The sequence below is a fragment of the Pithys albifrons genome, chromosome 4 (assembly GCF_047495875.1).
Source record: "Pithys albifrons albifrons isolate INPA30051 chromosome 4, PitAlb_v1, whole genome shotgun sequence".
In the NCBI taxonomy this organism is placed as follows: domain Eukaryota; kingdom Metazoa; phylum Chordata; class Aves; order Passeriformes; family Thamnophilidae; genus Pithys; species Pithys albifrons.
Window position 1 is genome coordinate 13,938,790 of NC_092461.1, and position 269,175 is coordinate 14,207,964.

Genomic DNA, 269,175 nt, shown 5'->3' on the forward strand with positions numbered 1-269,175 from the left:
ATTATCTGTATTGATCTTTAATGCCCTATTGTGTTTCATGGGGATAAGAAGGACTGCTCCGGTGCCCTCGAGCAAAAGATTGCTCCTGCTTTCCCATGGCTATATGCAGAATTATTGCTGTCCTTCCAGGTCTGAAGTGGCTGAGTTTCAAGAACACCTGGTGTATACACCGTAGATATGGCATGTGACTCCTCATACTAAAATACTGTAAAAATGCATGCTGTGCAGCAGGAGACTTAAGGAATGTGTTGGAATCAGTGCTTAATAAAGCATTACCACACCAGATCTATTTGGTTCCATCCATGTGTGGAATGTGCACTGAGGAACATACTGCGGAAGGGAAGCAGTTCTTGTTAAAACAATTCCATATACAAAAAATGTTACACAAGCCTAACCAAGAATATGTTTATAGTCATGTTTGGCTCTTTTTTTTCTTTTTGTAAAGCAGGCACATGCATATAATAATATATTTTATTTTTCCCACTAATTCAAATAAAAGCTTCACTTTTTCTCAAATGGATCTTTGAGATTTTCATTATGTGTATTACAATAGCAGCCAGAACACTTCAACTTAGTGCCCAATGCATAGGTCCCTGTTGTACAAATAGATGTTAAAACCCAGCCCCAGCTCCAAAATGATGACAAACGAAATCATGAGGATAAAAAAGTCCCTTTGGGATCCATGTCTAAGCCAGGGAACAAGTAGCATGCTCATGGCTGTGATATTGTTTCTTCACTTTTGGGTAGATTCTGGAGGTAAAAAAAAAGAATTGGATCTGTTGGTTCATCACGTTTCCCATATCGGATGCATTTCTTCATGCTTGCTAATGATCCTAGTTTCAATCCTTCCTCAGGAGGAACCTGAAATTCAGCGAGTGAAAAATGTGTACTCACTGAGGACACATAGTAAATTCCCATTGTCTCTTCTCAAACGAGGGTTTTGAGCCTGTTCTCTGGTGGTGGCTACAAACCAAGGGGAGAAAGAAGCTCCAGAGGGAGGAGGAGGAGACAGACTTTCAGACAGGTTCTTTACCCAGAAATGAGCACAAGAATTCAGTCCCACCTGCCCTGTAAATGGGGCTGGTTGAATACCTGCCAGCAGGACTGATGTCCTAGAGAATGCTTTCCAGGAAAATACAACTGAAAAAATTAGGATAAAGTGTGAAAATACCTGCACCACCTTGCTTGATGATGGCTCTGCTTCCTTGTCCCTATTGCACCAGTGCCTTGGGGATACAGAATTTCTCCAGAAGCAGCTAGAAAGAGGTTGTAAAAGATCCAGCAGGAATACCACAGATAAGAGAGCCTCGTTAAGCACCTTCTGAGAGGCAGAGGTAGCTTGGGCCATCACTGAATGGGACAATCTACCTGTCTGGCTGAGTCTAGGCTAGGGTAGTCTAGTTTTCTGAAGGCCAAACAGAGGTGAGACTGATTGCTCATGCGCCCTTTTTGTCAGCCACCCAAGACAGTGTCTAACACATCTGTACTGACCTTTACATCACAGCTCCATAAAAAATGTAGAAATATTCTGAGAGGTGAAGGGGGCTAAGTCCATCATTTTGGTTTATGCATGAGAAGCTCATCATGATGCAGTGGTCACCTTCTCAGCTTTATAGGTGCTCTTCCCTCACAGAGCATTACTATTGCAAACAGACCAGCTAATATAGTGAACTTCTCAGCTTTAAAGCCTTCCTGGGAAGGAGCCCTACCAGAGACCTGTTTCATCTGGGAAGCCAAAACTACACTAGGTAAGAGATCCCTTTGCTGCCTGGCAGGAAGCACAGCATTTGCCCTCCTCTCAGAGACTGAAACAGTTAATGATTTATGCATTCTAAGAGACTTTGCAGGCTTTTGACTTTTGCATTATACCCCTGATGGGCAGTTGGGCCCATCCCTTCCTCCAGTGCTAAAGGTGTCAGCCCTGAAAAGGCAAGAGCCGTTGCACTGCCCTATAGGGGTTCACAGCCCAGCTGGCGACACTGCTTCATGGAAAACAACCCCCTGCCTCAGAGGGAGGTCCAAAAGGCATGCTGAGGGTATAAAATGGACCGGTGACTTTGGGAATTTGGGTGGGTTCTGTTCCTGGCCCCTGCTGCCTGCAGATGGAGACCATGGCCTGCAGGACTGCTGAGATGCAACGCTGGACCTTGGGGCGGTGACTATGTAACCTTCTCATCTTTACTCATCTCTTCTTTTTCATTGATGTCCTGGACTCTTCTCCTGTCTTTCTTCCCCACCCCCCCTGCTAAGGTTATCTTCTGTGTCACATTACACGGAATTGTTAAACAAACACCGATTATATAGTGTCGTTTCACTTTAATCCACTCCAAAGGGAATGATTAGTAACAACCTAGGTTACCCCTGTCCCCTTCCCAGGAGCGGGTCATGACACCACCTGAATTGAATGCTCAGGCTGCACATAGGTTCCTGCAGTGCTCACACGTGCAGGAGAATGTCAGAAAACTACCCCTTGTCAGGAAATAATTAAAAATCTTTTTTTCCTTGGGAGTTCTTTGAGACTCTGTTCTCTTCACCTTTATCTCTGCAGTGGCTGCTGGAGGAGGTGGAAGGATAGTACACCTGAACCAAAGTCAACTGGGTAGTTGAGACACTCTTCTAAATACAACTGCTGTTATTCTTTAATGCCAAACCTTTTGTCACATTGCTCATCAGCTCCCAGTGTGACAGTGGCTATGCTCTGACTTCAGCTCATACAGGCCAAGTTCTGAAAATAGCTTCATGCTACCTAAATAAGTTTCTGCTTATTAATGAAAATATCAGAGGGAATGACAAAATTGTTTGGGCAGATGAAGGAATGTGTGTTTGACCCTGACCAAATTCTCCATCTTTAGGTAACTGCTCCCTCTCCTGTCACTGAGGAAATAGCCATACCTTGTTATCACAGATCCTTCCTCCATCTGCTAACAGCAATGTGTCTCAAACTATAGCAATGTTATTTCTGCAGAAGCATACCAGGCACACGTCACTCTCATTTCCAGGGGTCTGAACTCCTCTGGTGAGGTGCAATAAGCCAGAGGTGAATCAGGATCACTATAAATACTCTTTGCCTGAGATTAATCTGATATGCTTTTCAGGAAAATATCATCTGCTTGGGGCAGCGTTACACAGACCTATACCCACAAGTTAATAAAGGGCTTGGCTCTGGCACTAGTTTGAGACTGGAGCGTGGGCTTCCTTGGGTAAAGATGGGAAGGGCTGATGCCATCAGCCAGATCACCATAGGGCGACAAAGGTCAACAGCAGCACCACAGCTTTGTTCTACGCCCAGAGGCACCAAGACCCAGCAAAATGGGTACAGTTTGGCTGTAAAAAGAAAACAGCTCTGCCTTGGGGACCTCCATCAGTCCAGTCCTCTGCCACGTTGTCCCCTCTCCGGGAGCTGACCAGCAGGGCTCTCCTCCTCACATAGTCCCCAGTCTGAAGGATCTCAACTATGGGAGACCATCACTCCATGGGGGAAAGGAGAAAGCCCTGCCACTGTCTCTGCAACAGGGGCAGTGTGCCAAGCTTCACATGCGTACCTGTCCCATCGGTCAACTCCCTCGCAAGAGCACCACCACCGCTGGCACGTATGTCACAAGGGTCCTTTCCAGCTATAAAATTACCCATGAGACACCAGGGGCAGCAACAGTCTCCCTTGTCTGTCATGACACCTGGGATTTTGCAGCGTGGCAGCAGCCCCAAACCCTGTCGAGGGCTGGCTGTCAGTGTCCTGGCCCACAGCGAACACACTGTTTCCCCTCAGTTCAACACCTTTTCTGAGAAGTGTCCCAGCTTCCCCTCCTCCTGCACTGGCTGTGAGGCTTGCCCACTGCAGGATGGGCCATGCTCCTGGGCCAGGGCTACATCGAGCCACCGTGGCTCCCTACTCCCCAGGGCCAGGCAGGTGCCCTGCAGCTCTGCACACTTCTCCTTGTAGTGCTGGGCATTGCCGGCAAAAGTCTCACAGCGGCTGAGGTTTTCTTCCTGCACAGGGCTGCCCACATTCTCCTCACTTGGCCCCGAAGCTGTTGCTCCCTCCTGAGAGTTTTGGCTAAGGTAGACAACAATGATGTCACCCTTGAAATTCATTACTTGCCCACTTGAGATAAAGGTGGAGTTACTGTTTCCAGTCACATTTCCTAGGGAAGGAAGCAGGAGAAAAGAAGACAGACATGATTAATATTTTCCCCTCACAAGGTGGACACTTAGTGCAGTGAACCTAATCTGCTGTGGTGGCTTTACTCGTGTCATTATTTTTTTCCCCATGACATGAGGATGCACTTATAATCAATGCCTTCCACTGGACCTTTTCATTATTTCCATTTTTGTTTCCTCAGGACAAAGTCTGTCATACACAGGGAGTCTGTCTGGAAGGCTTGGAAATATTTTCTCTCTCGGAAGCAAGAGAGAGTGGGAGGATCTCATGTTCCCTGTGCTGCCTGATGCACAGGCTGTATCCAACCTACCTCTGTCTGTGGCTTGTGATGTCATTATTTCTAATAATGAGATTTATTAAAGTCGCAGAAATCACACTGTTTACCAAAGTGGAAACAAACCCCCAATCAATCCTATCATTTGGGGTAGGTAGCAGGCTTACTGAATAAATACTGAAAGGCTTAACATCAGATCACACAGTCACACAGTGTCCAAATGACATGGAGCTTATATGATTATCTTGTATTTCCCTGATCCTCCATATAGGTACACTCTGGTATTCATCTAGCACCCTCCTGGATTTACCTGGATATATGCCAACTCCAGTAAGAAGACTGAGTCTATATTAGAGTAACCTAACGCAGTTATAGTTTCAGTCAGTCTGTCTGTGGTTAGAGATTTTTTCAGTATAAATTCAATCTTTCTGCCATTTCAAGGAATGGGTGGCTGACTCAAGTGCCAGCAGGAGTGGGCTTTGCCAATTTAATAAAACTCCCCTTAGAGCAGAAAGAAAATATCTGGGAACAAACTTTCAATATCAAACTAACAAACTTGTTAAAGTTTCAAAACAAAAAAAATGAAGAAACCAAGTAAACAAAATCTTCCTAGCCTGTGAATATCTTCCTAAGAAATGTTTTTCCTGCTGAGCACTTAATCATTACTTGACTGACCTGATTTTGTATCTTTCCTCATTACATTCCTTAACATTTCAGACATTCCCATTTTCACTGCAGCTAAGTGTGGCCCAGCCCAGAAAAATGCTGTTTGCACATCAGCAAATGACACTGGGCCCTAGCTGTGCAGAGTTAGGACCTGTGCCTGCTCATAACCAGACCTGGGTAGCACTCGGGCATCTTTCTAATAGACCCTCCTTAAACGATCTTATTTATTTCAGCAGTATACAAGCTTTTTGCTTTCTTTCTAAGTGTTGTTGATTAACATGAGGTGTCCATAAGAATGTTCTCTGCAAGGAGTTTTTCTGCGCTGGTTGTTCCCCCTGTGTTTGATTCCGCTTGGCTGTTTGCCATCAACAAAACTCTTGGGCATAATGGGAGTACAAAAATAACTCATAGGAGGTGCTGTGAAGTTTACCAGTGCTCAGTATGAGATCAAGAATTTAGAAATATATGTGGCAGTGGGGAGGGAAATAAAAAAAGTCAGATTAACACATTTATAATCTTTAGACGAATGTGGCTGGCAAATCTTCAGTGCTTTCTGAAGACATCATGCTGAAAAAAAAGGATATTTGATGCTCCAAAAAAATGGGCACAAGAGCTTCCTGGACTGCACTAATGAGGTGGTTCCAACCTGAAAAGCTTAAGGGATGCCTTCAGAGTGAAGGCATCATTCTCTGCAGTGTTTCAGCCTTTTGATCTCTTCAGACTACCTGATAATATTAATTATAATGACAAATTAATTTTTGTGATAATTGTTCACTAAGAACTGGGACAATGCAGGTGAGTAATTTTCTCTGAGATACTTAATATTCTCTAGGTGGTAAGAACTGTTTGTTGCTGCCAAACCAGGCTGGTTTGGAATCTGGAAGTGAAAGGCTCTGCAAAACCATTTCTTACTGTGAGTCACCGAAGTCTGCCTGCACTCATGCTTTGTGCTGTAGCCCCTACACAGGACTTGAAAGTGGACGTGAACCAAGACTTTATGTTCTGGCTGGTTTGGGGGGTTTAAAAGACTGCTTGAATGCTTACCTTCCTCTCCCATGTGACCCCTACAAGTGGCACCTGGCCAGAGGTTCACTTTGGTCCTCTAGGGTTTTTCACAGGATGGACAGAGTTTGCCAGTTCTGTCATAACGTTAAGTCTTAGGGAACTAAACCCAAAATTTTATGGAGTTTCCTTTTCCTTCCCATTTTTCACTGACCCTCTTTTGTACCCTTCTGTCTTAGCATGACTGTGTGCAAAGCCTGGTGACTTAGTTGCTTTGAGAAGCATTACAGAAAGTTATTTTACATGCAGTTATTCCATCTGGACATTTCACAAGGCCTGGCAAAATGACTGATGCTGATGTAGCTCCACGTGCAGCCCCACTGTGGCCGAGCTCCATTTTGGAGTGGACTCTATGGTTAAACCCTGGCCCAGTCCTCATGCAACTAGGCGTTGTCAGCAGGGCACAGACATTATGTGGACAGAGAAATTACTCTGCCAGCAAGACACATTAGCTACAGACTAACTAACCCACACTCTCATAGTGCTCACAGCTCAGTCAGCACCTTCCGGCAGTTGTGCCTAAAAAGCAGATTAGAAACACAGTATCTGTGCTCAGGTTTCACCAGATGGCACTGTAGCATGCACATATCTGAAGGCACAGACACAATTAAAATCTCATACAAAGAATTATGCTGCAGGTCTAAGATGGCACTTTCTAGCATGCCACTTAAATTCAAGCTCTCCTGTTTGCTCAGTTGTTGTTCCTTAATATTTTGTCTTTCTCTTTGCATCAGATTTAGAAAAAAAAGCAGTACCAAATACAACTTTGACTTTCGGTTGTACCTCAGGAGTCACCTTCCAACAACAACAAAAAAGATAATTTGTGTTCTCTTTACTCCTGCTGCATTTTGCACAGACCAGACAGTGAAACTGTGTCAGGATTTCAGGAAACTGAAGCAGCTGAAAGAATTTGTGCTCTTCAGAAGATGAACAGTACACACTTTCAGATTCCCATATGGCATGCATGTTGAGAGAGGATGGGCCTTCAAGTGTGTTGTTTTGGGGCTTTGGCAGACTGACAAGAATGTCTTCGTAAGAAAATTTAAGGCCTGACATGGTTTTAAAGAAAGACAACAGCTTACAACTGCTGTGGGTATTACAGTAATACTTGGATGTCCCATTCAAAACTAAGGTGTCATTATACTTGGCAGTGCATCGATATAAATAAAAATAGAACGTCTGACTTTTAGAGATTATAATCTAAAATTACTAATAACACATGACAGGCAGATTGCAGACTTTTATACTGAAAAAAAATTAGAGGAAAGAAGGTTTCATCCAGACAAGGCTCATAACTTCCCTTCTGCTGGTTTTGCGTCAGTGACATTTTTCCCCTGCTTTCATTTCACGATTTTTATATATTTACTCAATTAATAAATTTGTAGACAGTAAATTGGCATCAGTGTTTCAGATTTGTTTAGGGGACAAAGCACCTGTGTATGGAGAAGCAGTGTCTGTATGAAACTATTTTTATGTGAATGCTCATATCCGATGAAATTAAAATGAAAGACCTAGCAGCAGAAAATTGTACATAATCTCTTAGATCCAGCTGTGGCCGACAGGTTACAGCTCCAGCTGGAATTTCCCTGACCACTGTATAAAAGTAACTGGAATTAAACCTATTAGCAAAAATGTGCATGCAGATTGTTGAACGGAAAATATCTGTCTGAGCATTATCCACCCTTCCTTGACTCAGCCTCTAGGTCCTGGTATTTTCTTACTTCTAAGTTTTCTCCAAGACCCACACCTGCTAACAGAACTACCTGGCCTCTGCCGTGACAGCCAGAAGATGAGTTCTGCACTGCTGGTTAGATCAGGGCAGGACAATGGTCCCTCACTGTGTTCATACTATTTGCAGAATTCACTACAAACTAAATGGCCTTGGTTTGTATTCAGATTTGTTTTTCAGATGAGCTTTAGGGCAATCATTTTATTCGTCTCCTAAATCAGATCCTCTCAATACTACTGATCTAGCACCGAGAATAATCCTATACAATGGTGTATGGGTCAAGCCTAATGGGCTTACCAGATGCTGAAGGGAGGTCTGAAGTGCTGCTGTTTGTCCCTGAAGTGCTTCTGTGTGTACCTGATGTGCTTCTGGTTGTGTTCTGGAACTTCATGTTGGTACTATCTGAAGATGCATCTTCCAAACCATGATCACTTCCTGAAGTGCTCTGACCAGCAGAGAGAAAATTCAAACCACAGGTGCATTGTGTACAGGAGCCAGTTTCTGGGGAGGTGAAGGTACTGTCAGCTGCAGCAAAATAGGGTTTGCTCCACTTCTGTGAAGACCCCCTGTATGCAATGCCACACCTTACACAGATCTTCTCTGAGTCACAGTTTGTTGCAAAATGATCTGTGTCTTTGTTGCCGGTTTCCTTCAGGCAACTCTGGGCATGTTGGCAAGACTTCTGAAGAAGATGGTCCATGGCAATTTGTGCCCCATCTGTGTTGGATGGAGGGTGAAAGCCTTGAGAGACTGATATGTCCTCTGTGCTCCCAATCCCTGAAAAGCTGTCATTCTCCCCTGCCTCCATTGGTTCTGAAAATGATGACACGGTTTTACTGGTAGTTCGACTTAGTAAAGATAAATAATCAGTGTTATTGAGATCCTTATCCATGTATTCATCTTCCATGGGAACTGGTGGGAAATGGTAATCATCAGTCTCAGTTCCCACAGAAAAATCTGCTGCCTCACATGGCTCTGTGCTGGGCTTCCTGTCCCTGCAAGGAGTGGGACCACTGTGGCAACATGAGTTTCCCGGGACTGGAGAGCCAGAGGGGCCCAGGAGACACATCCCTTCAGAGGTCTGGGGGACAGCAGTATTTGTGATGTTCACAGTAACAAATGCATCTCTGGGATGCTCCTGAAAGAGAAATTCAAAGGTCTTTAATAAAGAGATCAGCAAAAAGTTACTTTCTAGACAAAGAAGGAAAAGGCAGATCATGGTTCTATCTCTGTGTAAAGTTGCTGAGGTTGAGCAGCACTGCTGTATTTGAGTCTTGAAGTGTAATTCTATTCTGCTGTGAAACTGTGACTTAGCAATGCTGGTCTCAGCAGGTGACCTGGTGGACTGGGAGGCAATAACATTTAATTTTGTAAGAAGACTATTCCTAGTTCTTATGAGTGCACTTAAGAAAAGTTAATAAATCTACAAGAGTTGCTAGCTTCTGCTGTTCCTTATGGACAATCAGAAAGACCCAACTAAATGCTAACTGATTTGTATTAGCCATGTATCTGAAGCTCTGTTGATCTGTGAAGGCCTTACTGGAGACTAAATCTTACATATCAGCAATGATTGCAGAAAGAACCTGGGTTGATTCAGAAGGCCTGAGACAAGCTAGAAAAAAAGAAGTCACACAGACAAGGTTGCATGTTGTCAGTACTTGTCACAGTATGTACAGCCAGACTTCGGGAACGAAGATTTGGGAAGGGCTCTCCCCACGTGGGTGTGCCCTTCCAGCCTGCGCAGTGGAATTTTTAGGTGAGGCACAGGGTGCACAGAACTGGCCACACCGTTCAAGTCCAAAGGTCCATTTGCCACAGCCAAGTGAGCTTGGACAGTGCCAGTGAAGTCCTCAGGGCTGTCTATAGCACCTGATACTAACTGGGGCTGACCCTGCTTAGCATCCAAAATCTGATGCATTTGGATGGCAGGGAGGCATTTAACTGCCAGGAGACAGCCCCCACTGAGACTCGAACTCAGGACCTTGGGATTCAGAGTCCAGAGTGCTCTCCTTTACATGAGACCGCCCTCACTTGCCACAGTAAAGGATTGGGAAATACTTCAAGGGTCTCCTTCAGTTCATGTAAATTGTGTTTCAAAGACAGGTATTTGGGAACCTTTAATTTTTAGTGTCTGTTTAGCTCTTCCAGGATAGAAGAGAGAGTGTAAATGCTGCCTCTGTTCCAGAGGATCTGAACCAAGGCAGCAGGTTGCATGAACACTGATGAGACAAAAGAGGAACTGCCTGCTTGAAAAGGTGGGTTTGTTTGATATGAACTTGTTTGGTTTTTTAGCAGTGGAGTTTGACTCTTTCAACTAAGCTAGGCAGAGCTCCTAGAAGGGGTGGTGGGGACAGCATGCACATGAAACAACTCTGTCCATCTCCATGGTGTGAAGCAGGTTGTACATATGAACTTGAGCCACTGCCACTATCTTGAGTGTTTCAGGATAGGATCTGGTGTTCTTCCAGCCTACATTCTTCCAGCCTGACATTCTTGACATTGCTCCAAATCCAGGTTTCTTGCCTGTGAACACTCTGGTATGTAACAAGGGGCAAACTCAGCTGAAGCTTTCCCTGCTCTTAGGATTTAGAAAGACTTACTCCTAGGCAGAGTCTCAGGTGTTCAGCAACCAGTGGGCTCATGATTAACTTCCTCCTCATAAATATTTAACTATCAGAGAGACCTTTATCTCTGTTAAAACTGTCTGAAACCAGAGAGCAGGTTCAGAAGCTATTTGTAAACAGTGATTTCACGTGCCTCACATTTACAGAAAACCAAACCGAAAAAGCCAAACCTATGAGCACTTTTTGAGGAACTCAAAACTTGTTTTCTAGCCAACATTATCATGCTTCAGAAGGGGTGTCAGGAGTGTCATAAGCAAAACATAAAGAGAAAATGCCAGCGTCTTTGACTTTACCTTTGTTCCTTTTATTTGGCTGCACACTTCATTAGCCCAGTTCTGTAGATCTGCTGTAGGGAAAACAAAAAACGTAGCTGTAACATAGAGCAGGCACTGAAGTTAACCACAGACCTAAACACCCACAGTCATTCACAATCTGCAATACCATATGAAATAAAAACAGCAAGCCTGTTTTTACTGACTGTTCCAGTGTCCCAGTATCAGTCTAGCTGAGGATTCATTGTAACTGAAACAGGGATATATTTCTGTGGAACAAATGTTTCAAAACTCCTAAAATAGACCACGGCTAAATTGTGTTCCACATCAAATGGGGTTTCTTTCCTGGTCATATGTCACACCAAGCTATGACTGGCCCAACAGCAGCCAGCCTGCAGTGGTATGGTCTATTTCAAGAGAAGTCACATGGATGGCCCAAGGGCCCTTCCCAGACAGGAGTGAGAAGCATGGAGAGAAGAGGGTAAGCCACTGAAACCACAGGATGGCAGGCTCAAAAATAGCATATTCTACTTAATCAGGGTATGCTTAACGGGCAAACTCATTCCAATTTCCTTGGAGTATCTCCCAAGGAAAAGCTTTAAGTCCAAAATGCTTTATGGTAACTGCCACTTATAAGTTAGCAATTTTGGTTTTCTGTTTACACATTCAGGGACTTCGTAGGGCTCAGGTCTCATATTCATATGAAGCTTACACTGGTTTGTATGTCTGAAGATAGATCAGCTTTGTAGTCAGTGCCAGTTCCCAGCAATGACTTTGTTCCTCTGATGTTATGTCTGCACATTTACCATCAGTACCCGCTCACAAGCAGGCAGAGCTTCTTCTGGAGCCTGCAATTCTCCCAGGCTCAGGTTAGCAGGATTCACCATGCAAAGGCAATGAGGGACTGCCATTGCAGAGAAGCAGGGCAATAGAAATGTCAAAGAAATTGCATTCCCCTCTAACCTGCTCTGCATTTTAAGTATTTGGTTTGTGAGAAAAGTCATCACTTCCTCCAGCCTATCCCAGAAATTCCAGATTTAGCACAACCCATGTTTAATGTGGCAGAGGCAGCCTATTTCTAAAACAAAGGCTGAAATATACTTTACAAGGAGGACTTCTGTCTTCCCTTCCACTGCTCCCAAAACATTTCATAAACTGGGAAAGGAGATGATGGTAAGCTTTCTATGTTTAGGGGGAAATAAAAAAAATGAACAGAGCAATAGAAGGTATGTCCTTCATTAAGGAGACACAGGGCTTAACATAGCATTGAATAAAAGTATTCCCACTCTATTAATAATAAACTCAGTACCCCAGTGCTATCTAGTATGTCTTTGGTAGAATTTTTCTACTTTTTTCTACTTTTACTATTTATGCTATTTCCTTATAGTATTTTTTCCATATCTTATCAAAATGTCAGCCACCAGCTAAAAACATTGCCTCCATCATGTTCTCAATTACATATCAGGTTTTTGTCTTGAAATCCATATTTTAACCTCTCCAGATGTAGGTTTTTAGGTAGGAGGGAAAGTAAGAGAAAGAAGACAGGAGGTAGTGAAAACACCTATGTCTGTCCCTGCTTCCCTTTGGCTAAGGGGTCTGCTGCACCATGGGGTGTAAAGCAGCCATGCTGCTCTGAAAGCCCTTGCCCTCAGCACCAATCCCCCTCCTTCCACACTGTGGTCGCGTCCACCCTAAGGTGGCCACCCCTTGGGTCAGTGTAACACACTGTAATATGCTGCCTATAATATGCTGTAATACGCTGCCTGCCTAGAGGAAAGGAATTGGAACCAGGTAAAATATATCCAAATAGACATCCATCGAGATAGCACTAAACTTCCAGTATAACTCCTGAGCTTTTTAACCTAGTGGTTACCCATGAAATCAGAGCACACAGAGAGCCACAGTTGTCACATTTATGAATATTATTAGCTATTGCATACCTGTTAGCTTTTTTCCCTTATTCTTGTAGTATACGATGAAAATGACAATGCCAATTAGGGTCACAAAAAACAAGATGACAATCAACATGTATAAGATCCTGTTTGTTCCTGAAGGATGTAAAAAAGATTGTGCCATCAATATGCAGCTTGGACTCAGCATTATGACAAACTTTGCTCATTTTATCTGCTTTCTATGGGAGAGGTTTTTTGTTTCCTTCCTATTTGGTTTTTAGTTTCTGTAATAAGAATAGCTCCCTTACCGAAGGTACCTGGTACCAAGACATTTCCATAAAAACCAGGGCCTTGGTTTCTTAGAGAGGTGTGATTTGGCCACGCTCCCCTGAATGTTACCTTGCAAGCTACCAGTAGACCACAGGCTGTCCATCATCTCACTCAGGGGATAGAAGATACACATCTCATGAAGACTATAGAATTCAGCGGAAAAATTTATCTTAGGTTATGATGGATCACTGCGTGCCGGGCAAGCAGCATACTTGGTACCATATCCACATTGGAGAAGGGAATGGGCAGTAGGTAAGAAGGAATATGTGAGAGAGACTCAGCTGAGACTGTATTCACTGCTATAAAATAAGCATGGAGACAAACTGCTGGTCTTTATACAAATAATGTGTGTATGGAGATCAGCAAGCTGAAAAAATGAATGAGCTGTACATGTGATGGAGGTCATGGGCGTAACAGCAATGCTGCTTGCCATGCAATTTTAGTGGGAGGTGTAAACCTCAGCTTAGGAGTGGACGTAGGCCCTAGAGCTCCCAGGCTTAAAGTAATTTTTAAAGGTGGGATTTTCCGAGTGCTCTGTCTTGGTCTACAACTGCTCTCCCCAGAGTCACCCACAATGGGAATGGATTTAAGCCAGCCAAAACCCCTAGTAATCACATTCCACCTCCTCCCTGCTACTTTCAGACAAATCTGTACAAGGACACGTACCATCTTCCGATGGCTCAGGCACTGTCTGTTCTGCACAAACTGCGTCAGACTTGTCAGTCCCAGGCACAATTTCTTCCAGTCCTAAAGCTGTACAGCTAAAAAAGAAAGACAAAGAGGCTACATTCTCAAGAGGAAGCTTGTTGTGGGTTCTACACTTAGGCAGAGCAGTACTTTCTGTTGTAATGTACAACATTTCTCCACCCTTAAGAACATCAGGTATTTTCTTTTGATGTGCCAGTTGAGCAGCTCCATTGTTACAGCTCTCTCCTGCTGTCTTCTAAGGAGAATTCAAGCTTCAGCATGAGGATGTTTCCACCACTGCAAAGCCAACAGAGATGCTCTGTGTACTCTGCAGGCAGTCTGGAACACTCCACTGAGAAATGCTGTCACCCAAGCTTCAAGCTTCTCCCTGCCTTCTGGCTGGCATGGTCCTCTTACAAGATACGGGGACTTACTTGGTCCAGGATTTACACTCATCGGTGGATGAAAAGACCTTTGAGAAGTAGCCTCTGGGACATGGTATACACATTGTGTCCTTGTCCTGTTGCACTAAAGGAAGAAAAATTTCATAGTTGAGTTTCTGTGAGTTCCTTTCAAGCGAGAAGAAGGTGACTACGCTCCCCATCCTCCTACTCCATTCTCCTCCCACAACCCTCTTGAAAGCTTTCCTGAAGAGTGGACCTTCGGTTGCATTAGAGCAGCAATGACAGTCACAAGTCAGCAGCAAAAAGCCCCTTGTCTCACCTGAGCACTTCTCCACATGATCAAAATGAGAAATGACCAGGAGTCATTTGCAGTTTTTGTAATATAACACACAATATAACACAGCACTTCTTCCTCCATTACTCTATTACGTGCTGCTTTTTTTGGGTTCCTTAGACGTGGTGCAGCCGTTTCCAGTGTTCACTACAACTCTGAACTTTACTGTGTATTTTCCACCCACAAAACACCTGCGTTTTGTTTTCAATCAGACTTAAGAGTAAGTAAAATGCCTGTAATAAATGTTTTCATTTTAGCCATCTAAAACAGAATGCAGGCTAAAACACAGTATGTGTGCTGTCTGAAAGATGCTAATCACTTCTAACTTGCTTATAACATTAAAAAAAGACAAAGAAAAGTCACTGGATAAAAACAGATTGCAAATCCAGCCTCAGGGACAGCCCTCAAAGGAGTGCTTCTCTGAGTACTGGAGCAATGCATAACCTAGCGGCTTACAGTCAGACACCTCAGCAAGCATTAGAAACGTACTGAACACCTTGCAACTACTGCCATGTTCATGTGATATTTAAACTATAGAGGTAAAAGCCTTGAAAATGTAAATAGTCCAGGAGGACTATATGCAGTAGTAATGACAACGCAGATATGCATCTTCTGTTGACAGTCATCTGAGAGTCTAAAGCAACCTCTTTAATATCACAACCCACACAATGCTGGCCTCATCCAATAGGCCTGAGCTGGACATTCCACTTCGTACCTGCCCTTTCTGTATTCTTACCAGGAGGCTTGACTCCGAATCCTGGAGCACATATGGTATTTCGCTGACAGCAGTCGCAGTCTTCATCCCAGTGGTAGCCCACTGTACAAGCACACTGCCTTTGGAATGTACTGTTCCCTGGGTTTACTTCTCTCAAAGCCTTCCCTAAAAGAGAAAGCAGATGGGAGTAAAAATATCTCTAATAATAAGCCTCAAGTTTCTGAGCTTCCTGCTCTACCTACTTGCTTTGCTTGAATGTCAGATGCAAAACTACTCATATTAGAGGAAATGGTGTCATTTAGGAAGCATGGGAGACCCTCAATCAGCATGGGGCTCCTCACCAATTGCACTCCTGAACAATATTTTTCCTTATAGCTGCTGTAGAAAATAAATGTAGCTTTTTGCAAGGTTGAGACAAACACCTTAGGGGAAGTGAATGCATAGTATGCTGAGCAAAAGGACAACCTTTAAGACCAACTCACATGGTCCCAGTGAAGACAACCACTATCAGCAGCACAGAGACTAAGGTTATGGTACTCAGCACAGAATCTTTGCAGTCTGGGGACCTCCCTTTCCACCAGGCTCTTCTGCAAGCCCAGCCTCCGAGTGCTGGGCACCTGAACAAAGAGACTTCCCTAGATCCACTTTCCCATCTTCAGCCTTCACTGGTTTGGATTAAAGGTTCTGCAGTATGACCAGCTCACCTTGATCACATATTTTATGTAGTAAGCATTTATCTTCTTCATTCCAGACATCCATATACTCATTTGGGCCACATGGCTGACACACACTATCAGAAGTAGCAGTGCATCTAGCAGACAAATACTTCCCTGTGATTGAGAAAAGGACAAGTAGGTCACCTAGAAGTTGCACAAAGCTGTCTAAGGAGTTTAGGGGAAAAATAACCGGTTGGACTAACACTGATGTACCGCTGTGGACCATCATTTCTTCCCGCACCTTTACAGTTTGTCAATCTGGCTCCCATTTAGTGTAGTAATGAAACATTTGTGATGGCCTGGGAGCAGTCCTACCTATGTGCATGAGAATCAAGCTGCTTTCTGTCTCCCACAGTGGTTGAGTGCTATCCCAACAAAATAGCTGCTGTGGCTTTTGCTGAGGCCAGCAGGACCAATCCTGCACTAGAAGGCACTCATAAGCCTAAAGTCATGCACCTGTGAGAATATGCCAACAGATTAGCAGAGTCTCAAGAACAAGCCACCTCACTGACCCACAGAGCCGTTTCTAATGAGCTTTTCAGCTATCCAGCTGGTACAGCCCAGTCAGTGCTTACATACCTGGCTCACACTTTGTGCAGCACTGTCCAGAGTATTCATAGTGTTGTTCACTTTCACATGGCGGAGTGATTTGTAGTGACAACTGGAGCAGAGAAGGAAAGAGATGACATGAGAACCAATATACCTGGAGAGCTACAGACCTACCAGGTCACAGTGGTGGCAGAGGGAAGAAAAACTTTTCTTCTGTATCGACTTTTGATAGCCATAAAGTTACCCAACATTTATGATTTCAAAGGTGCTTTGTAGACATATGTACTTCATGCTGTATGCACAGGGACTTGGAATAGAGCCAAGTGACAAATAAATAATGCATCTTGCAATTTGTCATGAACCTTTGGCCTGTTACATAACGTTTTCTTACAGTACTCTATTATGTGAAATCTACAACTTTAAAATAATTGTAAAGAAAAAAATATGGCATAGAGATACTTCTGTAGTCTCTTCCACAGAAATTAGCTCATATCAAGACCTGGGCAACTGACAGTTTCAATGTAGAGCATTAAGCAAAATAGGAAGGTGAATGATTTATACTCCCAAAAAAGTACTTAGCTTCCTGCTGCAATCCACAATACTCCTGACTAGTCCCAGCAAATACTGAACTTGACTTTGGCAGCTTTTTATGCCTCTCGCTGTGTCTTGCAGAGGTGGTCTCATAGAAGTGAGGCAGCCATCCAGAAAGGTGATCCAATTAAGCCAATAGCTTTTTGTGTCTCAACAAACCAAACCAAACCCAAAAATAACAACCCTCCCAAATCACCTGAAACTGGCACATGAGAGGGCATCTAGGTAGCAGTGTTGCCTCTGGCTCTCATGGGCTTTTGCATCCCCTCCCTGCTCTCAGCTGCCTGTACACACTGAGGTCCCACCTGCAGCCCAGGTCCCTCAGCCAGGCTTCGGGGCATGGCTTGTGCTGGGAATCCTGGCCAGCACATGGTAACAGTCAGCTCTGTTGAGGCGAGAGGCAATCCAGGAAAAGAAAAGCCAGGTCAGCCTGGCAGTTGAACAGTGATACCGCTCAGTGTCCCAGGGGAAATGGTGATAACACTCCTGTACTTGAAACAGCTCTATTTCTGTAACGCACTTCAGGTGTCATCTGCTAAAACACTAGGCTGGCCAGCACGGGGTTGAGGTGACGTTGTGGGACCAAGCAGCAGAGCAACTGGTCTTGAGCAACTGATTGCCTACCCAGCCATGCAAAACGGTAACAAAAATGATGAGATCAACAGCAGGTCCAGTCACTTGCTTTTTGTCACAGAATGTTCTCTTCTTCCTCACTTGCTCCAGTTTAATAGTTCCTCTTTTAGTCAAAAAGACTAAAAAGTTACTGAAGTATCAAATAAGGAAAAGTAATCCTTTTTAGGGAAGGATATGCAAATCTCCTAAATAGCATTCAGCTAAAGGGTCTAGAGCAATTTCTGAGAATCACAGCTCTTCCTGAAGAGAAGCAGCAGGGCCCTGGTCCCAAGGCAAAGGGAGCTGAGTAATTGCTCGGATGCCTTTTGGAAATTGTTTGATACCCCATGCTTTATCATATAATGAGGGCTATTGTTATGGTATAGCTCACAGCTGCAGCTGCATAAATCTATGCTCAATGTCAATAAGCAATCTCTTCTGTGACCATGTCCTCCCATTTCTCATTCAAGCCAATGCATTCACAGAGCTGCAATATTCCCTCTGTTGATTTATGCTCAATGGCATCAAAACAAGGCTTCCGGCATCCATGTGCCAACCTCCATGTGAGCCCAGTCTACTTGTGAAGGTGAGGGATTTTGGTATGGACTGGCTGGACCTGCTGAGCATGAAAGCTGGGGGAAGAGAGGACAGGAAGGGAAACCAAAGCAACGTGGAGTTTTCTTGGGGTGGGAGCCATCTCAAGCCTGTTTGCTAACACAGTCCCCTTGATGTCGGGCTATCCTTTGTTTATCCTTCTGCCAGGGGGCTATGCGTGTCTGTCCCAAACTGTACATCAGCTTCCTGTGGGGGCTGAGAAGTGCTCGTGCTGTTGGCAGCACCATGACCTCACACTTCACCATCACCAGCACATTCCCGCCAATGTGTCCTTCTGAGATGGGGAAGTGCAATTCATTTTGCGGATGAGGAACTTGCACTCAGAGGCCAGCTGGCTTTACAGAGGTGACAGGAAACAAAACCAAGTCTCCCAAGACTCAAGTTCACTCTGTAACCCCTGGAACACATCCTTCCTCTCACTGGATGCTGGCCTGTGGGTCAGAGTGACTTGGACACCATCAACCTCTTACCTAGAGACAGAACAGGCCTCAGTGAATGAGAAAGTACCAACCTTCCCTGAAGTGGTTAAAAAGAGACAAACCCCAGCCTGGTCATTCTTTTAATGGTTTTGCTATTGATGAAGCTGCCCATTAAATCCCACCACTGTGCACAAACAAGTGCTTCAAAGAGGTCTAGGTATCCTGGTAAATTCCATGTCACTTCAAAAGTGTGCAAAGCACACAGATTTGCACCAGTTCCTAAGAAAGAGGCAGCTTTCCTGTTTGATTAACATTACCGCAGAACAAGTATATCTGACAGGGAAATAGTCCAGCAATAAAAAGGCAAACCTCCTCCAGGCTTGGTGGATCCAGTTCAGTAAAATACATCAACACCTCTTTACCTTTAAGCACATGAGTAGCACAATTGACTTCATTGGAAAAACAGGCATTCCCATGTCAAGGTTTGCAGAAAGACTGTATTTTGTTGTCAAGCTGCAGGCAGCCTTTTCTGCTTTGGTTTTTCTTGCCTATTTGTTGAAAAGGACGCTAAGCAAGAGTGTGCTTGTGCTTTTAGGGCTGGAGAACATTGATGACAGTGCTAAAAAGTACCATTGTGTTACTCAGACCTCAAAAAAAACACACACACAGGTGCTTCTAAAGGCGGAACCAACCACATTCAGATTCCTGGCCTCAGGCTTAAGGAAATATTTATTCTTTGTGCTGTTGAGCAATCAGAGAGCAGCAGAAGCTGTGTGTCATGGATGCTAAAATTACTTTTCTCACTCTTCGCATTTCAAAAAAGATAGTTGCATGGGCCTTTTTCCCTTAAAAGAAAAAATCTGGAAGAACAAGGTTAGGAGTTTCCACAGTCTTTTTCCCATGACACTTCTGAACAAGAACATGAGGCCTCAATGAGGATTGCTCATTAGTGATAATGTGGGTTTGGCAAAAATTGAGATGCAACAAGACACATGAGGGTGTAACTATCTTTTAAGATGACACCTTCTTGCTCAGTGCAGTTGTTTCTGGACAGTATTCAAATCGTCTGTCATAATTTCATTGAGCAAAGCACATTTTTTTCTCCATTTATTATTACACCATCAAAGTACCTGTGGGAGAGACAACTATGATCTGTCCTGCCTTGCACACATAGTTTGCTCTTTATACTTTGGAGCCCAGGTTTACTCAAACCACTTGATTTTGAGGTCTTTAGACTTACCTGCTGTAGAACTAAAAAAATCCTGTGGCTTTAGAGCAAAGACTTTATTTGCCTTTATCAGGAAGACTGAGCTTTGAGCAACATTTCCTGAACTGAAGTAGCCCCTGCAAGCACAGCACCCTGGTATCCAGCTAAGACGGCCTCTGCAGTCGTCTGCTGTTGCTTCTTCAAATAAGAGCCACTGCGTCTCTTCTCACAGGTACCGACTCTGTGTCTGCAGCCTTAGAGCTTCCTACCTGATTTGGCTCAGCAGTATCGCTGAGCAAACTCAAGATTTCTTCAGCCCATCACCAGTTATAGAGGTTTGCCTAAAAAACTATTTAAGAATGGTTCTTGATGGGTGCAGGTCTGTGGCTGGTGCTTCCAGGCACTCTACTGAGGCACGTAACAGTAGTGTGCATAATGAACAACTCTGGAAAATTTTAAAATTCTGGCTTTACAGGAGGAATGAGGAGTCCTATATTAAAGACTTAACTAATCACATTGAATGTGAGAGTTCCTTCATGGACAGTCTTCACTGTTGATAAAAATTAACTCAAAGCAGTACGCAAGTCACAGCTTTGCAATTCCAGTTATTCACTTGCAGGCCTGTAATTCATCACAAAAATCTTATACTGTGAATGAAATGCTTTTGGTGATGTCAACTTTCCAGTGACCAGTAAACCACATCACAGGACTATCACCACATGGTATAACAGAGCCGGGAAATGGCAACAGCTAAAACTAAATATTATTTCACCCTTAAAAAGAGGCTCTTGAAACCCTGCTAAAGCCTGAATACCAACTAGAGAGTCCAGAAAGAGTGTGAAGGATAAAACCAACAATGAAGAGGTCAAGAGTAAACTGTGCAACCAGGACATGGGCAAATGGTGACAAAAGTCACTACTATACCCTTTGTCCCTCTGTTTTAGCATACAGGAAAAAGCACACACCTGAGCAACTGGTGCTGCTCTGCTGATGGGAAGGACCACTGACCAATTTCCAACCCACCAGAGCTATTTCTAGCCAGAAGGCTACGTGAAGGAGAAGTGCTGCACTGACCACTCTTGCAGCAGGGTGGTGGGGGTAAGGCAGACAGGAAACTCAGGTATATTAGATGGGAAATGACGGACGTGGGAGATGGCAGGGCTGAAATGGCTCCTGACTGACCCTGTGAATCAGCCAGCTTGCTTCTGTGGACTGAAGACTTGCCATCATGTGTACAACACTTGTCATTCAGAGACAAAGTCACCTTCACACAACAGCCAGAGTGGTACACTTAACATCTTCACTGACTGTGCAGTCAGTAGTGCCTGCATTTTGCACGCTTTAACCTATGTTTCTCCACTGCCACAGCAACTCAAAGACTAACAACTACTAGGTAGAATATTTTGAAGATGAATTGGAGAGTAAGAACCTAAAAGTTAACCAAACTGAAATATTTAACAAAAAGTCTTGACAGCAAGACAAACAGTCTATAACAAGCAGAAATAAAGACTGCAGAATAATGGCATTACCAAAGCTAATACCTAGGTGCACTTGTGACAAGGCCTGCAAAGGCAAATCTCTTCTAGATTGAACAGGTGCAACTGCAGTGCTCCAAAGGAAAGCTTAGCAGCCTCACAGCTCCAGGTACAGTATCAGTGACTCACCATGAGTAACTCTACACCCATTCATGCTTAATTAAAATAATAAAAAAGACACTAAAGACATACTGATTTAGGTGGAGCATGCTCCTCTCTCTTGCATTTTAGTTCAGCACATCATTTTTCTTTGCTTCATCAACTGAAGTTGAGACTTAGCATGACCATGAGAGATTTCTTGGGCTGGATGCCAAATTAGGAGTTTAATGGGGACTTTCTATGCTTAATATCTGTACGTTTATCTACCCTTTTTTTCTAGCATGCCCACAGAGTGGGCCACAATGTATTAATCTCTTACAGTGTGAGGTGAGAATGTGTTGGTACAGAAAAATGAAAGGTGAGCAATTCAGATCTATATGGACCCTGTGAAACTAGAGCAGCTACCACCTAAGAATAAACAAGGCCATAGTTGCTGTTGACTGGTAAAGAAGAAATCACTCCCTGGGAGTTCTCAGCAACTCCCCAGAAGTTTCTCATGAGAACTGTTCAAGCTTCCCACAGGACCCCAGAGATGTACCTGAAAACAGTCAGGATGAGTTCATCAAAACACTGGACTTGTGAGATATGGATTACAACCAATTAGAATTTGTAGTTTCATAGTGTGAGGTTCAATTTAGCCAATAGAACATAGCCTTAACCCTATATAAACCGTGTGCAGTGTATAATAAAGGGTCTTTCATCATAAACCTTAAAGGCTTGTTGAGTGAAGTCTTTTTCCTCCATGGAAGATTGTTTACTTTAAGAACCCACAGTCCTAGCTGAGCTGCAGGGGAGAATGAGAAAACTTGTAGAGAAGAGGGGAAACTTGCTTTCTCTGCCTGATTATCTGCTTTGGCTTCCTTATTCTGGATCTTAGCATTGCCCATGGAACAAATACTGAATATTCTGCAGGCAGAAACATGAAGGACAGTGGCAGGGCTGTAGCCCTTCAGACGACAGCTGTATAGAGGGATGTAATCTGTAACACCCACATGCTGTTCTGCTTTGGTGTGAGTTAGAGTAAGGATTGCATGATCATATCTGCACTGTCACCATCATGAAGGATCTGCCACCTTTATTAAAGGGCTAAGGACTCTGCTCAGAATTGATTAATCCACTCTTTAGGGTGTCATTACAAGGAATCAGCTCTGCCGGTGACTATGGGCCAGTTAAGTCAGTGGGAATATTTGTCCCTGATCTGAAGAGGCTCTGGCTTGTTTCCATAAGCAGCCTGTTTGACTACATGTGGTATTGCAGGGGAGAGGTTTTTTCCCTGTGTGATCAGATTCAAGGAACTATCACTTCCTTGCTACTGAACAATGAAAAATTACTGAAGGACATGCTGCTCATAAGGCAGAACTATTTGCTGTAGCAAAATAACATGCTCAAAATAGACTTCCTTGTGTGACACATAAGCAAGTTTTAGGACTTCATACGAACTTAGTAGCACATTTTCCCCTATCTGTATTTCTGCATTCCTGATTAATGGGTTACCTAACAAACTTCCCAGTATTTTTATTTCCATACAGGACTTTTTTTTTTTACCTCTACTTTGATCACCGACTAAATATATTCTGCATCCATCTGCAGTCACAAATGTTCTTTGTCATTCTTGAACAGACCCTATATACTTGTTTTTCCTTTTGGAGTAGCCACAAAGTGGTGAGGGTGAATGACCTCATTTTTTTCCCCTCCTGGACTAATTGGCTCTTGCAGGGTGGTTTAAACTGGAAAGCTTGGCTCTTTTACCTAACCATAGCCTTTCCTGTTCGATTTTATCTGGATTTAAGAGGGGGGCAGCCAGAGGGTTATGCAGAGCTGAGAGGCACCTCCAGGTCTCAGCTCTCTGCCTGCCCACTGGGTTGCTATCGTCTGCCACAGCCCGTGCTCCAGCCTCTCCTTCAAGGACATTGAGGGGAGGCACCATGAACACATTTGGGCAAGTGGTGTGGGGAATGTGCCTCTGCTATGGGGATGCTGGTGGGGTCATGGGCAGAAATGGACCCAGAGAACAAGGGTGAGGGTTGGATGCTGCAGCCACGCAATGGCATCCAGCCAGGGCAAAGCATCCACTCCCTTCCCAGGCCTGCGCAGGCAGACCTCCCTGTGACTTTGGTGTGAAAAGGATGGGGTGTTATCCTGTGGTGATTAATGACTCTTTGGCTTCATTTGCAGCCATGACATCCCCAGCGCTGCACAACCACCAAAGCCAAGCCTTTGGCCCTGAGAACTCACACCCTGAAAAAGCAAACAGAAACAGGAACCATGGGAAGCACTGTGCAGAGCAGCTTAGGTGGCTGCACAGGTATGGGACAAAAACCAGGATGTCCTGGAGTGCCAAAGTGATGTCAGCAACATCACTCCTCTTGTGCAGTGCTGAACCCTCCACAGGGCACCCCATTGCAAATGTGATAGCACACTGTGGTGATACACAGACAATACAAAAATCAGGAAACCTGCATTTCCCCAGTGCCAAAGCATCACACCAAATCTCACTCCTATAAGGCAGAGACAGCAGCAGGCTGCCCCGTGCACCAGTGCAGCCTACAGAGCCATATTCCCACCTGCAAACCACCTTGCAACTTCCAGCCATGGCTGCTTGCGGAGTTTTTCTTTTACTACATGAACTTTGGACCATTTTCAAAGGGTAAATCATAAAAAGTGGCAAGTTCCTGCAGGCTGGCTATTGTGTTGTACAGAGCAAGGCCTACCCAAGTCCAGAGTGCAATCTGGTTACACATCACTTAATTTTTATATTGCATTTATAACACACAAATATTTGCCTTTGCGCTTTGCATTGGCAATAATGAGCCATTGTCAGAGCAGCTGGTTCTCTGTGCAAGTAATGCCAACCAAGGCATCCTTAAACCAGGGGGTGGGTGGCTGCAGCGGAAGCCAGTGCCACCTGGCAAGCTGAGTTTCCATGGAAAGGAAGGAAACAATCTGTACAAGTCGCATGGCTACAGTGGAGGTCATGATAAACCAGCCATTGCTGTTTTTCTCTTCTCCCCACTGCTCTCCTCTAGCAAGCTCAACCAGCACCCAGAGAAACCATCTCCTCCAAGTGTCCAGCAGCCTTCACACTGCTGAACAGCCCCTGGCACCATGGGCCACAGGATTAAAGGAGGTCTGGATTCTGTGGTCACAGCATGTGGTGTCAGGAACCCTCCTGGCTCTGGTCACCACAGACTTCCTGGAGACCTGGGCATACAAGAGACGAAGTGGGCAGGGAGAAGCAGTAGGACAGCCTTGCAGCAAAGGTTACCTTTTCAGTGCATCTATGCATGTACCTAGTATAGGAGGGTCTTTCACCACTCTAACTCCAATAGACAGATGATAAACACAGTAAAGTGATTCAGATATGACTCATCCAAATAGTGTTAAGGTATAAATGCCAGAGGGCACCACTTCGAGGCTTCCATGATTTTCTACACTGTGGTTATGCACGCATCCCTTTTACCATACTGGCTCTTGCACAGCTGTCGAATTACATCCCACCTTTTTAAGCTTGAGAGCAATAGACAGTAACAGGGAATAGAAACAGATCCTTAGGGCCGCAGTTAATGTCTCTGCTTGACCTGCTTTTTTTTTCTTCTTCTTGCACAGTATTAAGAAAGCCCTGTGCCCTAAATGACATCAGTCAGTACCCTCAAGATGTCTGATAAGCTTTGAATTCTACTGAATTGTGAAATGAGGTAAAGATTTGTTTCAATCCTGTTGGTGGGAAAGAAGAAATTACATCGGGCAGATGACGCTTAACATGAAAATAGAAGCAGGAGAGGTTTCTTGTATTATGGACTGAAGCAGTTTTATATTCCTTTCATGTGAGATGCTGTAAGATTTTTCACATGTTCTGGGAAAAAACTACAAAGCAATTGAAAACTTGTCAGTGCCTCTCACAGGAACCATTCCTGCAAGGGAATTTTGAGAAGTGAACTAACTGAAGTATGGTAGCTTTGAAGCCCACACTGTAAGCAACAGAACAAATCCAGGAGTTTAGATTAGATATTGCAGAGGTTTAGCTCTACTGAATGGTTCCTTTGGCCCTGATCATAGCATGAATAATGGACACAACACAGTATAGTCACTGTTACACTCTTTTTTCCCTCTCATTATACAAAACTGCATTTTAGGAAATTAAAAGAAAAATATATATTTGGGCCAAAATTTTTCTGTATTACAAAGAATACCAGATGCTTGCAATGAATACACATTCCCTATAAAGTAAATACTACAGAGCAGTGGAAGAACCCATCTCATTGCCAAAAAAGGGGAGGAGAATCTTCAGTCAACTGCTCAAAGTCACAGACTCTGACTCCGATCTGATAGTTACCTGGATGGTCTTCACTGGTGTTAAGCAAGGAAAGGGGTGTGACTATTCTGTACAAAAAAACTGAGCAGATCATGCCCTAGAAAGAAAACACGTCCAACAGGAGCCCAAAACAAATTACCTGGAAAGATTATCTGGTGGCTGAAGCACAAGATAAGCAGAAGGGTGGAGCGCTGCTCCCAGAGTTCTGCTCCACGCTCACTGTGTGACCTACAGCAAGTCATGAATTCTCTGTTTTCGTTTCCTCTTTGGTGAAAATTATGACGATGATCATGTCTATTCCCTGCAGAATTATGACTGAGTACTCATTAACTCACATTTCCAAGTGTTTCTCACTCTTTGCAGGGAATACATTGCAACTATCACTGTCCTAGCACAATCCCACTATATTATTGAGTCTAAACTATATATGTGAATAAGAAAAACCTCAGCCCTACGACGTGTATTCTCACAATTCGTTCCATCAGAAAATTGCACTCCTCTAAGAAATCACTGTTCAAATCAGTCAAACAAAGGAGAACCTGAAAGGCTGGCTGGGAGCAGCACCTCTTCAGGCTTGCCTTGCTTTCACATTCTTGACTTGTAGGTTCTGCTCACTAGTGCAGGCAGGATATTAACATGTTCTTTGGCATATTCTGGCTTATCCTTATACTACAGCTTTCCTGGAGCCTCCTACAATCTTGTACTGCTGCTTGTTCAAAGCAATGGCTATGGAAAGTTGCACCCTGTACCACCACTTAGAATTAAACACGTGTTGGATACAGTGGAAAGACTTTACACATCAGCCTCAAATAAATACAAGTTCCTGGTTTTATGTCCTGTGAATGGCTATGAATCAAGAGGTGAGAAATAATGAGGAGCTCCTCCTGGTTTCTACATGTTGGGAGCTACAGCATGGAAATCCAAATTTCCAAGGTTTAGTCAAGAGCTTAGCAGGTTCCAGGCAATGAGCAGATTCCAAAGGGAACAACTGCACTAAACCCAAATGGCTCCAGAGGAAGCAAGCATGTAATGGTTAGTGACCTGAAGCAAAGGTGCAAAGAACACTGAGGTCTGCTCCTCATGCTGCACTGACTGCAGTCCTGAACACCAGGGCAGGAAAAAAGATAGACACAGGATACCAAGGAACAGGACACCTGAAAGCTATGACGTAAAAATCACTTTTGAAATTTGCAGGCTCATTCATATACATATGGAGAACACCTGGAAAACAGCAATTTAAGAGAAGCATAAGAACAAGGATAGAAAAAATGAAATATTTGTTTTAGAGGAGAAAAAAAGGCCTGTGTGGTTTTAGGCAACATATTTAGGACTAAGGATCCAGTGGAAAGGCTCACAGGACTATGCGGTCAGACATTAAATTGTAAGCTGTAGACAGCAGAGGATTTTTTGTTTTGGTTTGGGTTTTTAATCTTTTTCTTGAAGTTGCACCTTGCTCTCAGGGAACCCAGCCATGGCTCAGTTACAGCACTATGTTGAGGGAAGCACTTAAAATTACATAACAAGAATAATGAGACACAGAGAAATACTAGAAGTTCAGATGAAAGAAATACAAACGGTAGTGAGGCTGCCAAACACTGATTAATGGAGGAAATAAAGTATGGACAGCATGTGATTTGTAAACAGCCTGCCAGTCTAGAAGGATCTAAATAACCTAAAGAGAGAGGAATCATTTTTAAGCTGCATAATCCGAAAAAGCAAAGTAAGATTCTGCAAATTTAAATCTCTGGAGGAAACCCGATGTATACTGGTTACAAGGCCCAGCTAGAGCTGGCCGTAGAAAATGGCCTTCCCGAAAACAGGGGAAGACCAGCAACGATCCCAGCTGCACGAAGCTGCAACAACAACATGCTGTGTTTCCAAACAACGGCAGAGCCAAACCTCGCTCAGATTTCTCCCCTTCAGAGGAAAAGGCCTGCCCTTTCGGGGCAGCTGACCTGAGATTGGGGTTTGGGTCCTGGCTCTATCATGACCAGTACCTGAACTTCCAAGCGAGTTAACGCAGCCGGTCTGAGCCTCAGTCTCGCTCTCACCCGTGGAGCCGAGGTCACAACGCCATCCCATCTCCCGGGGCCGCTCGCGGGTTGCCAGTTTTCGGGATGGCGGGATGGTGAGAGCACCAGGGGCACTGACCCCAGAGGGGGCGGCTGAAAAGCTCTATCTGCGCTGGGAAGACCGTACGCGCTCGTCCCACGTAGGTGGGACAAGCATGCTCACGCTCTCTCGAATAAATCTGTTTGGTAAGGTGGAGTCTGCCTTATTTTTACTCTACATGCAAATTATATCCCTCAACAACCTCATTGCAAATATTTTCTGGTTTCTCACACCCTGTCCTGGGCAGAAGCAGGCTGTTTTCCCTGTAGATCCTCTGGCTTCCTTTGGAATTTTGGGGTTTGGACTACTTTGACTTTAAAGAAGCGAGAGAAGCTTGTGAGACGGAGTGAGTTGCTGGGATAAAAACAAAACCAACCCCCAAACAACTACAGGGGAAAAGAGGCAGGCGAAGCTGTTCTGCTAAACCGCTCTACCAGTACCGGAGGCGCAGGACGCCGTCTCCTCCGAGCAAGGGGAGAAGCAAAAACCCTCTCCGGGTGAGATGCGACACCCACCTTCCCCCTCCGCCGGCTCGCAGCCTTACCTGTTTGCCAGCGGCAGCGAGGCTAAGGAGAAAGAGCCAGCAGCCTGATGGGACGGGCATGTCTGGGTGTCCGTCTCTGCCTCCTCCTGTGGCTCCTTTTCCTGCCACCGAAGAGAAACTAGATCCTTCCAGCCAAGCCCCCGCGCCCCGGCAGCAGAGCGAGGCACATTTGAGCTAACTACTTCTCTTTCTTCCTTTCCTTCCTCTCAGCTACACGAGGGGACAAGAGAGAAGAAAAAAAAAAAAGGGCGCTTGGCTGTAGTTCCCACAGCATTTCCTCAGACTTGACATGCAGTTTTTCCCACCCGTCTTTTTGTCCCTCCCTTTCCTTTCTCCACCCCTTTTTACAAGAAGTATAGTCACCATATCCACGTCCCTCCTCCTGCTGATGCCGACTGCTTTCCCGGTCTGTCCTTCTCAGCAGAGCCATCCATCCACCTGCCCCCGCCCCCTGCTCTGCGTCCTCCCGGTCCAGCCCTATTGTTACCCAGCACCTTCCCTCGCTGTGCATCTACCCTGGCATTGCTGCCTTCTCCGCATCACCCCTGGATATTGCCTGGCATGTCAGAGGGCATCCTGGGCCTCTGGAAGCCTGCCTCCTGCCTGCCTGACCGCCCTGACACAACCACCCTCCTGCTGGCACCTGCGCCCAGCACTGAGGAAAACCTGTCCCATTCCATATCCCATCTCTGTGCCCATGCAACAACCCTGTGCGTGCCAGCCTTGGCGTTCTGGCACAGCTTGAGGCTCCTCCCTATCCATGTACTTTGGCTGAGGTGGGAGTTGGTGGATGTGATTGCTGCCAGAGGGGAAGAAAAGCGGAAGATATACTTTGGGAGCTTTCCCAGAACACACGGTGTATGGGATCAGTCCCTGGGACCTGGCCTCTTGAGCCCCAAAACAGATTCCACTGCCACCACCACCAACCCTCCAGCAACTGTCTCACCTGGTAAAAGAGCAGCTGCAGCTGGTGGTGCGCTGGGAAAAGCCCCTCATCTCACCAGGGGAGCAGAAGTCCTCTGTGGTGGGGAAGGACAGGGCAGCACTGATTTACAGGGGCAAGGATCCAGCAAAGCTGACAATTTCAATACAAAACCTTTCTTGCTGCTTTGTGCTAACATGACATGAAATAATCTGGGAGCATGATTATGATTTAGGCAAAGAAGGAAGTTGTTTCGCTTATGTATTTAGATTTAACCCTTGACCAGGAAAAAAACCCCCACCTATTTATAAGTTTCTCTCTGTTTTCAAATAAATAGATTCAAACACAAAAAGTAAAGGCAATATTAAAAAACATCCTTCCTCTGTGGTGCTGTGGTCTGATTTCTACTCAGAGGAGCAATACACTAAGGCTAGAAAAGGCTGCTGGATTTCTCTCCTGTAGCAAAATGAAGCTATGATCTTCACTTCACCTCTGCATAGTTTCCAGGGGCCATAAAGCTTTCCAAATCTTCCTAAAGTTCCTTTCAACGCTTGACAGACTCAATGTCCTCTGCAAGTGTTAGGCTCTGCCTGATCTGTGCTCAAGCAGGTATTGGTGCTCACATTTCCCTGCCTGGTCTCTGACACAATGTGGGTGTTTGGGCATTGGTGACCTCTGCATGGGTTTGATGCTCCACAGTGGGCTGTAAGGCAAAACAACACTGCATGATGTGCCTGGCTTAGGTCCAGTGGCTGCTCCTGATGCCCTCGTTCTCCTGGAGTTCAATGGGCAAGGATCATGATGATGGGTTTTAACAAGCCATAGAGCTTGCAATTGCAGCATCAGAGCACTGTCAGCTTGCCAGAACAGTTGGATTCTCAGCACACTTGGGCTGGACATGCTACAACTGTGGTACTGAACAGAAATTGAGTTGGGAGTGAGGGGTAGGAGGGATTGCCACAGCACCCAGCTTAACTGATAGGCAACAAATGCAAAGCCAGCTTCAGTGGGGGCTTTGTAAGGTAAGGCCTGACATAGGGTAGGGGGCATGTCCAGCGCTGGAAGAGGTGTTATTGCCTGTTGGACCCAGAGGGAGCCCAGTGAGACAGAGGGACAACAGTGGGGGGTGATCCTTCTGCCAGAGCCACATCCAGGCATGTCTCAAAACTTGCAGCCTGGTGCCAGCCAGAATGTTTTAAAATGTTTATATTTATGGTAGAAGGAAATGTTGGTTTTTTTTTAAACAGAACAGTCTGTTAAGTCTCTTCTTCTTTTCATATTTAGCACAACACCGAAGCTGTGTTTATTTACCAGCTGCTCATTGTAACCACAGATTTACAAGAGCAAACTCACACTCTCTCGTGAGCAGTTAGATGTGTTACCGGCCCACTCACAAGGTGTCAAGTAAAGGCTTTGAAGGCATTGAGTAAAAGCCAAGCCCTGTACATCTCAGAGGAGCTCCAGACTGCTCAGTATTGTACATGAGCTTGAGCACTTTTGCATTTTCACCCCGATCCTGCTTGCAGTATTGCTTATTTGGGCTCAAGTTTCTCTCATTTTCTACCACTATGTAAAAACAGCCTTTTTTTGAAAGCTCAGACATTTTCCTCCAAGTTAAATTTTATGTTTCTGAGCCAAAACCCACAGAACACACTACTGGGTGCTTTGCAGTCTTAATTATGTCAGAAACTTAAATTGGAATGCTGTAAAATATGAACTAGGGATGTATAGCACTGTCAATTCATATTTAACACATACATCATTCTATGTACCACAAATAAAAACTAAAAATTTACACCAAAACCCGTTTGTCAGCCTTTTCTAGAAACGATAGGTTTTTTCCTAATACAGAACCTTAGTTTTTCAGCTATCTTTGCAAAGCCTTCAGGAAGCTATTATTAAATAAGAGAGATGGAAAGCCATGTGCAGCCTCAGAGGTGCGACAGAATCCAAATAATCAAGATCAATCAAGATAATTGTTTTTCTTTCACTGTATGTCACAAAGGTTGGTTGGGGATTCAGGCTCTGGACTAAATACAAGCTTGGTGAATGTGAGTACCTGTCTCTCAGCAGGTGAGTGAGGAAGCCAGTGCATGTCCAAAGTTAGAGTTATTGGAAAGATCCCTCTAAATCAGGGGGATGCAGTGGGGGACAGTGGATCACAGTGCAGCTTCTGGAGTACCATGCAGAGTCTGTCATGGGTCCAGGGAGAAAGACTGCCTCCTTGCTGCCTCATCATCTGCCACAGAGAGGGACCCCTACTATGTGATACAGTATGTGGAACTTTCAACACTGTGTCAGAGAAAAAAAAAGATAGAAAAATACCTGCACATTTTAGCACCGGGGGCTATAGCTTTATTTGAGAACTCTAGCTATTAAAATAAATCCATTTAAAAAATACAAATCTATTATTTAAAAGAACCCCATACACAAACCCATGTGTCAACTTGAAACTGTTTTCTTCCTGTGAAAGGCACGTTTTCATGGCAGACTATTGCCCAGTCTCCTTAAAATTTTCAAATCCACAAATATCTTTCATGGCAGAGCAATTATAATAAAGCACCTTAGTTGCAGTGGTGTGGTTTACACAACAAACCTTTTACAATCTCACAAAAATGTAGCAGTGGTAAATACATGTCAAAAACCTCAAGTCTGCAGCATTCAAAACAAGCTCAAAATCAACCACCACTAGTATGCCAAATATTTGACATATGTGCAAGCAGACACTGAGCTGATAGGTTATCACCAGCAACTGTGGCAATAACAATACTTCTGGAAGGAAATACAGACTCATGGTGATTTTTTAACTTTGAATATTTGTTCATGTTTATAAGAGATAGCTGTTGACCTCCAAGACTTGAGTCATATATTCATCCTTAGAACAAGAACAATATTGGCACAGAACTGAGGAGCTTGCTCTGTCCGGGATACACGTCAAGTTCTCTCCAGCATGGAGATGAGTCTTTAAGGCTGGCAAACCCCCACCAGTCCCTCAACAGGAGGACTGAGACCCAAACTCCTTTGCAACACCCCATTACTAGCTCCACAGGGCTACCCTGTCATTTTATCCAACAGCACACTTAATGATCTTGAACTTCTTTGAAAGCTCACCAGCATATTGAGATGATTCATACTTAAATCAATAGAGTGCATTCATCTGTTAGGAAAGGATCAAATCTAAATGAACTCTTACTACTGCCTATTAAATGCTATGGCTGCTTCTTCCCCCTCACCACTTCCCCCTTCACTTGCACAATATTTAAAGGGAAGGTGCAACATGCCTGACAGAGCAACACACACATGATCCCACAAGGCACATGCTTTGCTACACTCACTTCAGCAGGACTCTGTCATACTGCCTCCACCCCCAAGTGAAGCTGAAGGGGTCTCTCAGATGGTGGGAGAAATCTCTGTGAAAGTGCAGGGCAAAGAGCAGCAACACAAGACCACAGTCAATAATTTTGGGAATGGTAATATTCATATACACATCAAACAGCCCTGTTTGTACATATCTGCCTCTTTGAGATAGCAAAGTTGGAGAGTACAGTACAGACCAGCCTGACATATGATGACTGAGGGACACAGCAACAAGCACATGCAATACTATTGCTGGGAAAGGAACCAGGCAGACCATGCCACGGCCCTTTACATGAACTGGTGAGTCACCTTTTCAAGTCACTGACACTTACAGAACTGCTCATGCTTGAAGTTTCTAGGAAAAAGAAGTTTCAGTCTAAGGAAGTCCTTCATCCCATTGGAAATGCAATGGATGTTCAAGCTCAGCACGAAGTACAGAGGCCTCCAAAGACACAGGGTGTTTACCACTGACTTGCCTGTCAGGAACCCAAGAAGCAGAATCCTCTTTTCCTACAGCTTACCTATACAGATGATATCTGACCATAATTAAACCTAAAGACACACCTTAGAAACAACTTCTCTGGAAAAATGACTACTCATTCATAGTTACTCATCAAGATTAGTTAACATACAATATATTAACATACACCACTAACACCCAGGACCTGAGCAGCCTACTTATTCAACAACCACACTCCTCTGTGCCTTTATTGACCAGTTTCATAGTCTAACTCAGATTAGCTACATATTCCAACTGTATTTTCTAGGAAAATTAGCTAAATGCACTCCTGCAATCCCATAATTCATCAGCATTTACAGCTCAGGCAGGAAATTCTGTGATTCCACCTTGGATCAGTGCCATGCCAATCAGCTTGCTGTATCAGCTCATCAGTGACTTCTTGTTTCATGAACCTTTGCTGGTGCTTTGTGGTTTACTGAAATATTAACATCAGTAAGTTCCATATGGGAAATTACTTATTTTGAATTCATGATACCTACCTTTATAAATGCACTGACTCCCAAAACATGGAGCCATTTGCACTGTCACAAGAGAGAATAGAAATATTCCATATTTCTGCTTTTTTGCACCTTTTTGAATCACCTTATCATCCATATGTAGCAATGAATTCCCACAATATATTACAAGAAATCCTCCTTGTTCTTTACAACATGTTTTTAATGGATTTTTTTCTTTCAATCCATCAGCTTCCACAGTTGCTCTAGCCCTGAGTCCATTCAAATACTGCTTTTAATTCTCCTAACCAAAGTATACTTTTATATACAGCAATAGCAGCATTTTTTTTCTTCTTGGTGTGCAAAGGCAGTGGAAAGAGTGACAGAAGACTGAGCAGCTTTTCTTAAAGACCTCCCTTTATTCACCTTGGTAAGAAGACAGGAAAAGAGTAATTTGCCTAATTTGTTGTTTTAGAAAACAATCTCTTTCAGAACAAAATATAGGCATAATATCAGTCAGCCTTATCTTTAATACTTGGATCATGAACACTCATTCAGGCAGCCAGGTACCTTCAGCCCACTGACAACCTTCGCTTAAGAACACAAGAGTCAATATTTTAAATAAAGAAACTAAGATTTTGAAATTTCACTAGGAGCAGCATGAGACCTTCAACATATTTCCTATTTCAAGCCAACAAGTTGAAGTTCAGGCAACACCAATAAAGCCAACATTGTGGTTTTTTACAGAATCTTTATTCAGGCAAAGCCATGTGCAGTTGAAGTTAACAATTTGGGGATAGATTGCCTTCCACGCTGCATAGCCAATAGCATTTTTTTAACAAAGCATTTTCTCCCAAAAGGTTCACATAACTTGTTTTCAATAGTGACAGGAGAGGGGAAAAAAGTTAATTTAAAATATTCTGGTAGTTCTTTTCTTTAAAGAGGTCTCTTCTTTTCCAATTCTGAATGCTACAGAGGGGAAAAAAATCCCCAAACCCTACACAGAACAACTTCTTGCATTGAAAAATCTATCAATATCTGTCAAACTAATAAACATTTTAAAAAAACTCCTGCAACCAACCTATAGTAACAGAAACCTGAACTTTAGGAGGCAAAACTGCTGAAGAGAACCTGCATTTTAAGTTTGTTGCCTAGACAGTAATTTTTTTCTCCTCAGAGGTTCATGTGCTGGTCTTCCTGAGATCCTCACTCAAATGCCTACAACAGGTATGAAGTAGATCACTAATGAGCAAAAGCTACATTTTGCAAGGGGCTGGAGAGACTGGACCTAGCTAGGTAAACAGGCTATGTTTATACTAACAAATTACAGAGTCTCATCTCATAATCATCCACAGTTAAACTGCTGTCACAGTTTTTTGTGTTGTGCTGATTAGAATGTTTTCCAAACACTGGACAAAATTCAGTTTAGGTCAACAGCAACTCTCACAGGCACCTGCCTTGCTTTTAAAAGTAGATATTTAACCATAAAGCAGTCATTTCGGTCTCATTACTACAAAGCTGTCTGTGGCACTGCAACTGCTGGAACAGATAGAAAAGAGGAGAGAAAAAGAAAAACAAAACAAAAAAGAAAAATCTGTGGCAGGGGAGATAGAAGAGAGGAGGAGAAAATGGCAGTAAAACCACACATCTAGAAGCCAGGCCCAGAAAGACAGGAAATTCAGCAAGGTCAGTGCTCTGTAAAAAGAGTTAAGACTAAAGAAATTCTACACATTAGACCTCTCTCCTGTAAAGCTCTTTTGATGCGATAATCTTTTTCAGAGAAGACTAGAAGTAACAAGATAAGGCAGGTATACAAAACTTTTTATTGACAACAGAACAATAGAGAGGAACATCACCACTTCCCATTCAACAGGAATGTCTCCATTTCACAGTCAGTCTGCTAAAAGTATACTTTCATGGTAACAAGCAACACAAAGGCATGGAGCTGTCTGTAACCTCAAGAAAAATGTTTCATTAATGCACTGTAAAGGGACTGACGGTGTGTAGGTGTGCAGGCCCTATCACAACACAAACATGGCAGGCAACAGCATATGCAGAGCCAACAGGCACAGACACGAAGCAGTCAAACCTCAAGTTATCTCCATTTTTTCCATCTAAGGGCAATACCTGACGTCCTATTCTGTCCATGTTCTGTTTCAGAAGTGAATACTTTATTCCCTCACTCCTTCTGCTTCCCCTGTCCTCACAGGTGTTAGTACTTCTGTGTCAGAGAATGCCTGTGCCAGAGAATACCAGTTTATGCATGCACTTGAGTTTACTTTCAGAAGCTTACATTGACATAAAAAAGGGCAGGGGAAAAAAAAGTGCTGCAAAAGAAGAAAAGGATTTAGTTGTTAATGCTTCTTTGCTAACAAAAATATTTGGTAGTTGCTGAATATACTCCTTGTACTGTCGTTTTCAAAAAGTATGTATGCAGTCTACTTAACATTTTAAAGAAGCTGCATGTCAAACACTCTCAACGTAATTTCAGATACTCCAGAACTAAATTTGAACCACAATTCATTCTATAAAACAAAATATCTTTATTTTAGTTTTCACAGTACACAAACTGCACACTGAGTGGAAGATGAAAGCAGTCTCTCTCCTGTATTAAGCTTCCTCTGCCTGCAGAAGTGTACTGGGGACCCTGTGTAGTAGCTTATACATTTACTAACGTTTATTAATTTATCATATTTTTCCTTTACCTAATGGATGTGCCTCTGGATGTGTAGACTGGTTGTTAAAGTGCTTTAAAATAAAACAAAAAACCCAATGAAAGACAACATCCCTTTAAAAAAACCACAATAGATGTGAGAATTTTATCTGAGGGACTTTGTACAGCATTTACAATGTCAGCATAAAGCATCTGAAACATAAGCATTCCCTGCAGATTGATGCAGTGCAAGCAGTCTCATACATTAGATACTGCAATTCCTCTGGATTCAAATGCACAATACTTACAAAAACAATCTTAGAAGCACAGACAAATGCTGGTGGCTCTTCCTCTTCTTTTTAGAAACATAATTAAAAAATCTGCATTACACTCTCATACTTTAAATACATAAGTAATCTCCACTTTTATTACTTCATGACAATGACTTCAAATTTACATTATTTTAAGTACCGTCAGAATAGCTCCATGTATGATACAGATATTTGCTGATAACCTGTCAGAAAATAAAAAAACCAAAACCTTCCACTGTATAAAAAAAATTATACTGGAAAGACAAGAACACAGAACAGGGACTTGGTACAGACTATGATTTCAGTTTTATACCAACCACAGTTAACCCAAAATTAACAGATACACAGCGATATTCAAAAGCAGTGCAAATATCTTTGGAGGTTAGAATAAAATTATACTACAGGAACATAAGACAAAAGAAATTAAAAGGCAAGTACTTCAAGTACAGGAACCAGTCTCTGTGATGTCCATCTTAGTGTTAGCTGGGAGCTCCTTTTCCCATCTTACTTCTTCCTCTGGAACACATTAGCCAACATTGCACCTGATGTAGTCAGCTGGCCCATTTTGTTCAAAAACTTGGTCTTCGTATCTTCACTCACTAGACTCGCTGCAATTGACATCGAGCTAGGAAAGTAAAAAATTTAGTGACATAAGACTACAAAGAATAAAGAACATTATGCCGTTATTCATTAAACAATAAAAGTGTCTTTGCATTTTAGAGGTTTTAACAAAAAAGACCAATCAATCCATAAGGAATTGAAAAATCATCATCACCTAGTGCAAAAATACACTGTATATTGATTTTAATGTCCTCACAGTGCTTGTGAAAATGCTAAAATATTTTTGTGCATGCTACTCTTTAGTACCTTTGAATGTCACCACATTAGCATTTGTTTCCTATTTGGGAATTGCTCTAGACAAGAATCTCTGTGAAGGATTGGCTTTATCTTCTCACCAGAAATGTCAGTCCTTATGTTTAGTATAACAGTACTAGTTCAGACACGGATCTACCTAGCCTAAGTATCCTGCCTCCAAGAGTGACCATTAGCAGACATGTACAGAAGAGTAAAAGCAAGGAATACAAAACACCTATCGTCTTAATTTTCAAATCTCATTTTCCAAGTATTTGCACCTGAGCAGAGCTTAAAACTGGTTGTAGATTGCCAAATCTAGTAGCTCCCAATAAATCTTTATTTTACCTTACTTGGTCAGCTTTCCTTTGATCTCCTTGTAAATGTCTTGTAAACTCCACCCTGAGTTGTACTGCGTCAGCGCCTCACTGAGTAAGGAGCGTTCTCCTGGTTGCTGTGAACATGGCTCCTACTACCTGTGTGTGGATGTTCCTACTTCATACATATTAGATAAGGCAGTGGAGAGTCCACAGGTTTGCCACAAACTGGACTGGAAGGAGCAACCCAATCAACGCTGAAGCTACAACATACTACAACTTTGAATAACATGTTAAGAAATCCAATGCTGTGAAATTAAGATTTTTTTTTAAATTTACAATATAATCAGTGAGCTCAGCTTCAGACATAGATATATAACTGTTTAGCATAGTAGGAATAATCTGTCCCAAGACAGAACAAAGGTATGATAGCAGGAATATTAATAAATAATCCATATTTGCCATATTTGTAGCTAAAATGGCAAAAATTTTCCAGCATTAAACAAAACATTTCCAATTAATTTCTCCCTTGTGAGCTCAGCATGGACTGTGCATTTCAAAATTATACCCGAGATCACAAAAATCTGTCTTACTGGCACAAGCCAGATTCCAGGAACTGACTTTTCAGTCTGCAAGGTTATAAACAGTTTTATTAGACACACTTGCATCAAGGCAGGTCAAGTTGAAGTTTACCCTGAACTGCTTCAACAGAACTTGAATGATTTCTTCAAAGGCAGCAAGGGTGCACTCAGTACTTTTTTCCCCATTTCATACCACAAAAAAAAGGTGCTTAGTGATAAAGAATTCTGGTTCTTTCTAAAGTACCTTAAAAACAAAAGGGAAGCTTCTTACTAAAGCTATACTGTGGATTTACAGATAGTTTAATTATAAACTTTTTAAGTGAAATATTTCTTTCATACACAACCACATTGCCAGACATCTTTGGCTTGATTATACAACTCTAGTCAACTAATGAATCATCTATTTCCAGCTGATAAAACTTAGCAGGTAAATTACTGCTACTGTAAAATGGATGTCTTATGCAATTTCCTTTGATTTCATGATAAAGCAAGGGCATATAAATTATGCAAGTAACAGTTTTACTCTCTATCAGCTGGTTAAGGACAAGAAGCTCTCCCTATTATATTCCAGAGTTGTATGTAACTAGGAAATATTATTTGGGAAAAACTGTACATTCCAAGTATTCACAGCACTAAGAAAATAAAACTGCTCACTTCAGAAAAGAAAGCCTATCAGCTGGTGACAAACCTGTATTTTTAAACAAACTGTGCTTTCATTATTCTAATGATACTGAGTAAGTTTGAGGAAACCCAGGAAATGTTCAATTCACTTTCAAAACAGTTGATATCAGCCATCTGATGTCAAACATAAAAATTACCTACTGGAGTGTCTAGAAGTTCATGTTTTCTAACACTATGTTACTGAAAATAAAAATATAATCCACAGCGCTCAGAATACTTAAAGTTTAAATATACCCCCTAAACACTCCTATTACTATGCAAATTGAACATTTAAACATAGCAATAAAAATAATATGAAATCCTGTAATTTGACTCTCACAACTTTAAAAAGTAAGCAGAGAACCCAACAAGGCAGTAGCATATCTAGTTTGCAACAATGGGCCCTACAGAGAAGTCTTTGCATTTATTCATTATTTGAAGACCAAAATAAAACCCAACTTACAAACAAAAGTAATGTGTAAACATCAAATTTTTGACCAGTGTCTAGATTAATTACATGTTACACAGAGTTCTGCCTGCTTTATGGGGAAGCTCCAGGCCAAAACAAACGTTCATGCTGGCCACTTTATAAAAATCAGTTTGTAACATAAGTTGTTAGCCATGAATGAAATACCATGTTAATTGCTAAACAAAATAGTCAACAAAAGTGGCTATCCAATATTTAAAAGTGCAAACTTTAATCTTCTTAAAAAACTTTTGACTCTACATTATTTGACAAACCTTTTCTAACAGCAAAGGGAAGGACAGGATAACCAACAGTATCTTATGATTGCTTTCACATCCATTTTTATTTCTGTGCATGCATTCCCATGCTGTTAACAAAACTCAGTAATTTATAACCCAGTTGCATTTAAATCCTGTGTCAAATATATATATATGTATATATATGTGTGTGTGTGTCACTGAAATTAGGAACTGAAAGTAGCAAGGGCTTAGCAAAAAAAAAAAAAAGGAGGTATTTATGTATATGTAAAGGTAATTTCTTCAGTGGTAAAAGATTTCTTGTTAATTTTGTACCGTAACAGATTGTGACCATAGTCTGATTTTGAATAAGAAAGGGAAAGGCTAATTAAATAACAAAGGAACACAATGCAGAGACTTATCCTTTTCAAATCTTAGTTTTCAGTAGTTACATCCTAGAAGAAAATATATTACATGTTGTATCAGGTTTGCATTTATCCGTTTCTGCAATGGCATAATAGACTAACTGTGATTCCAAAGTGTTCACTACGAGTAATCCCTGAAATATTTTATTTGGTGCATGACAGACTGATGCTTCTTCCACACCACATTTCTTCTGTTCAGTTCTTGTACACCTTTCCTATTTTGTTCATTCTCAACTACCAGATGATTCCAGGACTATGTTTGAGCTCTTTCAAGAAGTAAATTCTATCCATTTGTTACACATATGGAAGCATGACGTGAACAAGCTTCAGTAATTGTCTCAACTCCCATGGCAAAGTACTGGGATTGAAGAAACATTCTCTTTAGAGATGCCTACCATTTCTTCTCAAACTTTTCCTGGCAACACTGCTGTGGATTTATTAAGTTATATAATAATCCATGAGAAGTTACCTGCCAGGATGCCATTCCAAGCAACAAGTAGGCAAAAGAGCACATACAACTCATCATATTGACACTAAGCTTTCCAAATCTCCATGTCTACTGAAACTTGTTCACGTCATGCTTCTATATGTGTAACAAATGGATAGAAAGAGCTTGAAAGAGCTCAAACATAGTCCTAGAATCATCCGGTAGTTGAGAATCAACGAAAAAAGCTCCTTTTGTTATCAGAAGACTCACACCAGTAGGTCAGTTTATACACTGGAGAAACTATTCTTGTGTATAATAGTCACTGGCAAGCAAGGACAGCAGCTTGGAACAAGCCATTCCCAGGACCAGAACAATTCCCTCAGCCTGCAGGCTGCCACCTCTCCATGGGTGGCAAGGTTATGTATCACATACATTGCTCTAAGGACCTAGGCCAGGCACTCCCTGCTTTCTCAGGTTCAGGGCAGAAATTCAAATACTGCTTTAAATGTAAGAATAAAGTAACAGGAACACAAGAACATCATTGCCATGATACAAATAAAAATTTGTTGTCCTGCGTTTTACAGTGGAGACAGAAACAAGCACAAACTGTGTTACAGTTCCTAAAATCTGTTTTCAAATACAGAATATGGCAGTATGGGATTTCTGGTCATAAACCTTGGACACCATTATGGAATACATCCTGCAGAACATTACTCTGGAGGCACATAAAAAAACAGAAGTGGAAGTCTTACCCTTGAGGTTCTTGGACGGTCTTATTTTCCACTTTCTGTTCACACTCTTTTATCATGGAACTCAAAATAACCTAAGATGCATAAGGAAGAGAGACAGATACATGACATTTGACATTTTTCCTTTTACATTAGCACTTCTTATGAAATCCATCCTGCAACTAATTCTGACACGAACAAACTGTTTGAAAAGTTTTTTTGTTCTGCAGTTATCTGATGCCTTGTGGCTAGAAACAAAAATGTTTAAAATACCTTAAGGAAGAAAATGTTTTTGAAACAGTTACAGGACTTCCAGATTCCCTCCTGTTTTCCCTGGCTTTTTGAAATAGAGCTAAAGTAAACTCACATCTGTGACACCATATCTTCATGAACATTCTGCTTGAAATAAAAAGCAAGGAAAGGAAAAAGAAGCGTGATGGCATCCTTAGACAACATCTTAATGGAAAGAAAGTGCTAAAGCAAACTTATTATCATTCCACTGGTGTCTTCCAGGGTTCCTATGAATCATGCCTTTTTTCCCTTTATTTAAACAATTACAATGTTAAAGGTTTCTGTGAAATATTTAAGACTGAAAACACCTCCACACAGATATTTTCCAAAAATAATGATTCCCAAGAGGAGGCTTTAAAAATTAAAAAAAAAAATCATGGAATTTATGGGACAGCTATATAACTCCCTGCCCTGCTCACACAGTACTCTTTTAACACATCAAGAGAAAAGCACTTGAAACACTTAGGCAAAATAGTTATGCAAATGTGCAAAATGCAAAATGTGAAACTATAAATATATATATATATGTATGTGTACATATATACACACACACACACACTGCATAAATGGAAACTTCCCCTGCTCACAGCTCAGGAGAAAGCTAAACGATTTTTTGAGATACTACATTTAAAATCTTAAAGCTACAAGGAATTAAAATTAGTAGTGTTTTACCAAACCTGAAGATATACAATAAAAACCCCTAATTTCAATCTCTAAAATACAGATTAATCACTAATGGTTACTACCAATTGGTAACTGTTCTTAAATGTACTTGTATACATTAAAAAGCTGGTTTCTGTCAAGTTCAGCAGATCTGTGCCACTGCTTACTCTGTTTCTCCAGAAGTACTACTCCAGCAATAGAAACATTTCAGGTGGCAGGTGTTATATACTCTTGAACGTTTCAGAGAGCAGCATTCAAAGAGAACTAGAACTCTTACTGCTAAATCTGCTGTCCTTCATTTGCCTAAAATATTATACAAGTATTTAAACTCAAGAGTACAGAGATACAAAAGAAATACACTCAGAATTTCAGTGAAAAAGCAAATTTTTGTTCTGTATCAAAACCCCCCTGAAATTTATAGGCACAGCAGCCATAATTTTGGTTACTTAGCATTTCTACCTGTGGACTAGAGCTTTTCTACATTTTTGCACATCTATCTGAATCTAGGTGTTTCAAATACCAACAATATGAAGTCTTGATCAAAGGGGAGAAAAATTCATCAAGGACTTAGAATCATTTCAATAACAGGATGGAGTTCCCAGCCATTGCACAGCCCCTTCTGGGAAGGTTGTTTTAATTCTTGGATGAAGTTGAGCAATTCTTTCCTCTTCCCCAAATTAATTTATCCGAAACTTCAGGGTGAAACGGAGGAAAGATATAAATATAATATCATATAGCAATTCGACATTATGGCTTTGCACATACTGCTCAGACCTGTTCCCTTGGGTTCTCTTTGTTTGGTCACAGGACTGATTATAAAATCATTTAGACCTCTTTTAAAAGAGAGATGTTAGAGCCGTACCTCTATATTTAGAGACATTTAATATGCCTAAGTACTATAAACAATACTGCATTATATGGACTAAATATTTTTATGAAGTACTGACTATATCTCACTATCATGCAACTTAAAATTCAGTTATTTTGAAAATAAAAAGAAGGCACATGGAGAAGCGGGGAAGACAGGACTTGACATTGAAGTACAGATGCTGGTAAGGCATCTGAAATGCCTGCACAGATAAGAAGGTCTGGCCTAAATGCCCAACTTACACTTGTTTATGTGAAATAAAGGAAAGCAGGTATGAGGGCTAAATGGTAAATGCTCCCTGACAGGTTCACCAGCCAATTCCACAAATGTTGCCTTTCCAAGATAAGCATAAACTCTGTACTGATGTCAGAGCTGTTTAAAAGCTCAGGCTCTGTAAATGAGAAAGTGTATTTTTGTAAGTCAGGTACCATTTGAATCATAAATAACACCACAGTGACCGAAATACTAAAAAAAGGGTTAATGCTGTTTATGCAAATGTCTATTTGAGACAGCAAATAGCATTTATTTCAGTAGACATAATTTTAAGACAGAAGGCTTCCAAGACAGATACTAGAAGTAACTGGGCCTCAAAGCCTGTATCATGGTGACTACAAGCACCCTGTTGTAGCAAGGGGCTGATCAAGCACCAGATTTCCATTTCTACAGTAAAAGCTGTAGTGAGTTTTCTAACCCACTGGAGCAGGAGTACATATTTTTAATGTTATACTTCTCTCCAGCTAAAAAAATAAAGCACTTGGCATCATGCCTGAAGCCACTTAATCACAGTGATGCAAAATGTGGTAATGGAGGATTGAGAGCTGTCTTTCCTTTTTCATTTATTTTTATTCCTATTCAAGTCCTCAGTTCCTTCTCTGACTTACAAGACTCAAACTCAGTCAAATAAGCTCTTTTGTTCTAAATCAGGGCATCTTTTGAACTGACAATGGCCTTAAACCTTAGAAGCTGCATTAACTACAAAAATGAAGTCAGCAATATTTCTATCAGTTATCCAATTAGTGAAAGAAAATGAAACTTTTGTCTACTGCAGCTTTCAGATACATTCTTAAGACTTCACAAACTACAATATCTCTCCCAGCTCTCTCTGAACACAGTATCTATCACTGCTACATCTCCTCCAGTGCTGCCTGTGGCAAAGAAGCACAATTCTGTTGCCCTTGACTGATGCTCAGGTCACTACTGTTCCTTCTGACTCAGCCTTCCAAAGTCAGATTCTTTCCTTTTAAGTCAGAAAGTTCCTCAAATAATAATATAGAGAAAATAAAAGAAGGAGAGTACAGGCTATTAGATTGAAAACATAACTAGAAGAAGGAACTTTGTTACCAAATATAAGGATTTAGGACTCCTAGAGAATACAGTAATCTCAACTCACTTTTGCAAACTAAGGAAAATAAATTAATTTTCTGATGTAGAAAGTAATCCATAAAAGTGCAGTATTAATCTTCAAAGACTACAACAATGTTCCTTTGTACATTCTGATTAAATCTTTTTCTTCATCTCCTGAAATGACCATCCTGTTAAGATTTCCCTCAATATGCAACTGAACTACGTCTCTTGTTTTCAGCTACTGACTTAACATTTATGTTTCAGTCAGTTACTACTCATCCTCTTCAAGTATTTACAAAAACTGCATATGCTGAACACTTTCAAGTTTCTCAAGCGGGCTTCTCCTGACAATTCTTTTCTTTTGCTACTTTCTGTAAGCTCCACCCACCAGAGAAAATCTTGTTTGCTCCCATGTTGTCCTGTTTGACCATTTTAATCTGCTTTTTACAATTCACAGAATCACAGAGTGGTTGAGGTTGGGAGGGGCCTCTGCAGATCATCTGGTCCAACCCCTTGCTCAAAGCAGGGCCATCTAGAGCCAATTCCCTGTGTCCAGATGGCTTTTGAGTATCTCCAAGACTGAAGACTCCACAATGTCTTTGGTCAATTTATGCCAGTGCTTGGTCACCCACACATAAAAAGAAACGCTCTGCCTGTTGCCTCTGGTGCTGTTACTGGGCACCTCTGAGAAGAGCCTGGCTCCATCCCCTTTGGACCCTCAAGTATTTGTCTACACACTGGTTCACTCGAGCCTTCTCTTCTCCAGGCTGAACAGTCCCAGCTCTCTCAGCCTGTCCTCCAGACCCTCCATCATCTCGGTGGCCCTTCACTGGACTTTCTCCAGTAGGTCCTTGCTTCTGTACTGGTGAGCCCAGAACTGGACACAGTACTCCAGATACAAAGTGCATTCCATGTATTTCAGAACTGTATTTTCCTCATCCTTAATAATTTCTTTCCTACACTCCACCAGCTTTCATCTGCATTTCTTTGGACATATTGTAGCCATTCATTTTAGTGTATCCTTGTTTAGAGGGAGAAAAAAGATGGTAAAAACATTTTGGGTTTTTTTTCAGTCTACAAAGATCTGTGTTTTTACATGAATATTTCTCTGCAGAGGTCCTCAGCTTAGTAATAAATTTTAAAAGATGTTACTGGTTTTTAAATCATGTGACCTATTCCTTACCAACTCCCCCTCCAATACTATGTTTTGATATCACTTATGAGTAGCTCTTCTTAACTTCTGGTTTTAAATACCATTACATTTCAACTTTTTCTGTTACCTCCATCTCATACTCAGTAAACAGCTGCTCACCTCATGCTCTGGCGAGAGATGTTCCATATCAGTTCGTAAACACTTTAGTCCAGGCAAAAAGTGATTGACCATTAAATCCTCTGAAATAACTAAAACCCAGGTTATTAAGGTATTATAAGGATTAAATTCTGACATTATATAATTTTTTGTCTGTCTTCTGATAATGTTATTCCATGAAACACAAGGACAGCAGTAAAATTAAGAAAACTTAAGGACTAATAAAAAGGAAAAAGGATCTTAAATATATTTAACATCATGTATTTCACACATTCCTACCATTTTTTTTAGTATTGTTTCTTAATTTACTGGTCAAGATCAAAGCCTTTATTTTTGTAGCTTTGTTCTATTAAAAGTATCTATCAGTTCCACTGTATTGGGTCTGACTTTCCCACATCAGCCCTAACAGTGCTGTGCTTTGCATTGGTAGCTATAAAGGTGTTGATAGCACACCAGTGTTCTGGCTACTGCTGAGCAGCACTGGCACAGCATCAGTGCTTCTTTCCAACATGGTGCCCCTGACCAGGAGGCTGGGGGTCAGCAAGACCTTGGGAGGGAACACAGACAGGGCAGCTGACCCAAACTGACCAGAAGGATATGCCATACCATACGATGCCTGCTCAGATACAAAAGCTAAGAGAAAGTAGGAGGAGTTGTGTGGGGCATTTTATCATCATGTTAGTCTTCCAGAGCAACTGCTATGTGGGCTGAAGCTCTGCTTCCCAGGAAGTGGCTGGACATCTTTAGCTGATGGAAAGGAGAGAATAAATCTTGTTTTCCTTGTTTCCATGCATGGCTTTTGCTTTTTTAAACTGCCTTTATCTTGACCCATGAATTTTTTATCCATCTTATTTTCTTCCTCACTCTCACCCCATCCTCCTGAGAAGGGGAGTGATAAGAGTGGCTTGGTGGCCATCTAGCATCCAGCTAACCCACCTCAGTCACCATCTGTGAAAACCTCTTCCTTATGCTGAATAGATCATATTTTACCTCACAGATTCAAAGACAAACGTAGGTATTTCTCAAGTATTAAACTTCTCCCACCACCAGAGAAATAACAGCTAAACTTCCCATAAAAAAGGATACAACAACAGGAAAGAGCACTGTAGGATTCAAACAGGTGGGTAGCGATATCCAATCTCTTCGAATCCACAGACTGCTGGTTGTTGACCAAGGCTAACTTGTGCAAGTGTGGAATGACAACTGGAAAAGTAAAGATGGAGTCAGTATTTAAAATTGCTTTCCATAGACTTGTTTAGCATTAAACAGTTGCTATGTGGCAATTGAAGCATCACGCATCAGTGTGGAAAAAGAACTGCAAATAATTGCTTTTGATGGGACTGCCCTTGCAGATTTAACTGATCAACTCAAACTTGAAATAAAAATTGTAATAGCACCACCTGAAATAGTAACAGCTTACAGAAAAGAAAAAGAAATAAATCAATATATTCAGCATACCTATTAGCTTTTGGACAGAAACAGGAAGACTGCATCTTCCCACTGATGCAACTTACATTCGTCTCTAAATCTGGGCTCAGCATTAGGTCCAACTCTTCCAAATGTTTTTATGATTTCAGTATGTAAATAATGTTGGTCCTGATATTGAGGGTCCTCCAGAAAAGATGCCAGCTGCATTTTTACTCTCTCTAGAAGCTTAGATATTCCCAGAGAAACAGAAAAAACACAAAAGAATGAAGATGCTAGAAAACATTATGGTCAGTTCAGAGTATGTTTATAATCTTCCATATTGCAGATGACAAATCTTGGACTTCCTTCTAACTTACAGGTTTTTTTCTAACAGGATGTTCCAAACTCTTCAATGCAGCTCTGTTAACAGAGCTCTGATTTATCTTTTAACTATAGAGAGGTGCTGTCATAGAGCTGGTCTTTCCCCCTGAGGTTTTCTTGGGTTTGATACTCCCATTTTTTACCTGCTATTAAAAGTTCCCTCTTAATAACTATGGGGTTTTCTTGTTTAATTAGAACCTAATTAAGGAGACTTTTTTGTAATGTACCTCAATTAATAGGCTGAAAAATTTTCTAACAAGGACAGAGGTGCAAATGTAATCTTCAACTATAGATTAGAAAAACTGAAAGTAAGACTACATAAGTATTTAATTTGCATTCAAAGTTGAAAAAAAAACATTTTATGATACATTTTGGAAGGTGCTATCACCTCTGTACTCTAAGGCTTGCTATAATTAGTGCAATGGATATAGTAATTTCTGTGTGGTAACAAAACTATATTCTTTCCAACTGATTATAGGCATGCATTCCAAGATACAAAATTCTAAGTTTTCTATCTTCCAAGTACTTGTGAGTCATCACTGACTTGACGCACATTACTCACATTTCCTCAAACACATTCTTTTAGAATAGGTTGAAATTATGAGAAGATTGCAAACTTTGCAAAAAGTTTCAAGGACTTTAAGAAGAAATTCAATTGTACAGTTGTTACATAAAACAAAACCCTGTATTTCTACTACTTAGAGCAGATCAGAATTCTGAAGACACCCAGGATTCTCTTACCAAAGTATCATAATTTAAAAAACAAGGAGGAATTGCACCTCTCTATTATCCTCAAGGATTATTTTGGTAGTGTCACCATGTCTTTTATTGCCATCTTGGACATCAAGGGCTAAACCAGCAAACATGACTGGAACTACAAGAGACTTGTCCTCTTCTGAAGCAGTTGGGAGTCAAGCAGGATATCCTAAAACATCTAAAATGGTACAATATACTTATATGGAGTAGCTGACTCCCACCATGACCTTTTGATTAGCATTTTAAAATAAAGTTATTTTATCTGGAAATGATAGAGTTAGATTTCAAAACTGTACTGGAGAATGTTATAATAAACAGTTTGAGCATGGGATTTCCCATCTTTTAGCACAGGCCTCCCATGTACTTATCTGTCTCTCTTTGTTTATGTTTGGTTTGATATTTAGAAGGGAATGTTTTTATTAGTTAAGAGGATCAGTTTGTCTCCAAAAAACCCCAGGCTGTTGCAAAACCAGAAAGCATTTTCGAAGAGAATATGAAAAAAAATAAATTTATAAGTTGCCCTTTCTTTTACTCTGGATTTATAAAAAAATTATCTACCTATTATGATACAAAAACAACAGCCTGACAACAGGTGTTTTACCTCTCTCTGAGTAACAGTTTCCATGATGGTCCCAAAAGCAGGAATTGTAGCAATCCTTACTGAACTACAATAGAAGAATAGAGTCTTTAAGATGTATTCAACATTAAGAACAAAATAAATTAAAGTAAAATTAAAAAATTAGTACTTAGTTACATTACTTTCTAGCAATGACAAAAAAATAAAGCAGACCAGCAAAAAGACAGACAGGATTAATTCAAGGTCTCAATCTGAAACTCACAATTCAGGATCACTGGACAAGGTAACAAGGGCCAGAGCAACCCGCTTGTCAACTAATGCTTCACTCATGCCTTGAAGAGTCAGCTGTAAACCAGTCAACATGCAATAAAAAATGGTTTCATAAACTTGAAGAACTGGATTAGCTGTGACTGAGGATGGGCAGGCAGACTCTTGGGGTTGTTCTTTGTTTAGTCACCCACACAAGACATTAAAGCAACTAAGACTCTTTTCATGCTGTAGCATTTATTAGTATCAACCTGTTAATAAGATTAGCAAAGCATCCCTCTTTAGCTTGAAAGAAATATCACACCAGAACATAAAGAAAATGAAGTACCACAGTTGTCTATCAGAAATGAGATACAGCCAAAGCTGCTTTGCATTTCACTAATGCAGATGATACTTAATTTAGCAGTAGTAAAGCTGACAGCATTACAGAATATAGTAATATCCAGCTTTCTAGAAGTTATGTAAACAAATTTGAAAACTGAGAATATGATTAAATATAAACCCCATAAAATTTAAATTACATGGATTTAAGTTTTCTGTTGAAGTTTATTCAGCAGTTTTATCCAGTTTGATTCTACATGTTGCAGTAAACATTTTTATTTTTAAATAGATGATTTAAAGGTTTTATTTGTTTAAATTAATTCTTTTTTTTTTTCAGTTGGACTAAGAAACATAACTGATAGTTATTTCTTCCTGAGTATTAAGAAGGATGCTAGGTATATAAGATAGTCAGGAAACTTACATTTCAGGGTCACTGGAGAGAGTAATGAGAGCAGGAACAACTCTCTGAGCCACCAGAGTTTCATGTACCCCCTTCACCAACAGCTGAATGGTAGGAACAGTGGGGTATCACAGTTGATGCACGGAAAGCGTGAGCACAGTATCATGGGAAGAAGAGTGGCACAACCAAGAGAGAGAAAGCAAAAACACAAAAAGCAAACCAAAATTAGAAGCTAAGTGAATAATGCTACACTAGTGTATAAATGCAAAGGCGTGAAGAAAGATGACGTGGTCTGGCAATCAGCAGAAACATGACAAATTCAACAATATGACGGTTTCTTTCTTTTCAGTTATTTTAAAACTTAAACATAAATATTTAGCAAGGAACTGTGTATTATAATTCAAATACTAATATAATTATAAGGCAATTAAATGCCTCCCTGACATCCGATCCCATCAGATCTTGGAAGCTAGGCAGGGTCAGCCCCAGTTAGCACTTGGATGGGAGACCTCCTGGGAATACTGGATGCAGTAGGTGCTAGTCCTGAGGACTTCACTGTCACCATCCAAGTGCGCTCGGCCATGGCAGATGAATCTTAGGAGTTGAAGAGTGGGGCCAGTTCCCCACACGCTGTGCCTCACCTAAAAAAATCCACTTGCGCAGGCTCAAAAGACACACCCATGTGAGTAGAGCCCTTCCTAAATCTTCATTTGCAAAGCCTAGCCATATGATAGGAATATAATTATGTACTATAAATAAAATTATGCATAATTAAATACTAAAGCAATGTCAATTTGAGTTTGACCGTTTCATCTAAATGCCACTCCTATCTCAATACAGTGGTATTTATCATAGTAGGTGGCTGTCACATGCTAAATAGATGTCTTGACTAGGCCAAATGCATAGTTTTCCTACACTGAATGATACCTTTCACACCTTTTACAATGTGAAAAACAGCACCTTCCCAGATGTCAAAAAGCTTTCCTGAAAGTCACTCATGACTACTTTGGATTTAACCACCATTTAAGCAGTATGTGTGCTGGTCTATGCAGGTAGAAAATGACAAATCCTTGAGTTATATATGAAATGTATTTCATCAAGTCCTTTTGCAAACTAAGGAAGAGATATGTATTTCTTGCAATACATCCCAAACGTTAAAAATTTCACAGTGAAATTTATTCTCCATGAATGTGAGAATATTGTTTGAATTTTGATGTTCCCATGTCATCTTTTTTACATTGCTTATGTAGCTATACATAAGCATTTGCTGAGTATGTTGCAGATGCCCTTTACATGTTTTTTACATAAGAAAATCCAGTAATTTTCAAAAATGACAAGTTGCAAACTTTGTCCATATTCAACAAAAATCGAGTACTTTTGGGTTTTGTTTTCATTAATAAAAAAGGAAAAGCCTAGACATTTTCATTTTCCATCTCATGTAAGGAAGTTTGCATGTATTTGCTGATTTTACGAGATATGTAAGAAATTTGAAATGTCTTTCTAATATTTAGCTCTATTCTAATAATTCATATTACATAAGGAATACAGATTAAATTCTAAGCTTTTCCTCCAGCAATGCAACAAGAGATCCACAGAGCACAGGGGAAGCAGTAGCTCTGTCAGTATTTCAGTACTCAAAGCAAGCAATATTTATACTCTCTAACTAGAAAAGACTTGACATTCTTCTATTTATTTGAGCATTCCTGCTTTGCCAACTCTGAATTTGAACCAAAATAGGTTGTGCAAGATTGGATGGAACCTGACTTTCCAGAAGCTTCAGTATAAAGCTGTCAGTTTTATTAAGCAATATCTGTGTGTGCACACAGACATGGAACATAGTGTGGTCTTACAGATAGTAACTGTGGAAGGAAGAATGGGAAAAAGCTGTGTAAGAACATATGCATTATTGCGGCAAAGCACCCGGATGAAGAAAGTTGCAGCTTCCTTTATTTGTTAATCAGAAAGTAATAGGGAAATCAGTTCATCTACAACATTTTAACATTAATACATTTCACAATTATTTACACTAGCAACAACTTAAAGTGCTGATCTGTTGAGTTTATTGGCTACACTTCAAACAGCTCTTAAGGACATAGCTCACTGATTATGAAGATCTTATTCTCACACACAGATTTACCAATGTTCTCATTTATTAAAACAGATAATGCTTACTATTTTCCATCTCGGGCAATTAAGAACTTGAATTTTCCTTACCAATCTTAATTTTGTGAAAAGCCTACCAGTGCTTTGAAAAAAATAAACAAACTCTTGGGATTTTGTAATTAGCAAAGAGTTTAGAATGATCTCAGCTTCATCACTGTGTGGGCTGAGGTTGCCACACTTCTAAGTATGGTAAAGGAAATAAACAGATGTGTTCCATCATACAAAAAATAAAACACGCTTTATAACACAAGTGTCATTCTGAAGATAAGTGTTCCTTGTCTTGAACCTAAACAGACCCACAAAGCTTATATATAACTCAACCACGCACTTCATGTTCAAACCAGCAGCAATCAAATCTGTTTGCATCAATATTCAAATGGGAAACTACTGACTGAAAAGATTAACATAGAAACAAGAGGAACAGCTGGATGGGCAAAGCCATGTGGCGGCACATAAGGTTATAGTGGGACAGGCAATGCAAATTTTTATCCTATTTTGGTTCCTCTAGCTCATTACTTATGCATATTACACCTTAAAAATGGTGGCAAGAAGCTTCCTGTCCACAAAGGAATGAAGGGGTAGAATGGCTCCAAACCACTTCTGTGTCCTTCCAATTCTTAATGGACTGTAAAGCTTTGGTAATGCAGTCAGGCCTGTAGTCTTTGTGCTGCTCACAGTCTTTTATTCTTGTCATATAGCTGTCCTGCAGATCATATACTTTGCCATTCAGCAGCATCTGAGGTGTAAAATTCCTTGAATGAGGGTCTCTTCCAATAGTGAAACCAATTATTACCATCTCTTTATACAGGCGACTTCCCAAATTTATGTACTGCCGTGTATAAATATGTATGCTATGGCTATCAATGAAGTGGTAATATGCTACTATTTTTGAGTGAGAGAAGTGTCTAAAACAAAGCTGCCTATGCTTTAGTAAAACTGAAGTACACTAGGAAACAATATGTCAAATAGCATGCATAGATTTTCTAAAAGTAACCAATATGCCACTGAATTTGAAAAGAGACTGCAATCAATACAACAACCTTATTGTATTACCTAGTTGTAACTGAGATCTTTCACATTTGGGTAATGTTTATTAAGAAAAAAACTCATTATTATTAGAAATAGAAGAAATGGGGGTTTTAGATTAAAAATACTCAAACATATTTTAAGGGTGTGTTGTAGTTTGGGATTATTATGTAAATTCTCTCCCCTGCCACTTAACTGCCCAGGCCAGCGGTTAACAAAAGAAGCAGTTAACTGTTGATCGCTGGGGTGGGGGCAGGTTTGTCTCTTTTGGTTTCTTTTTTTGGATTTCTCCGGAGTCTTGGCTCGGCTGAACGGGGGAGTGGGGGCTCGAAGGAGGCAGGCTGCCCTGCTGGTTACTGCTGGGGTTTTTCCTGGCTGTCTTGCCGCTGCCCACCTCGGACTACTTTTCGTGCCGTGCTGATGCTGCTACCTGCCTTGGATTTACTGCTGGTTGCTCGTACCTTTCTGCTTCTTGGACGGGGAACACAGGGGGAAGAGACTGAGTCCATCTGAAAGCTCACTGCTCGTCTGTCTCGCTGGAGAGGGACTGAAACTCACTCTGCAGCCAGCCGGGCTGTGACAAGGACACTTAAGTATAACCTTTTCTCCTGGAGAAAAAACCTGCTGGGTTTTGTTGTTGTTTTGTTTCTTTTGGTTTGTTTTTTTTCCCCTCTCTTGTGGTGTTGGGGAAGTGGGTTGCACTAGTCTGTTTACATATATATATATATATAGCAGTTATCCTTCTTGTATTAAAATTCCTTTTCTTAAATTTGATAAAGAGTGGTGTGATTATCGTGGAGGAGGCCCCTCCCCTGCTTGTGGGTAAAACATTTTGGTTTTTTTCCCCTCAAACCAAGACAGGGTGTCCAAAAACTTTCATCTTTTTAAAGGGAGAGGAGGGGGAAAAAAAGGGCTTATTGTGGTTGTTTACTGTTTTATCTGCTATGACTTGCAGAGTTACAGTAAAGAATGCTGATAGATATGTTAAGTGCTCTTTTTTTCGGAGGAAGACTTAGATTTGTTTTTTGCAAAAGGATATAAGATGGCAGGTTCAGCTACAAGTCTACTGAGAAGCTATTCAAATGAGTCAAACGTGGAAGAGATGTACCAAAAAAAAGAAAGAGCAATCATGATTATATGTGTTTCTTACATGCAAAGGACAAAAGGTTCTCATTGTTCAGCAAGTGGAGTATGTCCTAGAGTTTTCACATGTACCTTTTAAAATGAACATTTGATGAAACAATGGCATGAAGTGGAAATAAGAGCAAACTTATTAGTTACATGTATCAATCTTTATCCTGACCAAAAATTATACATGTTAGGGGAAAGATGAAGCTGTCATTATGAGGCATGTAAAATAACTGTAGATTATTTAAAATTATTTTCACTTTTACAAAACATACAAAATTGGTTACATGTATGTCTTCACCACTATATTTGGTACCAATGAAAACTAGTTTGACATACAATGCAAGTGCATTGTATGAATATACACAAAACCTACTGAAAACGATAACTGAGTTAAACTACTCATGATGTGTTGAGCAGCAGAAGTGAAAATCCAGAGACACTTGATATGTTTAACTACACATCTATAGAAAGACGTGCTGCTGAGCAGAGAACAGATACAGAAAAAACTGTAAAACCACCTCCTGCTCCATCACACAGTACACAGCTTATTTGTTTGTAATTATTAAGAATGTAGCAACATTGTCTGAATTGGTTTTTAAAAATAAAATCTAGTTTTAAAAAGGTGCAAAAAAAAGGTAGGATAATACTTACATCAAACATTCTAGCAGCTGTACATCGAACAAGAGCAGAAGTATGGACAACTCCATACCATAAAACAGTTAATAGCAGCTCATGATAAGCTGGGTTTGCACTAAAAGAAAAGAGTTAGGCAATCGATCAAAAAAAATACTCACAAACTCTGAATATGCTCTTTATCTAATAAATGTAGTCTTAAGAATCCATTGTTCAACAAATCTTAAACTCCAGCATCTATCCTTTGTGAAGGATACAAAACACATCTCTCATTCTGAAGGACATGCAACATATTGCAGTCTAGAAAATATGTTGATTTTCAAGGCAATTAAAACCCCATAACTTTAAGAACATAACTTTCAGTAAATTATGATATTGAATGCAAATACATGATAATAGTATGGCAAATATAAAATTAATTTCCATTGTATTCCCCATGAGTGATTTCTGTGGAAATTTTGTGTTTGGTTTTTGGTGTTTCTTTTTTACACTTCAGAATTTTTTTTTACCACTACATTTTTTATCTAGAGATTACACTTATACCAAGGTGAAAAAAACAAGTATTCCTTTTATTCACCCAAAGAATCACAGTTACTAAAATTACAGCCAGATTAGGAGCTTTTAATAAAAAACTTTTAATGCATTTAGATCTAGTCAACACCAAGGTATATTTTACCTTAGTTCCACAAAGGAAGCTTTCAGGCTATCAAGATGAGCATGGGATAATGAAAGCATGGTCATTACATCTTCTAAGAATCCAACTAACAGCTTGCGGTCTTCTTCCTGAAAGAAGAGAGTACAATGATGAATGTAGTAGAAGTGTTGCTGCGGTTGTGATGACAACCTCCAGACACAAAAGACACAAACTACGAATAAGAACAAACTAGATTAAGCATTTAACAATTCTCTTAGGAACCTCAAGAATGTGGTTAAAGAATAAGAACCTTTCAAAGCAAACACATGAAGAGACTATACTTCATTAACTACACACATACTTGTGCCTACATTACTCATAGGGTTTTACTAAAGAAATTTTTAAGAACAGTATTTAACATGCTTATGGCTCCTGAAAGTTTCTAATTGCTCACAGTCCATTAAAAATTTGTAAGATTCTGAAGAACTTTTTTTCTCTAAGAAATGTATATGCCAGTCTGCAGCTGCTGGTTGCTGGAGGATTAGGGAATATTATTTAGAGTGTGTTTAAGTCTCCAACAAGGCCCAAAATGGCAATGTACCTGCTTATCTGTTTCAGTAAATTTCATAAAATAATGTTTGCAAGGTTCATAGTTAAATGGCCAAGAACCCATTTGAGGAATAATATTAATAGTGTCGATAGAAGGACATGGCAGCACATGATCTCAATATGCATCACCACCTCACAAGAAAACTTTGCTTTAAAATGTGTTTACAGCTGCCCATTTGTCTACATATCTTTAAAACACAAGAACACAAAGTTTTCAAAGAAAACAGCAAGGTTTGGTTTTTTAAAATAAATTTTACACACTATTACACATTTAATGAAGAAACAGGAAAACAAACCTACCTGAATATAGCATGTAAGGACCCCTGTTGCATAGATAGGAACTGTGGCTTTTGTGAGCACTCCATTACCTGCTGTGGAATCTAATGAAATAGAGTGAGGTTTTATACATACATATGAGTGTGTTTAATATATATATATATATATATACACACATTACGTATATTATACTTACATGTGTATATTTAACTATTACAGATTTAATAATGTTTTATATACCCATGGAGAATTTATATACATATATGAATATATACACACATATGCTAAAATAATGCTCAAGTGGTACTTGGATTTGAGATTTTTTTTTTGTACCTTACACACATGCTACAAATTCAGAGTGTTTTACTCAGATTAAGTTTGGACTTTTCCACATTTCACAAAGATAACAAATTTGAGAACTGCACTCTGAAAATGTTATTTGAACAACAGGCTGAATTTTTTTTTTTGGAGTTGCAGTTTAGATCAATTAATTTCAGTAAAAAGCTACTTACCTATATTTTCCTCAGACAGTCTTAAGATTTCCTGGAACTGTGGTTTTACCTATGCAATAGATGGTGAATCCCAGGTAAGAAAACCTGTTACCAGTGTCAATTAACTTAGAAAAACACAAGAACTGAAAAACAACACACCCCCCCCAAACAACAACAACAAAAAAACAAAATCAGAAAAAGGACATTTGAAGGTACAGAAAGAACAAACCCCCTTCGAACGCATAGCCAGCTTTAACAAAAATTGACAGTATGACACAAGAGCAAAAATTTCTATTGAGTACCCGCACATAGGTAGCGCTGTTTAGTACTTGTGACACAAAAAGTTGAAGTCTCTTTGCTTAATTGGGTTTATGGATTTACCAAGTCATACACAAAAGAAAAAAAAAGTTTATCTGTTATATTCTCTGCTGTCAGTGAGGAAAACTCTTCTAAATACAGCATCAGTTTTAAATTTTCAATCAAATACAGGCTGGAGTACTTAGGTACACCACAAACAGTGAACAGTATGCTGCTCTGAAGAACGAGTTGTTAAATCACTAAAATTAGGATGATCTCTCTCCCTCTCTCTGCCATTCACAAAGCAAATATGAAGAATACAGTTAAAAAAAAAATTATTCCCTGATGGACAAGATGAGGTGGCCATTCCAAAGTGACTAAAACCAGAAAAGGATGTTAATAGAGCCTTAAAAATATCAAGTTTAAATGTACTTAATGGAAAACCATCAGTGTGACATGAAAATTCAAATTGGTCACATAAAGTGTGGGTATTCAGACATACCGTAAATATAGAGAATATATATATGATCAAGATACTCCTTATGTAGAATAGTTAAGGTAATATCTTACCTTAGTGTTTGTAAAAATTTTCCCAAATGTCCTACAAAGTCTCCAGAAAAATCTAGAGAACTCATGGACACAGGCAGTTGATGCTACATTGATCTTGCCAACTATTTCTATAAGCTGTGGTAGCCTAAAAATCCGGAAACAAAAGGATATTAAACACTACTCTGATCTTTTGTTTCTCTCCAGTTACATTTGTATAGATTTATTGCTTATATTAATAAAAACACATGCACATAGAGCACTAGTGGTTCTAAAAAAATTAACTACTTCTTCCATACAATTCCTGACCCATGAAGTAAGCAATGGTTTAATTGCCAGAAAAGTGTCACCTATATTTTTAAACATCTGTTACTCTCATGAGATAGAATACAACAGTCTTCAGTACAACAAAATTGACCATACCAGTAAAAAAATGAAAAAACCCAACTTTTTCAGAGCAAGTAGTTACCTACACATTCTGTTAGACTGTTTTCTGAATATAATCCAAGTACATTCAGGATAAAAATTTAAATGACTAAAATAAATTCAGTATTTTCCTCTTCAGTAAGCATCAAACACAGTAATACTTAGCATTCTTATATTCAGTAATTGTTAAACATGACAATGCTTAAGAAATATTAATTTTGACACATTTTAAAATTAGGACTCCTGAGACACAAATTAACTCACAGTTGATTGACTACCCATAGCAAAGACTCCCAGCCTGTGGTACCCTCGTGTTCTAGCTGATAGTCATACAGTTGCAACAACACTGCTAATTGTTCACGGCTTCCGATGATGATGGCTACGTCTTGAAGAGGTGATACGGGCCGAGGGAATCTAGTGACTGCAACAGCAGAGAACAAGCAATCATGAACAGAAGAAAACACTTTGGAGGAGATTGTCAGAAATGACAGCTAAGAAAGTATCAAAATCATTAGGTGTCTTCTTTATAAGGTTATCAATTTGCTTTCAAAAAAATCGTGAGTTAAAATCATCTCTGAAGAGATTATGTAACTCTCACTTAACAAGAGAAAATGCTGATACAGGAAGATTATGGAGTTATTATTGCCAGCATGGCTTCACCAAAGTCAAATCTTTCCTAGTGTCCATCTATGATGGAGTGACTACGCCTGTGAACAAGGGAAGAGCTACCGATATCACCTATCTGAAGGCTGTAAAGCCTTTGACAGTCTCCTACAACAGCCTTCTTTCTAAATGAGAGAAATCCAAGATGAATGGATTTTTCAGTGAATGAGGAACTGTCTAGGTGGTTGCATCCAGAGGACAGTGGTCAATGGCTCAGTGTTCAGAAGAACATCAGTGACAAGTGGTGTCCCTCAGGGGTCTGTACTGGGACAAATACTGTTCATTATCTACATTAACATCATGGACAGTGGGATCAAGTGCACCCACATCAAATTTGCAGGTGACACCAAGCTGCGTGTTGCAGTTGACCTACCTGAGGGACAGGATGCCATCCAAAGGGGCCTGGAGAAGCTTAAGAAGGAGGCCTAGGAGGTTCAACAAGGCCAAGTGCAAGGTGCTGCACCTGAGCTGGGGCAATCCCCTGTACCAATAGAGGCTGGGGGATATGAAGGGATTAAGAGCAGACACGGGTACCAGTGCGTGAAAAAACTGGACATGACCCAGTAATGACTGCCTGCAGGCCAGAAAGCCAAATGTATCCTGGGCTGCATCAAAAGAATCATGGCCACCAGGTTGTTCTCAAAGAGACCCCCACTTGGAGTTCTCCATCCAGCTCTGTGGTCCCCAGCACAGAAAAGGCATGGAGCTATTGGAGCAAGTCCAGAGGAGGACCATGAAGATGTGAACAAAGAGAAAGAGCACTTCTCCCATGAGGAAAAACTAGGAGTTAGGCTTGTTCAGCCCAAAGAAGAGAGGGCTCCAGGGAGACTTTAGTGTGACTTTTCAATACTTAAAGGGGGCTTATAAAAAAATATGGGGACAGACAATTTGATAGGGTCTTCTGTGATAGGATAAGGGGTTATGCCTTTAAAAAGAGGGTAGATTCATACTATATGTAAGGAAGAAATTTTTTACAGTGAGAGTGATGAAACACTGAAACAGATTGCTCAGAGAGGCAGTAGACACCCTGCCCCTGGAAACATTCAAGGTCAGGTTGGATGGGGCTCTGAGCAAACTGATTTAGTTGAAGTCCCTGCACTAAGCAGAGACTAGAACTACCTGACCTTTAGAAGTCCCTTCCAATCCCAAACGTTCTATGATTCCAAAGAACACAGCACAGACGTACAGTAGGCTGACTTGCAGACAAGGTTTATTGACTTCTATTGCTACACTTGAACGATCCAATGGCTCCTAACTTTATATGTAAGTAGTTTATGATGCTCCCCATTCCCACTCCCAACTCTTTAATTATGTAACTTATCACAAGAGAATAATTTGCACTTAAAAATCAAGACCACAAAAAAATTCTAGACCAATAAAGTATGTGGGGACTGAAAGCCTGCTACACTAAAATGTTGCTTTGATTTTTTGAAATTCATACTTAAAATTATTCAGCAATGAAGTTAACCAACAAGAACATTATCTTTCCTACTGCAAAACTCAAGAAAGCCAGTTAGTAATTCCTGCAATGCTTCCAGATTAGTGAAAAGTGCATGAGATTTTTTTTCCATCACTTTTGTGAAGGAAAAAAAATGTCAGACTAGGCTGAAACTTGAAAGTTTTGAATTCTTTGTTACCCTTTCTTTGCATCTTCACACAGAGCACTATTATCAGTCCATGGACACGTAACAGATGGTGACACTCCTGCACTACACTGCATTTTTCCCCACTTCATAAAATTGTTAGAATTAACTGAAACTGAGGCTAGCCTTCCTGAGCTTTTATTGGCTATTAAGGAAAATCAGTTCTTTAGAAACCTTTAGGAAGTAGAGTTAATTGCTTTGCTTTCTCAAAGCTTCTTATAAGAATTAAAGAAAAATCAAGGGATTAAATAACAATTTTTCTGGTGATAATCAGGTCTCTCAAGCATAGAAAGGGATGGAAAAAGGAAGCATTACTTAAGAATTTGCTAAAGGAGAACAATATGAGAAAAAATCCATGTATCAGAAATTACCTTCTATTTGTGGTACTTCTCCCTGAAGTTTAGCCTTGCTTGTGAAAGGTGCATTCTGTAGCACCAGTGCAAACAGCGAAGGAATCAATGACTGCAGAGCAGACAGATACATATGGAGCTTATGTTCATCCAAGCCATGTTCTCCTTCCTGAAACAAACAGGACACTCAATTGAAGCTTTCAGTTTGGATGATCTGTTCCTTAGGCATGTATTCACTGGCAAGAGATCAACACATCTTCGATGAGCTTCTACACAGAGACGTGAATTATACAGTCAGTTAGCCTAACCACACACTTACTTTGTCTCATGGCCGAAAACCCCTTATCACCCCTAAGTCACCTCTACTCAAAAGATTCAGGCAATACAGCCTTTGGTATTTAGCAGTTCATGCAGAAAAACAGACTAGTATTTTAAAAGAACATTTTTCAGCACATTTTGGAAATGTGGATCCTTTGTCTCAGAGAGCAAGGCACCTGAATAAACCAGTTGCTTGTATTCTGAAAGTGAGCATCTTTTTTCAGTGTGTTAGATAGTTATGAGTATTCAATTTTTCAAGAACTTTTGAGATATCTACCAAATCAAGTGTGTAAACTGGATCATAATTGCAAATGACCTAACTAAAACATTAAATTTTACTTTGTTTACTTATTTAATAAAAATTGCACTTTATTAATAACTACACCATTTAAATATTGGGCAAATGCTATTAGGTTATGATGCAGAACAGTATTAAAGAAGGGTATGTTTAGTTTTGGGGGGTTTGGAGGTTCTTCTTTTTTTTTTTTCCTTCTTTCAATGGGCAAGTAAAAGTTATAGAGTTACAACAAGCATCTCCGGAAATTTTTTTACTCATATAACATTAACCAGCAATTATTTGCCTTTTTGTATTTTTTTTTAAAGCCTGAATATTTGGCAAGAATACATAGAAAATTCTCCAATGTAGAAACAGCTGAACACGTACCCTGAGCAACTTTTCAATTTTATTAAGCAGTGTAGGTATAAGATGGAACTGTAGTTTTCCCAGTTCTGTTGTCCAGGCAGCATAAGCAGGTAAAAATACCTGATGTGTTGCACCAACCACACGTTCTGAAGGGTCTCCTAAAGCTGAAAGCAGCAGTTCAAAGCCCTGACAAAAGACAATGAAGAATGTAATTATTTCCCTAAAAATTATGTACACATTTTACCACTCTGCCTTAAAAAAACTGCAAAGATGAAAGTTTTTTATTTTCACTTATCTGAAACATTATTAGGCAGCATCAATTTGAACTACAGGTAGGCTTCATTGAAGTAAATGAATCTCTCTTAGCAAGTGATGACATCAAACTGGCTAATGGTGTCACGTGGGCAGTGAAATAATATATTCTCAAAGGCAAATTATGAATTATTAGAGAAGCTTCTGTATAAGGCTGTATAAATCTGAAGTTCTAATGCTACTTGTAGTTTTTCTGTTTGGTCTTGGTGAAACAGTAAATTCAACATTCGCATAAATAATCATAATTGTTAAAAGCATCTGGAAAGGTTTAATAAACATACAAGGAATTATATATCCCCCTATTCATGAAATACCTATAGAAGAAATTTCATACATACAGAACCCAAACCAAATTATACCTGTTGATATTTGTCTGGATCATCAATATAGCCCATAATGACGCCAAGGCTTTTGATCACAGCTTCTCGTACCAGATCTGCCTTATCTTCCATTAGCATTTGTTGCAGCATGGAAAGTACTAATGAACTACGAATTTCTTTCTGTTTATAAACAAGAAACATATTTGTTAAATCCAAAGAAACAAGAAATGTGGGTTTGTATCAATTTTTATAAATAATTTGCACTTCTGTTAGTACTCATAAACAAAATCCCTTCCTCCAACCACAGATCACTTTATGAATATTACATACTCAGTTTTCATAACAGAAGATGAATGAACATAAAATGTCAGTAGCTTCATTAGGGAGCCTTTTGTCCCACTAAGCACAGAACTCAGGTCCTTCAATTCATATCGAACAAAAAACAACTAAAGAAATAAAACTACTTTATGCCTAGACTTAAAACGGAACCTGCAATCACTGCATTGCTAAATTAGAGGGGTGGGGTTTTAATTTAGCTCTGAAGCTTCAGATTCTGGTTTGCCACTGACCTAATATCACTGATTCTTCTAACTGGCAGCACTCTTGTTCTAACATTCCATGGTGTCCGAAGAACTCTATTATTGGGTGCCAATTCTTCTTTCACAGACTGTTTCCTTAATTGATCCTAACTATCTTTTCTTTACATTGTTTTTACTGAAACAAGTAGTTTTTCAGAACACACTAGTTTTAGAAACATTTTATACCTAGATTAACCTGTATTTCTTCATAATAAGTTGTCTCATTCTAAAGTGTGATTTATTGAATCTCAAATGTGTGATATAAAGTAGAAAACAAAATGACTGTCTATGCATAACATACACACTTGGGAATACTTAAAATTATAAAGGATGTTTATGCTATGAAACAGAATTTCACCTTGCTTTCACTAGCAAGGTATTTGGAGTCTATTAATACTTACTGGAAGGTAAGGTGCAAGAGCTCCACAGGATTCTGCTACCAGTAGCCGTCGCTCTGGGTATTTGTGGTTGATCTGATAAAGAGAAAGAGATGGCCTATTTGCTTTGCAGCAACTAATATTTAAAATGTGGTTAGAATGAACTACAATGGAGGGATTCACCTGCACCTCTTCAATAAACATTGACTGTGCTCGCAGAAGTTGCACTTGGGTACTAAGCAGCCTCAAATTCTTGTACTGATACATAAAAACAAGGCAGATGCAGCCTTCTCTAGTTGTCATGTAAAACCAGGCTTACAATAAGGGAAGAAGCAGAGAAGCACGTAAGTATATGCAATAAAGAGAATATAGAAAGCAGCATATGGAATGAGGAATATGTGTAACTCCTGAGCTGGCATATCATCAAATATTTTATCTTATGTAGTCCCTCAGGAGTGACATTCCTTTAAGAACTACACTAGTGCCCTCTACTGCTCTGAACCAACTAGTGTAGCAGAGCTGCCCAGGTCCTGCTGAGCAGTCAGTGTCAAAAGAAGACACATATGTTAAGCCAAAAAGCCTTTGTACGCTACTGAAGTTCTGCTCTCAAGTCCTGCATAAAAACATGACTGAAAACAACTCCTATTGCCAAGAACCTCTGGATCCTGTGCTACCTCCCCTTTCCACTCAGCAGTTGCTCGAAAAATCTGCTTTCCAACGTTAATATTGACACTGTGGAAACAAGTTTGCATCCTGGTGGAATCAGATTTAATTAAGCCAGTGTAATGGCTGAACAAGGAAACATGCAATATGTTCCAATAAACTGTGTGAATGAAACATTTTATGCTAAAATGGTGAGAGGGAAATGTGACTATTCTGATCTGCCACACAGAACAGGATATGCAGCATGTGGTGCAACTGTTTCTTTATCTCTTGCTGTGTATAGCCTTGGTTATACAATCATCTTACCACAGAAAAGATCATGGTACTCACTGCCTTCTTAGTCTTTACTGGGAAGAATTGCCTTTAGTAGCCTGAGGTCCCTAAACTCCATGCCAAATTCTGGAACAGGGAAGACCTTTGGTAGAGAATTATCAGCTTAGGAAATTTGGACACATGCTAGTCTGTGGCCCTGTTGGGGATGCACCCATGAGCACTCAGAAAGCTAGCTGATGTCATTCCAAGACCATTCTTGACAATCAATGAAATGTTGTGGCAATAGGGGAGATTCTTAAGGAGTGGAAGAAAGTAAATGTCAATGCCACCTACAGGAAGGGCAAGACAAAGGATCCAGTGAAACACAGGCCGGTCTGCCTCACATCAGTTCCTGGGAAGGTGTTGGAACAATTAACACTGGAAAGCATTTCCAAACATACGAAGAGCAAGAAGGTGGCTGGAAACAGCCAGCATGTATTTACATATGAAAAACACTGCATGACCAACCTGACAGCTTTTGACTGGCACAGTGAATAACATGAGAGCAGTGAAAAGGTAGAAAATTATGTATATACTTGAGTTCCTTCTACAAACTCAGGATTTGTGACAATGAGATTCAGCTGGTATTTTGCTGAAGAAAATAATGACCTGGTTCCAGTCCTATAAACAAAGTCTGGCAAACTGCATTAAATAAATGCATTATGACACATGACTTGGCAGCCTGATATGCTGTACTGTTACACTTGCACTTCTATTTTGCATCAGCAATTAGCAAGAAATGGATCACAAAGATGTGCTCTTAACTGAGGTTAGACCAATGTTTTAAGCTCAGTCTAAATTTAATGAGAACTAAGAAAACAAAATGTTGCTTATTTTGTGTCAACTACTATTGTCATGAGATCGTCATTTAATTATCAGGTACATCAGTCATACATACAAGCACAAATGCTGCATATAATACATACTTCTACTTTTAGAAAGCATTAAGGCTATTAAAGCTTGGACTTTATTGTGAAATACAGATTGCTGTGTTATGCAAGAAGCAGCAGAAAATTACCAGACCAGAAAGACTACCATGAAAGCAAGCATTACCACTCTGTCACAGCTTAGTTATCGTCTTTTGTCAGTGATGAACTCTCTTTTCTTCATTATAGTAGGAAAGTGCCATACATTTTCACCTGAACTGATGTTCTGTTTTCTATACCTCAGATGAAACAGTAGGAGTATTTCAGTTTGGTTCTTCAGTTTTTCTTTTAATTTAGAGTATCTGTGGAAAAAGTCACTATGATTCTAGAAGTCACATGTGGACTTCAGGCTGGTCTCACGGGAGTAAAATCATGCCCATCTGCAGGAGACTTACTTATGCTACTTTGATCTTTGACTTCTAGTTTCAGAATTTAAACTAGCTGAAGTGTGGACACTGCTCCAGGACTTAATACAACATAAAAGAATTAGCAAATGAAATCCTTGAATGAAAATGGATTTCCAACAGTTTAAAAATTAAAGTACAAATTATAAAAGTACCTACCTAGCCATAGGTTAGGCAACTGATGATGAATACATGTGTATCTACATTTCAATGGAACAAACTTATTCAGGTATATGTAGGTAACTAGAATCTCTAGATAGTCTTTAACAAGTATTCCACTTCTGAGGATTTTTTAATGCTATATAAAAGTACATATGATGACAAAGAACACCCAAATAGCTTTCTGAAAAACACTTCGAACTGCCACTCATTGGAAACCAAACCTAAAACAACCTCCTCCTCAAACAAATAAATCTCAACATTTATGAATTTTTAACAAATTTTCCAGTCTAAAGCATGAAATAATCAGTTACCTGCTCCCAACACTGTGGTAAAAGTTCAGCTTCTACACGTGTTGGTCCAACATGTCGGGCAAATGCCACACATCCAGTCAGTATCATCTGTCTGAAAACATAAATTTAAAGCTTTCATCTGTTTATAAAGTTCTATAATACATGAAATACATTATTTAAGTTAAGAAAAGCAGATGCTGACAGGCAACAAGTAGTTGTCTACAGTCAAGATTGTACACCATACACACTAACTTAAAAGGCTAAATCTTAAATTGTAAACCACTATTGTCCCTAGATGACCTTTAAATGTCCCTTCCAACTCAAGCTATTCTTTGATTTTTACCTTGTTTTGTATTTAATATACCTTTTCCAAAATCTTGCAGATCCCAAACTCCGTAAACCAGAGCCTGAGAATCTCTGATTTGGCTATTTCTGATTTCCTAAGGTCTGAGATAGGGACTTTCTGACTGAATGTCTTCATTTAATTCTTAGTACTGAATACTATCAAGCACCACGCAGTAAAAGGATCTAAATTACTTAATACTGTCATACTACCAGTATTTTACTCAAGTACACATACTTCTTTTATTTAGTAGTATTTGTGAGATTTAATGGACTTTGTTCAAAGCAAGTAACCTAATTTCCTTACAAGATGGTTTTGCAACATTCTAACATGCAAGTTACTGTCATCTCTCACAAAATACTGGACTTCACACTTGTAAGAAATCTTCTAAAGCCCACTAGAAAGTGGAAGCAATTAATCAATCAGTAGTATCTATGATCACCTGTTATTTGTATTAATATTCTTAGATTTTTATCTTTCCTGAAAGTTTGCAAGAAATTGCCATTGTTCCATCAAATTCATAGGCACAGAGATTTATTTAAAATTTCAATAAAATGGTACTTAACTGTAATTTCTGGTACTTTAATTTTATTTAAGGAGTGTTTATCTTGCTAAGAGTTTTTTCTTCTATTTCTCCTGTAAATAGGATTGGAAAAATACCAACTTTGCATGCAATTCACCAGTTCTATTTACTTTTAGTGCCTACATGAACTCTTAAATAACTAGTTTCGAATGATAATGTGTGGACACAAGACTCTTGTTTTATCACCTCTGTAATAAGATTAGGACACATTTATTCATTATTACTTTGTGGAATGCAAGCCAGAATTAATTTGTTACCATTTTAATGTCATGTCTAAATGCCTAAATATTTACTGTAGCTAAGAGTATCTCCTTAAGGTTGAAAGGCAGAGATTCTGCTGGTTATTTCCATAACAATTATAGAATATAGCCAATCAAAAAAAGACTCAGTCACTTTCAGAATATTTATAGTAGAAAGTGTATAAAAAAGATTTTTTTATCTCAGCATTCTTTAGGCCAACAATCAGAGCAAGCTTTTTGGTTTTGTGCTGTGTCTCCTTGGGGGTTTTACCTCTCTACCACACACAAAGAGCTAGAACTTTGATCAAGATAAAAAGTTTGGGGAAAACAAAAATAGATGAGACTTAAGAAATTAACATCTGATATGTAATAGCAATATGGAGACAAAAGTCTGTGGTAATTCTGAGTTCTACAGCAAACTAGGCATTCACACTGCTGTCTTTGGTTCTATACACTGCACCTAATCACAGAACTGGGCAACAGAACACACATCTTTAAGATATTAAAAAAGAAAATAGTGGAATAAAGTAATCCCTTGAAATCTTCTGCATTAGAAATGCGAATATAAAGGCAATCAGTTTGATTCATCAGAGCACTAGTTTATTTCATCAGTACAGAAAACAACGTGAAATCAAAAATCAAACTAGAGGAACAAGGCATAAGTTACAGTAGAACAGACATAATTTAACACTTCTAAATGCTTTCTAGGTGTTTTAAGAAGTGATTGCAAGCACTGGTAAGCAGTTCAATCTTATGTTACACAGTTCAAATTTGTTTGTTTCTTATAAAGGCTATATTAAGAAATTACTTAATAGAGTTCTCCTTAATATGTCACCAAATTATGTGTTCTGTAAGAGGTGGTATCATATGACCAACAAAACATCACAATGGATACGCTAAGTTTAGTGTATTTTAGCTTCTTTTTCTTAAGAGTGCTGCTTCTGGACGCATTACTTAAAAATCTTCAAAAGTTCCCATTTTGAACTATGTTTTAACTTTATCCTAAAAGACTCAAACATTAATTTGACTTCATGGCTCCTTAGCCTCGAAAACTATCATAATGGTACAAAAAGAAGCTTAGGTAAAGCTAACACATATTTGTTCCTTTGCAGAAGAGAATTTTATAGGCATTTTGAAAAGTTGAATGGTACATTAATAAGCAAAGCCTTGAGGACAAAAGTGGCCTTATTGAATGTTAGTATACAAGACTACAGCAATGCGCTATGCATCAAAAAGCCTTTCACATGGGCAAGAAGTATAATATAGGCTTTCCTCAGAATTGTTAACATACTTTAGATATTTGATCTTGTAAAGTAAATTACTTCTTTTAATGGTTTCATTCTAAGAAATGAAATGTCGTAATTCAGTCTCTTGCATTTAGCAAATTAAAATTATCAACTTATCAGCTGCTACATTAATGGGTAATGTAGGCCTGTGCAGTATAGCAGAAGATAAGTAATATAATTAACACCAATTGTTCTGGTGACTAAATCTGAATGCCTCTGCTTACTTCATATGGCACAGGACTGTTAAAACATCATTTAAACATATTTAGATAAAAACCAAGCATGCATAATACACATTCATTATGTAAGTATAAAAGAAGGCTGAAATTCTGAATAAGTATTTTCTATCTCATTTGTATTCAGAGTCTCTCTTATTTGATGGAATTTTAACTACTTTTCCATCAGGTGTTATGGCATCTTTGAAAGTGTTTTATGTGTCTAAATGTGTATTATGTATATGCATGTTTTGTCCCGCAGTTTATGGCAGAATGTTCTTCCTAAATTTCTGACAAAACCATGCTTTTTAGATATAAATCTCCAATTCACAACAAAGAATGAACAACTTCAAGAAAAAAACCTCAGATTTTCTTTCTTAGCTGTTGGAAAAGAAACACATAATGCACCCAAACAGGTATATGAAAAAACTACTTGATAGGCCACCAATTCTATAACAAATTAGCCACAAGAGACTCCAGTTGTGATGTAACTTCCTTTCCCCTCAAGGACAAATTAATTTTAGCTTCTCAATCCACATGGGGCATTCAAAACAATTTGGATAGACATTTCAGAAGCAGATTTCTAATGAAACTGAAGTAGGACAAGGACTGCGTATTTTTGTAATTTCAGTCTACATGGTGCCACCATGCTACAGGTTGCTTTTATTTATTTAAGCACTTTTTTGGATCCAAAGCCATGGCTTTCAATTATATCTAATCTCTAAATTTTACAATAGAGCAGTTTCAAAGAATCTTCAAAAGAAATGCTTTCCACCTACCTCATAAACATATCAGTTAGGGTACTGTCTTTCAACCTTAAGGATATTCTCATGAAAATCAGTACAAAGTCACATTTCCTGAGTATTAAGGAATAATTAAATTTATAAAACGAAAGGTATAATTTGTTTCAGAGTCTTAATCAAAATAAAGTTCTTACACTTGCCAAACTTAAATCACTGCTACAGTCTTCTCCATTTTTTATTGCAACCATAATGAACCCTAAGTAGAAAAAGCACTATTTTCTCATGCAAATTTCCCCAACAAAACATGGTAGTTATCTTACAAATGTACAGATCAATAGGACATGTTAAGAGATAGGTGTAAAAAAAAGTTGCTTTGATTTCTCTATCAATAATTTGCTAAGATCAATGATCTTAAAGCTACATTTTAACAAAAGCTTCAGTTCATCTTTAAGCATAAAAAGGAACTGAAATATTACACTGCAGCTTACAAGTGCATTTTACATTTTCAGTAACTAGAAGGTACAGGCCACAGAAATGGAAACTCCTCATGTTTGCAAAAATTTGTCAACACTATACAAGTAAAATAGCATCTTAAATGAAACTTGTCTAAAATCACCTAATAATATCCAAGTTCTATTAGTTCTGCTGCCTTGACAGTGAAAAAAGTTCCTTCTTGTCCCGCAACACACAAGCGCAAACACACCTTTGCTCATCATCTGGTCGTTTGATCAAATTGAACAGTATGTGTAGAAGCTGATCTCTCTCTTTGGGTTCAGGATGGAGGCAGGCTGTACACAGTATGAGTGGGATCAGTTCCTAAAAGGTTGCGGGTAGGGGAAAACCAAACAAAGTAAAAACGCTTTGGGCATATATTCCTTAACGGCAAAAGAAAATAAGAAGATAAATCTAGTCATATAACATTATAATAGTTGGAAAAGACACTTTAGAGTCTTAAGTGACCTAAAGAATAAAGCTCTACAAAAGTTAGAAATATTTTACTGCTAGGAAAAATGAGAGGAGAACCAGCACATAAAATGAAAAGCTCTGCAAAGCTTAAATTAACATATGCAGGTCACCTGTAACTAGAATTAGAGGACAGTCATGGTTTCACCTGTCTTCACTATCTACAGAACTGAAGCAAGCTCCACAGACTAATGAACAAAGCTCCAATGGAAAAATGCCACGGAATTAAAGATTACAATTTCCAATTGAGTATGCACATAATTTTGTGCACAAATTTGAATGAGCAGTGAAAAACATACATTGGTAAAGGTGTCTGCAGACAGATATCCTCTATTTTGACTGAGAACTATCTGATTTTTTTAAAAGTCTGTTGATAGCTTTTTTTCTGTAAAGAGGCAACACTTGAAGCTGAATTTTCTTCTTAGAGCAATTGAAATCCCTTAAGGAACAAACTAAAAAGAAAATACTATGTAAAATATTAACTGAGAGAAAATACAAGGCTGTTGTCCTAGTTCAGCAGGTGGGACCAGTTTATCACTGTGTGGGTGTGACCAAAGCTGTGTATTCTACACCCTCTATTCAGTTCCCATGAACTGTTAATAATGTACCATTTGCAGCAGCTGCCCAGGGCACACCTGACCCCTCAGGCTGTGAGCTGGGTGTGAAAGACACCTGTGAGATAAGAGCTGTGATAACTCCCTTCCAGCAAGTTGTTAGCACCTCCACACCCAGCCTGAAGTGTCATGTCTGCTAATGACATGATTCACCCCATGATTCACAGAGTGAGATCACTCATTGTGTAACTCCCCACCCTGGCGGAGGTACTGGGCGGTCCCACCTGGACCTGAGGGGATATAATCTTGAGGTGTTTGGGACTTGGGAGACCATTTGTCGGATCCAGAGGAGGACCAGAACCTTGACAGGACTGCGACTGTCATCTGCACCAAGAGGTTTCTCACTTCTTTTTACTTTGGACTTCGGAGAATCATGTGGGGCTCAGCACAGGGGCAAACAAACCCCATTGTGTTTGTGCCCTAGGGGGCTGGGTTGTACTTTTGGGTTTTGTGGGTTAAAATCAATTTCTCTTTGTATCATTGCATTTATTGTAATTTTATTTTATTAAATTCTAACTCTGACTTATAATCTCTTTTGTGTTGGGTTCATTTCTCCTGCCTGTTTACCTTTAAACCAGCACAGCTGTTCACAATGGTCTAGAGTTCCTCCTTTCTAAATATGTCTTCAAAGCTCGTGGTGTTCATTCCCAGAAAAAAGAAATGTTTCTAAAACTTGGTCTGGAAGTCCCTTTATTTGATCTTGTTGATGCCAGCCTTTATTCCAACTGAATATGGAAGCCAGAGCTTCTAGGTGGTTTAATATTTTAGCAACAGAAACATCAGACTGAAGTCAGGGGAAAAGAATAAGACAAACTAGGTGTCTGCAAAAAAACCCTTAAATAGGGACAAGTAATCTGGATACTTCCTTGCACACATGGTGTGTATTTTTGAGCCATTCTCAGCAGAAAGGCTTTCCATGATAAGCTACGAAACAAGCAGGTGACAGTGGGAAACACATCTAATGCTACTATGAGAGATTATATAAAACCTGGAAAAATCTATGGTTATTTGTAATACCTTGTCAAGGGGGTGCCAAGTTCTTCTTACAGACATTCTAAGTGACCTAATCACGATGTTCTCAAGAGTAAGCCTGTGAAACAAGGTGGATGTGTGGAAATACCAGTAACGACACTCTTACAGCACAACTTGTATTTTTCTAAACAGCAAGTGATAAGTTTAAGTTAAACATAAAACAATATTCTGATTCAGAGCAGTGTCTGACAAACTTTTTTTCAATTGACAAGAATTCTACTCAGTGTGCTATTTTCTGCCCCTGAAGATGAGCAAGACACAAACCTATTTTAACATTATGTGATTCTGGAACATATTTTGGCTATATTGAACTCAATACTGGTACAGATTAGGGATTTTATGATAGAGGAACGAATGTGGAAATATCCTACCCCAATTGCTTAAAAAAATCTAAAAGGACAGAAAAAGAAATGAGAAATAAATTTGAACAATTTGGACATTTCTATTTCTTAATACTTCTAAGTGAGCCAGTTTTGGGTGTTGATTTTAAATAAGGCTAGCACAATGCAAAATAACATGAACTGAAAACCTGCATTAAAAAAACCTGACAAATTTCATCACATGAAGAACTAAATTTGCTTCATCTGAAACATTCTTTCTGTGCAGAACTTGCATGTTAGAAATTTTTTTTTTGATACTCAACATTCAGTTTTTGCCTATTTAAAGTTCTGAAAAGTCAGGGCGGCTAACCTATTTAATTTTTGGGGTTTTTTGTACTTCATGGATTTTTTTTCTCCTGCACATGCTGCTTTAATTCAAAAGGATTTGAAATAATAATACAAAAATAACACACCCCGCCATCACACTACTTTTAAGCTAAGGTCTTTTAAGGAGGAAATCAGACTGCAATTTGCAGATGCCCAACAAAAGTGCTAACTTCACCATAAAGTTAATTGAAAAAACTTTAAACCTAAGAACCCTCTGTAGCTTTAGTGAGATCTAACTTTCTGAAATCTACCCTAAATTCTCACTGCCCAACTGCTCTTGCAAGTATTTTTAAGCACTCCTGGGAAAAACTGTGGGGAACAGGTTAATTTATTAAAGGATTGTTGCATGTCACGTGTGTACAGAGTTGCAACAGGGAACAAAGAACAGTCTCTGCCAGGTCGTGACCACGCCGCCGACCATACTGCAAGGCATAAACAGAACTACCTCAGGAGAAGACACTAACTGCGCATGCTCTCCAGACAGACCTGGTGCTGTTTGGTGGGAAAGGGATACATGATTATGCTAATGTAACTGGAAGTAGGTGAGGTTATAAATATGCCTGTTCTTCCTTAATAAATCAGACACTCACCATTGACTTGTCTACATCAGTACCACAGATAGTGCCCCGAATCGGGACTTAAAAGAAGGGATATCGGAACCAGAAGCAAAGCCTTGCTAGGATATCCAACTGGTGGTAGCCTCAGTTGAACCAAGGAAGGAGTGATCCCTCAAAGCAACCACGTGCTCATCGGCACCTCTTGAACAACAAAAAAGGATTGCAAGGAACAGAGAAAAAAAGAAGAAAAATTCAATCAAGAGGTGAGAGGCTGAGATGGGGGCAGGTATTTCCCAAGAAAAAAGACTAACTGCCTAAGCTTTATGCTGCTTGTTAAACAGAAGAGACAGTTCAAAGACTAAATAGTGCTTCCGGAATGGATTGACAAAAATACCCTGGGGTTTCTGTGGGACAGAACCTCTCAAAAAATTGGAAAAGAACTTTATGAAAGAGTGGGGTATGGGGATATACAAATGTTTAAACATCTAGCTGTGCGTAGGGAAATAAGAAGCGTGCTAAAAGCAGCGCAGGGGAGACACCACTCTCTGTGGCTGCAAATACCACTCCCCTTGCTTCCTCTGGAGCCCCCCCCCACCCGAGACAGAGGGTGAATACTCATGTGTGGGAGAGCCCTTGGGATGGAGGGATGAGGGGTAGTTGGAGGGACATTGTGTGCCGCATGCTGTGGCATCATCTTGTGCTCACCATGTGGCTGCTGAGGAGCGGTCATTTTATGCCAGTCATGTGATGGCTGCAGAGGCTCCACTAATGCCGCCGCCATGTTCAGTTGTGCCCCAGCCTGAGGACTTCTATGGGGAATGCAATGATCTGGTAGACGAGGAGTTTTTGGGGGCACAAGGGGTTGGATGTTTCTCCTCCAGTTGATGAAAAAGGGTCATGCAGTGGTGCTGTTTGGGGCAAATGGGAGAAATGTAGGGAGGAGGTGTTATGCGACACTTATTGGAAAGTGGTTAATGCATGCCCTGTTATCTACTGGTCTCAGCAACCCCTTCAGTTTCAAAGTTTATCCTATGACATTATGAAGGAGGTTAGACAGCGTTAAAGAAAGTGGAATTTCATCGCCCCATATGTTTGCGATTTTAGAGGCATTAAGTAGTTCATATGCGTTTACTCCCCATGATTGGAAATCCCTATTAAAAACAGTTTTGTCAAATACGCAATACAGCATTTGGCTATCAGATTTTAGAGAGAATTGTATGGCTTATGTTGCTGATAATCGGCAAGCAGGGATAACGTGTGCTCAGCTAGGAGGGCAAGAGGCATATGTGATGGATCATCCTGAGGAGATTTGTGACATGATAAGGAAGCTTGTGTTGTGGGCAAGTTGGAAGCTCCCAGGTAAGGATGCTGATGCAAGCTTGTTGTTTCATAAGGTTTTGCAGGGGCCTATGGAACTGTTTGCTGTTTTTAGACCAGTTGCAGGCTTCTTTAGGAAGACAGATAGAAAATGAAGATGCAGGGGAGTTGCTTTTTAGGCAGCTAGCCTATGAGAATGCAAATAATGACTGTTGGCAAGGCTTGTAGACCATTCCTAAACGGGAAACATGTACTATTGCTGAGATGGTGCGGGCTTGCCAGAACATGGGCTCTATTGACCACCACATGGCTTCACTAGCCACAGCACTGGCTGCCCAGTTGCATGCTTCTGCAGATAGAAAGATAAAGGATGGGTGTTTTCAGTGCAGGGTGGCTGATCATCTTAAAAAATACTGTCCTAGAAGGTCGCCTCTGTCGACCTGCCCCCAGTGTAGGAGGGGCAAGCACTGGACTCGCGATTGTAGATCCCAATTCAACCACAAGAGAGAACCCATATCTCAGGGAAACTGGAAACAGGGGGCAGAACTGCGTGCCCCTGCCAATCAAGGAGATACTGTTCAAGGCAATTGCCTGTGACCTACTTGCAGCCACCACCGGCAGTACTGGTCTGGACCAGGCCTCCAGCCCATCTGTGACAGTAACATCTACCACGGCACCCCTAATACCCACTGGGGTCTGGGTGTCACTGAGGACTGCATTGCATGCCCTCCTTAACTGGTTGTTCTTCCACCACAGACATGGGTTTGTTCGTCTTGCTCAGAGTAATTGACTCCAACTGTAACAGTGAAATTCAGATTATGCCTTGGATGCCAGTGACATGTTGCTATGTCACCAAGGGTCAGAGGCTTGTCCAGTTAATTCCATTTTACAGTGCTTCTGGAGGCAGAAAGTGGAGAAGGTTGTGTGGCCTTTGGGAGCACAGGTGAACCACAAATGTTTTGAGCAAAAATGATTTTGACATCCCAGCCAATGATGATATGCTGTATTGATGGCCATAAATTTGAAGGCTTGGTGGACACTGGTTCCAGTGTGTCCCTAATTAAAGCACAGAGTGGCCTTTGGACTGGCTTACAGTATTCTCTGCGCTGACTATTGTGGGGGTGGTGAAACACAAAGGCTGAGACAGAGCTCACATCTGTGTACTGTATTGGGACCACAGGGGGCAAACTGCTGGGATTGCTCCCTTTATAGGCCCAATACCATGTATCCTGTGGGGACGGCATGTCTTGAGACAGTTTGGTACAGTCATTCAAATCGTGTCAGGGAAAACCCAAGTTTTTTCATAGTGGTCATTGGTCAGTTGTTCCAGAGACCTACAAAGCTGCAATGGAGAACAGATGACCTGGTGTGGGTGGATCAATAGCTCCTAAAAAGGGAACAGCACAAACTATTGCAAAACCTGGTACAAGAACAGTTAAATGTGGGGCACATAGTACCAACCTCTAGTCCCTGCAATAGCCCTGTGTTCTGCATACCCCAAAAGCATGGCAAATGGCATATGCTCCAGGACCTCAGAGCAGTTAATACAGACACTGAGCCTATTGGGTGCACTACAGGTGGGACTCACTTCACCTGCTATGCTGCCTGCCAGCTGGCCCCTCATAGTGATTGACTTGAAGTACTGTTTCTTCACCATCTTTCTACACCCTGATGATGCAAACCGTTTTGCCCTCTCCATCCCGAGTTTAAATTATGCTTGAGCCTCTGTGAAGGTATCACTGGACTGTCTTGCCACAAGGTATATGCAACCCAATGATTCACCAAAACATAGAAGCAAATGCCATACAAACCATTTGAAGACTCCATCCTTCTGCTACTATGTATCACTATATGAATGACATTTTAGTGATTGCTGCCCTCAAGACAGACTTGCAAACAATAGTAGGTGCTCTAACAAAATCTATCCAAGAAGCAGGTTTACAGATTGCACCAGAGAAGGTTCAGTGAACTCAGCCCAGGACATACCTCAGATGGCAGATTATCCAACAAGAGATTACACCACAACCTCTGATGCTTACAGACACTATGACACTCAATGACTTACAGCGGTTGCTAGGAGCCTTAAACTGGCTTCGGCCAATTTCAGGCATCTCTACTAAGCAACCACACCCCTTATTTGAGCTGTTAAAGGGTGATCCAGCTTTGCCTTCTAACAGCTTTCTTACTAAAGAGGCAAAGCAGTCCCTGAAGTTGTGTTCTCAGGCTATCAAAAATAGACAGGGCTGATGATGACATTTTGATCTGCACATTTACCTAGCCCAAGTAACAAGCAAATTTTAGCCATCTGCAGTTTTCTTCAATGGGATCAATCAAACTACTCATAATAAGGTTATTTTGCAGTCCCAATTTGTATTGTTCTGTTCACAGAGTATAGTATGGTTTCTTATTATTTAAATAAAGAAGGGGTATGTGGGGAACAGGTTAATTTATTAAAGGATTGTTGCATGTCACGTGTGTATGCACTTGTGACAGAGAACAAATAACGGACCTAACAAATAACACTGCAATCATATTGAACAGGTGGAAATGGAACTACTTTGGGAGAAGACACTAACCATGCATGCTCACTAGACAGACCTAGGGCTGATTGGTGGGAAAGGGACACGTGATTATGCTAACGTAACTGGAAGCAGGTGAGGTAATAAAATACGCCTGCTCTTCTTTAATAAATCAGATTTCTTGCTCAGCACTACCACAATAAACTTCTCGTTTAAAAAAAAAGAAAAGGGACAGTTATAACATTTTTGTTTCATCTGCTGAAATCATCACATTGACTTGACTTTCTTATTATGTTTGACTACCCACTCAAAAATCTTGGCTGCTCCCTCAGAACTACTGCTGTATTTCAAAACAGTGTCATGAGCTGCTTTTTTTGGGGGAAGGGTTTTGTTATTGTATTTAAGGAAGTTAAAGTTGTCTTTTGCCAGCTGAGTCTGCACAAAAGTTAAAAAACACCTCAGAATACTCACCTAGAAACTACTACCTTGTGTCTGAAAGGCTAATGAGTAACCTGATACCATTGACATGGGGCAGATACAAGGCTGGTTCTTTACCTTGTAGAAAGCTGGTTATGATAGCTGATGGAATAGCTGTATTTTCTTGTCCATTGGTCACATTCTTTCACGCATACTATGGAAGAGAGTGTTCTCTGCATTGGTGAATCAGTGCTTCTACAGTTCCTTCTATTAAGGGGAGTGGAGAAACAGTAAAAAGTCTTGAACAGTGTTTTCTGTACTCCCTATAGACCTAATGGACTGGAAGGTAAAACTGAAAGTAAAGGGGACTTCCTATTGGACAAGAAGAACAAAACTGCTCTCACAGATGGACAAAAACGATCAAGTGAAGTCTCTCAGACTTAAAAGGGGCAGATGCTTCTTAGGATATGCAGGATGATTAAGAACAAAAACCAGCCTATAGCTCAGTTTGAGCTCATTCCTTTTGGTTGCTAAGGGTCATGCATTAGACATAGATGTGTTTAACAAAACTCAGACTTCTCATTCTCAAAACCAGCAGAGAATTTCTATATAAAGTAGTAGTTTTCCAATAAGACACAAGGATAACAGCATTTGGCTGTTTAAATTCAAGAGGAGAGTTCACAACATGGTTATGGAGACTATATAATTATTAATAATCAAGGAGGGGGCTTCCAGTGCTTTTTGAAACACTCTGCTTTCCTTAGGAATACCACTAGTGTTACAGTCATAAAGCAAAAACATAAGTTTCAAAAAATCCCAGTAACTCTCCCTGTATTTTATTTGTGATCCTTCATAAACACTCTGTTCATCCCCAAGTCCCTCTTTTCACTTTTGTCTCTGAGTTTTCCAAACTCATGTTGGTAGTTCATATTAGTGTTAATCAACAGGATTGACGAGTGACTTCAGCGACTATACCACGAAAAGTGGTACCAGAACTTCAGCACTGTTTTCTCATTAGATTCCAAGCAGCCTAACATTGGAACACTGTCAGTTCTTGCAACTTGACAAAATACACCATCATGTGTCAAAGGGCTCATCTCTACTACTGCAAAGATGAGTTCATATCTGAGGCACTTTATATCTGTGAGCTACCCATATGTAGAACAGAGAGGAAAAAGTTATTTTGTTTTTACTGTGAGATAACCTGATGATGACAGCTAGGTTCTGCGAACGAAGATTTGGGAAGGGCTCTACCCACGTGGGTGTGTCCTTTGAGCCTGTGGATTTTTTTTAGGTGAGGCACAGCATGCACAGAACAGGTCCCACTCTAACTCCTAAGGTTCATCTGCCACAACTGAGCGAGCTTGGATGGTGACAGTGAAGTCCTCAGGACTAGAACCTACAGCCCCTGGTATTCCCAGGAAGTCTCCCATCCAAGTACTAACCATGCCTGACCCTGCTTAGCTTCCAAGATCTGATGGGATCAAGCCTCAGGATGGCACTTAACTGCCTTCTTGTGAGTTAACCTACAAACAGGTGAATGACAGACCAGGGATTAACGTATGGCAAAGCAGAACTGAAGTGACCCGTCTCTCTGTTCTGCTTCTGTGTAACTGTTCACACAGGTCTCCCCAAGGAAAAACTCACATTTTTCTCACCATAGCATTTCTGGACTTCTTCCTATTGTAAAAGAACATGTTCTGTTATCTTTGAAGAGGATTCACTATTTGAATTGATTAGACTTCTCAATAAAGGCAACATTTATGTGGGCATATTGAGTAGTTCTTCATTATGGATTAAAAAAGGTGGCTTTTGATTAGTAATTATTATCACCTAAATTTATCCAAGACAGTTCCTCCCACATACTAAAAATATTAAAGCAAAACATTAAAGTCTGGGGGATTTTTGAAGTGCATCATATAGTGAGCATCTTAAAATGTAGCAAGAAATTTTCTGTCCATGTTGTTTTCATCCATGTTTTTTGCTAAGTATTCCAACAAGTCTTCCAAATCTTATTTCCACTCACTAATTACTGTCTTCTTGTTGTAGTGTTCCGTAGCAAAATAATTATCTTAAAGAAGAAATTTAATTAGGTTAAGTGTCAAGACTGCTTACTTCAGTAGGTTAAAATAAAAGTATTTTTATTATTTCAAATATTTATGTAATAATATTGCAAATGGGTGACAATACATAAACATTATGATCGATTCTGTTAATGTCTTCCTTTAATAGTCAATGTTTATATTGTAAAAAAATGCTATGTAACTTAGCCTCTGACAAAGGGCAAATAAAGTAAAATAATCTTATCAGCCACAACTGAAATAGCTACAGGTACTAACAGACTACTGCTATGGACTCTCATGCAAGAACATATTTCATGTTCAGAATTCCTTCTTTCAGTTTTAAAATAAAATAATATTAAATTATAGGACTAATGCATGACTCAGAACTTTGTGCTATTAATATTTAAATCACAACTCTAATTACCTTTCATGAGATTAGACTATTATTCCTCGATCCAAATTAAGCCTATCATAGATCCCAAAAAGATGCTTTTACATAAGAATCAATGCAGGTATGGGTATGAAAAAAGTTAAACTTCTTTGTCTGTATCTACTGTTTATGTGGAAACCTGCATATAAAAGTTTGTGTTACAACTAGGAACAATCAGGAATTTGATTCATAGACATCAAATTAACTCCTTATATCCACGAATTATGTTAGGTTTAACAACACAGTGTTGAAAGACAGCTTTCAGACTAGAGATGAAAAGGATACTCTACGAGACAGGTATTTCATTCTAAGAAAACTACACCAGCCCCTCATATCCAAGAGAAGGGAATTAAAGGCTTAACTGGTTTTTAATTTATGTCTTATGTTAGTGGGATGCCCCATCTCCAGAACAAAAAAAGCCCTGCAAACCAAAACCAATACCCCATGTAAGACAGAAAAGGACCAGCAAACAGGCCGTGGTCAACACTACTCCTGCTTTTCAGACACATGGTCTATAGAAGCCTATCACAATCTAATTTTTTAAGAGTAAAAGATAGCAATGTAATTGTTTATTTAAATTTCTGTATTCTCCCATATTCTCTGAAATAGAGACAGTCATTTAGAAGATACTGATGGCTGGCAATTTTCATGGCCAGGACTAACACTGGAGGGATGTAAATAATTAAAAGAAGTGTTCCTTGATTAAGAACAAGAGTAACAAAATACTAAGCCAATAAGGTCTTTGGCTCAAACTCCATTAAAAGACTACATACTGTAGAGTGTGGAAGTTGTACATACAAACAGGATTACTTCTTTTTTCTGACAAAAACCCACTGACTTCTACATCTTATAAAGGGTATGAAATAGTATCGCACTGATTAGTTATCATAACAATTTTAAAAGTAATTTTTATGGTACACCTCGTCACAAATTTTGGTGGCTGACTTTGGATTTTTTTTTACATCTTAAATGAATTTTACTTTTAAGGGGTATAAAACAATTGAGAAAGCAGATTCCAATGTAGATCAATTTTTATGAACTCAAGCTACTCCTTTGCAAGAAGTGTTACCACACACTGCATACCCAGCCAACAGGTTTTTCTTTTTTAAGAATTCAGTTTTAGCATTTTGTTACTGTTCATTCCAATTACTATTTGTATTGCAGCACCTCTTTTGTTTGTGAGTGCATTCACATACAAATGTAAATATTGACATATATGTTTTCAGGGAGTTGAGATAACCTAGACACTTCAGATAAAAACAAAATAAATTTCTATGTTGTTACATGGAATTTTAATGTTTATGAATTCCTTTCAGGCAATTATCCTATGTTAAGCATTATTGATTTTACTCAGTTGAGCTGTTTTTCTAGAAACAGCTAAAATGATCCCCTCAGCCACCCTATTCAATACTGTGTCTTTCTTTTCTTTCTTACCTTCCATTGAAACTTAAACCACAGACATCAAAGAACAATTGAAGCTGCACCATTACACAAAAATAAATAATTTCAGAAACATGTCACCTGTAATATTTACTGGAACACGTTACCAAGTTAGGCAGGCTGTTAGTGTCCTTAAGATGGTGAAAAACATAGCAAAAATGGCTTCTGAATCTCTCCTAAAGGACAATAACTACTGAGAGATTGGCAACTTCAGTAAACTCAGTTTTTCCAAATTGAAGATGCATAACACGTAATTTTCAGCTTCAGATTTTGCAACCAATTTCAACATGATGGATGCTTAAAGAACAAAGGTTTTACAGGGAGTTATCCAAAAATTATGTTTAACACTCACACTTAACACACTGACCATTTAAGATCTTAAATACTACCACTCATCTTTTCAGAGCAGACTGGCATTATAATCTGAGCTCATTACACATCTTTCTCAAATTAGTGATCTTTATTTTTACATCACTTCTCTTTAACCTTGTGTAAAACTCTCAACATTGTTTTTAGACAAGAGTCAAAGTTGGATCTTGTGGAAGAGAGCCAAGTTCTTAGGTTAGCTTTTCATGATATTGATATTAATAAATACTAACAGATAGCCTACCCAATTTTTCCTTCAGATTCCATGACTACATCTGAAAGAACATTACAATAGTTATAGCAACGTGTGGCTGGTATCTAGAAAAAGGGCTTTTTACAGCAAATTTCAATTCTTGAAACATTAAGCATCCTGTGCAATCCAGTCACCCAATTCTCACTTGTGGCTTTTTCAAGTAAACAAACAGGCAACTCATTTAAGGCAAAAATATATGTAACTTCAACTGTAAAACAAAATTAGTAAGAAATAGGCTAAAAGGTCACAAAAATACTAAATGCATTACATAGACCATGCTACAAGCTGTGAATAAAAGCCAAAATACCACTTCCTGCCAAGCAGAAGGAAGGAAAGGAATATGTAAGAAAGCAGAAATTAAGCACTGATCCATGATCATTCACAGAATTATTCTGAAAGATTATTAACAGAACCATTTCCAGAGCATTCAGTTAACATCCCCATTCCCTCAGGAAAAAAAAGGGCTGTTATGAGCTTTCAAAACATGGCACATATTTCAAGTTCACTACATTAACTGCTGATAATTACTTGTATGGTACAAAATTCTAGATTACAGGATCAGTACAAATTTCTCGAGGATTTTTCAAAGCCTTACAATGAATTTATGCAAAACACACTACTAAGTCTACTATACTGTAGGTCCTGTCAACAAGAACTAAAACTTGCTCAACAAGCTATGGATATGTCAAACCCTTTATTTCAGCACCAACTATAAGGCCATCAAGTTTTTGTTTCATGTGTTTTCGTCTTTTTTTTGTTTGTTTTTAAACACTGGGTAATGTGCAATACTTACAACAAAGCACATAAAACCAGAAATTTTTTCTCCTTTTCAATCACAGTCTTCCTTTGCTATGCTATGTAAGAATGACTATGCAAAACACCATCTTTACTTACATTCAAAATACACATTACATTTTCATAAATTACTTAATTTCATTTTAAAGTTAAGGAAAACATATAAGCGACATTTTGAAAAAATGAGCAAAGGGCTATTTTTGAGGAATCTTATCTTGGTTGATACATGGAGCTTCTAGAACAAGACATTAAAATAATTTATTTGTTCAAGTACATAGTGCTGCAAAAGAACCTAACATTAATCCTCATTAAAACTAATAGACCAAATAAACCAAATGTAATGGTTGAACTTATAGCCTCTGCTCTTTATAACGTGTATTATAACATTTGTGCTACCACAAAAAGATGGACCTACAGTAACAGTCTTGCTGAATGCTAATAGGAGCCTTAAGTAAAAGAACTAATAGGATACCATACAGGTTTACTGCACTTACCTGACAGAGGTGTAAAACCATTTTCTAGGAGCAGAGATGCATGCACAAAAGTAAGAACATGATTGCAAGTAACAGACTTCCATGAAAGTAGACACAACGTCTTCAAAAGAAAACTTCCTGATAAATACTAAAAATAAAATTTCAGCATTCCTCACCTCTCGCTTTGCAAGCAGCACATTAGGAACAATATGAGGCAGGCAGCGTCCCAACATTAACATGACACTTTTTTCACTGTCTGCAATCCGAGATACCTAGAAAACCAAGTTGCTTGTTTGCTTTTTTTAAAAGAAGAACAGGAACAGAAAAATATACTTTCAGAGGAATAAAGGTTGCAGCAGGCTGATTACTTACCAAAAAAATATTTAAATTACTCTCACACATTAAGCTGTAAGTTTTTAATCTGTCAGTAACTTCAAAAGCATGAATCCACTTCTAGAGAGTCAAAACTTCCCAGTAATTACATATCTATCACCAGGTTTCATATAAGGCAAATTCTGAAAGCATATCCTTATTTCTTAAGTTTCATGCACATAGATTCATCTCTCCATATATGCTTATGTCTTGTTTCAAAGCAATTATTCCTTGTTTAACTACTGCTGCCATGCAAAATAAAGGATACTATAGTTTATGTCAGCTGGGAAACATACCTCTGATCCCAAACGGCTGTCTGCTGACATCCGACAAAAAGACAGTAGTGCTTGATGGAAAGCTGGTGACAATTTCCTGAAACATCATCAAAAAAGAGAGTGGGGGAAAAAGCATAAATCAGAAAGGTGATGAAACAATTCCTTTCACTCTGATTTCATCAGCTAGGTAAAATGACACTCAGAAAACACGTTTCAAGTCAAGCATGCCACAAAAGTTTTTGCTTAAAATCATCTTTGACTTTTAGGGTGTTTAGTTTGTAGCAAGAAAAAAAACCTGATGTCCCAAATAATAAATTACTTTTTTAGTTTTGAAAAATGTAACATCTTTCAAACTGCTGCACAGACAAAAATAGGACTAAAGCATGAAGGAAGCTTTAGCAATACAAGAGGAAGTACACAATTATGCAGAAAGGAGGGTGTGGGCATAGAAATCACAAGAAACAGTATTTTTGCTATTTTTGCTTAATGCTCTGATTCCGCACATTGCATAAAAGCATTTGAGTAGCTAGTCAACTTACAAGCTTCAGCATTGAAGAGAGATTGCTTAACTGCCACTTTGGGATTGAAACTTTGGATTCAAATGAACACGCAGAACCTAAAAATTAACCTTAAATTGCTGTCCAAGCCCTAAGACAATGAGTATCTGTAGAAGAACTGCCTCATGGCCACACACAGCACCAGTCAATGCAGCCAAGCTACTCCAAGTCTTAAGTATACATATAAAACGCTGGTAGCAGTCTCAAAACATCTTTGTCCAAAGAGGACAATGTGGCAAAAATGTTCACAGAAAACTGCTACTGACTATTACATTATACAGGCAAGAAGCAGCAGCACCCTATTTTTCCTCATGAGAACTTCCTCTGCCTTATCTGAGGCCTGTACTTAGATGTTAATCTAACACTTCTTCATCCACTATATTTAAGTAGGAAAACCAACATTTGTCTTACAAAACATGCACAGAAAGGACCTTGCCCTGTATCATTATCTGCAGTTTGAATCCTCTAATGACACTGTATGAATTTAGGAAAGGAGGTACAATTCCTATTTCTTATGTAGAAACAGTTATAATTTTTGAACTCTTAAAAATGCACCTGAGTGCACTCCAAGACACATGCAAGTAAGTGTATTTTTGTCTAGTAGATGGAAACATAACAGCATTTACAGTAAATATACCATCATTCACCCTTTTCTAAACAAAAAAGCACGTTAAGAATCAAAGTTTCTACTAATAATTGTTTAACCTAATCCAGGAGGATAGAGATAAATACACCAATTTTCCTCTTCTCACTATTTAGAAAATCTGATAAAAAAGAATTTATATTTATTACATAAAATCAAATTTCTTTCTTGACAGTATGGGTTTTGAAAACACCTTATAAATTTTAATGAAGGAAGCATGCTTCAGTTCTATTCAGCTTGGTATTGTGCAAGGTTCACTTCAAAAAAGTTAGTCCTTATTCTCTAAAATATTCTTGACTGAAGGCTGTACCCAAGACTTTACAGTTGTTTTACACTTGGAGAACAGGAGCAGGCCTTGCAAAGCCACAGCTTAGCATTGAGAGCAATAAGGCCTTGGCCCAGACTGTCCTTCACAGAATGTGAGATCCTTCCTCACTTGGAATCCTAATTAAAATCCTACATAAGGGCAAAGTTCCATCCACACTTTGCAGAGACTGAAAACTAAGTATGACAATATGTCACTGAATTTCCTTGTGGGTTAAATAACAGCAAGCTCTCAGCAGTGTGGATCCTGTTACAGTTGCTGGCTATACTTGGAGCCAAGGAAGCTGCTTCTTGATGAAGTCTAGGAAAATCCTAGGTGGTTATGCTGGACAGGAACAATCCAGGCCTCTTGCACACAAAGTCAGCGTTAAGTCTCTTCAAGGGCTAACAGATGCCAGTAGTGAAGATGTTCAAATATAGGCAAGTACAATGATACGGTGGTCCCGTGGTGTAATGGTGAGCACTCCGGACTCTGGATCACAAGGTCATGGGTTCGAGTCTCAGTGGAGACTGTACCGGGCAGTTCAATGCCTCCCTGCCATCTGATCCTGTCAGATCTCGGATGCCCAGCAGGGTCAGCCCCGGTTAGTACCGGGTGCTGTAGACAGTCCTGAGGACTTCACTGTCACTGTCCAAGCTCGCTCGGCTGTGGCAGATAGACCTCAGGACTCAGATGGTGGGGTCAGTTCTGCACACGCTGTGCCTCACCTGAAAAATCCACTGCGCAGGCTCGAAGGCCACACCCCCAAGTGGGGAGAGCCCTTCCCAAATCTTCGTTCGCAAAGTTTGGCCATACATACATACAATGATACAAAACCCAGGCCCTACTATTCTGTTCCATATAATTTGGACAAAAGAGCGAATTTCCTCAAGAAAACAGGACAGCTACATACAGAAAACAGCTTGCATTTGGTGCAAATTACCGAACACCTTAAATTAGTTGAATAAATACATGTGGTGCAGTCTATTTAAACTGTTGCTATTGCTTTCTCCTGCAATCTGTTAGATGAGGCATTTTTTCCAGGGTTGGCCATATCCTCATTTGCCGTCATGCAGCACAGCTACTCTGAATGCAGTCATAGAAAGCAGGCTCACTTGGACTTCTATCCTCTCTTCCCATCTGGGCAAAATTTATGCCAAGAATCCACTCTCGAGATACAGTAATAACAATCTTGCCTTTTAGGATAGAGTCTTAGTTGTAATTCCTCTTAATACATTCTGAATAAATTGTAGTAATTGTCTTCAACAAATAAGCACTCTGGACTGAAATCAATAAATATCCAGCATTTCTATTGTGCTGCTTCTCCCACAGATCTCAAAATATTTAACAAATTATTTTTTAGTGAAAAAAATTACTGTATTGTTACAAACCTAGTGCATAATCCAGGAAGAAAATTTAGTACTAGATACTGTTCCATAAAACATTGTATCAAATATGATTTCCTTTGACCCTTCGTTGACATATTAAGCCCAAAGCAGAGTACAAAAATAGCTACATATTACACATGCATTACTTACTTTTGCAGTGAGAGGGCTTCTGAAGCTAACTCAATGGGGATTCATGGCTTCATTGAACTACTTTTCAAATAAATCCATGTGCTATTATATTTAGAACAGCTGCGAGCAGCAAAACAAATGCTGTTCTTCTAGATTCTACTGTCATAAATCCCATTGGAAATACAGTTCCTTCTTCACTCAGTGATTTAATTCTTTTTTGATACACATCCTTGCTATCCCCACACCATCATTCTAATATTCATGCACTTAATGTCACCCAGCATTAATCATTAATCTGAGCAAACAAACTTTCAAACAAGTCACAAATGAAAGCAGGCAGACAACTATTTAGCAATCAATGTACAACAGCTCTACGTTTTCATTATTACATAGTCTAGATATTCAGCTAGGATATGAAAGAAATTTAAAAATTAAAAAAGCCTCTAGAAAGCTTACATGAAACCACTGACCATTCTCCAGAAAAATCTGTTTTACTTTCCTGTTGAACACTTGTATATTCAACTAACAGACAAGAAATTTGTCATGAGACTTTAAAGTACCGTATTCAGAAATCTTTCCTCTCATCCAATATCCAAGATATCCCTGAAAAAGTGTCCCCAAGCCTCAAAGTCAGTGCAAGAAGTTCAGAAAATCCAGAGAAAGCAGGATACTTAGGGGTTACAACAAAAGATAATTACTTAGCAAGGATAGCAACTCTTTTTTTTTAATTATTCTTTTTCTTCCCCCCCCACAGGCTTGCACTTATTTTTCATCTGCACAGGATGTCACAGAGATTTCTATTGGCTATTTTCAAATGGAAGATAATTCTAGAAACATATAACAGTATCAACACTAGCAAAACAACGCTAAGTGAACTGACCAAATACAAAGCAGGATAGCTGCCTACTTCCCTAGGAACAGCAACAGTAAGATCATAAGGTGATTGACTTGCACTTCTTTGTTCACAATGGAAATAACAGAAGTTGTACATACCCTCATTAAGTTTGTAGTCCATGTTACTTCTGATGTCAACACTGTGGTTTATCTACCACTTAATGAACAAGTAGCTTCCTCTTTTCCTCATAAAAAGACTTGTACAGATTGGAGAGGCTTTCTCAAGAGCACTCAGACACACAAACTCAAGTCTCCAGGAAATAACACAACATGAATACCTTATTTTAATTAAAAGAATCACAGCTGCCCAGTGAAGACTTGCCTCAAAATCAAAACTCAAAGAAGTAAAATGCTACCCGATATTCTTCTTGCTAATTAAAAAATGAATAAATAAAAATAGTGCTGCTCTCTTAGATACTCTAATGGAGTTATACACATCTACATAGGAACAACAAAAGATTTTTTCAACAGCTTTTTGAGCAGAAGACAACTATGAAATTAAAACTCAAAACAGAATCTTGTCTTCCCATTCACTGTATTTGTTTTACCTATTTTTTGTTGCAACAAACACGAATAATTTTAGAAACAAGTAGAAGGCAAAAAGAAACACTGAAACTTCATACTCAGACTGTAGGTTTGTTGTTGTACTCCCTCCTAAAAAGATTAGGAACAATATAAAAGTATCAGCATTGTACCCTAAGAGCATGGTCAGTCTTTTACTTGCATTCAAAGCAAAAAAGATCTATTCATTTGGCTTAATTTTACTTCTAGAAAAATATCTACTCTCTATACAATAATTTTTAATTACAGCATGCCAGTTTATAACTTATCACTAACCTATTAGGTTTATCAAAGTGGACTGCAGCTTTAGATGACTGAGCATGTGAGGACAGTTTCTCTGTCTCTTTATAGGGCACAGAATTTAGCATATCATCTTTGGAAGTCCTTGAATCCACTTCAGCTGATAAAGCGAGGCTTGTTTCCTCAGTGTTTCCATGTTTATTGTCATTCTCAGACCTCTTGATATCCAAGTACTGTCTATTGTCCTCTGAGACTGAGAGAGGCACTTGTTTTAAAGCAGGATGGGGAGTTACACCATAAACTGTTGACACAGCGAAGTTTTCATTCTTGAGAAAATCTATTTCACTGAGAAAGGAAAAGCAAAGAATGAAATATTTCTGTAGCTTTCATGAGAACGCTGTTCAAATCACAAGACTAAAGCACAGAAATAAGCTCAATATACTCAAGAGTTCCCTCTTCAACTTCAGTATATTTAAATATTCCTTTAATAGAGGTAATTTGTATCACACAAGTTGTTCACATAAGCACTAGCTTCACTGAGTTCTTTCGTCAATAATTAGTACCAGGAAAAACATTGCACTTGGTATGAATCAGTGAAACAAGCGGGAAACAACATTGTTACCTGCTTCTGGCTCAAATCCCAGCACTGAGATACAAATTGTCACAAGAGAGAACTCTGGGATGCAAAACTTCAAATACTATAGTGGTCAATCAGTATGTACTATCCTACCTGGCTTTGAAAAGGTAACCATGTAGGTCAACAAAGCCACTTAAAAATGATGGACTTTCCCATATGCTGCATTAGTACACCTCTTCAGAGGAATGTTACGGCTCATAGTACCTTTTGTTTTGATCAAACTTTTAAAGTATCCTTCCCCCCCCCACCTTGTTATTAAAGATACTGCCATTTCTACTAGTCTTGCTCTTTAGAAAGAAAAACTGTGTTGACATCAGTTGTTAAAACAAGCATCTTTCTAACAGCTGTAGACACCACAGTACTACGGAATAACATAAAGATAACAGAAAAGAAAACCTACATAAAAAAGGAGAACTAATTATGTTTTCAAAGAAATAAAGAAGTTACATTGAAAGAACAAAAGTAATTACAAAATTAAATTATAGGCAATAATAGGGAAACAGACAGTTTGAATTGTTTTTTAAATTAAATACTATGTATTAAAAAGGAAAGACTGCCATGCCTTGAAGAATTTCTAACAATCTGATATAAGTAAGTTATATGTTTTCGTATATGTGCCAGAAAAACATTGAGAAGTTATCCAACATTTATCAGCAGTTGAGTAGATTGATAAGTACATACCTCTCAAGTCTTTGGATTTGTTCCATCAAAGACCATTTCTCACTGTTTAACACACTAATTTGATCTTCTAATTTTTGCACTATTAAACATTGCTAAATAGAAGATAGAAAAAAATTGTTTAGTACAATAAAGTAGTACTGCAAACAGATGTAAAATTTCTTCTGTACAGTCTTACTTCTATTGACTGTGGTGTTGTTTCAAATACAGGGACGGTCCCAAGTATAGGAGTATCAGCCTCTAACTCATCATCTTCTACACCAACTGATGCATCTACCACATCTCTTGCAGTAAAGTGATGGTTTCCAAAGTCACGATAGAGTTGTAACAGGTCAGGAGGTTTGGGAATGTTCAATCCTACATCATCCCAAAGTTCAAAATCCTTCAAAGGAATAAAAAATAATACAGCATACAATATACTTAATTTTAATTTGCTTCTCTTCCTTATTTGACCACAGGTCATACAACAGCAAAATAATTGCATCAAGACTACATTGTAGTAAAGCACATGAAAGCTTAAAACAGATAGCAAGAAACAATAGCACAAAGGATCCACTTCATGAACCAAAGCAGTTTCATCCTAAAGGCAGCTCTAGGTAACACACTAAAGATAAGACCTTTCAAAACTACACAGATTACAATTTATCTTTTTTCTAGGACAAGAACACTTTCTACAATCAGAAATAACATTTCTCAGGTTTTAGCAGAAGTCAGTGCAGTTGACAGAAGGCTTTCCCCTGATGGAGGTATTGATTTTGTTCCCATTCCAGTCACAAGTACAGGTGTGATTTCTAGGAGGCAGACAGTTACAGTACTACAGAATTATTTAGGTTGGAAAAGACTTCTGAGATCATCAAGTCCAACCTTTGACTGATCAACACCTTGTCAACTAGACTGGGGCACTGAGTGCTCAGTTGTTTCTTGAACACCTTCAGGGATGGTGACCCCACTACATCCCTGGGCAGCCTATTACAATGTTTAACAATCCTTTCCATGAAGAAATGCCTCCTGATGTCCAAAATAGCTCAAACAGCTCTGTAAAGGACTGATAGAGGGTGCGTATTCTCAGTGAAATTTGGACATAACTGTATTAAGTGTGTAGAGGTGCAAACAACACAAGGCCCTCCCATCTCAAACCACCATTCTATGTCCTTCCTTTTTTCACTGACTATGACAAGATTATTCCTGTCTGTATATATAAATAAGCAAGTGCACTGTTACACAGGAATTGTTATGATCTCTTCAATGACCTTAAATCTAAGTTTTTTTTCAAGCTTTTTACGTACTGTTCACAATTTCGTTTTTTTTTTTCATAGTCTGGTTACATATATCTGAAAAAAGATCATTTTCTTAAGGAATTATGGGAGTAATGTGGAAAAAAATGCACTTCTATATGTTAATCACAGCGTATTTATATTTACCTTTTAGAATTATGAATTCTGCTTTTTTTTGCTAATTGTTTCACAGCATACAACATTTACAGTTGAGAACACAAAGAGTAAGGATAAATTATTCATCTTTTCTCTTTTTGGGGATGTATTCTCACAAGTATTTGTATGAAATCTAGCACTGTTCAACTCAAAACTAAAGTGAAGGTGGGTAATTCAGAAATTTCATTAAATAACCTATTTGCTTTAACGATTAGGACATGAAATGCAAGGAAAAATAGAGGGGAACCAATTACAGGTAGAACTGGATGAAATTCAGTATTTAATTTCTCTGGAAATATTCCAGTTTTGTGATGAATATATATATTGGGTGTTGACATTACTGAGTGTTTTGTTTACTCATTAACAGCCAGCATGCAATTAGAACCTTTCAAACATTTGAAGATATTTTTCCCATCAAATGCAGGTCAATCGAGACATAAAACTGATCATCTTAGCTATATTTGGAAAGACTTAAGATAACACCTTATGACTGAGAGCTTCTTCAAAACTGTATTCCATGCCATGGGGTCATTAAGTATACTCATATATATGCCCAGGAGATGACAACCAATGAGTAAACTGCAAATCCTGAACAAATCAACTGAGTATGATTTAAGGAAAATATTATGTTAAAGATCCAGATTCTTGAATCTGTCACATTAGAATTCAAGAAGGTATAAATGTACCTATAACTCACAGTACTTCACTTCTTGTTTTGCGTTGTTTAAAGAACATAAGCACTGTCTGCTTCCTACAATTTTTTGGAAAACATTCCTCAAACTGCTGTTTTTAAACCATGCTTTATATATATGAAAATACTAACTAGCATATTTAACTTTTCATCATATATATATATGAATGAATGAAGTGAAATACAGGCTTAGGAGAAGTAATTTTAATTTAGTTTTCTGACAAGATCAGAATATGGAAAGCAGGCATGTAAAAAAAGCCAAAAAGCAACCACAAGTAAACTTTACCTGATCATGATTTTCATCTGAAAACGTTATTGATGTAAGCTTGTAACTATTCTTCAACAAAAATTCATTAACTAAGAAGTTTAGAGCTCTTTTCTCAAGAGGTCTGATTGGCTCCTGAAAAAAAAAAACAACAAAACAATACACTACATCTTTGGTTCATCTTTATTCCAACTATGAAAGCATACCCGTCATAAAGTCCACGCAAAGCTCCGTTATCACCAGCCACCTACCTGAATTTCAGGACTTGATTTATAATTTTTTCGTTCCTGCAAAGGAACTTCATTTTCTGGGGAGGAAAAAAAAGTAACTAAATTTTACTCTCTCACAAAGGATGAACTCAGTTACTTCTACATTATTCAAAGTAGAGACTTAAGAAAAGGTTTTTGTACACCACCTGCAGCCTGAGTCAGGTTGGCTCGAAGGGCCTGTATGGTCTCCTTGGCTTTCCGCAGTTCAAACTCCAGGACTGGACAGGAATTTGGATTAAACACACACAGGCATCCAACCAAGGCAAGGGAAACAAAAATAAAATATAAAAAGCAAGGATGGGTGTGGAAAAAAATATACTGTTTATATTAAACAGAAAGCATGCAATCTTTATGGAACTTATGAACACATGCAGCAGAGTTGGTCTGCAAGCAAACTGGTGAATATTTTCCATAGTTTCATTGGCCTTAAGTTAGCTAATCAAAATTTCAAGCTGTCTGACAAGGACTCGCTGTAGGGTTTTGGGATAATACTTGGAAGCTGGTATTGTCGAATGTTTTGATTTCTTGAGGCAAAGGGAGTATGTGGGCAATCAGAGCACAGATCTAAATGAAGCAAATAGGTTCTATCAGCAGAGGAAGCTGTCCCCACCTAACAAAGTTTAAACCATGGAGCCAATGTACTGTCCCATTGAGACTACAGACATTATATTTGAAAATAAAAATATACCACCAAAATTTTAATATAGAGGAGATTTTGAAACAGATTTTATTTTACCATAGAAAGTAATCTCATTTTAAATCTCTATTTAAAAATAAGGGAGTGTTAGGAATACCCTAGAGCTGATTAGGATTTTGCATTAGGTTGAATACATTGAAGAGATATACAAGATCAAAAAAAAAGGCAGAAAATGCAGTACTTATAAAAAAAGCTTGAAACACAAAAAGCCTTTGCTCCATTATTCAAGCTTACACTGATTCTAGACTCTTCAACACTTTCCAAGATCTAGAATCAGCTTTAGATTCAAAAATGTTTAATTCTAGATGCTTGTTACCACCTACTTTTCCTCTCCACTTCCCTGCTCACTGTTATTTATTTCTCATTTTCCAATGTTTCTTTCAAAAAGGCCCAGTGATGCTTTGTTTGCATGGGGATTTCATGTGTTTTGATGTTGAGGTCATGTATATGGCAGCTTCAAGGTCTAGAATTTTGCAAAACACAGAACAAATGCTCTTTTTATAGCCATTTAAATTGAGACTATCTAAGGGAATCTATGCAAGGAATTATCAGATAAAAACATGCATTTCATTAATTCTCAGATCAATCTAATCACATTTAAAATACACAGAAAGAAGGACTTTTATACTTAACTAGAAGAGAAGAGCACAGAACAGGTACCATACTGAACTGTTACATAACCTATTTAGTAATGTCTACTTTATTCTCAGGCAAAACTAAAAATGTTGCAGCTGCTTTTAATTAGAAAATATCAATGACACATTTAATCCCTGCCTAGAAACAATTTAATATGGATTTTTGAAATATTTACACAAGGGACAATGCATGGCAGAAACAAAGCATTTGCTCTTGCTTGTAAGAAATGCTACTGAAGGCTGTAAATAAAACTGTTTCCTCTTTTGAGCATCTGATACTAAGACTCTTGATAATTAGCACGGAAAAAAGATTCACTCAGTTTGCATTTATCCATAAAAACTGAAGGCATAACTACAGTACACCACATTTGCTTCATGAAAGTAACTTGTTTGATGCACAGAATTTTACTGCAGCAATACAAAAGCACAACTGAGAATACAATGAATATGTAAAATCTCTCTAGTATTCAGCAATGCTGATCTGCAAATACTTCTGTGCAACAAAGTTATAAAATGCTCTCATATAAAGTACCTAATTTTAGCACTTCCTTGCATTTCAGTTACTTAGTTACAATTCTAAGTTGTAACGTACTAATTTGTTAGTTTTTGAAAATTGTAAAGAACGCAAATTAAGTAATTTTTCTGATGGAATTGACTATGTGTTAATATTTTACTCTTGTAAAATATTTTCAAAGACCAGAAAAGTTGCAGATCAGGAGTGCCCTGCAGTAGAATGATATAAATAATAAAAAAGAAAGTTAGAAAAACAACACAAACTATAAAAACTTAGGAATCCCATTCAGGAAAATAGGAGTAATACATGTCTGAAGGCATAGAAAGCCAAAAAACTCATGTCAGACAAACCCGTGTCAGACGGCAAGAATTAATTTTTAGTGAACTGTGATGATGCTGAAAATTCTTAGAAGCCATTAGGACTTTACCCATTCATAATTACAAATAATTACTCTGCTGCATGTTTCTCTGTTACACAGTGCAAGATTCTGTCACTTCGCAGCCACATAATTCTATTACAACACACAGCATTGTTACAGTTGTACCTCATCTAGTCTTACTAATGCCACCATTATAATTGCCACCATACAAACCTTGATGATTTCAACTCAATTACAAATTTAGCTTTATTTGAAGCAGTTTGTTTGTACTTTTGTTTTATAAGCATAAAGAGCTACAAAAGTATTTCAATCAAATGTTAAATTATGATTTAAAGTTCTTGATTTTAAAAGTTACACTGAAATGTGATCTTCTCCCAAAAACCTGCAATGATTTTTAACTCAACACATGCACTAATGAAATCAACACTGGAAACCCCTTAAATAAAAAGGCAACTTCTAATCCCTTTCTTTGTAACCATTATCAAGTACTGACTTTCAAGGCAGTGACCTGATGTCTCTCTCTCTCCTTTTACAAAACTGAAGTACCTTCAAAAGCATTGATACACAGAGTTAACGTTGAACTTCATGTTCAAGTGAACTGATAACACTTGGTGAAGGAGCTGACACTCCTTAAGCATGATGCACAGAAGTTTTACTGCAGACACCAAACCACTACTCCTCTACAACAGGAAAGCAGAGAACAGAAATTTAGAGCTTTGATGTTGGTTAATCTTCCTAAAAGGAAAGGGTATATGGTTTGCCTTACAGGAGACAAATTTCAATGGCTCTCCTTGGTTCTTGTTTATAAAAAGAACTCTGTTAAAGGTTCAAACAAAGGAAGGTGGTGGTGGGAGGAGCCCTTCAGAGAATCTTTCTCACCCTACCAACACAAAGGTTTTGAGAAGGTTGTTGAAGTGACAGGACTGAGAACAAAGGAGTGGTTAACGACCCTAGATTCCAAATTAATGGGGGGCAGAGGTGAGAAACAGACTCCCAGCACCTGGGAGGGGGAGAAGTTTTTTTCCTGGGTGCTGGGTTCACTTTGTTTTTGGGCAGCTGCTGGGAAAGAGACACTGTTTGCTGAGCTGGTGAGAGCTCCTTCTGACTCTGCTCTTCGCCTTTCCCCTCTATCTCTGGACACCCTGAGCTTGAGGTGGGGAGGGGAGATGAGGAGATGGGGAGGGGAGATAGATGGGGAGATAGATAGATGGGGAGATAGATGGGGAGATTAGATAGATAGATAGTGAGATAGATAGATAGTGAGATAGATGGGGAGATGATAGATAGATAGATAGATAGATAGATAGATAGATAGATGGGGAGATGATAGATAGATAGATAGATAGATAGATAGATAGATGGGGAGATGATAGATAGATAGATAGATAGATAGATAGATAGATAGATAGATAGATAGATAGGGAGATGATAGATAGATAGATGGGGAGATGATAGATAGATAGATAGATGGGGAGATGATAGATAGATAGATAGATAGATAGATAGATAGATAGATAGATAGATAGATAGATAGGAGATGATAGATAGATAGATAGATAGATAGATAGATAGATAGGGAGATGATAGATAGATAGATAGATAGATAGATAGATAGATAGATAGGGAGATGATTGATAGATAGATAGATAGATGGGGAGATGATAGATAGATAGATAGATAGATAGATAGATAGATAGGGAGATGATAGATAGATAGATAGATAGATAGATAGATAGATAGATAGATAGGGAGATGATTGATAGATAGATAGATGGGGAGATGGGAGATAGATAGATGGGGAGATAGATAGATGGGGAGATAGATAGATAGATAGATGGGGAGATAGATAGATAGATAGATGGGGAGATAGATAGATAGATAGATAGATAGATAGATAGACAGATGGGGAGATAGATGGAGAGATGGGGAGATAGATGGAGAGATGGGGAGATAGATGGAGAGATGGGGAGATAGATGGAGAGATGGGGAGATAGATGGAGAGATGGGGAGATAGATGGAGAGATGGGGAGATAGATGGAGAGATGGGGAGATAGATGGAGAGATGGGGAGATAGATGGAGAGATGGGGAGATAGATGGAGAGATGGGGAGATAGATGGAGAGATGGGGAGAGAGATGGGGAGATAGATGGGGGGAGAGATGGGGAGATAGATGGGGAGAGAGATGGGGAGATAGATGGGGAGATAGATGGGGAGATAGATGGGGAGATAGATGGGGAGATAGATGGGGAGATAGATGGGGAGATAGATGGGGAGATAGATGGGGAGATAGATGGGGAGATAGATGGGGAGATAGATGGGGAGATAGATGGGGAGATAGATGGGGAGATAGATGGGGAGATAGATGGAGAGATGGGGAGATAGATGGAGAGATGGGGAGATAGATGGAGAGATGGGGAGATAGATGGAGAGATGGGGAGATAGATAGGGAGATAGATGGAGAGATGGGGAGATAGATGGAGAGATGGGGAGATAGATGGAGAGATAGATGGATAGATGGAGAGATAGATGGATAGATGGGGAGATAGATGGAGAGATGGGGAGATAGATGGAGAGATGGGGAGATAGATGGAGAGATGGGGAGATAGATGGAGAGATGGGGAGATAGATGGAGAGATGGGGAGATAGATAGATGGGGAGGGGGGTCACAGCTGCTTCTGGACACACTGCAGACCTTTTCCCTGGGGACCGACTTTGACTGCAAGGAGATTTCTGGGAATTACCACCACTCCTCAACTCCCAGCTTTTCTTTCTTTTGAACAAAGGACAAGGAGAGAGAGTCTGCTCTTCCCCCATGCAAAAGGGAAATGAAACTTGACTATGAGAATTAATTTTATTATCATTAAAAACACATGTTGTGTTTTTAAAATTATCACTCTCAGAACAGTACGTGTCAAAGACAGATTGGCAATAATACAGATTCTGCATTACGGAAAGTAGGGGTTGTAGATCATAACAATGCTTGTGTACACAGTCAGTTTAAGATGTGGCAGAAGATTCAGTTCCTTAGACTGAATGTCTGATGACCTATTTAAGTCAAATGCTGTGAGTTTTTGATTTCAAGTTAGGTCTACTCTTATTCCACAGGAAGGGAACAGGTTTCCAATTCCCTTGTTGCTTTATGAAAATGTATATTTGGAGGAGATTTATTAACCCTTATAAATCTTTCAATACTGAGTTTATCATGCCACCAGCTTTTTCAAGTACTTAATACATGAGCTCAGATTCAAGACTTATCAGTCTTAGAGAACAAGTTGTTTCCATCTAGCAAATTGAAAGCTGTAAGGATGGAAGCATTTTTTAAACTCTTAGTGGATTACAAATGTATTATCCAAATTGTTACATAGCTCTCATTTTCATTAAGATCTGGTAGATAATTAAAAAAATGGATATTTTCTAAATTGCAGTTAGTTTCATCAGGTTTATGCACATCCACAACTTTCATCTTTTTAGTCGAGCTGGTAATATTATACAAGAGACTCACTTAGCTTCCTTGGATCAGACTTTCCAAAAGAAAAAAATCACACCAACTCTTTAAAACGTGTTTACTTGTATGCCAAATTTTGATCCTAACACCAGATGGAATGAACTGGGCTAACAGTTCTGAAATACTGAAATCAATTTCAAACAAGAGTTGATAGAGTTATTTCCAGAAATTTCTGGATTGGCAAAATAAAAAAAAGCAGCTAAGTATAACACTATCCATATTGGGAAAATGGAAAAGGGAAGCTTTGGATGGCATTTATACCTGTTATTTTGTCTGGGTCTTTCTAATGCTGCCATGACATGAAAGTATTTATAAACTGGATATAATTTCAGTTTTAAAGTCCTTCTGACTCAGAACTACTTTACCAGTTTCATTTAGTGATTGATATGCATTTGTCTGGATAGACTTGAGAGATGGGCTGATTCTAATGTGAAAATGTTCAATAAGGCCAAGTGCCGGGTCCTGCACTTTGGCCACAACAACCCCCTGCAGTGCTACAGGCTGGGCACAGAGTGGCTGGAGAGCAGCCAGGCAGAAAGCGACCTGGGGGCACTAATTGACAGGAAGCTCAACATGAGCCAACAGTGTGCCCAGGTGGCCAAGAAGGCCAATGGGATCCTGGCCTGTATCAAAAATAGCGTGGCCAGCAGGACCAGGTCATTGATCCTTCCCCTGTACTCTGCATTGGTGAGGCCACACCTTGAGTACTGTGTTCAGTTCTGGGCCCCTCAGTTCAGGAAAGATATTGAGGTGCTGGAGCGAGTCCAGAGAAGAGCAACAAGGCTGGTGAAGGGACTGGAGCATAAGTCCTGTGGGGAGAGGCTGAGGGAGCTGGGGTTGTTTAGCCTGGAGAAGAGGAGGCTCAGAGGTGACCTCAGCACTGTCTATCACTTCCTGAAGGGAAGTTCTAGCCGGGTGGGGGTTGGTCTCTTCTCCCAGGCACTCAGCAATAGGACAAGGGGGCACGGGCTTAAGCTCTGCCAGGAGAAATTTAAGTTGGATATCAGAAAAAAAATCTTTCCAGAGAGAGTAATCAGTCATTGGAATGGGCTGCCCAGAGAGGTGGTGGATTCACCATCCCTGGAGGTTTTTAAACTGACACTTGGTGTAGCACTGAGTGCCATGATGTGGTAAACGGACTGGAGTTGGACCAAGGGTTGGACTTGATGATCTTGGGAGGTCTTTTCCAACCTAATCGATTCTATAATTCTATGATTATGTCCTATCTTTCATTTGACTATGGAATTGATATGAAAATCATGCATTCTTCCAAACAGTAAAAAACAAAGAGAACAGAGTGAGAAAGGTGTTTTCAAAAAGAAACTATTCAAAGCCCAATCAGATCTATCAAAAGGAAAATACTGCTATTGGATCATGGACTCAAGCTTTCACAACATATTACAATTTTATCTCCTAAGCATCAAAGTTCTTCACTGAATAGAAAAAAATTGAGAAGAAATAATCATGATGAACTTCCATTTAAGTTTCAAAGTGCATTTTCATCTAAGAACTACTTCAAAAGCAGAACTTATAAGCTAGAGTTTGCTCAAAGAAGGAACTGGATATGCAAAGTTTTTGAAACCTCTACTGTCATAGTTTTTTCATTTGCAAATTAAATACTTAGCAGTTTCTTTAAGTTTATTGCTGCTTTAAGCAGAATTGAGGCAAATATGTTAAGCCATTACTACAGAACCAGAATTTTGAATAGAAGTAGGATATTTTGGAAAACACTGAGTCTTTAGAAATATCCAGAAATAATACCCAGTCTTGCTTTGCTCAAGTTCTTATGTCACTTTTTAACTCTTTGAAAAACATCTCTAAAGGGACACAAATATAATCTAAGTATTCTGAGATACTGTTCCTTGACAATTAGATATTACAGAAGTCAATCAATATACTGTAATCATAAAAATATTGATCAATGGTAAGATTACTTAGTTAAATTTAATATTTAATTTTAGGGTATATTCACTTAATACTTTAAGTAATCAATATTTTGTTATTAATATTCTGTCAGAAGATTAATGGTTCTCCTGGATGTAAATTCTGATTGGGTATATACTTTCTGTAAGCATCTCTAATCTAATTCAGTTACTAAAGACAGCTCCAAGCACAGATCAAACAAGCTCTCTCAGTAATACTATTGCCAAGAAATACTGACCAGAAAGAGGAAAGTCTACTAAGATGATAAAAATAAATAAAATATTGGAAATTAATGCTTGTTTCTTCCCTGTATTCCAGGACACCATTCACAAATACCTGAGTTCCTTAGGCAATTTATCTAGAAGATCAGTTGTCTTTTTCCAGCTATTGCCCCCTTGAAACAGACTACACATATATTGAAAAAGAGAGTAACTAGAGAGTAATAACAATTTGGAATTTTCCATATAAAATGAAGTTCAGTAAGTCCCTATAGTTCTAGACCAGAGTACCAAATACCTGAATTTGCTTCATGTTCATGAACTTAATCCAGTCTTTTATTCCAGTAACACTGGCCAGGTAAGGAAAATAAGATTTTCCCACCACTTTGGTGTCTTTCCCTGGTTCAATACTGGTTGCCATTTCAGACAGAGAGAGAAAAATTTCTGAGTCAATATCCTTTACAGAACTGTTTCATCTGCCTTTTTGTTCTTAAGAACATGACAGTGCTTCTGCTAAGAAGCATGGAGGTTCAGAGCAGACAACAGTGCGGAACAGAGACAGCAGCTTGCGTAATTTCAGGTTTCACAGAGCTTGACTATGTGAGCAAAAGTCATAGCATCCACAACCTTCATGTGCTTGTGTTATTAAATACTACCAACTGACAAGAAGTAAACAGAGTTCAGTAGCAGTTTCTACAGAGTTTTATTGGGTTTCTTTACATAGAAGCTGTGAAAAACTTAGTATCTGAACTTAGAAACGTGGACTAGGGAAACAGGGTTCACATGCAAAAGAGACTACTGAAATAATCTCAAATATAAGAGAAGGTTCTGCCTTTGGTGAGATAAAAGATCCTGAAATTAGAAGTGCCTGAGGCTCCTAAGTTCAAAACAACAGGCAAAAAAGCCACTTCTTTAAACCATCAAAGAATCAAATGTGAGAGAAAAGCGGTACAGTTAGATTTGTAGCAAAAAAAGATTTATGGAACTGAACAAACCCCAAATTCACTCTGAGTTTGGAAATGCTTATTTGACTGATCTACATGAAAGCTAAATTTAAGAAATGACTTGAAACAAATTTTTCATCAGAAAGCTATCAGCCATGTAGTAGTCATAGACTACTATGTAGAATATTTTAGCAAATGTTTCAGCTAAAGAGTAGGAGTCAGTAGGCAATATCAAGATGAAATTCTATTATCAAAAGCTGGGCACAATTTTTAAGTATACTGCTTATTTCTACCCTGGTGTCATCTGGAATGATACAGAAGTACACCTGATTGAATACTTAGATTTATTTCAGTAGAGTGTTTCTAGTTAAACCACCACAGTGAAGTCTTGCCATCTTCAGAAATGTTCATTTAACTATACTTATGCTAGAAACAACATCTAACAGTAAAATTAACATTTCTAAATCCTATAGAAAACTTACCTGCTACTCTTTCATCTGTTTCCCTATTGCCATCATCAGAGTATCTTGCAAAATCTAAGGAATCAAGAGTACTGATGCTTCCAGCACGATCTTAAAGGGGAGAAAAGAAAAAAAAAAGAAATCAGAAAAGATCCTGAAGAATTCCCTGTCTTTGATAGAGGAAGTCAAAACACCATTAAAAATCAAAAGCTAAGTAAGTTCTGCAAGACTGAAGTTTTACGGCATTCTTAAAGTCTGTCTCTAAGTTAAGAGTACCTCAGAAAATTTGAACAAAAAATACAGCATTGCAGCAAGTTCACTGAACAAACTGTAAGAAGTTCACACTTGCTCCCCCTAAAAGGTGGCATTTCTAGCCTGTCCATAGCAAATTAGGAGCACTGCAGTGTAGCACCTCCCTTTTTTCACAAGGGCCAGGGACTTTTCTTGTGTGTACTCACTTGCATGACCAAGTCAAACAGAGAGGTATAAGCTGCTGTACCACAAGCTTCAAGCAGTTCTGTTCCCATTTTACAGAAACCTGTAACCGACCCAAACCCACTACTTCCTTTTCCAATTTTAAGTATTTTTAAGGCATATTAGCGTGACCAAATACTCTTCTACATGTCCTGATCTAGCCATTAACTACAGTGCATACCCACTTAATCAACACCTACTAAGGAAAATATTACCTAACAAAAGCAAAGGAAGTACAGTTCATGCTATTGCAGGTACAATATTCACACTGTAGCATTAAATTCTTAATTTAAAAAAATTAAAAAATGAAAAAATTCAAGAAATTCAGTAACAAACACAAGGTTTTGACCTGATCTTGAAATTTTTTCACTGCAAGAGAAGGAGAAAGAAAAATGATTAACCAAAAGACAATTTTAATAATTTCAAGTCTATTGAAGAACATATTCACCTTATTAGAAAAATGCACAAAATATGCAGTAACAGAACTCAAAATAAATTGAACATGTTCCTAACACAACTGAACATGCAGAAATTATAATAAGTACCTTGGTATCTTTCCCCTCCTTTTGAAATAAATTTCTATGTAGCACTTCAGAAATGTTAATTACATTAGAGCTTTGTCATAATAACAAAGAACAAACTTCAGAGAGCTGTCAGAAAAACTCCCTAACTGTTAGTGGAAATAGAAGTAATTTCATCACTTGCCAGTCAAAGTTTGTAATGACTACAATGTATTAAACCTCTTTTCCATTCTTTATTTTTTCCATTCTTTTTTTTTTCCTTTTTTTTTAAATTAATGAGTTTCTTGTTGTTAAGTTGCACCATAAGGTTTGGTGACATTCTCTCTACATACATATCAGCACTGCACTGAAATTAGAACACCTGGATTAAGACTGATTAAAGCACCTACATTGAAAAGCTATCATCATCATGGCTTGGCTTCACAAACGAAGATTTGGGAAGGGCTCAACAAAAGTGGGTGTGTCCTTCGAGCCTGGCAGTGGAATTTTTAGGCGAGGCTCAGCATGCGCAGAACTGGCCCCACCCTTTAACTCCTAAGGTTCATTTGCCACAACTGAGCGAGCTTGGATGGTGACAGTGAAGCCCTTGGGACTAGAACATACAGCACCTGGTATTTCCCAGGAGGTTTCCCATCCAAGTACTAACCGGGGCTGACTCTACTTAGCTTCCGAGATCTGATGGGATCGGGCCTCAGGGTGGCACTTAACTGCTATAGAGAATAGTAAATTTACCAACTCTAGCTGAGGGGCACAGTACCAAAACTGAAGTTCTTGGCAACCCTAATTGGTTCCATGGATATAAAAGTATAAGACAGTGCATAGTTTATATCTAACCACAGGGGTTTTTGCTATTACTTATGCTTTCTCATCCAAATAATGAAACAGACTGTTGCTCCTCAATGAATCTCTGTTTCAGTAATTGGTTTTAAACCTCATCATTCATATGCAGGTTCTGGTCTTACTTCCTGCATTTTTTCAAGACATCAATCTGATTTAATATTTCTCTCTAGGCTGCCCTACAGCATTTAGCAGCACAGTACAAACCCTTCTTTTTACAACATCTTCGTAAAATGGACTGATTTGAAAATAAACCAGTGGGAAACCACACTTAGAGTGGTTAAGTTCAAAAGTAAATGTGAATTTGGAAAGCACAGTGTAAAAGTCTTGACAGCTGACTTTCCAAAACATCCAACACCTTGATCAATATGTACTGCTCCAATTTGTTTCACTGGGAGATGCAAGACAATTTTTTGAAATCAAATTCATGACTTGAGTTAATAGCATCACTATGGCAAAACCAGAAATACAACTGTTTCCTCCTGCAGTCTTGCCATGTTCACAGATCAATTTTCTAACTGAACTGTGAACAGAAACAGGGTGACAATCAGAGAAACTGCTCAAATTTCCAGGTAAAGTCAACCACATCACAATCATTGAAGCATCCAAAGCCATAGGCAACACCACGTTTTTATCCTATGAGTAGTGACCCACTTTTGAGGCAAAGGCTCTCTCCTGTAAATTGATAAAACAAATCCAGTTATAAAACACAAACTTACTTGCCAAAGCAGCCAGAAAGGTCTTAAAAATTAAAAACCCAAAACAGTTGCATAGAAAAAGGCATAGAGTAATCACAATCTTTGTCAAGATGTACAAAACAGAATGCCTTTAAGATGATACCAGTAGCTGTGAATCCAACAATTCACAGTATCAATCCATTCTACAGCTTTAACGGTTCTACAGAAACTAAACACCAAAGGGTTTTACTATTTTAACACTCCAAACCAGCCTGATGCACCACATCTACATGTACAGCAAGAATTTGTAGGACTGAAACTTGTATGTTCACCATTTAGGTTTCTCTTATCACTACAGTGTTCATAATAAAGCAAGCACTTTTCTTACAGGCTAGCATTACAAAGAAACACAAATACATAGATTCAGATTGATTAAACAAAACAAAGACCTGCTAGAGGCACACTAGCCTCCTGGCCTGTTTCCTGCTACCATAATTTCATTCTCCCAGAAATGCTGATTCTCCTCCCCATTACAGAAATATATACCCCAGCTATCATTATCCCTCAAGCATGCTGTCATTACTAAAACAAGGCAATTTGGGTGCTAGAAGTCATTATGTCCAGTGTTCAATCTTAAGGTTTAAATTGAAAAGTATCATTGCATTGATGGAACCTGAATCTGCACAGAGAACTACCTACGGCTATCTGAATAAATGCTGATGGACATGAAAGAGTAATAGAGACAACCTATATACACGAACAGGCTGAACAGTATCTTCTCAGTTGAGTGTCCCACTAGATGATACAGACTGCCAAACTGCAAGTTGTGAAATTATAGCTTCCACAATGCAATTGCAATCAAATGGTCCGCTTGTAATGTACATGTAACATGCCAACAAGACTTTGCTATTGGATACTGCCTTTAAAATATGTGGTGTGGCTAAAGAAGGGTTTTCTAATGGCAAGTGGCCACCAGTGTTGAATTACTTCAGCCAAGACATCTCCTGGCCAAAGGGTCTCCACAGGCACAAATGAACCATCAGTGTTAAGGTTATACCCTGCCAAGCCCCAGTGAGGGGAAAAACCAGTCACAGCCATCGTTCCCACTGAGGCAGTGCTTCAAGCAGTAGGAAAGGAAGTGATGCAGGAGCAGCTCCCTCTGCCTTCAGTGCTGGTGCAGCTTCTTGTTTCTTCTACCCACCTGGGATGATGGGCCTCCACTACAGTCAGGCTGGTGAGGTCCAAATGGCAGCTCCATCTCTTTGTCCTCATACTGCAAAGCTTGTGGTGCCATACGGCCCTTACGTGCTCTGGCTACTCCGCAGTCTCTGCCCTGAGGCACAGCTGTGGCAGAGCCAGGGCTCAGGAAAGACTGAGCAGCCAAGGGACCTGCTGCTTCTTTGCAGTGCCACTGCAGCACTAATGACCTGGACTCTGCCCTGCTGGGACCAGGCAAGATGAATTCTGGAGCTGTAATTGTACAACATAATGAAGCATTGTCAAGGGAAGAGCCAAGCATACATGGGATCTCCCACCAGTGGGTTTACACAGCAAAGGGGGATTTCTGGTAGAGCCTACTGTGCTATCAGCCATGGGAGAACAAGGTGAGAAGAGAAAGCTAAACAAGACAGTTAAGAGAAAATATTGCCAGGCCCACCAGATCTATCATTATCAATATGGTCAAAGGCACACAGGTGCTGCCTGCCACAGCAGTCCTGAGTATTGCCCAAAGCAGCAGGCCAGCCCCATTGCTGCACCTACCCAAAATGTCTCCATAGGGTAACTGGATCTGTGACCTTACTTCTTACCACTGTCTTTGCAGGCAGTCATCAGCTGAGGTTTAACTCCTAAAACTAATGCCATCATCCAGAACACCAGGGAGTAACATCTTATAACCTCAAATTTCACAGTTCCATACATGATGTACCTGCCCAGGACCAGCGAGTGAAAAAGGTACCTCCTTGCTGGCAACTTAACAGCCTTTTTTGCCATGGAATTGGGAAGAGCTGTTTGAAGGAGAGGAATTGTGAAGGCAAGGGCTGTGCTCCGTCATGTAGGTCACCTGAGGAATGTGAAACATCACCATTTGTCTGAAGTACAAATAGTTGTACTCCAGGAGACTGAATGGAAGTACTTCAACCACAGCGTTCAGAAAAGAGAACTGTTTCCTGAATTCAAGAGAAACTTCAAAAGAAAAAATCAGTACTTAAGAAGAAAACAACACATATTTATTCACTTTATTTTTTAATAAAAAATAAAAATCTTAGATTTAAGTAACTTGGCAAATAATATCAAAGCATAATCTTTCTCCTGAAAAGGAGAAGTACACTTTGGCTGAATTCTGTTTCTTCCCAGAAGGAAACCCAGTGTGAAACAGCAGCAGGAACATATTTTTCATTCTTAACAACAATCTCCTGTGCATGGATTTTAGAATTCTTTCTCTGAATTAAAACACTTTTCAGGCAGCAATTCCTTTTTGCTGAAAGATTTCCTATTGAATAGTGACAAAATAATTGCTGTCAGCTTCATGTTTCAGAAATGGTAAAGCCAAGTAACAAGAACAGTTTTGACAAGCAGGTACAAACAACTGTAGAACACAGACCAATATGGAACAAGCAAGTGCTATTGGTGCACAGAGAAAAAGTAAAACAGGCTTAAGCTTTTCATAGCTTATACTATTGAAATGCCAGGAGACAGACTGGGATAGTAAAGAGACTGTGTATAGTTCTTATCTCTTACCTTTACAACTGGAAAAGGATGAACAAAGTCAGAATGTCAAGATTCATACTGGATACTCAAAGCTAAGAAGTTTTTAAAATCCATTTGCTAAAAAATGCAACTTTTTAATTTAATTTGCAAAATTAATAGTCAGGTTCAACACCATGCTTTGGTTACTAACTTCTACAATCCCTTAAAATATTGCTTCACTCCGGAGGAAAGGAATTTCAATTCTTTTTTTTTATTTCCAAAACCATCACCAGTATGACAAGCAATTTCTGCTGACAGCTTCTCTTCCCTAGGCATATCCAACTCTCACTGAAAATCAAGCATAATTATAACAACGGGAAAATATAAGAAAATCTCAAAGAGATACATATCCCTCCACTGACAAACACAATATGAAAGAGTTTAAGTTTCATTCACTCTGATGGTAAAATGAGACTATTTTTACCAGCTTACCTAAAGGGATACCAAGAGGGATCATCTTAGCCGTATTTGCACAGTACATGAATTAAATAAAAATTGCATTCTTCTACAAAAACATGTTAAATAATCTTTATGTGAGCATAACACTCTAAATCAGCTAAAACCAGACAAACTAAGTGATATTACTTTTTAATAGGAAGGTTCAAGAAAAATATTTTAAAAATTAAACTGATGTTTTAGAAGCTACTTGAATTTATTTTGCAAGTATCCAAATCAATTTTAAAAATTACTATTTGGAAAGCAGCCATGAAGTTGCCGTATTTCCTCTAAGATAAGAGGGAATCATATCATCATATACTAACAATCAACCAAATGGAGCATATGAAGACCAAGAACTCCATCCTTTTCCTTGAAATTCAAAGAGAAGTAATGGTACTAGGTTTCTACAAGACAGATTCACTTTGCATCTCTAATGATATGTTTACTTGTACTGAAAAACATCTGTAACCCAGAAATCAGACTATTGCCATATTTTAAACTGCTGCACAAAATAGCTGACTAACCACATTTTAAACTGACCAGAGAAATAACTGGAAATTGAGTTTTGATTAACATACATACAGAACTAAAAGTGAATCCTTTCCAGTCAAGATCAGAGCAGCTTCCCACTGGATATTGCACATATTAAGACAATATATTTTGCAGTTTAAGCCAGGCTGTACATGAATTACATGGTTATACATGGGTCGAAACAGCTGCAGGCAAACAGCTCATACATCATAGGAGATGCATCCTTTTTTTGAGATAGCAGAAGTCCAAAGTCCATTAGTCTGGATAATATAGTAACTTTCACGTATCATGCTATTATGAAGCCATCATCTGGACTCCAGCATTCATCCTCATACATCATTATTTGGAGAACAAAAATGAAACACTACTTTCCATTTAAAAAAACAAAAACCAAACCAAACAGAAACAGTATTTGAAGACATTACACCTGATCACTTAACACAGTGCTATTTGTCAGTTACTGCAGCATTACCAAACAGGAACACACAACAGAGGCTTGCAAACAACTGTTATGGGACATTGTGCATGATACTGCATACCACGAAGGATTTATGCAGAGAATTATGACTACTAATCCAAGCAGAGTTCTGCTTCCAGGAGCATGGAATTTTTAGTTGATTTAATTTTTGTTGTTGTTGGGGGTTTTTATGGGGGGGGTTTGTTTGTTTAACTTTAGCAAAAGTTAAAATGTTTTAACACTGATGTTAGAAGTATCACACAAGCAACTTAATATACCAGTAGTGATTTTATTTTATATTAGTACACTCTTTTCACTACCTTAAATTTTCACTGGATAGGATTTCACAAGAGAGAAACAGTAACAAAGCCTCTCAGTTCAATGTCAGGTACAACTCTACTTAGAAGCCACCTCAGATTAATGCCTTCTAGCTTCTCCTGAATAAAACCAGATGTTGAAAGCTACATAACTGAATGACTGAGGCCATCAAAAATTATTCCTTAGCATCATCACTTCATGGCTATTTCTAGAAAAGAAAAAACTCAACAGGACTCCAGGATGCAATTCTCTGCAGCAGTAGCACTTCATACTTGAACTGGTCACTGAAAATATGCAATTGTTAAGGTTTAATTTAATTATGAATTAAAAAAAATACAGTGGGATAATTCAACAAAAAAACCATGCTACACTTTAATATATGGCAGCAAATTAGACTCCAAATGTTATAAACCATCATACAAAGAAAGCTGTTAGGGATTATAAATGGCAGAAAACCATGTAGTTACAGCTGCAAGTAAAACAATTAAAACAAAAATTTTCCTCACTCCCATGACAGGCATATTGCAGAACCTCAACAGAAAGATGAAATTATAAGTAGGAAATAGACAGATCTTGCACCCTAGCAAAGAAATTACACCCTCACTGAACTCGGTTAAGACACAGGTGCACCTGGGCTGATCTCATAGACAGTGGTACCAAAACCGAGTTGCTTTTAGGGGGAGGTTTAGTGCATAGACATTCTCAGGCAGCATCCAAATTCAGAGACTCTGAAATAATTGTCTGCCCCACACAAAGCCACTTGAATGTTGCTGCAGTGAACACTGGGGTCCAGAGGAATGTAACCTTGGGGAAAGCATCAAACTCAGTCGACTCCTGTGTTGTAGTGTGCTTGACCTACCAGAGCTTCCCAAAAGAGAACAGCTAAGGCAGAAGCATGGCAGGGACGTACTTCTTCCAGCTCATAACCCAAGCTGGCTTCAGCAGAAATCAAAATGCAGAAGCAGTAGCATCAAATTAACTCCATATGCTTGATGCTGCAGAACTGCATTTTCCAAAATGTATCCATTAATTTGCATTACAAGGATTTTTCCATTCTCCACAATAATCCAGCTTTCTGTTACACTCTCATCTGACATCAAGCAAGTTTATATCAATCTAGTCCTTAAATCACTGCCCTTGCTGAGGGACTACTTAAAATGTATAGATAATATCCATCTTCATTCTCAAGCATTGTATTCCCTTAGTTTTCTTCATATTTAAATTAAATTGTTCTCCTTTGCCTATTTTCTGCATTTATCTCAGGACAGCAGTAAATTTTCCAGTTAAGTTTTAACATTGACTCTACAGAAAATTTAAAAAATAATAGAAACTAGCAACTAGAGACCAAAGCATCTCTCCTAAGAGAAAAGGCTGAAAGAGATAGGGCTGTTCAGGCTGAAGAAGAGCAGGCTCATGGGGGAATCTCATGACATGTATATATAACTGAAGGTAGGATGCAAAGAGCATGGACTCTTCTCTGTGGTGACCTGTGACAGAGCACAGGCACTAGACATAAACTGAAACACAGGAGGCTCCTCTGGAACATCGATACTTCTACTTATAAGGGTGACCAAGCACTGGCACAGAATACCCAAATGGGTGACGGAGTCCTAAAAGCCATTTGGACACAAGCCTGGGAAAACAGCTATAGGTCACAGTGGCCCTGCTTGAGCAGGTTGGACCAGACAGATGATTGTCAGAGGTCCCTCAAACCTCAACTATGCTGTGATGCTGTAGTTATTGTTGCCATGATTTCTCTTTCTCCAACCGTTTTTTTCAACTGACAACACAGCTGACAGCTTTCTCTCTCCTTTAACATCAAACCAAGATGAAAAATTCTTGTTATATAAATAAGAAATTCTTATTCTCTGACTTTTTATGTAACAGTATTTCCTTCAATTTAACAACAAAGTAATCAGTTACATCACCATATTGCAGGAAGGGAGGAAGAAAATTGCCTCTCCCCTATGGTGCACTTTTTCAGCTTGGTCTGCCTTAAAAAACACCAAACAAACAAACAATTTTAAAAAATATTTTTCCAACAAACTCAATACATTTAGTGCCACATCTCAGGCATGTACATCATAAACAAAAATATAAGACCTACAACCTTTACTGAATCGCTCAATGTTTTAGTCTATGCTTGAGGAGATTTCAACCCAGTTTCTCAAACTTGCATCTTCACAATACACTAGAAAACCAAATACAAGTAATACATTGAAGATAGAGTTGTGACTTTGAATTAAACGGCATAAAGTTTTAGCACTTATGTTTATAGAGTAATAGAAAAGAGACTTCTGACACTGTATTTTGAAGAGCTCCATAGATAAAAATTACCTAATTAAGATTTTGTAACAAATCTTCATTTACCTGAAATGTAAGAACTTCCTGAAAAAGATTCTTTTCCCACATTGATCTGTGTTTCTAGAACACAGAAGTCTAGTATTTACAAATTTTAAATTAGCAGAAATGAGCTGCACACAGATTGGCTTCCAATACACCTGATTTCAATACCTACTTGATAATGACTTGCTTGCAAATCCTAGACAAATCTTTGTATATCAGGTAACAAAACTGGTATGGAATTTTCAGCAAGCATTCCCTCAGCTGAACTGTGTTTGAGTGACATCTTCAGTCAAGCAAAAGGTAATTCTCAGTGGAAAAAAAGCTACAAGTTCAATATAACTTATAAGGAGTTGAAATGATATACAAGAGAACTTATACAAGTTTCCAATGGTTGGTTCTAAATGCAAACCTCTAGCTCATCTTAATTCCCTTCCTTTCCCCAACAGTAAAACCATCAGAAAGATGGTGTGCTGCTTCAGCACAAATCCTGCCCATTAGGCTGAAAGTTTCAGCCAAAAGATGATTAAAGTCACACATAACTGAACTAGTTACAAGCACATAGAGCTGGAGGTTCATTTCTGCCTTCCACAACATTGAAAAGCAACAGGAATTCTGGCACACAAACAGAACAGGAAGTCAAGACAAAAGCAAATAAATTCCCCATAGCATAGCTGTGAAGATCCTAAAACAACAAGAACATGCACTGAGTTACTGCAGGGTAAAATACAATGTAGTCATAGTCACTTGCTTCTCAGCAGATAACTTGATACTTGCTGGCTTAGTACTAGTGGCTTCTAGTTTGTCTTCCTTTGCCCATCAGTGTCATGCTTATGCTACTTATCTTGCTACTTCTTTGTGTAGTTGCATACTTATGGGGACTAACCTGTATCCTGTGATGCCTTAGAATTTTATCTGTTTGCAGATTTTTATATAGCTCTATAATTTCTCACATTTGTGTTAGCAGCTAATAGTTCCTAACTTCGTGCCACGTTCCTGAATTTCTGTCTCAAGTGTGAGATAGCAGCCAGAACATCATATTTTGGACACATGTACCAGGACTAGAACAACAAGACATTGCAGTCAAAACAAGATAGAAGACTCGGGACCCTTGGAGGCACTCCAAACAGAGCAGTCCTGGGATTGGCACCAGAGTGGTATGAGGGGTAAGGGACTCTTGGGTTGGATGTAACTATTAGTTATGGTAATTAAGTAGTGTTATAAATTGGTAAGACCCCTATCATGGACACACATGTCTTTGTAAACTTGAAAGTTTTCAGTAAAAGAATTGCTCTCTGTTTTACCCAGACTGATATTGTTTCAAAAGTTTTTCCTCAATTTTAGGCAACACCTGAACAATCTACATTACATCCCAAGTCACTCCAACACAGATATCAGCCAAAGCTTAAACTCATCCATCAGGAACAGCTTCCGGCAGACCTGGTTTCACTCATTTGTCAAGTCCAATAGTTGCAAAAGCCTTAACATAAGCAGCTTGTAAGCTGTGAAATGCGTGTCACTGAAAACTTGTCAGAAATACCAGTGTCAGTAAAATGGAGAGGGGTTTAAAGCAGTCACAACTAGAGAAAGTTCACCTGGCTTCTGTATCAGTAAAGCCGACATCAGAGCCCTACGAAACCTCTCAAGTTTCATCCAGGCATTACTGTCTTCTGGCAGGTCTGCAGGGAACTCTGCTTCTCTTTCCTTCAGTGTTATACAGAAACCTCTACTCTTTCAACTGTTTTCTGTACTTCATTTGAGAGACAACATTCGGTATTTCCCATCTGTTAACACCAGCAGTTTTGAGTACCTATCTATCTGCCCCTTTCTATCCTATTCTTACTTAGTGGAGCACCTTACCCCAATCAGGTAGTAAAACCATTGTCTTACCCACAAGTTGCCAATCTTCCTCCCAGTATCTGCAGAGATGGACAATAGGACTAAATATTTTTGCTTACTTTCATAAAGTAGCAAGCAAAGGATTTGAGCTGACAAGAAGAAAACATCTAATGACTAGTTAGAGCAACAAAACTTATTTGTCATCTTCACAATTTTCTGTCTTATTTAGACTGCCATTTAAGATTAGGTATAATGAACTTCCTTGAGGCATCCCCGTCCTGCTGTATTTTCATCAGAACAAAAATCTGGTGAAACACTGATGACAAAGTCCCTCACAAATTTACAGTGTCTATGACTCAGGATTGAGAGCTGTTACCAAGACATGCCCTTCTCACAAAAGTATAACCAATATGCTCTTCCCACATGGCTTTTTCCGGTAGGAACCATCTGAATTTCAAAGGCTACAAGCCAAACAAGAGCAATACTTCACAGTATCAAAAACCAAACCAAACCAAACCAAAACCCATTAAACTTGCAAAACCGTAAAAAAGCCAGGAGCTTACTATGAACAGGCAACAATATTTCATGGTTTTGTGCTCACAGATTAATTTAATATCACTGGAATCAAATCCCCAGAAAGTTATAAACAAATTTATTGTGGCAACAAATCATCTCCTGAAAACCCCAAATGTAACATAAGTGTTCAAAGCCCTTCTTTATCATTTTCATTAAATCTGCTTCAAATTTTGAGAACATTGAGCTTTTGCAGCCAAAGAAAAGAAATGGCAAATTATAAGACTAAAGCTAGTTCTAATAGTGTAAGCTGCACCCTTTCTGGAAAGTGCATTCATCAAGTATAGTAACCAAAGCACATCATATCAATCACATTAAAAAAAAAGGGTTCTACATCCACTATGCTCAGGCTTGAATTACAGTCATGGGTATATATGTATAAAACATTTGATTTACAGAAACCAGGATGAGACATTTGAGCCACAGTTTTATTTCTGAATTTCAAGTGTCTCAATTTGTACTGTACCTTCTCATGCAAAAATGGGAGGGACAAAAATTTAAATTTAATGTGTAGGTGCTAACTAAGGCCTTGTAAAACGCTTTACAGTAGAAAGGAGGGACTTCCAAACCATGCCATTCACATAAGTAGCATCAGAAATGTGGTTATCAAAATGGCAGGCAGATGTGGAGCTACTGCTATTGAAACCAGTGGAAAAAGCTGTCATAAAAATTTGGGAAGGTCTAGCAGAGACACAGGACATGAAGGATGAATGTATACAAGTGATGCACATCTAAAGGAATAGTGTTAATGCCTTCATAGCAGGAATTTGCTTCAAACTAGAAGGACAAAGTTGCTAGATGTGGGAGATTTTTCACTACAATAATCTTGATCTCCATTTGCAGCTGTGACATTGCTCCTGCTGGAAAAGGGAAGTGTGTATTTGCAAAGTAATAAATCCTAGTCATCCGACTGTCATTTGCTGTTGCAACCAAGCACCCTGAAGCATGGTTCAAAGACAAAACAGCTACTAAGTCACTAGCTGATCACATGATGCTGGTTGTTTAAATCCGATGCTACTTCATTAACATCTCTTTAAAGCAGTCTATGAAGATGGTGAAAAAACCCCACCAAAATAAATTCCAGCATGCACTCATCGTTTAGCTTGCCTACAAGGATTATGAAAAGTGCCGATGAACACTTGTACTGAAATTCTCCTATGCTGTATAGCAATGTACGGTACAAAAGCTTTCCACTGCTCAGTGGAAATCTTCAGGCAGCATTCCAAACATACTTCACATTCAGTAAGAATTACCAGTCCCACTTCTTTTTCATACACTTGAATTATGAAAAATCTTAGTATAAAGCAACAGAAATTCATCTAACGTTAAGACTGGAAGGAGCAGATACAAAGTTGGCACTGAGAAGAAATCATGACTTTAGAAATCAACAGAACTAAATAATTTTTTTATGATACTATGATTTATTTTCATTGAAGCATAAAAATCACATCACCTTGAAATGGCAATCATGCCAACCTGCACTACTTCTACATCAACAGTTTCTGTTTAAAAAGCTGTTGGTTTATTCTAAAATACCTTTGGCATATTCACGCAAGAGGATGCACAACTCTCTGATACATTCTCTACAAATCTCTGTTAGAATTCATAAATGCAGGTACAACTGACTTGGTCTCTGAACAAAACTGCACATTTTTACTAACCTAGGAACCTATTCAGACTTAGTCTTAGATCTGAACAGTAGCTCAGTCATCTACCTAAATCAAGTAATATCAGATGCTTAAGAAGGCAATGAGGGAACACTTCCAAAGACAATAATTTTCAGCCCATCAGTCTTCCGCAATTTATTTGTTACTATTTGGAAAATGGCATAACTTCAGAGACATGAGACTATGAGGTCTTGTTGAATCAGAATCAGTCTGAACAGCACTGTCACCATTGTGAGCTCAATGCCTGACTCCAGATTGCAAGAAAGTCTGATGGCACCAAGTTAAAAAATCTACATGAGCTATACAAAAATATTTTTTCATTTGTTCTGCATCTGTTACCTTTCAGTGTCACTCAGTGTGAACTGGATTTTGAATCACTGTTGATACAAAAAAATCCTTTGAAAAGCACACTTCACCTGTTGTAGATACTACATTTCAAGGCACACTTCACCTTTAGTATAAACTCTAGCATGAAATTTAACTTTAGCACACTTCAGTATAATTAAACCTCTCCAAAGTAAGTCTTAGTCCCCCTTCTCTCTCTCTCTCTCTCCTGCCTTCTCCCTCCTTTTTAACAGGGACATCCCAGACATCTATCAATTAGCAGGTCAACAAAATAATAATTAAAATGTATATTGGTCTAAGATTGCAAGAGGTCATTTTTTTGTGTGCATAACAACACAGCTAAACAGGCTGTTGTTTTTCTAATTCTACCAGAGTATGCACAGTATTGACAACTGGAAACAACAGATTATATTAACAAAGAAAAGAGAAAGTTTAGTCCATTGGATGAATTGACTGGAATCTCCAAGAAGGCAGCTTGGGGATGAAACAGAAATTTACATCAGTTCAAAGCCTTGAAGCACAAGTTTTCAACATTCGCTAATCATATTTTGAAGAAGACCACACTGAAGCTCTCACTTGGGAAAAAAACAAATATGAAATTCCAATTATTCATAAACAAAATAACCAGAACATAAACACCACAGCAGAAATTTAATAAAAAGCGCCATTCATTTTTTAAAAGATCCTGAAATGCACTAACAAGCTGAAAGTTTAGATGTCTCTGATTACCCCAGCCACCTGGATACTATTAGTTTTTTTCAAGCTTTAAGTGTAGCTGCATCTTTGCAACATTAGGAACTTCTAAAGGAAAAAAAAATACAGGACTATTTACAAAATACCTTTAGATATCTTAGAATACATGTAAGTCTTTAACCTGTCTCCTATCCACAGCTCCTTTAATTTCAACACCTTCTCACGAGTTCATTAAGTCCTCAAAAGCGAGATGGCTGGGCAGCTTATCTTTCCCAAAGCCAATTCCACAGGCTGTCTGCCTTTTAGAACTCTAAATTTTTTGTCAGTAACATTGATAAGACACACAGGCAATTTTATTCTAAGCCATATACTCTACTTTAAAACTCAAAAGCTTTTACGGTCAGCTACATCACGTGACGACTGCCCCAATATCTGCATCACTTTTCCTCCCTGAAGCTGGACTAACCCAAATTTATTTACTGCTCCCTGTCTCCAAATCCCAACATGGTGAGCTAAAGACTGCAGACAGCATCAATTACAGGAAACATCGTATTAGTTGTGTAAGACCTGTGAAACTCAGACATATCTTTGGGTTCATCAGCAGAAATGCTGGCATGCTGACACCCGTTTGTACATCTTACACGCCGTTTTCGACAGGTTTTAAACTTCAAATGTAGCAGTCACAGCTTAATAGTCCCCTTTTTCTCCTAGCACTGTATGACTTACCTCTTGGCAATAGGCACTGAACACGGCACTAAAAATCAAGGCTGAAATTACCATCCTCTAACATTCCTTCCACATTTAGCGGACACTCGTGACGTTCCCAGGGATACGATACTCGACTCAACTACACAGACGATACAGACTCGACGATACAGACTCAACTACGCCTGTAGGACCAGGGTAACAGCGTTTCTGGCAGCCATCTCCTCAGCCGACCTGCTCCTACAGTCCCAGCTTACAGAGAGCAAGGAATGACTGGAAGCAGGAACGATGCCAAATGACTTTCTCAGCCGCACAGCGGCACCGTGAGCCATCCCTGCCCAGCCCCGTGCGCCCACCGGCGGCTGCCGGCGCTCCCCAGAGACCCTCGTCGCCCGAGCTGGGGTCACTTACTGAGCTGCCCGGGTTCCTTGCCGCCGGCTCCACCGAGCCCGCTGCCGCTGCCCAGGCTGGCCAAGGCCCCGCCGGCGGGCGGCGTACCGCTCTGCCGCTCAAAGTTGCCCGGGTTGGAGAAGAAATCGCGGAGCCGGGGCAGCTCCCGGCCGCTCTCCAGCAGCTCCGTGTGCAGCTCCAGCGCCGTCAGGAGGAGCTGGTCCCGCAGCAGCTGCGCCGCTATCGCGTCCATCGGCACCCGCGACGGCTCCCCCGTACCGGCGGCGGCATCGCCCGGCGCTGCGGCTCGTAGTCCCGGCAGCTCCTCGGGGCTCCCCGCCGCCGCCTCCACCGGCTGCTGCGGGTACGCCGGCCCGGCCGGCTCGGTACTGCTGCTGCTGCCGCCGCCGCCGGCCCGGGCCTCCTCGGGCTCGTCCTCCTCGGAATCGCTAAGGAAGGGGTTCACGCTACCGCCCCCGCCAGCCGCCGCCGCCGCCATTTTACAGCCCGGCGCTACCGCGGCCGCGGCGATACGGCGGCGAAGCCTGCACGGAGCCGCCGGTGCCGCAGCCGCCCCTCCTGGCGGGGCCGGGTCCACTGCCGGCCACTTGCGATGATGATGCTGATGATGCTGACGCTGCCGCTGCCGCCACCGGCGACCGCAACGACAAGCGGCAGCGACAACGACTCCGCCTCGGTCGCCTCCCACGGCCCCACTATCGCTTCCGGAACCCATCCCTCGCGAGAGGGTCTGCGGCCAACCACGAGCGGCTCCTGGGCTGCCGGACCCGCCCCCTCCGCGCTAGGCGGGCCCGAGGCGCGGGGGACGGCGCTGACGGGCGTGTCAGACGGGGCGCGGCTGAGGGGCCAGCCTGGCGGCGCAGTCGGGGCGCGGCCGTGACAGGACACGCCCGGGAGGGAGCGTGTCTGGGGCGTGGCCAGGACCGCCAGAAGCGGAAGTGGTTCGCGGCGGGGAGAGGAGTGAGTTCTGGCGCGTGCGCACCCAGCGCTTCCCGCAGGGAAGGGGCGGTGGAGCCTCGGGCGCATCCCGGGGCGGCATCCTTGGGCACGGGGGTGGGTGCGGGCTGTGCCTCATGGCCTCTGGTGAGCTTTGGCGGCTCTGCGGGTTGCACGGCGATCGCCCAGCTTGTTACTGGGGCGGGAGGGGTGCCGGGCTCCACTCGGCCTCACAGTCCGGGCTGGGGCTCGCAGGCCTTCGCCGGAAGACCTCATGCCTGGACTGTGTTGACCGGACCAGCGTGGGGCTTTCCGGGGAAAGCAGCACTCTGCGAAGGCCCTCGGGCGGCTGTTTTGACATTGCAATGGGCGAGAGTGGAGTCACCTGGGGCTGTTTAAGGAAAGCCTAGATGTGGCATTTAATGCCATGATCGAGGTGATGTGCTGATGTTCCGTCGTAGTTTGGACTCGACGATCTAAGAGATCTTCATTGCCCGGCATCAGGTGTGCCAGATGGGCCTGGAATTAGGGAGAACACAAGCACAGGTGGGAAGTAAGCTTATGGCTTTTGGAAGAAGGGTAAGGCACCTCAGGAGGACTACAAAGATGTTGTGATGTTCTGCAGGAAGAAAATTAGAAGGGCCAGAATCCAACTAGAACTTGATCTGGCTACTACTGTAAAAGGCAACAAAATGTGTTTATAAGTACATCAGCAACAAAAGGAGGGCTAAGGAGGATCTTCATCCTTTATGGGATGCAAGGGGAAACAATGCTGAAGGGTGAGGAAAAGGCTGAGATGCAGACTGCATTCTTTGCCTCAGTCTTTAATAACAGCCCCTTGAGCCAGAAAACAGGAACAGGCAGTGGAATGATACTTGCATAATTCAGGAGGAAATGGTTGCTGACCTGCTATGCCACTTAGACACTCACAAGTATATGGGACTAGATGGGATCCACCCATGGGTACTGTGAGATCTAGCAGAAAAGCTCATCAAGTCACTTTGAATCATTTGTCACAGTCCTATCTAACTGGACAAGTGCCAGATGACTGGAGGTTGACAAAAGGCCCTACAAGAAGGGCCGGAAGGAGTATCTGGGGAACTATATGTGTGTCAGTCTGACCTTGGTGCTAGGAAGGTCCTGGAACAGATCATTTTGAGTGCCAGCACATGGCATGTATAGGACAACCAGGGTGTCAGGCCCAGACAGCATGGGTTTAGGAAAGGCAGATCCTGCTTGACCAGCTGATTCTATTATGTGACCAGGTGAACGCGGATCATAGATGAGGGAAAGGCATTGGAGGCTGTCTGCCTGAACTTTTCTAAAGCCTTTGACCCTGTCTCCCACATCATGCTTTTGGAGAAACTGGCTGCTCACTGCTTGGACAGGTGCACTGTTCACTCTATAAAAAATTGGCTGGGTGGCCTGGCCCACAGTGTGTTGGTGAATGGAGCTAAGTCCATTTCGTGGCTAGTCACAAGTGGAGTTCGTAAGGGCTCAGTACTGGGGCCAGTCCTGTTTAATATCTTTATTGATGATCTGGATGAGGGGATGGAGTGCACTCTCAGTCAGTTCACAGATGACACCAAGTTGGGTGGTAGTGTTGATCTGCTGGAGGGGGGTATGCTTTGCAGAGGGATGTGGACAGGCTGGATCAGTGGACTGAAGCCAGTTGTATGAGGTTCAACAAGGTCCTGTCCTTGGGTCACAACAGCTTGGTGCAGCACTACAGGCCGAGACAGAGTGGCTGGAAAGCTGCCCAGCAGGAAAAGACTTGGCAGTGCTGGTAGACAGCTGGTTGAACAGGAGCCAGCAGTGTGCCCAGGTGGCAAAGAAGGCCAGTGGCATCCTGGCCTGGGTCAGAAACAGGACTGGGTCAGTGGTCATCCTCTCTGTACTTTGCACTGGTGAGGCTGCACCTCAAGTTCTCTGTCCAGTTCTGGGCCTCTCACTACAAGAAAGATACTGAAGTGCTGCAGCAGGTCCTGAGAAGGGCAGTGGAGCTTGGTGAAGGGTCTGGAACCCAAGTCTGATGAGGAGCAGCTGAGGGAGCTGAGATTGTTTATCCTGGAGAAAAGGAGGTTCGGGGGGACCTTATTACTTTATACAACTACTTGAAAGCATGTTGTAGCAAGGTGAAGGTTAGTCTCTTCTCCCAGATAATAAGCAATAGGTAATTCAATAAATGTGTGAATGTGGCATTTAGGAACACGGTTTGGTAGTGGACTTGGCAGTGCTGGGTTAATGGTTGGACTTGATCTTGGAGGTCTTTTCCAACCTTAATGGCTCTATGATTCTATAAAGTTGTGAAATTACCATTCTTAAAAAGATGATGTGTTTACAAGTCGGAGTGTAGCAAGAGATAGTGTTTGCTATTTAAAGAAGTTCAGCTCATTAAAAATTGTGCAGAGCAGTGCCAGTGTTGGTTTCTGTTTTGTTTAAAATAATGTTCCATTTCCACTAATGGGAGCTCTGTGTAAAGCTGATTTGCTAGAAGTTACTTACTGGGGCTCGACTCTTGATAATAGAATAGTAGGAATGTTTTGCAGTGATATAGAGACTTAAAGACAATGTTGAGTGCTGTCAGCAAACTCGTTTACATGGTATGCCTACAAAAGTCAGTGCTTGCTTTCTGTTTTGAATTTGCATTTTTTTTTGTAAATAGTATGATCAATTTTTCATTCTTTCCTGTCATAAACTTTGAATTTTATCACTACCTTATTATGTTGTTGATATACAAAAAGAGCGTTAAGTGGTGAAGCGTGAACTGGTTGTAGCATAAAGTAAAACGATGCTGTGTTGAAAGTGCTTTAAAATTCGAGTGGGATCACAATAAGAACAAAAACATTTTACTGTTCCTTCTCTGGTGGAATTAGGAATCCCTAAAGAAACCGTCATCTCTTTTCTTTCCTTTCTGGAGAGCTAAAGTGTGTTCCGTATCTGCTTGTTGAAAGCCGAGTCTGGTGTTGTGCCCCTTCCTTTAGGATGCAGGGAAAACCCTGCCGGTGTCCTGCAGCGGCCTCCAGCGACGGAGTATGCTCGCATGTGACTTGATTACAGGGTAGGGAAGGGTTACTGCGAGGAGAGTCCAAACGCTCAGTTCTCCCTTTCTCTTAAGAAACTAATTTTTGCAGAGTTCTGTGTGCTGTTACAGTAAGGACTGCCTTTTTTTCACTCTTTCTCATCGAGAATAGTAGTAGTAGTAAAATAGAAAATAGTAAAAACATTCGACTGTTCCAGTAGTTCGGAAGAAGCTTGTTTGGGTTTGTGAAACTTAACAGAAAGATTTACAGATGTCACTCAGTTGTTCCAAAATTGTTTATCGATGATGAGGACAAAGCTGACATAGCTGAAATGTGTATTCCAGAGCTAAAGAGTGTAGGTAGGAAAATGTGCTTTTAATAACATACTTTAAACAGTTTCTTATGTACCAAAGGGGTATTGTTTTGAGAAACCTGTGAAGAAAACCTGATAGTGTAGTACTTTGGAGGATGTGTGAGGAAGAATAAGATGCATGGGTTCTAGAAATAGAGTATTGTATAGGTCTATGTGAGGCAGACAACTACAAATTAATTTCTTTCTTAATTTATTCAGTAGTCGTTCTGAGAGAGTCAGATTGTTTATCAAGCTGCTTTGTCTCTTTCTGGAGTTGGGATTTCCTTCTAACTTTTAAAGAGTTTGAGTTCTGTGTCTGAAGAACAGTGTAGCTAAATACATAATGAAAAGTCAAGTATCCAAAATACAAGGGGCTTGTAGAAAAATGATCTTCAGAGGTTTTGGGACAAGGTGGTTTATAAGTGGTTTTTTTCATGAACTTTGGAATTTATGATTGTTGAGATGGAAAATAAGTAGAAAAAATCAGCCTTTGCTTTTATTGTATTGATTTTGGTAGGAGTGTTACATCCTGAGCTAGTGGTTCAAAGTTTGATGAACTTAAATATATATGACCAGTTTCAGGTTCCCTCTGCTGTTCAGTGGGGTCATGGGTATGTGTGCTCTCTTTCTGTTCTACTCTGGTGCAGTGTCAGCTGCTTTCACTGCGAGTGAACACACAGTTTAAATCAAGCTATAAGAGGTTTTCTGTTTCAGCTTCTACAGACAAGATTAATTTCATTTAAAGTAATTAATTCTGTTAGGTACATATTGGTTTATACCTAAAGTATATAAATTAATGTGATCTAATGAATCATACAGTGAAGTAGGGTGGTTTTTTCATCTTATTGGAATCCTAATCAAGGCACAGGGAACAAAATAATGGAAGAAAAAGCTGAAGGAAGTCTGATTTTTACTTTAAAATAATTTCTGTGTGATCTGTGAGTTCTGCCAACTCTTGCTCAAGTTTTCCTCTAAAACTGAGTTTTCTGAAAGTTTGTTTGTCCATTTATGTTTCTTTTAGACTTCTACCCCCTTTCAAAAGTAATTCAAAGAAAATTATGATTTTTATATTTGCGTTCAGACCTTAAAAATGAATTTTGGTGCTTTGTAAACTCTCTGAGCTCAAAAATATATTGATATTCTGCAGGAGCTGAATAGTGCAAATGTTGAGACTCATAATGTTGGTAGCTTGTGCTTACTGACCTCTGCCCTTTCTCCGAAACTGTATCTGTTCCTTTTTAGCCACCAGCACTCTTGCCACAAGCGTGGGTAGGGCCCTTCCCCAAATCGTCATTTGCAAAGCCTAGCCATAATCATGATGATCTGTTCCAGTTTTAAGGGCATGTTTTTTAATAAGAGTAGCCTGTACCAGCAGCTAATAATTACTTGTGTGGTCCATACAGATCTAGCTTGATGGGGAGAAACTGACTAATTTAATTGGGTTTTTAAGTAAAAGTAGTACAGGAATGTGAAGGGGCTCTCAGAGATATTTTCAGCCTCCCCAAAAATGCAATAATGACCCATGAAATCTGATGAGGACCTGAATTAAACACAACAAATCCCACAAATCCCTTAGAATTCAGCTTTGGCTGTGCTTTTCTACCTCCAAAACTGCTGTTTTGAAGCATTACTGTAAACAGTGAATATTTGGAAGACTGCCATCAAAAATAGAGCAAGCAAACACACTCAGAGCCTAAGGACTATTTTAGAAAACTTGTTCAGGTTTTATTATGTGTGAATTTATGTTTTTGTCAGAAAGAATAAATGGGAAAAATGCTGTTACAGTTACGTGAGGAGACATAAATTGCAAGTCAAAGATGTGACCTTTTATGACACCTCATACACTTGAGTACTGAATTTCTTGGGCTTTGTTCACCTTGGCCTGAAAGATGTTTGGAATGTAGGCTGTCCAGAAAGCTGTTGTAGAGGGTAACAGAGCACTCTGAGATGTTGTACCTTACCCTGCCTCACGGTGGTAAAGGGCAGTGTAGATAGCGAAGGGAAACAGTGCACAAAGTGAAGTAGCAAAGCAGCCACCGTAAAATCGTTCTTGAGTTCTGAGGTCTACAGGTAATCAAGTGCAAACGACAAGCTGTTTTGCCTGAATTTGTTATGGTGTTTTTTATTGAAACTTTGTGAAGGTCAAGTCAATCAAATCAGAAACATGGGCTAATTTGCAGCAATGCTACTTTGGTAACTGTGCTGCTTCTCTGTGCTTTTGTGGGTTGTCTGCTTCATGTTACTCTTCTGCAATTTGGTACTTGCACCGTTTTGAAAAAAGAAATCCATATATTTTCTTTATATGGCTTGCATACTACAAGTAGTGTGAGAAGCAGGCTACAGAGAATGAAGGAATCTGAGGACATGGTTTGACCATACTGAGATAACACTGTTGGGAGCAGATACAGTCCTGTCCTGGTGCCAACACAGAAGTTTGCTTTAGTAATTTGAGGAACTAAACTACAGTGAAGTCTTCTTTATTCTTCCTTCCCCCTGCCCTTTTTTTTTCCTTGAGGTTATTTTCACTTGAATTAATTCTCCAGAATGCTTGACTATACAGTTGTACAGATGGCTGTGGCAACCCAAGGAAGAGATTTGACATTAGAATAAGTAGGCAGAGCCAGAGAAGGATAGGACAGCTCTCTGCAGCTGTACTGGCTTGATTTTCCTTGTAGTATTTGTTACTGTGAAAACCTCTTGTTCTTTAAACTGCTATTCCCATGACAGTTATTTCTGTCTAAAAGACCTGATAAAATATATTTGCCTTGCTGATCCCCTAAGTATTTTGGAAAATATGCTTTTAGCCACAAATTTGTATAGATGGTACTGTCCAAGTGAATAACTGTTACGCAGATAATAGACTTTTTCTGTCACCTCAAAACTGGCTGCTTGTGTGCTCCCTGAGAGCAGATACTAGGATAGGTAGACTTCACATTCTTGACATGAAGCTGGGTTTGGTGCCTGTCTCACAATAGTTATTGTCATCTCTCTGGAATCTTCTCTGTCAGTGCTGTATTACACCCCTCTTTTGCTAGAGAGCTCAGGAAACTACAAATGATTCTCCATTTTGGAGGAGAAGATGTGATATCATAGAATCATAGACTCGATTGGGTTGGAAAAGATCTCCGAGATCATCAAGTCCAATCCTTGGTCCAACTCCAGTCTGTTTACTAGATCATGGCACTCAGTGCCACGGCCAATCTCAGTTTAAAAACCTCCAGGGATGGTGAATCCACCACCTCTCTGGGCCGCCCATTCCAATGCCTGAGCACTCTCTCTGGAAAGAATTTTTTTCTGATATGCAACTTAAATTTCTCCTGGCAGAGCTTGAGCCCGTGCCCCCTTGTCCTATTGCTGAGTGCCTGGGAGAAGAGACCAGCCCCCACCTGAATAGAACTTCACTTCAGGTAGTTATAGACAGTGCTGAGGTCACCTCTGAGCCTCCTCTTCTCCAGGCTAAACACCCCCAGCTCCCTCAGCCTCTCCCCATAGGGCTTGTGCTTCAGTCCCTTCACCAGCCTTGTTGCTCTTCCCTGGACTCGTTCCAGCACCTCAATATCCTTTCTGAACTGAGGGACCCAGAACTGAACACAACACTCAAGGTGTGGCCTCACCAATGCAGAGTACAGGGGAAGGGTCACTTCCCTGGTCCTGCTGGCCATGCTATTTTTGATACAGGCCAGGATCCCATTGGCCTTTTTGGCCACCTGGGCACACTGTTGGCTCATGTTGAGCTTCCTGTCAATTAGTACCCCAAGGTCCCTTTCTACCTGGCTGCTCTCCAGCCACTCTGTGCCCAGCCTGTAGTGCTGCATGGGGTTGTTGTGGCCAAAGTGCAGGACCCGGCACTTGGCCTTATTGAACTTCATCCCATTGGAATCAGCCCATCTCTCAAGTCTATCCAGATCCCTCTGCAGAGCCCTCCTGCCTTCCAGCAGGTCAACACTCCCTCCCAGCTTGGTGTCATCAGCAAATTTACTGATGATAGTCTCAATCCCCTCATCTAATCCATCAATGAAGATGTTAAACAGGACTGGACCCAACACAGACCCCTGGGGAACACCACTGGTGACTGGCTGCCAGCTGGATGCAGCTCCGTTCACCAGCACTCTCTGGGCCCGACCCTCCAGCCAGCTCTTAATCCAGGAGAGGGTACACTTGTCCAGGCCATGGGCTACCAGCTTTCCGAGGAGTATATTATGGGAGACAGTGTCAAAGGCCTTGCTGAAGTCCAGATAGACCACATGCACAGCCTTCCCCTCATCCACCAGGTGGGTCACCTGATCGTAAAAAGAGATCAGGTTGGTCAGACAGGACCTGCCTCTCCTAAATCCATGCTGGCTGGGTCTAATCCCTTGTCCACCCTGAAGGTGCTGTGTGATTACACTCAGGATGAACTGCTCCATAACCCTGCCAGGCACCAAGGTCAGGCTGACAGGCCTGTAGTTGCCAGGGTCCTGCTTGCAGCCCTTTTTGTGGATTGGGTGACATTCTCCAACTTCCAATCATCTGGGACCTCCCCAGAGAGCCAGGACTGTTGGTAGATGATGGAGAGTGGTTTGGCAAGCTCTTCTGCCAGCTCCCTCATCACCCTGGGATGGATCTTGTCTGGTCCCATAGACTTGTGAGGATCCAGCTGGCTCAGTAAGTCACTATTTCCTCCTGGAATACAAGGGGACTATTTGGCTTCCTCTCTCTGTCTACCAGCTCCAGAGGCCAGTTGTCCTGAGGGCCACCTGTCTTTCTGGTGAAAACTGAGGCAAAGTAGGTGTTAAGTACCTCAGCCTTCTCCTCACCTTTGTTAACTATATTTCCCTCCAAGTCCAACAGAGAATGGAGGTTTTCCTTGCCCCTCCTTTTGTTATTAATGTATTTATAAAAGGGCTTTTTGTTATTCCTAACAGAATTAGGCAAATTAAGTTGAAATTGCACTTTTCTTTCCCTGATTTTTTCCTGCATGACCTAGCTATCTTCATAAATTCTTCATAAGTAGCCAGCCCTTTTTTCCACAGTCAGTAAACTTTCTTTTTATCCCTGATTTCTTTCAGAATCTCCCTATTTAACCCAGCTGGCCGTCTTCCCCTCCGGCTGGCCTTTCAGCACACTGGTATTGCCTGTTCCTATGCACTCAAAACTTCCTGCTTGAAATGTGTCCATCCCTCCTGTACCCCCTTGCCTTTAAGGGTTGTTTCCCAGGGTATGCTCTGTATTAGTCTTTTGAATAGGCCAAAATCTGCCCTCCGGAAGTCCAGTGTAGAGGTTTTAATGATGGCTCTCCTTGCATCTCTGAGTATTGAAAATTTTGTTATTGCATGGTCACTATGCCCCAGGCGGCCTCCAACCACTACATCTCCTACCAGCCCCTCTCTGTTTGTAAACAGTAGGTCTAGCAGGCCCTACCCCTGGTAGGCTCATTTACCAGTTGAAGGAAATTGTCCTCTATACACTCCAGGAACCTCCTAGACTGTCTCTTCTCTGCAGTATGAAGATCCCAGCAGATATCTGGCAGATTAAAGTCACCCACAAGAGCAAGGGCTGGAGATTTTAAGACATCTGCCAGGTGCTTCTAGAATAATTCATCTTCTTCATCATCCTGGTTGGGCAGTCTGTAACAGACTCCCACAAGGGTGTCAACCTTGTTGGCCTTCCGCCCTGATTCTGATCCACAGGCACTCAGCCTGTTTCCAAGTTGGGATTTGTCAGGGACTGGGTCAGCCCTGGTGCCGAGTGTGATGCAGGACCCTGGAGAGCGCCGGGCTGCGGGAACTGCGGGCCTCGGGAGGGTACCGGCCACCGCCCCCTCCGCCCTTACACACCCCCCAAGCTGTGCCTATCCCTGGCTGTGGCATGTCATGCGTCTCTGGTTGACATTGCTTTCCTGGTGTGTCTTCACCTCAGGCCTTGGATGAGCTTTTATTCTCAGTGTGAAACTTAACTTGCCTATGTCTGTGTCAGATTTGCTGTGAGCTCAAGTCTGGCAGGTATAGCTATATAAAATATAAATTATGCTAGTCAGTTGAATATTATTCAGCAATACATTATTGTCAACCAGCTAGCATAAATAAGTAGTACTTTTGAACTAAAAAGTTCCAAAGTCTTCTTTTTTTGAAAGAAAAAATAAGCTTTTGAAAGGGTTGAAAACTACAAATTGATTATTTGACATATGTATGCCTTTTATGAAAGTATTACTGTATTGTTTTCTTCCTTCAGACTGAAGGTATTGGCAAATTAACATTCAGAGGCTTATGTATAAGATTCAACAGATGTGGCTCGTTACTATTTGACATAGTTCCTGTTTATTTGTAATGGCTGATATCACTAAGCAAATGTGACTTAATAAAGGAAAAACAACTCTCAGCTTTTTTAAACCTGCGTTATTCATACTAGCTTCTATGGAACCTGCTTTAAGCACTGTTTGGATTTTTTGTTAAAGAGTGAGGTTTTTCTCTGTGTCTATACGTAATACATTTGCAAACTGATTTTGCAAAACAGTGCAGCTGAAAGTTATTCTTTTCTCCATTCACTTCCTTGTATGTTCTACATTAATATTTGTTGTATGACTTTAAAAAGTTTGATCCTTGCCCCTTTTATTGTTAAAGGGCAGAACTGTCCTGCTTGTATTGGTACTTGTGCTTTATTTTATAGTTTTATTGGAAATATCTTTTCAAATATCTCAGGGAGTCTTCAGCCTTGGTTTGTCAGGGAGGACTCCAGTTGGAGATGGCAAGCTATCTTCCATGTGCTTGTGTTCTCTTAAGTGCCACTTGTCCCTTGACCTCTGGGGCTGCCATTCTTTCCCCAAAAGTGTCCCATAAAACTTCTAATATGAAAGATCTGTATACAAAATCTTCAAACAGGGTAAGAGAAAGACAGTGAATAAAGAAATCTGAGAGAACCCACTCCTTTTGGTAGCCCAAAAATAATTAAACAGTCCATATTGAGATGAAAATATGATGTTAAGCTGTAGAACAGTGGTGCTTGAAGACAACGTGCTGGTAGAGTACTGCTGAATGACTTGGAAAGCCAGCAATATGTAAGAGGATTTGCAGATACCTCCTGAGAACAGGCATAGGCCCCCCAGGTGCCATTACCCAGTGAAATAGCTAATTCACAGCAAGACCACTCAGAAGTTTGTGTTTTGGGGGTTTCCTTTTATTGAGTTCTGAATTTCTAGATGTCTGCACACTAAGCAGACATAATGATGAATTTCTACTCTTTTTTATCTCTGCTTGTCTAACAAGCAGTGTCAGAGGCTGATGCTTTTGTTTTCTCTTTCAAGCCTCCAAGCAGTCATTGTTTCTTAAAGAAGAACCCTTGTTCTCTTTATCAGTGGTGTGCTGTTGTCCTTGTTCTCAGGTGTGTTTTTTTGCCTGTGAAACTTGTGGATACAGTTTCATGTTTAAGGATAATTGAGAAAATTGCATAGGCTGACATAGGGGTGACTGATTTGCAGTATGTTCAAGTATTAAGACACTTGAATTTTTATTGGTGCCTTGCGGGCCAAAGTCAAATTTCTCTTTGAAAAGTTTTGGTAAAAGAGAATTTTCTAGGCAGGCAGAGTAATTTTGATTATCAAGTGATGTTAAAAAGTAAATTAAATATTCTTTGAGTTCTTTGCCTCAGGTTTCGATGTACTTTACTGAGCCACATTTAAAATTTAAAACATATTTCATTTGTTATCATAATCCCTACAATGCTCAGTGACTATGTTAAATGTAAAATAATTTTAAACAGTTTGAATTATAAAAGCCACTATAGTGCCAGAGCAAGTGGAAGTACTGTAATTGCAGTTTCATTGTCTGGCAGAGCATGTTGTGATTGAAAGAAAATGGAATTTTGGAAAAAAGGAACAGGGACTTCATAATTTTCCTTCTTCATAGTAGGATTACACAATGAAGGCAAGATGAGAATTTTGGGTTTCCTATGTTTAGAAGGTGTGTAAAAATGTGAGAGTTAGAGACTGGCTGGTAAACCTCCTGTATAAATTACAGTCACTGTCTTGTACAGTCTTGTTTTAATTACAGTCTTGTGCAGTCAATAGGTGTATGTGCTGTGACAGCAGGAAGGGCTTGATTGCATTTCTTGACTAGTATAAGCCTTTAAAAATTTGAATTAGCAAAAGAATAGGGTAGAGACTGCCAACACCATCTTAGATGTTGTCTAGCTGCCATACCATGCACAATACTGTCAGACCACACAACTTCTACTTTTCTTCTCTACCCTAAGAAAAGGAATACTTTTTATGTGTGGACAAATTGTACAGTCACCTCTTTTACAGTTGAAATTACAAAATACACAACCCTGTCTAGCTGAAAAGTATATTAGTCAGACAGAAACATAGCAGACATTCTTTTCTGTTGCTCTTTTCTGTAAAAGATGCTTACCAAGGCCATTGATGCTTATTGAAAATGGATTTTCTTCATCTTAATCAACAGACTTGGCAGTATTAGTGAAGCATGGTTCCTCTGAAAGAAATGACTAATGTATCTTGAGCTCCCTGTCTTGACTTTTTATTGTTCTTAAGAAAATATTCCTGCCATGCATATTCCATGCAGTATTTTGTGTTTGGTTTATTGCATATTTGGAGAAAGAAAAATATTAAAGGGGAATGTTATATTTCTTATGAAGAACTATATTATATTATGGTACAAGTCTGGTTTTCTTTGCCTTATAAATAATGCTGAGAGATTATAACTTCAGAGGCAATGCAGCTTACATGTGGATTACTAGGGAAAATGTGTGCTGCATTTAATTATGTCAGCCTTCCTGTTAAGCACTGAGGGACCTGATTCAGCCTGGGGCTGTGGATGTAATTTCTATGACATGAGTCAAAAAGAAGATAAAAGAAAGAAAGTCTTGTCTGCGAGTTACAGATCAGCTTGAAAAGAAGGAAACCTCATGTGAAGAAGTAACCTGCCTGCTTCTTGTCCTGTGGTTGGGCTTAGGTGGCTCATGGCTGCTGTCCTGCTCCCCTGCCACTGTCAGTCGGAGTGTTTTAGTTCTTGTGCTGACATGGCTGTTGGTGAGGAACTCACAGCTAAGAGGAGGACTTTTTGGTATTGTTCTGAAAGTTGAAAATACAAAGAAAGAAAGGGTCTCCTCATCCTATCTGCCACCATGAGCTGAACTTTTTGAGAATTTAGGATGAGGGGAGGGAACCATGAAAAAACGCTTCTCTAATCTGTGTGTATCACGTTATTCTGGAAAAGTAATTAATTGGAGTTAGAAGGTCCTTGCTGCTTTTCTTTTTTTAATATCCTAGACTCAAAGAAAGGTGTCCTCTGATTCTGCTTTGCTGTCTCAGATCTTTTGCTCCTTCACGTTTTTTCAATCTTTTTGCTCATGAACAACATCCAATAAAGTGAGAAGCTCTGAAATCTGCTGAAGCCTGCGGCATCACCAGGACAATGCTAATTTCCTACTTAATCTGTTTGTGTGAACAATGCATTTAACAGGCAGCAAGTAGCTTAGTGGATCTCCAATACTTTTCTGTTAAGGATCTGAAAAGGATGTTTATTTAAGAATTCATGCCACCTTTGTGTTGTTGACTCCAAATTGCTTTAAAAAATACTGTATTGGAATAGTTTAAGTTCTGATATACTGGGGGTTGTACAGTATCATTATTGGCTCTGTATTTATTTTAGGAAATGGTGACAGAAGGGGAAAAAATATAGAAAGAACAGAATAAATCTGAGTCTGATATATAGCTTACTGGTTAGACTGAGCCTATAGAGGAGGTGCTTTGGCTGCCTGAACTGTATTAGGATTCTAGGATTGTTATAGTAAGTGATGTATTTGGATGGGCAGTAAGAAATGGCATGTGGCAAATAGATTGCAATGTGCTCTTACCTACATGACTAGAACCATCTCTGTCTCCTCTTGGCATGATAGGGAACAGCTTAACAGAATTAAGTAGAATAATGCAGTCAAAATTTGAGCATAGTTAGCATTTTGCTTTCTGTAAATAAAGATTGTGGAAGGTAGTGCACTAAATCACTTGGTAAGGTATTGCCTGAAAAAATATCATGGGACATAAAAATACTGAGATATCCTTGGCTTAAGTTTTCTTGACAGAAATTTGTAAGATCTATTTTCAAGTGACAGTTTGTTTATCCACTCTTTGGATGGACAGGAACCTGTGGGCAGAGGTGTTTAGGCACCTGGCTCCTCATCCTCAAAAATGGGTGTGTTTAATACATCTCTGTTTTTCTTCTCCCATCAGGCTGTGGCTTTTGCTTTTTCTTAGAAACTAGCGCTTAATCCACTTTTTCCTTTTATCTTGGTTTTTTCTTCCTTGCAAGGAGGAAATAATTACTGAAATTGTTATTCTTCCTCCCCTGCCCTCCCCTGCCCTCCCCTGCCCTCCCCTGCCCTCCCCTGCCCTCCCCTGCCCTCCCCTGCCCTCCCCTGCCCTCCCCTGCCCTCCCCTGCCCTCCCCTGCCCTCCCCTGCCCTCCCCTGCCCTCCCCTGCCCTCCCCTGCCCTCCCCTGCCCTGCCCTGCCCTCCCCTCCCCTCCCCTCCCCTCAAACCTTCCCTTTCCTTAGAGTCCAAGCATTACATTTGAATTGTGTTGATTGAACTGCAAGCAAAGACTGAGACCTGGGGAGAGTTAAAGGAAAGAGAAATAGCTAGTGCAGAAAACAGGTTACCAATACGTTAATTAGAAGAACATAGAATATGTTAAGCTATAGAATTGTGGCATTGGCAGTATGCAACAAGTATCTGATAGAATCAACTGTTTATTTAGTAGGATTTTTAGTCTCATCAGTTTAATGCATGAATAGTTCTGATTCTCTTATCAAGCACAACTACATCAAAAGAAAAAGCCCTATGGAAAATAAAACTGATGGAATAAAATGAGGTCTGGCACTAAACTCAGTGATCTGTCTGTGATTGTGATTTCCTATATTTAAATTGATGCAGGAACCCTGAATACTTAAAAATAATACTTACATATTTTCCAAGTCTTTCTTGGAATCTCACTTGTAGACATGGAGGCATATAAGTTCCTGATTAACAAAAAGGGGTTTTTGATCACTTAAATGTAACTACTACATGTCTCTTTGAAAAGTTGTGTTTAGTCATCTCATTTTTTTATGTGGTTGTCCCTCCAAATCTCTAAAATGAGAAATCACTATAGTAATGTTTTGGATTAGGGTTGGAGTTGTTGCATCTCTGTTTCAGTAAGGTTAATGGGTAGAATTGGAAGTTATGGTTAAGTTGTATACAGATATGAATTTTCTTTTGATTAGTAAGTAATATTATATATTAACTTTAAAATCTTCTAGTGTGTTTCTTTTTTCCCTCTGATTTTCCTGGCCCTTTGAAAATTTTTATTTTAAAAAGCATCTTTCAGAGTTTTGGTCAGAAGGTAAGGTTATTTGGTATTGTCTTACTTCGAGGGGAAAACCCAAAATATTTACCCACAAGCGGAGAAGGGGATTCCTCCACAATAATCACATCACTCTTTATCAAATTTAAGAAAAGGAACTTTAATCAGAAAATGGATATAAGAAGGATAACTGTTCTTAACTGATATGTTTATATATGTATATAGGTAGGTATAGATATAACTGTAAACAGACAAGAGCAAACTGCTTCCCAACACCACAAGAAAAAAAAAGAAAACAACAACCCTCAAACCAGCAGGTTTCCTCCTGGAGAAAAGTTTTACTTATGGGCAGTGTTCTGTGTCACACCCTGGCTGGCTGCAGGGTGAGCTCCCAGTCCCTCTCCAGCGAGACAGAGAGGAGCGGTGAGCACTCAGATGAATTCTGTCTCTCCCTCTGTGTCCCTTGTCCCAAACGAAGAAGGAGAACTGGGAGTGGAGAATCGAGTGTCTTGGAAAGCAGCTGTAACTTCTCTCTCCCGGGTCACTGCCGTGATGGGGAGACCAAAGCAGCAACCGGGGCCCCAATGCCAAAAAAACAGGAGAAGCAGCAGTGGCAAGAAGAAACTAGCTTACTCCACAGAAGCAGCAAGGAGCAGGAGAGAAAGGTTTCTCTCCAACAGCTGGCACACGCAGCTCCAATCTCCCCCAGAGCTGTGTGATGTCCCCAAGAACCAAAGAGACAGTCCAAGCCCATTTCCCACCACACCTTTCCCCAGTCTCCCCCACCCAAAATGATCAAGAAGGACTTGGTAGTAGTTAACTACTTCTTTTGTTAACTATTGGCATGGGGAGTTACTGGCAGGGAGAGAATTTACATCAAAACTACAACAGGTATTGAAGCCTTTTATCCTTATTTGGTAAGAGTAATAGTCTTACCATATGGTGACTGCCTCTGCCTGTTCAGCCACTGGAATTCTGTAAGTAACAAAATAAACTAAATATATATATTGTCATTTAGAAGCACTAACTAGATACTTAACGAAGTGTTTCTTTTAGAGAGAGGTATGTATTTACATAGGTAATCTGAACCTTCCAGGCTTTTAGGAACATCTGTTTCTAAATTGATGAGTGGAATTGTTGTTATATTAAGGTTGCTAATTAGCTAATATTTACATAACTAAGTTAGCAGCTTGGACAACTCTAATGGCACTTTGTCAGAACTAAAGCCTCATTCCAGCTCAGATCCCACACTTACCTGAGCCAATATACATATTTACCTGCCGTAGGTGTTGCATGATCCCTGCAGTACATTTGGCAAACATGTACATTTCCAATGTACCTGTTATTAAGCATATTTTTATCCCTAACCTGACATCAGAGGATGACAGGTCAGAGCATTCAAAAAGGGAATATAATTATCCCTGAAACATAATTCTGCATCTGTTGTGCTTTTTTCACCTGTTTTAGAAGAGGGGTAGTGTTCTGCACTCAGCACAGCATCTTTGTTCTTTTAGAAGAAGGTTTCTGTTTATAGGCAGAATATAATGAGCCCAGATTTGATTGCAAACTTGGAAAAAAAGGCAGTGTTGGATGGATATTTGCTATAGTATGGCTTTCTCTAGCTGTCTGGCTTGCATTTGCCTGAACAGAGTCCAACTGTCTCTCGTGCAACCAACCGATAGAGGGTAGTATGTTCATGGAGATCTTGTGTTGTCTGAGTGTTCTGTCACTAAGGTAGATCACAAAACAAACTGGCTTGATTCAATAGTCTTTTGAAGCTGTCTAACAAACCAGTAAACACCAGACGTGAGTTGCTGAGACATAAAGATTACCTGCAAGTCTGAATTAGTTATGCAGTGACCAAAGCTTCTGGGGGGAAAAGCTTATTGGAAGCAGAAATTGGTTATGGATCCTGGGGGATGATTGTGATTAGTGTACTCCTAAAGCAAAAATAAATGCGGAGGATCAAAGGACATCACATGACGAACCAGTATGGTGTTAGGTAGAATGCCATTCATTCAGATGGCACACGCGCCTATTATAACCCAAAGCATTGTTCATGCGCCCCATTCCTTATGCAGATTGGCTAATTGAGTATGGTCACGCGACAGAATAACACCTCTCATTGGTTACACACAAAGGTCCATGAATACAATATTTACATTAAACTACTTCATCATACTTCTTTCCCATAGCTGACCGCAGGTGTCTTGCCTCAGCTTATCTTTCCACCAGGTTCAGAGAATGCAAACAGGCGGGATTGCTCACTTTTCCATTATCTGTAAGAAATTGTTCCCCTACATACTCCCATTCTATAACACATGAAATAAATACTGATTCTGATAAGTCTCATGTGCCTGACTTTATTTTTCTCACTCCCTCTTAGTGTTGGACTTGGCCAGCCAACTGTTGCCATGGATATGCCAATCTTCATACTTGCTGGTCTGCTTGTACACTGTGTGTTCTTGGTCTCCATTTTTGACATCTACTTCAGCTCTCCGCTGGTCCATGGAATGACTCCTCAGCAGACTCCACTGCCACCTCCAGCAAAACGTCTTGTACTCTTTGTTGCTGATGGTCTGCGAGCAGATTCACTGTTTGAATTGAATAGCAATGGTACACCCCAGGCACCTTACCTGCGGTAAGTCCATCTGAAAACATTACTGATCAAGATCTAATTAAAAAAGTTTCCTTCGTGTTGTGACAGTGAAGTATAGGAATAGGTGCACATGTTTTATTTTTGTCTGAAATCTTCCATGAATACTAGTGTAATACATCCTGAGCAGTCTTTAGTGAGAATAAATGAGAAACCACTTTAACTAATAATTCAATCCTTTTTTCAAATTAGTACGTTTTTCAGTACAACTTGCCTTTAAACATAGCTGAGATGAGAGCTAGGAATAGCATCTTGGAGTGCCATGTCTCTGTGTTTTTATATCTCTTATTGATGATTGGGCTATTCCAAGTAGTTCTGTGAGCTTTCAAGTAGGCATGAGAACGTGAGGTCTAAGATGCGTTTAGAAAAAACAATAAGCAAACTGTAAATGCTGCAAGCTTAGAGTGGAGCCTGAAATTTGAGGTTGTAGTTCTATTTTTGTTTGATTACTGAGAAATATATTCACGGCTGAGTGTACAGATCTTGTAACTAACAGTTTTATAAAATCTCTATTAAAAATAAAGTTAGAAAGCATGCAATCAGAATTTACTTGGGCTAAAACACATCTCATAAATTACAGCCAATTTTATATCTTACATAATGAACAATAAAATTACAATTTTCCAGTAATTTGACTGTTAAAAACTGCTTTGAATTTGTTCAGAAAATTCTGCTAGTTTTTCTTAGAAATCAGTATAAGCTGTGTCCTGGCGTGTGTTGTTTTCTTTCTCCCTTTGCTCTGATGGTGAACTGAATCTTTCTTGACTTCCAGAAGATGGAGACAAGAAAACAGCATATGATAGTGCTCACTGCTTGTTTTCCAACAGGCTCCAGCTGTTCATATCTTCAGCAGACAGGAAGAGTTTGAGGCTGTTTCTTATGCTTGGGTTTTATCCCTGTTTTCTTTGCATTTTGTCTGTTGTAATTACTATATATGCACAATTCCTAGACAATTCGATGTATTTCTGTATATATTAGGAAAAGCTATTCTCCTTCACTTTGGTGTAATTGCAAAAGATAAAAGGTTTACTTAAATTTTCTTCTTGTTCCTGAAATTATTTGCACCTTAAATTTGCATGGGGTTCAAAATCTCTTGATGCTGGCTTCCAATATTCAGTACAGATAAAGGCAGACATGGTCACAGAATCTAATTATAATTGAGCATATTTGATGAGTAGGATAAGAAAACTCAACATTTTCAAGCTAAATGGAAAGAACAAAGAAAAGTAACACCAGGCAGAAACATCTGTTAGGGGGAAAACAAGTAAACTAACATGGAAAACAGCAGAAAAAAAATAGCATGTTAATTCTGTGTTAGGGCACCAGCTGAAGTCATCCATTTGCAGTGCTGATGGGCCACAATAGTAATGTTCCCTGTGGGATGTCATGATATAGAACTACTTGCAGGTTCATGTTCTGCCTGTTTTACTGCGCAGCAGGTGGTAGTGAAAATCTGTTTTAGTCTGGGTTTTTGGTTGTTTTGGGGTTTTTTTGCATTTCCTGCCTCACATCTATCTGTCACTCTTTATTTGCAATTTGTTGTACTTTCAAGAAGTTGTGAGCATTAACTGCCTTGTATTCTATTTTCAGGGGTATTCTAGAGAATAATGGCAGTTGGGGAATCTCTCACACCCGGGTCCCAACAGAATCCAGGCCAGGACATGTTGCACTTATAGCTGGATTTTATGAAGATGTCAGTGCAGTTGCTAAAGGTATGCTGGTCCTAAAACTTTGAACACTATCCTTCTAAATGAGGTGTTTAAGTGATATGCTGAGCTTCTAGATGATTATTAATAAATACCTGTGCATAGTGGTTTGTATACCAAGATTATAAGGAAAATAGTAATTTTGGATGAATTTTCCGCTATTAATATTGATAGCTATGAAAATAGCTTACCTATGTTAATATTTTGTAACATGATAAGCCTAAAAGCCTAGAAGCAGAAGTATCTTATGGCCTTACCTCTTCATGTAACAGAGTTTTTAATTATCATTTAGGATATAATAGGAGATGCCTAAGTAGCTGTTGCAAACAAGAAATTAATTACAGTGTCTTAGCTGCCCCATTGCTATCTTAAGTTGGAGAATCGGAAGTAAAATAAAGCAAAAGCCTCAAGTATGTATTTTGTCCTGAGCTAGTTGTCAGGAGAACTAGCCTGGGGTTTAATTATATGGAACAACACTTCGTGTTACTGACTTGGTCTTTTGTGTGGTCCTCTGCCTTCCCCAGGCTTCCGAGCCTGAACACTACTAATGTTATGTGTTGGTTTTGGACAGGGTAGGTGTAACGTTCAGATCTGCTTCGTTTTGATGCAGATTGAACTATTGGTTCAAATATTCTCTTGAGCAAAATGGAAACTCAAACAAGTTATCTGTAAATACCAAAAACTGATTTTTATTAATTGTTTGCTAGAGTGATGCAAAAGGAAAAGAGAAAAATAAGAAAAGTTAGGAAAAACGCCTAAGAGTACGTATAGAAGCAGAGAAAAGTTACCACCATGAAAAAACTACTGTGTGCCGTATCCATGGGGCGGGGGGGGGGGGGAGAAAAAGCGCAGTTTCTTTCTGTTTCTGCCACGATGTTACCTGTTAGCTGTAAGAGGGTGGTAAGTCTTTTGAAATGCGGGATGCACGTTATCATCCCTCACGCTGACCAGCTGGCTTCTGGTTTAGCTGCAAAAAAAGGCTGCCGTTATTTTAGCCTGTAAGAGAAAAACACAATGAAAGGATATACCTCATGCATACAGTCTCAGTCTTTCTCCAGGCTGGCAGGCTCTCTAGCTCTAGGCCGATGAGAATCGGGTGGTAGCAGAAGGAAGAAAAGTGAGGCGAGCTGAGAGGAGAGATCAGAAGAAACCAGGCAAGATTCCCTAGTTTCTCCTTTTCTCTTGCTCCTCTAACTTCTGAATTCATCTTCAGGTTTTTATAATGCTTTTCGATTGCTGCACATGATTTTTGGCACATAGTCAAGTGTAGTTAGGTCCAGATGTTCGGAAATCAATGACAAAGGCAGGATTTTCTGGCAGGAAACATTTCCTTGGGAAAGCTCTTCCACGAAAGCTGACAGAGTGATGTTAGCAGGATGTATTGAGACGCAGAAAACAATGGAGAAACATATTTTTGGCTTCTATTTGTATGCTGCATTGGTGAGAGGAGTTACTTGGTCTTGTCCGTGTTCCTTATCAAAAGGTTCTTCCTTCTGACAATCTGTACAAATGCAGGATTGGCAGGAATTTTTGTTAAGATCATCGTGTATTTCTGCCACCTGCCTTTTTGTGGAAACAGAAGATCTTGCAGGTTTTATTGTGATGAGGTGGAATGTGACTGCTGGAAATATATGAGCATGTACTTGCAACACAGGATTTAGAATTCATGAGAATTCTAGCTGTTTAGAAGATAAATCAGCCTGGTTTACCTGTTTGAATCCCTGCATAATGAGATTGGTTTAGGGTTTTAGCTCACTTGTTAATGAACGGGGGACTAATTATAATAGAGGTTGAAATGGAATTAAAACTAAGATTCGCAAATTGGAGTTCATTGTTCAGTATAAGGGAAACTTATTTTGCATGGACTATCAGTCTTGTCAATGATACCTTCTGGCAACCACATTTAAATCCAGGTGTGTTTGTTTAACAGGATGGAAGGAGAATCCGGTGGAATTTGATTCTGTTTTCAATGAAAGTAAATACACCTGGAGCTGGGGAAGCCCAGATATTTTACCAATGTTTGCAAAAGGTAAGGCCTAAATTTTGTGAATCTTTAATACATAGTTATCAGATAGTAAAATAGAGACTTAAAATTTTTTGAGTTAGACAAGAAGAGGGTAAATGAAGTATTTCCATTTTGTGTATTTGCGTATACTCTATGATTGATTTCTAGTTTGTGAATTCAGGAGAGGGTAGAAGAAAAGAAGCAAACTTTTAATGAGGATATCTCTATTTATTACTCATCAGTTTAAACAGGCCTTACCTAATTGTGTTACCATACTGAAAGAAGTAAACCTCTAGTTATAAGGACCTAGTATGTTTTTTCTTTGGTTGAGGTTTAAAGCTCTTGTTTGTAAGCATAAAGCTGGGATTTTTCTGCCTACACCCTCAGCTCCCAGTAATTTGGGAGAGAACTGCAGCCATGCTTTTTGAGTGTCTAAGCTGTACAAGTAGCTTATTGTGGGTTATCCTGCTTCTACTCTGAACAATAATATGTAAAGGAAAGAACTGTATGCAAGTAGAACCTTCCTGGTAGTGTTTCTGAAGCTGATTTCTGTCCATGGTGTGCAGTGTGTTAGTCTTGTCAGCCCAGTGCAACTAGTCTGAGCCTGCAGAGATTGCTGAGTAATACTTCAAATATCCAAAGGTTCTTCAAGTTTACTATTGTTGTTTTCTTGGAAGAGTGAGAGCATATACACTGCTTTGGCATAATCTCAGAGTAAACAGACTGAATTGAAAAGGAGACAAGCTAAGGGCATATGCTGCTGTTCTGTTCTAATGGTATTCACAAGTGAGAAAAATGGAATAGGCAAAATAGGAGTGAAGTGATATATTGGTTTAGAAAAAATGTTTGTTCTATTTTTCATGATGATTCTTGAACTTTTTCTGAACTTGTGTCTCTTCCCTTTCTCATCTTGATAAGCCCTTGACATCAGTCTTTTCTGTTCTTTGTTCGAGCCTCATAAATTTATGATTAGCCGTAAAAACATCCCCTGATAATTTCTCATGACCTCCGATTACAGCTTGTATTTGGAAAGCATGTCATGGTGGCTGGGAGGAAGGGAAAGGTAGTTGCCCTTGCACAGATTATTTATATTTTTGGGGATATGTTCTTGGAAAAATATTTGGAGAATTCAAGAATTTCTCAGAACCCTGTTGTCCTACGGGTTTTGTTTGAGTAAGAAGATAAGCAGAGGACTGGGGAGCAGTTTTGATGTTATCTGTAGAGATGTGCAAGGATAATACTCTCAGTAAGGCTTGGAGTGGTATCAATAATGGAACTTCTTTTGCAAGGGGGAGGGGAAATCCCCCAAAGTTGGCAAAAGTTTCGTGAAGCAATATATCTGAGATGTAGTGTCTGTTTGGGAAAAGGGATCATATTTTCTGATGATAGATAGATTAACTCTTTTTAGTTAGGAAAAAGTATTTATTTCAAAGAGAAGTTTTAGAATACAGAAGGGATTGAAATCAAGTGTTTGTTCTTTACTTTTACAAAAAAGCCAAGAGGAATGTAGAGGAGTATAGCTTAATTTCTCTCCTTCTTTTCATGTTGCAAATTAGTGAGGTCACAGGACTCGTGTGTATTTTATCATGCCAAAATGTTCAGAATTTTATTAATTATTCCACCACTTCCATTGAATGATGCATAAAGACTATTTAACACTGGTTGCTTTTTGGGAAGGATGGAAAAATCCTTTGTTTCCTGTAATTGTCGATATTCTCTAGATACTTTCCTTGTAATAAATATTTCAAGAAAATGGTTGAAAATTCTGTAGAGAAGGTAAATAAAATGCTCACAGATTTCTTTCCATATCAAAATGGACGAATTTAGATTTCATGTATATCTGAGTCTTAATGACTGTGTGATTAGCATTTTAGTCTGAGGAAATATCCAAAGTATGTTTGTATCTTGAGCAGGATCAAAAGGTGTTTGTTTCTAATGGCTCAATTCAATTAAGATACTTAAATTCAGCATGTTAATTTTCCCTTATTTTCTATGATGCTTTTAGTTTATAACATTGAAATTATCTGAAAATAATGTGCCTTGAAAATTCCTATTTTGTTTCCAGAATGCTTCTTAAAACTTTAGTTTCTTTTCTAGACTTGCCAGAATTTGAGGTCTGACTTTAAAAGTCCAGTCTTTTGTCATGGGTCTGGGTTGGAGTATAATCCAGAGTATTAAATGTCATGCTGAAAAAAAGCCAAGTCTGTTGCTTCTCTTAAGGGCAGTAGATACTGCATTCCCTCTCTCTTACTCGGAAGCTTCCAGAAAGGCTAGGGTCATTGTTTAGCTTGAGTATGGAGAAGGATATCATCAAGACCATGGGGAGAATTGGGACAAACCATTGTTAGGGTTATTCTGGACAGACAGACCTATCAATCTCCTGTTTTAGTTCCTTGTTGTTAAACAATACAGAATTTCTCACATTCCTCACATGGCTGTGTTTGATGACAGCTCTCTGATGTCCATGCTGTCCAGCTCAGTGTCTGACCTTGTACATTCATTCTTTTTTCCCCTCTTTTGTGCCTGCAAAATTTGCTAGGAAAGTCTCCTGCTGGTCTGGACTCTGAACGCGACCAGCTTGTCAGACACAGGACCCTACCCCACTAGCAGTGCGACAGCTTTGCTTTCCATGGGATGTAATCTTATTATAATAATAATTTGATCCCTGGTCCTAATATTTGGATATTGATGCTGAGGACGAGATAAAGTGCCACACAAGAGAGCAAAAGGAACAGGTGGTATCTGGTTTGGGAGTTTCTGGCATCTCCAGTTGTTTCCTGTAGTGTGGCTTCATCATCTAAAGAATGTTTTCATCCCTGGCTTCCTTTTACTTCTCTATCCCATCTTTGCTTCCTCATCCCCAGACTTACAGATAAGTGCCGGCATACTGTCGTCTGCCATGTCTCAAATGATCAAACTAAAATAATATTTTCTAACATTTCTTATTAAAAAAAATAAAAAGAAACAGGTATTTCATAAGCTATAGAGATGCTCCAAAACTTTTCTACCATGACTTCATTTTGCCACTATTTCTCTTTATAGCAGTACAGGGTTGAGTGGGTTGTGTTGTTTTGTTTTGCTCTGGTAGAAATTAGAAATGGTTTAGTAGATGTGTTCCTTTGCTCGATCTGCAAACTGTACTGTCATTTGGCTTCTTTGGTGTGGCACATCTCAAGGAAGGTCTTCTCAGATTTGCCGTGACACTTTTGAAAAACACTGCAGCATTCTGTCCTCTTAGCTAGTGATGGACAGGACTTATTTCTTCTTTTGAACTCATTTATCCACCAATTTGAACTGCTGAATTCCCTTTTTAATGCCTGGCAATATTTTCTTCCTTTTTTTTCAGACTGGGAACTGCAGCGACTGTTCTATGTTTGTTATAAGCCATAGTAACATCTCCTGGGGTGCGGGGAGAGCTGCACCCGAAAATCTGTGCCAGCTTTCTTCTTCCTGGCCTGAAATACTTGCATCCCTTTGTGTGGGTTTGCACATAATCTTGGTTAAGCAGCTCCTTTATACTGGGATGTTAGCTCATTCACAAGCCTGGAAGCTTACACAACAGCATTATATGATTGTGACATCCAGCAAATCAGTTATATTCTTGCTAGTCATCAGCCAATTGAAGAGCATTTTACCCTCTGGGAGTTTACATTGTCATGGTATAAATGGTATCCCTGAGCTGTAACAGTTCTTCTGTTGACTGAATTATATAATTAAACTTCATAATTAAAATTCATACTTTAGGGGTATGAATTCGCCTCAGGCGAATGAAATAGGAGAGGTGGGAACATGCCTTGAAATTGTCTGCACACCCTAGGAGTTCCATCAGAGAGGAAGGTATCTGTTCTCTCATCCTCAATCCATTATGAATCTCACCCAGGTTAATGTTTCTCTTTACGATTTTCCTAGGGAGACCCGCTGGTAAAGAATCAATAAGATTGGCGAGATTGAATAGGGTAAGCTTTCCAAAGGTGCAGGGCCCACCAATCGCTAATCTGGGGATGGCTTTCCGTACTCTAAAACCACAAATTAAGAAAACTCCCTTGGGAAGAATAACAGAATAAAAGGAGTAATTAATTTGAAAAGTAATTTTGTCCCTACACCTGAAACTAAAATTAGAATACACTCCATAAGGGGTCACATTAAATAGCCAGGAGGAATCATGTTCATCTTCGTCAACAAAATTAAAGCATAGGGGGGAAATGGAAGTGCCCAGTATTTCTAACTCCTCAGGTCACTGCCACTGAGAGGTGAACACTTTCCTGACAGATGGAACTCCCCAGGGGATGTATAAAGCAACCAGCAATGGGATTATTGTAATGGCTGTGATTGTCACACCATGGTGTTAACTGGTTCCTAAACTCAGCCCATTATTTTGGTGTCCACGGGATCCCCACAAAACAGGATCTGAAAGGGGGAGGTCATCCTTCAGTCTGTTTAAAAAAATTGGGCACATGAAATGCCTTGTTCATTCTCTCTTATGAGGTGAGGCCTATTGAGGAGCTTTGCTGCCTTTGCAGCATATTCGTTAAGGTTTTATGGACTTGCTCAACAATGCCTTGTCCTTGGGGCAAGTGAGGAATTCCTATAATATGGGTTATTCCCCATAAATTAAAAAACTCCTTAAGGGCGGACAAAACATAAACAGGCCCATTGTCAGTCTTTATAGTTTTGGGGATGCCAAGGATAGAAATTGTGGTCAAAAAATGCCTCATGTCATCCCCGGCCTTCTCCCCTGTATGGGCAGTGGCAACTATTGTACCTGAACAGGTGTGTATGGACATGTGGACATACCAATTTGCTAAAAGGGGAATAGTGGGTGACATCAGAAGTGCCAAAGGTCGAGGGGACTAATCCCCTAGGGTTAACTGCCTCAGATGGAATGGGAGTGACCTTTTGGCAGTCTGAACAAGTCTATTTGATAGTCTTAGCTTGGGACGCTGTTAGCTGAAGTATCTTTTGGAGAGATCTTGAATTCTGGTGGAAAAAATTATGGGCAATGTGGGCTTTTTCGAAGTTATTAGGCACCACAGCAGGGTGGACAGAAATAGCATCATTTGCAATGCTGTCTGCCAGTCAGTAGCCATCCGTAATAGGACCTGGGAGAGAAGTGTGGGAGTGGACATGGATAAGATGAAATGGGTTTTCTCGATGCTGGACCTGGAAAAGTAACCTTTTAAACAAACAAAACAACTCTACATTAGAAATTTCCTTCAGATAAAAATTCTCAATTCTAGTGACCACACTGACAACATAGAAGGAATCAGAGACAATATTCAAAGTTTCCGGAAATAATTGAAAATCTCTGACCACTGTGGATAACTCCACTACCTGGGAAGACCCAGGGACCTGGTGGATGTCGTCCTTCCACTCCTGGCCCTCCTTCCAGGAGACCCAGCATTGTGGGTTTTCCCAAAGCCATCTGTAAAGACCATTCTGGCATGGGTCAAAGGGATAAGGGAGTAATTATTTTTTAACATGGGTTGGGAAGATGCTAAAAGCTGGAGAAGGGGAATGACTGGAAGATTAGTAATTAATCATCCCATGAAGTCAGCTGTGGCTACCTGGAAATCAACAGAACGTGATTGGAAATAATATAGCTGGGAAGTTGATAAAGGTAAATAGATTAAATCCAGACCCTTCCCCAAGAGCTCCCAAAGTTGAAGTCTGCCTTTATGACAGACCTTAGAGAGCATCTCAGACTATGTTGTTTTAGTTTTAGGAAACTTAAGGAAAGAAAAACCCATTCCCACAACCAAAACTTCTTGTTCATTAAATGATTTGTCCCATCGCTGTGTACAGCTGCTTTGGCCCTTGAAATACTAACAATGTCACTGGTTTGCCTTCTGCATGCCATTGACATTGACTCATTTTGCTGTCGATTTCATCTAGGACAGAGTAGGCTTTGGGTGTCAGGCACTGAGGGGAGTTCAGGTCTGGTTCTCCTTTCAAAAGCTGAAAAAGTGGACTCAAAGCATTAGTGGAATCCCCAGTGCTGGCCAGATAAGTTAATTAATCCTACCAACAACTGAAGGTCATTTAGTGTCTTAATACGAGTTGATAAGGCAACTGTTTGGGGCCAAATCAAGGTATTATCATTTAGCAATCCTAGATACTTACCTGGTGGCAGAAGTTCCTCCTTTCCTGGCACAATTTCCAAGCCCTTTTTTAACAGAGCTTCTTTCACAGAGATGTGGACTTGTGGTAAACTTTCTTCTGTACGTGCTGCGATAAGAATGTCATCCAGATAAGGGTACATGATAACAATAGGGTGTTGTTTCCTCACCAGCTCCAAGACATCAGCTATCACCCGCTGTGTGCTAGTTTAAAGGTAAACGGACAGGAGAAACTAACCCAACACAAAAGAGATTATAAATCAGAGTTACAATTTCATTAAAAAAAAATTACAATAAATGCAATGATACAAAGAGAAATTGGTTTCAACCCACAAAACCCAGAAGTATGACCCAGCACCCTGGGGCACAAACACAATGGTGTTCATTAGCCCCTGTGCTGAGCTCCATGTGGTTCCCCCAAGTCCAAAGTAAAAAGAAGTGAGAAACCTGTTGGTGCAGATGATGGTCGCAGTCTGGTCGAGAGTGGTGGTTGCAATCCTGTCGAGGTTCTGGCCTTCCTCTGGGACTTCCCAATACCTCCCCCAGGGCAGGGAGTTCCACAATGGGTGATCTGACTCTGTGAGTCATGGGATATTTTGGAGTCATTGATGGCCCAGTAGCAGACATGACACTTCAGGTTGGGTGTGGAGGTGCTAACTTACTGGAAGAGAGTTATCACAGCCCTTATCTTAGAGGTGTCTTTCACACCCAGCTCACAGCCTGAGGGGTCGGGTGTGCCGTGGGCAGCTACTGCAAATGGCCCATTGTTAACAGTTCATGGGAACTGAATAGAGGGTGTAGAATACATAGCTTTGGTCACACCCACACAGTGATAAACTGGTCCCACCTGCTGAACTAGGACATGCTGGCAAATGGTGGGACTCTTTTTCATCCCCTGGGGTAGGACTGCCCAGTGGAACCTCCTAGAAGGCTGAGCTGCGTTAGTGGATAGGACAGTAAAAGCAAACCTGTGGGCATCCTTTGGATGGAGATAGATATTAAAGAAGCAGTCCTTAATATCTAGCACTGTAACAGGCCAGTGAGCTGGAAGCATAGTAGGTGAGGGAAGGTCAGGTTGTAAATCATAGAATCATAGAATCGATTGGGTTGGAAAAGACCTTCGAGATCATCAAGTCCAACCCTTGGTCCAACTCCAGTCTGTTTACCAGATTGTGGCACTCAGTGCCACGTCCAATCTCAGTTTAAAAACCTCCAGGGATGACCGCCTCTCTGGGCAGGCCATTCCAATGCCTGATTACTCTCTCTGTAAAGAATTTTTTTCTGATATCCAATTTAAATTTCCCCTGGCAGAGCTTAAGTCCGTGCCCCCTTGTCCTATTGCTGACTGCCTGAGAGAAGAGACCAACCCCCACCTGGCTATAACTTCCCTTCAGGTAGTTATAGACAGTGATGAGGTCATAGGTTCCATAATATTATTTATTTCCTGCAGGTCATGCAGCAGCCTCCATTTCCCATTAGACTTCTGAATGGTAAATATCCATGGGCTATCAAAGGGTACCAAGTGTCCCTTCCCCAGTTGGAACAATGTAGGGGTGAGAAGACCATGTGCTTTCTATTTTTTTTCTAACTTTACTTACTTTACTTTCTTCCTTTCTAACAGTTACTTTGTTTCTTACTTTATAAACATTTCCTCTACTAAATGTGTTTCGTTACCTTAATACTGATAACAACAACTTGCTTCACACTTTGCTACTTTATATTGGTTATTGCTTTTTGCTATTCTTACTTTATAAGACCAGCTCTGTTTTGCAACTACAGTAACTTGCTTTACTTTCAAGGTGCAGTTTCTTTTTTTTCAACATGTATGTTGATAAGAAGCAGCTCTGCTCTTTCCTTTTGTTTTGTGTTACAGAGAGAGTTGTGTGCAAGATATTTTATTGTCCTATGTTATTGAGAGAGTGTCTGGATAAGTGCTTTAGGTGACTGTGTTTTTAGTTAGTAGTTCTTTGTTGCTAGTTTCTGTCTGTTGTGAAAATGGGATACATTGCTGTATTGTAACTTGAGTTTAGTGCGTTTGTCTCTGTAAAATGTGTTTTGTGCTGGTTTCTTTTGGAGTCTTTTATTATCAGTTAAATACAATCTTGCAGCTGAACGTTATCACCGGCAAAGCAGAACCCACAGTAACTGTCACATATTTGTATTAATAAATGTTTTTTCGGGAGCTGTTGTGAGAAAAGTTCTTTTCTGGCTTAAGTGTGGCTTCATATTAGAAATCAGGTGCTGTCCATTAGTTGACAGACACTGTTGGGGAACATAAGGCTCTGATTGTCTAGAAGCGCTTATTGCTAATAATTTTCTCCGTGGCTTAACTGTGACCCTCATATCAGGAGCTAGAATACCTTCCAGCCTATGTTCTCTCCTAGTTTGGCAGGCAGTGCTGGGTTCATAAGGCTCTTAATTTTTCTGGAGGCTCTTATTGCTATAATTTCTCCCTGGCTGAAGCGTAGCTTCATATCAGAGGTCAGAACCCCTTCCAACCTGTGGGCTGTCTGGTAGTTGGCAGTGTTGGGGTACATAAGGATCTGATTGTCTGGGAGCACTTACAGCTAATAACTTTTAATTAATAGAGTTAAGACTAGAAATCTTTGTATTTCTGTCTCCCTCCTCCCTTTCACGTGACAAGGGGGTTGTACGTTATAACTCTTAATTTCATACACATCATAACTTCAACAGCACTTATGTGCAAGTCCATGATGTCATTTCCAAGTCCTAGATCCCATTCTTGTTGACCATCTGCCTGCAGTAGTTTCATCGACCCTTCATCCTCGTAGATCCACCTTTTGTAGTAGTCTTTCCATTCTGCATAGGTCATGTGTTCTCCCACAAACAACCAAAAGCTAAGTATATTTTTCTCAGTCTCCTCCCCAAAATACATGTTTAAGTCAATCTCTGAATATGTATCTTCCTCAGTTAGAATTTTCCCCATGAAATTCTTTGGTCAAAACCAAATTCTCTTTAATTTGCTTGAACTGGGGTTTGTTTTACTCATATCTGCTTTTCCATACTTTATTTCCTCACCCAAGCATACTGGATAACATTGTTCCTCATTTCTCTGAGATGCTGACAAGCTCATGTGGTAAAATGGTATCCAGGCTGAAGCCATAAATTATGGCTTCATAAATAAAAACCATAAATTATGGGAAAGTTTAAAATAAGGAGAAGATTTCTCTCAGGATTGTCATTCTTGATAAGTTTCTACTCCTGTGCATGAAAGTTTTTTTGACTATGAAAAGGGAAAAAACCTTTTATCTCATATGTCATCTATGTTGTTTTTGCAGGTGCTACTGGAGATCATGTTTATACATTTTGTTACGCAGCAGAAAGTGAAGACTTTGGAGCACAAGATGCAGCCAACCTTGACATATGGGTTTTTGATCATGTTAAGGTAAGGAGAGAATCTTTTTATGCTATCTGTTTATAGAAAGCATAGCTCGATGTTAACTTTATCATACAACATGTTAACCTTATCATAGAACTAGAAGATATTTTTGAAAGGCCTATCACTTGAGGTTATAAGTAAAAATTGCTTGAATCAACTTTCATGACTAATGTTATGGATACTCAGAGGAAGTATTATTCATTCGTTGCTAATTAAAAAACCAACACTAGTAAAAGTACCCTTTCAAAACATTCTTGGCTTTTCTTTGTCTTGTTTCCCTATAATCTGAAAGCCATCTTGGAGTGCTACATACCCTTTACAGTCTGGAATGCTGTTAGTCAAGGGGTTTATAACAGGTGTTACAGTGTCACAGAAATGGTAAGTCTTCATTATGATAATGAAATAGACAGTATTATTGACTTGATATTTGTCAAGGTTGTACCCTGACTCTATTTGTTCAGTGTGGCTTCTTCAGATACATGTAGCTGGCTTCTAATTATCTGCTATGGTTCACACTGTGCTGTGACAGATGAGTAAGGAGGAGTAACAGTCTTGAGAGAGAAAGGGGGGAGATGGAGGCAACTTAGACCCTGGAGCACTATCATTTGTTGATGTGGTACTGTGCTCAGCTGACTTGGGTCAGTGCTGGTTCATGAGTATTGTTTTCTGTGATGCTGTCACTGTAAATATTAATAGGCCAAGGCACATAATTTCTGATTATTCATTAATTTCTATATTTATGTTGTTCAATGCTACCTCACTTGTTCTGGATTAAGAAATGCTGGTAGTGGGTATTGGTGTACAAATTATCTGTATCAGTGAAACAATTGAGTTGCTTTCTGGATCTTGCAACAATGTTAATGGAGTTTAAGACTCAAAACATCTTCCGCAAGATCTCTGGGCAGTATGCATTAGTATTAGCTAACTGACATAAATAAAATCAAAGAATAAAACTGAATAAATCAATGAACCAAATCAGCATCTATTTTGGAAGCCAAGGGTGGTTCTGCTTTAAACCGTGAGGTACAGGGGAAAAGTTCATTATAGTTTGCTAATTTTCAAAGGACATGATTTCCTGAATTTACAGGTGAAAAGATGTTTTTTCTAACTGCCATCCTCTCCCTGAATGTGCACTTTGTGCCGTGTTGTGTGTTGTAATGCATATAAATAACACAAATCAAATTAGGCTGTCAGTTACACTTGAATAGCCATTGTCATAAAGTTGCACCTTGCTGTCACTTGGAGCTGCACAAGTGTGTGAGGGTAGTACTGCCATCTTTTGCTTCAGAACTCCTAATGGCATTTCTCCTTTCAAACTATAATGATATGTTTAATATATATGCCATTACTGATTACTTTTTCCTTGGAACCAGCACCATTATTTTAAAGACTTATTTTGCCCAAAGAAATTTCATACTGTGAATGGATAGGACTTGATTGACTGATGTAAATCACACATTTCATTAATCACCTCTTCAATTACATATCAACAGTTGCTTCAGAAGCGTGGAACCTGAGGCTTACTAAAACTGAGGTCACTGTTATTACAGCCCAAACAACTTTCAGTTATGCTAGTGAGATTACATATAAGTAGCAACAACAGTACTCTTGTCCTCTTTTTTTTTTCCTCCTTTGGGGTCTTATCTCAATTCTTTAACAAGATATTGTTTAACTCACATGTTGGCCAAGGTGGTCCCCAGATTTCTGCCTCTTCAGGAAGTAAAAGGTGTGTGCACTAACATGTGATCCCTTGCTATTATGTAGTTTGCAGGTCCCAAGCATCATGAGCGTCACTTGTATCTTCCTCTGCCCCCAAAAAAGATGGGCATAAAATGAAAAATGGCAAACTAGTGTTTGGGCAGCTAGTGCTGAAACTCTGAAATTGCTTGTTCTCTTAAAAAACTGCTAACTAATGGTATCTTGGTCAGGAGTTGGGAAACTCTGGTTGTTAATTGTATGGCTCAGAAGCAGATTGCTTAAATCATGAGTGGAAAAAAAATTGTGATACTTGATAGTTCCTGTCATGTCTAATAAAGATACAGGGTGATCCTAACCCTTTCTTGGGATAGAAAATTTAGCATAGACTAGACTATGGCGGGTGTGTGTGTGTGGGGGTGTGTGTGTGTGGTATCTGCAGCTACATTAAAACTCAATAATTCTAATGTGCAGTAATATCTTGGAAGTGACTTGAGTTCCAGATGAGCATGGAGTTGATTGACTGTGGGTTTTTTCTGGGTTTTCAGTTCAATTCTTTGGGTTTTAGTTGTGGATCTTTTTAGAAGCCTTCCAAATAACTAAGTGACTGAATATAATCTAGTATGATGTAGCCCAATGATTCCCAATTAAATAACTTTTACCTAAATCATACTGTGAGACTGTGCTAAGAAAAATTAAGGAGCAAAGTACTGGGAGTCTAGATTAAATAATGAGGAAAAAAATCTTCCTAAAGCAGTTCTGATTTTTTAAAGTATTTTGTTGGAAATAGTTTTATAAGGTTGAACCCTTTTTTAGGGTAAAAAGTTTAAAATTATAGGAACTCAGTCTTGGAGATGAGTCCCAGTAATGGCCTAACCACAATTTATTAGGACCAAAGGGTAGGGTATGCTCACTGTAGTCAGCTGATGTCTTCTGACCTAAATGGACATACAGGCACAGAGGGCAAACATTTGGGGTTCTTTTTTGTTACTCTTTTCTCATTTTGAAAACAGTATTTCATTCTTCCTTTGACCCTTTTCTGCTGGAAGAAGGCCATCCAAGCTTTCAGACTATCCCTTCAGTGCAGGATGGTGGTTGGAGTCCAGAACTGAATTATGTTAAACTTTGGATCTGCAAACAGTACCATGACCTGATGTTTATGCCAGTGGATTTCAATACAGTGCAATGGTGGAATGATTTATTTTAAATGTTTAGGTGTCTTTTGAATGATCATGTTCAACTGATGTAAACCTGGCATGTGTTTATCCTGCCTTTGTACATTTGTTTTACATCTGAAAACTGGCATAACTATTTAAGCTCTCCCATTAGCACAAATCAGCATGCACAGCTTTAAGCAACCAATTAAGTTGTCCTAGGTTATGTATGAAGAAGCTTTGTGAAAGAAAAGTTTGTTTGGTCTCTCTCCTTTTACATTCATACAGTCAGCAACAGTTTATCAGCCCTAAAAAAGGATCATGCTTCCATGGAAGACTCTGAGGGAACAAAAGGTCCCCAACAACTTAGATGTTTAACAGCTGTAAGTTTATGTTCTGTTCAAACATGTAATTGTTAGACCTGCAAGGTAATCTTTTTTTCTTCTTTGCTTTCTCCCATCTGGGGAGGGAGATGATTAGATAAAGATTTCACAGTTATAACCAAACTACTGTTGTAATATTCTAATTGGTATTACATTATAATTAAGTTCACAGCTTGCTGTAAATGTTTTAATGGGCAAGCTATCACTGATCTTATTAAACTGTGTATCAGTGCTAGTCAGTGGATTATTTTGTGGTTAATTGACAGAAAATCACAGAAAGTTAACAAAATTATATAAAAAGAAGGTTGGAAGAAAGCTGTGGTGGCCATCAACTCCCTGCATGAAGGAGGTTCACTTAGAGCAAGTTACTCAGGTCTTGCCCAGTCAAATTTTGGGCATCTTGAAAGAGAAGCCTTTTGAGAAGCTATTCCAATATCTGGCTACAGTTATGGTTTAAAAAAATAATTTTTAAAAGTCTCCGTGTCTTTCTGGAATTTCCCATATTTCAAATGGTGAGTTTTCCATTGTCCCATTTCTGAGGCCCTCTGACCAGTCTGGCTCAGTCTTCCCTTCACCCTCACAGTGGATTGGTTGTAAGGCAAGCAATGGAATCTCTTCTTATCTGCTTTTTCTTGAGAAACTGTGTCATCTTGGCCTCTTTGGTGTTTATTGCCCTCCCTGAACCTTCTTGGTGTGATTTGGCTTAAATATACAGGAATGGTAATATTACTGAATAGAGCAAATAAAAGAGAAGAAAAAAAAGAATTGAGACAGAAAGATATAGTTAACGTAATGGGGGGTTGGAAATCAGTGTTGTGTGGTGGTAGGACTCAAATTTTGTGAACACAGAGAACCCAAAAGAAGAGGGCTTTAGCAGGCTACAAGGAGATACAAGGATAGTTTTAGACAAACAGTTCAGCGACCTCCAGAGCAAGGTTGAAGTAATTTCTGTCCCTTCTGTTTGGTATCCTGCTTACTAACCACCTTTATGTGGATTGCTCCTTGTGGTGAGCTTCCTATTTCGTTTTTGGTTTTGTTTCAGTAAACCATTTTTAGAAAAGCTCCATGGGATAAAGTTTTCTACTTGTTCTGGGAAAAGGTGCCACATCTTAGGTTACACTCATCTTTTATTTATCATCTTGTTCTTAGTTAGCCAGAGTTTGGCCAAGCTCTTTTGGCTGCTGCTGCTCTGGGTTACAGGGTGGCTGGGGCTGGGGAAATGGATGGTTTTGGTATGTCATGGGGACTTGCACAGTGGGAGAGGAGAAGCTCAGGCCTTGCCTTCTTCTGAGTGGTTTCTGTCATGAAGTCATTCTGTGATAGAAAAATATGTGCCTTCTAATACTGATCTACCATTTAGTAGTTTCCTGTTTTTCTGTTTTGATATGTTGTTTCCTTTTATTTAATTAAAAAGAAGAAAATGGAATTATACTGTACCCTGCAAGTTACTAGTGTGCTCTGGACAGCTTCTTCAATCTGTGGTCAAATATGGACAGGTGGGCAAATCTCTGTGGGAAATGGAAATCTTAAAAATAATTATATTGCTATTTAGTGTAATTGGATTTTGTTCTTGTATCTTTATTTAGAATATCCCTGGACTTTGGTCATGATTTTGTTCGGACAAAAACTGAAGCTGAGAATGTGCAAATCTTAGTCCATGTGGCTTGTGTATATTTAGGGAGTTAAAAAGCTGGAATTGTGTGTTTCTATGGTTTTCTGACATAGCTTACTATGATACTGTCACTGCCAGTTGGGTCTTTCTCTGGGTACAGTGACTTTTGTTTACACAAAGTGTGATCATTTGTTTTTAAGAGCTTCACTGCTATCACAAGTGTGTAATGGACTGCCCTATCCTTTGCTGGCAGAAATGGTTCACTGTTATACCAGCATTTTCCCTGATATCTTGTATGAAATTTCAAGACACTCTCATTTAGTATACTGAAAGGTTCTCTAGATGCTCCTTGGACAAAAACCCTACCAAACTTTGTTTCCTTGGGCAGTGTTATTACTAAGGAGGTGATGTTGGAATAGCTGTCTGTCTGCGTTTTCATTGCTGTAATATGACTAGTCTAACACAGAATAGCCCTGTGAAGACATTCCATTCTGAGGGGAAAATCCTCCCCTGGCATCTGCCTCAGGGATGGTGAAATAGGACAAGTGCAAGGCAGATAGATGTATGTTGACACCTCAGCTTGAGTGTTGCCTTAGATAAGCTGAAACTTTGGACTAGCTATACTGATAGCAATTGTCCTCTAAGAAGTAAATTAGAAAGTCATTTTTTCTCTTTTTTAACTCTAATACCTACAAGGATTTTGACATGAATACAGCTGTGTTTTAGCTGTAATAGACTGCCTATCTTTTTTCATTTTACTCAGATTAATTTATTAACGGCTTATTCCATGCAGAGCTTCTTTAATTCTTCCAGAAGTAATCGAACATTGTTCTTTGCACTGAATGAAGAGAAAGTGGTTCTGTTCCTGCATTTGCTAGGAATAGACACAAATGGACATGCTCATCGGCCAAACTCAAGGTAATTGAGATATTAAGCATATCTTACTAGTTTTAAATGTATGCAGTAACTTCTCTAACAGTGCTATTTATCAAGCCAGAAGCAAGACTTGTAGTGTTATGTGTCATATATGTCACCATGATTGCCTATGTTCTGAATTTTCTGGGTAATTTCATTTTTTGAGGTACCATCTGTAGAAGTGACAAATTTTTGCTTTGTACAGTATACCTGGTTATACTCCTGTACTCAAGCCTGATTTTTAGCAGATTGTCCTAGCTATAGCAAACACATCATTTAGGCAATATGTAAGAAATGGCAGTTTTGAACATAAAATGAATACAGTTTTCAGATTTCCCATTGCTGAAATGACGTGGTTGAGTTTATAGATAATAGTAAGCTCAGCTATAATGGCTGCAAATTCCAGGATTGTGCTTTGGCTTTCCTGATGACTCTTGAAAAAAGAAGAGTTTAGATTAACAGTTCTCATCACCAATTTGTCTTGAAGTGCATTATTTGAGAACTTTCTTTTCCTTTTTTCACGTGCTTTGAATGTAGGATGTTATTCCTTTCTCTTGATACTTTCAAAATTCGTACTTTGGATTCCTTACATCATTCCAAAATTCATACTTGCTGTATGTCTTGTGTTCATTTGTTATGATGTTTTTTGAACACAGTTCTAAAACTGACTTTAGCAACAGCAACAAATAGAAAATCAGTTGCCTGAAAATTAGTCATGGTCACTTTTCTAAAAATGGGCAAATTTTTTATTAAGCCTCTATTCCACAAAACTGTAGGATATGTCTTGGTCTATGAAGCATCTCAAAACTGTGCCTACATGGTGAAATCTTTCTTTGCTATTTAGTTATCAATTTAAAGTAATTTTTGCAACTTAGGATTTAAGGTGTTTGAATTTTCCAGAATTTCTTAGGTTTGTTATTCTCCTTAACTTGCCTGATAGCTGAGTGATAAAATTACGGTCTTAAGTCAAGGACAAGTCAGATTTCAAATATAAATCCATTTGAGACTGTGGTTTTGGGAACCTTCAATCTATGCTATAACTACTTAATATCTCACTTAAGACTCTGAGGAGGAGAGATTTTTCACCTAGGAAGCCTTTTGTTAGCTTGAGGTTCTGTAGAGGATAAAACTGTCTGTAATCAAAGGACCAGGCATTATGAACATGGATAACTGGCTTTATATCAAATGTGAGAACCACCTTGAATCTAACATTTTTTCCTATTTTTCAAGGGAATACAAGGAGAATATAAAAAAGGTTGATGAGGGTGTGAAAGAAATTGCTTCAATGATTGACAGTTTCTATGGAAATGATGGGAAAACTGCATTTATTTTAACTTCTGACCATGGAATGACAGATTGGGGTGAGTCTTTTTATATGTTGAGTCAGTTGAGCTTATGGGCACCTGGAGTGCAATTAGAGCTCTGTACCATTAGAAGCTTTATAGCCCCTGCTTTGATTTGATATCCTAAGTGTTGCTTGTGTATGAAAATGCATGCAAATTGCTGTGACAGCTTCATTCCATATCTGAACAGGAAAAACACAGTAAGGTGAAGCTTAACTCCTTCGGTGGCTGCTAGTGGGGATAGAAAGACCTGAATACCTCCTCTCCAGACAACTAACCCAGGCAGGAGGAGATTGTGTTATTTGGCTGCCAGCAGGAACGTTGGTCTTGTTCCAGCCCATGTGGGAGATACAGTTGTCACTTTGGTGACAAAGTGGGAAATCTGTCCAGGTGCTGGTGAAAAATTTGGCAGGGGAGAGGAAAGGAAGAGAGCAGAGATTCTTTTTGCTTATTTTGGCATTTTAAGCACAACAGAAAGGATGGGACTGCTGTGTGATCTTTCTAGAGGAGTCTGGTGCTGGAGACTACATGGAGGAACTCAGAGTACAGAGAGGAGAGTGAGGCAGTGGTCAACCATGCAGATACCCACAAAGGGCGCTTTGTGAGAGGCATGGCCACGGTGGCCGAACGCCTTGAGGCAATTTTTGGTGTAACTAGGGTTAAGGGAGGATGAAAAGAGTTTAAGGTGGTGAGCTCATTTAGACAATTTTTTTCTTCTTTTTTTTCGAGAATCTTCAGAACACTCCTGTCCTTGTGTGCAGTCAGTGAAAAGTGTTAAGTCTCTCAGTGTGTTTGTCTGTAACTAATAACTGTGATACTTTTGAACCAAGGTTGCTTCAGGCATGGTCGTGGCAAAATACAACATCTTACTGTGTGTAATGCTAAACTTTTTCTGTCATCAGAGATGATGAAAATATTTTTATATTTATTCAAAATCAACCTAATTACCATCTAGTCATTTGCAAAATAGTCCATTTTTAATATTACTTACTGTTGAGCTGACTGCCACTTTTAATTCTGCTGTACTTTTTTTCTGTTTTAAGTAATCATTTCATAATTGTTTTATGAGGAGGGTGTGTATTTCTTTTTTGTTTATATATCATCATAGGGGTCTCAGAAGTCCAGTGACCTACTCAAAGCAGGATTAGCTTTGGGATTGGACACAGATGATAGGGCTTTATTTGGCAGGGCCTTTAAAACATTGAAGGATGGAGCCTACACAACCCCTTTAGGCAACCTGCTCTACTGTTTGCCTGCCCTCGTCAAAGGGTAAAGGTTTTCTTTATCTGCGATCTGAACTTCCTTTTTCTAACTTACGCCTGATCTCTCTCATCCTCCCACAATGCACCATAGTGACACCCTGGCTCCATCCTTTCTCAGCCCCCCTCACAGTGGAATACAGGGAGGATGCTGTGTTATGTCCTCCCCAAATCAATTTCTTCTCTAGGCTGAACAAGTCCCAGTACCTCAGCTTCTCCTCCCTGAGACTGTTCCAGGTCATGGATGTCTTTCCTGTACCATAGGATCCCAAAACTGGATCCAGTGTCTAGATGTGATCTCACAGGTACTGAATAGAGGAGAATAATCCCTTCCCTGTTCCGTGCTCTTGTTAACACAGCCTGGGGTTCTGCTGGCCTTCCTCACTGCCAGTGTTCTGTACGGACGTTCTCATTATGTATTGGATCCTTTGAAGTGGGAATAAAAAGTGGGAAGTCACTCTTCAGGCATTGAGAACCACTGGTCTGGTATAGTTTTGTCATCTCTTTCTGTCTGAAAGAAAAAGCCTGAACTTCTGCCAGAAGCATTAATAACTTTAAAACTAACTTTAGTGTGTCCAAGAGCAAATTCAGAGATGCTGCTCAGCCCCATAGCGAGCAGTCGGAAGGCTAGTTCAGTAGCTTTTATTTGAGCTTGTAATATCAGCAGCTCCCGAAGCCTTTCAGTGGTTATTTGCATGGGATATGCACCAGTTTTAAAGGGCATGGGGGACCTTTTAGGAACAAGAACACATACTGAATTAAACACAATAAAGAATATGTAGTTGCTGTCAAAGACCAATGAAGTCACCTACTTTCTCTGTCTGACTCCATGGTTTTGCTTTAAACTGATGTCAGATGGAACTGGTGACCACCAACGTAGATGGTTCCATATTCACCCTCACCTTACGCACTTATTCCTGCAATCATCCTGTTCCATGTCCTATTGTGTGGTACACTGGACCAGAGAGAGAGAACTAGACAACAGCACTCTTTCCCACCCTTTCCCCTGAAAAGATATGTTTGGAGGGTGATGAGGAGTGGAACAGGGAACAGATGCAGATGAAAATAATTGGCTTTATTCCCCTCTTACAATTCAGATCAGGCTGAAACCTAGTCCTTATAACAGGGAGAGAGTAGATATAGCTGCCTGTCACAGCTCTTTCTGTCTTGAAGTACTGGTGGAGGTGGAGTCTCAGTAAAATATTGGTAGAGCTGGTGACTTGGCTAAAATGTAAGCTCACCAAAATTTCACTTTCCTCCCGCAACAGAAAGAAATAACTGAAGCCTGGAAGATGGAGGAAGTGCTTTCTCCAACAACTCTTTTCCCAGCTTCTGCAAAGCAGAGCAGTTGTTGCTGCTTTTGAGCCCAGAGAGTGCCCTCCAAGGGATTTCTGAACATCAGAAATCTCATTTCCAGACCTCTGTGTTCTTAAGCTGTTTAAGTAAAGCAAATTTGGCTCTTCAGCTCTGCCAAAGTGATTGTTTTAAGGACAGAATGGGGTATGAAATTGGGAATAGCCTTGAGGCTGTGCAACAATGTGCTTTCTCTGTCCTTCGTTCTTATTAAAATATATATTTATACACACAGGGAAGACCATGTGTCTGTGCAAATACAAGGAAAAGGTATAATCTTGTAGACCGTGCAGTGACCAGCATAGGGTTTGTGTAACAATGTTCTTCCCTTTGAGGCTGGATTATCTCTCTGCTGTGGTACCTCACCCACTGGCATTTCTTTCAAGCTTGTGTGACTCCTGCTTCACTGCAACTGCTGCTGTGGTGTCATAGTTTTCAAGCTTCCTCCTTTTTACTACTGATACATTAACTTGTAGGGAACCAGTTTCCCCAGAGAAGGAAGTAATGTTTTATCAGTTTTTGAGGTGTGTGCTACTAGACTTTAAAACTTTAAAAATGAACTTGTATCACTGTGGAAATTATGACAGTTGCAATGCATATTGCTTCCTGGTTTTGAATAGAAGTCTAATTCTTTAATTCTTATTTAGGAATCAGAGATCAATTCTGTATGAATTATTTTTTTATTTGCACACATGCCTAATTTTACTGAAATCAACCATTTCTTATTTCAGTGGGATGCTCAGGATAGGCACATGCATGTGTTTTGGGCTGGTAACTCCTCTACACCTTGAGGCTTTCAAATATTATGGTTTTAATTTCTGTATGTTAACAATTTGGGCATGTTAATATATAAAGGTCTATCTTTATAGGTAGACTTAGCAATTATTATAATGACTTAACTGGTACTGATTTCCCAACTTGCAACTTGAATTTTGTTTTTATTGTTACTGGCATAAAAATAAGCTCTGAAGCTAGAGTAGGTTGTCTGTAACAGGATTTTAGAATGTTTACTGTAACAACGACTTAATACATATATTTATATTTTTTTTGGATCTAGATTCTGTTTGTTTTTACAGCACCTGTCTTACAGTTCATACTTTTTTTTTTGTTTGGTGTGTCTTAGGATCTCATGGAGCTGGCCATCCGTCAGAAACTTTAACACCACTGATTGTTTGGGGTGCTGGGATAAATTATCCACAGAAAGTTACATCCCAGTTCTTTGAAGACAATTTTTTGAAAGGTAGGTAAAATATAAAACTTAAGTGCAAGATTTTGTGCTATTCATGCTCCTAAAACTTAGTTCCAGAGGAGACTTAATTCTTACAAAGACTCCCAGAGGTTAAAAGCTATTTGTATAGAAACATGATAAGTTAACAGGTTCAAAGGCTCTTTCCTAGCTTCACAGTACAAACCTGGGAACTTTCCAGGGGCTGTTTTGTCTCACTTGCATCCTTGTAGCTCTTGTGGAAGAGTAAACAGTTTTTCTCAATGAAAAACGGTTTACTGTTACTGTACTGTTTATTTTTTGCCCTTTGTAATTTATTTAAGAATAAACTTTTTAATTTTTTTTTTTATTTAGAAGATATAATGTAATAAATATTGGCTTACTGAAATATCGATGAATTTAGAGAACCATGTATGATTAAATTGTGTGAGCTCTTCCTCTTCCATGTGCCCTATTCTAGTATCTTGCTGTGTTTCCTAACATGCCTTGAGTCTCACTCAGGTTGTTACTCACATTGAGTGAGGTAATGACTTTCTATTTTATTGGATTGGTTGTCCAGCTAATTAGAAAAAAACCTGCTTTTGCAGAAGGTATTTGGTAACAGATTAAGCAAATGGGAGTTTTCAGATACAGACTATGCTAACATTTCACTCTTTGCAATTAACTTCTACAGAACTGTGACACCTCTGATAAAATTGAAAATGAGTTGTAGAAAAGAACCAGAAGACCAAATAAACAACTGATCTTGCTGGTTTTGATGGCTGAGCTACTAGACTTTTAAGGACACTTGACCTCTAAGGCTTGATCTCTAATAGTTGAATTTTACATCTGTCAGTTTCCTTGATTTTCAGCAGCTTTACTACAAATCTCAGCATCTGACTTCAAGTTATGATGCAAATGCTGTGAGAGCATTTCAGAAAAGATGAGCATTAAGCTGACTTTCAGGTGCACAGTAAGGAAAGGTGTTTGGCCCTCATCTGCCTAGGAACTGTCTATTTTCTTAAAGGAGGGCATTTGTCTGCACCCTGCTGTGCCTGCTTCGTATTTTCCTGCTGATGGTTTAAAAAACTCCAAACCAAAAAACCAAAAAACATACCAGACAACCAGAAAAAAAGCCAAGCACACCAAAGCAAACACCAGAAACTCCTCCTTTCACTGTGAACTTGCTCTGCAGCTTTCCAGCTGTTGAGCATGTTGTTGGTCTGTTTAGACACTTGTTTAGAGATTCTTAATTGCCCTGGATGATCTCTGTTGGAGATTTGCATCTGACTATCTTGGGAGTTTGAATCTCTATTTCAGTAATAAGTAGCTTCTTAAAAAGTGACTGTTCTCTCTATTGTTGTACATTATAGCTTCTAGTAGGTTGTGTAGCTTAGAAGTAAACAAAAAAATCGTTGAAATGGAACTTGGCACTCTCACAGGTCAGTACAGTTCAGCTACTCCATCAAGTTACAGTACCAGATATTTTCACAATGCTAACATGTGAAAGAAAATATTTTTTAAAGAATTCTCTTGAAATGTTCCTTGAACTTGCCTTTCCTGCTCCATACAAATGCACATGAGACTATGTGCAGGGGTGGAGAGTGTCTTCAAAACTGCTATGTCACTGATGTATGTGGGTATCAGGCTTACATTTGTAGTCTTGTGCCAGTGTTCAAGTTCTTGCATCTATTGACAATCCTTTCTAATTTATCACAGTTAAGAGCTGATGGAAATACTGAGAGAGTATTTCAAATGCTGAGGAACTTCTTATGTTCTGTTCAGTGCAAGCAGGCTGTAGGGAGCTCAGTAAACAGTCTCTCTTCTCTTTATTGTTCTTGAGGTTTTATAACCCCAGAGGCAGTGCCAACAGGCAGGGCTTACCCTGTCCGATTTGTCATAGAAGGATTAATGTGTTCTTTGGATGGCCAGAAGGACAGAGTCTGCTCTGGGATGACAGCCTTCTCCTCATCATTTCTGTCACCTTTGCTCTGCCTTCCCTCAGGCTTGGTGAGGCAATCTTCTTGGAAAGATTTGTTATGGCAGCCCTGCATCCTGGAGGTGACATGTAGTATTACCCATTTGGCTATTGGTTTGGGCCTTCTTCAGAAAGGAAGAGAACACAGAGCTGCTCTTCATCTCCTCATGGACCAGTGGTCGGCCCTGGTGTGCAAGTCCAGAGGAACTTGTAACTGAAGGCACAACCTTCTGCTTCATCAGGGCGTGGGGCAGTTGTTGACATCTATACATGTACCTGTTTTGTAGGGGGCTCAGCCTGCTTTGCCACAGCTGAGGTAGCTCAGTGTACCACTCCACTGTTTTTGCTTCTGTGAAGTCTTGTATGAGGTTGTCTTTGGTTCATGTAGCCTCATGCTCAGCCTCTTGAACTGGCATGTCCCTGCTGTTTCCCCTGGACTGTTTGCATCTGACAGCCCAGCGGGGTGCTGTAAAAGCATGGCAGGATAAAGGCAAAAAACCCCAACCCTATCAAGTGGGTGGAAAACTGCTGAGCACTGTACAAAAAACCTAGACAATGAGCTGGAATCATAAACCTCTGGGCGGCACATACAGCTGAGGCACCTCACTCCTGGGAGTACAGCCTGGGAACTGGCTGGTTTGCAGGTGTGTCCCAGTCCTCAGGATTTCTTGGGCTCAGTGTCCTACAGATCCTGATCCAATGCAGGTGTCTTAATCTCTGTCTTTTGGAAATACTTAAGTAGGGCAAGTGGAGATGAAAAGGCTTCTGATGAAGGTAGATGTTATCTCTAGCAGAGTTAGTTTCTTCCTACCTTAAGCACATTTTTTTTGTGTGCATCGACAATTTTTCAATATTTTTCTTTGGAAAATATTACTTAAAGGAAAAGAAACAATGCATTTATTTAATAGAAATATGGATGAGAGTCTATTTCTAGAAATACAAAGCTATTTCCTTTTCTGGGAAGCAAAAGGAAGCAAACTTGTTCATTTTGATATGAATTTAGCACAATTCATGATTAATGCTGCTAATAATTCCTTTGCGTTGCCATGGGAACTTGCTGTGGCTGTATGTCTCCCTGTTATTAAGATACATGGATGCTCTTCAGGGAGTTTTTGGGATCAAATAACAGTGAACCTGTGCTCGGACTCCCAAAGCTAGCAGTAGTATGAACTGATTGCTGAAAATAAGTTTATACAATACTGCAAATGTATGAAGGAAAAATCCAAAACCAAACCTTGCTAAACTCTGTTTATAAATAACTCTCTTCCCCAGAAGAAAGCGGGCAATTTTCTCTTTATTTCCTTAGAGGCCAATGGAGAGCAGGATGACACACTTTTGAACCAGCTTTTTCTATGATGCAACACAGCTTTAGGGTCTAATATGTTTGTACCATGTTGTACCAGTACATTGGGACCTTGGGTTAACTTTTTTTATAAACTATTGAAGAGCTTTATCAGCCCTTCTCTTAAACCTGAGTTTGATTCTTTTAGTTGGCACAGGAGGTAATACATCTCTGCGTTGAAAAAAAACCCCACAAACCCCTTGGCCTTTCTTCAGCTGATCTAGGTCACAGATTTGCAAGCAGCAATTTCATAGAATCATAGAACCATAGAATCATAGAATCGATTGGGTTGGAAAAGACCTCCAAGATCATCGAGTCCAACCCTTGGTCCAACTCTAGTCCATTTCCTAGATCATGGCACTCAGCGCCACATCCAGCCTGTGTTTAAAATTGCCAGAGGTGGTGAATCCACCACCTCTCTGGGCAGCCCATTCCAATGCCTGATTACTCTCTCTGTAAAGATTTTTTTTCTGATATCCAACTTTAATTTCCCCTGGCAGAGCTTAAGCCCGTGCCCCCTTGTCCTATTGCTGAGTGTCTGGGAGAAGAGACCAGCCCCCACCTGGCTAGAACTTCCCTTCAGGGAGTTCTAGACAGTGCTGAGGTCACCTCTGAGCCTTCTCTTCTCCAGGCTAAACAACCCCAGCTCCCTCAGCCTCTTCCCATAGGGCTTGTGCTCCAGTCCCTTGTTGCTCTTCTCTGGACTCGCTCCAGCACCTCAATATCCTTTCTGAACTGAGGGGCCCAGAACTGAACACAATACTCAAGGTGTGGCCTCACCAACGCAGAGTCCAGGGGAAGGGATCACTTCCCTGGTCTTGCTGGCCACGCTATTTTTGATACAGGCCAGGATCCCATTGGCCTTTTTGGCCACCTGGGCACACTGTTGGCTCATGTTGAGCTTCCTGTCAATTAGTACCCCCAGGTCCCTTTCTGCCTGGCTGCTTTCCAGCCGTTCTGTGCCCAGCCTGTAGTGCTGCATGAGGTTGTTGTGGCCAAAGTGCAGGACCTGGCACTTGGCCTTATTGAACTCATCCCATTGGAATCAGCCCATCTCTCAAGTCTATCCAGATCCCTCTGCAGAGCGCTCCTGCCTTCCAGCAGGTCGACACTCCCTCCCAACTTGGTGTCATCAGCAAATTTGCTGATGATGGACTCAATCTCCTCATCTAATCCATCAATGAAGATGTTAAACAGGACTGGACCCAACACAGACCCCTGGGGACCACCACTAGTGACCGGCCACCAGCTTTATGCAGCTTTGTTCACCAGCACTCTCTGGGCCCGACCCTCCAGCCAGCTCCTAATCCAGGAGAGGGTACACTTGTCCAAGCCATGGGCTACCAGCTTTTCCAGGAGTATATTATGGGAGACAGTGTCAAAGGCCTTGCTGAAGTCCAGATGGACCACATGCACAGCCTTCCCCTCATCCACCAGGTGGGTCACCTGATCGTAAAAAGAGATCAGGTTGGTCAGACAGGACCTGCCCCTCCTAAACGCATGCTGGCTGGGTCTAATCCCTTGTCCACCCTGAAGGTGCTGTGTGATTGCACTCAGGATGAACTGCTCCATAACCCTGCCAGGTACGGAGGTCAGGCTGACAGGCCTGTAGTTGTCAGGGTCCTGCTTGCAGCCCTTTTTTTGGATTGGGGTGACATTCGCCAACCTCCAATCATCTGGGACCTCCCCAGTGAGCCAGGACTGTTGGTAGATGATGGAGAGTGGTTTGGCAAGCTCTTCTGCCAGCTCCCTCATCACCCTGGGATGGATCTTGTCTGGTCCCATAGACTTGTGAGGATCCAGCTGGCTAAGTAAGTCACTAACTATATCCTCCTGGAATACAGGAGGGCTATTCAGCTCCCTCTCTCTGTCTACCTGCTCCAGAGGCCAGTTGCCTTGAGGGCCACCTGTCTTACTGGTAAAAACTGAGGCAAAGTAGGTGTTAAGTACCTCGGTCTTCTCCTCATCTTTGTTAACTATATTTCCCTCCAAGTCCAACAGAGAATGGAGGTTTTCCTTGCCCCTCCTTTTGTTATTAATGTATTTATAGAAGGACTTTTTGTTATCCCTAACTGAAATAGCCAAATTTACTTCAAATTGCACTTTTCTTTCCCTAATTTTTTTTCCTGCATGGCCTATCTATCTGTAAATTCTTCATAAGTAGCCAGCACTTTTTTCCATAGTCTGTAAACTATCTTTTTATCCCTGATTTCTTTCAGAATCTCCCTATTTAACCAAGCCGGCCATCTTCCCCTTCGGCTGGCCTTTCAGCACACTGGTATAGCCTTTTCCTGTGCACTCAAAATTTCCTTCTTAAAACATGTCCTGCTGGATAAAAGAAAATGTGAAATGAAATGATTGCCTTTTGTTGTTTCTACCTGTTGAGTTCCATCCGTAACCTTCTTGAGCTAGCATCCTAAAATCAAATTATAATTTTCTTTAGTACCAACCCTTTACAGAAAATGCCAACAAGACGTTAAATGTCAGTGGAATTACTCCTTTCAAATCTGTGTAGAGTCGCTGTTCATGTGCTCTTTTATTTCTTGCAGAATGGAAACTGGAGAACTTGAAGAGGCTTGATGTCAATCAGGTATCAAACATACCTAACTTAACAGCTCATACATTTTCACCTTAAATTATTAATTTCATGTGATTTAAACTAATATATTTATTTCGAATGAATGATCACACTGATGTACCATTTCCCTAGATGTATTACTTAAGAGTTGCAGCAACCTCACTCATACTGAACATAATGAGGATAAGTTTGAATTACTTGTTGACACATGTGGTGGCAACATATGACTTCTTCTGCCGAACATACATTACTACACCATTTTAATAAAGTGATCATAGGCCTGTGTAGAAAAAGAGTACTGTACAATGTAACAGGTCCTTGTCAAACTCAGTGCCAGTTACCTGAAAGTAACTTGAATAGCATCTATCAGGTTTTCAGAGGGGGATTTGTTTTTGCAAACTTGGAAGTAATTTGGGATGCTTTCCTGCTGCTTTTTACTTCAAAAATGTTCTGGAACAGAACTTAAGCCTTCTCAGTATCTCCTATGAAGATGTTGAGCGAAACACAAAGAAAGCATGGTCTGATGACCATGTTTCCCACATTTGTGAGCATCTGCTATGTCCTTTTTCCTACACCTGTTAGCCATGTGTATGTTGAATTTATTTTTTCACAGCTATCTATTCCATGTCTGTATTTTGTCACTTTTTTTTTTAATTGTTGTCATTATTTAATCAAAACCATTTCTTGCTATAGTGTTCAACTGTGTTATTTTCAATAGAATCTGTGATTATGACCCAGGCACTTTGCAGTTTAGACAATTAGTACTGTAAAGAAAGAAAAAAGGGTGAACAACTTATCCTTTGATACTAAATCACCCAAGCTTTTTTAAATCATGGTGCATCTTATGTCCTACACAAATTAATATATGAATAACAGGCTCCAAATCTGCACAAAAAAGGGAAATAAACTCATGGTAGAAGGTTCAAGTTAGTAATATTCATGAGTTTTCCTCTCAAGGTTGGTAGGAGTTATGGCAATGTTATTTTGAGACTGTATACAAGAGTCTTGAGTATTGCTTTGTCCTGAATAATGCAGTTCCCAAAGACAGAGCTTTTGTCTTGTAGTACATGCGGACTATGGGTAAAAACAGCAAACTAGACTTGTGATTACCATTACACTACATGTATATTGTTAACTACAAATGATGGTTTGGAGTTGGCACAGTAGATCCGAGGCTGGAGCACTGCCTGTGTTTACAGTGCAGTTTCTTCAGATTTATGCTGGAGAAACAAAAAATTTTGATGCGTAGCTTTATATTAAAGAAAAATAAAGCTAGTGAGAGGCAGTGTTTATCCTCATGAGTAGATGGTAATGGTAACTTCATGGGATGCCTTGGTGTAGATTGAACAGCCTTTCTGAGGGCTGATTGGACACAAATAAGTGCAGAAACCCCCTCTGAAGGTGAGTAATCAGCACTGTGGAAGCATGGGATAAGGAGTGTTCTGAAGAGCAGTATATCCAGTATACTGCTTAAAACTGAAAATATTAAATTAGTTCTTTCAGTTATATAAACAGTCATAAAAATGATATGCCTCTCTGAGTGCAGTGAGGAGGGTGCTGGATTCCTTGTGGGGGTTTATATTTGCTATTTAAATGTATTTTTGAAGATTTTATCAATGATGAAGTCTCACAATTTGAATCTAATCATGCCATGACTTCTAGAAACTAAAAAAAAAATCCAAAAAACTACAAAGGAGAGTTGTGTGTTATAACTTTGTGGTATTATGCCGTTTTCTTTTGCAAGTGCAGGTATGTTGAAAATAAACTGAATTTATTAGCTCTGGAGACTGAAATTGTATTAAAATGGGAATGTTTCTGCTTGCACAGGCTGATATAGCACCACTGATGGCTTCCCTTATTGGTGTGCCTTTTCCCCTGAATTCTGTGGTAAGAAGTACAAATGTTTTTACATATTATAGAGACCTGTTCACCATAGAGGAAGAGGTGTTGGGGACAAGTCTTGAGGTGTGTAAAGAAAAAGGTTATAGATTTGTAAAAGTGCTGCAGGTTATGGAGACTGCTTGTAGTCTTAGGTTTGTGTGTGTATCTTCAGTTTATAGTACAAACTCAATCTTTTTAAATACTGTATAGTGCAGCTGATCCTTATGTAATCAGCAACTTTATACTCTTGAGCTTGTGGTAGTTTAGGCCTTAATTTTAGTAGACCCTGATAGTTTTACATAGATTAGGAGGGACAGGTGTCACCTGACTTAAGCAACCAAAGAAATATTTCATACCAGATGATGCAAACTGGAATATAAATACAGAGGAGGAGGAGGAGGAGCTTGTTGCTTCTCCTGATGGCTGTGGTGCAGGTGGATGTGCTCTGTACTGCTCTACTGATTAGGCCCAGCACCACCTCATCACTGTTATTTACAGGAAAGTTAATGTTCATTCTTAGTTCTCTCTCTGCTTGGGTCTGTCCCTCGGGAGATTGAGTTTTCTTGGGTAGTTTTGTAGCTAGAATGGTAGGATTTGTGTTCGGAAGAGTTCAGTTTTCTGTTGGGTGGGGAGATGAAGGAATTATTTGTTATATTTAACTTGTGTGGGTGTGTGTTATATTGTAGTCTACTTCTAATTTTCCCTTTTTCGTGTATGTATATAAGCCAGTTCTATTTCAAGTTCAAGTGTCCAAGGTTTTTTTTCTCCCTTTTCTCGGCAGAGAAGGGAGGGAGCTTTGTCCTTTGGTTTATACTTGGCATTTTGCCAAAGTATTCAAACCAAAACAAGCTGCATAAAGGTTTTTTGTTATTTTGTTTTTAGGAATGGTAAAGATGCAATATGGTTTGAATACCACATGATTTTGATCATGAAAGCTGAGCCTGTAAACAAGTTTGTTCCTGCAACTCAGTGTTTCATTATTTCTTGATTAAACTTGAGTACTTTCTTCAGATGGCATCTTGTGCCTCTAATTTAGTGAACAGTGAGATGGTGTTCTCTTTTAATGTCTTTCATCTATTTTTACATAGTCCAAAAGTTGCCTCATAAATATCTAATCGACAATTAGCATTTCATTAGTGTGCTTTCATGCTGCTGGTTTCACATTTAATAAACCTATTTGATACACCTATTTGCAGCACATTTTTCAAAATATTTCTTTGGGAGAGTCTGCTCCAGTTTCTGTCCCCTTGTCCTGCACTCATTGCTGGACGTGCAAGGGAAGCTGCCCAGCACAGGGTGGCATGGGAACTGCCTGCTTTCCCATCACAAGTACGGAGTTGAGCCAGGCCCAAGGCTGCCTTCCTTCCAACTTTTGGATGGAAAACTTTTAGATATTTTATAAGTGGCCTCTGATTAGAGGTCAAGGTTATATTATTTTATAATATATAGTTTAATAACAACCTCTGTTATTTATGTTTTTTGCATTCCCATAGAAGCTGAGGTATTATAACCTGTCCCCATAATGTTGCAAAACTATGTGAGAAGAGTATTTTTGGAGGAGTTGCATTAGTTATTTCAGCAATAATTTGATGTATTCCTGCTACTCATTTGGCTAGCAATTCAGTTAGAGAAATTCCTGGTTTATAATTTAATTTTTTTATGTATATGTGTATTTTTCTTCCTCAGGGAACTCTTCCTCTGGAATATCTGAACAATAGTGCTCATTTCAAAGCAGAGAGCATGTTTACCAATGCTGTTCAGATTCTTGAGCAATTTAAGGTACTAAACATATGGTAACCCCCCCCCAACTTATTTGAATAATAGTTGTTGCTGCATGTAAAATAATTATAGGACATACCCTATATAATAGTATTCTGAATTCAAACAATTGAAACTGAATCCTCGTAGTGAGTGATGTTGATTTACTAGCTGTGAGCCATATCTGAAGAAACTGGGAAGACTTTAATAAGCAACTTTTATTTTGTAAGGAGAATGAATAACTTTTTTCTTAATTCTTAACAAAAATGCTGATGTTTATTGATGTTAATGTAAACCTGCCTGCAGTATATGAGTACTGGTAGAATATGAGTACTGGTACCTGAGAAGGCTCTATCAGGATCAGTACACAAACAGATCAAAAAAGTAATAGGCTTCTGTCCATTAAAGAAATTAAAGTAGTGGTCTAATTAACTTAAGCTAATGCTGCTGTATCTGTTGTTTTACTTTGCAAGTGTTCATTTCTGGCTTCTCTGTCTTAATTCATTTCATATTTATATTATATTATATTATGAGAACACTAGAGGAGGCGAAAAGAAAAGTTCTGTTTCATTAGGTGGCGGAATAAGAAACTGTCCAAAATCCCCAAATCACAGTTTTGGCAAGGCATAGAAGTGCTCTGAGGGAAAACCATCCTCTCTACAGATAGGAAGCTGAGACACACAAGAACTGTTGCCCTGTCAGGAAAATCATGTGTTGGTAGTGAAATAATAAACTAGCATGAGATGACCTGCAAGAGATTAGCACCTTCAGCACCTTCTGTCCCTTGAATGCTGAGTTCACAAAGGTGTGGTTACTGGCGGGCATTGTCAGCAGCAGAGACACTTTCAAATATGTGGTGGAAGGCTGGCATGTAGCAGGGAAGGTGACTAGATATGAAACATTTTGGTATCACTTCCACAGTTGGAAGACCTCTGCTTTAAGAATTAAGGATGTGACTAAGGTCTTTTTCAGTTAAATTGGTGTCTTGGACAAGACATTATTTAAGAAAAGTAGTTATCCTTTTCCTTTCCTTTAAGTTTACTTTTATTCTGTTGTTTTGTAGTGCTAGCTTATCCTGGTTTGTTTGGGGTTTTTTTGCTTGTTTCTAGCATTATTTTGGAATGATCCTGTATGAATTTCCTTTGTGTTTCTCTGCTGAAGCAGAAACACTGGCTTAGACATGCCAAGTGGATTTTTTCTTTTCCTGTGGTTGACAGACCTGACCAGAATTTGTTCTCCCTGGAGGTGTTGCCTTGGAGGGATAGGATGAGACATGTGGGTTGCTACTTCAAGATGTCAGGTTTTAGGACTATTGTGCTTAAGAAGTTTCTGTGTGCACATTATGCCAACTGCCAGACTTGAGTCAGGGTGCTGCAGAAGGCCTTGAAGATGTTTGGAGGTCCTTGGGCAAAGTGGCTCTGATGGCAACAAAACCTATTTTTATCCGTGTGCAGGTTAATTGATTTAACAGCATTGCTTTGGCAGTGTTTACTGCAGTGTACTAGTTCCTGTCTGGCATAAATAATACTGGTTTCATCAAGGGAGGTTGTCATGGAAGCCTGGTAGCACTTCCAGCCATATCTTCCCTTTATCCTGCAAACTGCAGAAGTCCTTCTGAGAAAGTCAGTAGCTGCTGGTGATTTATTTTATTTAATTCAGAGCAGGTCTGAGTTTCCAGGAACTTCAGAGGAGTTGTGCATGCTGGTGTATAACACCTAGTTTCCTGGACAATATAGTGATAGAGTGATTCACTTCCTTTTCCAGAGTCATAGAAACTTTCTATGATTTTTTCAGTTTGTTTCCTGATACAGTTTTTAGTCTTGTTGAAACTTGTATATAATGGTTTAATGTTTTCTTATGCAGGTTAAGAGGAGTCAGAAAAAGGAAACTACACTGTCATTTCTGTTCACAGCATTCAAGTAGGTGTCTGTAAAAGCTATATGTATTTTATCTGTTTGTTTGTCTTATCACTCATTTCAGTATTTCAGTGAATTGCAACAATAAATTCAGTCTTTTCAGTTTTTTTTTACATTATCCTGTTTATCAGACTATGAAACTTTGCATTAGAACTCTATGCAATTCTTACCAAAATTTTACAATAGATTTATTTTTTAAATTCTATTTCTTACATTTAGTTTTCTGTTAAAGGTTATTTGTTTAAGCTTTTTGGCAATGTAGCTATATAGACTGCACAGTCATTTTCACTGACTTTTTTTGCTGCATTGTTTTTAGCATTTCTTGAGCATTTCTATAGGGTCAGGAAATACAATCTGTTCTTACTTATGTATACATCTAAAAGTTGATCTATGAATTGCTTCTTCTGTGATTTAAGTTCTAATTAAAAATAAATAAAATATATTCTATCCAGAAAAGAACCTCCAGATCTTTAGAATTTATGTTGCCTAGTGTTAGTGTTTCCAGGGCTGTGAAGGAGTCTTCATAGGGATTTGTGTATCTATAAACTCTGTGTTCTAGTGTATGGAACAGTTACTGACTTCCTTACCCTTCTGCCTTATCCAGTTAAAACTGCTTTTTCCTTTTCCTTTCTCCTCTAAAGGTTTTTAAAAACTTTGCCATGGGTGCATGTGATAGTGTTCAGTTCTGTCTTCAGTTTGTGAAGTGCTTCAAAAATGCTTTGTCACTGAGAGCAGCTGTTTTCCTTTGGGAAGTAAAACTGATAATTAAGATCTTTAAATCACAGCAGCAGTAAAAGTACTTGAGTCACTTCTGTGAAATATGTTTATTGCTAAATATGATTGCTGTCTGTGTGAACAGACATTTACTGTGTAATTTTATACCACTAGCTACTTCAAAGGGAAAGTTCAAGACAGTCTCTGAGATACAAGTCAAGTCATTCTTGGGCACATAATGAATCTTTTAGATCAAATTCTGATTAAAAATAACAGTTGCATTATCAAAGAATTTACTGATCTGGATGAAATAAAATGCCGTATGGAAAGGATGGTCAGTCATCTTTGATTCTGTGGGGATGACTATTCTTTTGATTTCACAGCTCTTTAAATTTTACCTTTCCTTAAGAAATAAGACTAATTCTGTAAAATGGAATATGCTTTTCTTAATGCTATATTTATCTTTAAAGGAATTAAGTGTTACTGATTGCCTTATGGTCTGATGACTTTCATTTTTTATGATGTGTTCAATTGTTTTAAATGGAAATGCCAGTCACAATTATCACTTTGAAAATGTGACTAAAACTTGATATGAGCATGTTACTTCAGTCTGGTCTGTTGCAAAAATAAATTTATTTTATTTTGTTTAGATATTCCTAAAACTTTTCTGAATCAATATATGGATTAATGTTCCTTCCAAGAAAGGTTTTTATATAAGACCAAAGTAATTGTTTGAACTTGTGAATGTCACAGTTGGAGTGATGCACTTGATTATTTACTGCATAGAGGACAGGGTTAGGCAAAACTGTCAGGGAGACCCTCCCGTTGAGTGGTGAGGTTCAGAAAGGACACCTTTGAATTCTGAACTTCTCAGAGGGAGTTTAGGTGCAGCTGGCTTCAGACTTAGTCCTAGACTTGATCAATGGTTTATGTCTAAAGGATTATATGTACACAAAAAAATCCTTTGTGTTATTTAGCTAAGATTTCCAAGTTAGCGTGCTATTCATCACTTGCTGAGAATCTGTTGTGGCAAGGAATCTGTCAGCCTCAAGGTGTAACCTAGAGGTGTCCCTACTCAAGAGGAAATCCTGCTGTGCGGAGTGCTCCACAGATTCTGGGCTGTCCACTAGTTTTGTAGTAATTTGATTGACTTACAGTCATACTTGCATACCAGCCATATTTCATTTGGCTGATGCTCAACTAGCCCTCAGCTGGTGAGCAAAATTTATGGCCCTTAGCAGCCCTTGTGTTGTTATCTGTGTCCCCAAAGTTCAACTTGAGCCAGATGCAGCCATCATGACCACCACTGGTGACTATTGCTTAAGCAAAAGACAGAGAGCCCACTACCATGGTAAATTACCTTGCACAAAGTGCCTATGCTTGCATGTTGTACAGGTAAAGGTTTTCTTTGATACTTCAAGATGGTGCTCTCTAGGAAAGCAGAAAAAGACTCATACTACAGTTGGTCACACATTAATGTAAATACTCATCCAGAGTGTGCTGAGATGGGGGGAGTTTGGCCAGATTCTGATTAGTCTTCACAGCTCTCCTTGACTTTCAAAACCTGGTCTATGTCTGGGAAGCTATGCAAGGGTCCTACCTAACTAATAGTTACTAATAGTTGTGATGAAGTGGTTGAACACCAACTTACTTTTAAGCAGGTGATTAACTTCCTGGTATCCAACTTGCAGAAACTGAAGGAAAACCGGAGGTAATTTTAGACATGTCCTGTCTACAGATCTGTCCCCTCCTTCACATACTGGTGACTGACTGGGTGTGTGCAGTGAACACAAGACTGAACTTCAGCTGCAGGTCATGATCTGAAGCATTAATATAAGGCAAACCATACCTGTTCTTCAAAAATACTTTCCCTGAATCTGTGTGAGATAATTAGGGAAAGGCATGTATCCCCTTCTGTTAGCTTTACTGAGACACTTTTTTCGGTGGCAGATTAAAAGGTACAGAAGGGTATGGTTACATTTTCAGGAGAAGTTCAAAATGCAGAGAGGGGGGAGATACCTGATTCCTGTGTCTGGAGCAAGAGGTCTCTTGGTATACTGATCCGTATTTCTGAGTAATAGTTAATTATATGGAGCTTGTGTTTCTGCATAGCTCTATGCTATCTGGGCTTGTCAGCCCAGGTTTAATGTCAAGTTTGATGCCGAATCTGTGTTAACCTATGGTTGGTCTTACCTGCTGCTGCAGCTGAGCACAGTTCTGTGCAGTGTTTCCACTAGGCATTATTGTCCTTTCATTCAGACATGAATAGCTTCTTCCATCTTTGTTCATTTTCAGTTGTTGTACAAAGAAGTTATATCCTTTTTTAATCCTTCTCGTGCCTGAAATATGTAACTTGAAGCTCAGAAAGTGTTTGCTCCAGCATATAATGCTTTATTGCTTCCTAGTTTATTGGAGGTTAGTGAAGTGTAATTCATGTCTGAAGTGCTTTGGGACCATGAAGTAAATATTTTGGTTTGGACTATTACATGTTTTATGTATCTTGATGACCTGAAAATGAACAAAGATATCTGTAAGAACTGAATTTCTTACATTATTTAATTTAATGATGTAATTGAATACAGTCTGTATGACAGAAAAGTAGATATGAGTCCAAGAAGAAATCTGAGTTCAGAATTTCAGATTGAGACATTGTGGGTTTAGAGAAGTTGATGCAATTACTATTGAATATGTAGTATCCTGGGGGTGGCATGAGGTAGAGGATTTATTCACAAACAATGTATTCTGTAGAAATTGCAACTTAAAAGAACCCTAAACTTATTTTTTCATTTGGAAATAGCGTTAAAAACTTTGTTTTAATATAGTGATGGGAAAATCATGTTTTCTAGTTTGATTTTCAGGTGTCTTATTACTGAGTGAGTAGAAAATTCTTCATGATCTTCAGCTGCACTGACTCAAAAACTGGTGTTTGGGTTGTATGGTGAAATATATTGCACCAAAAGCACTAAGCTAGTTCATATATAGGTGTGTGTGTGTATATATATGTACATAGATGTATGTGTGTGTGTGTGTATATATACATATATATGGATGAAACAAGCCTATTTTTACAATGTTGGCAACAGAGGAAGAATCTTGAGTTGACATAAGGCTTCTTATTTCCACAGGGAATCTTATCCCTAGCAGAAGTTGTGGCTGACACAATGGACAGGGAATGAAGGAGCCAGTAGACATGTGCCCTTTCCTACATGGCTCTAATTTGCATCTCACTCTGAAATCCATCTCTCAGGTGTATAACAATGTCAAGAAGGAAGGAGCTGATCATTGTGTTATGTGATAGAAACTTCAGTCGTGTCTACTTGACAGGCTTGAGGGAGGTTAGAATTGGGATAGCTCTATCTGTGAATAAGGATGTGTCTGGCTGCCACTAATGCCATTTTTGTTTTATTAAAGGACTTTCATCAAGGAACAAATCTGGGTAAAAAAGTGTACCTTGAGGCTACTTGTGAAACTATTGAGAATACATTTCAGAAATACATCTGCAGGTGTCTGCTGATTATGCAAGGCAAGGTGCACAACCTGTTCCCAAGGGAATGAAGGTACAAGAGCACAACAGAGCTGATAGTCAATACTTATCTGAAGTTCCAGATGGATATATTAAAAGATTTACTGTCTGAACTTTGTTTCCTTCCTACTTCCTTTTTCTTCCCACCTTTTTTTTTCCCCAGCTGTGAAAGAAATACATTCAAAAACTATCGGCTTAGCAAAATCAGAGGCTTTTCTTATCAGGATTGTGATAAGAAAGGCACAATGCTTTGCCCTTTATGTGTAAGAAAATCAGGTGCCAAGTGACCAGATACTTTTAAGGAAGAGAGAGGACAAATCTGAAGAGTGCTGACAAAGGAAAACTGATGTCCAGGATAGTGAACTGTGCTGGTTTAAAGGTAAACAGGCAGGAGAAATGAACCCAACACAAAAGAGTCAGAGTTAGAATTTATTAACAATATTACAATAAATGCAATGGCACAAATAGAAATTGGTTTTGACCCACAAAACCCCAGAAGTATGACCCAGCCCCCTGGGGCACAAACACAAAGGGGTTTGTTAGCCCCTGTGCTGAACCCCACATGGTTACCCCAAGTCCAGAGTAAAAGGAAGTGTTGCTGCAGCTGACAGTTGCAGTCTGGTGAAGAGTGGTGGTCACAGTCTGGTTGAAAGTGGTGGTCTCCTCCTGTCAAGGTTCTGGACCTCCTCTGGATCCGACAAGTGGTTCCCCAAGTCCCAAAATCCTCAAGATTATATCTGCTCAGGTCCAGGTGGGACTGCCCAGTACCTCCCTCAGGAAGGGGAGTTACACAATGAGTAATGTCACTTTGTGAGTCATAGGGTATTTGGAATCATTGATGGCCATTTAGCAGACATGACACCTCAGGCTTGGCATGGAGGTGCTAACAACTTGCTGGAAGGGAGTTATCACAGCTCTTACCTCACATGTGTCTTTCAGACCCAGCTCACACCATGAAGGGTCGGGTGTGCCCTGGGCAGCCACTGCAAATGGTCCATTGTTAATAGTTCATGGGAACTGAATAGAGGGTGTAGAATACATAGCTTTGGTCACACCCACACAATGATAAACTGGTCTCACCTGCTGAACTAGGACATGAACCTATCTTAGCTTTATTACCATTTGATGTACCTTAAGGCAACTACTGAGCTGGCACAGCTCAAAGAGGAGTGTGCCAAGGGGCCAGATGCTACTGTTGCAAAAGGATTCCCAAAGGTGGTATCTCTGCTGTGAAAGTAATCCTTGAAAAAATATCAGGAGGACAGCATAGTAAGGTGGGTAAATGGGGCATCAGTATTGCCCTAAAGTACTCTTCAGCAATTAATACAATTTGATTATCCCAACAGGTACAAGAGATTTAAGATAATAAGTTACGTAAAAGCACAGGAGTTGTGTTGCATATTTCTGGTGTATACAGCGCTTTCAGGAAAGGCTATGCTTCCAGATGTTCCAGTTCTGGTGTCTCACAGTAAGATGGCAGGAGCAGTAGTTAAAGAATCACCATATACAAAAAATCAGTGAGATGAACAGCTAAATTATAATCAGTGCTTGCTTTTCACTGGATGTGCTTTTTTATGGAATGTCTTGAAATTTATATCAATAAGGATTGGGGGGTTTTTTAGCCAGAAATAGCTTAGGTGTCTTATTTAAAGTCAAATTTGTATCTTCTTGTACATGAAAAATTCCATAGCACTTGATGCTACATTTTCCAGATAATCTAATTATCCAGTCATTCAAAGTACTTATTTTTGTATGTATAATCCAGTTATAACTTAGATATTTGTATAGAAAGTCACTGCATTTTTAATGTGCAGTGTGCAGCTAATAAAGAAAAATGTACCACTCTCTCCCCATATGAAAATGTAACTCTTTTCCTTTCCTCTACTCTGTAGTATGAATTGAGATATATCTCCCTTAAACATTTGTATAGATTTGGTGCAAGAAAGTATCAATCATGTAGAGACTGAGTCTTTCCATATAATTGCACATCATGTATTTTGTCATAGTGATAAAAAAGGAAATAGAATGTAGAGTGTCTTTGAAGATTACAGAAACTTCAAAGAAATGCCATGTGCACAAATACCTCTCTTTTCTTCCTTTCTCTGATGACTGGAGATACAGCACTACATTGTTCCCTTTGTCTGATGGCCTTTTGAAACTTTAATAATAGATATTTACACAAAATTGACATTTGGATCAAAGTGTAGCAAGTGATTTTTTTCCACCATTAAGCAAAACAGGGTTCCTTAAGATGTCAGTACATCCTATTCTTGCTTTCTTTAAATAAATAACATTTATTTAAATAACTGGTAATCTGTAAGATATCTGTGATATGCATGATAATGTATTGCAAGAGCAAACATTAAGCACTGAATGTCAAGAAGAAAGGGTAAAACTATTGAAGTAGTGAATGATATCCTAATAGTGGTTACTTTTCATGTCCATTTGTATGAATACTTTGTGTCTTCAGAGGACCTTTTATTTACCAGAAGCACTGACTTATATGCTAAGATTTCAGCCCCTTTATCCTGTGGTGAAGAATGAGGGCACAGCAGCTTCTATCAATTTCTTGTGAACCCTGAAAAGGCAGCCAGCCTTTTTCTTGCTCCGCCTTGTCCTCATTGTGTTACCAGGTATGAATGTACGCACAAGCCTGCTGCTGGGGCTGCTTGTACAAGGAGACCATTATGGGCATCTTTAGACTGTTGGTATCAGGGAGGCAGACTGGAAACCCTCTCCCTTTCACCCTTGGCTTTAGGAACCTGTGTATATACATGTGAACAAGAAGTAGAATTACAGTACTGTAGAGACAAAGTGCTCAAAGGAAAACAATGGCTCTGTATTGTTTAAAAAAACCCTACTGATTAAATATTATATGTATTATCTCTCTAGGGAAAAGTCAATGCCTGTGCTATAAAATGCATGTTCTTTGGCAAAAATATCAACTTCTCTTTCACTGAATGGGCTGTGTCTGATGTACTCTGCTAAACGCTGCTCAGGGAAGAGGCAGTCCTCTTATAAAGCAGGCATCCTGCTGATCTTGAGTTTCAGCAGTGCACTCAGGAACTTGTAGTTTGTACACAAAAAGCTTACTGGCAGCAGCTTCTGCACAAGAGCACTGGACATAACTGGATTTGCTATCAAGTAGGAAGTAGGTATGGTCTTTAGAATGAGCTGAAAGGTTGGTGTATAAGATAAAAAGCCACAGGATTAATGTGTATTTCTGTATTTCCTTGTACTATAAATCTCTGTGGCCTTTTCTTGGAACTTGTGAGGCTTCATGGAATGAAGGTGAGGGAGGATATACAGGTAGGATGGGATGGGATGGGATGGGAGAAGAGTGTTCTGCTCCGGGGCATGAGGTAAGGGAGAGTGTGCAAGGCTCTTTCTGTATCTCAATAAGAAAGGCCCAATAACAGATAGCTTAATAAAATAGCTTTTTGAATGAGAAAATAAATGGAAGACTGTAGATAGCAAGTAAATGGTACATCCCTTCAAATGATGGGTACCCTATGTTTGCACAGCATCAGATAGATTTTCTGATGGTGCTGCACAGATGCTGGCTGTGGAGGAGTTCCTCATTTTGGTCATTCAAGCTACTGTTACATGATTTTCTATCAAGAAATCAACTCTGGTAATCATTTCTGCTGTCAGACAGAATGGTTCACATGAGAACCCTTGCAGCACTTCTAGATAAACATGAGGACGGGCAGACAGTATAATTGCTGATATGGAGTGGGGGTTGCCTGCCAGCTCCTTGGTTATTGTTGGCTGGATGGATTTATCCTGTGGCCAGTGTATTTGAGCACCACAGACCTGGGCCTAGTTAGGGTAACTGTCATGTGGATCCTTGACTCCTTGATGTATGATAGTCTCCTGATCAGGATCAGTATGGGTGGTCTCCCGGACTTGTGTTTTGGTGGCTGTGAGGCCCTTCTAATAATTACTTACCTGCTTTGGATGCAGCTGGTTGAAAAATGGTCACCAGAGATTGACTGGCAGATAGGATTGTGGAGCAGAAGAGGAGTTGCGGCATAACGCTGCATAGTCACAACAGGCAGATGTCTAGATCCAGCTCATTGTCATAAATCATTGATATATGTCATTGTGCTTCTTGCAGATGTGAGGGCTGATTTACAGCATTGGTAGGATGCTGTTATTCAGAGTCAGCATATGTCCCTTCCCTGTAGTACTGAAGTAGAAGAGACTTTAAAAGTGGTGCATTTCTCTTCCTTCAAGAATCTTCCACCCTCCCTAGGGAGCAGTTTCCCTTTCCAAGGCTGTAGCATCATGTCCTGCTGTGGCTTTTTGGACAAATCCCCTCTCCCTGGAAGATCCCTGTATCCAGCTTCTCAGTTCCACTTTGAGGGGGCCAAAGGGACAGTGGTCTCCTTGCTCCTGGCCTCTGGTTGACTGAAGTTCTTGCCATAGTAGTTTGCCTGCAAAATATGCTGTGTGCTACCCAGTTACCCTAATTACTTCCCTGTTCAGTGAATTGGCAGTTGGCAGCTGACTTTCTGCCCCTTTTTCTCATTTATTATCTAAAGGATTTACATAAATATCCTAAGGCACTTTGGTGTTGAATATGCAAATATGCTAAATCAAGGATGCTGCTTTGTGGATATTAAAAGGCTATTTTAATTCCTGAAACTTGACAGGCCAGGATTAGCAGTCAGACCACTTCCTGGGGTTTCACTGATGTCCTGCTGTTTCCTCCTCTGCATGTTTGTAAATCTGAATACAAAAGCTTACACACACTCTTGGTTTTTTGCAGCATGTTAGTGAAGATGCTTTTTGCTACCTTTGGCCTGTGGAAGTGTGTATGTTCTCCTTTCATTTCATTATGCTTTAAAGAACAAAAACCTCAGAACTTAAAAACAGAAGCCTCTTACCGACTTTCTAATTCCTTTTCTTTCTTCTGGATTGCCAGTGGTGCTTTTTAATGTTTCTTACAAGAAAAAAAACAGTTGCAAAAATAACTGAGTACCTCCCTACAGCTAGACTGGCTGACGCAGAATATAACACAATAGTCAAAAATCCAGAAACATAAAAATCTACTTGAAATTTAGACACTCCAGAACTGAAAATCCTGGCAGTGGAACAGAGTAGATCAAATTGGTAGAGGGAATATTGAGGTCCTTGGGGCTTGAGAAGCTGTAGCAACCCCTTTAGTGTAGGTTATGTAGTGTGACTTTTCTTTAAAAAAGAACAGCTTTAGCACACTAAAATGGGGTTGTAATTTTCTATCTGCAATCAACGTGTATCTTGCTTCTGAGGTATGAAAATCAAGTTTTGTTAGGACTTGCCTGTTTTAGCAGCTTACCTGAAAATATTTTAGTAAACAAGTAAAATTAAGGCCATTTAAGCAGATTAAGGATCAGTTACCCACACAATCATTTAGTCTTTGAAACTTCACTCCTTGATCAAAAGTAAAACATATCCAAAGGACTGTCTCTGTATCTCATAGTGTGTGCTTTCAGTCTGTCTTTGGGAGATATAGTAGAACAGTTCTTTCTTTTGAAAAGGCACATCTGAAGAACTGGAATTGAACACATTTTGAAAATGGGAAAGAATCTGTTAGCTGGCCATTAAGATTCACATAAATAGGTAATTTGGTGAGGCCCACAGAACTGTAATACATTCTTTTTTCCTGATCATTGCCCCTAGTATCATATATACCCTGTACCACACAGCAAGTTCAACAGAAAGTAAATATGGTTCCAGACTTTGATTTTTAAAATATTTATTTGGTCAATTTTTCTCCATTTTGCTGAATGAACTCAAGACTTTGCATCATTGTTTTTCTAATTGTTCCCTGCTGTTGCTGAAGTAGGAAAGTTTTATATAAAGTGTTTCATTCTGCTCCTGTAAGACTGTGTATTGTACTTTCAAAAGAAACCATTGAATGATAAAGTGATAAATGATAACTGTCTCTTGCAGTCATGGGTTGCTAATGGGGGCAAATTCTATATGGAGCAGGAATAAATGTTGAATGCAAGATCTGTCTCTCTACTTTCCTATTACCTTTGTGATGCTTTCTGAGTTGCCATCTCTTGTGCACTGAGAATGTTTGAAGGCAGCTTTCATGGGAGACTGACTTTGTTTTTTGAAGTCTGTTGTTACAGTGGCTTGTTTCAAGCACACTTTCAAGATGACATTTTGCCGGCAGAGGTGGTGCTATAACAGTGGGTCCTGTCAAGTACTATTTCAGCTGCTTGCAGAACTGCTGGAGTGAAAGGCATCTCTTCTGTAGTATGGCCCTCTCACAAAGAGATTAGGTGGCAACAGAGTTTGAACATACTCACCTGATTCTGTTGCTGGCAGTTTTCTCCCATGGTGAGAGCAGAGATGCACTGATGCCTGCCCCCAGCAGTGTCAGAGTGGCAGAGGACAGGGGTGGATGGCAGAGGCCTCAGCTTCTCTGCAGGATGGATGGTACTGGTGAAGATGCGCAACATTAACCTGGGCAATTTATTTCAGGGTGCAAGTTACTAAAGGTACCAGGGACCTTTCTTTTGGAGAAGAGAAAAAGAACTTATAATTACTCAGCCTTTTGGCAGAAGAGGTTGCTGGAGTTGTTTGGACAGTGGCAGTCTGGTGGTTCTTTTACTGTTAATAGTTTTGGAGTTAGAAATTTCATAGCAAAGCAAGTGAGAAGCTCTGATTTATGTGGTGTTCAGAAGGAAGCAACCCATACAAAATTCTAGCACACTTTATTCAGATGACCTTGCTCCATGATGGGGCTATCACAAGGTTCAGGGGATGTATTTTAGTTTTTTTAGTTTTGTATCAATAGGAGTTGGTCCTTTTCCTCCCCCCACCCCAAACAGCCAATATGAAGAGTTAGAAGAGTGAAGTCTGTGGAGCAATGTGCTGGTTTAAAAGTAAACTGGCAGGAGAAATGAACACAACTCAAAAAGAGATTGTAAGTCAGAGTTACAATTCAATAAAAATATTACAATAAATGCAGTGATACAAAGTGAAATTTATTTTAACCCACAAAAACATCTCAGAAGGGAGAGAGCACTTGGGTGATTAAGCCAATCATTTTGTTTTGTAATTAATTATGTTTATTCATGCATGAAGCTGTGATTTCTATCTGGAGCTAAAATTAATCTCTGATATCCATAATGAAAAATAAAATTACTCTTCTAGAACAACCACTGTTTACTTTGAAGTAGGTAGTCTTAAGTCTTTGGAATCCTGATGATATTGTGAATGTGTGTGTTTATAGCACACATGACTAAGGAGTTCTTGGTTTCTCTTTTAAGTTAAACCTCAGAGTACTATACTTTGCAGTGCATGTGTTTTGCAATACTTTCAAGAAAAGAATAGGAGGATAGAGTTGAGTCTACTGATTGAATTCTGTTAGTGTGTATCTGTTAATAGGATATTTTTGTGTTACGGAAAAAGAATTTTACTAGTCAAGTCTATTCATCTTGAATTTGGTAGAATTGGATTTTGATGCTGGGTAACTGGAAAGAGTGTATACACACATACCTTAATTTTCGTTCTAGAGTTCAGAATCTTTCTAATAATGATCAGTAAATTCACTTCATTACTATTAATTACATGGATGTGTGCATCATTAAGTGACCTTCAGAATATGTTAACGTACTACTAGTGCCTCTGGGACATTGCATACCAAAACATAGGGAAGTAACTGATCAGTTTATTCTTTTCTAACATTATCTGTATTCTACTGGAAACCTTTCAAATAGTTTAAGTTAAAATTAAGTGGTGCCAAGAATAGTTCAAGCTTTAACTTCTCAGATTTAAATTTTCCTTGTGGCTTTATTTTTTGGTGTCTTATAGATTTTATAGAATCACCATTTCTAAAGTCTAGGGCTTTTTTCTATAGGCAACTTTCCACTTCTGTTCATGATTCATCTTTGTCTCTTTATGTTTTTTGCTACATCTAGCAAGGGGCTTCTTTTAAATCTCTCATCTACTTTGTTAGCTTCAGGAAACAAACAGTGTCCTCAATGGGTGACAAACTGCTTATGGTGAGCTATATCAATTCTTTAATTGAAGGATAATCAGCATATTTGCTAGCTCTTCTTTATAGGCTGGTGTGAGATAAAAAAAATTCTCTAATCACTTCTTGCATTTTTGCTTAATGCAGAGGCAAAAAAAATCTTAGGATAATGGTCAACCCTTGCATTTTCATAGTTATATAAGAATAGTCCTTAGTTTCTGGTGAAATTCATAAATTTTACAAAAACAATTTTATTAGACAATTGTAACTTCAGCCTCTTGAAAAGCATATATATGGAAGTAAGGTAAAATGTGTGGTATGATGTTAGCTATGGAAAATTAACAATGTACCTGCTAATGATAACCCCATTTGACAAAATAATTGCTTTCTGTGTTTGACTTACTTGAACCTTTACTATTTAAAATCTAGGATTATTCTGTTACAGCATCCATGTACAGAGATCCCAGGTACTGTCCTCTTACAAAGGAATAGGTGAAGACTATTGTTCATTAATAATATAATGATTCGTCGAGAGCACAAAAGATAATAAGGGAGTTATACCTAAATGACTAAATACATAAAGTGAAATAAAATTTTAGCTTATAAGAATTTTACATCAAATATGAGAAGGATAAAATTCATAGAAAATAATATGTGTAAAACAATAAAAATTGGACAGGGAACATAGGAGCATCTTGGATTTATTTGTATGTATGTACGGCTAAACTTCACAAACGAAGATTTGGAAAGGGCTCTCCCCACGTGGGTGTGTCCTTGCAGCCTCCACAGTGGAGTTTTTCAGGTGAGGCACAGCATGAGCAGAACTTACCCCACTGTTTAAGTCCTAAGGTCCATTTGCCATGGCCGAGCGAGCTTGGACAGTGACAGTGAAGTTCTTGAGACTGTCACAGCACCCGGTACTAACCGGAACTGACCCTGCTGAGCATCCGAGATCTGACGGGATGGGATGGCAGGGGAGGCATTGAACTGCCAGGGACAGTCCCTATACTGAGACTCGAACCTTGGGATTTGGAGTCCATAGTGCTCTCCATTACACCATGGCACCACCCTTTGGATTTATTTAAGTCCTAAATAAATCTTCTGAGTAATTATTCCAGATTTCTTTTTAATCCTTACCTAAAAGTGAAGATGTCTGTTGCTGTTTTTGTTTGTTTGTTTGTTTGTTTTCTTATTAGTCTCCACACATGGTGAAAACTCCCACCTTGATTTGATGTTTTGGCCCTTTTCCCCTACCAAACAACTTGGCAAAATTTGGGGGCCACAGATTTCCTTGAGGCAGTATTTGGGTCTGGTTTGCCTGCTTCAAGAATAGATACTAACTGTGGCCCTCAGCCAGTGGGGCTGTAATGTTGGCTTCCAGAGGGATGTCATGAAGGTGCAGAAACAACCAACATTCCCTTTCCTATTTTTCAACTCTGATTTCTAAAATCCTGTCTTCTCCTCCCAAAGTCAAGGTGATCAAACTCCTACCACCCCCTTGCTATCATCTTTTCCTCCCTTCTTCCTTTTCCATTGGACCTCTTTCTTCCTACTTGCTTACAGATACCATCCTTCAATTGTTTTCTAGATTGAAAATAGATGAACTTTTTTAATACAGTTATTTACTCCTCTCAAAACTAAGATTTGTTGGTCTTTCTATTATCCAGTGTTTGGGGAGATTCCTCCACAATACTGCTTTGCTCTGAACTTAAGGAAAGAGCATCAAAACATACCAGGATGTTATTAGTAATAAAAATTCAGATTGTTCAGGCACAGAATACTTGTAATACATTTCATGGTTCAAAAGATGGTATGTATATATCATTGTTAATGTATCAACTGCTGCTGAGTGGTAGGCAAAAGCGGTTCACAAGTGTTTGGGAGCTGCAGGAATGAGCATTTCCATGTGTAAGATGAAAATCTGCCCCTACGTTCAGCTGAGTGACCACAAAGCAGACTGCAATTGATTTGAATATTGAGAGTGACCCAGGGCTGGTCCTGATTTGGCACAGCCTGAAACACAAAGTTGATGGTCGTGTATGTGGCATGTGTGAGGGAGGTAGGCTTGCAATGAGCCATCATGTGCCAGGGATGCTGGGGAGATGGTGCTGTGCCACAGTGATTTGGAGAAGGCATGAAGGAAAACAGCTATATGCATTCACCAGCTGTCAGAAAGCTGTGACACGTGATAGTTTGCTTGTGGTGCCTAGACCAACAGTGACTGTGTGGTGGCTTATAACTTACCCAGAGTAAGCCTGGGATCCTCTGGTCTGCTGCCATCCTTGACTTGGAAAGAAAATGGTACAGGAGAAACAGCTCCTTCCCACTTTGATGGAGTTTGGTTGACTGGCTTGTTTGTCCTTGTTGCTGCTTTCTGTAAGGGAAGAATTATAGCAAGTATTTAGGGTTATGATCAAATACGTTAAAGAGACTTTTATCACTGACCTCAGTGTAGCCAGACAACTGAGGCTCTCAGGACTCTGCTAATGGCTCCCTGTGTAACAGAAGGCAAGCTCCTAACTTTTCAAAGAGAAAATTGTTAGACATCGTCCGCTGTTAGTGTGGAATCTGGGCAAATCATCCTGTGCTGTCAGGCTTACAAACTGCTTACAACCATCTTCAAAATCAGTTAAATTGGTTAATTTTTCTATGTGCCATGCTTCTTGTCCAGACCAATGGTCAATAATAATGCACAGGGGAGATAATTTCCAGCAGTATTAGATAAGCTACATAAAAGAAATGTCTCTTACTACAAAAATCTTGAGGTAAGTTAAACAGCAGCCATGTTGACACATGTGTGAAGAGGACTGTCGAGGAACAGATTAGTCTGAATTACCTAATTGCCTCTAATGAAGTTCAAAATATTTTGGTTACGTTTCATTCCAGAGTAATATTTTTATTGCAAAGTTATGTTTTTCTGCTCATGAGATGAAGAAATGTTAACATCTCTTCCTATTGTTGTATAGACCACTTTCGGATTCTGAACAGATAAACTTTTTAAAGAAAATAAGGCTATATATTCAGCAGCAGAAGTACAATGAAGCGGTAAGTCTGTTTTTGTTATATGTAAATATTTAGGTCTCTTTAAATTAAAAATAACTGAGAAATAAAACTTTTTTTCCTTTCTTATGTTGAACATTTCATTAACACAAATAAAATTGTACTGTAAGTCTCAAAAATTTTGCATTTTGATCGAGTTCTAATGAATAATACTGACTTGCTGTGGTTTTTTCTCATACTTCTTAAACTGTTGTTACTATTCCACAGTATACTGACACACAGTGTATGCTTTGATTTTCCACTATATGAAAGGGTAAATTGAGAGAGAAACTGACAAATGTAATTCATATTCACACTTCTTAAACTTCTAGTTGCATGAAAAAGTGTGGTATTTTGCTCCATCATAGATCCTGCTTTTTTTTTTTATACTTCTACCTGAACCAGCTGTTCTTGATTTTAATTTCACATTTCAGTTAGACTGGGAGCCATACATGAAATCATGCTTCCCAATTCTAGTTTACTTTCCTAAGCATTTGCTACCACTTACAGGGTACTTGATGGGTGCAGCTCACCAGTGCTTGTATTCTGTGTTCACAGAAATAATCTGTATAGCTAAATGATACCAAGAAGTCTTTCACTTTAACAGGTTTAGTTTGGTCATTGACTTATGTGTTAAAACTGATGCCATGAGTGACCCCCCTCCAAAGCAGAACTTCGAGCCGCATTAGTGTAGGGTAAGATAAAAAGTAAAGGTCCTTTAATATCACAGGCCTACAGCCCACAGGAATACATGATGACATGCATGTGCTCTCCAGTTCTAGCTTCCATGGCTTTTATAATAAGATCCCTCCAATCATTGCTTTACACATTACTCAGTCCAGCCCCAGTCCCACCCCCTGGAATTGGGTCTGGGGTCGTCAAGACTCTCTGTCTTCATCAGCTCCTCTTCCTCAGGCACACAAAGGTCCCTTGGAGTTCATCCAGTTCTGACTTCTGGGTCACTCTGACCTGTGTTTATGTTTCGTTTTGTAGGCCTTCTGATATCCTTCAGCTCTTTACCTTGAAAAAGAGACTAAGCAACTAAGAGAATTTGAGCTACTGATAAATGCTAAGGGTTAGGATGTATAAACAATGAACTTAGGCTGCCAGAATATTAGCACATTACATCTGCATTTGCTACAGTTACTGTGCTCCTAAAATCTACAAAATGTGAAAATCAGAACAAAAACCCCTTTGGCATCAAAAGTATGTGGAAAAATTTGAATATGTAAGATTGCAGTTAAGATATAATATATAAAATTGCGTGGAAGAATAATACTCTTATGTGTTAGGGATCAGGTTTTTTCCTAGTATGATTTTCAGGATAATAAATTACTATTTTATGCACACAACAGCTAAATATATTTTATACCCTATGCCTTTTTATTTACTTGTAAATTGGAAACAGTTCAGTTTAAATAAATGGATCTATTTTGCTGTGGGAGCAGGTTTTCTCTTTGGTTTCCTAATACTACTACTTGGCTGTTACATTTATTTATAGGAGACATTTTGTACGTTTCAGGAGTAGAATCTGTGACTGTGTGTTGTTGCTTATATTACCCCTTGTTCACTTGAGTGCCCCAGGTATCCAGGTTCACTCTTGATCAGTAACACATGAGACTTGTGCCTGTGCCCTGGTAACCCTCAGCATCCTGTACCTCAATGCAGAAAGATTGGTGCGTTATGAGAAGCTGGGATGTGGATGATTCTTTGCCTCATCTCTGCAGCTCTTTGCATTGCAAATATGCTGTCATAATTGTATCCTCTAAAGTGGTGTCATTTGGGGTGAGTTTTCCCATAGGCAGATTTGTGATCTCTTCAGTAGTTGTTGTACCTTTTTCTGGTGATTGTTGTTTAGTTCCAACTGGATACCAGCACATATAAAGAAGCATTGTCATGTATGTTCAACTTCTTATTATCCTTACAGATATTTTAATCACTAGAGAATTCTCTGTAACCACATATCACACCGATGTGCTTCCCATCTTTGGGTAAATCAGAGGGGTAAGCACACCTGAATGACACCCATGGTGGGAAAACCCACTGTCTTTATCATGGTGTCTCCCCATTGAGTAAGGAGACCTGTTACTAGACTGGATACAACCCTCGTGTCCAAATGACTGATATCATGAGAGCCCCAAGCAACTCCGTTGTGAGTGAAGCTGGAACTCCAGATTAGTCTCTGAATTCACCTCTGGTGCTTATGGTATCAGGAACTGTTTTAGTCTGCTTAAATATTGCAGAAAAAAAAGCTTTAGATTTGAATATTTTCCCAGACAAAAATAAAACTCACACAAGTTAGCTGTTTATGCCAAAAACCTGATTTTTTAAATTATTAATTGCTAAGAGATGCAGAAAGAGGGAAAAGTAAGAAAAGGTTGGAAAAAACCTAAAGTTACTTTTAGAAGCAAAGAAAACCTTACCACCAGAAGCCACGTTTTTGCTGAGATATCGTGGAGGGGAAAACAGTTTCTACCTTTTTTTTTTTTTTCACTTCTCTGTTTCTCTGGTGCTTGTGATGGATATCTCTGACCCCAGGCAGTCTGGAATGCAGTCGTTAGGTAAGTAGATTAGTCGCTCCGGAGAAGTTGTTTCTCAGGCTTTCTGGGCTGAACGAAGTCAGGTCTTGATGTAGAAATCCTTTCTGGCTTTTTTAACAAAATATGGTAGACGTAACTCACGCAGACAGCATAGTGAATGTCGGCTTTCCCCGGGCTGGGAGAGCTTTGGTCCTGACAGCAGCAGGTAGCTCGGTTGGCTGAGAGAGATTAGGAGGTGAGAGAGAGGGAAATAGGGAGAGATTTTCCATTATGGTAAATGGTTTTCTCTCTTTCTTTTTCCCTCTTTCTGAATTCTCAAGATATCTCCTCTGAGCTTTTATAGTGTTCAGAAAGGTTTGTACGTGAGTTTTAGCACACAGCTCTAAGCACAATAGCAGGAAACTTTATGGCAGGCACACTCTAACAGGCGGCTTCTGGCAGGATATTTGTGAGATCTCTGTGACAGAAATGCTGACAAAAAAATTCAGTAGGATGTTTTTGACAGAGAATCAATGGAGGGACATTATTTATTGTATTTCTATATTATCTGAGTGTCACAGGTACTACTGAAGTGGAGGACATCAAACCCCAGAAAAAGGGGGTATTTCAGACTGTGGAGAGTTAGCTGCATCCATAACCCTGCTCCTACATAAAAGTGCCTTTAGAAGCACATGACTGTTTTTTAAGGGAGTAACTTGTTCTGGAATATATATAGTCAAATGCTTGTGGGAAAATCAAATTACATTCTTGGTAGTAGATGGTGTTTATGGTGGGCTATCTGTGTAGCTTTTACAGTGTCATGGCCAGGAAGGATGGTGAAGGAGCCAGGAGATGGCTGATTTTAAAGCCAACAGGAGTCCAAAGTAGTGTGTTCTCCAGCACTTGGTACTGGCCAAAATACTACCTGAGCATGGAGAGGACATGAGTGCCAAGAGTGCTGGAGCTACTTGAGCTCCACTTGCTGCCAGTTAAGTTGATTGGGAATGGGGACCTTCCACTCTTCTGAAGTATTACTTATATGTTTTGTCTCCCTCCAGGTATCCCTGTGCAAAACCCTGATTAACCTTGCTTTGGAAGGCTTGTCTTATTATCACACTTATGATAGATTATTCCTGGGTCTAAGTATTGCAATGGGTTTTGTGGGCTGGACAACTTATGTGATTTTGGTCATTATCAAGACCCATACCAATTTGACCAAGACTATCCCAATTAATAATAAGGTAGGTTGGAAACATGCTTATTTTTTTCTATCAGTTTTCAGCATTATATGTGTGCTCAGTGACTCTGTGTGGGACAAATGCATACCTTACACTTCCTTTGACTTCATGGGGAAACTGGCAAGCTGTTGAGTTTTCTAGATGCCGTAATCCTGTGTAGTGTTACTGTTCTCTCCATTTATTAGGATCAGTACTCCAAAGCCATGCAAGTCTGAGTATGCAATACCATGCTTCCTCGTTTTCTTCCTTCCTACAGCTGTGCATGTTACTGGAGTCCAATGCAAATGTAAACAAACATAGGAATTTAAAACTGGTAAAGGGTCTGTCCATATAACCAGGAGCCAGTTTTCAGCATTAATTGTAGTAAAGTTAGCACTCTGTTGTAATGATACTTGTTTGGAAGAATGCAGGCTTCAGTGTAAAGCAAGAAAAAAAGTTAGCATGTAAATTATGGTTATTCCTGTCCTCTTTGGGAGTTTTAAATCAGTTTTAAGAAGCTGTTGCCATCCAATCATGGCATTTTTAAATGTATAACTTCTTTTAATAGAAGGTGAACTATACTTTCACAGAGCAGCATGCTATCTTGCTCTTTGTGATTTGCAAGGGTGCAGCAGAAGACATCAAATATGAAGAAAGCTCTTTTTGACAAGATTATTATGGTTTGATTTTTCACAAAATAGAAAATCCAAGGAAATTAATTTACTTTGAGTCTTTAATCAGGAGAAAAGATACCTCAAAAAACTGGCATTTCACTAGAGAAGGATTAAAGCCTTCAGTGGGGAGGGGAAATTCTCCCAAACTCCAGGAATTTGTTTCAGAATAAATTGTTTCATTTGGTAATGTAAATGAGAACAAACACTCACTTACCATCTTTACTGTCTTCAACACATTATGCTGTGAAAATTTCTTTGAGTACATAATGTTCTAATCCCACATAGAATTTTTTTAAGAAAAGCCCTAAAGCAGGAGTTTTAGGTTAGGATTAAGTATGGTAACAACCGTTGCTCTGCTACCTCTTAGTACTATGCAACGCTAGTCCTCTGTTGTATTTTGAAATCGTGAGTTCTTTTAGTAAGGCAGTTTATCCTGTGGAAGGTTGGTCACAAGCCTCCTTCTGTAGCTGTTCCTAGATCCTGAATAGTTGCATTTTTTTCCAGTAGGTGTTAATGCTTCCTATTTTAATTTAATTAGTTCTCTTACAAATGTCTCAAGTAAGAAGAGGAAACGTCCTAATAGAATTTTCATTAAACACCTTGACTGTAATGCTATGAACTTGACCTCAAAAGGTCCATGTCTGTTTTAGAATATAAACTTGGGAGTTCTTTTTTTCCAAGACCCTTAACATCTCTGCAAATGGTTTTCAAGTCTCCATTGAACATAAAAAACATGGCATATATTTGGCTTCCAGATTGTACAGGTTTGTCTTTTCTGTGCAGATTTTACTGCAGGACCTTATGAAGAGACATATTTATAATTAGATCTTCAAATCCTACTCATGGTTGTTTGTTTTTCTAATCTGGCTGACAGCTTTGTACAAAATTGTGTACACAGGTTGTGTGGCTGTGTTAAAATAGCATTTGTTTTACTGTGTAACAAATGGAAAAGAGTGTGTAGTTTAAAGTATTTTATTGCTGTTCCAAGAAAGTTTGTTCAACCATTTGTTTTTCAGGAATCTGCTGGCCTCTTCTGTGGTTTTGCATTTGCTGGAATGATTATAGCTTTTTTCCTGTTGATTCAAAGATGTCCTTGGACATACTATATATACTGTCTCTTGCCAATACCAGTATGGTATGCAGTTGTGAGAGAGTAAGTAAAGAATGCAATTTGTGACTACTGTTTTACAAGACCAGGTCTGGGCTTCATGTTTGTTGAGAGTTCTTGTTTTCCCCATGAATTTGGGAGAAAAATTTAGATATGCTTCAATTAAACTTCATTAAATGTTTCCTGAGACATTCTAAAGGACTCTAGTTTATATTTCAGTTGACATATCGAGTAGTTTCCAAACTGACTGATACAGCTGCCAATTTTGGAAGATACTTCTTCTATTAGCAAAAATAAATTCAGGTATTTCCAAGACAACGTGTTTCTAGTACTCTTGTAACTCTAGTAAAAGAGTGCTAAAATCTTGGGCAAATACCTGCAGCAGCTGAGTTCTTTTGTAAAATGAAACAGGTTGTTCCTTTTCTTCGGTAATTTTGAAATAGTCTGATCCTGCAAAGTGTCAAATGTGCTGAACACCAAGTGCTCTTGGAGAACATGTGCTACTTGTCTTGAGAAACATGCTCCCATATTGAAACAAATTTACCTTGTTTGGGTCTCCTTTTACTTCAAATTTAAAAATACTTGTTAGCTACTGATTCGTATTATGTTCCTGATCTACTGGCAATTTGTAGATACCAACTCAGTATTATTCAGAGAAAATGAGGCCAACTGTGGTTAGTTAATGAGCTGTCTCATAAAACACAGGAAAAGCTAACAGGGAATTCTTTTCTCTCTCCAAACCTTCTGAATGTTTCATCAGTTATGACAGACATTAAGCACAATATAACAGAAAATATTCATAAATTCAGAGTCAGTTTGGGTAGAGGATAATCTGAAGCTTGTCCAAATACTGGTGAAGATGTGCCAGAAATGGGAGGAAAAGAGCAGGAAGATTTTATTGTAGATTTTATATCAAGTAAAGCTGAACAGAAGTATCCTCTGGCCATCACCCACTCTGTTTCTAAGCACAGGCAGGACCAACAATACCTGTAGCATCTTTTCTGCATCTTCCTTGCCCTTCAAAGGTAAAATCCTATGTTATTTCTGTGTTTTAGAAAGTAATAATGATCTTGTTCCATCATTTTTAACAGAATTCCTGTGATTCAAGCCCTTGCCACAAATGTCTTGTCCCTCCATATCAGTCAATCTATAGGATTCCTCTTAGTTTGTATTCTGGGAATTGAAATACTTGTAAGTATTTTATCCATATATATCCACAGGGTATGTCACTGCCAGCATTTTAACTCGTCGAGGAATGAATGTCTTTGATATTCAGTCTTTTGTTGGATTTTTGTTGTTTCATTTTTTATTAGGTTTTCAGCTTTTTCTACCGCTCTACACTTTCTGTTGGTCTTCTTGTCTTTGCTGGCTGGCCAGTGATCACTCAGCTGTGGGTTCAAGAAAAGGTACTGTATTGTTTTTTTCTTAAGTAGAGCATTTTAAATGGTGAACAGCTGAATTGCATCTTGTGATGCTGGAACTGGTCTCTTTGGAATGCCTCTGTAAATTCTTGTTCAGTTTATGCTCTTGTTCTGATCTCTGTCATGAGCAACATGTACCAAAGGACAAAAATTTAATATGATCTGGATAGATCTGTAATACAACATAACTAATAAGACTGCTTAAGAATTTTGGGTTAACTATGAATTAGCTATCAGTTTTCTGTTTTTAATAACTAAAAAATGCTTGACTTAATCATATGAAATGTACGTCATTTATCAAACTGTGTCCTGGGTAGAGCTGGCAAAACGCCAACTGTCCGGAACAGAGTGAAGAGGGTTCCTCCTCCCCCCAACCAGCCAAGGGAAAAAGAAGAGAGAGAGAAAAGAAAAACCCTCAAAACTAGGTTTATGCTGGAACTAACTACATGTATTTATACAGAAAGGAGAAAATTAAGAGGAGACTACAATATAACACACACTTACACAAGTTACATATATATAACAAGGAATAACTTCCCACTCCCCAATTAATACAAAGCCCATTACTCTAAATTCATAAGCACTCCAAAAGACACTCAGCAAGAAAGAGAAAGTATAACAACAAAATATTTCTACTTCCCTGAATGCAAACAAAATGCAAGCACAGGCAACAGGAGCAGGGCTTAGCATAGTAGAGGAGCTGCTAGATGTCCTCCTCTTAGTGCAGCCATGATGGAACTAACTAAGCCACTCCCACACACTGGATTTTACACCCTTTGAGATGATGTAGTATGGTATGGAATACTATATTATTGGCTGGAAGAAGTCAGCTGTGAGCTAGCTCAGCCCAGCTTAAATCAGCTGACAATCCTAGGCCTAGCTGAACTTTAAAACCTAAGTTTAGGCCCACCTGGCTAAACCCCTAACAAACTGTCACAGTGACAATAGTGTTGACATGTGCAATTGGTCATCGTTTAAGTAATATGATCATTTATTCAAAAGAAAAGAAAGAATTGAGGGTAACTGAAAAATGCTTGTCAATTCATCATTGTCTGCAGTCAACTGGCACGTTGTACCTCAAAGGCAGCTTTCTGTACTATTTTTCACAGGAAAAACCCTCTATTTTCATAGATATGGATGTGAAGTGGCACAATCTTTAAGACATTTAATTTAATTTAATTTCTTCCATTAGTCTATTCCAACATCTCTTATTTCACAGCATATCCTAAAACTTAGGGTTCTATGGTAAAGGAAAAGAGTCAAATACTAAGTCTTGCTCTGCAAGAACTGTCAAGATGGAGGCTTGTATTTGTTTACTTAAAATTTTTGTTGTAGTTGAGTATTCAAATAACTTGTCTTAAAGTTGGGTGTGCACAGAAGATGTTTTGCAGCACTTAAATTTCCTTTCAAGTATGTCAGTTTGACCTGAGCTTGAAAACTTTAAATAATATATCTGTCAATATTTTTATTTAAGTAAAATACTTGGGATGTGGTTTGGGTTTTTTTCTTCCTAGCAAACAGTTCAGAGAACTACATAGGTGATTATGGTGGTTAAATTAAATGGCACACAGATTTAAAGACTGGAATATGTTACCATAGTCTCAGAGTATTCTCCCTCAATCCTGATTAGTTAGCTGCTGCATCCTTCTGAGGACATTAGTTTTATGTCTTTTCTTCTGTAAGGTCACTTATCGGATTTCTGGCCCCTGCAATGTGTGTGAAAGCCATGCTTTGGGAAAGTGCTTACAAGTGTAAATTTAGCATTAATAATCATTGTCTTTGATGGGATTTTGAAAGCTATGTAACTGAGATTCTTTTCTGTATGAAATTGAAGCGCTGTAATACCACTGACCCTGTGCCCCTTTTTTAGTTAATTTTACTCTTGAGAGATGAGGGCGGTTTTGCTCATGGGAAATGCAAGTAGCCATTAGTAGTTCCCTGAAGTATTTCTTTATGCTTAGACCATTGTTTGTCCACATGACCTCCAAAAAATCCCATTTGCTTTTCATCTTTCAGACAAGAGCATTGATCTGGACTCTTCTGTGTGTGCTCCTGGCATTATTTCCATTAATGCCTGTTGTAGGAAGAGAACCAAACATTCCTCTGGTGTAAGAATCTCATTTTATTATTTAAACTTGTAATGGGTTTGATCCTTGGCTTCTGCAGTAACCACGTGTAACTAAGGAAGTGGACATTACAAAGTATTCCACACGTGTTTTCCACATCAGAGTAGGAGGAGGGGAGATAGGAAGGGATAGTAGTTTCCCTTTTTTTCGGGAGCTGGGAGCAGGAGGAGCCTGGACGGTCTGTTCTGTTTCTGTTGGTTTCCCTATGCCGGGACGCGGTGAGATTATTTCATGCTTGTTCTCCTTTCCTGAGGTCTTTAACTGTATTTATCTGATTCATTTGTTTTGGTTTGGTTTTTTTTCCCCTATTCTGGTTGACCAGTCCTCTTTTTTCCCTTTTCCCTTTTTCCCCTGGGGTGGGGATCCACGTAGTGTGTACAAATTGCATATGTCCTTGCAAATGTTAGAAAATATAATTTCTTTTTAATTCAGTTCAGTTTCTTCTAAGTTCTTTTCAGTTTCTTTTTTTCCCTTGCCGGGAAGACTCTGGGGGGAGGGAGAAGGCAGTCCAGGGTTGGTAAAAAAACTAGGCCGAGCTGAGACAAAACTTTTTATTTCCCTCTTTGATATTCAGAATTTAGGCTGTCTTTTGATATATGTGAGGAATTGTATTATTGAAAGCTGAGTGAGAGAGGAGTTGAAATTCATAATTTAAATAACATGATTATAGAGACCTCCGTTATTCACTAATATGAATGAGAATAGAGTTTTAATTCTTTTGACACATCCCATTGGTCTTAGTGATATTCTGTAATTTCTTGTCAAGGGAAACATTTCTCACAATACAGAAACTTACACATTTTACATTAAAATAAAAGTCATCATTAAAGGAGGAGCTTCACTGGCTGCAAATATGGTAAATAGCACTGACATATGTGAATAAGAACATTTAGTCAAAAGCAATTTACTTTTGACAGCATCTTTCTGAATTCATCCATCTAATTTTGAATAATTGCCTTTGAATCTCTGTACCTAATTAGATATTCAGGGAAATAGAACAAACAGGATAGGCAGAGCTCTCTTCTTCCTCAATGTCTCCTTTGTCTCTTCTTTTTCCACTTTTGCTTCTCTGTTCTGAGTTTTCCTTTCTGGCAATGCTTGTCTGATTTTCTGCAGTTGTTGATTTGCATTTTTTTTCTAGTGCATTTTTGTCATCTCTCCCTCTACTTTGTGAGCTACTCTTTGACCATATAAGCCTTCTCTCATACATGGATGCAATCCAGGTGGTTAGCCTGGAGGCTTAGGCTTGTGGACTGTCATTGTAGCTACAGCAGAGACTTGAATTGACCCTAGACTGCAGTGGTTTCTGCTGTCTGCAGAAGATACTGTGCCCCACCCTCACAAGGTGCAGTAATATATTATTGCAGGTAGAATTATGAGCCCAGGTATTTCCAAGATTATTGACATTCTGCCTCAATTTTTTTCACTGTGTTTTAAATCCATCTGTTGAAAACCATTCTTAGTCTCAATCCTTGGGCCCATTAGAAATATTCGGGATAGATTTGCTTTGGATGTATTACAGCCTCTCAGCTGTATATATGCATGTATGTATTTCTGCTGGTCCCAACAGAGGTTTTATTCTTTTGAATATTTGTGTATGACTTAGAAATCAGAATGGAATTAAATTACCTTCAGATCTTCCTCCCTGACATGTCTTTATACTTCACCTTACCCAGGCTTTCTATTCATTCTTCTATTGTAACATTGTACTTCTGAAACACTTTGTGCTTGTTTGAATCTTTTCAATGGAGTTTTGAGGTTGAAAACGCTTGAAGCAACTATTGAAAATATATGTGTATGTGACCCTTCTGGATGTTGAAGATAAGTCGATGCTGAGAGAGAAGATACAGGAGGAAGAAATCAGAGTGCCAGTGAGAAATAGATGCATCTGTTCTTAAGCAGTGGCACTATATGCCATGTCAGGGCTTCTCAGTATTTTAATAAAACTTGTATGGTAGGAACTAGGAGCTCCTGAATCAGCTCAGTCATAAAAAGGTAGTATATAGGAGATGAAAGCAGGGTCAGATGATCCAGGAGGAACCTAGAGACACTGTCTGAATATGCAGGATAGGTTAGGAAACCCAAAGCTTTCCTGGGTTTGAATCTGGTGTGGGATGTAAAATGCAATGAGATAATGCACAACAGCAGAAGAAAGACTTTTGGTTATATTTCTTGAGATTTTATTGTTCTTTTGTTTGTTTTTGCAGAATAGCAGCTGGTTTGCTGACCCTCTTGATCTCTTGCTTGTCCTTGGCATCTCTTTGGAGAAGCAAAAATAAGTACAGAAATAATGAAGATCTGAAAGTATATTTTTATCAGGTCAGTTGCTACTTTTCAGCAATTCTCAATGTTAAAGGGTTTTTACTTGCAAATTTTTACTAATTTTCTAAGAACATGTTCATATCAAGACTCCAATTTTCAAGAAGAAAATTATTGTTTCTATGAGTTTTCCCCTTGTCTATTTCAAGAGACTATGTGGACATGTATAAATATCTGTATAAATATCATGTATAAATACTGTGTTCCCAAAAGCCCATCCTGTGTATATTTATATTGATTGATATATAAATGTGCATATACATTTTGGTGCTCTAGTTGGAGAGTTTGAGTTTGTCCTGCCTTTGGTCTGTGTACATAACTTCCAATGACCTTTGCAGTAGTTACATGATAAGATTTTTTTCTTTATAGCTTCTTGAAATAAGTAGGTTTTTTTCACAGTAGGTGCTAATTAAATTCTGTAAAGCTTTAACATTCTAATACCCTACAGGTCTTCTGTCGTCTTTTTTTTTCTTTTTTTTCTTTTCTACTTATTACAAGATAACAGTTTTATTTCAGGATCACTTTTATTAGTTATTACTTTGTGTATACTGGAGTTTCTTACTGAGCTAAGCAATGCATTCATTATATCAGTGACTTAGGTATGGAGCTCAAATTGGTTGAAAGGAGGCAGGAAAAGAGTAATGAATGCTTAAAATGCCTTTACTTGAGCCTGAATGTGTGTCAAGTGTGGTGGTGATTTCTCTTAACTTTTACAGCTTACATGTGGAAAAGATGTGTCAGTTCATTTCCTAAGCTTTTAGAACATGTATTTCCAGTGCGTAACTGGCAGTGGATTTCTCACTGAAATGCCTGAAAACAACTTCCACTGAATGAAGGAGTGAGGGAACAGCTGGGTGGGCAGCTGGCTAACCTCTACTCAGTACACAACTGCTGCAGCATCTCATGCCATATAGCCTAGTGGAGAGGCTCACAAATTACGATGATGAAGAAATAGATACGTAGTAAAAAGGTAATGCCAGACTCTTCTTGGGCAAACTTAGAGAATCAGAAAGTTCACTCACACAGGCCTGAGATACGTAATTAGATGAAAATGTTCTGCCTGCTTGTTCAGAAAGTGTCTTAGTTTTTCTCCCAAAAAATCATAGAAAATCATAAAGTTCCTCAAATTACACTTTAATCAGAAGATACATTCCAAGAGTGATATCTAATTGTTAGTCTCTATTAGACTTTTGTTTCAGCATGTTCTTTGGGAATGGAAAACATGGAATCCTCCATTCACACTTTGGGTAAGGAAAGGATTGAGAGGTGAGAATATTCAGACCTAGAGGGGGCAAAGGACATTACAGAGGCATTATACATGTTTCTAAATAAATATGTAGGAGAGGCTTGGCCCGAGCCCCTGCACATGCATGACTCCACGTTAGGATCTAGGAAGCTAGCAAGGTCAGCCTGACCTTGGGGCAGCCCAAAGGAGGAGGTCAACAACCCAAGGCAGGGACAGCCTGTCACCAGAGGTTGGTTAGCCCAGCACGTGGCCAGGTCGTGGTAACTGGCTTTCAGCCAATGAAAAGAGACCCTTGCCTTGTGCACAGACCTCTTGACCTATCCCTAAGCTGTCCCAGTTCACGTGTACCCCAGAAAACATTATATAGGCTGTTCACCCCCCAATAAAGTTATGCTGAACGTTCTTTTAACCCACTTTGGAGCCGGGACCTTTATATCTGTGAGCATTCATCCAGGTATCTGGATGCTGAAACCCGGGGTGTCATTGGGGACGGGCAGGCTGGGACAAGGAAAAACCTCTCGCTACAACAAATAGCTCAGCTTTTTCCCTACATAAATACCTTGTTTCGAGGTATCTAGGTTGCATTTGGTTGCTTTGAAACATACAGGAATCCATAAGGAAAATGTTTTGTCACAATGGAATTATTCTAAACAACAGAATTCCCTTGTTCTCCTTTTACATTTTCCTTTGAGTTGGATTTGTCAGTGGAAACGGGAAGGGGGAATCTTCAAAAATGCTTGGTTGGAGCATTTTGAAATCCTGAGTTTTGATTTACAACTCCCAGACAGTTTAAGGGTGAGATGAATCCCCTAGTCAGAGGAAATATACCTATTTTGTGATCAGGGCACTGATACTTGTATACATAAGCACACTCAGTCAAGTTTCTGCTTTGCATCTGAGAAGGGTTTCTTAAAAGCAGGTTTTGCAGCTCCCTCATATGTGGTGTTTGGAGGTAGTTATTGAAGGTTATGCTTTCCTGTGATGATACTGCTCCTTCCTAGAAGGAAACTAAGATTTCTTGTGTGATGAATGAGAAGGTAGATTAATTTGCTAGAGGTCTTTCTTCTCTGAGTGCAACTTTTGTCTAAGTGTTGACTGATGTGGAAGATGTGGTTGTCCTGTCGTTTGTCTTGGGGATTTCCTCAACTGCTCTGCTAACATCTTTTATAGGTTCAGCACTGACTAAAATCTTTTGAATTACACAGTGGAAAAGGAGTACCTGGAGAGTCTCAGTGTTTCTAGTTTTTTCCCTATGGATCTGGCCAAACTCTTTTGCTACTTTGATCAGGATCCTCAGAGTCCTTTTTCGTTTTGTTTTGTTTTTAATAGCTTTTTTCTTTGTTTTGGTGGTGCCTGTGTGCAAGAACCCTCTTTTAAATCTTTCATTTCACCTCACCTCAATTTTTTGCATCTGCTGATTTGGGATGAGATGCATTTTCATAAAGAAATAAAATAATATTTCCTAAAGGCTCAAGTAGTTCTTATTTCCTTGAGTTGTTCTTCACAAATTATTTTGGAATTGCATCTGAATAAAGATTTTCAGGTCTCTTCCTATTTCTGTCACAGAAAGGGATGCAGCGTAACCTAGGCTTTTTGTTGTACTTACGATGAATTTTTTTCTCTTCTGAAGACAACTTTGGGGTTTTTTTCTAAGTGAGCTTCCTTTCACATCTGGAAATTAGCCTGTAGTGAAAATATCATGCCTTGTAAAGAATAAAGGTTGTTCCATTACAATAATTGCTCTCCTTTTGGTCAAAAAGAAACCTGAGCTGGCAGATACCATCAGAGTGCCAGTTTGTGGGTAGTCCTTCACAGAAAAGATAATTCTCTCTTACCTGGTCCTGAACTGTGTTATTTTTGTGTTGGTTTCTTCATGGATGGGACAGAGTGTGCACCTTAGCAGACACCTGTATGGATCTAAGAGGCAGTTTATGGGCTGCTCATTTATTCACTATTTTTGTGGATACACACTGTAGATTTCCAACACAGATGTTAACCTTAAAGCAACAAAAAAATCCTAGACAACCAAACAGCGTGATCAAAAAGATTTTTCAGTAAAAGTGTATAAATCAAGTAAAAATGCAAGCTTGAGTAACTTCATACAGTTGCATTTACATTTTTGTTACAAAAGCTTCAATTATCTGTATACCTCGTTTTGATACATCTCATTTTGAAAATTGCAAGGAGATTCTCAGGCTTTCTCTTGAGATCATTAAAGAGGGAATAGTGTTCTTTTATTAAATTTTGTTTGCTATGGCAAGGAATTGCCTTTTGGTTAATTCTGCTTCTGTCTTCTAGTGAGGTGGATGTTGATCTCTTCTCCCAAGTAACAAATGATAGGATGAGGAAACAGCCTCAAGTTGCAGCAGGGGACGTTTAGATTGGATATTAAGAAACAATTGTTCACAGAAAGGGTTGTCAGGCCTTGGAACAGTCTGTCTGGGGAAGTGGAGTCACCACCTCTGGAGGTACTTAAGAGATGTAGATGGGGCACTTGGGGATGTGGTATAGCGATAGACTTGGCAGTGCTCTATTAGTGGTTGGGCTTACTGATTTAAACCTAAGCCAAGCTAAACAATTCTTTGATTCTGTAGTCTCTGAGAGGTCATTAAGGTTGCAGGAATGATGAAAACAGCTAGACTGCTGCAGTGCCTACTGTACAACTTAATTTTTTTGCTGGAGAAAGCACCAGTTTCTCTCTGCCAGCAGTTTCATAGGTGATGTCCAGTTTTTGCTGCAGTACTGAAAACACTTCTGTTTCCATTAGTTGATAATGTTGGGACAAGTTATTATTCTAGGGGCTTGAACTTCTTATGTGTCCAGGGTGATCAGTTATTAGTTTTCTCCTCTAAATTAAAATTATAGAATCATTTTCGTTGGGAAAGACCTGTAAGATAAAGTCCAACCATTAACCTAAAACTGCCAAAATCACCACTAAACCTTGTCCCTAAGTGCAACATCTACACATCTTTTAAACAGGAGAAGTAAACAGTAGGAATCTGTCATACTCGTGGAACCAGGGGACACGAAGGGTGTTTCCAACTAACCTTGTGCCCAGCTGATGTTGCTGGTTCTCCTACCGTTCTCTCTATGCGTTGTTGCCATGTTAGACTCTTAAGAGAACTCCCAGACAAAACTGCTGGTGGTAGCTGCAGGAGTCACCCTTGGTTTCCCCTTTCTGGGTGTGACCTACAGGTGAGTGTGTCTCAGAGACCTGCTCTTAAACTGTTCAAGAATAATCTCTGAACTTCAGAGAAGGTTGTGAAGGATGAAAGAAGACAGATTCCTAGCTGTTTGCATCTCCAAGTTGCTTCTGTTCTGTTCCACAGCCCTGGAGATGTTGGTGAAAGCCAAGAGTAGTTTAAACATTATTTCAACTGTGAACACAGGATTCTTAAAGGCAGATGCTGAGCCCTTCTGTGGACACTGGTTTAGATACAGCAGCAGTACATTGTGTACACTAATGTGCCCAGATCATCACAAGTCTTCCAAGGCACAAATGACACAAAGTGAGTGCAAAGTGACTTCACCAGTGTCACCAGTGTCTAGGGGGATTAGCAAAGGGATTACTGGAGCTCGTGACACTAAAAGAACTTGAAAAGATATCCCAAAGGCCTGAATAGAGCAAAAGTATCCAAAATAAACATCAGAGGTCTAGAGGTCCAATTCCCTGAGCTTTAGATGTCTACTGTTTTGGCCTCGTTTATTGATGTTACAGAGAAATACAAGGTATATGGTCTTGCCTCAAATTAAACAGAAGCAGCAGATACTGAGCACCTGTGAAACTGGCCAAAGAGGAATGCTGACTGCTCAGTGTATCCTCTGGGCTCATACCACTAGGTATCACTGCAGATAGGAAAATAGCAACTATTCATATGGCAAAAAGTGATGGATGTCAACACCGGGGTAGTTGCTGTGCACTAAAAAAAGCCACAACAGCAATTACATCTTGTAATGCAGTTTTAAAGCACGTGTTTGCAAAGTACTTTGCATGCTTGATTTGCCTTTTAGTGGAACTGCAGAGCTGTGAATAAATAGCAGTAATTGAAATCTTGGCTCAAGCACTTTCTTGCATAATTGTCACCTTTCAAAAATAACTGACTCATGGGGTCATTTTCCTAAGTTTTTTTGCACCTACTTGATGACTGAATGTTGTCTCTTGAATTAGCCGAGGAAAAAACCCTCTTCAGCTTCTCCAAGGCAGAGAGTTCTGCTTGAGATGGCTCAGACAATTTAATTGGAGGGGAAAAAAAAACCAGCTTTCCATCCTTCAAAAGTCACCTCCTGTTTGTTCTGCTGCTACTTCTCTTCTTACAGAAGCTGTTTTGCCCATGCAAAGCTCATGCCTTAACTACCCTTCCCCTTCACCCTGTACCTGATCCTGAAGCAAAGCCTGAGATTCTGCTTGTTCTTGGTGGTTGTTGTTTGAGAAAAAGTGACAAGTACACCTTTAAAAACTGGGGGTGTATGTTTTCTGTGGTTTGCATGAGTGTTTAAGTAGTTACTCTTGAGGAACAGGGTATTGTGTCATATCAGTTATCCAGGGCACTTGTTTATGCTATTTTAAAATAGCACAAATATGTAATAATAAGCATATAAATAAAAAATAAACTCGAAGGAAGTTTTCAAAAGCTAGTAATTGTAAATTATAGAGAGTTAGAAATTCTTGACACTACATATCAGACTTCCTGTTCTTAGGGTGATTCAGAAGAGGTGTTTATGCAACTCTAAATAATATTTACATGTTTAGTATGGGATGGAAGAGATCCATACATTAATTTTGTTTTTCATTGTATGATTTCTTCTTTCTAGATACTGAGTATTGCACTTTCGACATATGTTGTGAGCAGTACCCATGACAGTCTTAAAAACAAACTGGGATTGCCTGTATTGAATCAAATTATTAGCTGGATGACTCTAGGTAAGAAAATCTTCCCTCTCAAACTTTTATGCTGACAGTTTTCTGAGTCTGGGACTGGGTGGGGTATGATGACACTTTTTCATTACTTTTACTACTTTCCTTTATTTGACTGCTAATAGTTCTTCTGAGTGTTTGCTTTCCTAAGTGAGTTTTTTTGAGGAATGTATTAGTCTTCTAAAATATTACTCCTTTTTCAGTGTTTTGATAAAATGCAAATACCATTGATTTACAAGTAGCTTTATCTTTTGAGTATTCTGAATATCCTGAAGACCCCTTTTAGGGATATAATGGTATAAATGCCCTTTTTGTTTCACTTGGAGCCAGATAAAGGTGATCTGAGATGTTTTGCAAGCAATCCAGTTAAGCATCGGGAAATGAGGAAAGATTGTTTTTGTATTTCAATGCAAACTTGAAGCTGCAGCTGATGGCAAAGACCCTGGGGGTATGGAAGTGGTTTTGAGAGCTGCCTTGAAAAATACTTGTTAAATAATGATACTAGTATATGATTGATATCTCTTAGAACCTAGTTATTAAAGAAAAAAGCAACTTAGAAATCTGTGGATTTTTCACCACTCCAATGAAAATCTTACAATGATTAAACAGTGCAAATATAATTATCACTGGGGTTATGGAATACATAAGGCAATACCTTTCATATTTCAGCTATAAAATAATTTCTATAGGACTCCATTAAGCATAGTTTATCCCTGAGTGATCTAAAATGTGGGGTTTGTTTTAGAGCTGAACATATCCCATGCAAAGTTTGATAGCAGCTCCTTGCTAGAATTCAAAATCAGGAACTTAAACATAGCTAAATGAAAGAATTATGACCCGTGTTACCTAGTTGCTATATGTCTTGTACATTTCTGTACTGGTGACATTATTTTAACTTAATCAGATCTTGTCAATTTTAGCAATCCTGTTTCTGTTTGAGCACATGGATTCAAGATTAATTCCAGTGATTGTCATGATGCTCTCTTAGTAATGTAGTTTTCTTTGGAGCATTTTCCTTTCTGTCATACTTTCCTAACCCTTTGTAGCCTGCTGAGCAAAATGGGTATCTCTGTGTGGATGAATTTCTTACAGTTGTAAAGTCAATGAAGTCAATGTAGTCCTGCTTTGCTTGCTGGAGCAGGAATTGAGTGTAAAGATTATATTTATCTCCTGTGTAAGGATGAAAGAGAGACATTTTTCATCTAAGAAATGATTTGGGCAGTCAGAAAGATTTAGAGTTATGAGAAAAAAGTATATTAGAAATTTTCTTTGCTGTGGGTGTTGATAAAAATAAAGGTAACAGTGAAGTAAACTGTAAGTAGCAAAAAGTCAACTTGCTGCCACAGTAGTATTGAATATTTTAGCCAAGTCTTTCAGACTAGAAGTAATCTTTTTAAGTGAATATGATATACAAGATAGGAGCTTTGTGTACTTGCTGAAATTGTTTTCCATAATTAAACACAGAAGTAAGCAGGTAAAACACTAAGGCATCCAACATGTCCTCAATACTCCCCTTGGAGATAAGTGCCTTGACACTACCATAACCACAACTAGCAACTGTTCCTAGTGTGTACCACAGATGTGGTACCATAAGCATTCAGGTAACAAAGTCTACTGTAGCTTTTCTAAGGTTGGTGGTCAAACTCTTTTTCACTTACTTTTGGAAGAATTACCACTGTTACTTACTGAACTCTCATTTTGCATCTCTCTATGTATTTATAGAACCAGAAACACAGTTATCACTATTTATTCATAATAATACTGATATTATTATCATGTCAGTATGATGGTAAGACTTCTGAAGTTTTCTAGGAAGTTTTTGCCCCCTTTCCAGCTATTCATCCTGAAGCCTACCTTGTTTAAATTTTAACTTAGACCTGATTTTTTTTTAAGAAAGACTGGTATTTGGAGAACCAGGCAAATGAATTCATGATGGGTGGGTTCCTACAGGCTTGTGTCCAACTGGCTTTAGCTGTTACACCATATGATTCATGCAGTGTATGTTAACCACAAATGTAGAGGTAAAACTTCAGAACTGTCTTTATATTAGCACTTATTTCTAAATTTTTATTATGTCTTAAAATTTTCATCAGTGGAAAACCTGCAGGTATTTTTATGGTTAATATCTGATGTGTCACATCAGAGATGGAAGGGAAAGGCTAGTGATCATCTACCAGCCACTCATCTATTCTCATCTATGATTGCACTCATAGTGATGCACATCTGATATGTTGAGTGTTATTCACAGAGGCCAGTTGCCATGCTGAATTTACTTCCAGCTGTTCTGACTTGCAGTGAGTTCCCTGGAGTTCCTCCCTGAGTCAGGCCTCCTGGAGCACCCTTGAAGTCACTTACTCTGTAATTCTAGCAGTGGCCAAGGCTGAAAGCCAGGAAATAAAACATACTGACCTACAGGATCATCTCTCTGTCATTGATATATTTACTGTAAATACTGATATATACTGTGATGATAATCACAAGTGAGCACTTTCCATATATTATAGTTTTGTTTCAGTTTGTTAGTGATTATTAATTATGACTTATTGTTGATGCAGTCTTTGAATGATTCCATAATATGAGAGTACTATACTGCAATGAAGAGTCACATGAATGTTATTGTCTGCATAATTCTTTATAAACTTAAAATTTTCATATTAAAAAGAAAATCAGGTTTAAAGATTAAATCACAGCAATGCTTTTCCTTCTCCCTTTCCTTGCTTCAAGCATTGGCCACTTTTCATCTGTTTTTTTTCCTCTTTACTTGCTTTTGCAGTAACCCATTTCCTTTCTTCCCAATTATCCTCACCTTCTGCAAACTGTTGGTCCCTGTCCTCACTTGCAAAAGTTTCCCAGCTAGAGGGGTCTCTTTAGGGGCAGCACAGAGTCTGCTAAGAAGGGTTGACTGGACAGTTTAGCCATGGGCTGCACTAAGGAGCGACATGCAACTCTTAATACCTCATCTCTGCATTGGGGAATGCATTATAAGTAAAAGGCAAAAGGTGTGAATCATGACAAATATGTCTCTTTTAGGTCTTTAAATACTCCTGTTTTAAAACTTTCAAGTAGAACAGCTAATAAATGGGTAGTTTCTGTATCTATACTACCAGCATTTTCAGTTGCATCTCAGAATGTGGCAGGTTTCCTAATCTAATTACAAAGAATAGAAGGCCAGATTGGATGGGGCCCTGAGCAACCTGGTCTAGTGGAAGGTGTCTGCCCATGGGGGGTTGAAACTAGATTATTTTTAATGTATTTTCCAACCTGAGCAGTTCTATGACTCTAATCCAATGGAGCAGTAGCTGTCACTGCAGTGTTTGAGCTGGTAGATGTCCTCAGGGGCATGGTAGGGGGTTCTCAGAGGAGTATTAAAGTCAAGTTTGACTGGTTTTTCAAGCAGTGGTTCTGCATCATGTTAAGGACCTATTAACATCAGAGAAATTATAAAGGCTGTGAGGTAGAAAGACAGGGAATTAAAATGATAGAGAATAAAAATCAGTTTTGATATATGTGAAGCATTCCAAACATTGGATTTTCTTTAGCTAAATTAACTTCTGAAAATAGAGGATCATATATGACCTTTATTGAATTTCTGTACATAAAATGCATCTATATTACCTTGCTACTGAGAATGAAATGTTTTGCATGTTGTAACTGATGGATCTCTTTTTATTATTGCAGTTTCTTCCCCGGTGTTGCTGTTACTGAGCCCCACGTTTCTCTTTCAGCGACTGTTCAGCATACTGCTCTCCCTGATGTCCACCTATCTGCTCCTCAGCACAGGGTGCTTAACTTTTACTTTGTTTGGATTAGTTTTAACTATGAAAATTCAGGGCTATGTATCAAACTGCTTCATCTAACATTTCTGTCAAAGGTGTAACATTTGCTTACAACCGTAGTCTCGCCATTTATTTATTGTTTAATTCACTAAATAAAATTTCAGGGGAACTTCCATATTCCTCCTTGTATTATAAACACTAGTTTGTTGACATTCCTTTCAACTAGACAAAGCATTGGTTGGAATGGTATGTATTCAAATGATCTTGCAGCAAAATAAGAAAGTCTGGTTTAGTTTATATCCTTTGTTGTTTTGACATGTGATTTTCTGCTCACAAACAAAAGGAAGTAGTTTCTCTCCTGGCTGCTCAGCACTGGTGTCTAGTTATGCCTTAAATTATGTGGGACAGGAAACAGGTAGTCCCAAAATGAGGAAAATTTTATTCTGAGAGATTTTCGTGGAAGTAATGTTTTTTTTCAAAGGGATGCTTGTTCCCACAAAGAGTAGGTCTTCCTTTTCTTTGCATAAAAGTCAACTCCTCTGATGTTTTAAATGAAGAAAACACTATGTCAGCCCACCCTTTTTTTTTTCAGATGTGGCAGCTCTTAAGAGCATAATTAATGGGGAGTATAGGAACCATTCTTTCTGCCTTCCCTCCCGCCTCTCTGAATTTAATTACACTGAAATATTAAGTGGAATTAAATATCTTGCAGCAGACATTTTGCAGTAGCTGCCTCCTGTGGTTACTCTCATTTTAGTTGAAGCATCTCTTCTTTTTTTAATCTTCTGCCTCCCCTTCCTCCCACTTCCCCATTAAGATTTTGATCCTAATGTTACTTCTGACTGCACACACATTCTTACACTTACCCTTCCAGCCCTGTGCTGGCTACAGTAAAAAGCATGAATTTTGTTCTCTCTGAGGCTGACAATCTCCCTCTTAGCCCTGCACCAGACTACATAAATGCTGACAGCTCTCTGCTGTCTTCTTACAATGTCCAAATAGACTAAAAATTTTTGGAAGAATTCTTAAAAAAGATAACAAAACCCAAAGCACTTGTGCCAAAAGTATATAGTGCTTCTTTCCTCGGGGTTCTCTTATACCATGTCCTGATAACCCAGCACATTGTCCAGGTAATTACAGCACCTCTCTAGGTTCATTTAAGTGGAAGTATTGAAGCAGCTGAAGAGCATGGTTACATGCAGCCAGTTGTCACTGACTCAGTTGAAGGCATTTAATTGGTAGGCAAGTGTAGGCCATTATGAGGATTGTAGGTACTTCTGGTACTGACAACCTGGCTGTTGTCTTCATATTTAACTCCTTGCCATTCTGATAATTAAACCAGAAATGTCTATTCAAAATCTTTGGTTCCAGTTTGAAACTGTGTTGTAGCTATGCTATTGAGGAGCCTAGCAGAAACAATATTAACTACAATAATTTTCTTGTTTTCAGGCAAACAAGTGTGTGTCTAAGGAGGAAAACAGTAAAAAGGAAAACATTTGCAGTCTTGTCACAGTCAGTATTACAGTTTTATCCTGAAATAAAAAAATTGAGAGGTACCATGAAGTTCAACTGAAATGCAGAGGGCAAGGAGAAACTAAATATTATCCAATTGCAATCTTCTCCCCTGTGTTACCGAGGGGTTTTAATCTCTTACATAAGTGCACTTAGACTTTGCTGTTTGAGTCCTGTAGGAGCCAGAAGTATTCCTCTGAGATTGGGGATGTAGTTAGAACAGCTCAGTGGCCATGGTTAGAGTGTGATTTGATGCTGCTATTGTGTATATTAGTGTATAGTGGTATATTTCACTTTAATGAAACATAATGCTCCATTTATTATACAGGTGCCTCTCTCCTTGAACTAAACTGAGATAACCAGAATGAGTTTGTGTAATTAGGTCTTAGCGACACATCTCTAGTTGCTGTCTAAGTGGGAGTGTAACCCCTCAGTTCCAAGTAGTTCTCATTACAAAATTTTCCATTTTACAGAAAATGAATGTCAAATGTGGCTCTTTTTTTCTTGCTTCTTTTTAGTTTTATTCCAGTTTTGCTAGAATTAAAAAAGGCACTCATTCAATGTTGTTGCAGCCATCAAATGAGAAGGGAGCAAAACATGACAAAACTGAAGCAACCTCTGTTTCTAATACTTTTGCCATTTAATTATTGTATGGCTTTAAAATTCAACCAAACAACTGTGGGTACTCAGAAGAGAGTGGGGAGAGACGAGGGAGAATACCACTAGGTCTTGGTATAATTGTGTGAAGAAAAAAGAAAAGAAACATGTCAGCATTTGATGTTTAGTTGTTAGTGACTGCACTTACTATGGTTATTACATTACTCCTCAGATATGAAGCTCTCTTTCTACTGGTACTATTTGGTTTGATGTTTGTTTGGATAAATATGGAGCAAGAAGCACTGCAACACTATGGTCTTTCACTCAAACCAAAGGTAACATCTCCTGATAGATCAGGTTAATAAACAGCCTCATCTTTTTTTTTTTTTCAAGGATGTAATAAATGTTCTGAGTGGTTTTCAGAGAGCAATGCTTTACATTTCTTTAACTTTGGGAAACCATTATCAGCTGTTTACTATACTAGGAATGTGGTCTTGTAAGAAAGATTTGTAATTTGTTATTGAAGATACTGCACATCAGAGCCGTTTCTAGGAATGCAGGAAGGCAGTTTGACTTAGACACTGTGGTGTGTTTTGTAGGATACAAAAAACAAGTTTGTCAAGTGTAGTACAAATTCGACATAATGTACAGTAACTCTTTAGAGTAAATACAGTGTCACTGTGCTTTTCTAATTCTGATTGCAGAGTCATGAGTCAGAGGCTGAAAAGAAATGATTTCTAAAAAGACACGTAAGAAATATTAGAGATCTTAGTTTGACTTTGTCCTGCTCTTTATTCAAGTATAGAGATTTATTTCTGTTTAGACAGACAAGGAGCTGCAGACAAGTCTCTAACTAGCACCTTCTCAGATTTGCCTGGAGAGTGAATTTTGTAATCAATGCAACTTCTTTCACCTTAAAATTTGGTATATTGCCCATGCTGCTCATACTGCAACTTAGCTCTTAGGTTAGGTCAAGGGTTTAACAAACTGTGGGTATGCCATTGCTTTGGTTAGATCCAAATGCTGATTGCAGTTTGTTTGGGTCCTTGGAGCCAGGTGGGTGTGCAACAGAGCTGTCCCCCGCTTCTCCCAAATGAGTCCTCCTTAGTGCAGGTCACAGAGCACCTGGATATAGATGCATGGGAGTGGCCGGAGTCACTTGAAGAAAAGTGTTGGTACACATCTTTCCTTCCTTTTGCAGCTCATAATAAATCGGGAGATGAGGAGATAATTTGGGGATTGAAATTTGAGCTAAGGCAGTCATCAGTGCAAACCTGACACATACCGTGGTTTTGTGGTGCTCTTAATAGGAAGACAGCTTTGAAATTTGAGTGAGAGCAGGCTTTACCAATTCAAGACTGAATATCAGAAATACAAGCAGGAATCGCTTTTTATTTGCTCTACATTTAGTTAGAATAATTAATGCTTTTTTATAGCATCTTAAGTGATAGAGATGGAATATGAATGTAAAAATGTACACTTAGCATGATGCCATGATTGCAACTGAAGGTGTCTAGCATCTGAGGGATGTACTTTCTCTGCCACTCTAGAACCCACTCTATCTTTTTCATCCTTTAACAAGGCATCTGTGATGCTTGCATGTCTAATGTTGGTCTAGTGTTCTCTTTGTTGTAAAATAAAATTCTATTAAATCAGTATTAATCGGTCGTGAACACTTTGTTAATCAAATGCAAATGAGAAGCACATAGGTATATTGTAATTGCTTTATTTTGTCACTCTCTGTATCTTAACATTCACTTGAAATGAACAATAATGCTTACCCCTGCTTCACATTTTAGGTTAGGAAAAAATCATCCCTAGAATGCCTGTTAATATGTGCTACAAAGTAAATCTTGTATTAGACAATCTGGCACAGTTCTCTGATATGAGATTATTTTTAATTAAAATTCTGTCAGTGTTGAATGCCTATTACTCAATTTTTTCTTTTCCCTAGTGAAAAGCAATTAATTGGCCTCTTAAATTCCGTGATGATAACTTCTCTTCAGATCAAGTGATATTGTGCTGAGAACTGAGTAAAGGAGATGGAGAATATTTTAGTATTTTCATCCACAAAACAAGTCAAATGAGGATAATTGCAGTCTTTTAGTTCTATATGTCTTTATCTACATGCTCATGTGAGCAGTGGTAGTGTGTGTGTGTAGGAGGAATGTTGATGATGATGTCTAAGGCATAGAAGTTCATTTTTAGTGTAGATAACCATGGAAGCTCCACTGTTCATTTGATCATCTCACTTGTACAGTCTTTCTGGCAGATTCACTATTCATTAAAGTATAATGAAAATATGGGAAAGGTTTCCAGTCCTCATTATAATACTCTAATAAGAGATGATAGGGAGGTAGGTTTCTTGCTTACTCACGGTGGCTCTAATGAAGTCTATCAGTTGATATTCAGTATTGATTTCTTCTGCTCTTTTTCCAGCATGCTGTTTTAAACTTTGCCTGGGCTACGGATATAACTCAGTTTCGGCAGCTTCACCTAGATGATGTCCGGAGATCCTTCTTCTTTGTATCCTTTTGCTGATTGCTGCATTCCAGAGAAAAGATGGGTTTGTTTCAAAAAGATCTGCAATCAAAATTTGTAGCCTGGTAGTCATTGGAAACAGAAGCTGGTAAAGACGGTTTGATTCATGTTGCTCAAAAGGCAATGGTCTTGTGCATTATGATTTTTTTATGAAGTAGTTAAAAATACACTGTTTTGGAATCTAGCTCCTTGCCCACTTATGAACATTACAGCTGAGGAAAACCTTCTTTTAAGGAGTTCTGCTTTCGGTTTAGTTTTTTTTATTGCATTTTGGCTGGAGGGAACTCATTCACCTTCATGAATCAGTTGAAAAAAGTTGATATTACAGTTATTCTCATTTTTAGAGTATGGCAGTGTGTTAGGAAGCAGGCATGGGCCATGGCCAAGCAGATAAGCCAAGAATGAAAGTTCCTGCAGGCTCTTAATAAAACACATTCACAGAATCTGGCCTAGAATTATTTATATCGCAAGTGTTTTCTGCTGTTAGAAACTCTGTGGGCTTAGGAGGGAAGAGCTGTTCATTCACTAACATAACAGTTAGTTTGCATTACTATAGCTGAAACTGCAGCTGATAGGTATTTTTAATACTGTACAGACTTTATAACATTGTAATTTTTCTCTTTCATCATAGGACTGCAATTAAGTGAGAGCTATTTGGCAGCAGGGATGATCAGTGAGCAAGTAGGAGAGAAATTGAGCCATGTAGAACATAGGGGTTTCTAGTGCAGCTGGGTTATTGTACCTGGGTAGGGTCTCAGTTTAAAAGAAACTGAAATGTCCATCTGGACTAGGAAGGGGGCCTCTTCCCAAAAACCACCACAACCTTTGAAATTAAAAGACTTTAATCAGAAAATGTATAGAAAAGGATGACCATTCTTTACATATATATGTATATATATATATAACCAAAACCAGAACAGAGCAAACAGCAACACCATAACCAAAACTTTCAAGCCAAGTCCTATCTTTGCCCCTTTGGGGCAGTTATATTTACAGTCAGCAGGACATGATGATGTGCTTCAGGAGGCAGCAGCCACCATGAGTCACTCACGATCTCTGGCAAGGCAAAGACTGAGACCAGGGAGAGGTACTGACTCCAAAGCTCATGTGGGAATGGCGGCCACAGGAACAAGGTGAAACCTTTCCCCCTCTCCTACCATCCTTTGTCCAAAAAAGCATTGCAGAGGTGGGGAGGGGTAGCAACTCCTCTGCAGATGGTGTCAGCTCCTTGAGGAGTCTGCAGTGCATCCAGGAAGCAGCGACTGTTCCCTCCGAAGAATGGCACAGGGTGCGTGGAGTTGGGGGCAAGTCAGAAAAAGACCCTCTCCCAGTGCTTCCACCAGCCCAGAAAACGGTGACAGGCACCCACGCAGACCGAGTAGTGTGTCCAGCATCAGGAAAACCTCTCTTCCCTCTCCGCTTTCCTCTAATCCTCCCCCAGCTATCATGTTGGAATGCAAAGCTATCAGCCATCCCTTTGGTCAGGCTTTTACACAGTTAGCTGGCTCTGGGAGCAGGTCGTGGGAGGTTGGGCTTCAACAAGCCATCTCATCCTGGCTCTTCAACTCCCAAACCTGCTGTATTGGTAAGAGAGAGAAAAAAAATTCCATGAAAGATTTTGAAACTGCAAGAGCAGGGAGTTGTCTCAAAAACAGACCTTATAGTTTGTCAAATAACAAAATCTGAGAGGGTGTATCATAGTTGCAGAGTCCATGCTGTTGGAATTTGGAACTATGCTGTTGGACACTGGGAGCCTGCAGCAGAGGAAGTGTAACAGAAACCACTTTAAGAAGACAGTTTAGTGCTAAAAAGGCAAACCAATTTGCTGGGTGTTGGATGTTCGTGTTTGCTTTAGAGTACACCTGAAAAGAGCTGAGACACCTTGCAGTAAATTTAGTAATTTCATTTGCTATTCTAACAAAAAATAAACTTTTAGAAAAGCTATTGCTGTCTGTCAGACACTAAAAATTTAGCCAAAACAAAAATCAAGCAATCCAATTGTATTTTTAAAGCACCGGTATAGTACTATTTAACACTTTAACACTGTGCTGATTTTGGCTGGAATAAAGTTAACTTGCTTCATAGTAGCTAGTGTGAGGCTATATTTTGGATTGGTGCTGAGAGCAGTGTTGATAATACAGTGCTTACACAGAGTCAAGGCCTTTTCTGCTCCTCCCACTGCTCCACCAGTGAACACTATTTTAATCTAAAACACTTGAATGTGTTTTGTTCAGCTCCTGATAAAATAAACAGTGTGCAGATGTCCTTTGCAGAGACCAGGTATGATACACACCTGCTCAAAAGGTGTCGTGGCTTTAATTTAGATGCTGTTTAATGTTTAGAAATAGTGGTATTAGAGGAGAAACCTTTTTCTGCTAGAGCAGTCATACTGCAACTATAACCCTGTCAACTGTATGTCTTAAGATTGTCTCAAGGTTTCTATATAGGGCCCAATAGTCAGCATATGCTGACAAAGAAGATTTGGATTGTTCATGCTTAGCATTTTGATTAGACCTATGTGCTACTGTTATTTTTTTGTTTGTTTTATCGCAGACCTCTTGTTCTTATCAATCTTAGCTGGTAGAACTGCACTATAATGTTAGACTACTGTATTACTAAGCTTGAAGTCATGTGATACTCTTGGGAAGCATAATTTCCTCAGTTGCACTGACCTAATCCTTCCACAATATAGCATGTGGAATCCCAGTGTTTCTATTGAATGGTTCATAGCAAATTGTTTATGGAGAGACTTAAAATGATCCAGTTCAGGAGTGTGTTCAGTTGATCTGGCAAAATACCAATTACCCAAACACACAGTAAGAGTTCCCCTTGCCCTTCTGAGAAAAGGGGAAAAAACCTGGAAAACTTAAACCAGGTTTATATATTTGTACAGAAAAGAGAAAATTAAAAGTAAACTACAACTGGAGTTAACAACAATCCTCTACCTCCCACCGAAAACAGATCCCATCACTCCGGATCAATAAAGCACCCCAAAAGACACCCAGCAAGAAAAAGAAAGAGAGAATAACAATAAAATACTTACTTCCCCGAACTAAAACAAAATGTGACGTAGTGTTGGGGCAGTAGCAAGGGCAGTGGCAGCGTGTCCTGTCTCTATCTCGGCCATGATGGGAACTGGCCAGGCACCTCCTACACCCACTTTTATACTTGAGATGACATCAGAATATGGTATGGAATACCACTGGCCAGTAGAAGTCAGCTGTCAGCTGGCCTAACCCAGCTCAAGTCAGCTGATAATCTAAGGCCTACTCTGCAAACTAATGCCTAAATGTAGACCTAGCTAAACCCATAACAAGGAGCTATAACAGGAGTAAAAGGAGCAGAGGGAGCCCTGGCAGCAGCTGCCATCTTCACTGACTAACTCTCCACCTTACACAGAAAAGCAGTTAAAAACCATTTTTCAGTTCAAGCCGTGTGAGCTATAATGGGCTCCAGTGAGCTCAGGATGTAGAAAAATATCTTTCATGGGCTTGTATAGCAGCAAGAGTTGTATCTAGATAAAAAGGATTTATCAAAAAACTTGCAGCTGTACAGATTTTTCTGGAGTCGTCCTCCCTACTCAAATAAGGAAAAAAATGGGTGTCCCACATTGCAATGGGTAGACTCAGCATAACCTTTGGAATACAAATCTATGGGAAAGATAGCATAGGAACCTTTAGTCTTGTTTTAGACCCAACTGCCTCTTCCATGGTCAGTTCCTATATAAAGCCCTTATTTTTGGTGTGCAGAGCACACGCATGCATGTTCTAAATGACCAACCAAATAGCCAATCATTTGGTATAAAGGGTAGTTTAATTTTATAAGTAATGAAAGCTACAGAGTAAACAGTGCAGCGCTGGGTGCACTGGGAGTCTGTTCCATCAGTGACACCCATTTAAGCTTGCAGGCTCCTTTTTTATACAGTTAAAGCAGGTTTATTTTTAATCAGTTCCAATAAATTATTTTCTTCTTTCTTCGCTTTGAGATCCTTTCATCTGATTCTCCATGTTGCTTCTTGGTGGTCATGGGGCTGGGTTCTTCTCTGGTGTGATTCTTAACTTAAAATTTAACTAGAGACAATCTTGTTAGTTAAGCTTTATCTGTGGTCTTGAGATGCTTCTTCCTTATCTTGATTGGGTTACTTCTCTATTGTATTTAGGTATTCTCGGATTATCTTTGGTTTGCACTGTATTTATTTTACTTCAAAAGGCTGCTTAGTTATTAACTTTAGTTCTTTTCTTTTTCTACTTTTTATACATTATTTGATAAGCTCATAGACATTATGCTGCTAAATCTTTACTGCATCAAGCTACACAGAAGTCTCGTTATGTTCTTGACACAAATTAAGTCCTATATTTATCACATGCATCATTACTTTCTGCAGAAGCATGTGTGTTTGAATGCATAGTTGGGTTTGTGGTACAGGGATTTTCCTATCTTGCCAGGTAGGGGCCCAAAAAGCCAGCTGCCCCTTTCTTCCAGGGGCCTCAAGACAGGCTCCAAAACCTTACCAAGGCAGTCCCTGTCTTTTAAAATCTAGGGTGAAATCTAGGGTGGAGCTAGGCAATATTTGGGATTTATTAATGCAGTGTAAAGCTGTCTTAGTGGGTCAACTTCTTGTAATTTCATGATAGATTTTGAAAGTCAATTGGAATGAAGGAGGAGGAATGCTGGTTTTATTGCTGCCATTTCTGTGGTGTATTGTCCTTAAATACATTTAGGTTTTCTTCATAGTGACAGCCTTTTTTGGCACTGGAAACATAGCTTCTGTTAACAGGTAAATTGTATTCACTGATCTGAGATGCAGAGTGCAAAAATTCTTTCTACAGTTGTTGTGCTAAATATAAATTTAGTTAGCAAAATCAGGGCAGCAGAATTAAAGCAATAGTTGGTGGATGGTGATAATTTACTTTGTTTCTGCCTCTGTGACATGTTCCCTAAGAACATGAGCTTCTTCATTACAAGGTTGTCTCAATTCCATTAGAAGTTATTGACAGCATGAACAGAGAGACCTTGGTTGCTCACTAACAGCATGGCACCTTGAAAAACAGAAGCAGAGAAAAATTGTGGAGGAAGAAAAGTGAGGTTGGCAGTCCCTGATAATTTAAAATTTCAGTAAGAGAAAAGAAAGTTGGAAGCCTTCTTTAAAAATGTATATACACCCGATGTGTTACAGAGTAACTAAATGCTCTGATTTTTTAATGGAATACTCCATTTCAAAGGTATGTAATGTCTTTTTCATGTTTCTCTAGTTTTGATCCTGCTTCTGTCTATTGTTTCTTGACTGTGTTCAGTCCCTTCATGATGGGAGGCTTGCTTGTACTGAAGGTTAGTAATCTTACCTGAGTGAAATTCTCTCAAAGAACTGTTAAATAAGTAGTATATCATGTACATGGCTGTTACCTTGCAATTCACAAAAACATATATATGTATTTGAGCTTCATTAGCCTTCTTAACGATGTGTGAAGCTTTCAGCTTTGTAGTGTTTCTGGAGTCAGATCATTCTATTTCACAAAAGAGAGCAGCTAAAGTGTGTGGAAGTATAATTTAACAGCATTAGGTCAATGTATTGTATTAAAAAGGAAATCTCAAATGTTAAAAAGACATAATTTGTTTTAAAAACTATAATCTTTGCCTTTAGTACAATATCTACAGAAATATTGAGGTTATAGATATCTATATGTTATTAGCTCTATCTATATTATATTAAATACAGGCTTTGAATATTCTAATAATTAGGTTGTCATTTTACAATGGATATTATTTTTTATATTTTTAAATAGTCTGTCAAAGATTGGATTGAACGTCTTGTTTGCAGGCAAAGTGCGGGAGCTCTTTTCTGGTATTAAAGGATCTGCCAGAAGCGTGAAGGAAAACACTTGAGTTTTTTGGGTTATTGCTAAAATAAGCAGTATTTTCTGCCTCTGCCTTTCTTCTACTTCTGTCCCAGAGAAAGCAGACATTAGTTACAGCTATACTGCATGTTATACTGCAGGACACCAATAATGCAAACTTTCTGTATGCAAGAAATCAGGTGTTAGCAATGCATCGACACTGCTAACTTAAGAATTGCAAGTAAACTTTGTAAAGCGCAAATGGGAGTGTTCATGTTTCTAACTTGTTTTGGTTTTAATTTACTAAACCATTTGCATTTGTTTGACTTGGCTTTGGAGGGGAGGTATGATCCTTGTCTTATATTTAGACTTTTTTGTGGTTGAGGTGAGATGTGTCCTATTACACTTGGAGCTCTTCAGCCTATCATGTGAGATAGTGGATCTGAATAGTTGTGTCTTCTAGCCTTGTTGCAGTATTTAACACTAGTGTTAAAATGGATAAATGAATTTAGGATAATTAATGTGTTTTAATTACTGTTTTCCATATTGCCTCAAGGTTTATTTCGCTGGCATTCAGCTCTGACCATGGAAGGGGTTTTTTATTCATTTAATGAAAGTGTTTCCCGCAACCTGCCCAAGTTGTTTTGTAAATATTATTATAAGCCAAAATGTAGCTTGTGTTTTAAACAGGTTGTAATCCCATTTGTTCTGGTATCATGTGCTTTCGAAGCTGTTCAAGTCACAACACAACTATCGTCTAAGAGGTACAGTAAATGTTATATTTCTGCATTAATAAAGGTTTCAAATCTATTTTATAAGAATTCACGACTGTCAAATCTCAATTTAAAATAAAAAAACCAAAACCTGTTAGATCACATTGTTCTTTTTATTTGTTATTATGATTTTGGGTTTTGTTTAGTCATTTTTGCAAGCTCAGGAGTTGTTTTTTAAGGACAAATGAGTATAAATGGAAGTGTTGGCCCTGTCTGAAACAATAAGATATTTAATATTCTTTGTTGACAATACACAGAAGGAGGACTTTTTCCTCCATAAGGTAAAATAATAAGCAGAATTCAAAGTCCAATTTTTATTTCTATTGCATCTCTGCCTATCTATATTTTTAAAATAGCTCATTTATAATGTCACCACTTTATAGCTTTGTAGCACTAACCTCACCACAAACAGCATTTAAGAAAAAGGGGAAAAAAAGGCCAAATGTCCTTCCATTGCAGTTCAGTGCTTCCCAGGTGTGTTCAGTATTACATATTTTTTGCAGTGGGACCAAATGACTACCAGTCCTTTCCCCACCTCTGTAGACTTTTCAGAGGCCCTGTGAGATGGGTGCCTGGCCTCACAGAGGGCTGTGTCCAGACTTGAAATATCCTCATGCTTTTCACTGTCTCAGGGTTTTTATTTTCTGTGTTAGTCCTCCTTATCCTTTTCAGTGGACCCAGTGCACAAGACTGAACCCTCTGCTCATCATGTGGATATTATGGATGGTACTGAAATGGGGGAGATCCCTGCCAGTCATGATTTTGAGCTTGTCACCATGGACTGTTCTGTGGGACTGACTAAAAGTCCTGCTGTCAGTGACAGGAGGACCACAGGAATTTTCTCTTGCATATTGCTCAGCTGAGCAGGAGGAAGCTGCTCTCACTTAACTGCAGTGCCCTCTGCCTTTCTGTTTGTTTTCCTCCTGCCTGTGCCGTGTTTATTGTTTCCTTATACAACATCACCCTGTAGCCCAAAACCTGACTTTTTGTTGGAGTGGCCACATGAGGCTCACCATCCCTTTTACCTGCTTTGTGTGTTCAGTGTACTTGGGCTGTCCTTGGACCCCCAAGGAAGGGTATTAATCCTTATCACTAAGGCTTATACAAGAGGAACTGGGTTTCCTCAGACAACCAGCTAGTGATTTTTCATTTCTAGGACTCAAGCATCAAAAAGGTCAGCATTTCCTAACTTGTGAATGCTTGCCTTGGCAGCACTGGTGATACTGCAAACTTATGGAATGTTAATCTGAGTGTGTGAGGGGAAATAATACCACCTTCCTAAACCAGGGGACATCAGTAAATTCATATTGCTTTATGAGGCTGTAGTTGTAACTCTATCTGGTGTTTGTGCCAGCTTCATTTAGCTGTGCTCAGGTAGCAATAGCAGGGATATGGCCACAGCACCAGCCTGGGAACAAGGAGAAACCATAAGATGTGCCCAGGATCGGTGGAGCGGTTGTGCTCTAGTTTTCAGTGCATCCTAACGGCTGTGCTGCATATTTTATTGCTCTTGCTGCCCCTGCTAGATAAATTAAACCATCGCAGGGAACAATCTTGTCTTTGTAGTGTATAAACATGTCCTGAAATTAGTGTTGTCCTTCTGTTGTGAAAGGCTTCTTGCAGTTCAGAAAGGCAAAAAGTAGGTATTTGTGATTTGGACAAATTGCTTCTAAACTCCCTGTTTACAGATTAAACATTTTCCTTTTTTTTTTTTTTTGCTTTTGGGAATGTTCTGTCCCAATATGTTCTTGGAGCTTGCCTGAGAAAATAGCCCTCTGGTTGAATGCCTCCTAGGCACTATAGGATTCCAACATCCTATCTGAGCTATAAGTAAGTGGAGAGAAGGCTTTCCATGTGTACCATAACACTGAGGTACAGTTGGTTTGCTGCCTCGTGATTTACTAATGAAGCACAACTGACATAGGCAGTATCAGAAACTTCCTCATCTGGAGCCATTGGTAGGGGTGTCCCTCTCACACAACTGTGCAGCCAGGACATTTTCCCAAAAATAATCTTTGTGGGTTTATGAGGGTGGCACTGATAAATTAGCTGTATTCTAATTAGACTTTTTTGCCAATGGGTCTGCTGTTTGCAACATTGCTTTGATGTCATTAACTTAGGAGTTTTAACCAGTTACAGCAATTGCTTTCATGTTATTTAGGATTTACGCAGTTTAATGAAAAGAAGATTAGGTTAATGGCAGGAGGGAATCACCTCTGTGTCCTCCCTTCTGGTTTGTTTTACTGGCCACAGCCTACTTCCCAAAAGTAACCTGCCATCTAACAGAGGTCCATGGGTTTGAAAGCATGCCACCAAAATCGTGGGTGTTCCCAGAGCAGCTTATGGGCACCCAGAGATCTGGAAGGGGGCAAAGCACTTCCTTTAGCAGCCTCTTTTCCAGCAGAATGATTGTCAGGGTGGGACCGATCAACTCAGATGTCCGCCTGCCAATGCCCAGCAGCATTGCTCACTCTTGAGTCTGATGTGAAGTTTCTAAATAAACTGTATTTGGTCTAAGCAGCACAGCTCCCTGCATCAGGAATAGGCAGGTGTTGTTTCTAAGATGCTCTTGTCTCCAAAAAATTACTTAGTTTTCTCTGTTGCAAAATTGAAACTCTCTTAATGTGAAATGCCTTTTTCAGGCAGGGCGGCATTACAAGTGCCTGATGTCCTAGTCAGCTATTTTAACTGTTCTCTCATACATTGAAATATACCTGAGTGTTTGAAAGGCAAGTGCAAGAAATCATATCTTTAATTTCTTTATGGGGGTTTCAATAAGCTTTTTTTAACATCTGTGGCCATAAATAAAGGTCAATCATCTGATTTCTTTTTCTTTGCAGTCTTTTCCTCATTGTTCTTGTGATTTCAGACATCATGGCTTTGGTAAGTTGTTGTTGTACATTCTGTTCAAATAAGATCAAGAAGCAGAGGGTTCTCCTAATTCCATCAAAAGAGATCTGATTTTGTTTCAGACTTCAAAGTTCTTGTAACTAGGGCAGAGAATTGGATTGAAATTCTAGCATAACTTAGAGATAAAACTCTTCCAATCACTGCTCTTGGAATTTCATGTAATTACTGCTCCTGAAGAAGCAGTATTCTCATAATAACAGGAGACAAAAATGAAGTTACTATTCTGAGTTTTTCATGTGCTTTACAATCAAATTCTTAGGAAAAATCTAAATAAGATTATCAGTTTTACCTAAGGGCAAGGTTTAGTTAATTTTTCAGGAATTTTGAACGTTTTACCCACCCCAGCTTCCCTTGAAAAAGAGAAATGCATTACCCACCAACTCTGTTAAAATTGTCAGAATCCAGATAAGCAACATCCAAAAAGCCAGTTTGTGCCCTTTGTAATAAACTGTTAGGAAATGCCATCTTCAGAAAGCTTGCATCCACAAACTAAGCTAGCTAAAACAACCCAAAGCTGAACAATACCCCAGCAGAATTTTTTCAGATAAAAAATATAATGACCTAAACTTAACTGTCCTTAAGACTTAAACTGTCTTCAACTCAACAAGCAGTGCCACTGGATATCACAAGGTAAACAGAAACCTTTTCAAACCAGCAGGTAGGGCTGGTGATATCACTTCAGTGTGAACTGTGAATATCATCTTATAGGAAAAACAGTGAATAAACCCCAAGGAATTACTAACTTGTCTGTAGAGTGAGAAATGAAGAAGGTATGGTTATGTCTAGTTTCAGATAAGTCTGTGTGACTAAGTTAATTTTTGATAACTCCCACAGGAAAAGGATTAAAATACCAATAAACCACATTGATAGCGTTTCACTAATAAAATCAGTGTAATTAACCAGAAGAAGACTTTGGGTATTTACTGGTGTATAGCAAGCCCCAGTATATCCAGGTCTTGTATCTCATGTATTCTCCTATTTTGATTTAAGTATTTTAAAACAATTAGCAAATACGTGCTTGGTGTACAAAAAAGAAGTTGCAGGACAAAAAAAAGAGGATGGGGTTTGTAGTCTTGAATCAATGTGGCCACCAGCCATTAGGGGAATTTACTAATAGGCAAGTACTGTCTTCTCCCAACATTATTCCTACTTTACAGGTGGGAAACTGCCAGAGTTGGTAAAAGAAATTTGTGTTGAAATTCTCTGAAAACTTCTACGCACTACGCATTTGGAGTCATGTTATTTCAAACAATAAGTCGGCTTGGCTTTTCTTACTGAAAAAGTTCTGGTATTACTCTGTTTCTTACAAGCCCAGCTAGACAGAACTTTGTCCCTCTTTAAATGCTTTTGTTTGATATCATGTTAAATCTATTTCTGGTTCCTGGATTATTCTTTGCTGTGGTCCCGATGAGCATTCCTGGAAGGGTTGTGTTCTTATTCTACTTGAAGAGTTAGAAATTTGGAGTAAACAACCTGAAACACTGCGGTTTAATTTTCTGTTTCAAATTGTGCAGTGTTGATGTACTAATCAAAGTTGTTTTATTTTCTAGCATTTTTTCTTTTTGGTTAAAGATTATGGAAGCTGGCTGGATATTGGAACAAGGTATAGTACTTTTTTGCCTCCATTGTATTTTAAAGGGTCATAGTTTCTTATTGTTGTTTATCTACTCATAACTCTTGTAATTTTTTCCAGTTATTCTCTTCAATGCTTCAGGGCTCTTCTACATACTTTAAACACGTGTGCACACGTGTACACACATATGTATGCATAACCCAAGCTAAAACTTTTGTCTTAATATGTGTGCCAAAGGAACACAGAGTAAATAATGAATCTAGCATTGCAAGAAATACAGTTAGGATTTTGTTGTAGTTTGGGATTGTTATGTAAATTCTCTCCCCTGCCACTAACTGCCCATGCCAGCAGTTAACAAAAGAAGTAGATAACTGATGATCACTTGGGTGGGGGCAGGTTTGTCTCTTTTGTTTTTGGGGACATTATTCCATTCCTAGCGGAATGGGGGAGCGGTGGCTGCCAAGGAGGGAAGCTGCTGCTGCCTGGCCCGGACTGTTTGTTTTGGGCGCTCGCTGGCACTGCCTGCCCCAGGACTGCTTTTGGCCGCTCGCTGCCACTGCCTGCCCCGGGACTGCTTTTGGCCGCTCGCTGCCACTGCCTGCCCCGGGACTGCTTCTGGCCGCTCGCTGCCACTGCCTGCCCCGGGACTGCTTTTGGCCGCTCGCTGCCACTGCCTGCCCCGGGACTGCTTTTGGCCGCTCGCTGCTGCTGCTGCCTGGCCCGGGACTGCTTCTGGCCGCTCGTATTTTTCTGCTTCTTGGACAAGGAACACAGGGGGAAGAGACAGAGTCCATCTGAAAGCTCACCACTGGTCTGTCTCGCTGGAGAGGGACTGGTAACTCACTCTGCGGCCAGCCGGGCTGTGACATTGACACTAAGTATAACTTTCCTCCTGGAGGAAAACCTGCTGGGTTTTTTTTTGTTGTTGTTGTTGTTTTTTTCTTTCTCTTGTGGTGTTGGGGAAGCGGTTTGCACTAGTCTGTTTACATATATATATATATATATAGCAGTTAGGAACAGTTATCCCTCATGTACTAAAATTCCTTTTCTTAAATTTGATAAAGAGTGGCGTGATTATTGTGGAGGAGGCCCCCTCCCCCGCTTGTGGGTAAACATTTTGGTTTTTCCCCTCAAACCAAGACAGATTTGTTCGATTGTTAAAGACAGTAATTACACACAAAAAAATGTAATTACTGTTTTTCATTTTAATTAGTCGTATTCCCTGTTAAAATAATAATTTATTCAAGTTGTTACTTGTCTCTAGGTAAGCCTCCATATACAGTCCACTGTGAATTCATGAACCACGTGTAAATATATCGCTGGCTACCAAGGCCCATGCATTTATCCTCCCCCTGTTTGGGGAAGAGTTTGACTTTAGCATTTAAACATAGAAATCAAAGCTAAAATGGATGCAATTTTTGCATTATGAGTTGTATTAGCCTGCACAGCATACAAGATGGGGCAGGTTTTCAACTGTGCAGTCTGGTTTGTGAATTGTCCAGAAATAACAAATACAAGGAGTACACATTTCAGATTTACTTTCCCTGCGTTTTGGAAATAGTTAATATGCCATAATAAGCTTAGTATGGAATGCGTTGTTACTAATCCAGCCAATCTGGTCACTTGACGCTGTTATTTAAACAGAAGTTGAATAGTGACCTGTTGTTAATGAGCCCCCACATTCCCAGCAGCAAGGGCATGCATGGAAACACACACGTGCACACACATACTACATATTTTCTTTGGAGGTTCCAATACCTGCTTATAGCTACCTTTTGAAGGTTCCTAGTGGGCAGAAATACAGTTATATCAAATATTGAAAATGATACTTTAACATCACACTTCCTTGCTATGGTCAGTTTATGTTAAATCAGATGACCTCATCCATTGGTTTGAATTCCCGTACAGATTAATAAGGATATTAAATACCTCAGAAGATTTCTGTTCTGCTGGGCTTGAAGCTTGCTAAGTGAGAGTTAGCAGCAAAAATATAATTTGTTACAAGTACCCAAAAACCTCCTTTCTGATACATGGCCTTCATAGTGTAGAGCTTTACAACAGTGATGCATTGTTTGATCCTTTTTAGCTGGAAGCTTGCCTTATTCTGAATAGTTTAGGAGAGCTCATTATGTACCACTGTAATTCTGCCTCTGTGTGTGTGTGTTTTGATCACGGAAGAAAGCACTGAAAAAGGCCTTTCAAAAGAGTAATTCGTGATTAATTTTTAACGTGGAAAGGCATAATATTCAGGCAGTCTCTGTCATTACTTCACTTTTGAGTGCTTGGCTCTACCACCTATGTTATTTTATTGTAGTCTCTTTGTGTATGTATAATACGAATATGTGTACATGCACATAAGGTAAAAATAATTACGATTTTTAAGAAAAGAGGTGCAGTGCGGAAATGGTCTTTCTTTTGTCTAGCATGAGCATTATTTTGGCATCAGAACTTTCTCCTCTGAGCACATTTCTGATGTGTGATCCTCAGGCTTGGCATAATCATCAGTCAACAGGGTCTGAAAATATCCTGTCTCAGCTGATATTATACCCAAGAAAGCATCAAGAAATGATGCTTTTTTTCCGCTGCCCCCCCTCAACCATCTGTATCTCAACAAAACCTGTGTAGGATTTCACAGAAAAAAGAACAGGAGCACTCCTAGACCCTTAGGAGCACTCCTAGGGACAGCTTTTCTCATGTTTTTCTTCCCCCCACTCCACCTTTTTTTTTTGTTTGTTTTATGGTACTGATAAAAAGTGTGTGTGTGTGTCAGAAAAAATATCTGGGTTTGTGTTATGTTACTAGTTACTACATCACTGAAATCACAGGTGGAAAAGCAGTAAAGTAGTTGCCCAGTGGCACTTCACACCTCTGAAGTCTGTCAGTTTCCATACTCATTCATTTTTGTGGTGATGGCTTTCTATGGATTTTCTAATTACCACACTTAAAAGCTTCTGTATGTTCTCTTTCTTACTAAGAATATGCATGTTCGGTAGGAGACTCTCATTAAGCAATACTTGACTTTTTCAATACCCAGATTTCATGTGGAAGGGAAGTTTCAAATCCCTTGCAATAGAAAGATCACTGCTTTTTATGCTGATGTTTTGTTTCCTAGTTGATCTCATTGTGTGAAAGTAAGATTTGTTTGCTGAGCTGATATTTTCTTTTTAAAAAAATTTCACCCCAAACCTCTGACTTCTAAGTCTCATTCTACCATGTCTTAACTACATGACATTTCATTTTACTGTGCCTCATATTTGCATTAAAAATGTGATATCTTTATTGTCCTGGTTAAATTCACTCTTTGAATGGAAGCGGATTTCTATCTTTTCCACTCTTTCAGTTCATTAATGAAATGCTGAGCAAGGACAGATCCAACATACAGTCCTGATCATTCAGCAAATGATCAATGCACCACTGAGTTCTTCCTCTCAGTAAATTATCAATTACCATAAATATTTAGGCTTCTTAGAAAGTTTTAAAGCCCCTTTTCTTAATGGCCATGCCAAAATCAATGTGAACTTGTCTTTCAGAGTATGCTTTTCATTGTTTTGATGTAATAACAGGATAATAATCTTGCGGGTGAATGTGGAAGTCAAAGCAGCAGCTTACACAAGCTTCTGAGGTCTGCTGACCTTATCCTCTGCCTCTATATGTTGAGTTAACCTCAATTTCATCATATGAGGTGTCACTAAAATAATTTCCTTGCAGCTTAAAAGGTATGTTCTCTGTCTAGATCAAGAGAGAGAGAGATAGAGAGAAAAGAGTGCCTTTAAAGCCTACTATGTCTTTACAGTGTATGCAATTTGTAAAAAGCTGTATAATCTGATAGTCAAGATAAACTTTAAAGGTTCTTTATATGACTTATATAGCTTTATACAGACACATACCATACTGCTCCCTCTTTTTATAACAGTTGCTGGAAGATAAAGATATGATCTTCACTGTTCTGCAGTCTTAAAGGTCAGGGGACATACATAAAGCACGAGACTGGTTATTTTGGTTTTAGAGATAACAGAATTGATTTCAGGTTAGGGTGCCAGGGCTTCTTGTTCTGACTATTAAAACAAAGTGATGTGCTTTGAGATTTGGTTTTTGTGAAACAGAGGGGAGAGGGTGTAGAATTCTGGCTGGAAATGCAAGAGACTTAAAATTCAGAATCTAAATCTGGAGTCTCAGTGTGTGCTTTGGAGCAATCCCACAGTTCAAAATAGCATGTCATGGAGAAATCATGTCTTCGGATTGTTCTGGAGAGTGTTCTTCCAAGTCCTTGCACGAGTTGTTTTTGTTTTACTTGTTTTGTTTCTAATTTTTTAAGTGCTGTGGTAATCTTCTTGTCTTTCCACCTTCTAATCAGGTCTGTCATCTTAGGAATTAGCCTGTCTTGGGAGAAAGCCAAGTTTTGGAGCAAAATGGATTCCATCCCCCAACCCCTCTCATTTTTGGCTATCTTAGATTCTTCTGTTTGATTAGTACTTCTCACCAGTATACATTGTCACAAACAAAGCCAGGAGATAATAGTACCTCGTGTGTTCTCCTTGTGGTTCCTTGCCACCTAAACAGATGTCTTCCTCCCTGATGAAGAATTTTCCTACCACTGGCTTTGCCTGTTGACATTGATCCATTCATAGGGCACTCCCCTTTCCATCAAACAGCACTGCCTTACCATAGATCATCCATAATCCCCTACACCCACTATCTCTGCCATCTCATCCTTTATAAGCATTGCCTCATTGTGCCCCGTTATGATATTCTTTTGTACCTGTTTAATGTCTCCTCTTCCTCCACATGGATCTAATTTGCCTGGAGCCTAGAATCTCACTCCTTTTTCTCATTAGCTCAGGTTTGACTTCTGATGCCAGAAGCTTGTTTTAGAATTACCTTCTTCACCACAACTACATATCCAGTCAAGGGTGGAGTTCTGAATTGTATAGGAATCAAGATTTTGACCCTGCTATTGTGGCATATACATGTAAAACTCATGCTTTGTTTGTTTAACTACAGCATTACCTCAGCCTAAAATGTAAATTACCAGGCAGAGCTGCCTGCAGGCAGGCAAGTACCAGTTGCTGATAGCCGCAGAGATGCTGACTGTAATTATGCAAGAAGTAGATGGAAATTGGTTTTAATTGTGCAATAAAGGAGCATAACTATTCAGCCTTTTGCAGTATAGCAAGAGAGAAATGTGTGCAACACACTCTTCTTTACAAAAGTACCCAATCCCTCAACTGATAGGTGGCTAAGTAGAGTTTGTGGAGACTTTTTCCTTTGAGAAAGCCCTTTGCTATGACCCCCAAATCACTGGTTAGCACCCATATCTGAAAGAGTTCCTGGGACAGACAGCAACTCTGATGCCTTTCTAGGGACCATGCTGATGTCACCATGGTCCTCTGGTGGCTGTCTTGGGGTATCTCTAGGAATAAAGGAAAGGCAGGGTCTGCATTTGGTTTGTGATTTTCAGATTTCTCATTCAACCTTTCTTTGAAAGTTAGAAGGAATGTGGTATTGCTGCTTACATGGAAAACTAGAGTTCTGGTGCCAGGTGAAAAAGAAAGCTTAGGTGTTACCTGGTAAGGCATGAGACACTAAGCTGTTCAGCTATTTACTGGAATAGCTATTCCTTTAAAAGCCATGCTTATATAGTCCTCAAGGGCACATTAACTCCTGAAGGTAACTGCAACAAAGGTTTGAATTTCAGCTCTCCTGGTACAAGGGGTTATTCCTCCCCAAGTGCAGGACTCTGCATTTGCCTTTGTTGAATCTCAGACAGTTCTTCTCTGCCCATCTCTCCAGCCTGTCAAGGTTCTTCTGAAGGGCAGCACAGCCCTCAGAGGTATTGACCACTCCTCCCATCTCTGTGTCATCAGCCAACTTCCTGAGAATGCATCAGCCCCTTCATCCAAGTCATTGATGAGTAAGTTAAACAATACAGGGTCCTGTATTGAACCTTGAGGGACACCACTTGTGACAGGCCTCCAACAAATGGCCCTGTGCCATTGATTATGACCCTCTGGGATCTGTTTTTCATCCAGTTCTCAATCCACCTCTCTGTCCACTCATCCAGTCCACACTTCTCCAGCTGGTATGCTGTTAGAGAAGGCAATCAGGTTGGTTAAGCATGACTTCCCTTTGGTGAATCCATGCTGACTACACCTGATCACCTTCTTGTCTTCCACATAGTTAGAGATGACCTCCAGGATGAGCCATTCCATCACCTTTCCAGGGACAGAGGTGAGGCTAAGTGGTCTGTAGTTCCCTGGCCCTCCTTGCCATTTTTGAAGACTGGGGTGGCACTGGCTTTCTTTCAGTCTTCAGGCACCTCTCTTGACTGCCATGAGCTTTCAAAGGTGATTGAGAGTGTCCTGGCATTGATGTCTTACAGTTCCCTCAGCACATGTGGATGCATCCCATCAGGACGTGTGAACTTGTGGATATCATAGTTTACTAGGTGGTCTCTTAACCCAGTTCTGACACAGCAAGGGAAAGTCTGCCTTCCTCCAGACCTTCTCCTGGGGCAGGGATTCCTGAGAGCTAGCCTTGGCAATGAAGACTAAATCAGGGAAAGCATTCAGTATCTCAGCCTTCTCTTCAACATCTGTTGCAAGGATCCCTGTTTCATTCAGTAGCAGGTCCACATTTTCTAGTATTCCTTTTGTTATTGGTGTCTTTGAAGAAGCCCTTGTTATTCTTGACATCCTTAGCCAGATTTAATTCCAAATGGGCCTTGAACCCATTGAATACAGGGTACTGAATATCCTATGTCAAATCTCTGTCTAACTCTAAATAGCCCATCTATATCAATACTGAACATGAGGTCACAGAGTTTGAGCAAGTGGAGAACAAGCTCTCTGCTAATTAGCCCTTTAATCATTAGTGACTTAAAGACCTCCTAACCCAGAAGCTGCATTTTCATATTGTGTTTATCAGCCACTCTTGACCTCATCTCTTTAATCTCTTTGAAAACATGTGTTCCCATGGCAGAGAGTTCTACAGTTTTCAGAAATGATGAGTCAAAAAGTAGCGGGGGGGGGGGGAGGGGGGCAAGTTGTGGTTTGGGGTTTTTTTAAAGCTACTTGTCACTGGAATAGTTTTTTTCTCTGGAAAATTGCACTTCAGCTGACATAAATATATGAGTCATCTTACTACCAAGGAATGTCTACCTGATGGCAAGTTCTCCCTAGATTCTGCATTATTGTCGCCACCAAATGGAAATTTTGCAATTGTTTCAGTCACATAAGTTGAATTACCCACTTGAATGAAAAGTACATCTGGCACCTCTTACTCACTTGATACATGCTTAGTTGTGTTTCATTTTATTTTGTCATAGACTTTTATTTTTATGTGATAGTGCTACTGTAATACTGGTCTTCAAAGACCAGCATATATGACATCCTGGGTCTATAATTAGGCCTAGTAAAAAAAGCAAAAATTGTACAGAGGTTTGTTTATATCAGGATTTTTTTCAACTCTACAAATTTGTATTTTTCTCTCACTTTCCTTATCTGTCTCCTCCTTGCAGCATTAGCCACTATGTGCTGGTGATGTCTCTGACCATATTTATGATGCTGATGAATGGACTGGCCCAGCTGTTAACCACACAGAGACTTGAACTTTCCAGAAGGATTAAGCACCATTCCGTGTGATAAAGCAGTGAGTGTTCCCACCTTGTTCAAATCCTCGGCTTCCTCTGAACCAGTCTCCACCTCCAGAATGTAACTGAGTAAATGGACTGGAGTGCCAGAATCCCATTCAGGGATCAGTGCTCTGTTGATACAGATTGAACGCTGTGATGTGACTGAAATTTGCATTTGATAATTGCCATTTAGATGTCAATGGGGATAAAAAAGGCTCTTTTATTCTATAAGTGTACACATTTCTTGAAAATAAAAACAGCAACAAAACACTTTTTAAAATAATTAGGCAACTGTCTTTTGTAGTTGGGGTTTTTTGCGTTTTTTTGGTAGTCATAACTTCCCTGCCAGCTGTTTGTCTCACACATACTCTCATTAGGAGTCTGCAAAGTTCTAGCTTCATTTCATGCCTCGCATAAGCATCTCACAGACTAGAGCACAAATTAAATCAGTCTGGGCAGATCACTGATTTGTGTGTAACCGATGTGGCATACACATTTGAATACCTCTGAAACTGGCTGTGCTTTTTGCAAGCTGTGTCAGTGTGCATGTGAAAATATGTTGAGGCAGGTTAAGGCTGGTGTGCTGTGAGGCTGTTGCTGTAAGACAATGTCTTCTAGCTACTCTGACTATGAATTACTGCCGCTGCTTGTGCTGTCCTATGCTTGGGTGGGCTGAGCAGTATGCCACTAAGGTAGCTGATCCAAATGAAAAGGAACATGATTAAAGGATGGTAAATAGCTTTCAAATTCCCTGGTTGGGCTCATGACAGGGTAGGTGGGAAGGTTAGGTTTCTGTGGCAGCCCGGAGTTAGATCAGCAGAAAGAGGTCATGAAACTGCAACTGGAGTTGCTGGTTTGCAGAAAGTGATGCCATGTGGAGGCTTTTCTTTTGATTCCTTGCTTTCCGTTGCACTTGTGTTCTGCACCTGATTGCAAGTGTCAGTAATGGCTGCACCATGAATCAAATGCAGACACAAATCCCCTGGCTGTACATTGATTACTAAAGAAAGCAAAGAGGCTTTGCTGTTGTGAGTGCTCCTGGGAACCGAATAACTCTAAATCCATTGCATGAGGCTTTTGAGGTGGACTTGTAACATCATAGACCTTTCAACAGCAAGCATCAGCTTCCCTACCACTAGCCTACTGTGCTACTGTGATTATGTAGCACAAACTACAGTACTGTCCTGCACCTCAGTGCTTCATCATTGCCTGAAGTCATCTGTTGTGAGAATTACACAAACATTATATCTACTGAAGCATAAATTGTCTCTCCTGCTAGGTGTCCTGCTTTGAAACACCTTTTTCCATCTACACCATCACTAAAAGAGCCTTTGAAGCTGATCCGTTGCACAGTGAAAGAAGCAAGGGAAATAAAAATGTTGTTCATTCTGGCCTATTCTGTGATGGCATCACTAAAAAGTGTGCTATGTAATATCCCTGTGTCACACTCCTAATTTGCAGGCAGGCCTTTCTATCTGGGAGCTGATATGTATGGTACATGATCCTGGCAGCCAAGGTTAGACATGCATCGTGAGGGCTCCTCCAATGCTCTTTCCAGTCGTCTGGCATTTAACTATGGTCACATGTCTGTTTAATATTCTGGAAACTAGTCATTCCTCTGCAGGAAGTTTGTCTGGGAGAAACCAGTTACAAACATCCATCTGCTTGTTGAGTACTAGGAAAAAAATTCCGTCATGGGCCTGCAGTCATCTGTGCAGCTTTGGAGTGCCTCTCAAGAGTTTCTGAGTACTGGTGAGTGAGTAATTTTTTCTACTACATAGTGGTCCAGTGGTCCTAGTGGGCATGTTGCTAGCACAGCTGGCCTCAGTTGCAGAAGATATTTTGCATTTGTTACAGGTTATACCTGCAGACGCCACACTGGAAGGTAGGCATGTGCCCACTGCTGGTGGCTGTACCATACAGCTAAGGCAAGGGACAACATAAGCAGGCAGAAAGTTGCCACTACAGCAAAGCCCATGTGAAGGCATGGAAATCTGCCACACTTGTTCTTGGATCTAGTGAGTATCCTCTCACTAGGGAGGTATCCTCAGCTCAGCTCAGCTCTGCAAGTATCTATAGTGTACTCTATCACTGCAGGGTGCTGTATCATCAGCTTTCTGTGACCCAACTGATGTACTGTCACTTCAGCACACACAGCTATAAGCCATTGACCATCCCAGCCTCCATTGCCAGAGTGATTTCTTTGCACAACTACTGTTTGTAGAGCAAATTAACTAATGAGAGCAACTGAACAGCTGGCATTAGTATGACATGAAGAAACTGATGTCAAAAGTAGGAATGTTGGATTCACAGGGCTGCCACCCCCAAGGCACATCTTCTACAAGCTTGTCCAAACTGACAAGACCAAGTGGATGTCCTACCTATTAAGACACTGGAGGTACATACTGCTGACTCTGTGGGGTCCCTGAGGGAACACACAGGAGCTCAACACAGGGTCTGGTAATAAAAGAGCATTGCAGCCCACTGTGTCTGGTGCTGCTCATCTGTGGTAGTAGGAATAATCTATACACTCTGGTATGCAGGCAAGTGGAAGTGGATGTGCAAAGTACAACCTACATCAATTACTCTCTCTGCTTATGTTTTCCATAGCACCTTTTTGTACAAAATGAGTTTTGTTTCTTACATCCATTCTTGTAAGAGAAGAAAGGGGACGAGGAACATGGGGGAACATTTGCAGCCCGTATATCGTTTTTCCTCAGTGCTGCTCTGCAGGAGTCTGTTCTTGTTTGACATTTTCTCTGGTTCAGCCATAGTGGTAGCAGCCTTTGCTGACCTTTCCCTTTCCTCGGCTGGTTCCTTGCATCCCTGTGCCATTTGTGAATTCAATTTCTATCTGAGGCTGCGGGAGTGCTGGAGAGCAGCTCTCATGGAGAGGCAGGATTGGCTGTGCTATTGACTCCCTAGGGGAAAGCTCTTGCTGGAGTCTTGGCCCACACTCTTGGGTTGACTGCAGCACAGGAAGATGTCAAAAATTCTCTCACTCAGCTATTTTACACAGCCCCATGGGGTGTGTGACAAAGTCAACTCTTCCCTCACACAGATGCATGTTCCTCTCCAGAAACAAATGTCATCAGCAATAAAAAGTCCTCCCCAACCATAGCAGCTAAGGTAGGGAATAAAATTTTGTCCTAGGCTGGGTTTAAGCTTTCATATGTTTTACTTGTGGGTCTTTGAGCATCATCCCTTTTCATGGGATCCAGACAGGACTCAGGCCAGAGAAAGAGGCATTCCGAGCCACTAGAGCCTTCCAAGTCACTGAAGGTATTAACCAGCCTGTATGTCTTCTGTCAAGGGCATGAAGGCAAAATTACCACCATCCCTCTTTTCTGCCTTCTTTCACCTGTAGCAGAGCTGCAGACTCTGTGACTCCTAGAGCAGGTGAGACTTCAAAGAGTGAAAACTTCAGGGAGGGAAAGGCAGGTAGATTGTTATTTATGCCTGGAACTGCACTTTTCATCTTTTTTTTAAGCTAAAACCTGTGCAAAGCTTCTATCTTCTTGCTTTCAGATACACAGACCCCTGAAGAGCTAACCGTAAACCTGGAGTGCCTATCAGGTGGTGTAATGTGAGAAAAGCTGTAATGAAGAGTAGCTGATACAAAGATCTTGTAATCTTCAGCTCTAGGAATTGTTCTCTGCTATTGTGCTATCAAGGCTGTACAAGGCAGCCTTTTGATATCTGTGCAGGGAGTGAGCGGTTTCTTCAGAGATGGTGAAGTTAGATTGTATCAAGGCCTCTTATGACTCAAATAAATTACTTGCCCTTCCCCCTCACAGAGTAAATCAGATTTTACACACTTTGGTGATTTCAATGCATGCTGTACCTATAAGTGTGCAAGTCTGTTACAGTCTTCACATTCTTGAATGAGAACAAAGGTATGAATGAACATTCATCGTCTTACCCAAAGTGTAAACTGTGGTGTCTGGTTTAGCCAAGCCACAATACAAATGTTATTTTGGTTCCTACCACCCCAGCTAATCTGAAAGGATATGGTGCTCATTGCTTTTCAGAATTGTCCATGTGAATCCTGCAGTCCCTTTTCCTGTGGCTTTGGAGTGTTGAGGGTACTTTGGCAAAACGGATTAGAGCATGGAGGGTATCATGATTGCTTCTGCATCCTGGTAGATGTGGGGTGCTGTGAGCAGGAGCCAGCTGAAGAGAGTATTTTGTGGAGTTATAGTTGTGGTGGGGAAGAAAGAACATCTCTATCTTCCACCTGCTCTGGGATGTGCTGTGTGTCACAGTAGTGGGGCACCTCCAGATGTCCCCTTCTCCATCATCACATGGCTTCATCCAGCCTGAAGACAAGGAACTTTCTTCTCCTGTGTTGTCTTTGGGCAACTGCTTTATGAGCTGCTGTGGCAATTTGGGAACCTGTCTTGCAGTGCTGCCACATGTGTAAGACAGTCCCAGATCAGACCTGATCATCCATGAGACAGGGATTGTGGTGAGCTGGAACTGACCGTCACAGCAGCTGATGGTCACCTGATTACTTACCATTCTCATTGGTCTGCCTTAGACTAGTTATATTCATAAAGATGTGCAAGGTTGAGTCCTATTCATTGGCTTAAAGAAGCTCTGAATTCAGCTGCTTCCTGCAAGGTCTCCCTCCTCACCTCAGCGCAGGACACAGTTTTTTGGCATTTGAGGGCTGAAAAGGAGATGGCTTGAAAGACATTTGAGGGCTGAAAAGGACATGGCTTGAAAGCATGGCACTCACCCTCTTCCCATGACCTTTGAAATCAAGCTTGTTGGTATTTTCTTACTTTGTTTATTTATTGACTTGCTTGACAGCAAGTTTCATAACTTTCTAACTTTGAAGGTGGAAATAGATGAAAACACACCTTGTTTTCTTGGCAGTTTATTTAAGGTTACATAAGGTGAAGCTGACATACAGGTTAATACTGCTGAAAAACCTGTTAATGGCTGGATATCATCCAGTACTTTGTCGACAGAGACAGAAGGTCCCACAGTAAGATCCTCCAGCCATCAGTGATTACAATGGGACACAACCAGTGTTGGAGCCCACTTCTGCTCTGAATTTCTTGCTATCTGCACCCTGCTCCTTAGCCACAAGGCAATCCTTCTAGACCTGAGTTGTCCTGTGACCCAGTATCCAGGCCACCAAGTCCTGCATATGCCCAGTTCTTGGGCCAGTGGCTGAGCAAGGGACCGGATAGGGCAGAGTCTGGCCTGGGGAATTTAAATCTCTGCAAAAGCAGTCACACCCGGGTTCAATGTTTTTGCCTCACAGCAAGAAGGGAGGAGAAATATGAGAAAGCCATATGTCACTAGCATGGCTCTTCACTGTTCCCACTACCTCCTCTTCCTTCTCAAGGGGTTTGCAGCATTGCTCCAGCAGTACCTGCCCAAGCCCAAGCCCAGTCCCAAGCTTTAGCAACCACAAACCAATCCAAAGGGCATATATCCGGTAATAAACATTGCAGAACTGAACCGCTGGCATTTGGGGCTGGGCAAATCTCTGACCAAGACCTAAACTCCTCTAATTAAACTTTGCTTATCACTCTTGCAGAAATGCTGAAGAACAAGGCATTCTCAGTGCATATCTCATATTGACTTTCCGTGAAGTAACCTTTATATCTCTCAATAGACGTGGCCTATTAGTGCTGGACATCATTATTCTCCCTTCTTGGCACATCAGACAGTGCAAGATAAAAACTGCAGAGTACTTTCAACACAGGCTGAAATTTTGTAGTGTGAGTTGTGGTGAGTACACAAGCAGAGACAGGCTCTGAAAATACTAAGATTTTATTTTTGTATTAACTTCCATATTAAGTTGAGACACTAGAACTTATTGTACGAAGCACTGCTATCCAGAGCTATATTTAGCTGCTCAGATGTTTGTGTCTCCATCTTACTAGATCTCCAGAAACGAGTGGATATTTCCATCATGGGCTTTGTGTAGAAAGCTTAATATATCTGACCTATTGTGAAAAGATAATATCTGTTTCATCACTGTGCATTTTTCATACAAATGGTATCTTTCTGTGTCTCTTCTAACCAACATTAACACATTATAGTTCCTTTCAAAGGCTACAAACTTATTTGCTTTAATGTAACTTGGTAATTAACTAGTAGTTACAGACAAAAGTAGAAATGAATGTGTGTGTAATTTTTAAAGAATTACATCATGCAGGGAAACATCCTAGTATATGGGATGATGGCCAAATCTCCATCTGGGACATGAACACAAGCCTTCTGAAATCTTGTCCGAGCCGCCTCCATTTCCTGGGGCTTTATTTCCCTGCCAATCTCAAAACAGCCATGTAGTGAACCCTGCATAAGATTTTTTCCCAAGCATGGTTCTCAGTGGAGCACTCCTACACTTGTTCCTCCAAAGGCCTGTGTCCTGTGTGGCCCAGGACCTGCCCTGGCAGCCCAACTTTGCAGCAGAAGCTTGGGAACATTTGCAGTCAGTGCCTGATCCCAGGACAGTTCAAAGGACAAGTTTTGTCCTGTTTAGTAGTTCATGATGACAACCAGTCTGTCACAAAGGAACTGGCTTGCTTAGTTTGCTGCTTTTCTGTTTGTTTGTTTAGGAGAGGGCTTTTTTATTTATACTTAAAGCTTGAGGTTTGGTTTTTTTTTTTTTTCAATTAATGATTGGGAGACCAGCTGTCAGCATTAATTTGCTTTAATATGACTCAACCTGAGCAGTGCTCAAGCTTCCTCTTAGAAAAATTAGCTGACTGAGGTGGTTTTTTTTTCAGGCAGTTTGCTTGACAGAGAATAAATTTTGACAAAAAGTTGCTCTACAGAGCAAGGGATCAAACTTTCATTTTCCCTTCTCAGTATTTGTTTCTTGCAAAAATACCTGACATCTGGGGTAAAGCAGCCTTTTCATTAGTGGGTATATAGAAGGCTCCATGGGCAAGAGCACAGAAAAACTGGCTCTGCATTCTACAGAACAACTAATTGTATTCTAAGGCTCTATTTCAGTCAGGTACCATTGCTGCTTATTATTCCAATACAATATATAGGAACTAAATGACAATAACTATATTTTCTCTCTTTCTGGCAATTTTAATTCTTTGTGAAAAATCCCGGGAGCTGTGAGCTTTCTGAATACAAAGCCACAGGGCACAGGTAAGTGAATGTGACATTCCTCTGTAGTTCACAGCAATTAACCTCAGGAGAAAAACAAAAATTAAAATGGTCATTGGTGTTTGAGAGAATTACCTCGTGATACACTGCAAATAATCTTGTAGACAGTTATTTAACTTAATCTGTGCCAAAGTTACACAAACATGCTTATGATAGGTTTGGCAGTTTGCTCCCTTTCTCACTCTCGGGGTGGCTGTTGAAGCATGCACATCTCGGGGTGGATGTACATGCTTCTAAAGGCAAAATGCATGATAGTTGTCAGGTTAGAGCTAAATGGCATTATTTATTTGCTTGTTTTGCAAGTCTGTGAATGCACCTGACTATTAAGAAGAGGAACATGGTAATAATTCTGTTTCATTAAGGGAGAAGTAACTTTCTTGCCAGTTTCAAGTGCTTCTTGATCTATCTGAGATGTCACAGGACTGGAGAACTTCTGCAAAGGGCTGAGAAAGCATTATTTGTGCTTGGTGCATGGAGCTTTATGAAAGCAATTTACATATTTGCACACTGAAGCATAATTACCAGAACATAAGCAGGGTGATAAATGTTTAACTATAAAAGATTGACAGATTGGGCAAAAATCCAGCAAAGCACTTAAGCATGTGCTTAATTGCAAACAACCTGGCCCTGCTGACAGTGTCAGGTTCTCTCTTAAGTTGGGAAAATTGCTCATGCACTTTAGTTAAATGCATGCTTAAGTGACCTGGAGGACTAGAGTCTGGCTAAGCAAGCTTATAAACAGGACTTTCTGGTATAATGCTTAAATCGGGATGGCAGCTGTAAGCAGGACAGTAAACAGATCAAAGCTGATCATAGGTGGAGTGTCCCCCGCTCCTGTTGGTGAAGTGGAAGTTGTCAGTTGCCTAGCATTTCTCAGACACAGGGCAAAAATAGAAGTATTTCAGCAAAAGACCAATCTAGTCTGCCTCTTTCAGAGCAATATTTTGTTCTGTGCATCTTGTTCTGGTTTGTTTTTAATTTTTGGGAACATAAACATACTCAGTATTTTATTGTTTTTCTGTGAAAATCACACTCTGCTTTTGCCAAATATTGCTTTCACTAAATGGTTTAATTGGAAATGGAATTAGGCCAAAAAAACCCCAAACCCTGCACATCCCAACAAGTGCTTTCATTTTCCAGTAATTTTAAACTCTTCTCCAGCATTCATCGCGCACTGGCCTCATGCTATCCACCACGAATCCTGTTAATAACTTTGATTTATCACAAGCCAGTTTCTTACAGTGTATTTGGAAGTTCCTATAGTTTGAAGAACCTATTCTGAAGCACAAGTGTTAAACAAAAGCTGAAGGTCCAAATCAGTCATTCTGATGAAGTTGGGTTTGGTCTCCATGCAACAATGCAGGAATATTTTCATGCACCTGAGTAAAATTTAGCAAACTAGAAGTACAAGTCTACTGCTTTCACCTTTTATCCATTCTAAAGGAGAATATTTGGACTTATATCCCTGTCAGACTTATATGCTCCTTGGGTTACCCCTTCCATCTCCAGCAGGTGCCTGGAGAAGGATGGCTACTGTACGTTCATCAGGCATTCACTCAAGAATGCAATCTTTGCAATGATTCTTGTAGGCTTTTACATCACCACAGGTCAGTACATGCTACTGCTGTCTATTCTTTCCATTATGGAAAGCTTTTTGACTCCATAATATTATTTTTATTTTACTTTACCTCTGGTGATATCATCTCTCTTAAAATATGTGTGAAGTTTTTGGTGGTTGGGTGAAGCTTAATTGTGTTGGTTTAAAGGTAAACCAGCAGGAGAAACAAACCCAACATGAAAGAGATTATAAGTCAGTTACAATTTAATAAAAATATTACAATAAATGCAATTGCACAAAGAGAAATTGGTTTTAACCCACAAAACCCAGAAGTATAACCCATCACCCTGGGGCAAAAACAAAATAGTTTTTGTTAGCCCGTGTTCTGAGACCCTGTCCTGGGTTGAGCTGGCAAATCGCCAACTGTCCAGGACAGAGTGAAAAGGGTTCCTCCTCCCCCCAACCAGCTAAGGGGAAAAGAAGAGGGAGAGGAAAGAAAAACCCTCAAAACCAGGTTTATGCTGAAACTAACTACATGTATTTATACAGAAAAGAGAAAATTAAGAGGAAACTACAGTATAACACACACTTACACAAGTTACATATGTATAACAAGGAATAACTTCCCACTCCCCAATTAATACAAAGCAAAGTCTATTACACTAGATCTGTAAGTACTCTAAGAGACACATAGCAAGAAACAGAAAGAGTAACAACAAAAATGTTTCTACTTCCCTGAATGCAAACAATATGCAAGCAGAGGCAGCAGGGGCAGAAGCAAGGTCTGCTTCAAGACAAAAGCTGGATCACGTCCGGCTTGTACCTCGGCCATAGCAGAATTGACTAAGCCACTCCCACACACTGGATTTTACACCCTTTGAGATGATGTAGTATGGTATGGAAGACAATATTATTGGCTGGAAGAAGTCAGCTGTTAGCTAGCTCAGCCCAGCTCAAGTCATCTGACAATTTCGGGCCTAATCTGAACTTTAAAGCCTAACTTCTTGGCCTACTTGGCTAAACCCATAACAGACCCACATCGTTCCCCCGAGTCCAAAGTAAAAGGAAGTGAAAAACCTGTTGGTGCAGATGATGGTTGCAGTCTAGTCAAGAGTGGTGGTCACAGTCTGGTCAAGAGCGGTGGTCTCCTCTTGTCGAGGTTCTGGTCCTCCTCTGGATACAACGAGTGGTACTAGAAGTCCCAAAACCCCCAGATCATATATGCTCAGGTTCAGGTGGGAGCACCCAGTATTTCCCCCAGGGCAGGAGTTCCACAATGGGTGATCTACCTCTGTGAGTCATGGGGTATTTTTGGAATTGTTGCTGACCCATTAACAGACACACCCCCTCAGGCTGGGTGTGAAGGTGCTAACGATTTCCTGGAGGGGAGTTATCACAGCTCCTATCTCACAGGCTTCTTTAACACTCAAGCTCACAGCTTGAGGGGTCGGGTGTGCCCTGGGCAGCTGCTGCAAATGGTCCATTGTTAACAGCTCATGAGAGATTACATAGAGGTTGGAGAATACACAGCTTTGGTCATACCCACACACTGGTCCCAGTTGCTGAACCAGAACATTTAATTAAAATGTGATGGTCTCTTTCATTCAGGAGACATGTACAAAGATGATAATCTCCTTTTCTGGAAGGTGAAAATATTTTTTAAGGCCCAAATGGAGATCTAAATAATAAGATAATGTTACTGGAGTGTATTTTCCTGAGTAGTCATGAAACAAGCAGGAAAAATAGGATCTAGAACGTCTTAGAGACAGGAAAAAAGTTGGAGTAGTTTGTAGAAAATGGTTGAAAATTCTCATTACAAGTTTGAGTGCAGGCTAAAAAATGACAAAGAAATTATCTCTGATTTGATCCAGTCTATCTTCAAGGGTTTTATATTTCTTTTTTTCTTTTGAAAATCAACAGGTTTGCATAAAGTTGTCTGAATCCCTCAGCAATTTCTCCTCCTAATGGAAATAGCTTGAAAGACACAGAACAATGATCAAAAAGCATGAGACAGAACTACAATGAAAGCAGCCACATTTTTGTAGTCAGAGGGAAGGGAGGGCGAGCTTTCTCCATGTCTCTTGAAAGCAACTGTCTTTATTTTGCGGGAAAAACCAAAATGTTTACCAAAAAATAGAGGATTCCTCCACAATAATCACGCCACTCCTTATTAAATTTAAGAAAAAGGAACTTTAATTAGAAAATGGATATAAGAAGGATAACTGTTCTTAACTACTACATACATATATGTAGATATAGATATAACTATAAACAGACCAGAGCAAACTACTCCCCCAGCACCAAAAGTAAAAACAAAAGAGAACAACCCCCAAACGGTAGATTCCTCCTGGAGCAGTTATATTTATGGACAGTGTCAGTGTCACCCCTCGGCTGGCTGCAAGGTGAATTCTCGGTCTTTTCCCAGCAAGGCAGAGACAAGGAGGGGACACTCACATGGACTGTCTCTCTCTCTCCTTGTCCTTTGTTCCAAACAAAGAAGGAAAGGCTGGGAGTGGAGGAGTGGTGGTAATTCCCAGGAATCTCCTTGCAGTCTAAGTCGGTCCCCAGGAAGAAAAACAAAGTCTGCAGCATGTCTTGAAGCAGCCGTGTCTCTTTCACTCTCTCTCTTTCTCTGTCTCTGTCTGTCTGTCTGTCTCTCTCTCTCTCTGAAGCTCAGGGTGCCCAGAGCTGGAGGGGGAAAAGCAAAGAGCAGAGCCAGAAAAAAAAGCTCTCACCAGCAAGCAGTGGCTCTTTTTTCTGCAGCTGCCCAAAGAAAAGCCCCAAAAGTCAAGCCAGCACACATGGAAAAAGCCTCTCCCCACCCCCAGGTGCTGGGGTTCTGTTTTCTCACCTCCATCTCACCATTCAGCTGGAATCTGAAAGTCATCAGCCATCCTTGTCCTCAGTCCTGGCACTCCAAGCCCAAATCTTTGTGTTGGTAAGGTGAGAAAAATTCTCTCAGGGACTCCTCCCAACACCACCTTCCTGTGTTTGAACCTTTAACAGCAACAAAATAGATTTTATGCTTCTGTAATACATGGGCCTTGGATATAAAGCCAATCACAAAATCTGCAAGAATTTCCCAAACCCTTAGAAGCCAGTGGATTGAAAGGTCAAATGCAGATAGATCAACAGTCAAAATGCTCTCTCAGAGCGCAAGTTAAAGGCTAGTTATTACAAAATTCTGCTTGCATTCTTGGTAAGTCTACTGTCATTCCTTTTTTTAAATCCTGGCTTAATATGCTGGATCTCTGTGTATGTTGTGGCATTTTGGAGTGTTATTAGAGGTGGCACATTGCTGCAGCTTTTCCAGATAATTATTGAGGTGACAAGTGGATTGTCTTCTCATATGCAACCTGACCCACTCCCTGCAGCCAAATCCTCCAGCTCCCTCAGTCTCAGATTTGAAATCTCAACCTTTATTCAAAAGTCTCTGTGTATTGGTCAACTCATGAGTGACCCAGGAGCAACACTTGGTTGACTGTGAAGTGTAAAAAATCACTAACATTAGTTTTCATAACCAATCCTGATTCTTTGGGAAGAAGGTATATCAAGGTGGTTTTTATCACTGTCAAATTAACTTGAGAGCTGATGAGGGATGTTCAAGAGGAGCTGACAACTCTTCTATTACTGTTATTGAATGATTTGGCTTTGCTTCTGTTACTAAAGGAAACTATATATATAGGGGTTTTTTTGGTCCTTTTCCTCTGGACTCAGACAATTAAGAAATCAGTAAATCACATAAATTCATACTAGGAGAGGCAAGTTTATTGTTTTCTGGTTTAAACCAGTTCTTAATCCAGCTGCTACAAATGGTCCATTGTTAACAGTTCATGAGAAATGATATAGAGGTTGTAGAATACATAGTTTTGTTTATACTCACACAGTGACAAGCTGGTTCTGGCCGCTGTAACTAGGACAAGGATACATAACTACCTGGACAGAGACTAAGTGTATTGACTTCAGCTATTCCTCAGCTGAAGCTGGTTTTCTGTGTGTGAGTACAAAAAGCTTTAAGGACTAACACATTAAAATGCTATTATCTTTAGAAAAAGCAATATTCAGCTGGCTTGGCCATTATGTAGGTGAAAGCACAATGGGTACCAATACTGCTGAGAACATTTGCATGAGATAAGTTAAATTACCCTGTCTGTTTCACCCCATGCTCAGATGCTAGGAAACTTGGAAGCAAAAGTAGCAAAGACGATGTAATACCACATGAGCACTTCCATTATTTTTTTTCTGCTAAAAGAAGAGGCACAAAAAGATGGGAAGAAAATGGCTAGTCATGGGAAATGCCAGTGGGGAAATTGGCAGCTCTGGATTCTGTCACTGTGTGCAACCTCAGACAACTTGATAAAATGACTGGGATCACTTTTTTGCACTTGATTTACTTCTGAACACAATTTGATGGCACCGAAATTCCCACTGCAGTCTGCAGCATTCAATATGAAGGTCAGTACTTCCCCTGTGAAATGGGAATTTTTTGAGAGGATGACCCACCTGCACTTTACCCCTTATCTGAAAGGTTAACAACCTGCTTGGACATGAGGGGCAATTTCCTATCATTCCCTTTGTACTTGCAGCAGGAATCTGATCTCTGCTGGGATGTTTGATAACCTCAGTGATGCAAATAATATCCAGCATCAACTGAAATGCTATTTTCCAAGTTTTGATCACCTGCTGCCAATAAGGTTACTTGCTGGAGCCAAGAAAGGTGCTAGCCTGTCTGGCATAGCACTAGTGATGGATGGGGTCCTTTTTCTGGACTGAATTTGTGTGGTTCCAAAGCCTTTGTATCCAATTTAGAGAGTATGTCCCCAGGATGTTGTGCTTTGCAAAATAGGCATAGGCATTGGAGCATGTTAGCTCAGCTGTGGTTTTACTAGCAATGTGGGACATGAAATAACATACGGTGTTCAGTTGACCATAGAAATTACTAAATAGAAGTACTTTACCACTTAAGGAGTGTTACATTCGTATCATGTCTCAGCACTTTCAGATACAAAAGAGGAAACAAACTATGCAAGCAGTAAAAGAATGCATGTTTGTTAACTTGCCTGCAAGTAAATAAACAAGTAAGTAGAAGACGTATCTTGAAGATGTGGTAGGTTGGGTGGAATTTTTGCCTTGTACATGTAATATATATGCATGTATGTGCATCTGTGAGTGACCCGTAAGCCATATCTACTGCACTTCTTACCTGATTGGTCTCATGTCACACAGTAGGAAAAACCACATGACTGCACATCCCTTATTTGCATTCCAGTTGTATACAGCTTTGGCAATTTGTTTATGCAAGTGAATGCATACAATCATCAATAACAGTCTACAGTAAGTCCCAATTAATGTTGCTGCAGGAATTTTCCTTCATATTTATGCTGGCTTCTGTAGATTTAAGCACTCAATATTAATGATGCTTTAATGTTGTTTTCTGGGTTTGTTTTTGTTTTTTTAACACTGTGTTTGCAGTATAAGGTCCACCATTTATTTTGTTCTCTGTTCAGCATGGACACTTTTCCTACTGACTCTTTATGAGTCTTCTTCATGAATACAAAGGCCATTTATCTTTCTTAGTGGTGTATTTTGCCCATCACCTCTTACATTTATGAATTAAATATTTATTGATTTTTTCACAAAGAAGAAAGCTCCACTGCTCAGTAAGAACGATTACCAGCAGCTATGCACAGGCAACTGTAAGCAAAACAAATATGCATTACTTCTGTAAGTCATGTCAGAAGTGACAGGAACTGAATCTGTCTTTTAATGGAGTTCCTTGTGGAATTGAGTGTTTTTTGCAAGAAGTTTGTAAAATGGGCTGTGAAAGAAGGGCTTGCATCTGTTTGTTTGCTTCATTTCTTTTTTTTTTTTTGCTTTGTCATGCACAAACAAAACTGAAGGAGTTTTTTCTTCTCCACTTTTTGCTTCCCCTTGATACACTAAGAGAACTGAGAAGTATTCATTCTGATATTATACAAAACTGATTCAATTATAACTGAAAGTGATTAGCTCACTCTCAGTTCTTCATTAATTAATTTTAAGGCTTAAAAGACCAGTGTGGTAAGCTACCAGATATTACTGCATCAAACCTACAGCTCTAACTGGAAGTTGCTGCAGAAAGGTGTGCAATCCTGTGCAGAAAATGTTCATGTAGCATACAGGACAAATCCCTGTCATCTTTGAAAATGCGCAGGTCATTTCAACCTACATAAATGTGCCTTCAAACTGCAGCCAACGAATTTCATGCTGAGTCTCTGTCTAAAGTACAGAAAATCCCCACCAAGGAAAGTAGTCATGGAAAATAACTAAAAATAGTTTCCCCTCCCCAGAAATATCCTGTGTTGTTTGAGGTTATGTCCCATGAGCAGATCTGGCAGACTCTGGGAAGGTTGTGCCTGTGCCCTCTTCCCTGGCTTCCTGGCCATGTTCTTCAAGTGCCCAGGCAGGGGACAGTTGGCCAAGTGTAGGAGAATGCTGAAATGAATCCCAAGGAGGACAGCACTGGAGAAACACCTTGAACGACTAAGAGACTTGCTGTGGAAGTTTTAAAGTTGTAGTTTTACTTGTAATAGGGTCTTTTTTTGTTGCAATTCCCTGCCTGGTTCTGTTACCTCGTCTGTGCTGTGCTGACAACCACACCCTGTTTATTGTATCCCTAGAGCTTTGTTCTCTTGATGAGTCGACTAGCCATTAAGATAGTTTGCCTGCTCCTGGGCTAGGCGGTGCCCGCCCCCACTCAGGAGCCCCAGGGTTCAGAGGGGCCCCCAGGCCCCCCTCCCCTCTCTGTCCAGCTATTCCAAGGGGGGGAAGCCCCGTGTGTAAGACCCCTATGCCTCGTGGCTGTGGAGGCAGGGCCAGGGCTCCAGTCAGCCCTGCCCTTGTCCCAGTTCCATTGGTTCATGGTCCTTAGACCCTTCCTCTTTCTAAGTTTTCACCCAATACAGTCCCAGAGCTGGTATCTTGCCCCAGAGATTTTATAAAATCTCGGGGATTATTCCAATAAACTCTCTTTTGCCTGGGCTCCTGGTCTTTGTCTCCCTTCTTTGCACCCCCTCGGACAAGGGGAAAGCAGAGACCTCTCCCTTCCCTCCAGCGCTGCTCAGACAAGGGGCATTTGCTGACCCACCAGCCAACTGCGCCCGGTTTTGGCCACTTGCATTTCCCTGGGATGTCTTATTCTCCCAGACTGCTGTATCTCATCAGCCTTGTGGAAATTAAATTATTTTTGAGACTTATACCTCTGAGACTGCTTTGAATTCAGCTGAAATTGGCTGAGAGAGAGAGACAGGGATAGAAAAACTCTTCTCTCCTTGAGGGAGGACATGTAAGTCTGGCCTCCTCTGGCTGCATCCTTCTCCCCTCTACCTTATTGCAGCCCTTGGCAGCTGGAGATTAAAGGTAACTTGTGCTCTCTAGTAGAAATCATTTATGTGGATCATCCTTTTTGCGGCACATAGTGCCTCTGGGGAAGCAGCCCTCTGCACATTGTGATCCAAATGGGCCAAAACTAACCCTGTCCCACCATTCACTACTGGTGTCCTTGAAGTTGGCAGCATGCCCAGAAGGTGTGAACTTTGGCTTCTTTTTCTCAGGCTTGATGTAGTTTGGAAAAGAAAGGAACCTTCTGAGACCCTCACCTGGGAGGTGTTAACGCATGATCCCTCCTGAGCATACATGCAGTTGTAATGGCTATTTTTCAACTTCCTTTTTTCAGCTGTGCTGGCACCACCTGTCCAGTGGGATCACTTTAAGGACAGACCAGAAAATGTGGGAAAAGGCCCTTTTGCCCAGTGTCCTTCACTGAGGAGCACCTTGAGTTAAACACTAGTGGAGCCAGAGAGCTCAAACAGTTTCATGCTGGATGCATTTTTCAGTGGACTCCCATAAAAACAGCACTTGGGGGTTTGCTTTTCTTGTTATAGGAATAGAAATATGGAGAGGGAAAAGCCTTTTCTCAGCAGCACTGTTGACACAGTGCACTTTTCTTCTGCAGCAGCAATAATGTCACCTCGCTCCATCTCCTCCAGGCTCTTCTGACAGATCAGTCAAATGCCCACAGCAAGATTGCCACACAATGGCTTTTGACAGGAAGGGCAGCTCTTGCCCTGCAGCTACAACTGCTGTTAGGGCTGTGAGGACAGCACAGGAGCAAGTGCTGAGGCAGCGTCAGACATCAGGTCTTGCACCCTGCTCTTCAAAACACTCTTTAATCCACTTTTCTTGTGAGACTTTTCCCCCTTTTGCCTCCGATGGATTAATCTCTCTCCGGCACTGCAGCCCTGTGTTTCCTATTATTTCTTTGCAGTGAAACACCTCTGTAGTGATCCGCTGAAAGGCAGCAAAACTGAAGGTAGTTTTCTGTGTGTTTTCACTGAGGAGGTTTATGGGTTAATGTTTTCTTGCCAGACACAAGCCACACAGGCCATCCAAAGCTAGGCTCTAATTAATTATCCTCCTACAATTTATGCTCTACTGGTACTGCATCTCCATTTTATTGTTTTTATGGTGGGTAAATCCTTTCTTTACAAGATGCTTTCCTCTAGCTAAGGGTTTGTTGCCCTCTATGGAATTGACCCTGCCACTGGGTTAAATACTCTTGAAGGCCAGGAACCACAGTGCCAGGAGGTCCAAGTGGAAGCATTGCTGTCCTTCAGTGTTAACAGCCCTGACTTGTACGGTAAGGTGAGCAAGCCTATTGAAATACGCATATCCTATCTCCCAGTCCTCTCCCACTGGTGTTTTTAGTGTGATATGTTGCAGTGGGAAGACCTCATCTGACAGAGTACTGGGATGGTCTCAGGAACGCTTCTGGCTCCATTTATTAAAATATTTCAGGATCTTGATGTCATGTCCTGACATCCCCCATCCCAAACCTCAGCAAATATTAAATTTTGTCTTCAGAGCTGTAAACAAAACCAGGATGCATTCTACAGACCAGTGCCTCGCTGAATGTAAATTCCTACAGTTACACCTACAATGGCCATGCTGAGCTGATTTCCATCAGCTGATGAGCTTTAACTGCTGCCCACTGCTAATGCCCTGCTGCATGTTTTTGCTCAGGTTTGACCTGTTTAGGATGATGGGAAGCAACTAAGGGATAAGGGTTTGCCTGCTGGGATGGAGGCAGGATTGTGGGGGTCTTCCTGGTTATTCTCTTCCTGGTGGGTCTGGGTATGCGTCCTGGGCTCTTGCTGTTTGGAGGGGTTGGCATGTGTCTTTTATGTCAAGACAGAAAGGCTCTCAGCATGTCTGTGCTGGATACCCTTTGTACCAGTGTTCATCCCACCCCCTTCTGAACATCAAAGGAGCTCCCATGGCCAGCTGCTGTTGAAAGAGATTTCCTCCTTTCTGCCCTCGCAGCTAAGCAGAGGTCTGTGCTGCTGCATTTGTAATACTCTAGGAATGGATTTTTTTCAGTTGTTTGTTGTTAAAGCACAATAATCCTCTGATTCCACCCCTCTAGGAATGGAAACTCTGTGTTTTATGTTACTTGGCAGTCAGCATTTTTACTAGATGAGATTGAAGGATAAAGGATGTTTGCTTAGGCCTTGGGGTGTGTGATACTAGAATAAAGTTAATAAAATAAAAGAATTATTAATTTTGTACTTAGCTTTAAATAATTTTTTTTGCTATTTCTTCAACCCAGCTAGCTTTTTGGAGTTATTCATTATCTGCTGCCATTGATGCTGGAATATTCAGTTCCCTCTTCCTCTAATTTTAAAGGTGACGTCTAGAGGAACTATTCTGGTTGTCATGTTCCTTCATAGAAAAAACTTCCTCGTCCTCTTGCCTACTTGCCCTTTGGTGCTTTAGACTTATCTCTGGGACCTGGCTCTGTAAAGATTTGCATTGCTTCTGTCTTCCCCCACTCCCACTTCAGGTTACCAAATTTACATTTCTAATGTACAAGGATTTACCTCATTCATGGCTTCAGGCTGTATGCTTAGGAAAATACTGTGCTGTGACTCTAAAATTTCTCATACTGTATAATTTATAACAATAGAAACACCTTTTAGGATTTAAAATTGATAGCTCACCACAAACTTTTTATATAGCCTAAATGCATAAACGCGACCAAAGCGTGATCTGGGAACATGATTCCCAACACGATGCGATGCCTGGCCCCCATTCTATTGTTTTCTTTTGCGTCTTCCACCCCAACCAGCTGCAGAAGAGATGCTGGAATTCTCATTGTCCATAAACGGCCTTTCCCTTTTTGGCAGCGTGTTACTGGTTTTGCAGTGATATTTCCACATCGGTATCTTTGGCAGATACAAGCCCAGAAACGAGAGGGACCTTCAGTGCCTGGCTGGTGGCCTTGAGAAGTTTCTCCAGCTCTACTAATGATGCCGAGAAAAGGCCGAAATAAATGCTGCTAAGAGAAAAGTTTTATCTTTTAGCAGAAGGTATGTATTTGCTGTGTAGGGGAAGTGAAGCAGTGAGTACTGCTGAAAGTTCACTTCCAACTTGTGGTAGGAAGTTGTGTTAGGATGGGGTGACAACGTTTTATATGCATGTTCATAACAGGTGGGGTTAAGGTGGAGTTGGAGGAGGAGTCTTGCCAGAGTCTTCCTTTGGGGACATATTTTAGGGTCGTTCCAGTGCCTTTGGCCTCTCTGGGGGTCTTTTTACTCATCTTCCTCGCTTGAACTTTTCAACTTCCTTTGTTCTCTTGACTCATGGTACTTGACATCAGGGAGTTTTCTGATTCATGTTCTCTTTAAGTGAAGGTCTTATCAATCTGTGACTAAAAGGATGTTTTAAGTACATTTTGACATCCATTTCTAGGATAGAACAATTTATCTGGTATTTAGATAATGCTGGTAGTACTAGGCACATGGAATGTGAATTTCACAGTTTCTCAGTTAACTCTTTAAAGCCGAATGCCTGTTTCACTGTGTTCAGGGCTCAGTGGTTCCCTGCCAACACAGTGGTGTTTTGCCATCACCAAAGAGAGGGCAGGGGCTAACAGGCTCTCCTGAGCAGGAAGGAGCCAAGCCTATTTCTCCTTAGACTTTACACACAGATGGGCGTGAGTATGCACACCAGGTGTATACCTCCCTGTCTCTTACACCTCTCACTCCACAGGGCTTTATCAGAGCAAAAACTACTTTTGCAGGAAAGTTTCTGTGCAGAGGTGTTGATTGGTTCAGTGCAGGATTCGGAGTTGTGACAAGGGGTAACTGTTCACTGAGTCATATTCAAAAAAACAAGCCTCCAATTAATTTTCTTTTTACTGAAGAATAATCTCTGTCACTTGCTAGTGCATCTGGCAAATTTCAGGCTGGCAGTTCTGTGCAGCAAAGCTGTGCTGGGGCTAAATTTGGGCTTTACATTGGAAAGTAGATGGTGTCCTCCTGTCCTTTTTCTACTGTGTCTTTATAATGGATGTTAATCCATGAATTTAATTGTCAAGATGGGTCTGAAGGATTCATTTGTTATTTCATTATGCATACCTATGTTTGCCCTTCTCAAGTAGGGATGATGTTCAGAATTTGCAGCCAAGGCTTCATTCGTGCATGATAAAGCAGATTTGAAATTCTCATTGTAGCCCTTCAAAAATAATTCACAGGATTAAAGATCTCTATCAGAAAGCCAACTAAATGGTAAAGTTAATAATCTCTGCCAGGGGTCCAGACATAGGTTATCACCTAACAAACGGTTTGGGGTTTGTGGACCTTTAAGAGCAAACATCTACAGTATGACTCATAGGATGATGCAATTTAACAACATTTTAGAAGCATGAGGGGTGGAGAGGAAAGTCAATCCAACTATCTTCTCCTTACTTGAAGAAAACAGCACTGAGAGTCAACTCTTTCATCAGCCTTGAGGTTTTCAGTTGACTGTGTTAAAACAGCAGAGCAATAGAGATTTTTGTAACAGTTTTATGATAATGCTTTCCTTTATGAGGGTAATCCTATTTTAATGTTTCTAATTTATACTTAAGCTAATTCCATTGGAAATCATACCACTCTCCTGCCCCATTATCTGCCAGTGTATTTACAGTGATAGAATGAACTGCCTTCTTTTTATGACTGAACAAATCCTTGCAGGCTGGAACATGGAGACAGGCCTGTCCTGGGCAGGGAGTTCCTCGGCAATGGGCAACCCCTTTCTCCGTCACTGCAATATAAAATGGTTCAAGGGCTCTGAGAAAGCACAACCTCTTTGTGAGATCAAGATCACAGTTTAAGATGGGCTGCAAAAGCCTCTCTGGAGTTCCTGCTTTCTTGCGGGAGTTCAAATGGGACAGAGGGCCTGATTCTCTGCTGTGGGGGACTAAGCCTGGGCGGGTGGGTGCTAATCCAAGCATGGGTTTGCTGCTTGTTTGCTCAGCTCTAGAACAGGCACCCAGGATGCTTGAGGTGGCTTAAAGATTACCTACTAAGCAGCACCCTGGAGCTGGAGGAGAAGGAAGAACCAGAGCAGGGCTGAGTCCTGGCTGGGAACACCACAGTGGGCACCTACCCAGCCCTCCTGCTGTGGGAGCAGAGACTGCAGCAAATGAGGCCCATTTCTGGCTGCTGCCACGCCCTGCATTGGCATGGGGACAACCTTAATTTGGAAGGGTGCAGAGATAAAGTACAAAACTCCTCTTCCTTAGAACAAAAGCCCTGAAGAAACCAGCCTAAAATCAGCACTAAGTTCAGAAGAAAAATGAAAATTGGAAAATGCATTCAAAACTTTCATAATTGCTATTTCTTCATTCCTGGTATTAAGAAAAGAAATGGAACTATTTTTTTGGTATTTTGATCTGAAGGGAGTAAAGAAAAACTGGGAGGAGATATCTGAAAAAAGAGTTTGGTTTTAGTTTTTCTTTGGTTGCTCATCTTAGCATGAGGTCTGCAGTTGAAGAAGATATGCAGTTTGTAATCTTCTGGTCTGGGGTTTTTCGTTCTATTTTTTGCTTGTTTATTTTGGTGTTTGGGGTTTTTCCCTGCAAAAACAGTTTTAATAAATGGACAAAAGTATTACAATACTTGAATGCTGAAAGTAATCACTGTCTTTTAATGCTGAATCTTGCTACAAATGTGAAAACACAAAAGATTTGGGGGCTGGACTTGATGTTCTGCACTATTTTCTCTATCCTACTCTCCCTCTCTTCCCTTCCAGAATCACTGATGCATTTCTAATAGGAAAAATGCAAAGTGTGCAAGTTGTCTTGGCACTGTGGGTCAACATCTTGTCATGTTGCACTATTATGTTGACTCTTCTGCACAGGGAGAGTGCATGAAAAATCCCAGAACCACTGTTCTCATTCAGGCAACCATAAAAGCAATTCTGTTTTTTGTTGGCTGTGGGAGAAGAGATTCTACAGAGATGGACATCTCAGAGCTAATCAGTTGGTTTGACTTAAAGGGAGCTGTGTGGAGGAAAGCCAGTGGCATATTGCAGGCTTAACTGTGCTCAGGCTTAGCTATTCTTTCATCTGCTTTTTGGAAATGGAAAAGAAAGAGAAGGAATTGCAAAATTCTGCTTCCGGAAACAGAGTGTATTGAGTTGTTCATAATTATCTTATAAAATGGGAGGGGATGAAATAGCAAAACTTGATCTAATTATTTTCAAGGCTTAAGAGGGATGAATTTAATTATTTTGGTATTTGTGGTTTTGCACATTGAAGTATGAAGTCCTTCAGCTACATGTGTCTGTCCATGTGTTTTTATTTTAGCATACTTATAGAACTCCACTATTGTGGTTGATGTGCCTTTCACAATCCATAGTTCAACATATTGCTCTGAATTATTATTAGTGATGAACTCTCTCTTTACACAAAGGGAGCAGAGACAAAGCATATGCATTTGTTGAATTCAGACAGGGTTTGTTCCTCATTTAAAGAAGAATGTTTCTTTGTTTCAATATATTTTTAATTATCATGCTTAATCTATTTGGCCAAGTCTTGAAGATCCTCAGTACAATGATTTGGAAACATTAAACCCTATCCTAGATGATGCAGACAATACTCTAGTGCTTATAGCTCCCTTCTGCCTCATACCCATGTGCATCCTGTAACAGCCTTAGCACAGTCTACCATGGATAAGAAATGGGACCCAGACTTTTCCAAAAGCAAGGACTCCTTAGCCAAAGCAGACAGGAAGGCTCATCAAGGAAGCAAAGACTTTTAATCCCCACTCTTTCACTTGATTACAGAAGAGTTCATAACAAACCTAAGGCTAATTTCTTTGTTTGGAGAAGCAGCTTCCCAACTTTTCCTCATTGGCTGTGTTTTTTGTAGCAGATCTGTATGAAAACAAGAGTGCTCTCTCTGTTCTTCTGAACAAGAGCAACAGCAAATCACTAGCCTGTTAATTTGTTTGTTTGCCACATGTGTGCCCACTGAAAATCCTACCTTAGGTCAAAATAAACCCAAATAGTAAAGCCATGTGACTGCTAGGGCAGAGAAAGGGCATGCCAAACAGTGCAGTTGCATGTTAGAAAACACTTGTTAGGGTTGATTTGAAAAGTTAATGGTGATATTGCTATGGGTTTAGCTAGGTGTAGGCCTAAATTTAGGCTTTAGATTTCAGAGTAGGCCTGAGACTATCAGCTGACTTGAGCTGGGCTGGGCTAGCTGACATCTGACTACTACTGGCCAATGGTATTCCATACTGTATTCTGACATCATCTCAAAATATAAAAGCCTGTGTAGGAGTGGCTTAGCTAGTTCTATCACGGCCGAAGTAGAGGCAAGACATGCAGCTGCTGTCTTGCTGAAGTGGGCCTTGGCTGCTGCCCACTGCTACTGGACGTTTTGTTTGAGTTCAGGGAAGTAAAACATTTTATTCATTCTTTCTGTTTCTTGCTGGGCTGGGTGTCTTTTGGGGTGCTTTTTGGATGCAGAGTGATGAGATCTGTCTTCAATGAGAAGTAGAAAATTGTTGATATATCTAACTTGTTTAAGTGTGTGTTATATTGTAGTTTTCTTTTAATTTTCTCTTTTCTGCATAAATGTATATAATGAGTTTAAACCTGTTTTCAGTTTCCAGGTTTTTTCTTTTCTCTCTTTTCTCAGTGGGAGGGAGACTGACACTCTGTATTGGGCAGTTGGCATTTTGCCAGCTCAACCCAAGACATATCTTCTTCAGCAGGTTTGGATCAGGCTTTTACAGAAAAGCATTTAGGCTTATTTTGTGGTAGCTTTACATATAAAAGATTTGATGATTGCAATGGAGGGTCTTTACGTAAGTCACTTGGTCACACTGTTGGACCAGGACCCTGGGGTGATTCTTTCAGGTTGCACACTCTACTCTGCTCTCAAACCTTGCCTCAGCAGTTCTGATACTGTGATAATTAGATTCCCTCAAGCATTTGCATGGTTACAATTGTTCCAAGCTTTGATGTTCACATGCTTGTTTCACTACTAAAGCCCGTGATCAGTCAGCCCTCCCCTATCTATTGGCCAGACAGAAAAGGCCTTTGAAGCTCTTCTTGCCTCTCTGCCGAGGAAAGCATTTTGGTTTAGGCATGTCAACACTATCTCACTGGAGGTCTTTGGATCTCCCAGGGTTGATTGATTGTCAGAAATTAATCCTTCCCCTCAGAGACCCACAGTTCAGGAGGGACCTGGATGGTTTAGGCAGGGTTCTAGATCATGGCTCAGCACCACATGCTGCACCCCTGGAGATGTGCTGTGCCAGGAAGTGTATTCTGGATCCAGCCAGACCCATTAAGCTACTAGGCAGAGGCTGATCCTGGATACCTGGAATATCTCGCTGTGCTAGTTGTAGGAGGCTGCCAAGGGAACACTCATCTGGCTCTGCTAGATTGGCTAGCTAGCTCGGGCTCCCTGCTACACCAAAGTGGGGCATGTCCTCCTAGAGCTGAGCTCCTTTGGAACAAGTCTTTACTGTGTTACTCTGTTGGGGCAGAGAAGTCTCCCAGAGCCTGAACAGAGTTCATAGATCCAATTTCAACTCACAGCCATGCTAGCCTATAATTAAAATAAGTAATCCCTGTTTAGCTTCAGGTTGCCTCTTGGTAATTTATTCCCTCCTATCACAGAATCATAGAGTGGTTTGGGTTGGAAAGGACCTTAAAGATCACCTACTTCCAAACCCTCTGCCATTGGCAGGGCCACCTTCCACTGGACAAGACTGTTCAAATCCCTGTCCAACCTGGCCTTGAACATGTCCAGATATAGGGCATCCACAACTTCTCTGAGCAACTTGTTCCAGTGCTCACCACCCTTACAGTGAAGAATTTCCTTATGGTACCTAATCTAAACCTGCCTTCTTGCAGTGAAAAGTCATTATCCCTTGTCCTATTGCTAGATACCTGTGTTTTAATAATGGCCTTAGTGTGTCCACATGAGCATGCACTGCCTTGCTGCACTTCTTGTTTAGCAGTACCTAATATAGGAAAGTCTGAGCCTTCATCTCTGTGTTTTGCCTATAATACAGAAAGATGGAGTAAGTGGTCAGGTTATTTGCTTTTTCAGTAAGGAAAAGGCTGTATCATTAGCTGAGGTCACCATGGGTCTGTTAGGGTAACATCAAGACATCTGTCTAAATGTAGCATAGTGGTTCTGTGGGGCAGACAGAGGTCCTTGGCCCAGGGATGTTCATAATGCCTATCTGACCTGCTCTCACTTTGTAAAATGGAAAAAGTCGACATATGAACTCTGGTAGCTATTCCTCTGAAATATTTCATGCCCTAGTAGGTAAAGTTTGTCCCTTTAAACACGGCTATAAAATCCAGAAAACATGGGGCTTGGGAGGCTTGAGGTAATGCTCTAGATGGCTCACAGTACAAGACTGGATTACAACCCGGTGTTGGCAAACCATTTTGAAACTTGTCAGAGACTGAAACGGTTAATGATTTATGCATTCTAAGAGACTTTGCAGGCTTTTGACTTTTGCGCTATACCCCTGATGGACAGTTGGGCCCATCCCTCTAAAAGCGTCAAGCCCTGAAGAGGCAAGAAGAGCCGTTACCTTGCCCTCCACATGAACCCTTCACCCATAATGAAAAGCGGAAAGAATATTGGGGGTTCATAGCCCGGCTGGTGACACTACTTCAATGGAAAACAACCCCCTGCCTCGGGGGAGGTGCAAAAGGCATGCCGAAGGTATATAAATGGACTGGTGATTTTGGGAATTTGGGGGTTCTGTTCCTGGCCCCCCACTGCCTGCAGATGGAGACCATGGCCTTCAGGACTGCTGAGATGCAATGCTGGATCCCTGAGTGGTGAATATATGAACCTTTTCATTCTTACCTTTTCTTTTCCCTTGCTGTCCTGAACTCTTCTCCTGTCTTTCTTCCCCCTAAACGGAATTGTTCTTTTCCCTTGCTGTCCTAGACTCTTCTCCTGTCTTTCTTCCCCTTAAGCATCTTTCCCCCCCCTCCCCCAAGGTTATTTTCTGTCACATTATACGGAATTGTTAAAATAAACACTGATTATCTAGTGTTGTTTCACTTTAGTCCACCCCAAGGGAATTATTGATAACAACCTAGGTTACCCCTGTCCTCTTTCCCAGGAGCGGGTCTTAACAAAACTCTCCAAGAAGAGCACCCTAGATTCATAATTCATAGGATTTAAGGCCAGAAGGGACTATGAGATCATCCAGCCTGACCTGTATAATGAAGATCATGGCATTTTGGTGAGTAATTTCTGCTTCAGCCCTATAACTTCTATTTGAGCTACAATGTACCTTATAGAGAAACATGGACTTTTAATTAAATTAAGCCAGAAATGAAGATTTTTTTTGAAAATTATTATTCAGTGGCAGCTTGGTCTAGCAACTTTTTACTCTCAGTGGTTAGTGGTTGTTAAAATTAATTGTATTTTCTTTCTTAGCCAAGTTCCCAGTCCTTAGATCTCGCTACATTTCTGTCTCCTATAGTAACAAGCCACTTCCATCAGAAATATCTTTTTAAAGTCAGTTTTTGCTATCGTAAAGTTCAGGATCTTAATCACTCCAACTGGACATAATGGAAAGAAGATTCTGTGATTCTTAGACGGATCACACTTTTTTCCTGTACATTTAATAGGCCCGAAGAATGGACTTGGTATTTCTGAAAATTAACAAAGCAAATCCCTTCTGATACATTAGCAAACATGGTTTCAAAGCCTGTTCTTCACTCAGGCAAAGGAATTATCTCCTGCCTTGGAAAAAACCCGCAGCTGAAATAAAAATTTATATTAGAGCAATGCAAAACATTTCATCAGACTTCAGACACAGTTGAATTTAGCCTTGGGCCAGAGGCTGAATGAGTTCATGAACTGCATCTCATGCTGGCAAAAATTCAGCTGTGAGCAATGCTGTTTCTCCTTCTCCCATGACAACTTGCACCTTTTACCACACTCCTCAGAGCCACACACGCTGAGAGGACATGGATGGAGGGAAAAGCAGAAGGAAGCAGCTTACATCTCCTGTCATCACTCATTTTTGCTGAGGGAGGATTTGGTTGCCCTTCCCTACTTTTCCCTCAGTGGGGGGATGTAGGTCGGCATGAGAGTGTCTGAGATGTCTGTGATTTGGAGTGCCTTGTGTTGTCCTTGAAGCAGTTTCTGGGTTGTTGCATACTAAGCCTGCACAGAGGAAAAGTAAATAAAGAAAAAACCCCTCTCTTCTCATCTGATAATGTTTGGAGGAGTGGAATACTTTTACTAGAACCAGGCATCCCCACCAGAAATTCTCTGCTGGTAAAGTGCTCCTGACATAGGGGCAATTTGTAAGAGTCCCCTAAACAAAATATATAATGACTGCAAAACCATGTTACTGCACCTCACAACTTCTGGGTTTATATCATAAAATGGAGCTTCTTGCTGAGACTGTGCTGATAATATTTGAGTGCAGGCCTCATTTCAAGAGAATCCCTGTTGAGGTGGTTGGCATGGCTGGGTAGTCACCACAGTGAGGAAGAGCTGTGTGACTAGGAAGTTTTGGGTTTTTTTTAATACAGAAAGAAAATTTGAAAAGAATAAGGGTTGTTCACAGATGCCATCATCTCAGATAGTTATGCAAAAGATGCTACATACCTACATAACTACTTTGAACATTAAGGGGTTGGAATGGACCTTAAAGGTCATCTAGTCCCAACCCTGCCTGCCATGTGAGGAAACACCTTTCACTAAACCAGGTTACTCAGGGCCTTATCCAACATGGCTTTGAACACTGCCAGGTTTGGGGCATCCACAACCTCCCTGGGCAACCTGTTCCAGTGTCTCTTCCTCATATATAACCTAAATTTCCCCTCTTTCAATTTGTACTCATTACTCCTTGTCCTCTTGCTATAGTTTCTCATGAAAAGTCCCTCTTCGACTTCTCTGGAGGTCCCCTTCATATTTTGGAAGGCTACTATGAGGTCCTCATTCAACTTTCTCTTCTCCAGGCTGAACAGCCCCAGCTTTCTCAGCCTGTTTTCGTAGCTGAGGTGCTCTAGTCCTCTTATCAAACTCTTGGCTCTCTTCTGGACTCAATTCAACCATCCCATATCCTTATGTTGTGAATACCATAAGTGTATGCAGTACTCCAGATGGGGTCTCACAAGAGCAGAGTGGAGGGGGAGATTCACTTTCTTCAACCTGCTGGCCACACTCCTTTTGATGCAGCACAGAATTTGGTTTGGCTTTCTGGGCTGTGACCGCACACTGCCAGCTCATGTTGAGTTTTTTGTCAACCACCACTTCCAAGTCTTTCTCCACTGGGTTCTCAGTCACTTCTACACCCAACCAGGTGTAGCACCTTGTACTTTTCTTTGTTGAACTTCATAAGGTGTGCATTGGATTACGTCTCCTGTCAAGGTCCCTCTGAATGGCATCCCTTCCCTCCAGCGCATCAGCTGCACTACACAGCTTGGTGTTGTTGGCAAATTCACTGTGGGTGCACTTGATCCCACTGTCAACACCACCCACAAAGTTGTTGAACAGTATTGCTGCCAGTACTGACCCGTGAGGGACACCACTCGTCACTGGTCTCCATGTGGACAATGAGCTGTTCACCACAACTCTTTGTGTGTGACAATACAGAAAGTTCTTTGTGTACACAGTGGTCCATCCATCAAGGCCCTGTCTCTTCAGTCTGGAGACAAGGATGTCATGCAGGACAGTGTCAAATGCTTCGTATACATCCAGGTACGTGACGTCAGTTGCTCTGTCCCATCCACCAATACTGTAGCCCCATCATAGAAGGTTTTCAAATTTGTCAGGCATGATATCCCCTTTGTAAGGTGAGGTTGTCTGTTACCAATCACTTCTTTGTTTTCCATGTGCCTTAGCAGAGTTTCCAGGAGAATCTGCTCCATAATCTTGCCTGGCACAGAGGTGAGACTGACTATCTGTAGTTCCCTGGGTCTTCCACTTTCCCCTTTTTAAGAATGGGGATTATATTTTCCTTTTTCCAGTCATCAGGGACTTCACCTGACAGCCAATATTTCTCAAAAACGATGGATAGTGGCATAGCAACTTTGTCTGCCAGCTCCCTCAGGACTCATGGATGAATCTTTATCAAGTCCCATGGACTTATGCACATTCATGTTTACATTGCCTCCTATAGATAGTTATGGATATTCTTTTCAGATTTCTAGTTCAGCTACCTACTCTAATATTCCTTTTATTTTCCAAATTCTTCAGCTATACCTGTATTGAGGAAACATGCTGTGATAGATTGGTGTCTGAGGTGTGTATGTATGGCCAAACTTCGCGAACGAAGATTTGGGAAGGGCTGTCCCCACTGTGCCCAGCCTGCGCAGTGGATTTTAGGTGAGGCTCAGCGTGCGCAGAACTGGCCCCACTGTTTAAGTCCTGAGGTTCATCTGCCACGGCCAAGCGAGCTTGGACAGTGACAGTGAAGTCCTCAGGACTAGAACCTACAGCACCCGGCATTTCCTAGGAGGTCTCCCGTCCAAGTATTAATCCGGGGCTGACCCTGCTTAGCTTCCGAGATCTGATGGGATCGGATGTCAGGGAGGCTTTTAACTGCCCGGTCTGAGGTGTGTAGTGCAATAAGAAGCTGGTCAAGAATGCAGCATCTAAGTGTTGCTGGGTTAACACCAATATTTGGCCAGCTACATCAAGTGTTTCCACCAGTGAGAGAGACATCATCAGTCCTCCACGTCCTTCTGTTCCCATTCCATGAGGCCAAGGGGTAACAACAGATCTGTTAAAAACATTCTCTAGCACTTGTCAGTCCTAAAGTAGAGAAGTCTTTGATGGCTCTTCTGGAGGCTGTCACCATTCTCTCAGCTGGAGCTTTGTTAACAGGCTAAAACCCTTCTGCAGTTCTTGACAACCCAGTTGCTTTTTTGTTGTTGTTGGTCTGGCTTGGTCTCTGTGGGCAGAATTTGAAGAGCAAAGAAAGTATGTATAGGTGATATTGGAACTTCTAGGTGTGATGCAAGGTACAGAGGAAAGCTAACAGCAAGTTTAGTTGAAAAGCTCATGCCATTGTTTTTTGAAAAGACACTGTAAAGGATATATGCCTCTTTTATTGGCTACTTGTTCCTGCTCTCTTCTTTGTTTTGGCACAAAAGATGATGTAGCTGGAGAATAGAGTGTTTATCTGGCTGAAAATAAATATGAGAAGCAGCAAACTGCTACATGCCTGGCTGCAAGTTGCAAACGATTTGTACAGAGCTTGCTATAAAAGTGCAGAACCTGGTGTCAAGTTCTGACATCTTGCCACAAAATGGAATTGTTGCCTATCCCCCAGCCATGTTTCTTTTCCTGGAGACTGCCTGCAGGAAAGCAAGATGAGGTATCAAGTCCATAAATGTTTTGATAAATCAGACTGATCCCGTGCCAGGCCATCAAATTTTATTTGGTTTTATCTCCACATTTCTTTTAGAGCCAATTTCTATTGTATGCCCATGGAGCTGTAATTCTACTATCCCCTTTGGTGACTCTTCCCTGTGTGTTGACTGGCATGTTGGCAAATGATGGATGGCCTTAGACTACTGCATAAAAGACCCAAAGGTGCCAATGGCACCCTAAACTAAGATTTCTATTTCAGAAAGCCTTGGTAAGGCAGCTGTACAAGAGAAGGACTGGAAATTTATCACTGTGAAGAATAGGAGAAATCTTGCCCCAAAAGAGAGCTCCATGGATTTGTTTCCTGACAGCAAACAGTGCACTCTCTTGGCCCCCAAAAAGATGGGAATTGAAAGAATTATTTAGGGGAAGTGTTTCTGGATCAAAGGCCCACTTACAGCCTGAGCTCAGTGAGTTTCAGTTTCAGATCTTGATTTTCACCCTTGCATTTCTCCGCTGGGATGAACCTGCTTCTTCGAAACTGCTGAAGTTATGAATGTGTTAAAAGGAGGGTTTATTTTCAGGGGAGATATGAATATAGAAGCTGTGGAAAGGAATGTGAACAATGTCATGGATGCAGATGCACTTTGTCACACACCTTTGCAGTCCATATCTTCAGTTCACATTAGTTCTCATGTATAATCTGCCGTGACTTAGCATGCATGATGCATGTGTACGTAGTGGCCTTTCATAAAGTCTGATAGACACTTTTGCTGTATACAAACCCATACACTTTTCAAAGCTCTGCTCTCCAGATTTCCCTCCCAGGTTATTAGAACAAGGTGACCCTCTGTGGTTACCAATCAGAAGTGGGTGACCTGCTTGTTTATGGGATCCAGGAAGAACCAGCAGACTGATTAGTGCAGTGAGACCTGGGAACAGCTAGTTTAAAACCACTTTAAGCTAGCTTTTGTTTTCTGCCAGAGCTCACCCAGAGAACTAGAAACAGTTTCAATTGGTTATACACAGTCTGGCGCATCCTGACAGTGATATGCTCTATCCTGCTGGGGACTGGAGGCAATGCAAAGCCATCCTCAGGAAACAGCCCCATGCAGCCTCAATGTAAACAAGACAATACAACATCAGTTTTGAGCAGGCACCACTGACTGAAAAGATCTTATTTTTTAAATATTTTTCCAGCATGGCCATGACTTACTGCAAATGAAGAAAATGTAAAGGAGTTGAATTCATCATGTTTGTATTTGCTGTTCTTTTTGCATGGTTGCTTTTAAGTAATTTGGAAGCTATTCAGTGAAATTTGGGTTCCTTTTTCTTTTCTACCCACTAGTTTTACTTTCAGAACCTGGGACAAAAAGGAAAATTTTGAAGTATTTTTCTTTACAGTGTTTCTTGGATTTGAGAAAAGAACCACAAGCATTAGTAGTATTTTTGCTTTAATGCATGTTTGTGGATGCATCCATTGTTTGTGTAACACTTGTATTTTCAACCAAGTTTGTCTCTCTTATGCCTCTTCCTTCTGTTTCCTGTTTTCTTTTTTTTTCTGGATTACTCTTGTGGTTGTACAAGTGTGTACAGTCTGATATTTGAAAAAATGAGTCCTTTACCTGGACACATATACTATGATTTCACACAGCTGTAGGCAGTTCTGCATTGATTGGCTTGGTCAAAGACCCTTAAATGAGGCTTGTGCAGTTTTAGGAAGTGATGAGGATCATCCCTTTGAAAAGCCAGTCTTTTATTGATCAAATCAGGTGCTGGAGAAGTAATGAATCCCTTGTGTTTACATCTCAAAACCCCTGGCTTTCCATAAGTGACATGTGGTTGTCCCTAACAATCAGATAAAACCCGAGTTAATGGTGTAAGAGGCAATTTAGCTTACTCTTATGTTCATTTTATTTAGGTAATTGTAGGAGCGAGCTGCAATACACTTGCTAAGAAATGTGAAGACAACTTAGATTTACAGGCATGTCTTATGTTCATGTAAACAAAAATTTGGGGGTATGGTGTTTAATTTCCTGAGAATGACCACATGAGTCAGAAGCTGAACACCAGAGCAGCTTATGAAGGATCTCAAAAAGGCAAACAAATGTCCCAAGGTACAAATATTCTGTATTTATTTTTTTTTCTCCAGTGGAGCTGTTATTTAAGCTTCTCTTCAGACCCTAGCTTCTTCACTCAACTCCAAAGTGGATTTTAAAATGATACTCTTTCATGAAAATGTCTAGTTTAATTTATTCCTGATATCCTTTGATGTATGAAGTGCCAGACTTTTAGGTAATATTTCTGCCTTAGGGCAACAGAAGTGTGCAAGATCTTTAAGGGCCATTAACAAAGTCCAGTATGAAGAAACCCTGCATCGCCAAGGTGTTTTGCTAGCACACCATGGCTACGCACCTTAGCCCAGCCTACCCAAAGGAGAAGGGTTTCTCACGATCATTAGAAAAAGAAAACACTTGTCCTGCTGATCTGCCATGGGGATTTTTTCCCCATATGCTGGCTTCACAGAAAGCAATGCAGTTGGTTCTCCCTGGAGTGGTGCTGGTGACAGCAACCTACAGGCTTACTGTGCTGAGTGTAGCTGGGCACTGCCTCACGTGAACACCGTCCTACAATTACTTCTCAGGCATCCCTCTCTGCTCTTCTCCATGTGACCTCACCAGTGCTACTCTCCCCTCCTCTGAGGCACTACTGCTGTCACTGAGGCACATTAGGTAATGACAATGTTACTCATGACTTTCATGCTCTTAGATCTCGGGCTAGAGGCGAATTACTGCTATCACCCTGATTGCCAGTGTGCAAAGGGGGTGGTGGGAGGGAATAGGGCACAGGGAGCAGTTATTCTGGCATAGCTCTGTGGGCTCCCTTCCTGGAAGATTGACCCTGCTACAAGGAGAAAGGCACGTTTATTCTCAGTTGTCACAGCTTGCCCCTGGAAAGCCATAATATTGGTATTGGAAATACCATTTATCACCACAAAACATGAGATGGCTACTGCTAGATCCTTTATATGCCATAAAAAGCTGCTCACCACTATTTATTAAGGTTTATAAGCAAATGATGCTGTTGTTGGCTGCTGCTGGTGCTTTGTTCCTTGCCTGTTGCATGACTTGCATGAAGGCAGCTACATGGCCCAGGAAGCACATGCAAATGACAAGGCCTGTGGAACCCAAAAGTGATGTGCATCTGTGTAACTCAGGAAGAAGACTGACGTTGAATGTGTTTTAGTAGGATATGTACCATGCCTTTGCTTGTGTGGGAAAGGGCAGTGAGCTGGGCCATCACACCAGTTTTAGGAGAGATGATAAACCCCATGGTGTCCATTGAGTCTGGGAATGTGTTTATTGTCAGCCTGAGGTGGGGACCAGACAGACAGGGACTGTGGTTTGGGAGAGGAGGGGGAAACAGTCCTTTACCTCACTAGTAAGTTCACAGTTGGGTGTGTGGCTATCTCTTGATCCTTAGTGGTGTCTCGCTTGAATTTCTTTTCCCCTAAAGAATATGTATGAGGACATTCCTTTCTCACTAAACAGGCAGAAGGGACAGTAAGTTCTATCTTCTTTTAGTACAGTTTTGGCTAGACAGAACTCTTATGTATATTTTACTGATTGTCTTACCAAAACACTGAGATAATAATAAGAATAGTAATAAATAGTTTTATTGTTGCTGGGTATTTTATCAATCTTTTCAGCAAGCTCTTACATTTAAAGAGGTTTTTGGCTCTTTTTAAATCTCTCTCCTACCAATGATTTGGACCTGGAGCCCTGGTTTCAGAGTGTTCCAGAAGGAACATGCATAGAAAGCAGGGTCAAAGAACAAAGGAAATGCTGTTTCTTCATACAGAATTGAGCTGAGACCCTGCCATTGGGACAAAGCTTTAAGAGCTCAGGACTCATACATAGTCAGGCCTTGGCAGTCTTTGCCTTTGGACAATTTGTTTAGCCTCTTTACCTCCCCTAAAAAATAAGGTAACATCTCACTTCCCACACAGGCCTTGGTGTGAGCTCATTACATAATGTCCTTAAAATACCTAGCGATGAAAAATGCAATTGATAGCAAAGGCCAAATTCTCTTCGCATTTATACCAGCCCAGATGCTATTAAAGTGAATTGAGGCTGAGCCAGGGAAACCCAGAGGAAGATCTGGCTTGTAAGCATAAAGTACCATGACTGACCTGACTATGCATAGCTCATTGAGGAAGCTCCTCCAGCAAGATCTCTAGCCTCGCCTAGCACAGAAGCCCCATGCTTTTTTTGTTTTGTTGCTACTTAATTGGCTACTGAGGACTTGGTGCTGCTGTTGCTGAAGCTGGTGGGCTTTGGTATGGGTCATCAGGGTGATTTACAGACACAGGCATTTCTGCGGTGCAACAGGCATCACCTTGGGGCAGGCAATGCAAAAGTGACTGGGAGCCACCTGTGTCTAACCCAAACTCTGGATGAACCAGCACCAGCGTGCAGAGACAAGCCCTCAAGAAGCCCTGTGAGGCTAGGGTCACCTGGGCTGGCTGCTGTAATAATCATCTGGTAATGGTATGAACTGGGGTTCAGTCAGGCTGGCATGACAGGCAGGGTCCTCCTCATAAGGGAGATAAAAAAAAGGGATGACTCTGTCATCAGGGTGAGGAGGCTTGACTTTTGAGGCTATCCTCTCCCTGTTTTGGGGGAGAGTGGCATTGGGTCAGACAGGGTGAGAGGAAAAAGACCTCTGCCCCAGCCAGCTGGATTGGCCTGCAGGGACCCATTCGCAGCACACAACCAGGTCCCACTTCCACCCCTGGGGTATTTTGATTGTAGTGAAAAGCTCAAGAGACAAAGAAAGGAAAAACTTGTTCTTTGCTAAACTGACATTTGAAATGTGAAATGCTTTTAATAAATTGCATCTTAGGGAGGGGCTTCATCTGATCATCGTTTGGATGAGTCTGATACTGAACAAAATGATATCGAGTAATACACTGCCTCTGAATGTAAGTTAGACTGAACCAGCGTTATTTCATGGAAGTACATACCCACAGTTTATTGAGGCTGAAAGGGTGGAGCCCAGATGTTTTATGCTGCTAAAGCATCTGGGTTCTTTGACGTCCTTTGCTCCTACTCCAAATGCAGCCTGATGTAACAGTAACAACTTCCTTAATTGCATGCAAGAGCTTGGAACTTGCCCATGATCAAAGGCTGCATTTTGACAGTTCAGGCACAATTAAGTGTGAGTATCAAGCAGGGTGTCTGCCATTTATTATTAAATCTATGTTGAAGTGCTGTCATAAAATTAGAGTCATGATGCCTTCTTGCAGATCATGTAGTATCTAAATGGGTGCACTCGCAGACAGAAAACTGTGCTCAAGTCATTAGAGGCTTGGGCAAAACCCAGGTAACACTGAATATAGCCAGCCACTCCTATAACAATGTTTTTCATTGCACATATAGATCTCTTAACTTCCTAAAAGGGGCAAGCATTCAACAAAAAATGTCTTAAATCATGGACCAGATACAAGGGACCCAGACAGCTTCTGGCTTTAAAGCAGTTTTGAATCAAGAACATTTTCAGTATCCTTGATATTTACACTCAAAGGCTTCTCTTAGAGCAAATACCTGCCTGAGCATGGAAAAGTAGGATCACATTTGCCTCTGAAATCTGTGCTCTGGTGGATTAAAACCATAAATGTTTAATCCATTCTTCTAAAAAAAAAAAAGTAGAGGAACTTAAATTAAGCAAAATATCCAGTGGGATCCAGACAGAATGAATACCAGAAACCTTCTCAAATGATTGTTAAGCTAGAGGAGAAAAGGAGTTGTTATCTCATTTCCTCGACTCCTGAAAAAAAACCATTCTCAGCTTCTGTTCTTTTTTAAGCAATCTTTAAACACACAAGTGAGAAATTATGACAACTCCACGAATCCAGGTTAATATTTCGATGGAGTTTACAAGACATGCTCGGACACTGGACTGAGAGGTAAGGTTCCCTCTGAAAGAAATACGTAAACTGTTCCATGGTTGTCCTGTCCACTGTTGTTCTTCCTTGCTTCTCATCGGAAAATAATAATTTGTACTCTCTTGTGAAAGTAATGAAAATCTTTCCTCTTCTGCTGTCACCTCTTTTCCTGCTGGATTGATGGGTGTTAGAAACACTACTGATTACTGTCTGAGGCTAAAACTCAATAACAATATTAAAACAGATTTATGGAAATGAGTCTGTAAGCGAAACAGGAAGGAAACACATAGATTTTAGCCTAGAAAACCACCCAGCATAGTGTAGTGCAGGGGTTTAATACCTATGTACTCTGAAACTGGGGAGGTGAACTTGTAGGTTCAATGTCTGTGATGAGGAACTTTCCTACCCAGCCTGTTTCAAGTCAAAACATATAAATTACGAGAAGATGAAATTGGCATGAGGCAATTGCTCTCAACTGTGTTTCAAGTAACACAAATGTTAAAAAATGGTGGAAAGAAAGCCTGGTGAAAACTGTCCTGAAGGGCGAGAGGAAACAGGCAAAGGGAAGATGAAATCTGTACCAAGAGTGAAATGCCAATCCTATGAAAGGATCGCATGGCTAAAGGACTATGGAGAATGTGAAAGGACTTTGACCTTGTGCTGGACATTTCCACTTGAAGGTAAAAATGTGTCCTGGAAGGTTTCAAATACAAATTCCTGCTCAGCCCATTGCCCCGTCGGTGTGGTGCTGCCTGTAAATATTGAAACATAAATTCACTGAATGGGCTGGCTGAAATGCTACAACCTGAGCATGGTGAGCAATGTGTTTGTCAACATTACTGCAGGGGGGAAAGCAAGCCAAATTAATGACAGCTTTCAAAAAAATAGAGCAGCAAAGGTATACTGTCCCCAGTGTGTCAGAAGCTGACTTTGTGCCAGGCTCTGTCAGGATGTGAAGGAAAATGTGCTTAGAGGCTGCTGAGTCCCCAAACAGGTCTTAATTTCCTGCTCTTAGTATTTTGCCCTGTTTATATTTGGTCAAGGGCATAGTGATAGGGGTACATCTCTTATTTTGGAGCAAGGAGGAAGACAGGACTGCTAGAAACATATTTGGATTTGGGGCACTGAGGCCATTTCATCTTCTCATGGTCCCATGGGAACTGAGGGAAACCTCACTGCACTTCACACCCCAGCAGTACCTTCCAAGCAGGGCTTGAAGAAAGCTTAGAAGACTATAAAGAAGTTATTGAATGCACCAAGAGGTAGCTTTTATTCTCCCTGGTTTGCATATTGTGAAACTTGAGCATTCAAAACTTGATTTTCAGAGT

The 269,175-nt window shown here is 40.0% G+C and overlaps 3 protein-coding genes across 12 annotated transcripts; 1 reads left to right on the top strand and 2 right to left on the bottom strand.

Annotated features, from left to right (window-relative positions):
* Positions 1 to 457: 457 nt before the first annotated feature.
* On the bottom strand, positions 458 to 28,858 carry TNFRSF11A (TNF receptor superfamily member 11a). 2 transcript variants are annotated; one of them, XM_071553515.1, is made up of 11 exons: positions 28,823 to 28,858; positions 28,460 to 28,669; positions 16,444 to 16,525; positions 15,853 to 15,978; positions 15,170 to 15,313; positions 14,130 to 14,223; positions 13,675 to 13,769; positions 12,727 to 12,834; positions 10,808 to 10,860; positions 8,188 to 9,028; positions 458 to 4,142 (listed from the first exon to the last, which is right to left on the bottom strand). In XM_071553515.1, the coding sequence occupies exons 2-11, from the start codon at positions 28,517 to 28,519 to the stop codon at positions 3,763 to 3,765; spliced, it is 1,983 nt and encodes a 660-aa protein (XP_071409616.1). In that variant the 5' UTR covers positions 28,520 to 28,669; positions 28,823 to 28,858; the 3' UTR covers positions 458 to 3,762. The 2 variants fall into 2 exon arrangements, with proteins under 2 accessions (XP_071409616.1, XP_071409617.1); XM_071553516.1 differs by lacking the exon at positions 28,823 to 28,858 and having other exon boundaries at positions 10,808 to 10,857; positions 28,460 to 28,761.
* A 6,638-nt stretch (positions 28,859 to 35,496) lies between these two features.
* RELCH (RAB11 binding and LisH domain, coiled-coil and HEAT repeat containing) lies at positions 35,497 to 118,349 on the bottom strand. 4 transcript variants are annotated; one of them, XM_071553521.1, is made up of 29 exons: positions 117,667 to 118,349; positions 102,111 to 102,200; positions 92,960 to 93,031; positions 92,796 to 92,851; positions 92,566 to 92,679; positions 90,337 to 90,540; positions 90,162 to 90,253; positions 88,880 to 89,188; positions 84,149 to 84,224; positions 83,657 to 83,752; positions 70,238 to 70,350; positions 66,147 to 66,237; positions 63,393 to 63,464; positions 62,453 to 62,593; positions 61,803 to 61,967; positions 60,842 to 60,989; positions 58,429 to 58,585; positions 57,763 to 57,886; positions 56,917 to 56,965; positions 56,429 to 56,508; positions 55,562 to 55,668; positions 54,904 to 55,003; positions 49,207 to 49,289; positions 48,969 to 49,032; positions 47,338 to 47,476; positions 46,910 to 47,026; positions 45,827 to 45,915; positions 41,373 to 41,443; positions 35,497 to 37,281 (listed from the first exon to the last, which is right to left on the bottom strand). In XM_071553521.1, exons 1-29 carry the CDS (start codon positions 118,142 to 118,144, stop codon positions 37,161 to 37,163), a joined length of 3,618 nt encoding a protein of 1,205 aa, XP_071409622.1. In that variant the 5' UTR covers positions 118,145 to 118,349; the 3' UTR covers positions 35,497 to 37,160. The 4 variants fall into 4 exon arrangements, with proteins under 4 accessions (XP_071409622.1, XP_071409618.1, XP_071409621.1 ...); XM_071553517.1 differs by lacking the exon at positions 49,207 to 49,289 and adding an exon at positions 49,954 to 50,036; XM_071553520.1 differs by lacking the exons at positions 49,207 to 49,289; positions 83,657 to 83,752; positions 84,149 to 84,224; ... (6 more) ...; positions 102,111 to 102,200; positions 117,667 to 118,349 and adding exons at positions 49,954 to 50,036; positions 77,799 to 77,876.
* A 224-nt stretch (positions 118,350 to 118,573) lies between these two features.
* PIGN (phosphatidylinositol glycan anchor biosynthesis class N) lies at positions 118,574 to 231,791 on the top strand. Of its 6 annotated transcripts, none has more exons than XM_071553522.1 (30): positions 118,574 to 118,626; positions 135,696 to 135,950; positions 137,556 to 137,677; positions 139,602 to 139,700; positions 149,092 to 149,198; positions 154,830 to 154,954; positions 156,182 to 156,312; positions 160,030 to 160,146; positions 165,980 to 166,020; positions 167,836 to 167,895; positions 169,576 to 169,668; positions 171,511 to 171,566; positions 186,745 to 186,823; positions 190,395 to 190,577; positions 192,244 to 192,380; positions 193,427 to 193,526; positions 193,649 to 193,741; positions 195,773 to 195,864; positions 198,090 to 198,201; positions 204,260 to 204,368; positions 208,041 to 208,143; positions 209,588 to 209,650; positions 210,480 to 210,582; positions 212,687 to 212,773; positions 217,510 to 217,565; positions 218,041 to 218,116; positions 219,313 to 219,386; positions 222,236 to 222,278; positions 223,856 to 223,908; positions 231,395 to 231,791. In XM_071553522.1, exons 2-30 carry the CDS (start codon positions 135,724 to 135,726, stop codon positions 231,516 to 231,518), a joined length of 2,865 nt encoding a protein of 954 aa, XP_071409623.1. In that variant the 5' UTR covers positions 118,574 to 118,626; positions 135,696 to 135,723; the 3' UTR covers positions 231,519 to 231,791. The 6 variants fall into 6 exon arrangements, with proteins under 6 accessions (XP_071409623.1, XP_071409627.1, XP_071409624.1 ...); XM_071553523.1 differs by lacking the exon at positions 118,574 to 118,626 and adding an exon at positions 118,666 to 118,749; XM_071553525.1 differs by lacking the exon at positions 118,574 to 118,626 and adding an exon at positions 118,671 to 118,719.
* The last annotated feature ends 37,384 nt before the right edge of the window (positions 231,792 to 269,175 follow it).

Bases quoted from the DNA above. Each gene is read 5' to 3' on its own strand.
- PIGN (XM_071553522.1), top strand. From the start codon at position 135,724: ATGGATATGCCAATCTTCATACTTGCTGGTCTGCTTGTACACTGTGTG. The intron at 208,144-209,587 runs GTGCTTAACTTT...TCTTGTTTTCAG, and splicing joins TATCTGCTCCTCAGCACAGG to GCAAACAAGTGTGTGTCTAA. The intron at 223,909-231,394 runs GTATAGTACTTT...TCCTCCTTGCAG, and splicing joins TGGCTGGATATTGGAACAAG to CATTAGCCACTATGTGCTGG.
- RELCH (XM_071553521.1), bottom strand. From the start codon at position 118,144: ATGGCGGCGGCGGCGGCTGGCGGGGGCGGTAGCGTGAACCCCTTCCTT. The intron at 90,254-90,336 runs GTAAGACTGTAC...TCTTCTATTTAG, and splicing joins CAACACCACAGTCAATAGAA to CAATGTTTAATAGTGCAAAA. The intron at 83,753-84,148 runs GTATGTTTCCCA...TTGGTTTTCTAG, and splicing joins ACAGCCGTTTGGGATCAGAG to GTATCTCGGATTGCAGACAG.
- TNFRSF11A (XM_071553515.1), bottom strand. From the start codon at position 28,519: ATGCCCGTCCCATCAGGCTGCTGGCTCTTTCTCCTTAGCCTCGCTGCC. The intron at 13,770-14,129 runs GTAAGTCCCCGT...TTTCTTTTTTAG, and splicing joins GAGTGTAAATCCTGGACCAA to CTGTACAGCTTTAGGACTGG. The intron at 4,143-8,187 runs GTAAGCCCATTA...TTCCTTCCCTAG, and splicing joins AGACCTCCCTTCAGCATCTG to GAAATGTGACTGGAAACAGT.